The sequence below is a fragment of the Rousettus aegyptiacus genome, unplaced genomic scaffold (genome assembly GCF_014176215.1).
Source record: "Rousettus aegyptiacus isolate mRouAeg1 unplaced genomic scaffold, mRouAeg1.p scaffold_m13_p_4, whole genome shotgun sequence".
Lineage (NCBI taxonomy): Eukaryota > Metazoa > Chordata > Mammalia > Chiroptera > Pteropodidae > Rousettus > Rousettus aegyptiacus.
This window is the reverse complement of record NW_023416307.1, coordinates 21,249,118-21,537,475: the sequence shown is the minus strand read 5'-3', so window position 1 is coordinate 21,537,475 and position 288,358 is coordinate 21,249,118. Positions and strand designations below refer to the sequence as shown.

General features: G+C 38.2%; 2 protein-coding genes, 2 long non-coding RNA genes and 1 pseudogene across 12 annotated transcripts; 2 read left to right on the top strand and 3 right to left on the bottom strand.

The window, feature by feature from the left end:
- The first annotated feature begins 10,939 nt into the window (after positions 1–10,939).
- Positions 10,940–24,027, top strand: CCNL1 (cyclin L1). Of its 2 annotated transcripts, XM_016143449.2 has the most exons (11): positions 10,969–11,832; positions 12,106–12,180; positions 12,646–12,755; positions 18,441–18,561; positions 19,654–19,718; positions 21,434–21,533; positions 21,630–21,734; positions 21,832–21,973; positions 22,218–22,329; positions 22,441–22,539; positions 23,217–24,027. In XM_016143449.2, the coding sequence occupies exons 1-11, from the start codon at positions 11,530–11,532 to the stop codon at positions 23,563–23,565; spliced, it is 1,581 nt and encodes a 526-aa protein (XP_015998935.1). In that variant the 5' UTR covers positions 10,969–11,529; the 3' UTR covers positions 23,566–24,027. The 2 variants fall into 2 exon arrangements, with proteins under 2 accessions (XP_015998944.1, XP_015998935.1); XM_016143458.2 differs by lacking the exons at positions 21,630–21,734; positions 21,832–21,973; positions 22,218–22,329; positions 22,441–22,539; positions 23,217–24,027 and adding an exon at positions 19,958–19,971 and having other exon boundaries at positions 10,940–11,832.
- Positions 24,028–65,738: 41,711 nt separating this feature from the next.
- On the bottom strand, positions 65,739–84,902 carry LOC118601690. Of its 3 annotated transcripts, none has more exons than XR_004950514.1 (4): positions 84,720–84,902; positions 78,534–78,659; positions 67,909–68,730; positions 65,739–67,566 (listed from the first exon to the last, which is right to left on the bottom strand). It is a non-coding gene; the product is annotated as an uncharacterized LOC118601690 (long non-coding RNA). The 3 variants fall into 3 exon arrangements; XR_004950515.1 differs by lacking the exons at positions 78,534–78,659; positions 84,720–84,902 and adding exons at positions 69,144–69,255; positions 75,082–76,190; XR_004950513.1 differs by lacking the exons at positions 78,534–78,659; positions 84,720–84,902 and adding an exon at positions 75,082–76,190.
- A 5,148-nt stretch (positions 84,903–90,050) lies between these two features.
- On the bottom strand, positions 90,051–90,169 carry LOC118601984 (annotated as a pseudogene).
- A 22,639-nt stretch (positions 90,170–112,808) lies between these two features.
- Positions 112,809–268,377, bottom strand: LEKR1 (leucine, glutamate and lysine rich 1). 3 transcript variants are annotated; one of them, XM_016143430.2, is made up of 13 exons: positions 267,705–268,377; positions 264,758–264,847; positions 254,101–254,315; positions 210,896–211,015; positions 203,331–203,506; positions 192,136–192,321; positions 167,122–167,203; positions 157,907–157,984; positions 157,364–157,567; positions 140,370–140,463; positions 132,274–132,438; positions 129,406–129,684; positions 112,809–118,569 (listed from the first exon to the last, which is right to left on the bottom strand). In XM_016143430.2, the coding sequence occupies exons 2-13, from the start codon at positions 264,803–264,805 to the stop codon at positions 118,159–118,161; spliced, it is 2,058 nt and encodes a 685-aa protein (XP_015998916.2). In that variant the 5' UTR covers positions 264,806–264,847; positions 267,705–268,377; the 3' UTR covers positions 112,809–118,158. The 3 variants fall into 3 exon arrangements, with proteins under 3 accessions (XP_015998916.2, XP_015998921.2, XP_036075045.1); XM_016143435.2 differs by lacking the exon at positions 254,101–254,315; XM_036219152.1 differs by lacking the exon at positions 267,705–268,377 and having other exon boundaries at positions 254,294–254,315; positions 264,758–264,814.
- LOC118601644 lies at positions 152,112–172,189 on the top strand. 4 transcript variants are annotated; one of them, XR_004950436.1, is made up of 4 exons: positions 152,112–152,552; positions 164,042–164,717; positions 166,837–166,933; positions 168,310–172,189. It is a non-coding gene; the product is annotated as an uncharacterized LOC118601644 (long non-coding RNA). The 4 variants fall into 4 exon arrangements; XR_004950434.1 differs by having other exon boundaries at positions 168,285–172,189; XR_004950435.1 differs by lacking the exon at positions 168,310–172,189 and having other exon boundaries at positions 164,042–164,219; positions 164,604–164,717; positions 166,837–168,016.
- Positions 268,378–288,358: the final 19,981 nt, after the last annotated feature.

The window sequence follows — 288,358 nt, the reverse complement described above, 5'->3', positions numbered from 1 at the left end:
CCATCTGCTTCCTGAGAAAGAAAAATCATCACATGGTGATTTCAGTGACCTTATACCTTATGTAGGGGACTTTATGTTGTACTCACTTTGAGAAAATATCTCAAGGGAAAATATTTTCAAGTTGAATATGAGTATGAAAGAGTTGAATATAGAGTATGTGGAAGTTTGGGACATGGTTCCAAGTCTTTTGACACTTCTCTCATGGACGACAAGGCGGGGTGTCTGTGGGCAAATTTCTTGAATCTGGGCAGCCTTATGACTCCTTCAACCAACATAGTACAGTGGACTAAATAGTGAGACTGGGTCATTAAAGGCAATGCAGCATCTGCTTATACACAAGAACATTCTAGCTTGGAGCTCTGAGCTGCCATGGAAAAGTCTAACTGCCATGAGACCACTAGTGTACAGAAGCCAAGTGCAGGTGCTCCTCTCAGCTGTCCTACTCTTTGAACAGCCCAGTACAAGGGATGAGACCTGAGACCTCAAGGAGGAAAGATCAAACATCCCTGCTGTGCCCAGTCTGAATTCCTGACCCACAGGACCCGCGAACATAATAAAATGGTTATTTCAAGATGCTAAATTTGGGTCAATTGACTACAAAGCAGTAGCAACTACAATAGACGATGAGTGTCAAAGAGCTATCAATATGAATGGATAGATTCATTATTCAAAAATATTCCAATTATCTGAAGAATGTTAATTTACTATATAGTTTGGAATAGTTTTGTCAAATAACTTGAAGTAATCTTTGTGCATGTGTATTGTCCCAAAGACATTTCCTATTATAGCTTCAGAGCAACGAAACATATAAAGCCTGCTAACTAGCCTTGCTAGTGCTTTCTGTTCAAAATGCTTGTTAATAGTGAGAGTTTCCATCTTTGTTGTAAGAAAGGATAAAGTTTGCCAAACTTGCTCTTTGTGCCCGTTTCAAATTTTAGCCCATGAATGCAGGTGTTATTAAAAAGCGCAAACCTCAGTCAGTTCGTATTAGTATATTTTAGTGAACTCTAGTATTCATTTTAGATACTAATTCCTTATTAGACATTCAGAGAGTATGGAATTGGAAAAAGCAGCAGAAACTCTGCCTTCTTGGAGGTTTATGTTAGGCAAGTGACACTGCTTTATGTTCCCCAAGTATAGCAAGGATAACATCCGCTGGCAGAACTGGGAACAGATGCCACTACGCTGAGAAGCATACAAGGCGGTCTGGCAACACTGATATTTCGCAGATAGAACGTCTATTTCTTCTGGGGCAGCTAAAGCACCAGGTTTATTCTGTGAAAGGACCGAATCATCTGAAGAAATGCATCACAGAGGCATGTGCAGGGACTGACTGGAAATGTTTCTTGTGTTTTAAAGAACCTGCAGCTATGTTGTTATTTCGAATTGAGTTTAACATCATTTAGAGCACCTGTTGATATGGATTATTTTTTTCCCCGTTTTCAACAGTTCACCACATACTCTTTTCTACTACTCCCTTTCTTGTCTTCACTACACACACACACACACACACACACACACACACACACACACACACCTACTTTCACTGAGCAGCTATGGAAGAAGGCAGGTTTTACAGAGGAAATTTTATATCTTTCTATATGAACTTCCTCCCAACCTCCCCACCCCCCGAATCCTTAAAACAAGAAAATAACCATTATAAAATAAACCATAAAAATTCTTTTATTTCATATTATGGTTGTTTAAAGGAGAGATATTTAAAGGAAAGGAAGGAAAGGGTGGCTCAACTATCAAGAAAACAGGAAGTTAAAGAAATAAAGCAAGGGGAGGAGATAGGAGAGGCGAGAACTCAGGAAGGGAGCAAAAATCATGGAAAGGGAAAAAAATAGTGAGGGAGAAAGGCAAGAAAAGGCGACAATACATGCCCAGGGCTAACCTGCTCTGAAGACAGCCTTAACCTAACTAGCCAGAGTATTAGCATGGCGAAAGCAGTGGCCTGAATTCCATCCCTCTTGGGTCAGTCACAGATATGTTGGGACCTATTTCATTATTCATAAAACATAGACAAAACCGTCGCCCTTTATAAATTTGAATTGTTTTATTTCTAATAAACCTTGACTGTCATTTTGGCTTTAGTTTACAAAACAATTAACCACTCCTCAAGGCTCCTTAGCTGCTTTTTACACCTAGCCTTTCAAGATGCCACGCCCGAGTAATTCAAAGGAAAATTAATTTCAACTAAATTAAAATTACATTAATTTCATCAAACCAGACTAGATACTGCTTATCCCAGCCTCCATATACAAAGCTTCCATTTTACCGCTCTTTCTTCCAATTTATACACTAAGAGGACACATAAAAACAAGCAAAAGCTTTCAAACAAATCTTAGAAATGACACATTTGCACTGTAATTTTAACAGAACTCCCAGCTTGGGAGGAAATGAACTAGGGTGAGGGTTGCCTGAGTTTTCACCCTTATTAGGAAATGGGAACAGTTTAAAGACTTAGGAAATTACAAAAGAGCTTTCCTTTACAAAAGAGGTTCAGACAGGGCAGGAGCACGGCACCGCCCTATCCGGCTCTAAGAGATCCGAACTAAGCGGGAGGAGCCTGCTACTGACCTCACAAGAGGCGGGCGCCGCACGGGGCGCAGGGAGGGGAGCAGCGACGTCACGGCGGCGCAGGGTCCGCAGACTGGTTTATTAAGGAGGCCGGCAAGTTAGATCCGGCAGGTGGCGGAGGGAGCCTCTCGACCTCAGCCATGCGCAGGAAGAGCGCACCGCGCGTGCGCGCGGGGCCCTGTGCCCTTCAGTTCTTCCGGCTTGTGAGCAGCTTTTCCCGGCAGACCGCGCGGCCTGACGTTTTCCCGGCTTCCTAGAAGTGACGTGTCGACCGCGCTCCCTCCTCTTGGCGGTTGTGAAATCATTTCGCCCGATGTACCCCACGGCAGCCCAGCCAGGCCTTGCACGTGTTCGCTGTGGGAACTGAGCATGATTGCCCCAATCCCCCACCCACCGCCCCGGGCGGAGTCCCTTGAGGTTTGGCGGAGGCAGCAGGGCTTGGGGAGTACGCTCAGGTCACTTGTCTGATGGAGTGTGAGCGCCAGGCTGTCGCAGAGTTCATAGAAAGGGGTAAAGGACTCCCCAACTGACCGGCACGCTTCAGTCGTTTGCCCCACGGTGGAGCCCTCCGGGAAACCTGCCTCTTAATCTGCGATACCCCTTCAGCGGCTTGTGGCGACTGATTTATCGCCAGAGCCCTGCCATAAAACTTGTAATGCCATAACTATTTAATTAAATCACTTATATAAAGCAGGAAGAATATTATGAGATTCCTTATGGGGAGGAGGGCAAGGTGAACAAAGGGCAAAGATTTCGTGGCCTTCACGTTTAAAAATAGTTCTGAAACTATTGAAGGAGTAAAAAAGAGCTTATCTAGCTTGCATTTTCCCTGCAGCCACCTATTTCTCCTTGAACTCTCTCAGCCCAGGGAGGACACCAGTATCTACAGGTCGAAAACAGCTCAAAAGCTCAATTGACCAAGCAGAGCCTAAAAAGGCACACCTCTAGATCCAGCTTTTCATGAACCTGCTATAGTCCCCCTAGGACTGACTGAATGAATATAAACGAATGCATGAACGTGTGTATACGACTGTTCCCCTTAGTTAGCAATTCTGAAAATTAAATACACAATAGATATTCATAAATCTAAAGGCAAAACAATTGTTTTCGAGACTCCAGTGATACATAGAAAAAACACTGTACACAATAAAGGAATTATGTATCAGCTATAATAAGTTACTCTTAGGAAGTAGGAGTTAGATAACTCTGAAATGTTTCCGGATTTGTAAATAGAAAACTTGTTCTGTGCTAGGTAGTTTTAAGGTGTGGCACATGAGTAATATTTGGTTGTGTAGTGTATCTGCTTGTGTCATTGTTACTGTGAGGAAACCTTTCCCTGAGGCAAAACTAGAGTAGGTCTCCAGCGAGTTTAATGTCACAATGTACATAATTTAAATGAAATAAAAGTTTCGCTCAAGCACCTTACCGTAGGGCTAGAGAAAGCTTGTTCTTTTAGTTACATAGTAAGATATCATTCATTGTTTTCACTAATAACAAATATTACACCTGTCCTCGAGAACCAGCATAACAATAGAACCTTTGGATGCTGACACAGAAAAAATACTGGAGTGGGCATCAGAAATAGCAGAGTTCTAATCTCACTCCTGCCACTCTTATCTAAAATCTTGGTCAAGTCATTTTATAGCTGAACTTCCCTTTCTTCACATTTAATGAGGTCTTTGCCACACTCCCAATTTCCCCTATGGTATTTTGCTCCGTTTTAGCATTTGATGTACTCTTTGCTGGTCAGTCTTCATCAGCTTGGTCTTCATACCTAGCATAAATAACAGTTTGGTGGGTTCTCACTAGAAGTTTGTTGAAATAACTCCTTCCAACTTGACAAAGTTTCCTTATGGACCATTTTTCTTTAAAACAATGTCGTAAATCTGTTATTAAGAATGCTATTTATTGTCAAAAATCATCCCAAAGATTACTTATTACAAAGATGCCAAGGACCTTTACAATGGATAAATCTGATGGACACCACAGTAATCAAACTATCAAAATTACCCAAAATTTGGACAGTAATTGGATATCATAAGCCCCTTGATGTAAAGCTTGGAGGACACATCATCATTCATGGAGTATTCCTAGAAAGCAATGTTTACCGGAATCTAATTATAATGACAAAATCAGACAAATCCAAATTGAGGGACATGCTGCGAAATAGTTGGCCGGAAATCATGAAAAATATCTTAAAGGACAAAAACCATAGAGAAATTGCCCTAGATTAAAGAGACATGACAACTCGATGCAGGGAACTTGATGCAAGGCTCATTTAGTTTTGTTTTATCACGTTCAAAATGGTTAATGTGTTCATCAGATTTCCAGTTATTTTCTGTTCCTGTTGAGAAATCTAGTTAAATGTGTAGGGAGCTTCAGAAAAGTTGATTCTTATTATTCCTAAAAGTTTATTCACTTAAGGTCTTCTTGTATGGAATTTTTATTGGAAATAGAAAACAGTACTAAATAGGGTCAACTTCTTCATTGCCCAAAATTAACTTTCAATCCTTAAGTGGAAAATGAAATCATTTTTTAAAATGTCATTTTCAATAACTTTTTTGGTTCTATTTTTAATTGCCTATCCTCCATCAGAGGAAAACAAAGAATTGAAAAATGAAACCACTAGGAAAGCTTGAGGAAGTTGATGTTCATAATATTAGAGTTCTGATTTATAGCTCTTGATTTTCTTGCTGAGGTAATCACTGCTTTATACCCTCCAGAGATCCTGGGAGCCTCCAGAAATGAGGGCCTGTTTCTTAGCCCTTCATATTCTAGGCCCTGCCCACCTCTTGTAGCATCATTAGTTCCTAGTGTACACACACACACACAATCAACATAATATTCCTTGTCTAAGTCTTTCAGTTAAGGTGGATTTAAGAGTAAATGAATAAAAAAGTTATTTGTTCTTGAAACTGAAAACCCGAGGGACAGAATACAGGCAGGGTATGGCTATGTGCAGGACCATAAATGAGGTCCCTGGATTAGGTTTCTATCTCTGGTCTCTGCTTTTCTTCTCAGCCGGCTCCATTCTCAAGCTGGTTCTCTTCTCCGGTGTTAAGAGGGCAGTCTACAACTTTGGGCTTACCTCCTCCTCTCAGCAATTCTATCAAATGCAAGCACTTCTCTCCCCTCCTCTGGCCAGGGTTCCAGCAAAACGCCTGGACTTGATTGCTAACCTGAGCCAGTCACTGGGAGGAAGTGAAGGGGGATGGGAGAGGCTTATTTGTGAGCTCAGAAAGAGGTCAGCCCCTCCCAAACCACCTACACTGAGAATAGAGAAGTTGCTGGGCCCCAAGGGAAAACAGAAGCTTGGATACTGGGCAGGCTAAAACAACAGATGTCCACTATATTTCTCCACACACCCAGCAATCTCATACCTCCCTGCCCTGGCTCCCACTTTCCCTCTACCTACAATGCTCTTCCACACTTAGTCTTCTGACCAATGCCTATGTAGCCTTTAAAACCCAGATCACCTTTCTGCCACCTTGTATGATTGTCCATAAAATTAACCCTGGGAACCATTTCTGAACCTTGTACATATTTCTATTAACAGACTGAGTTGGAAGATTTTTTAAAGCAATTAATTACAATTGTACAAGTAATATATGTTCACTGTTAAAAAAAAAAAAAAAACCTCAAAGAGTAATGCCACTCAAAGAGTGGTCCATGGACTGGCACAAACTCTGAACGATTTGTTATGGTCTTTAATGAAATAAGTATAGAGGTTGAGAGTAAAGTCTAGAAATTGTTATGGCAATTTGACACATAAGTTTTTGTCTTTCATTTTTAATGTATTTTAAAAGTTCATTTTAGTAGTAATTCACATTTATTGGATTTTACAAAAGTATCATTCCACACCAGTTTGGATATATGTAGTATGATCCTTTTTACATGAAATTAACTATATATATTAAACAGGGATATGTATATATCTGGAAGGATAGACATCATGCTGTTACCTTTGGAGAAGGTAACGATATAATTTTGGTAAAAGATTAGGGAATACAGAAAGGAGGGAATAGGGCTTTTCCTTTTTGTATAGTTTTCTATTGCAAAGCTTTTCAAACTCGTTGGTCAACTCCTGACATTAAATACAACGAAGAATGAATCCATCCACAGACTGACTTCACTGGATTATTTGCAATCAGCAAATATTGAGTATCTACCATTTGCAGCCTCCTCTTTGGACCTTAGTGTCCTCATAGAAAAAAGACAGTGGGCTACATATTAACTTTAAGCTAGCTCCCAAAGCAAACCTATGGATTTTGGTTTTATAGTTTAGTTTATTAAATTGGTACTAGACTTAACTCTTGATCACACATGCCCAATTTCTGGACACAATTCCAAAAACCGTCCCAGAACCTATGTCCACATTCAGACAACAAACCACTTCACTGTATTGCTTTTTCTATGAGCCTCCATTCCCCTATCACAACTCTCCAGTCATAGCAATTCCAGAAGGGCTCCTGTTCTACAGCCCATGCCCATATGAAAGAGAGAGTGTGGACTATTTACCTAGCTTGTTGTAAGGACACAAAAAAGTGGTGACATGGCTGATCTGCTACAAAGTATCTCAAAGAGAACAGGATAAATGAGGACCTGTAAGGGCTGTGGTGGTAGGACAGGCACTTGAGGATGGAACTGGTTCCTGGACAGAAAGGAAAAGGCAAGATCAGGCTGCCTATGCGAAGCACTAAGAGAAAAACAATTTGGTGCACAAGTTTTGATTAAGTATCTACCATATACACAGTGTCGACTAAGTTCTGTGAAGAATACAAAATTAACCCAAAATAGTACTATTTTTAAAAAGTCGAGACATACACCCATTAAGTGATTTAGTAACAATGCATAAAGTATGGAATCATGTGTCAAAAGGTATATTAGAGGGTACAAATTCTATGAGAGAATCCAAAGAAAGGAAAAACTGATGAAAGCTGGATCAGGTGGGGAAGGCTTCTGACAAGAGGTAGAAAAAAAAAAATTGGTAGGATCTGATTAGCAGAGAGGAGTAAAAATATTGCAGGCTTGAGAAATAGAATAAGGAAAAGCATGAAATCAGGAAGGTAAATGACATGTTAGTGAGGAAACAGGTCCCGCTGGTCCTGGTTCAGGCAGACATGGCGGGGGGAATAAGGTCAGGTGGTAATGCAATAAGGAAATGAATGACAAGATTAGATGGTGAAACACCTCAACTACCAAAAGGTGTTTGATCTGTTTTATTTCCAGAGTCTTTATTTGAGAAAATGGGGTAAAGAAACTGATATTTCAAGCTATACACATTTCCTAGGATGAAGGAGGGATGGGGGGGGGGAATGGAGAGGCGAGACCATTTAGAAAGCTATGGTGCAGGCAATGAGGTAACAGCAGACATGATAGAATAGACAATACAGGCAGATTCAAGAACAGTTTCCTTCCTTGAAGAAACAGGACTAGGTGACTAAAATAAAGAGGTAAGAACCAAAGATGAGTCTGAGGTTCAAGATATCAGAGAATTTTAGACCTGTAAGGGGTCCAGTCAGATTCCCTAACGTTAAGAAATGATAAAACTGGTTGTTTAAAGTTTCAGAACTAGTTCTCAGCAGAGCCAGCAGCAGAATGCCCAGGCCAGTATTACTATGAGACTTTCCTAGCATTTTATGCCTAAGTGTTAATTACATATGAATCATTCCAGATGACTATTTCTAATGATGAGAGCAACCAGACCAGAATTATGATATCATTATCACCACAGGACTGAATGAAAAAGTCATGTACCTATTTGAATAGTTTATGTGTAATCAGATACTATGATTTCTGAAACTCGATTAGCAACTTCCCAATGTTATAAATTCCCCCTGATGACATTAACTATGATGACTTATCCCTTCTCTGCCTGTTTTTTGCACTTATTGGTCACCTTAACATTTGTCTTTGTGTGTACCAGACTCTTTTATCAAAAGTGTAGGTCCTTATAGGTAGACACTTACATTTCATTTGCCATTAGCAGAAATTACAGTGTTTTGCTATTAAATTTTGATAGTCTACTAATGAATAACTGATTGCTGAAGAAATTAATGAAATTATACCAGTTGTGAATTTAGGACTAAAGAAACTGAAAGTTTAAATAATAATGAAAAATATGATCCCCAGAATGACTGCAGAGAAAAATGGAATGAGAACTGATCTAAGCATCAAGAATATGACTCTTCAGTAGTGTCAGCAAGGCCACTAATAATTCTTTGTCTTTTCAATCATCATCTGAAGCCTGCGAGTCTTGAAACAATAAAAACACTTTACTCTAGTCATCACTGATTTCCTTTTAGACCTGGGTGAACTCAGGGCTTACCAGCAGGATTCTTGTTTGTTGAGAAAGAATATACAAAATATATTAAACTTACCATCCTGTTTGTTAAGAATATACAAAATATATTACAGTCTTACCATTCTATTCTTTTCTTAGAGTGGCAAAGAACTCAATCACTTACCTTCCTAATAGAATAGTCTCACTTGCCTAAACTCATTTCTAATGGTTTTACACAATTAAAACATATGCTTTACTCTTCCTAATTCTGCTGATGTTTGGTATATCAACATTATTTAGTCTTTCCCCCATTTTAATGTTGATGTTAGGTACATGGAAAAATAACTTAGAAAAATAACAATATAACAACTTTTCCAAACCCGTTTGATGAGTTAATGCTAAACAAGTAAAATGTCGGCTCACTACCTCCACCACTTTTGTTGAAGCTGAAAGGAGAAAGTGAAAATAGTTCTATTTATTGGATATAATTTGGGGTACAGTCAGAAGGGAGTGAAAAATGGGCACAAAGTTGTGGGATAGCTTGGGTGGTTCTGCTCTTCTGGAAATAATTGCCAGATACAAGAGGTGGGGAGCAGGGAGGTTCACTGGGAAAAAATATCAGGAGTAGAGCAAGTATCCCTATTCCCTTCCAGAACATCTCCCTCTTAAACCTGTGAACTTTTTTGGATTAATCATGGATATAACAAGGTAAAAATTTATTATAAAATATATCAAGATATCACCAAGTCAGTTTATTGGAGAGGCATGGTAGAGGACCCTCTAAAGAGGAGAAAATTTTCCATTAAAATTGTCTTAAAAATAAGTTACTCTCAAGTCATTAGAAATACAGGTGATTTCATTTAAGCTCAACGTTTCAATGAAGCATATTAACAATTAACTTTACTTATTTTAAAATAATTGAACTCATAAAAAGTTGCAAAAAATAGCACCGAATTCCTGTGTACCATTCACCCAATTTTCCCCAATTATACTATCTTACCCAACCAGAGATTATCAGAACCAGAAAAAGAGCATAATATTAGTTTTCTAAAGATTTTAGAATTTGCTATAGTATTTCAAATCACTCCTGAATATTGGGGAGGCGAATGTCCCTGGAAGCAGCCTAGTCAGAGGGGTGAAGAAGGTGACATGCAGAGAGTTTAAGTGCTTTAGCCAGTATCAGATTTACACTTTCTTGAAGTAGTGTTTCTCAACCCTGGTTGACCACTGGAATCACTGGAGGATGGGCAATATCACTAGATGGGCCTGGCCCATCCCCAACAAATTCTATCAAACTCTTTAGGTAAGGCTCAGGAATCAGTGTGTTTTAAAAGCTCCTCAGAAGATCCTAATGTGCAGCCAGGGCTCAGAACTACTGATGTCAGTCTTTAAGATATAAGGTGTATTTAATGCCTTTTTTAAATGAAGTTTTTGAATATGTTTTGCCTTAACGACATCATTGATAAATTGAAATGTATTCAAACTCCCTTTGCTCTATAGACCCAAGTTTCAGCGCACTTTTCATAATTAAAGAAATTAGGCCTTAAAACAGAGCTTATCCCTACGTTTCAGCAGTTCAAGTGTGGGATAAAAAGAAGGTTGGCGTAAACCAAGACCAATTCCCTTCCTTCCAACCCCAGACTCCAGTACTCTGACTCAGTATTTTTTTTTTATTCTAATTTGAGAAAATTTGAGAATTGCTACCCAATATCCGAAAGGTAAAAATATGAGATTCATTTCTCCCATTGTTTAATTGCCATAACCACGAATGAATACGTAGACTCTCTGGGAATAATCAGATTACCTCTGTAAGGTTCTTACCCTAAGACTATTTTTGGAAACTAAGGATTGTCCAGATTACTGAAAGCTGCAGCGCTGTCACTGGCTCGGCCAGTTTCGCAACTGAAGCTGTGAAAAAAGCCGCCCTCCCAGTCATTAAGTCTTTGCCCTACTTCACATACCACATGCTTATCGCCGCGTTTTGGGAACCGATATGGTTCACATTCCCGTTTTCTAAAAATACTTTGAAGCAGTCCTCTCCAGATTCCTTAAGGGTCACTTTAAATTACAAGTTCGTTTGTACAGGACATCAGCGTTACCATTTTACAGGTCGATGAGGACGAAAGTCGGCCCTACGCTTCCTTCTGCATACAACGAACTTGCGCCGGCGCAAAGGCGAAAAGTTAGGAGAGGGCGAGAGATGGGAGCAAGGGAACCCATGTTCTAGACAAATTACCAAAATCGCGCAGGAGTTACATTAAATTTTACCAACTCTAACTTGGAGATAAAGTAACTTGTAAACTCCCTTGTTATTCTTGTGGCTAAAAATATTACGAACGCATCTTGGATCTGCTTTAGCTAAAAAGACTGCCGCCTTGACCACTCGGGGGCCCCAGCATACAGGTCACCTAGGTCACCTAGGTCCCCACACGACAACCACAGAACCCGGGAAGGCACAGGCGGAGGGGCCGCGGGCGGAGGCGCGGCCTGCAGGGACTAGTTGGCGCGCGCCGGCCGGACGTGGTGACGTCAGAGCGGAAGCGCACGCTGCGTGAAGCGGTCCAGAACCCGGCGGTCACGGGAATATCCGTCGCGCCGAGGACGCTGGTTAGTTTCGCTCCGGGTTCCGGCTGCGTTGGGCGTGCGTGCAGCTCGCTGAGACTATGGCGTCCGGGCCTCACCCGACAGCGACCGCTGCAGCCGCCGCTTCCTCGGCCGCCCCCAGTGCCGGCGGTTCCAGCTCCGGGACGACAACCACGACGACGACCACGACGGGAGGGATTCTGATCGGAGACCGCCTCTACTCGGAAGTTTCGCTCACCATCGACCACTCACTGATTCCGGAGGAACGGCTCTCGCCCACCCCGTCCATGCAGGACGGTCTCGACCTGCCCAGCGAGACGGACTTGCGCATCCTGGGCTGCGAGCTCATCCAGGCCGCCGGCATCCTCCTCCGGCTGCCGCAGGTCAGTGCCCCGGGCCGGCTAGGCGCATCTTTTCTCCGCTGTATCACGGTACCGCCGTGTCCTGGCAGGGCGGGGACGGCACTCTCGGGCTTTCCAGCCGCGGGTCCCCGCCAGACACCGGGCGTGCCGTGGGCGGGAGAGCCGGGAGGCAAAGCTTTCTTGCTCTAAGTGGTGGGGCGGGGGAGGGGGAGCGAGCGGCGGCACAAAATGGCGGCGGCTCTTGGTGCGGGCCCGCCTGACCCCTGGGCTTCCGTTCTTCTTTCTCGTCTGCAGGTGGCGATGGCAACGGGGCAGGTGTTGTTTCATCGTTTTTTCTACTCCAAGTCTTTCGTCAAACACAGTTTCGAGGTAAGCAGGGCGGGGGCGAGTGGAAGAGGATTTCTTCATCCGGAAATGGGAAGTAGGGGGTTGGTGTCAGCAGCCAGCTATCCAGAAAGGGAGTGGTTAGTTTAAGACTTTGTACCTAGATCTCAACCACTGGAAAGTAGGGACTTTGGGATGTTTTAAAAACTAAAAGATGGATCGTGAGCCCAGGTGTCCTGTTATCAGTAATTAGAAAACTCCCATGAGACTCTGTTTGATTCTAGATCCAAAATTAATGAGGGATTAGGCAGTAAAAAAATTGTGGTAGTGTAGCTGGTAAGCTTATGGCTTGGAAATAATAATTGTTATTCTATTTCACCAAAGATTGTCCCAATTGTGTCCTAAAGTTCCTTTATCAAAATAAGTTTGTTAGATTTTGAGAGGGGCACTTTTTCTTACTTAATAGTATCATAATCTAACAACTTCTTATTGGATCATTGGTTCTTTCAGATTGTTGCCATGGCTTGTATTAATCTTGCATCAAAAATCGAAGAAGCACCTAGAAGAATAAGAGATGTGATTAATGTATTTCACCACCTACGCCAGTTAAGAGGAAAAAGGTAAGATTGGCATTATTGAACCCAGCATCTCTTGCTGCTACTGTACTGTGCACCGACCATCAAATCAAAACATTCCTTCTTCTCAAGTTAAAACCCATGCAAAGGAAAATTTATTTAGGTGTTGAAATTCACATAGGAGCACACTGATACTTGATATGAAAAAAAAAAACATAATTAACCAGCTATCTGTAGTTTGTAGAGGCAGTTGCATTTATGGACAATCCTAACAGTGCTGTGAAGCAGTCCTGTGGCTTAAGATTAAACAAGAAAGGGAATACATTTGGCTCAAGTGTGAGTGTATTCTGTAAGTTGTTTTTCCCCTCCCCTCTCTGGAAGACTTGAAGGCTGGAAGGTTAAACACTGCAGTTCAAGTTAATGTTGCGGCAAAGTCTTGTGTAGATTGTTTTTTTTGCTTAAGTCTTGGTTAATTCTTTATCAATTGAGGTTGGCTTTTGTTAGAATACCTCTCAACATTGAACTACGATATATCGCATAATACCGGATCTGAAAGGACTGCAGAATGATAAAGTTTGAAGTCAAAGGGATTGAACAGGTATTTGTTTTGGTTAGATATAGTCTAGTGAGTGGGTTAGAAAAATAACTCTTAATCGATTGGGCTGTATTTTAGATAAGGCTCATGTATTCTATCTTGTAAGAAAATAGAGACCAGAGTAGTGGCTTATAGGTGTCGTGTGGCTACATCATCAACTTTATGTGAACTTGCGTGTTCATGTGACACAAGTGTCAAAAATTTTAGTTGCAGGACTTCCTGTGTCTACGGGTGACTTCTAGTTCTTGTTGCAAATTAATCCTTGTTATCACTTTTTAAGAAATTGTGATGTTAGCCAAACATGTACTGAGTTTGAATGAGAAGTTAGTTATAAAAGGATTTTAAGTTGTTTTGGGGGTTGGATGTTGGTTAGTGTTAAATTAGTATCCTACCTGAGTGGTCCTTACTGGCTGAGTCTAAGTCGACAGTAATAGAACTAGTCAGAGAAGCAAATAGTAGCCTAAAACGATAAAGTCTGAAACATTGCTACCTAGATAGATTTCACAGCATTTTTCAGTTTTCTTACTTTTCTTTTTCTGCCATCTTTTCTCATTCACCCTAACCATATCCAGGGATAGACTAATTTTTTATTTCATTTTAAAGTATCTTTTAGCTTCTTGGTGAGGAATGCCTGGAAATTGGGAAGATTTCAATTTGGTATTTAGTATGGTCTGAGCTAAAATTTGTATTTAGATATCTAGCCTGATTCTTCAGGGTGTTTAAAACAAAATGACACTAATAAAAAGGCTCTATATATAAGTCAAAGGGTTCTGTGTTTGTTTAAAAGCAATTGCTTTCTGTTATTCTTTGAACCATTGGGCCAACTGTTATCACTTAAAATAATTATTTGTACTTTGAAATTTTTCTGAGACTTATTCTTTCTTGATGTCAGTGAAGTTCTTAACTATAAAAACCTTGGAATTTAAAACATCTCACCTGACTGTTGTGTCTGGTGTAACAGTGCGTGGTTTTTTTTTGTTTGTTTGTTTTTTTGAGTAATACAGTGAGATTTTGTTTCAACTTTAGAATCCCGATTATAGCATGGAATTTTAAAGGAGTTAATTGCATGGAAGCTTTTTTTTTTTAAGCAGGATATAAAAGTGTTTCTATGCATATTACAAGTTTACTCAGACATGTAACTTGTATATGTTATTAACTTCAACTCTTTTTTCCCTTGCAACCGACTATACAGCGACCAGCTACATTTACCAAAGCCTGGGTGATGTGGAGTGGTACATAGAGATGAAGCTGTCGTCATGGCAACAGTGAGTGAAGTATCGAAAATCCCCAAGGAGAAGCCAGTGCTCTGAGAATAGGTCACTGGAATCGGGGACTAACAGGTTGGCCACTGGTGAACCATTTAGAAAAACTCCTGTTTCTTGTTACAAGCTTTTGTCTTTGCTGTCCAAGTTATTAGAAGTATAGCTTAATATTTTTTTGCGTAGATTGTCATTAGAAAGTATTAGTATTCAATTTTAGTTAGGCGAAGGATATCAGTTTATCTTAATGATGTTATTTTAATGTAATTATGCATAGCTTTAAATTGTAGTGTGACCTTGAAAATTTACAAAGAGGGATCATTTGTGTAGCCTTAGGTCATTGTTTTTCAGCCCTGGCTGCACACATTAGAATCACCAGATGAGCTTTTAAAAAGTACCAGTTCCCAAGCCACATCTTAGATTATTTGATTCGCCCACTACCCACCCTGATTATTTTTGTGGTCTAATAATTGTCTTTTAAAAACTCAGAATAAATGGCCGAATTTAAAGGGAAGATTACTTTTTTATTTTAATAGTTTCTAATTATAATTTACTTTTGAGATATAGCATCTTCCCAGCAAATTAAGGGTTTTCTGTAGTTTTAAAGATCCCACATTCATACTATAAGTCTTGTCTAAAAGAAGATAATTAAATCTCCAGAGATTTGTGCAACCATTCATTGGTGCATATGGTGTGGTATTTTCAACATGTATAGATCATAGATGAGAAATTGGAAGGATGTTAAGTGGACTTGTTATTTAGTCCATCCTCCCTCTCTTGTTTATTTTGGTGGTTCTAAAAGCAGTCTTCAGCTTGTTTAAACATTGCTAGAGAGAGAATGGTTTTTTTGAAGTAGGCGTTACAAATTTCTGTGTATTGAGCAGCAGTCTACCTCCTTGTAAACTACTCATCTCATTTTAATATAGTTCCTTGAACTAGTTCCAGATTTTCTTGGTCCTTGCACTGCATGAGTGAAACTTAACTATGTTGGGATGGACCTCCTAATTCTAATTTCTTTTTATTCAGGTGTATTTCAGCCAAATTAATCATGCTAAAGGAAAAATAGCTACTCTAAAAGACCAGATAATAAACTTCCAATGGCCAAAGCCGAAGATTTTCTTTTAGGACTGAAATGTGAAAATAGTTATTTTTGTATAAATTACTTTGAAAAATATGATAAATTTAAAAGCAGGGAAGGTAAAAGTTTTAGGTTTGGTGGTTTGTTATTCTCCCCCCACCCCCGCCCCAACTAGATGGTTTCTCTTTAAGAGATTTAAAAATGACACCTTCAAACTTAAAGGAAAGGAAGATTTACCTGATTGGGGAGGAAGAAATTCTAGCAAGCCTTAATTTAATTTAATGGGCTTGTTGCTACAGAAAGTATTAATTGATACTTTGTTAATATAAGTAAAATAACACAGTTGCTTAAAGACAATTTTCTTGAACCTTTTCTTGCTGATTTATTGGGACACATTTTTCAACTTCTGCTACATAACCTGTACAGTAGTTGTAAATTACATGTTTATTGACTCACTTCCTTGATTGGTGAGGTAAAACCAATTCTGAACAAAATGGAGGTGTTGGATTATACACCCACAAAGTTAACTTTGAAAATGGCAAATACTAGTAGGCCTAAGCAAGAAGTTGAGTACATAGTGGAATTCCAGTAATAATGGGTTTGGTTTCCTTCATTGGTTTGATGATACTGGGATTTTGACATTAAAAAAAGGAAAGTAAAGATTGTGTCAAAAAAGATGGAAAGTAACAATTTGTTTAAGCAGAGTTAACAAATGATGAAGCCTGATCGGCACCAGTTAGTAGCCATAATTCAAACAAGTGTTTAGCTGATCGATTGCAAGAAAAATGAATTTTTACCAGAATTTGAAGGCAATTCTTAAAGCAAGCTTAATAAGAGATACAAATGAATTTGTTTAACATATGGGGAGAAATGAGACAAAACTGCTATTGTAAAATTTTATTTTTGTATGGATTCTAATGGTGCAGTTTTACTGTCTGAATTGCAGTGTGTTGAATTAAAAGTTAAAGTGGCCTGCAACTGTAACACCGAAGGTGGTCTTATCTCCTAATGCCTGTTGAAGGAAGGGCCATTAGGTCATCAGTAAGAGTTTGAGATGGATTTAATTTCTTACCAACTTTCTTACCTGTTGTGATGAAATCTTGTGAAAAATCATAAATATTAAGATCTTCGAAATACATTTGCATGTATATACTTATTGCTCTCGTTGGTTTAAATTTGATTTTTTCCCCAAAGAGCAATTAACTTGTAGCCTGTTTCGATAAAAACGGATTCATTGTGATATTATGTTAGAAATCAGTCCCCTCCCCAGTTGGCCTCATTTCATATGCCTTTCATATCTGTAATAGTAATTAAACTGAGTGAAGGCCATTTTCAGCATTGTTGATTTAACAGTTATTTTCCATTTTGTCAGTTTTGCCAACTTTTGTATAATGTTATTTGATGTTAAAAAATGGTAGAATAATTTGAAATAGTCTAGTCCAGTCTTTGTAATTTCAAATCTGAAAAGAAAATGATAGCTGATTTTTGCTCTATAACAGGTCACTACAGGAGTAGTTAATGCAGCTTATTTTAGATTTTTTTTTTTTTCCTAATCTTTAAGTGGATGTATTTAAACAGATTTTTGATTTTAAAGTATGAGCTTACATTTTTCTGGATTTGGTATGCATAGTAAAATGAGCTGTGAGTTGGGGTAATACTCAGAATGACTCTTTAAAAAATAGATGATGTGTTTTGCCCAGGGCAGAAACTCTTGAATCTTCTTGGCTGAAAGTGAAATAAGGACGGGAGAAATATTTAAATGTTCTACCCTTACATATACCATATTTCAGTATTTTAATAAAAATGTAATTTTTTTTGTTGGTTGGATCTAAAATGTATTAAATGAAGGACATGAAGACATTTTATTATATTCTTATTAATGAAAGTCCGAGTCCTGAAAAAAAAGCAAGCCTTTTAGTAAGAAACCAGTTTTGAATTTCAAGGCTTAAATAAATCTTTTAATTGAATGTGCTGTTTCTAAAGCATTGAACCACCAATTGACATATAGCTTTCTGCATCATAAGTTTGGAAGCTATCAAAATTTCATCTGGCACAGAGACCTTGAGTATTGATTGCTCTGTTACCATCACTATGGTCTTCCCTTCTGCATTGCATGCCGATGATACTCTGCCTAGTAACTACAGTTCTGACTGATCTTAGTCATGGTTTTTATTGATCACTTTGAGTTTTGAGTCTGATTTTCAATTTTTTTTTTTGTAATCGAGCTAAATCTTTAGCTTTCAGATTATTTTCTATAACAGATTCTTGGAATAATTTGTTTAAACTAATGACCCATTTTGGGGGAATCTGTATTACCTACCATTTTTTTCACCTAATTTTATTTTTGGCCATGAACTAGTCAAGAGTTGGTATTTTGTAAAATGAGTGAAATCACTGTAATCTTATGAAGTTCTTATAGTATTTCCAAGAGCACATTAGTTTCGTCATTTAAAGGGTCAGTGGAGACTAATGGGGTTTGATAATAAGGCAGGTTATTCCTTAAGTTAATCAACATATATATATCCAAAATATAATCTATATGAAAATAACGATAAATCCAAGATAATTAAATGGTTTTTTCATTACAAAGTCGAGTTAGTTTCTGTAAGAACTTAGTCTAGAAAGTACATACTTAGCATAACTTGGACAGCACAAGATTAATGCTTTAACTTGTTTGCAGGAGTTTAAAAAGCTGGTTTCTGTTGCCAATAGTTGGTTGGAAGGGAAAACGGAGATGCCACAAATAAAATTTTTTGGATGTGCAAAACAGTTTTGATTTTATTTCTTACAAACTATAGGACTCCAAGCCCCCTGATCCTTGATCAGAACTACATTAACACCAAAAATCAAGTTATCAAGGCAGAGAGGAGGGTGCTAAAGGAGTTGGGATTTTGTGTTCATGTCAAGCATCCCCATAAGGTGAGTCATAGAGTATAGAAATTACGTTCGTAAGTATTAGCACTTTCCTTAAAATTTTATTTTACATGAATTTATTACATTTATATTTAAGAGTTAACTTTGGTGTTTAAAAGTTTCCTTTTGGGCATTGAAGTTTATCAGAAAAATGGAAATCAAGAACACTTGGAATTCAGATCTTCACTTTGTTGTGTGGACATAGATAAGTTCTACTTGCCTTTGTGGTTAACCCAGTTTTTCTACCTAGAAATGGAGATTATGAATTAACACACTCCAAGGAATAAAAATATATATGTGCAAAAGTACTGGCATGCTACCTGTTGTGTAGTAAAATGTTCAAAGAATGGTGGCTGTTCACTGTTAACCTTTCAGTGTGCAAAGGCTTCTCGAGCAGCTCTTGGTTTTGTGTGTGACCAACATAAGTAATAGCAAAATAGTTAGGAGAACAGGTGCTGTGAGGGCAGGACTGTGTGATACCAAAACGTGTCTGCCATCAGCTCTGTGACCTTGGTGGATTGTTCTTAGATACCACACCTTGGAAATTATAAAATGGGAATGTTGATAACACAGATTCAGAAAGATCTCAGCTGAACTGAAGTAAAGCTATTTATATGTAGTCTTTATACTTCAGTGTGATAAGCTTTAATGTAGAAATATTTAGTGTTTGATTACTTATGATAATACTTCCAGTATGTATCATAGTTATTGTGTAACTTTAAAACCATAACCATCTCTAGGGCTTTGGCACATACATAGTTACACCTTGGAAATTAAATGCTATAGTCTAGCTTTAGCTTGTCTGCAGGATGCAGTGCCCACCATATAGTAAAGTTTACATGAAAAATTGGATATTTTTTATTGAATTAATTTAGTTTTTTTTTCCTGTACAACTTTGGAACATATTTCTAAACATAGTTTTTGTTACATAGTAATGTAACCCACGTTGATTTGGGTACATTTTAGGTTGCTCTGGTTATCCATGCAGTTTATAGAAAGATTAAAACATGCACCTAACATTTGCAGTTACTTAAATTCATTGACTCTGAAAGAACCAATGATATGCTAAACTGAGTTTTTTTTCCCCTTGTCCTTTAGATCATTGTTATGTATTTACAAGTCTTAGAATGTGAACGTAATCAAACCCTGGTTCAAACTGCCTGGTAAGTTGCTTTTCTTACGTTTCTTTCCTAGCCAGGAAAACAGAAGCAGAAATAAAGTAAGTTTCAGTTTCCTTTTTCCAAAATAATGAGATAGTTTCTTTTGGTGCTTTTTGGTTTTTTGTTTTTTAATCGAAAGGTAAATAATGCTTATTTCTGCTTCCTGTTTTCTTGGCTTGACTAATTGCTTTTAATGGAGAACTCAGTTTAACTTTGTTCTTTTTTCTACTCTTTAATTAAAGGGTAGTCCATGATGGTAAGTCATAGAACTCTGCCCTCTGCACTTCAGCCCATGACCACAGGATGGCCTGATTGGCTACCCTGCTCTCCAGCCAATCCAGTGCAAGCTCTCATCCGAGATTCACTGAAGTGGTGGTCCATATCCATCTGGCAGCATCTTCTAGTTCTGTCGGGGTGTCAAAAGGATTTGTATATTTGCTTCTAGAAGTAACTATTCAACATGCCTATGTATTTAATGTATACCTGTACTATCAAAATGAATAGTTCATTTTTGATAGATTTGTTGTCCAACCATTATGAATTAAATAATTTTTTTTGTTAGGAGTTTGACTAGATTTCTATTTTTAGTACATGTAGCATGAATTCTACCAAAGGAAACTAAAACTTGCAGCTTAAAATGGGCACCATTCCCATGCTGGATAAATTTATAGTGCTGGGTCACTGCAGGCAATAACATTAGAATTAAGAAGTACTTCATTTTTAAGAAATATTAACTTAAGCACTTTAGAACTTGGACTTTAGAGATACAGATGTATGATTTAGAGTGCTGGCTTATTTAAAGGTAAAATAGTATGTGGTCCAGCCACAACTACTGTTTTAAGATTGTTGATGTGCAAGACTAAAGTGACATAACTTTTGTTCTGGACTTAATGACTGCCATGCTTCTTTTGGACTCAGTAAATATTAGTGATATTAGGAAAGTATCATTGTTTTTATAAAATGCATGACATTTAAAATATATGTTCTATAAGACAGATTTGAGCAGTTATCGTGGGTAAAGATTATTAAGTAGTTTTTTAGTTTAACCTTGTAAACAATTTGTAAAATTTCTTCAATACTTTAGGAATGTTGTGGGGAGGGTTCACTAATAAGTCCAGCAGTTTATTAACTGAAGTAGTTTATTGCTTTTATTTGTATTTAGTTGCAAAAAAAAAAAAGGTATATAAACAAGGCTGTTGTATATCTTTATTGTTCACTTCCCTACCTACATTTTCTGAAGTAGCTTAGTTTTCTTAATATAAGTATAACTTGGTGAGTACTTAACCTTTTTACCCCTGTCACAGTACTTTGAGTTTTTGAAAGAACTTGGTTGACACTGCTTTTCATTGTGGATAAAGGAGAGATGGTCAATAATTAATGGCTTGAAGTATTGTTGGAGTGGTTTATCATTTCTGAAATTAGTCAAAATTGACATTCAAAGCATTACTTTTCAGAGAAATATGTTTAAAAAACTTAAGTTCTATTCATAGTACTATAAAATTATTTTAAAGGATTTTGGTCATATATAAAAAAGCCGAATTGTCCTTGTGTTACATTTTTATCTTGATTTTTGAGTTATGAATTATTACATGTTAGAATATGAGGATATGAATATAAATATGAGAAGAAAAAAGAATAAAGTGGATTGAGTCTCCAATTTTATGTAAGCTTCAGAACATTTATTTATGTACAGAGCTTACGGTTGAAATATTTTTCAGGAACTATATGAATGACAGTCTTCGAACCAATGTATTTGTTCGATTTCAACCAGAGACTATAGCATGCGCTTGCATCTACCTTGCAGCTAGAGCTCTTCAGGTAGGTATATATAGCTTGTTTAGTCCTATAAGATAAGTCAGTCCTCCTAATAAACACTGAAAATTTCATCTAAATTATCATGTTTTTATGATGTAGATTCCATTGCCAACTCGTCCCCACTGGTTTCTTCTTTTCGGTACGACGGAAGAGGAGATCCAGGAAATCTGCATAGAAACACTTAGGCTTTATACCAGAAAAAAGGTAATTTTGTTTATTCATTTTCTTGCTGTTACTTTTTCAGTGCTAACATTCTAAGATGGTCTCAATGAGAGATAATAACTTCATTTTCCTCTAACAGCCAAACTATGAATTACTGGAAAAAGAAGTAGAGAAAAGAAAAGTAGCCCTACAAGAAGCCAAATTAAAAGCAAAGGGATTGAATCCTGATGGAACTCCAGCCCTTTCAACCCTTGGTGGATTTTCTCCAGCCTCTAAACCATGTAAGATTTATTCAGAATTGAAATGATTTGGGCACTGAAAGTGTGTGGTTGTAAGAAAGCTTTAGCATTTAACAGTTGTGTAGAAACATTTTAACAGTTGTGTTAAAATGAAGCTGTTACTGTTTTGATAACCAACTAAAGACTTGAAAGCATGATACTTTGAGTTATATTTAGAAACAGCTTTTTGACCATGTTAACCCAGTGGCTGGCATGTCTTTATGATGTTGTTTTAATTTTTTTTAAGCATCACCAAGAGAAGTAAAAGCTGAAGAGAAGTCACCAATCTCTGTTAATGTGAAGACGATTAAAAAAGAACCTGAGGACAGACAGCAGGCTTCCAAAAGCCCTTATAATGGGTGAGTGTACTTGATTTAGAAGACTAACCTGATAAATCATCTTTTGTGTGTTTAGTTTATAATATATTAAGTATGTAACTAAAATGTTGTGGGGTTTGTTTGTTTTTGAAGTGTAAGAAAAGACAGCAAGAGAAGTAGAAATAGCAGAAGTGCAAGTCGATCAAGGTCAAGAACACGATCACATTCTAGATCACATACTCCAAGAAGACAGTAAGTAAATATTCTTTTAGGGAAAACATGGAGAATTGAAAAGTTACTGCTTTAAAAGAAATTTGAATGTAGTTTTTAAAGTTAGGCTAGATTAGGCTTATATGAGGTAGATTATGAGAAATGAGTTCAGAAATATTCTTTGTGTATGTGGCTTTTTGTTTTGTGGTGCTGTAGCTTGATGGTATTCTATTCTGTTTTGCCCATGACTTTGGAGAAGTGTAGGATCTGGCTAAAGTGCTATCCAAGATATATAATAATTCTGTTTATAATGTGAAAACATTGTCTTTCTGTCTAATTTCAGTTAGAAAACATGAATATCTTATTAACCACTTTTTAATAAGTAAGTAGACCATAGCCAAAGAATCTTCTCTAATTTGTAATTAGATTGCTAGCTATTTGTGGCTCTTTTAAGCATATGGGAGATACTCACCAACAACCATAGCTATATAGAACATTCTGTAAAAATTGCTTATTACTCCCCTCAGAATATAGACAGTGTATTTAAGATTTGTCTAATATATGCTGGATGGGAGGTGATGGGGTGGGGAGAGAAATTTAATGAAAGTCTTCAGTCCGACTTGTTACAGGTCTGATAGTTTTTTGAGCTTGTTATGACCACCACCAAAATCTGTTCTTATTAGAAACGGAATCTAAACTTCAAATTGTTATTATCTAAGTTATAATAATAGGCGGAGTAGATCTGGAACATACAGCTCAAGATCAAGAAGCAGATCCCGCAGTCACAGTGAAAGCCCAAGACGACATCACAATCATGGTTCTCCTCACCTGAAGGCCAAGCATACCAGAGATGATTTAAAAAGTTCAAATAGACATGGTCACAAAAGGAAGAAATCTCGTTCTCGATCTCAGAGCAAGTCTCGGGATCACTCAGATGCTGCCAAGAAACACAGGCATGAACGGGGACATCATAGGGACAGGCGTGAAAGATCTCGCTCCTTTGAGAGGTCCCATAAAGGCAAGCACCATGGTGGCAGTCGCTCGGGACATGGCAGGCACAGGCGCTGACTTTTCTTCCATTGAGCCTGCATCAGTTCCTGGTTTTGGCTATCTACAGTGTGATGTATGGACTCATGATCAAAACATTAAAAGCAAACTGATTAGGATTTGATTTCTTAAAACCCTCTAGGTCTCTAGAAACACTGAGGACATTTCTGTTGAAAAAGAACTGTGTTAATTTTTTTTTTTTTTTTTTTTTTTTTTGCACATTAAAATGCCCTAGCAGTATCTAATTGAAAACCATGGTCAGGTTCAATTGTACTTACTATAGTTGTGTATTGTTTATTGCTATAAGAACTGGAGTGTGAATTCTGTAAAAATGTATCTTATTTTTATACAGATAAAATTGCAGACACTGTTCTATTTAAGTGGTTATTTGTTTAAATGATGGTGAATACTTTCTTAACACTGGTTTGTCTGCATGTGTAAAGATTTTTACAGGAAATAAAATACAAATCTTGTTTTTCTAAACTGCTTCAAATATTTTATTTAAATAAATTATTAAAAAGCAAAATTTTAGTAGTAAAATGGCTGTACTGATTTTCTGACAAAACTATTTTTTCCTCCTTTAGGTATACATTGAGAGTTGTCGTACAGGTCTTCACTATATATGAAAACAAATGAGAGTGTTCCAACAGAGTAACATTTTTATCTTGCAGCATTGATTTAGTCTTCTAGTTGAAACCTGATTTGCATATAAGTGGTACCATAAGTTTAAGTTAGTTTTTTTTTTAAGTGAGCTGTCCTATAGAACAAAATTTTTAACCTTTTAAGTTAGTTTTATTTTTAAGTGAGCTGTCCTGTAGAACAAAATTTTTAACCTAACGATAAACAGGCCCCACTATTGAGCTTTAAAGTTTTTCTTCAAGTTAGATATTTAGTGATATTTATCTAGGCTAGGAGAATTCAGGAAACCTCTGATAAAATTGACCACAAAAAGTTTTGTTGAAAAAGCCATGTCATGTATCCAAATGAATTTTTAGAATAGTTATTTTCCCAGTATTTTGGAAGTAAATTTAGAGATCTTAAAAGGCCATAGAAAGTTCATTATATATTTTTTATCTACCTTGATTACTTGTCCACTAGACTTGGCTCCAAATGGTTTGTTGCTGTTTGAAAAAATCAAATACACCCACAGAGATGAAGACTTACTAAAGATGTTAAAATGTTTCTGAAGAGGATTGTGAAGATTTCCAAATGTTGACCAGTGGTGGGTATTGAGGCTGGAAAGATCCTTATAAAGCAGCTACGTCTAAGGAAATGGGATTCATTTGAAGGTAAAAAGTTGTCTATGCTATTTAAATCCGTTGTATTTCTAACTATAAAAACTAACCTGGTCTACCATGAAAGAGCAACTTGATAAGAATGTAGCCTAAAAGGCTTCTACATAATTTATAATATTGCTAAGCCATAACGTTTCCGTAGAGTTTAAATTGCCTCTGGTAAACATTGTTTACATGACAGGCATTGAAGAAGGGCAAAGCAAATGTCAATAAAGGCCCTGTTTAACAGATTAATCTTGAGTTCTTAATGGTGTCCGAATTTTTACCTACCTTAACCTTGTTTTGAAATTGCGCTGAGGGTGAGGGTTGTGAAGATGGAAGATGTGAAGGATACAGCTGCATGAGGGGTGAGGTAGGTGTGTGAGGTGGCTTTGCCATATCCTAATTTTTTCTTGTGCTGTGTTTTCTAGGTTCTTTTCAAGATATTTACAAACTTAGGCTGCTCTACCTGAATTTAAAAATAATTTGAAAAATATCAACTAGAAGTAGTAGAATCCCATTTTCCAGCTCTAAAAGTCCTGATCAAATCCTGGTCAGTCGACCTTGTTTACACCTCACCAATTCATCACTCCATCTTCCACCCTTATTGGAAGGAAATCTCAAGACTATTTCATCTCCAAATATTTCAATCCAAAAGGCAAGGATTTTAAATGTAACTACAGTACTTTTACTATACTTTTTAAGTTTAAAAAGTTAACAGTAATGTCTTATCTAATCAGTACCCAGATTTCCCTTCTATCTTTAATTTGTTTTTATTTTTTTAATGCATTTATTTTTCCCCTCTTTAATTCCACCCTCCCCACACCCCCCCCCCCCCCGCTGCAACTTCCACCCCTGACCTGTGGATGTTGCCATTTCTCCTTAAGAACTGGATCTCTGAAGGTGGGGTGTCTCCTCCCACATTCTCTAGACATGCATGGGGGGCCTGGTGCACCCAGGGTATGGTCCATGATTCCACCTGGGGTATGAACCCAGGACCTGCTATTGTCTGCTAACCACTACACTATGGAGCCACCCCCTAATTTTTATAATTGGTTTGTTCAGATAAGGTAGATGTTGCTTTGGTTTTAGTCAACAGATTTTCTTTTTTTTTTTTTTTTTTCTTGTCATTTAAAGAAATTGGGTCATTTGTCCTGAGGAATTTTCCATATTCTTGAGTTTGCTTATGGTAACCCTGTAGGGTCACTGAACATATATTTCTTGAGAACTTGTAGATCTCAAGTCTTGACCAGATTCATTTGGAAACTTTTTACAGGTCTGAAATTCAGAAGTGTGGGTACTCAGGTTGTGTATTAATTCTAGAACAGGTGGTTTATTGCTGCATCATTCACTAGGTATTTATTTGAGTTCCCGATTCTTAATCCTTTACTGCTTGTGCCTCGACAGCTTTCTGTTCCCCAATTATGTGTATGGTCTCTCTCAGCTTCCTTTCCCACTACAGCTGTAGATCTTAATGCATGATAGCTGTTGTTTCGTATTTGTCCTCATTTTGATTCTTAATACAATTCCTTTCATGTTATGAAATATATTACTTTTGTCTTTTATAATTGGTATCCTAATCCTACAGGAAGACTGGTGAAACTTACCTTTCCATTTTAAAACAAAGTGATCATAAAAATAAGTACTTCTTTATTGAAGTTCTGAGTTTTGCTTTATTATTTTAAATACTGTCACTGTTACCATCAGGCACTACCCAATTATTAATGCTCACAACCTATATCAAAAGCCTTATTAAAAATTTAAAGTTAGATTTCATGAAAGTTTCCTAAAACAAGGTCATTGGATAACAAACATTCATTGTCCTAAGAGCTATTACCTAACCCATTTCCTGTTTGCCCAAGAAAACTCCCCAGCTGTGCTTGCAGCATTTACCGCCAGATAATTTGCCAATTATAATCCTAACCTTACCCCAGTTTGCCACGAAATGTCTCGCTTTTTAAATTTTTGTATCACTCTAGTATATCAATAATCTTTAGAAATAAATGACATCATTCTATTTACAGCATTATGTTTTTACTAGTATTTCCATTTACAAAATATAATAATTTTCGATCACTAAAAATGTTAAATCCTAGAAAATGTAGCATTCCTACACACGATGTTAATTCTGGCAGTGAGCCGCCTTTTTTCCCTAAACGAGAAAAGAGTTAATTCACCATGAGCTATAAAGGTATTTATGAAGACTGAAGGTTTTATTTATTTATTTTTTAACCAAATTTTTCAGAATCATGTTAAAAGTATAGACATTGGGACCTTAGTTTAGTTGAAGAGACATGGGGTTTGACAAGGAAAACTATCACCCACTGGAAAAACAGGAAGGGGAATAGCATTCATTATAGGCATTGATCCCCTTTATCCCCTAGAATAGCTAGCTATTTGTGTGGCTAGAAGTCACAGCTCGACTTCATTTGTAACCATTTGAACTTGATTCCTTTCTGGAATGGAAGGAACATAGACTTCCATGTCAGCTCTGCATTCAAGTCAGTCATTCCTCTACTTAGATGATTTAGCAAGTCATTTAACCTCTTGTCTGCAAACTGACCCGTAGCTCTCAGCATTTTATATAGTATATGTGTTAGGCAATGTAACTAATGTAACTCTGCATTCCAAACAAGTTCTACTAGAAAACGTCCAACTGCGTAAGAGTTTGAATTCTATGTTTTCTTTGGACACAATTCAAAATACAGTTATTTCAGAATGCTACTTTATTGAGATTACATCTGATTCCTGAACAATACAAGACTCATAATTAAAGCATGAAAATACTGTGCACTTTGATCCCTGGTGTCCTCTTGATTCTTCTGCTTTTGCCACCTCTGCAAACCCAGTTCTAAGTATACAGAAGAAATTTCTGCCTTACCTGCTTTTATGTGTCACCAGATTCCTTCCCCTTGTATCAGCTATCACTTCAATAGTATGTGTAATAGCATTTCTATCCCTACTCCCTAGCCACAATTCTTCAAACAGTAGCTAATAATCTATTTAAAACATTAATTGCATGTTGCTCTCATACATAAAGCTTCCAGTGATTTTCCATTTCACTGCATGAAATACAAAACCCCTGACTCTGACTCTGTGCCAGCTGACCCTTGCCAGCCTCTTCCATCAACCAACCCCTGATCTCTTCCTGAGCCTATGCACTTCCTGTCCTCCCTGGTTGGGATGCTCTTCTCCCAGATCTTATGTGATAGATTTCATCATTCAGGTCCCCACTCTAAAGCCATCTCTCTGGAGGGAGCTTTCACATCCTATCTAAAAGAGTCCCTCGACACTTCCATCACATTCTGTTCCTTAGCCAGCACTAATATTTTCAAAATCCTTATCACTATCTGAACTTATTTTACTTTATTATTGACTTGCTTACTCATTAGAATATAGACTTAAAGAGAACAGGAAAGCAGTTTATTCATTATTGTATGTTCCTCAGCTAATCATGCGAGAGTGCTTGGCCTGTATTACGGTATGTAAAAAATGTTGAATGAATTTCACATACCACTAAAAGACACTTTTAAGCTTTGGTCTTTCAAGTGTGAACTTGTGTTCTTCATTCAATTGCTGCTCCAGGTACCTGGAGCTCACAGTCTAAAGGGGGTAGATAGACATACATGTAAACAGCCTGAGAGTAGCAAACTGGTGGGCCAAGGGCCAAATCTAAGTTCGCATGTTTGGTTTGTGCGATGTTTGTTTTAAATGAACTAGCTCCTAATTTTAAAAATGGAAATATTCACACGGAAATGTAGACTTGAGCTTCTTTTTAAAAATGAGAATATATGAAATCTACAATCCCTCAAGGCAACAATTGACTGGTACCAAGGAGCCCCTGGTTGGGGTGCGCGTGCATTTCCATTCCTTCTGCTCCCTCTGAATCACAACGATGAAGCCAGGTGTCAATTCGCATTTATCAGTGTGCCAACAGTGGTACTGAATTCAGTTCCTTTTTCTCACTGATGCTACTACCTTCCTGGCCATTGGAGTAGACCCCCGACTTCTCAAGATAATCCGAGACCTACATAAACCTCCTTGTCTGTGAATGTGGCGTTGTTTGTATAGGCTCTTGGGTCAGTTGAAAATTAAAATTTACTATGCCTAACATATCTTCACTAGTTAACCACAGTTAATCTTTTCAAACTAGAATTGCTTACTTGAGCAGCTTTTGCATTGCTGAGCTCTTATAGAACAATTCCACGAATGGATTTGTCCTGTTTTGATGAAGAGCATGACACATCAGATCTGTAAGAATAGGCACGTCATCGTATCTCAGCCACCATGAGATTCAATGTTTCACCCTAAATTACAAAATGATTTTCTGTTACAAATTATCATTTTCCCAGACTGTATCAAAACAAACCAAGTTTTATTTGACAATTATAGGGACATAGAATAACAATGAACTATCAAGCCATGCTAAAATTGGTTAGCCAGGTTCTCAGACCCTAGCAGACTACCTTTCACACACAACTGATACCAAGAATCAACAAATGAGTTTTTGACTTAACTTGAAAGTAGTCAAATTGCAAATATTAAGTGTCTAATAATTGCATGTAATGTTGCAGGAAGCGACACCCAATGGAGGAATTCGGACGCTCGGACAACTTTGTGTAGAGGAAGGAGAATTTGTTAGGCCTGGAGAGCATGTGGAGTTAACAACTCCATGCACAAGCTCGCTCTAGTTGGATTTATTACACCTTATATACTTTTGCAGTCTCTATGCAAGGGGCACATGATTCCTTTGAGGTTTTACATGTTCCTTCTTACTCAGAGTGGGGAGGAGGAGCTTCGGGTGGGAGGGCTGTAGGGGAAGAATTTCTAGACACCTGGTCTTACAGATGGTTCGTCTTGTAGAGTCTGAGACCTTGGTGTTATCAGCACTCTTATCGGATTCTTGAACAGAGAGACAGGAGGCCTAGCTTACAGACAGAGAGCAGCACTCATTGATGTTGCGCCTGCTCAGCGGGTTCCTTATCCAAAGGCTGAGCTCTAACTGTAACAACAGTTTCACAGTCTTGACATTCACAGAGATAAGGAAGGGGCTGGAGAATCCTTGAGGTGGGCGATGCAGCTGTGGAAAACACGTTAACTGAAGAGCATAGGGTAGAATGGGGGGAGAGAGCAGTTTTAACTGGCTGAGTTGGTTATTTCTGCAGGCCTTTTGCTTTGCATTTTTTCAGATGCATATTGCTGTCGTGATAGTTATCTAGAGAAAATAAGGGTAGGAGAAGTCTCAATGCCTCGATGTGTGGCAAATGACCTGCATATAAAAATACCTGCTTGCAGGGTACTTACTATTTAGTTGGAGACAAATGATTTTTCTAAAAGCCAAATAACATCCAAAGTAACCAACCCTGCATGTATGTATTTTATGGCCAAGCAAGCATTACAATGCATGCTGAGTTTAGAGAAAAAAGACCACCGTGCCCCAGGAGGCCCTGAAAAGTTTTCATGGAGGATAGGGAGCATGGCCTGGGCCCAGGATGGGAAGGATTTAAAAGAGCAAGAAGGAAGAGGCAACGTGCTATCGAGGCAGGGCTTGAGGTGGAGATTCAGGTCAGCTTGGGGTATGTGCCAGGAAACAGTAGGCCTGTTTGCTTTACTAGGTCAGAGGAGCTCGTGTGTGAAATAGTGAACTAATATTAGAGCAGAGCCCATGTAGCTTTGGATTCAGGCTGCCTGGAGTTAATGCTTAGCTTCTCTGCTTATTAACTGTCCCAACTGGTGCACACTTCTTAACCATTGAACCCGCTGTTTTCAGATGTTATGAAGATTAAAGGAAGTGTATATAAGGCACTTAGCGTTAGGCTTATAGTAAATGTTCAAAAAACAATGTTGTTAGTAACATCATCAGAGGCTTGCGAATACCAGACTAAGGTGTTTTATGTTTTGTCAACCACAGAGCCATTGTTTTTAGCAGGTGGGTGACTGTATATTTCATAGGGTTACTGTAACAAATTACTACAAACTTGCAGGCTTAAAACAAATTTATTCTCTCACAGTTCTTGAAGTTAGAAGTCTGAAATCAGTGTTGGCAAGACCATGCTCCCTCTGCAGTTTCTGGGGAACCGTCCTCCCTGGATCGTTCCCTGCTTCTGGTGGCTACCAGTGATCCTTGGTGTTCCTTGGCTTGGAGCTGTGTCGCTGCATTCTCTGCTTCTGTCTTCACGTGGCCTTTTTCCCCGTGTGTCTTTCCTTATAAGGACACCAGTCGTTGGAGTTAAGGCCTACTTTAATCCGTGTAACCTTATCTTAACCAATTACATCTGCAAAAAGAGTGTGTCCAGATAAGGTCACATCCTAAGATTCTACATGGATATGAATTTTGGAGGGACACTGTTCGTTCAACTCACTACAGTGATGTTGGAAAAATAATGTTGAAACTGAAGTGAACATTTTTTTAAAACTTCTTCATTTTGAAATAATTTCAGATGAAAAAAAGTTACACAAATAGTATAAAGAATTCTTGTATCTTTCACCCAGATTCCCCAAATGTTACCATTTTACCACACTTGCTTTATCACTCCATCTACATATGTAATGGATTTTTCTGATATGTTTGAGAGTAAGTTGTATCATGATGTGTTACTTATAAATATTTCAGCATATACTCCCTACAAAGACATTTATCCTACATATCCACAATATAATTATCAAAGTCAGAAAAGTAACATATTGACCAAAACTATGAGCTATTGACCTTTTTCAAACATTGCCAGTTTTCCTACTGCCCTTTTTCTGGTCCAGGATCTAAGCTAGGATCACACGTTGCTGTTAGTCTCCTTTCATCCGAAATAGTTACTCAGTCTGTCATTCATGGCTTGGACATTTTTTGCTTTTGGTTTTGGGGAAATTTGTTTTCTCTTTCTCAATATTATAGTTTGGTAAGTTTCAAACCTCTAAGAAAACTTTAAGAACAGTACAACCAATACCCTTAATCATTACATTACTAAGATTTATTAAGTTAATCTTTTACTACATTTGCTTCATCTCTCTGTTTATGTATATGTGGACACATATTTTTTGTCGTTCCTTTTCTAAATCATTTGAATTACTTTATTCCTAAATACTTTAGCATGTATCACCAAAGATCAAGGACACTTGCCTACATAACCACAATAAAATTGTCATTACACTCAAAATTTAACATTGATACTGTTACATAATGGACACGGTTTGTATTTGAATTTTCCAGATTGTTATAGTGTTTTTTTTTTTAATAACTGCAGATTAGTTATTTTGTCCAGGATCCAATAAAAGGTTATCAATTGTACTTAGTTGAAGATCTCTCATGCTGCATTAATCTAGAAAGTTCCCCATGATAAGATTCATGTTAAACATTCTTAGTGAAATACTATATGGGTGATACCATGTTTTCAATGTATCATTAAGAGGACACATGTCAATGTATCCTCTTATCAGTTACGTTAAGTTTGATCATTTGACCAAGGTGGTATCCAACAGATTTCTCCATTGTAAAGGCATCTTTAATATGTGCTCTGTGAATTTCCTGTTCCTTGAGAGTTTTCACCAGTTGCTTTACCATGCATTAATGGTCTTACCTAAATCAAGTTTTTTTTTTTTAATAGTGGTTTGAAAATGTGATTTTTCTATTTCTAGCCTGCTTAAACATTTATTGGCTGGCATTCTTCTGTAAAGAACAGCTTTGCTTTCATCTCTTTTTAATTTTAAAAGTATCTCTGGACTCATAGATTTTTAAAGAAAATTTAATATTATAATTTATTTCTATCATTATTTATTGTGATGCTGAAATCATCCCAAATTTGGCCAGTAGAAGCTCCTGTAAGACAGCTCCTTTGACCTTTCAATATGTGCTCATTAGTTTAGGGGCATTACGTTACTTTCTTGTACCAGATAATCCAGGCTCACCTTGTACCTTCTCTGCTTCAACCCTGGAACAAGCCATCCCTCTAAGAAGTACATGTTCCTTTCAGTGTGGGACTAAATTCTGGCATTAAGTATGTTTGTTGGTACTAAGGTATCATTCATTTCTTTCATATGAAACCTCTAATTCCAATCCATCACTAGGTTCTTTCTCTCCATCCCCCCAGTGTAAACCAGTGGTTTTGTAGAATGTGCCTGAACTGAGGTTTGTCCGATGTTTCCTCATGATTAGATTCGGGTTTTGTGTTTTTGTTAGGAATCCAGCAGAAGTGAGGTTGTGTCCTCAGTGCATCATATTATGAGGCTCATAATGTCGATTTGCCCCATTACCGATTCTGTTAACTTTGACCTTAATTTTGTAAGGTGATATCTGCCAGTGTTCTCTACTTAAATGTCATAATTTTTGCCTTTGTCATTAATAAGCATTTTATGGGGAAGATACTTTAGATTTTTTTTCATCATAATTATGACTACTAATTTTAGCATTCATGAATGTTTTTGGCTGAAATACTTATTGGAAATAACTTTATAATTCTAGAATTCCTTCCACATTTATTGGTTGGGATCCCACTGTAAAGAAGAGCTCACCCTTCTTCCTTTATTCATTTGTTTATATATATATATCAGTTTGAATTCATTTGGTGGCTTACGATTCATTGGTATCATTTATTTTGTTGCTCAAATTTTCCCTGATGGGGCTAGTGGGAACCCCTTTGAGCTAGTTTCTATGTCCTTTGAGATGAACGTTTTAAAGCCTTTTCTTCACCTGTGTGACTTTCCAAATGATTCACACCATATGTATGTCTCTAGAAGTATATTATGAGAAGCTCTTGGGCTTTCTCATCAAGACTGGCTTTAGAGGGGATGAAATGACTTTTAAAGGTCAAGATAACTAAATGCCAATGTATAGAGCTTCTGATGGCTGCGATTTCATTTTGGTCCAGAACAACCTTCATGATCAGTTCCTATTCTCCTATAATCTGATCTTTCCTCACAAGATCTTTTAAGTTTGCAGTTCAAGGTAGTAATAAGTACTTGTGCCACTAGAGGACACTGTTTCACTACATGTGACAGAAGATCTCTCACTAAATCTCTCATCAACTGACTGGCAAACCTTATTCTGAACACAGTAAGGATTTGCCTGTTTCCAAAGGACCGCTGGTGTCCACTTAGGCCTCATTTTAGGCCCTTATTCCAGTCATGAACCTTTGATGATAACTCTGAAGGTACATACATGCCTGGCAGAATAAAGACAGCAACCCCTACTTCACATAAGATGAGCACTCTGTTCCAGGTGTCATTCTGTTTCACATATATTAACTCATTTAACATCTTCTAAAAACTATGATGGGGGAAATCCATGAGGAGGTGATTTCACACAGCTAGTAAGTGGCTGAGCCAAGATTCAAACCCAAACAGTTTGTTGTGGAGTTCGGCTACTTAACCACTACTATATTTGTATCAACCTGCATGGCTTTGATAGAGACTCATTTTAACAGAATCCTTCCATACTCAAGCCTTAGATCTCTGGCCTCTTCATAAAACATCCACATACCGAGATCTGAACTCTTCAGGGGTCTTTTGGAGCTCGGCAGTGGATGCTGCTCACGCTTGTGCCGTGGGGAGCTTGTCCAGAACGTCGGTGCCACACCTCAGCCCAGACCGGGTCACGGGACCGATCCCGGTAAGGCTGTGTCTCCACCACCACATTTCGTGTTGTGTTCAGAGCACCTGAGGCCACCAGCTCTTCCCTGCCAGACCCTTGCTTCCTAGAAGCAGTAATGGCTTGCTTAGGAAGCTGCTTCAGATTAAGCCCCAGGGCACCTGGTAATGTTTGAGACCTTTTCTCCTTGGTAAGTGGTGGTGGAAGGGGCATGAGTTCTGGAGTTAGACCGACCTGCACTAGAAGCCTGGTCTTCCTGCTCGGCGCTGTGTGGCCTGGGACAGAATTGCTTAACTCCTCTGGGCCTGAGTTTCCCCATCTGTGGGTAGAAAACAATTCCTGGCATGAACATTGTGAGAATTAGTGATACACAGAAAGGACACTGGCACAGGGGAGGGAGGTATTTGATAGATTTTACTGTTATCGCTTCCTTAAAGGCATAGCTCCATCTTTACCAGTCAGAAAATCTAACCTTGACCTCATATCCTTGGTGGATGTCTCCTTTTCCCCAAACACTGATACCTCTTACTGCCTGTGTTATTTCTCAGGCAATGCAAACACATCATTCTGGGCTGGCAAGTGTCATCTCTTATGCCACGGCTTAATTCTCCAACTAGACTCTAATCAGAGCTGAGACTGTCCTTTATTCAAAGTCTTTGTATCCCTCGTCTTAACCAGGGACCTAAAACAGTAAGTACTCAGTAAATGACTGTCAATGACAGAGACTGACTGAAGTCAGTTCACAAGCGCTTACGGAGTATTTACCAAGTGTCAGGCAATGGGCCAGGCTCTGAGAATAGTGAGGGGATTACAGCCCAGTCCCCCGATAAAGGAACTCCTATTCTGGCTAAGTTCATGCTCCATTCCGAGCATCTAGGTCCTAGGGGGTGACTTCCTTTGTTGCGGCAGTCTGCTTCACTGTGTCTCAAACAGGAGGCAAAGGCCAAGTCCACGGCCCAGAGCCATTTCACCCTGGAGGGTGTATAACATGGCACTTAGTGCCCAAGAACCTGGGACCATTCGGGCCCTCATAAGCTATTCCTGCCACTTATTCCTTACAACTAGCCCAGCAGCCCCTGCTCTCATGGGGGGAAGAGATGGGGAGCACAGGGCTGACCCATACCGTCCTCGCCACAAGGGACAGTGCGAGACTGTGGATGGCGGAGAACTTGGTCTGTGACAGGTCCCTTGTGACTCACTCCAGCAGTGCAGTGCAGTATCTGAATGATTTGTTCTTGGGTGGAGTGGAGAAAGGGGGGAGAATGGGTCGGAAAAAATGAAACCATCTGTTGAATTCGCGAGTTGCCACAAGTCATGAGTTCAACCAATGTTCAACTGACTCTGACTAAGTATTTTTAGTGCAAAGAAATAAGGTAATTTGAGGGTTTCAGGAAACAGGCAGCGTCTGCAAACCCAAATGATAATTGAAGAAATAATATGGATTAGCAAAAGCTTTCCTCTTTCATTTGCAAAAACAAAAATGACATTTTTTTTTTTTCCAGGAAAAGGCTGTCAGAAGTTAAAAGAAACAGTTTACTGACAAACCTCCTCTGAAACAGAACAAAGAAACTTTCCTCTTATCTGGGTTCAGAACTGGCAAGCAGCCTTGGTGTGGGCACTTCATAAATATTCAGCGATGATAAATATGTGGACAGTGCAAAGAAACCATTTCGTCATTTCAAGAACCCTTCTGAAATGTCAGTGATCGAAGCAGGATGTTGGCTCTCCTTGGCAGAGCCTGACCACGAACAACCCAGTTCGGCCGGTCACGTGGAATGAAACAGAGCAAGGACAGTGGACTAATCTCTCCTAGAGTCTGGGGAGGTGGCTGTGCTCACACAGAGCAGAGCAGACCGAAGCGGTGGGTGGGATTTTTACACCACCACTCCCAAAACATCCAAGCAGTCGGGATTCAGCGACTCCGTTTGATGGGGGAAAAACAACCTCGTTTCATGTTGCAGGGGATATGCAGACTGTGCCTATAAACAAAGTTGGAGCAGGGAGCGGCAGTCCATTTTAGTCATCTTAAACCATCCCGATCATGATGTATCAATTGAGCTGAGGGACATTCAGAGAGAACATGGTGAAACCAATACTTTGGTATGTTGCCCGGACAAGGTCTGCTTGTTTTGGCCTGAGCACACCTGACCTTGGCTGGTGTAATCTTGATAAACAGAAATGAATGCACCTCAGCAAACATTGCCTAGACAGCCTGTGTTGGTGAAGACGGCTTCTTCTGAAATGTGTCAGGATGGCTTGGAGACTGTCCAGAGAGCTGGGCTCCCTCTGCCCCTATAGAGACCTTCTTCCAGGTTCTAAGAAACACTCCATTTGCCAGTGGTTGAGTCAGGCCAGAGCAGGGTCAGGGCAGCCACTGCTTGGCTATGAGCCTGGGCAGTAATAGGCCTGAAACAGAACAGCCCTGTTTCCTCACACCAGGCCCCCAAACTTTACCCACCCCCCTGCACTGCCACCCATAGTGAGCGGCCTCAGTCTTTTCTCAGTTCTAGTCAGGTAGAGAGTGCTGCCTCCTCCTCCCCAGGGGCTCCCAGGCCTGTAAGTGAGCTCTGAGGCTAACACGTGTTATAGGGGCAGGTAGGAGCTGGAGTCAGACCCCCAGTCAGCATAGTGACACCTGAGAATGCAGGGCTGACCCCAGGAAAACCAGGGCACTTGCCACAGTTTTAGGCCTCTGATCTCAGCCTCGCATAATCACCTCTTTTTCTAGTCCTCCCTCCCCCTCCCTCCCGCCACCCACTTCATCCCAATCTGCCTTTTCATGGATCCATCAGACACTGGCTGAGCACCTATATGTGCAAGACAGACCTTGGCTGAGAGAGGTAGGCTTCTGTCCTCTCAAATCTGAAAGGCGAGGGAAGGACAGGAGTATTAATCGAGTCCTTGCTTTGTGCCGCAAGCTTTAGATGCAGGATCTCTCTTAATCCTGCCCTCATACCTAAGAGGGAGGCCTCATTATTTCCGAAAGAACCAGAATGCTGTAGAGGTTAAGAGCAAGGAGGGACACTGCCGCCTGACTGCTGAGGTCGAAGTTGAGCTTTGCTACTCACCCTCTACTCGATCTCTGGCAGGTGACTGACCTACGTGCCCACTTCATGAAAAAGAAAAGGGAATCGGGCTCATGTGAGCATTTAAATGAGTTAATTTAAGCAAAAATTAGAGCAGCCCTACAGAAGTGTCAATTGTCCTTATGTATCATTATCTGTTGTATGTTAATGATGAGAGGACAGAGGCCACGAGAGCATATGTAAAGCTTGGAGCCTCATGGGCCCCCAAGAGATGCTCTCCACTAATTCCATGCTGCTTCTCTTTAACATTGTAACGTGTCATCCCCTACCAGGGATGATTAAATTTGGCTAATGACCAGAACTTTAAAAGTGAGATTTAGACCAGTCTGTGGGAGAGAATTGGGACAGGAACCACCTGAGTCTTGTTTGGGCCCCTAAAATTGGATCCCATGAGGTGAGAGTTGCTGGCTACCAGCTGTAGCCTGTTCCCCATTTCTGGGCAGGAAGGTCCTGACTGTTCTGGAGAGAGCCGGCCTTGGAACCTGCCCTCTAATACTCAGAAGAAGGCTGAGATCACATGACTCTGCTGCTAACCTCCTTGTCCCTGGCCTCATCCTAGAATCCAGGTAGTTTTTTCCTAAAAATATAGCAGAGGTGGAATTTAAACCCAAGTATGCCTGGTTTCAAAGCTCATGTTCTCTCCATTCTTTTCCTGGTCAATTGACCCACTGCTGCCCAGATGTCAGCGGTAGACAGACAAATGGAATCTTAGGGACTGACACAGTCATGACTTGGCCTTCCCGTGCGGTGGAGGAAGGGGGCAGGAAACTGAGGCAAAGGCCAATGCCAAGTGCAGGTGCACATATACGTAACTAAGTAATCTGATCACTCAATTTGTAAATCCAATCAACAGGAAGATCAGATGCACTCAACTCACATGTTACAAGGGACTCTCTTCAGTCCCAAAGCAGAAAAGTATCCAAAGGTGTCTTAGGTAACTCAAAGTACAGTCTCAACAGTGCAGTATTTTCTGGAGCTTGCATCATGCCCTGAATTTATATTCTTCTAATTAGCTTTGTGATCTTGGCCAAATCTCTCAGCCTCTCTGAACCTCATCTACTAATGTGTATAAAAGGGCAAATAAGCCCAAGCTCACAGGGTGTTCCTCATCGTTAGATGAGATGCAAACATGTCAGTGGCTGGCACACAGGAGACGCTGACGAAATGTGAGTTTTCCGAGTCTGTGTAAGAACCCAATTATAATCTCACTTGGTTCTTCCCCAGAGACAGAAGATCTGGAAGATGGTTTTCTACACACACGCTCGAATGTTCTGGCCTCACATGGGGAAAGAAGCAATTCTGCATGTCATTTCAATGCCTGGTGGGTGTCAGAAGCCCTTCTTGGGAAACCCAGTCCTAGAACCAGCGGTGCCTGTGATGGGTTGGCAACTGCCTTCTTGGGTCCCCTTGGCCTCTGTGACTCAGCTGCCTGTCTGCCCCTCCTCTGTCAGACCTCTCAGCTTTTCAATGCTGTGCTCACTGGTTTCATCAAAGCCCCAAGTTGACAAAATTCTTCTCAGTTCTGCAGTGGGTCTCTAGATGCCCATCATCCTGCCTGCTTAGGAGGAAAATGAGGGCACAGGGCTGGAGAAGGGCACGGAGGGGGACCTCTGCCAACCTTTCACCCTGGTCCCAATGCCAGCAAGCTGAGTCTCAAAGGAAGCTCCTCAGAGGCCTGGGAAAAGGCCTATCAGGGGAGAAAAGAGAAATCTGGAATGTCGAATGCTCCAAAGGAATCTCCATCTGATGAGAAGGGAAAAGGATCATGAGAAGATCAAGGTCATGAGTTTTCAGTCAATTATTTATTGTGACTGGAAGTTGACTCTTGACCATTCCACAGGTATGGAAGGAAAAGACTTGTTAATTTTTTTTTTGCAGCGTTTTCCTCCCCATCATGCAGATTGTCCTTATTCTGTATTCTCAACCTAGGTAATTCATCTCCAAATGCCCAGGGAGAAGGGGAAGGATCTGAAGCCAGATACCTGGGTTGAAGCCGTTGTACCCCTCTTAACGGCATGTAATCTCATGGGCCCCGAATTCTTCGTCTAAAAATAGGGGCAGTTGCCGCCTCAGGGCTGTGGTGAGACGTCTGGAGAACACGTGCGAGGAGCCTCTCATAAAGAGGGAACACGGCAGTTACTAGTCATTGTTATTTTTAACATGCAGGAACTCTCATTTCTCTCCAGGCCAACTAGTGCTATCTCAATATCAGCAAAGAGAAGGACTGCCATTTTTCAAGACATTTTGTAGTCTTTGGAGATTTCAAAAGGTTTAAAGAGCTGAAGAAGAGCAGCCTGGTGCTTTGTTTTCTCACCTGTTCCTCTATCTTATCCCCATTATCTTGGGTGAAATACAGGCCTTTAGGGGTAAACCTTGGTAAAGGGCCACCATCAGGCCCTCGGCAGGCTCCCTGCAGACGGAGAGGAGCAGCCAGCAGCCGGGTAGCAGGCTGGGAAGGACATACTGGTTGGTGCCTCACACCTGGGATTCAGGGGTGCATTATTCACTTCTCCCTTCGTGAGCCACTTCTTCCATTTAAAAAAAAATTAAAAATTATATGACTGCATTGGTGTAAAAATGGATATAATCCAGGCTGGATTCATTATTACATATTCATCATTATCGATTTTTCTTATGATTGTAATAGAAATAAAATTTAAAAGAAATAAATTCTAGGGAGAGGTTTGGCCGCTAGGAGGCAGCACGAGCTCACGAGTTGGTCCCGGGAAATCGGGTGGCGGGGTGGCGGGTAGATAGATCGTGGGGAAAGACGGAGGAACGACTCCCACTGCTGACTCACAAAGGGCTTGTGCTTCTCACATAGTTTCCTCCGAGAGTATTGCGTTTGCTCCTCACATCAGCCACGGCGAGCGGGCGGCCAGGGAGGCAGTTATTGCCCCACTCGGGGCAGAGAAGAGAGGCTCCCTTTGGGAGGTGCAGCGTCGTGTGGGTCAGTCACACAGTGGCAGAGGCGGGCCGACCAGAATGTCCTGGCTCCTCCTGCTATACTTGTCCCTCAGGGCTTCGGCCAGGCTGGATCCTCTCTGAGCACACGAGGGCTGGACCCGGCGGCCAGACCTGCACTTGGCAATGTGGGCGGCGCGGCCTGCCGTGCACCCTTTCCACATCCTGGCGGAGGGGACTCTCTGCCTTCCACATCGGGCCCACCCCCAGCCTCCCTGCGGCCAGGCCTGCCTTTGTTCACTCCCTCCGCGTGACCGCGGGGCGTGAGCCTGTAGGTGGGAGAGACGCTCATTCCTTTCCTAGAGAACTGAGCAACGACGTCAAAGGCTCACAAAAGGCACTCGCTGTGCACAGGGTATGGAAGGAGTAAGGGCTCCACCTGCGCCTACAGTCTGGCAAGGAAGCACGGCAAAGGAGGAAGGAGCAGAAACAAAACAACACTGAGCAGGAGGTGATCGATTTTGGAGGCGGCTTTTTGACTCCTGGGGGGAACACTCTGCATGTTGCCTGGTGAAGGCCCCGGGAGTGCCGCCCGTGGCGGGAACAATAGACCTCTCTCCCCTGCGCACACCCGGGAGGAAGGGAGACCCTCTCAAGGAGGCCAGGTCTGTGCTGGGGCCTGAACCGTGTGAGCTGCTGGTTCACACACAGATAAACTGTTCAGTTTCCTCCCGAGCATCAAACCATGTGGGACGCGGGGCGGGGCGGGGTGTGGGGCGGGAGAGGCAGGTTGTCCTTGCTGGATGAGCAGAAAAAGAGTGTTCATTTTTTCAGGGGAAACACAAGATGCCAAGTGAGCACGACATCGATGTTGCAAAAAACACCCCTGGAGTGGTTAGTTCGCTTCCCTGGTTCAAAGGGGCCAAGAAGACTCTGGGAATAGGGATTCCTTGGCCAGGCCTGAGGCAGAGGTCATGACATTATACAGAGTCCCTGGAGAAATGGGATAGGTGGGTGGGGGCCCTGGGTACTCCAGATGCTCCAGGGACAAAGGTGACATCCACCTACTGAGCAGTGCCTGTCCTCAAGGTCACCAGACAGGCAGGAATCTCCACCTACTCATACACAGAGTGACCCAGTGCTGGTCTGGTTAGGCAAGCCCAGCTGAGGGAAGAATGGTAGGCCTGTCACATGATGAAGAATAAGCGTCACGGCTCGGTTTCTGGGTTTCCACAGTCCCACCCCTGACCCCTCAGGGGACTGGTGAGTAGAGGTGACAGTCTAATCTAGGTTGGGAGAGGAAGGACTGAGAAACCTGCTCAGGAAAGGAAAAGAGCCCTCGGCAGAAGCCTCGGCCTTCCTGAGGCTGTGGGTTTGGTGTCTTCCTGCGGGGAGGACAGACAGCACTTGCAAGCCTCGGCACAGGACAAGGCTAATCCAAGGAAGACTTGCTTGCATTTGGAGCATAACCTTGGCTTTCCCAAGGCTAGGCCAGACCCATGTATTCCGTCTGCCATAGAGGAGAACTGACTTCCAGAACCAAAGAGGACTTTCAGAATGATCTCTTCTGATCCCCTCACACTGACACTGGAAGGGACTTTGGAGGAAATACAGTCAATCTCCAATGTGGCCCACAGGGATGATGTGACTTGCTGAATGCCCCCTCGCTGCTCAGAGGACAAGAACAGGAAGTCCTGATTTACGGCTCAGAACTCTTGCTGGTAGGTGGACACCACCTCAAAAATGGAAAATGAAGGCGGCGCAGAGAAGTTCCGAGGAGCTAGTTGCCTCTCTGAGGCCCATGGGGATGAGGGTGCAAAGTGAACCTTAACTTTAAGGCCACACCCAACGGGGAAGTAGGCCGCCGAAACAGTATGATTTATCAGAATAGCCAGAAAAACGAAGCACACTACCAGCTCGAGATCACACGATGGGAAAATTGGTGGGAAGGACTTCGGTGACATGGTGTCTGAGATTCCTTCCATCTTCAGCGTTCTCAGACCAGCTGTTCTAAGAGTCTGAGGCTCCAAGGAGATTAGATGGAGTACGTGTGCTGACTGGAAAGAAGCAGGCCCGAGAATGCCATGACTGACGCCCCTGGGGCTGCTCTGGACCACTCCAGTAGCACTGAGTCAGCAGCCGTTTCTGAGACTGGCACCATCGCCCAAGGCCTTCAGCGGTGATTCAGCAGGAAAAAAATAGGACAACGCATTGCCCTCCCTGGGAGAGGCCTGTCAGCCAGAACCTCCCACCCGTGCCTTCCATGAACCTCCTCTGCCTTCGGGAAGGCAGAGGGCTGGCTGCTTGCCTTCTTCCGAAGCTCCCACGGAGTGGGCTGTAGGGGCCTCCTTGGTCCAGGGCATGGCTGGATGGCTGGCAGAGTGCACTGAAGCATCAGTTTGATTGGTTTCTTGAGTTAAGCAGCCAGATTTCTTCAAATGTTTATTTTGCCAAAGAGAAAAGGAACGAAAGGTTTAGATTTGGAAGACGCTTTAGAGAATAACTAATTCCATAATTTCACAGATTAAGAAACAGGTATAGATAGATTATGTGCTTTCCCCAATATTAAACAGAGTCTCTTTTCTCGAGGCCATGGTTATGCCTGGCTAAGTCGGGGTGATGGCATTCTCTGAGGGGTGAACCGTGGGCCCAGCTCATGAAACTGGGCCTGTCCTATGGTGGGCAAAATAATGCTGCCCCCTTCCAAGATGTCCATCCCCTAATCCCCAGAACCTGTGCCTACATCAATCTACATGGCTAAAAGGACTATGCAAATCTGATTAAGTTATGGATCTTGAGGTGAAAAGATTATTCTGGATTATCTGGGTGAGTCCAGTACAGTCGCAAGGGTCCTTATAAGAGAAAGAGGGAGGCAAGAGAGGCAGAGTCAGAGAAAGCTTGAAAGATACTCTGCTGCTGGATTTGAACATGGGGAAGGGGTTTTGATCCAAGGAGTAGAGGTGGCCTCTGGAAGCCAGAAAAGTAAGGAAACCTTTCTCCCCAGAGCCTCGGGAAGAAATACAGCCCTGCCCACACCTTGATTTTTGCCTGGTGAAATCCATTTCGGGCTTCTGACCTCCAGAACTGTAAGATAATAAATGTGTGTCATTTTAAGCCACTAAGTTCGTGGTAACTTGTTACAGCAGCAATTGGCAACTAATACACGTCTCCTTACTTCTCAATCTCACTGCTTTTTATTTGTGGTTTTAAAGAACATGGCCAAAAACTAATTTACCACTCCATGACTTCTACTTAATGAGATTTAAAAATAAATAATTTAGAATATTACAGTAAAAACAACAAGTCCCTTTCATTCGGTAATGAAAACTGTAGATACTTGATCAAGTTGGACTCAGTTGGATATAAAAAAATAACTTCAGTTTCTCTCATCACCACCTTCTTAGGCCTCCTCTATTGATTTATTCTTCCACTTTCCTGGGAGAAATGATGGACATATCCTAAAGATTTTCTGGTCACTTTCAGGTATTAATAAATATTTTACTTTTAGGTAGAGGAAGTCCAATCTAGCCTCATGGCAAAGCTTTAATCTCTCATCTGATATGAAGCTTTTCCCACCCTGGTTTGATAAGACTCTGAACCCTGCAGAAATGCAGAGGGCGATGTGCTGGGGAGACAAGTGCTTAGCTGCTTGATTCATTTCCCCCTCGATTCTTCCTCTCCTCCGCCACTCGCTTCGTGGGCTCTGGCTCCTTCAGGGCTGGGGAGGGGAGGGGGAGATGGGACCGACTTGGAGTGTGACAGGTGTCCCAATGGTAGCACTTTAGCCATGGAGCACTTTGGCGATCACCAACCACATGCTTCTCCAGCAAGTTGTCCCGAGCACCAGCTGCCCACAGATAGCTTTTCCATCAGTTCCTCCACCAACAGTACACCCCGTAAAAAACCCAAGTTTCTGTTAGGAGCTCCATCTTCTTGATGGGGTCTCTTTCACGGTGACACCTTCCGCAGCCTCCACCTGACCTATGGCGAACGTACTTCTTTGCTTTGCCCAGGATTGCAAATGTATGCCAAAATTCTCCATCCTCCTGTCCCAGACAGCTCCGGCCAGGGCCTCACCTTCGGATTTTTCCAGGTAAGTTTCAGTGTCATAAACCTTCCTAGGCCAATCCGGCCATTGGCTTGTCTGTGGGAGGTAACAGTAACCACCAATATGGAGAAGGTGAGGGTTGACTGTTCCTTCACAACTCCGCTGTTAGGTTATCATGAAAGCCCTTTGTTTTTGCACAATAGATTCGCTTAAGGGAAATGTCATGGTAGAGTAGAGGTATCATTCAAATAAGCTATAGGGTTAGCATCAGACAACCAGATTCCTTGTAACCAATTGCTATCTACAGTACTATTGAGAGATCAAGCCTCTGGTGCTTTTAAGGGTACAGTCTACGGGCCCCCAGCGCTCTGTGTGTTCATTTCATGCAAGTACGAGGAGACTCTCGAATATTTGGACAATCCATATAATCTTACTATTAATTTCGCAAAATAAATCAATTTTAAGCATTCATTATGCTGATTAGCCAAGCATCTAGCCTTGCTCAGAAATAAAGATAATGATTTTTCCGTCAGCCACCGGTAGCTGCCTCTGAAGTGTGGGTAAGTGCATAGCTTAACAAACGCACACAGTATCACCATTTCTGATTATATTACAGACAGCATTACAGTCAGGCTCCAGTCTTAGTGTTTCTCTAAATTCCTGGGACACAGGTCAAGCCCTCCTAAGAAGTCTCTCCCGATAGTTTGTCTCAGTCCTGTGCTGGCATAGGGCTGAGCAGTTCCCAGAGCTCCACTTTAACCAGCCAGGAGGCAAGATGTCAGCCTCCTCCTACGAGTCACTCCATCTGCTCTGAGTGGTTCTCTGGAAGCTCCCTCCACTTGGCCTAGGGTGAAGATTCAGTCCTTAGCCTACCAACTACTCTCCTTCTCATCAACCTCCCTGTCTCTCCACACCCTGTGGCAGGTGAGGGGTTAGGGGTCCCTGAGCTGGGTTTTATGGGTCACTGCTTAGCAAGTTCTGTGTGGATGGCCTGGCTCCTCAACCTGAGAATATGCAGTGGCCACATAGTACCCCTAGTTCTTAGCTTCGAGGGATCAGCTGAAATTCTATAGCAATAGGAAAAGCCCTCCTTGTCATCTCGCTCCAGAATAATGGAGTAATGGAATGTGTTGTGTTTCTCCTTTCGCCTTAATTGCCAAGGTCAAGTTTAATACTTGCCTGAGTCGCTCCTCCTCAGCTTGGATTTCGGAACCCCTGGATCTCACTATCCTCCTGCCCCTTCCCTGTTCCCTCACCTCTAGCCCACTCTCTCCTCTCTCTGGCTTTCATCTCTCCTTGAGAACATTCTCTGCTGTCATTCTTTCTTCTCTGCTTGGATGATTCTGTTGCTTGTTCATTTGCTTAAAAGCCGAGGCGAAGTTATCTAGAAGTAACTGAATCATTTTTTTTTTTTTTAAATATAAAGTTTGTACGTTTCCCAGTGGATGGTTACATGAGGCATGAGGAAAACATGAGCGTTTTTCCTGTGAGACATTACAGCACCAAAAACACACAGATGGTATTTGTTTCACTAAAAGTTACAATGGTATTACTCTTTAATCAGATGATGAAAGATAAATTATGTGACATTGGAGAAACAGCTGATCGCAAGTTTTACAGAACTTGGAGAAACGTCGAAGGCGAATGTTTAACACAAACATTCCATTTCTTATTTTCAAAAGAGACTAATTAATGGTGGCTAAAGGAGGAGAAACAAGACCAGGTGCTAAAGAATTTGAGTGGTCTGGAGAGTTGCTGTATCAGAAAAAGAGTGAAATAGATACCCCTGCCTCTGCGAGTGTCGGAGGGTCACCTCGGGGGTCGGAGCAGAAGGGCTACAGTGGCTCTGTGGCTTGCAATAGCAACTAAAACGTCCTTAAGTGTATCAATACAAGAGAAAGACTGCAGTGATTATGGCAAAGAGAGCAGATTGGTGGGAAAAAGAAAAAAAGGAGAGTAACCAAGGCAGAGGATAGCTGCACCCATCCTGTGGCATCCAGGGGGGACGCCATGGGACTCTGGATAATATGGGCTCAGAGGAATTTAATATTTTTGGTTGATGGTTTCACAATCCCCATCATGAAATATACAAATTTGGCCATCTAAGCTTGGTGTCCTTCAACATTTAATAAAAAGACTGCAGTTGAAGACTTGACTTTTCTGGTGCTTGGGGCTGATGGGCTGATGGAATCACAACATATTATGGCTTTAGGGAGACTAGCATACTCTTGGTTCACCGCTCAGTGTAAATGAATAGTTGAGCCCACTAGGTCAGTCTCAGTCTTGGAGCCTTGCATTTTGGATGAGGCAGTTTCTTAGTGCACTACTTTCTCTTAGAGCAATGGTTCTCAGACGTTCGTGGACATCGGATCATCCAGAGGACTTGTTTTGCTGAGCTTTACTCCCCAAGCCTCTGATTGAGTAGGTCTGAGATGGGGCAAGCTCTGAGGTTACGCTGAGCTGTGGTCCAGGGACCACAGTTTGAGAACCACTAAGAACTCCCTCCCCCCCATGCCAGGCTACTCCCCAGACCAATTGAATCAGAATCTCTAGGAGTGGGACACAAGCATCAGTATTTTTTAAAAACTCCCTGGGTGGCTCCAAAGATGACCCCACTCCCAGGTCTACCATGCCAAGTAAATGCTTTCTATGTGATAGGCAGACATACAAACACCATCATTTGGGCAAGGCGGCAGCATTTTCTATCCTGCAGTAAAATAACACTGGAGTGTAACTGGAGAATGACAGTTAACACTTGTTGAATACTGATATGGTGCCAGGGTTAACTAATTTGCTCCTGACAACTCCCCTCGTTTTACAGATTTATGAAACAGGGATGTGGTGAGGTTAAGCAATTTGTCCAAGGTCATGCACCTAGTTACAGGGCTGAGGTTTGAACCAAGGCACCCAGGCCTCAGAGTCCCTGTGTGAGGCCTGCACTGTAGGGCCTGGGGTACTCGGTCTGGGGGAGTGGATTAACAACTTTGCTCCCTGTAAGCAGATTTACAGTGAACATGGAATGAGCCCCAGCAGCCTTCAAATGGGCTAGAATCCAGAAGTCATCACTTAATAATGAGGTAGCTTGAGCAAATCCTTTAGTCTTTCCGAGCCTGTTTTCTCATCTGGAAGATGGGTATAAATGCGCCTACGTCAGAAGCCTGTTGGGAAGGCTTAAAAATAATAGTAGGCAAGTACTTGGTCCAGTGCCTGGCACAGAGCTGAGGTTCAGGAAATGCTCACTCCCTTCCCCTTCTCCATCAGCCTTCATCTAAGGGTCCTTAGTATCCAAGAATTTTTCCCAGTTGCTACTTGAGTGACTTTGCAAATACTACTTTCTTCACAATTGGCAGACACCTTTGACATTCTGGGGAAATGAGAAAGTTTTACTGCTGTGTGGAAGGAAGTACAGATGTTAGGCTTTGTTGAACAACACGCTGAGCACTCACGACACTTGAAATTAAGGAAATCTGTGCTACTCCTTGGGGGAAGACAAGAAATGATTCACACACTGGGGTGTTTCAGCGTATCTCGGAGCAGCTGCGCTGCACCAAGGGTCTGGGCACTGGGTGGGGCACTGGGTGAGCGCCAGATGTGCTGCGAGTCAGTTGTTACTAATAAAAAATGTACTGAAGCTTGCGAGTGACTCACCAACCGCAGTAATACATTAGACCAGATACGCTTTCTTGAGAGGAGAGGGAGGGGTAGAGCTTAGCCCACTGTCATTATACACAATTCTGGGTAGCTTTGGGAGTCTTGAAAGTGTCACCCAAATAGGGGCCAAAACCGAAAACAACTGTATATGTTGTTTCAGGCAGATTGAAAGAACATTTTGAGGGAATCTACGATAACTAATTTTTACATCCACTCACTTCTGGATGTTTTGAGGTGGATCATAAAAGAAGATATAAACAAAAATGGGATAAATAATCAGACAAAGAAAAATTTGGTGGTTGGAGAAAAGGAAGATATAGAATGGGAAATAATCCAGAAAACCTAGGATGAGTGGGATTCTTGAAATTGAACAGAAAGGGAAGCTTTGAGACTTCTGGCAGTAAAGGCAAAAAAGAACTGTACGATGCATTTCGTGGTTTTTATTAATTGATTGTATTTTTTTTTTAAGTAAAAAGCATAGCCAAACTGTATCCTAGTACTGAAGTCCAAGTGGAAATTATTTGCAAGGTTTTTTTTTTTTCTATGAAGCAATGTGATGAATGTTCATGGCAGTTTTACTCAGAATTTAAAGTTGTTCTTTCCCATTTTTTTAAATGACACGGGATAAAGTTTTTGGAAGTAATGTTAAATGATCTGAGAAAACATCTCTATTGAGTACCAGAGTAATCTAATCCAGAAGAGAATGTAGTGGTTCCAGAGAAGGAAAAGTTTAGAGACTTGCCGAAGTGCCCTGAGTGTTACCATTGCTGATTGTTTTGGCAACATGTAACCCCCTTTTAAATGCAAAGATAAACATTATTTGAGGGTACGGTTTAATAGCTCTTTAATAAGAGTATGTTTAATGGTGAACGATATGCTGTATATGCAGGATATCTGAAATGCTGTCTGTGGAAGGAAAGAGAAATACAATTTTATATTTCTCTTTGAACAAAAGGTGTTGAGGTGCAAGGCATTCGTGCAAATTCCGAAGAGATTTTCAAATCTAGAAAAGCAAAACTTCAGCTGTGGATTAAATTCTGTTTGGAACAAAAGGTGAAATAGCTTGCTTTGGTTTCTGAAGTCAACAACAGCAAAAAGGGAACCTGTCTTGAGGTTAAAAGAAGCAGAGTGAGGCAGAAGTTAACAGAAGAATCACTATAGTCTTCCTCAAGCTATTATCATCACTAAATGTATTAGCTTCTTAAGGGTAAAGAAGGCTTTCGGATGATCAAAATTTACTAGCTAGTCACTGCATTGTGGCCTGAGACACCCTTTGTAATAAAATTTGGCCCAAGGAAGCTTTAGGAAACTTCAGAGTTCAGGGCAGAACCCAGAGTTTAGCCCAAGCCACAGGCATCTCTGGAGGGCACTCCAGGACCTCCAGCCGTCCAGAGTGCAGGCCTCTCGCCCCAAGGCCACACACACACCTGCCTGGAGCCCACACCCCGGACCTGCAAGCTTGCTGATGCTGCTCAGATTGCTGAGCAAACACTGTTGTTTGCAAAAGTGCAAAGTGTAGACAAAAAAGGGGCCACATACTAAACCTGACACTCAGGGGAAGCCAGCATGGCAGGCCCTGCAAACTCAGAGATTGAAACTAACCACATAGGATGGTCTGAACATAAACATTTCTAACTAAAAGCAAGTCATAGGGGGTAGTCACATTCTGGGCTTGTAACTTTCCTGACAAAGGCCAATCTTTCCCTTAAATTAGACTATTGTCTTTTTGTATCTAAAATAACCTACCCTTGGAATTTCAGGGTAATCTCTTTTATTCCATATTCCTCAGGGCACAACCACGAGACCACAGAACCTGTCATGATTATCTTGTCCCCCACACACCGTCTCTATGGACTGCAACTGTTAATTATTTGCTCTCCCGTACCCACCAATGTAAAAGAAGGACGTGCCCCTCCATTTCATTTTTTATCCAATCCCAGAGATTTCCCTGCTTTACTTTCTCCCACCCCCTTACTCTGCCACGGATGGATCTCACATAACCCTCCTTAACACCCCCTCCTTTGATTCTAATGTATAAATTAAGCTGCAAATCTGCCATTTTCTGGAGCATTTTCTTAATCCGTTGAGATTTTGCTTCCTGGCAATTGTCATCGGTTTGGTTCAAATAACCTCATTAAAATTCTTTACAGGTTCAGACCTTTCTTATGTAGACAAAAGTTCAATTTTTAAGGCAGGGAACACCAAACACGAAAGCAAGGTAGCACAGGCACCCGGGGCCCACGGCCTGGGGAAGGCTAAGGCCCCTCAGTGGCCCCAGGGACTGTGGTGGGACTTGAGGCTCCCGAACTTTTCCCATGGTGCCGGCGCCAGAGGCCACCATGGGAAGGCCCATGCTGCTTGGGGACTGGGAGTCCCCTCAGAGGCATAGTGGAGGGAGGATCCCCTCCTAGGGGCACAAAGTCCAGTCCAACAGACCACGGAGGAGGGAACGTGTCTCTGAGAGAACCGGCCACGCGTGCTGCAGCCTCAGGTAGCGGAACGCACACCTCATATTGTTCCCAGGTTGCAAGATCCTGACCGCGGGGGATCGGTATCTTTCACGGAGAGTCTGATATGCCCCATCATACCCAGCCGGCAGATGCACCACTTTGTCTAAAGATACGACCTTGGGTCTTGGCCCGGCAGTGAGCGGCAGGAGAGAAGGGGGCCTCCGGCCTTGGCCAGCTCAACTGCAGCCGTCACTCAAGCCGGACACTCCACCTTCCTGAGGCTCATTACTCTCCTGTGGGATGAGACTGACACCAACACTAAGTTTCTTACCCCTATCATAGGAGTATGAGCACCTTGTGAAACAACAAATAGGAAAATATTTTGAAAATGGCAACCTTGTCATAAATTAACTCACTTCTGAATCCCATTTCCTTCTTGACGCCTTCCTAAAGTAGAGTTGATTTTGGTCATTGGGTTTTCTTAGTTTTTCTTTCCTTATATTGACTCTAATTTTAAATTTAACTTTGCTTCCTACACCTAAAAGAATTACTTGACTTGTGGTTTCATATTTCTACTCTGCTGTTTATAAGTCCCATGTCTATCCAGGCCTAGAAGCCCAGGGCCAGATATAAAATTTCTCTGGACAGGGTCTGCTTTAGAATCACTTTTATATTTTGTTCTTCAAATATTTAGAATTGGGTTAATGGTGAGAATGATTTCAGGTATTTTAAACTTTACATAATAGTATTTTTCTTCTTTATCTTATGTGTAAAAATAAGTACATTATGGAGATTACTCAGCTACGTAATTTAACTCATAAATTGAGTTAGCCTATGAGTTTAATTATAACATTGCTTTCAGCATTATAACATGAGTGTTAATATTTTTTTAATCATCTAAAAATCTGTATGTGAATGTCATTTGTAATGACCATTTCTTCATTTAGTAGGCTATGCCAGATTTTACTAAATTATTCTCTTACTGTTAGACATATAAATGGTTTCCAGCTTTCCACTATAATAAATAATAGTGCAATGAACTTTTTTCATAAAGCTTTTTCTACTTTCTGTTTACTTCTTTTCGAATAGATTTCTGTAAGAGGAATTCTGGGTCAAAGGTTATAAACATTTTCAAAGGACTTTTTGATGTGATGATGTAGAGAATAGCATAAAATAGTTTGGGATAGTAGGGATTTCACCAAATAATTATGATTCATACCTGCAAAGATGACAGAGAAGGATGGCGCTTTAGGGTCTTGTTCTGAATCGTATACTTATATATGTATGTATATGTACACATACATATATAACACATATATTTTTATATAAAAATGTATACATTTTCATAAATATATGAAATAATTGTATGCTTTAGAGCCTTATGCCTAGATGTTTAACCAGCTTCACTTACGGCCTACATACACTTAGGTAGGAAGTTGGAAGAGCATCTAGCAATGTGGGTGACAACTGCTTATTTCATGTGCAAATTAGGGCTTCTCAAGCATCAACTGGTCCCACTTAACCATCATCATGGTTCTGGTGAATACAGAAGTAGAAATCATCTTAGAGATGTCCATCTAAACTCCTTATTTTACAGATGAAGAAATTGAAGCTCAGCACATCTAGTACATAAATCTTAATCCTTGTGACATATTATAATTACCCAGGGAGATTTTTAAAAATCCAGGTTCTATTTTCAGATATTCTGATGTGTCTGAGATGGGCGGGACCCAAGTATCAGTATTATACAAAAGCTCCTTAAATGATACTAGTTATACCTAGGGTCAGGAAGTTCTGGGAGATCAGGAAAAGTATGGGCTTTAGAGTCATTAATATCTGGACCGAATCCCAGCTTTGCCACTTATTAACTGTGTGATCTTGAATTAACAACCTCTCTTCTCAGAGCCCTCATTTGTACATCACAGGATTGTCATGAGGATTAAAGGAAAGTACATATGTAAAATGTGTGTCAAGGTTCTTGGCCCACAGTTGGCATTTGAAAATGTTGGGTCCTTTAGTAGCTAGTTAATGGCAAAATTATGTCAGTCAGAACCAAGCTGTGCACCCAGTTGGCACTCAGTGAATGCTTATTGATCTTCCTTTGATAGGGTAATCTTTGAACATGAATATGCACGTTACTGAGATGTTCAAACTCCACCCTGAGTTGATATTAGTCAGATCAATGGAGATTCATCTCATTTACTAGGCATTAATTTGCATCTTACTTTCAGTTCTTCAGTTAAAAAGGAACTCATTTTTATTCTGGTAAAACAATTAATTATGATTGAACTCCTGCTAGAAAAAAACATTATATTTTTATAATTATATAAATATATGAGAATGTTTATGTAACTCTGTATAATAAGCTACAGATAGACCCATTAAAATGTCCTTTAAAAAAATTGACATGAAAATTGTAAGTAAGACCCCTCAAGCCAAGAGCCGACTAATACTACTTCACTTTTTATTAACTTTGGGCTGAAGGTCTTTAGCATATTTTCTGCTTCCATCCTGGATGGTTAGTTATCTAGCTAGAGCTGGATTTAGTTTCAAAAGACCTGGGATTGAGGCCTGGTTCTGTCATTTGCTCTGTGTAAACCTTAGGTGATCTTCTTTTTTTGCTCTTTTGCCTTCTCATGAGTAAAATGAGGGTCTTCATGCTGTATTCTGGCTTTAACACAAAGTGAGTCTGGAATTGTGATGCTGACCAGTAGGACAGAGTTATTATATATATATTTAAGCACTTGCTATGTGCCCGGCACTATGGAAGGAAGCCTGTGGGAATTGAGAACCCCTGGACCTTTCTAGCTTAGAGTCCCACAAATGAGGAAAAACTATGGACCAATTTCCACCTAAGAGCTGTGATAAGTCCAGCCCAAGTGACTCATGCAAGAAATAAATGGGAACATTTAACAGATGACAATCATGGAAGAATGGAAAAAAGGGTTGAAATTCAATTTCCTGCCTCTTAGCATTTTGTTTCTCTTCAGTCTCTGACACAGAGTCCTGTATAATAATAACAACCCAAAACAAAACAGTTCTAAGCTAGTCGGTGGAGCCAGGCATTTTCCTAACAGCACATTTTAGCCTTTTGTCAACGTTCTACATCCCATTACTTGCCCAGTTTCCATCAGCCTTTGCAAGCCCCAGGCTTGCCTCGTCCCTGTGTTAGACCTTGTGTGCCTCATACAGCTCTCGACAGAGCCCATACTGTGCAGAGGATACACAAAGGGGACACAGTATGCAAATGGCCGTGTAGGCAGTGTGGCAACAGGAATATTTGAGCTGTGCCATCTCACAGATGGCTACTGGGAGGGCAAGTCCCGAGCTGTGTGTGAGTCACAACCCTTGGCAAGGGTGAGCCGCAGATGAGACTGGTGGACATTTTCGTCTGACCCCATTCTGAGCAACTCCTCAAGTACCTCAATTACCCATTTGTAACATGCAACATTCACTTCCAGCAGCCGGCGGGTGGGGTGGGGGTAGGGGTGGGGTGGGGAGGGGTGTATGGGGGGAACCCAACAGTGACAGCCTATATATCGAACCTCAAAAGTAAAGCTGTCTGAATTATGAAGATAGAAGAGGAAGCTTGAGAGACTCAGAATGAAAGGACTTAACAAGAGCTGCCTTTGCAAAGTGTTGATTCGGGAGCATTGGAACGATTTCCTTAACGACGGAAGGAAACTTGACCCAGGGCATGCGTGTTTCATTCATTTTTCAGTTGAGTACAGCGGCATTGCCAAGAGAAATAGAAGGTCTGCCCTCGCCCGGGGTTTTCGGCCTCAGCACAGCCACGGACTCCCTGCGTGTTCCTACGCAAATCGTTCTGTCTTCCTGGGTCTCAGTTTATCCATCTGTAAAACGATGGTTGATCCAGGTTAAATTCTAAGATCCTTCCTGACTGGAACATTCGGAATATATGCAATCATCTCGAAGGTTACTAAATTATTCATCACTTCACCCCGAGAGATCTAACTTTGTGCAGGGGATGAATAAAGCATATTCATTGACTTTCTGACTAAGTGGGGCTGAGGCACCTCCATGCAGCTGTGCTGTGCTGTGCTGCGAAGTGCAAGCATGACAAGTCTCCGCCTGAGGGAAGAGAGCTATTTTGAGGCAGGGCTGATTAGAGATAAGGTGTCTCCTTTCTTCACAGGGCTCTGGCCCTGACTCACCCGAAGTTTTGGGGCTTAAAGCTTAACCCTTGGTGGATGGACGCAGACTAACCCCTTTGCTTGCCTATGTAAATAACGCCCTGAACAAGGCTTCCCCCTCTCCGGCTTTATCAGTGTCAGTTAAGAACCTTCCTTGACCTCTCCTTGCTTAGAGAACTTCTCCGAATTTCAGCCCTTGCTTGTCACCTCTTTCATTGACATCTCTTGTTTGCTCTTTCCTGTTATTCCCAGAATCTTCTGGGTTATATAAAGGGAACATCTCAGTAATCCTCTTAACAGCCAAGAAATGCAGGCACCCCTGTTAGGCAGGGGGATGGAAGTGTCACAGGATTCTTGAAAGAGGCACTGGACAAAGCTGCAAAATACTTTTGCATGGAAAAGCCCAGAACATGAATGAAACAAAAGACCACTAGAGTTATGCCGTTTTAAGTGCCAACAGAATTAAACTATAAGGCACAGTTATCCTACCATTTTAATTTAAAGACTTTTTAAAAATCATCATTTGTGTTTAACATTACAAATGCTTGAGGTTTTGTTTTGTTGTTCTGTTTTTGTTTCCATTTATTTCCACTCATGATGTGTTATCTTTGATTGATTTGTTTATTTTTTTGGCTCCAGAATGTTGAAAGCACCCTTGTGACACTTGACATGACAAGACTGCGTGGCTGTGGCTTGGGCTGTGCCTGATTTTATTCGGTCACTTCATTCCTAACAAGTTGGATGCAGATGGAATTGTTAAAAACTGACTCATATTTCAAAGACACTTGAGAGAGTTCACCTCTGTAAAAAATGTGCACCAAAGCCCTTTCTAATGAGAATAATCACTTTCCTGTTTGTTTTAAAAATTGAAGTTTTTGAATTTTAAGTTTCTTGAAGTAAGGGAGATAACCCAATGTGGAAAACACTGTTTTGGAGAGAGCTATGGAGTCACGATGACCCAAGACCATGGGGAAATTACATTCACCTCTTTGAAGTTCTCTTTCTTTACCTGTGAAAACAGAATTGTGGGTATGTGTTGAATTCAAAGCTGCAGAACTGGATGGTGTAAGAAAAAGAGGCCAGACTGGCCTCCAGAGCCCGAGGTCCAGCTTGGGTTTTGTCCTTACTGACTGTGGGATCTTGAAAAGGTCACTTCCTTCTCTGTACCTTGATTTCCTCATCTATAACATGAGAAGTTTGTATAAAGCTGTCTCTAAGTTGCTTTCGGTTCTGATATTTGGGGATTTGAACAATTTATTGTTTGGAAGCAGCTCCAAAAAAGAGGTTTGTGGTATTGATTTTAATTCAAGTTATGAAGCTGTTGGGGCACCTGTGCCATCTTGGTGCTGAGTAAGGATTTGTGTACAACAGGATATAACAGTCAAGCATTCATTTGTTCAGCAAACCCTTATGAACACACGAAAACTCATTTAAAAGATAAATTATTTACGTTTTTAATCCATTAGATTCTCAGATCTTAATTGTGAAGTTGTGTATCAGAGACGTTTTCCCCCACTCCTCAGCTTTGAGTTCATGCCTCAGAGTCACCGGGTTAAGGGGAAGTCAGGGTTCCCTAGTGAATGTTTTAAATTTTTTATTATGGAAATTTTAAGTATGAGAGAGATAGAGAGAAGGGATACATAGAACCATTATGTAAACATTACCCAGTTTCATCAATTTGTGACCTATCTTGTTTAATATACACCTTCCGTCAACTCCAGATTATTTTGATGCAAACCCAAAACATCACATCATTTCATCTGCAAATATTTAAGAATGTGTTACTGGAAAACAAGTGTTCCTTTTTTTTTTTTTTTAAGAATATACTGCAATGCTTGCTGTGGTCTCTTAAGCTGCAGGCTGGCAATATGGGTGTTCACTCTTTTTAAACAGTCACCCTCTGTACACAGGAAGAGCATCTGCAGGTGTGCACACGGGCACACACACGAAAGAGAGTGAGTGTGGCCTTAGAGTTCGTGGCCCCCGGTAAAGCTCTTAGTAGATATTTGGAACAGGAGAAAGTTCTCAGGGCTAGTCAGGGACCCTACGTGACTGGGTGGTGAAGGACTTTCCTGTCTGCCCACCAAAGGGCTGGCCTATATGCTTAGCATTCTCAGAGCTGCCCCCAGGTGGGACCCCTCAGAGCCAGGCCCAGGTCATGTGAGTGGCTTGAGGTCCCCCTGGGCACACAGCCTGCGTGCAGATGTGGCCATGGAGAGTGATGAGTGAAGGGGCAAGAAAATGTATCCTTTTTTCTCACTGAGTCATTTTCCTTCAGATGTTCCTCTGTGCTCTATAATTTTTTGTCTGGAACCTTTGGAAAGGCTCCTTCTTGTTCCCTACCCTCAGATCCTCTGTGTGCACTTCCGAAACAGTCAAGTATTTTATAGCCCCTCAGCCACCACTGACACCATCCCAGCCCTTGGATTTTTCAGCCACTGGTCCTGCCCACACTGTGGAGGCAGCTCCCCAAGGCTCCTTTCTTATCCGCTCTCTGACAGTTCCTCAAGGTCCAGCATCTCTGCTTGGGGTCACCCTGTAGCCTGACTTGCAGCTGGCCCTAAGGTATCAGCACCCTCAATAAGGCTGCTGTCAGGACCAAAACAGTCCTCCCCCCATTGCCTCCAGGGTAGTTGGGAAGATCAAAGGGAATGGCGGCAATGCCTTTACTAAATTAATTAGTAAACCTCAATCAGTTTGAGCTTTTGGTATCTGTCTTTATTATTATTATTAATTATTATTATTTTAATTTCTGTTGCAGGAAATTTAAACATCCACAAAATAGAAGAGTATTATGAGTCTCATGCATTCATCACCCAGCTCCAGCAGTTATCAGCCCGCGGCCAATCTTGTTCACCTTCTCTCCTTCTCGCCTTCCCCCTCCCCCACATCTCCTTCAACACTGGATGCCTTTGAAGCTAATCTCTGTGAGTGCATTTCGATTTTTAATATTTGAGTTCTTTTTGAATAGATAATATTGACATGACTTGAATTCAGAAAGTACAAAAGGCTGAAGAGAAGTCTCTCCCTCCCTGCCCGTGCCCTACAAAGTGGCAGATTAAAACCATTGGCCATATTATCTTGTAGATCTTCCCATTAACAAATGGAATCTATTTCTCCACTTTGAATTTGGACTTGGTCATGTGAATTGCTTTGGCCAGAGGGACTCCACAAGCATCATGCAAGTAAAGGTCTTGAAAGTATTTGTGGACTGGGCTTGCTCCTTGCTTTTGGGGACTCTGACTTACCATGTGTAGAAGCCCCTGCCAGTGCAGCCAACCCACAGAAAGATGAGGTGGAGAAAATGGTGGTTGTTTCAAGCTACTAAGTTTGGGCTGGGCCGGTAGACAGCACAAGTCAGCTGACACCAGCCTCACACCCACTGGGCGCACTGCTTCCCGGAAAAACACAGTATCACCAGCTCGTGAATCCTTCTCATGACAATCTATGCATAAATATGTATTCTCCTCCCTTCCCCACTCTCCCACCCCTTTTTTCAAACAAATAATAGTGCGAGAAGTTTTGAATCTTGTTGTATTTGTTTGATGTAACAATATATTTTGGCAATCACTTCCTGCCAGTGCTTGAGGGGCTTCCTTTATAGTATGTCATTGTACGCGCAGACAGTAAATTATTATTTTCATTCGTTCATTCATTCACTTATTTTACGCTTACAGCACCTAGTCTTCCTAGGTGGTCTCCCATCCAAGTCCTAACCAGGCCCAATGCTACTTAGCTTCCGAGATCAGACAGGATAGGGCATAGACCAGACCGTAGACCAGACCGTAAATTATTTAATCAGGCCTTTACTGATGGCATTTAGACTGTCTCCAGGCTTCCGTTATTCCCGGCAACAGCCGCGGGGAACAACCTTGCACTCCCTAGTCCACACACACCTGACCGTTTCTGCAGGATGATCTCTAGCTGTGGCTTACCGGGTATCAGAGCAGTGAGGCCGCACGGGGAGTGTAACCCGTAAGGCGGGAAACGCTCTCTGTTCTTCCGGCTCCCCCTTTTATCTAGGCCACAGCTGTCCAGTGACATATGCCCACAGTGTCCTTACTTGTCTCTTTTGCTGACAAGGGTAAAGCCTCCAGTCCCCGCATGAGCCCTCTCAGGCTTGCCCAGCCCCACACCCCACTCACTGTCTAGAGTTCCACACACTCCATGGGGAGGGGCGGTCTGACCCCCGCTTCCCTTCCAAGCCCTAGAATATGAAGGCACTGGTGTGTGAAGCTTTTGAGAACTGCACATCTGTGATTCTGGGATAGTTCAGATGAGTTATCATTTACTGACAGACCCTAACAAGTCCAGTGAAGGCAAGAGTCCTTGCCACCAAGCAAGTGGCCCGAGCAGCAGGACAAAGGGGCCTGTGTAGAATGAATTCTAAAGAAATACCACAGGCCCACCTCACCCCCAGGCCATTAACCCCGAGGAGTACTCTAGCTGGCAAACCTAAGCAAACCAAAACGGAGGTCATGACGCAGCGCCCTCACCCACTGTGGGATAGAGGGTGACGCGGAGCAGCTGTCACCAGTGCCAGGGACCAGGGTCCCAGGGCCCGTGCCCACCTCCCTGATTCCCAGCCAGCTCCCTCACTGCCTGCTTCAGTCATCCCAAGGCCCACTTCTCAAAAGACTGTGCTCAGCTAGCTCGCCCTGCTCCCCAGGAGGAAGCCAGTTCCCAGAGAAAACTGACTCCCCATGACCTGCGGCCCTTCCCTGCTTTCCCTCGTTCCCTCGGGGACTCAGGCTGGGGAGTTGCTGTCTTTCTCTGGCACCCTCCTCCCTCTCTCCTGCTTGGCTGGCTCAGCATCTGCTCTGTTCCTCCTCGTTAACACTTACGTAAACCTCCTGCTTCCTCCCTGACTCTGGGCCTCCTAGTTGTATGCAGACCCCTGCGGTCACTCCAGATTTGGCAGGTGACTGCCATGTTCAGTCCCAGAGGTGCCTGGCCCTCCTCCACCCAAGCAGGGAGACGATTCTGTTCACACCTGATAAGGCTGACGCCAAAGTGAGGTCAGAGTCTGGGGAGGAGGTGGCCAGGCCTGGGGACTGATAACCTGAGGATGCTCTGGATCCTGGTGCCTCTCGGGAACGAAAATACCTGCATGAAAAAAGCAAACTCAGGAGAAGGGGGAGAAAGGAACAGGGCACAGAAATGAACCCCGCGAAGGGGACCTGTGAGGTGGCCTTGGGGTCTTTGCCAGGGAGTCTCCTCGGGGCCTCCTCGGGGCCTCCATCTGCCCACACTCACAGCCTTTATCTCCAAAACTGCAGACACCAGAGCATTTTATCTCTCACTTCCTGCATCTCGGATGCTTGAGCTGTCGGAGAGCTGCACAATGCCTTGGGTCCTATTTACTCCCTGCCTAAGTCCCTCATCCTGGAGGGGTGGGCAAGGTTTCTCTCAATCTTCCTGTTTAAAAATAGATCTTTAACAAATATGTGTTAGTTCATGGCTTAAAACATCAGGACTTTACTTCTTGGGTGGAAGTAATAAATGGGCAATATTATTATTTGGACAATAATAAATGGCTACTCTCGACTGAGCATCATCATACTTTCATTACTCAACCGGAGCTGTCAAGATCAAAACTTCTCCTCCTCTGCTGGTTGTGGGTCTGGGATGGGCCCCTGCACCAGGGCCGTCTCTGGGCACCGTGCGGAAAGCAGGCAGCAGCAGACCGCTGCCCGTAGATGCAGCGCGGGACCAGTGTGCATTTGGTTTTGCAATACCGGCCTCCCCCAGGAGGCTCACTGGTGGGAGATGAGATGAGTACACATCTCTCCCCCGCTCCCCTGGAGCTTGTCCTGGGGTAGTCAGGGAGAGAGAGAGAGAGAGAGAGAGAGAGAGAGAGAGAGAGAGAGAGAGAGAGAGAGAGACTGGCTCACGGAATTGTTGGCTGAGTATTCCTAAGGCTTCTTAAATGGCACTAAAATGATAGTAAAAATAATAAACCGTCAGAGTCTTTTTCTTTATTCTAATCCCGAGCCTCTTACAAATGATGTGGCTGTGAGCACTTGGGGTAAGTTATATAACCTCCCTGCGGCTCATCTCTTCGTTTTTAAAACGGGATAAAACCCAGTGCCTTGTGCAGTGCTTGGCACATAGAAAGACCTCAATAAATGCTCGATGCTCGAATGAGTGAATTAAAAGGACCGTTCTACTTATTTTGCATCTCCTGCAGCACCTAGCATATTCTGGACTTGTGTGTGATTAATGAATACTTGTGATTTCGAAGTTGTCTTTATAGTTAAGAATGAGGACATACCCCATAAAAAAAAAAAAATAAAAGCATTAACTCCACTTAAACTCCTGTTAAGAGAGTCTGTGATTTGCTGCAGGACCCACGGGGAGTTGTGGTATTGGAATTAATAATAAAGATTTGTTAATTCTCTGCTTTTGCCCCGGCTGCCTTCCAAGATGTGATGTGGAGTCCTGCTGTTTCTGCTCCAGATAAATCAATGATAATCTTCTACCCAGTGAGGGGCAAGTCACGGGGACGTACTCCTGTGTCAACGGCGCTGCTAAAATCAAATTTCTTGGAACCCATTTCCAAGAGGCTTTGAATTTGCCAGATTGCTTGCTGGGCCTAAAATACTGCACACATGTGGTGACCTTGACTTGGCTGCTTCCATGAAGCTTCTTTGCCCTTACGCCACAGCAGACATGTCCAAGTCACACAGCAGGGATCCGGCTTCAGTCTCTGTCTTTCCCCTAATGACCGTTGTCCAGGTCTGGCCCATTCTCTGTGCCCCACTCACTCCCTGGCCCTGAGTCTGCTCTGACGAGAGCAGAGAGGGCCGGGCAGGGGAGGAAGGGGTGTGCCGCACGTGCCCGCTGCGCGCGGAAGTTTTCTCTTCCCTTCTTGGCTTCTACCTGGGGACAGGTTTTGGGTAGAATTTTTTTCTTCCACCTTCTGTTCACTCGTCCATTTGTTTATTCCTTCGTTTCGTCGCCCACTTATTGAAAACGCAGGAGCTGAGTCCTGGTGGCATGGGAAGCACAGTGGCGGCCGTGGGGGTGCCCAGGGAGGGGGCGACATGTGGGCTTGGCTTCTGCAGAGCTGAATGCAGGCAGAGAAGAGATGTGAACCTAAGTAGTGATAACACCCCCAAATGCTAACAGTGACTTTTTTTTTTTTTCCCAGATGGCAGATTTAAGAATGATTTTTATTTTCTTCTTTGTGGGTGTTTGTGTTTCTAATTTTTCATTCAATGTACATATATTAGTATTTGTATAATGAAAGTGATTCGTATGGTGAATACATGGTAAACAGGTGCTAAGTGCACAAGGGAGGTGCAGATGATAAAAACCGGGAGAGCGGAGAGGAGGAAAGTGTCATTTTCTTCCATCGTTGGAGGAGGTCATCATCGAGTGGGGCCTCGAAGCTGGAGGGGGCTTTTGCAGTGGACGTCTGTGGCATGGTCTGCCCAGCACACCTCTCTTTTCTTCTATTTCCCCTCTCTTCTGCCCACATGGGGCTGCCTGGTTATCGGATGACCTTGCCCTCATTCTCATGGTATCACATTGCTCTTTAGGTCCGACTTGGAAGGAAGCAGGAAAGCTAGAGGCCACAGATTTCTGAGGTGAAGGTTAGAGGTCCTCTCCTTGCTCTCTCATTCTAGAGATGCTCCTGGTAAGCAAGGACGGACAGCCAGAAGCCAGGCCTCAGACGGTTTTGGCTTTGTCGCATACTGATAATGGGCACACTCAAGTAATTTCAATCCCTCGTCTTCTGGCCCCCATCTCCCCCCAGCATCAACATCTCGTCTGCCCAGGAAAAGTGTTCAGAGAGTATGGACTGCCACACAGTTCAAACATTTCTCCTCAGGGGACCCTGACTCCAAACCCATCCTTCAGCCCTAATGGATCAGCCTGGCTGTGGCTCTCTGGTTGAGACTGGGATCATCCGGCCTTATGGGTAGAGTCAGCAAGACCACATGGGCTGTTTCTGTTTTGTGTTCACTTAGTTACCTTGGCAACAGAACACAAGGGGAGGCAAAGCACTGCCTACCAGAGCCTCCATCCATTGATCTGTCCATCGATTCATCGAGAGGTGTGGCAAGTGGAGGGAGCATTGGCCTGGAAGTCAGGAGGCCAGGTTCCTGCCTGGGCAATGTAGGCCACCGGCTGGCTGCTCCCCACTAGTCGCCTCCTCCCTGGGCCTGTTCTAGACAAAACGGGGCCTATTCTAGACATAATGTCTCAAGGATGCCATAGAGAATCATAGGTCTCGGGGGGAGAAGACCCTACTGTTTCTGCTCTCAGTGGCTATTTACCAATCAATTTCCTGTGACTTAACTTGTCACTCGCCCCCTGTAACCAGAATGTTTGCGGACCAAGCAAATGATTGAGCTCCAAGGACGCTGGCGCTGGGAAGTTCTGCCAGGATGGACATCCCTTTAGTGGGGGTAGGAGGCCAACCTGGCTGTGGTCCTGGATCATGAGCATATAGAGGAAAAAAGATTTTAAAAGTTAAACATAAATATGAGCAGCTCAACTATAAAAATATCTGTAATAATAAAAATAATTCCTTCAGCATGGTCTTTAAAATTTTCAGAAACCTTTCACATCTATTTTCTTGTCACGTTCTCATAACCATCCAGTGAGGCAGGCAGAGCAGATGTTATGACCTCCGTGTTGCAGTGGAAGGCACCGAGGTGTGGGGAGGCTGAAGATCCTGGGGTCTCTTGGATAGCCGCTGAGCTGGACCTGGACCTCCATCCTTTGCCTCCTGGCCTCGGCACTTTTTGTTGGACATGACTGATGAGAGCTCTCATGAAGCAAAGGATCCTCCAGTCTTCTACGTGGCCATGATTCTTGGACTTAACATATGTCAGACATCTTTCTGAAGAAGAAAGAAAACCAAGATTCATTCGGGGATTCAAAAGGGAAAGATGTGCCCTCAACTCCTGAGCAGTTCCACTTGTTAGGCACTTACTTTTGCTTAATTAAACCTCCCATGTTGGCACTGAATAGAAATCACCAACCATGAGAACTCCAAAGTGACATCTCTCACCCCGTAACTATTTTTGTACCCCAGCAGAATTCCACCAGGCTACATCTATATGATAGGAAAAAGCATACTTCTCCTGAAAATTGATGGAGAATAACCAGGAATAGCTGGTTAGATGATTTCAAAGATGAAAACCCTTAAGCAAATGTTAAAGCCACCCTTGGCTCTGGGACAAGCAAGGCCTGGGCTGCAGGGAGGTGAGGGGAAGTGCCCAGCTTGACGGAGAAGTGCTTTCAGGAAAGCCATTGGGGGGCAGCCTCCCAGACAAAGGTGAGGAGCTGACAGGGGTAGAGAGGCAGCCTTGAGAACAGCAGCTGCAAATGGATGTTGGAAGCAAACCTGAGGCCCTTTCTTTGAACACACACAGCCATTAAATTCCTGTTTCCACAGATGGGGATTTAGGGGCCACCTCCCACCCCCCACAGCAAATCATTTTTTGAATTGATGTCTAGAATCTTAAAGCCAGAGGTCTAAGGTCCGAACCAGCTTGACAATAAGGGGTCTGTGCCTAAGCCTGAGGAATGTATTTTAGCATTTTACCTCTTTCCTTATACTGGCCCGACCATGCCTTGTTCTGTAAACAGAAAAAGTATTCAACAGCTTTTTAGACTCTCTTAAAGGAGCTTTTATCTGCTCAGGGAAATGACCGCAAGGGGACAAATTTCCACATGAAGAACCCAAACTTTCCAGGCCTAGATGAGGCTCTAGTAATACACTTTTAACACACAGCAAACAACCTCTTAGATTTCTGCTTTCCTCTGCAGGATTTGTAGCCCAAACACATACTGTGGGTCAAACTCCGCAGACCTGAAGATTCAAGTGAATGGATACAGAAAAACCCTCGGTTGAGTGAGGTCATGATACAAACAGGAACATCAGAAGGCAAATTAAGTCCCACATGGTTTCAGTTTTAATGTACAGGGACATAACCCACAACACAGGAAAAGAAATTCCTTGCTTTATTTTGTTTTGCTGATTAAGGCCACCTTTGCATTAGCTCATCTTTAAAACAGCAAAGAAATGCCTTAATAGCCAGACTACTGGTGCAAATAACAAGTGGAATTGAATTATCCTCATGTTATAAACACAGAAAATTAGACCTGGAAATTGGAAGAGGCCTTAAAAATCATCTAACTCTCTGACTTTATTTTTCCACGAAGTATCCGAAGCCTCTGTCATAAAGATAATAAGTGTGGTTAGCTACCATTCTGAAACCTGCCACTTGTGTAAGGAATTTGTATTAGTTTGCTGGGGTGGCTGTAACAGGGGACCATAAACTTGGTGGCTTGAACAGAGATTCGTCTCACAGTTCTAGGGGGCTAGAAGTTCGAGGTAAAGGTGTCAGGGTTAATTCCTGCTGAGGGCTGGACCAGAAGAACTGTTCCAGGACTCTCCTTCCTTCTGGTGCTTTGCTGGCAATCCTGGGCATTTCTTGGCTTGTGGAAGCATCACCCTGATCTCTGCCTTCCACTTCAATGGGCGTTCTTCCTGAGTACATGTCTTTCTGTGTCTTTTTAAAATAAGGACAACAGTTATATTGAATTAGGGCCCATCCTAATGAACTCATTTTAATTTAGCTAATTATATCTGCAATGACTCTATTTCCATATAAGGTTATATTCTGAGGTATTGGGCACTTCAGTATATGAATTTTGGGGCAGACAATATTCACTCCATAACAGAACTCTATCTACATTGTACCTGGTCCTCACAGCAAGGCTGCGCGCTTGGCCTAATTTGCATCCCACAAGTGGGTCAGGCCCCAAGAGGTGGGCAGTGCAGAGGGGCACAGGCAGGTGGCTGTGAAGAGCAGGGACTCTGGAGCCAGGTTATCTGTGCTGGTAGCCCAGCCCCTACCCCTTCCATGAATTAATGAACGTGGGTAAGTTGTTTAACTTCTTGGTGCCTCAGTTTCTCCATCTGTAAGGCAGGGAGCACAATTTCAAAACCTTAAAAGCTCAAATACCAAAAATTATATTTATAACTCATTTGGCAGCACAACTTGACCTGAAATAAACTCTCTAGACATAATAACCTGTCTTGAGTTGACACAGGGCTACTTACAGTTTTTATTTATGCAACATATACATCTCCTGCAGAAATACTAATCTGTTTGATTACAGTCCACTGTCTCAGATGCTGCAGGATGTTGTATATTATCTTTCTCAAATTCTGACACACCACACAGTGATGGCTCTAAGGATTTTGAAAAAAAGGATTGTGGACCCGCAGTATATCTATATATCACACTGTTGTAATGAGGATTGAGTTAATAATTTGTACAGTGCTTAGGATATTACCTGGCACATAGTAAGCACTATGTACATATTTGCTAAAATAATAATAATAATAATAATAATAATAATAATAATAATTGTCTTGTCTAAAGTCACTCAGGTGGTAAGCCAGAAAAGAAGGTGCTGGGCTTCGCATTCAGGAATGTCTGGCACTGGAAGCTGTGTTTCTGAGTAGGCCAAGCCACCTCTGTGACTCCAGGGCTGGGGTTCATGTCCTTTGCTCCATAAACCGACCTTGTTTATACAATGCATTAAAGCAGTCTCTGCTTTCTGAGATGATTATCGAGTGAAATCAGGTTCCTACTTGTATTAATCCGCTAGGGCTGTCATAATAAAGTTCCCCAGAGCGAGTGGCTTAAACAATAGAAGTTTCTTTTCTCACAGTTCTGGAGCTGGAGGGCTGAGGTCGCGGTGTTGGCAGGCTTGTTGTTGTTGTTGTTGTTGTTTCCCTGAGACCTGTCCCCTCGGCGTGCAGATGGCTGACTTCACGCGGTGTTCTCGCACGGTCTTCCCTCTGTGGGTGCCAGTGTCCTGTCTCCTCTTCTGATAAGGACACCAGCCCTGTAGGGTGAGGGCCCCCATCCTGATGACCTTCCATTAACTCAATTACGTCTTTAAAAGTCCTGTCTCCAAACACAGTCACGTTCTGAGGTATTAGTAGTTGGAATTCGACATGTGAATTTAGGTGCTGGGACACAATTCAGCCCATAACACTACTTTGAGAAACTAGATAAATTACTGCTCGTACCGGATGTATCCCACACATTTGCTGGCTTATTTCTGCCCCAGTATTTTTCAAAGCGTAGTCCAGGATCGCCTGCAATCAACTCACTTGGGACCTTAATACAAATAAGCCTGTTCAAGCCCTTGAGTCAAAATCTGGGGGAGGGGACCAGAGGGCCAGGCATGGAGCTTACTTACTCTTTACATTTAGTTTAACTAAGGGAATTTAGTAAAAGGTAGATAGCAAGGTAGCCCCCCCAACACTCAACCCACTCCCCACTACCACCGCAGTCCCCCAGGGAAGGGCAGGTGAAAGAGGAGCAGGAGAGAGGGAGACAGCTCGTGGGAAGTCTGAGTGGAGAGCACAGTTGATCTCATGGTTCATACAGGATGGCTCACTCCGGAGGGCTACGGTAGAACTACTTTCCTGCTCCAAGCTAGTCTCTTGGTACTGACGAGTGCCCCTCTTCAGTGCATATGTGCAGAACCTTGCAGTACAGATGCCAGCAGAAGCAGCTGTCGTCCCAGGCGATGCCAGCCTGCGGAATGCAGCCTGGAACAATGGGTTCCAGTCATTGCCCCTGGCCAGCACACCCGCCTCCCTCCCCAGCTCCGGGCAGACCTCAAGGTTCCCTCTGCCTCTCAGAATGGCACGAGACCTGAGCCTTGAATCATGTTTAAGAGAATGGCGATGGTGACATTTTCCAAGGTCAGATGCTGAACCAGGTAGCAGAGGTTGAGGTGGTGCAGGCAGTCACTGACTCTGCTCCGAAGCTTGCAGTGATGTCATGGGAGGTGGGTGACTGGCGGGGTCGTGCGGCTCCCTGCAAGCTGATCTAGAGGGAACAGTTTGTCATCAATGTGATTATAGAGTCTTTTAACCACAACCCAAATAACTAATGTGAGCCCTCTAGAGTGGGTGTCTGCTGCGGGTGTATGTGAGTGTACACACCTATGTGTCACACCTGCATCAGGGTGGCCACCAGCCTCCCAGATCAAAAATTCTAGCAAAACAGCAGTGAGTGAGACTCTAACTGAAAACGATTTTCCCAGCACCATGACAACAAGACACCATCAAAGCTAATGGCAATAATCTATCCTTCACCTTTCTCTGCCTGTTCTGGCTTAGATTTCTTGTGTCTTAATATACTTGCGTGGCTGAAAACGCAGTGACTCACCTGGACTGGGACTGAACAGAGCAGGCGGGAGGTGCTTTCTTCTGAAGAACTGTCAAAACCCAGCACTGCACCTGAGGTCTTTCACATCACACATTGTTCCTGTCAAGGGGGAGACGTATTTCTTGCTCTCTTGTCAAAACTGGAGTTGCCAAAGAAAGTAAAGCAGTTTGAATGCGTCAAACTTTGGTGCTCGTTTTAAACAGAGTTTGAGGAAACCAGGCAGGGTCACCTGAGAGTCTCTTCCTCATCCTCTACCCAATGCAAGATGGGCCCTGTTTTTCATCAGACGCTGCTAAAGATGAAAAAGTTCATACGTAGAATCACTCAGCTCCACGCTGGGTCCTCCGGTGGCATCTCAGTTGGCGTCCAGTTCTAACTGTTGGGATTCCATGAATCCTGAGTACTGTAATGATTAAGAATTCCTTGGAAGCTGATAATTTGGAAACTGCATGGTTTGGAAACTGGAATTAATAAAAACTAGGATCAAGAATTTTACTGTCAATTAAACTATGTTTATTAGTCCTCTCTTAATTCCACCTGAATTCCACAGGCTATAAATTGTGGAATATTGAAAAATACTCTGCAGTCAGACCTGGGTTCAAATCCTAGGTTTGCCGCTTGTTAGCTGTGTGACTTTGGTCAAGTTACAGGATCTCTCTGAGCGTCTGTTTCCTCAATTGCCAAGTGTCATTGATGTCATCTTTCACATTACACTGTAGTGACTTCTAACAGAGATCATGAATGTGAAAGGTGCCAGTACAGACTATGGCCCATAAATGTTCATTCCTTCTCCCATCTCTTCTGTTTTTTCTTTTTTTCCCCCTGCAATTGGAAATGAGCATCATTTCTGGCTAACTAATATAATATTGACGCATTTCAGTGTGTAGCTTCGCATACTTTTAGAATGTCATGAGTAGTTCCCCAAGAAGAATTAGAAATGATGGGATGCAGACCCTGAGACCAGCAGTTGCCAAAGTCCCGAGAGGTGATTTAGATGGCCCAGGCAGCAAGGGGAGCAAAGCCTCTGTTATGACTTCTGAAACCTGGGGGAATGATTTGCAGTTTCTTTTTGAAAGGTCTGTAAATATTTTCTGTGAAATGTGAGAAGCCTGGGCAGCTTCAGGCAACAAGCAGAGCCCCCTGGGAGCCTGCCCTCCCCACATACTGCCTCCCTTCCTATACCCTGTTCCCAGCCTTCCCCCCTCTGGTTAGACCCAGCTGTACGCCCAGCTGACCTCTTCCGGATGTCCAGCTGCAAAGATCTGTCTTCTTTGGCTCTTCTAGTCAGAACCTAAGGTTTTGGTATTAACTGAGCTTCTCCCTTGTTCTTTCATTTTTTGGTCTCAGCTTCCCAACAAAGAAAGAGGACAGATTTGAGTCTAGTTGCACCCTTATTGGTTGGCGTATTATGGATAAATTACTTAGCCTCTTTGAAACTCAGTCTTCCCATCTGTAAATGGGGAATCCTACACTGTTAGGCTTCTGTGAAAGCTAATGTGAATAAAACGCAAATCTAAGTATTTTGTAAACTGTAAAGTGCTGAGAAAAAAATAATTCAAACCCTCAGCATGTATGACTTACTGGCACATAGTAAGTGTGTAAAAATATATGTTAGATTACTTTTTGATTCAAAATCTTTGTCACGGGGATGCTGCCCAATCCCCAGACTTACTGAGGGATGTCCCTCAACAGTCAGCCCTCTGAGGGCTGGCACGAGTTCCCTGCATGGCTCCTGAGGGGATTATGACACTGCCTGGAACGTCTTGTTCAATCCCCAAGGGATAGACATTAACCAAGGTTCTCACAGCTGCATGGGGCAAAGGAAGCCATGTCAAGACTAATAGTCTAAATGTCACTCATTACCACACAGAGCTTGATCTCAGCAAAGTGCCCTCCTCCCTGCACTTTTGGGGATCTCCTGGGGTAAGGTGTCTTCCATGTAGTCACCAAAATCACTGCCCAGGCACGAGGCATGGCCCCTCTCATTGCTCTACTGTCTCCCTCCAGCGAGGCTGCCCTGTGCAGAAGATGCTTCCTCTCCTGTTAGGCTCATTTATAGAGGTCCCATTATAGGGACCTGTACTAAAGTGTCTTTTAGAGTATTTAGCAAACAATCCTGTTAGCTTTAGTGGAAGCTTTGCTCAGGAACAGACCCAACACAGGACAGGGCCAAAGACAGATTAGCCACAGTTACCAGCGTGTACTCAAAACAACTCCTTTCTATGACATGGACATTTTGCCACTCGGTGAGCTCACCATGCTTGGCTCAAGAGAGGTAGGCTCCCCAGCCCCTGGGGAGTTTCCCCACTAGCTCATCAGATATGACCGAATCCTAGCACAGGCTCCGGCTTGCACTCTCCCACTACACAGATGAAGAAATGAAGGCTCCTAGGGTTGAATAACTTACCCAAGGTCACGCAGCCAGCAGGTGGCAGAGACTAGAGCCAAATCCCGAGTTCTCTCTAATCCAAATCTCATGATCAAAGTGGCAACGTGACACGTTGTTCTGACCTGGTGTCCATACAGGAGGGCGTGCTGTGCCGGTCACTGTTTACCGTACATACTTTTCTCCCCAGGGACTTGTCACTGTCTGCTTGGTTTTTATCGGGAATTATGCTTTAATCATAAAAAGAAATTGGGGATTCCTTGCCATTTCGCCTTCCTTCTTATCCCTAGCTGCACTCTCAATAGACCTCTGATTTATTTCAGGGTGTATTTGGCTCATGGTTAAAAGCATCATGGGGCTTATAGAGATGACGCAACAAGCAAGACTTGGCTACAGCCAAAAGCCTAGAGTCACCTTGGTCACTGTTAGAAGACCTGAGAAAAACACAGGCTTGTCTCCCAAAGCCCCTGAAACCTGGCCACCCTATGCCAACCCTCTGCTCCAGTCTAACAGTCTGGCCCTGAGTTCTTTATTCTGCCCCCCAGCTGTAACCTGGTGTGCAGTGGGGTGGTGCCCCCCGTCCCCACCCCAACACAGCTGTCTCTCCCAGTCCATTCCAATGACCTGGCATCTACTCTCTTCCCGATTTATACTCCAGCTTCCAGAGGTGACTCGAAACAAGTTCTCATCCCAGTCCTCTTGGCCAGGGCCTTGACCTTCTCTCTTGGCTTGGCAAATGGGGGAAGCTGGATACTCTTCTCCCCCAGATGCTGCCAGTGGACCTGCCTACATCTAAAAAAACCTTCCCCTCACCTCCAGAATAAATGACCCTATTTCCTCTGCAAGCATGAGCTCCCAAACTCTGGCTGTACCAGCTTCATTCAGCAGCTGAGAAAACTCTTTGGGGAGTCTGTTTGGCCTGAGCTGGCTACTTCCCAGGAAAGCTGAGGTCAGGGTCCTTGCCACTTTCTTTGGCAGGCTGTTAATGCATCACCAACTGAGGTCCTCGGGTGCTCAGGTAACTGTGGGAACTGAGTCTGCATATTGGATTTTTCAAGACCCTGTTTTATACCATATAACTCCCATCCCACATTCTCTGTCATTCCGTTTTTGCTTTCTTTTTTTCTACAGCATTTTCTAGCATTTCGATATACTGATATACTCCCTACGAGTTTAATCTGCTTTGCTTGAACAGCCTGAGGCTGGTACTCAATAACTGTCTGTTCAGTGAATGACCGGAATGCCCAAGGCCTCCGCAGACAGTGCCAGGGCACGCATACCGAGGAGCTGGGGAAACCAGGAGTTCTCGTTTCTCAACTGTCACAGAGCCCAGCTGCCTAAGGGCTGCCAAAGAGGATTTCCAAACCTCCTCTGTTTCAGCCAGGGCAGTAAAATGTCTACAAGTGCTTCCCCGGCACAGCTCTGGGCACTGTGAGAAATGCCAGTCCTGCAGGCGGCTTATTATTCCAGCTCGCCTCTGAGCCATCCGCCCTGCTGGAAAGTTGGCTGTTCCCAGCTGCAAGCCCCCAGCATGACTGCACATTTCAGTGGACCTCTGTGCAATCCGTCTTGTCTCCTTCCTTTCCAGACAGGAGCCTGTCTTACTCATCTTCACATCCCTAGTGCCCAGCACAGTGTGGAGAAGCGACAGTGGATGTGATAAATAATTGATGAATAAATGAATGCCTGGATTCCACACGCAGAGAAAACCAGCCCTTTCTAAAATAATTGTGTGACTCAAACGCCAAGGCATGATGGGTTTATTTTTTCTTGTGATTGACTTTTTTTTTTTCCAGAGAGTTTTTCAATTCTATTCGATTCTAAATTCTTAAATTTTATGTACTGTACATTTTAAGATATTCCTTATGGAATAAAAATAGTATTTCCAAAAAGTCAAAGCATAACTTTTAGAGTAAAACCGATGATTATGTTTCCTTTCTCTAGACCTTAAATATTTTTTTTTTACTTAGGGTTGATATTTTTAAAAATTATGTGAAGTGTTTTATGATATTGAAAATAAAGTTCTGTAAGGAAAAGCCGATGCTGCCTTTGCCATCACTGTTGGAATAAATAAACTTTTTTTATTTATTATAAAAGGTTTTTTCCTTTTTTTTTTTTTTTTTTACAGTCGAGAACTGATTTCCAGTTTCTCTCGGACTTAGAAGAGGGTGATTTACTTTAAAAAGAGGAAAAAATACACAGGGGAAAAGTAAGACAGATATTGTTTTCACATCCACAAGAGGAGACCGAGCATTTTCTAAATGGAACTATTTATGGATTGTACTAGGCTTTAAACCAGGCTGGACATTTAGTTGATTATATTCCTCAAATTCAATTCTTAAAAATTAATTTAATTAATGTGATAAGAAAATTTAAGAGAAGAAAAATGTTGCTTTGATTTATGATTTTCAACATTAATTATCTACACTGATCGACTTATTAATAAGCACTCGGATGCCAATTTACTTCATGCTATGGAAACACTGCATTCATCCCTGAGAGTTTTAGGAAGTTAAAGCCCAGAAGGCAACAGTGGTGCACCTCCTCAATAACAAGCACCCCATTTTTTACTAATGGCATCCTGATTTTCCTTTGGGAAGCCATGCCCCTCTCCACTTTCAGTTCATGAGGTTAGATTGACCTGAGCTTGGCCAGTCAAAGATTAGTTCAGAGACGGATACATGAGTAAAGCTGAGCCAATGAGAACCTGACGCGGGATTTTTGCTGTCACTATTTTGAAAGACATTCTCTGACCTTCGGGATTGCTAACAGCTGCCTGAGAGGGAAGCCCACACAAGGAAAATGGAGGGTAAATTTGATTCATACTGCAACTTGGACTTTTCAGTGAAATGTAATTTTTCTGGTTGGATTATAATCAATCTGGCCCTCCACTCGTTAGTAGAAAGAGAAACTGGTCTAAATCTTGGTCCAATCCAATAACTTTAATATCCCCACTGAGAACATGCTCAGTCTCTCAGTTGGATTTCCCCTTCTCCTGCTCCTCGCATAAAGATGATGGTGTCTGGACCGCTGGCTGATATTTACCTGTACACATCATATGTCCGATTTGGTTGATAAAATACTGGAATATGGCTGGAGCAGTTGGTAAATAGGTGCTGCCCTGAGTCCCCTGAGCACCTCCCATTGCCCCTTCCCTGGGATTTTTTATCCAAGCTCCCACAATCCATCAATAAAAGGGTTCATGTTGGACACAGCAGGGCACCTCCATCCAGACTGGTCAGTACCTGAGCCTGTAAGAATTTTAAATGTTTTGATCATCATCTCTGTAAGGTGTATAGGATGCAGGTAAAAGGGCAGTGTGTGGCGTCTGTGTCCTCGTTGTGTTGCAAGAAAGGGAACTCTTGACATTGTACTGGTCCTTGAGCATCGCTGCTTGGTGTCTGTCCAGCTCAAGGCAAAACCTGCTTTTTAGCTATCCTGAGTGTGTTGATAGCATCCGATGTGAAGGTCTGCTGCGGATGGCAAGCTCATGGTCCATCCTCTAGTCCGAGGCAGTCCTCCCAAAGGTGACTCCTGGCTGACTTAGCCTCTTCTCTATTCTTTCAGGTGCTGTAGACTCTCTGACTTCTGGCTATGACTTACTAGTCCTTGTCTCAGTGGTCCATTCAGCAGCCTGTGCCAGTGATCACTCTGGAAAGCTGGCCACAGACTTGCTGCTACCTTTGGGAGCACTGCTTCAGACTAGGCTACATGGGGACACAGCATTGCTTGGAAAGTCCATAGTGGGCCTCCCGTCTAACTAGCACTAGACTACCCAGACTCTCCCTCTCACATTTCTGGAGGAGTGGTTGGGGATAAGGTCTTCCCATACTGTGGAGTTAATTATTACTTTTCCAACACAATTGCTCCTCCCAGGGCTCCTGTCTTGATCTGTCCTCCCACAGCCCTACCCCCGCCCCTTTCTCCCTGTCTAGACCTTCTACATAAACCTCAAGGCTTAGTCTACCAAACCCAGGCCTTGCTCTTATAGAGAGAAAGGTAATGGAATGTAGAGAATTTTTTTCTCAAGGTAAGAGTTTGAATTACATGGCTATTGTCTTGCTACGAACTCTACTTTTGAATGTCAGAAGCTGAGTGTTACCTTTTCTTTCTCTTTACACACCATCTGGAAAGAATCTTCATCCCTCCCCCACTCCCTAACTGTAGGGAGATGAATGCCTTGAATAGACTAAATTCATATGTTCCGAAAGGCAAAAGAGAAAAACACACTGAAAATTTCAAAACATTGTTCATATTATTCTTGACAACATCTTTTAAGCATCTGAAATCTAACCGTGCCTAAAGCCAGCCTACCCAGTTTGGTAAACCAGTGGATTCCATTTTTGGTTTCGCTGGTTAGAAGTGAGTTTCAGTCACTTGCTACCTGGAGTTCTGACTGAAATGGTAACGACAGCATCTATTTCATGTTATTTGTGTGGCATTGTGCACAGCTCCACATGTAAATGGGGCTGATTAAGTGCATCTGATGGTCAGATTGCAGCCATGGCTAGATCCTGAAAGAGGCAAAGCCTTATTTGAAGAGCTCTCCAAGTTCATTTCTAAACCCTCCAAGCGCATTGCCTCCTCTCAATGGTAGAAGGAAAAGAACAAAGAAAGAGGAATCCTTCCTTTAGGTTATCTGGGCTTGGAATGCCCTCTCTTCCCATTCACCCCTATGGAGGTTGGACTGACACCCCAATGTATTTCTCCCTGTTAACCTTTCCTGCTTCTCCTCACCATGTAAGTATGTTTCAGTTTCCCATAGTAAGATAATGACAAAAACTCACCCGGCCTCCCAGCTGTTAAGTTCCCCTTCTCTGCCCAGTCAACTCTTTTCAGGCAGTGGGCTATGCCTGCTCCTGCTGCTGTACCTTTTCCCTCACTCATTTTACTTCTAACCCAGTGTGACTTGGTTACTGCTCTCATGTAAATGATGAAACCGGGGTCACAGGAGATATGACTACACTTCCTTACTGTCAAATTCAATGGGCACATTCCAGTGCTTGCATATCTGACATTTCTGTGACATTTCTCACTCCTAACCATTTCCTCGCCCTAGGGAATTTGGATTGCTTCATGCCACTTTTTTTTTCTGGTTTTCTTCTCAGTTCTCTTCTCAGTTCTCTGCCTTCTCCTCAGGATTCCTATTTGATCCTTAGAAGCTGGTATCTGTCAGGGTTTAGTTCTCATCTATCTCATGATCTTCTCATTCTGCTGGCTCTTTCTGGGCCATCTCAGAACCTCTCCAGTTTCAGTGATCACCTCTACGTGGACCATTCTCTGACAGGCACCTCCAGGCCTCATGCCTATGCTTGGCACCCATGTTCCTTAACTGCCTCCTGGAGTTAGGCATATGAAAAATATGTTTGAATACACCGCCCTCCTCTCAGACCAGTTTATATTCCTCTTCTCACTCTCACAGTAAATGGTACCACCATCCGTGAAGCTGCACAACGAACCTGGGAGTCCTCCTGGATTCTTATAGTCCCTTCTCTACTCCCTGCTTACTGAGATAGAACCTTATACCTGGCAGTACATAATGTGTCACCCAAAGTGGTCTGTGTGAATGGATGAACGATGGGGACACAGAAAACCAGGGCTCTCTCTAACTTCAGTCTAAAACCTGATGACATTTTACCTGTCATAGTTTTTCACTGCTTCTCATTAACAAGAGGGATCATCGTCGTCTCAGATGATCTTCAACTCTGATGATCTATGATTCCAGACGACTCCAACCTGACACCTTCGGCTCTTAACCCTCATTCCTTCTTATCTACTTAACCCCGCTACTCCTTCTCTTTGCCTGTCCTGCCTGGGAAAAGAGGAGAGAGGTCCCTGTGATGAAGTGAGAATTCTAAATTATACCACCTTGCAGAATACATTTCACCCTCATAAGAAGTCCCCACATATCTCTGCAGCCACCATGAGTCACAGTGAAAACTGAGAGAGGAGGAAGGGGAGGGGGGGAAGGGCGGGAACAGTGGGAGGGAAGATAAACAGAGGCCGTTTCCTCCTTTCTCTGCCTTGCCAGGTCATGCAACCCCGCATGAGTCTCCCTGAGTGCTAAACACGAGGGGGAAAGTACCTTCCCCCTCCTTCCGCATGACTTCTGTCTGGTAATGAGTACTGTGATTTCTCGTGAAAGCCTATGGACTTAGCACTTTCTACTTCTCAAAACATTGCACGAATATTTGAGTGACTTCCACGTACAGGCATTACGCTAAGCATTGTGCACCTTACCTCATTTAAGCCCCTTGACCCTTGCAGGTAAGCCCTATTTTTATCTCCATTTTGCAGACCAGGAAACTGGGGCTTAGAGGGATTAACCACTTCACTAAGACCATCCAGCTAGTAGTATAGTCCTATAACTCATCAACTCAAATCCAGGCCCTTCTTATTCTATGCCCATGTCTGTGGTGGCCATGGTTACACTGCTTCCATTGTATTCGTGGTTATCTTTCATGCCATGCATACATTTAGTACACAGTATACAGGAGCTTGATAAAAGTTCACTGAAGGAGTGCCTAAACCATGCCAGCAATAGCTGGATCTGATCCCAGCGGCCAGAATCCAGACATACAGCATTGGTCATTTCTCATTGATTCTCCGGACCTTGATTTCCTCATCTGTAAAATGGAGGCATAAAGCAGGTATCCTCTAAGACGGTGGTCCTCAATCTTTTGGCACCAGGGACTGATGCTCCAATGAGACTCTAATACCTGATGATCTTAGGTGGAGCTGAGGCAGTGATGCCAGCGCTGGGGAGCAGGTGCAAAAACAGATGAAGCTTTGCTGGCTTGCCCACCGCTCACCTCCTGCTGTGTGGCCAGACTCCTAATAGACCACCGCCTTTCAGGTCTGTAGCCAAGGACTGGGGATCCCTGTTCTGAGGAGCCTGTGCCTTCAGCATTCTGTGGCTCAATATCCCCAATGGGCTGCTAGGAGATAGGGCAGAGAGCCAAGCTCGTTACCAGCTGGGAGAGCTCCTAGCTTTATGGCTGCCGCTTGAGCCCTCTCCAGCCCTCTCCAGCCACCTGAGCCTCAAGAAACACGGGCCCCTCCGCGCATGCGCACGTCCTGGCGGCCCAAAGGTCTGTGCTGGTTGCAGACGTGACTACCTACGCGGGGTGCTAGGGAGACTGCCCCGCGGTCGGCATGCGGTGATCCTGCTAGGAACGATCCCGGAGCCCACGGGGGAAGTGCCTGGGCCTCGTTAGAAAAGGGCAGAACCTCTCCCAAGGCCCCTGGGAAGGTCGTTCCCCGTACGGAACAGCGCGTTCCGCCTCTGCTGGTGGGACGTGCTGGGCGGCACGGAGAGGCCGTTCTCTCCGAGCACAGATCGACCGGCGCTGCTGGCGCTGCGGCCTGCGGCGCGGAGGAGGGGAGGGCCCCGCGGCCCCGCCTCGGAAAGCCGGGGAGGGTTTTCCTCTCAAAATTGATACTGCTGAGTAAAGTAAAACACGTATAAGGTCACTGAGGACAGTTGTCCCCGTAGTGGTGGGGAGTGGGAGATGTGAGATGTCACCTGCTAATATAAGCCGCTCAGAGGCAGCGAGCACCGCAGGGCAGCCCACCCTTCGTTGCTGCTTAGGGATGAATACAACCTGGGCAGCAGTTTTTAAACTGGATGAAACACTGTGTGTGTGTGTGTGTGTGTGTGTGTGTGTGTGTGTGTGTGTGTGTGGGCGAGGGGCGAAGGGAAAGGACACACGCCGCTTTCCCCCTATTCATCCCATGTTCTCATTCCTCTTCCTGTTGCGGAGTCCCTCCTCAGAACTTAAGTTGTTGTTGTTGTTATTTTTTGGACCAGGGAAGGAAAAATGATGAAAAAAAGTTCCCTAAATGGTCAAAATAAATGAGATACCAGCGTTCCGAATTCGCCCCGTCGGTCCCCTTCGTCTTTCCTCCTCTCGTTTGCCATCTTTTAAACGTCCGAGTCCACCTGAGTTTTCTGTTCCCTACTCAGGAAATGTGGAATATTCTCTAGGAAGTTTGGAGGAGACAGGAAAGGGGACCCTTCTGCCCAGATGTCATTCAGGTTGTCACTGTTAAGTATATAACTTCTTCTTGTTAGGACCTGAAGTCCTGATTCTTCAAACAGGGATTTTCCTGTCAGTGTAAGCACTGGGAGAGTTGTCCAGAAAGGGTGGTTGCTTTTGCGTTTTCCGCTGACCCAGAGCAGCCAGAGCCTGTGCCTATGCTTTTCTCTACCAGAATAAATGTGTGATGCTGAACTCACCACTCCCAGGAGATGTGACGTGGGAGGCAGCTGCTTGGGGAATCATTGCTGACATCATCGCAGATCACTCAATTCACTTTGATTTCATTTAACTTCATTTTATTTTCTTCCTCAGCCCTATGAAGTCTGGAAAATGAGACATTGAAAACCACTTCAAAAATTCAATAAGGCATGAAATAACTCCTAAAATTAAAGTGAAGTAGAGAATCTCCATCTTAAGGGTTTGCTTAAGTGACCTTTTAGCAGTTTTCCTTTTGAGAACTGTGGTGATAAAAAAACAAAAACAAAAGACAACCTTCACGGGGGAGGAGGAAAGGTCACCTAGAAAATTTAATTTGTTGCTTCTAAGATTCACTAGATCAGAATAAAGATATAGGGTGGGAATGTGTGGAGGGGTGAGGAGTGGGTTGGAGGGGGAGGCAGGATGTTAAACGTACTTCTGTAAGTAATGTCTCCAACAAGGAGAAGAGAATAAAGAGAAGTTGGAATTCAAAGTTGTGCGGAAGCGTCCTACCTCAGAAGCCATATAGCCTCCTAGGTTCCAGCACAGCTGGCTTCTTAGAATTTCATCCACTTACTCCAAAGTAAGGTCAAAGAAGACACTGTTTTATTAAGGAGATAATTCAATTTCGGGGCTCTTTCATAGCAGAAAACCCACCAAACACCACCATTATTTGTATGCCACTTCCTTCTTAGCCAAGTCTGAGGGAAGACCCCCAAATTATTATTATTATTTTGTTGTTCTCATGTATGTTTGTTTATTCTATTTTGCTTTTTAAAAACATAGAACTTCTACGTCCAAAGGGATGCAGATTCTGAGAGTTTTCAGACCACCAAAAAAAGTGGGAGCAGAGCCATTTAAATACATCCCAGGGGACAAGTCTACACTAGTTCCCTCTCCTCCACCCCTGACAGAATATGGGATAGTGTCACGTGGTATACTTCAAATGTGAGCAAGTTGCCCTCCCCCACCCCAGTCACCTTTATCAGCCTTTCACTATGTCTAGCAACTAACCTAAGTCTGAAAATCAGAAAAACAGGTTCCTGAAGAGATTAGGTCTCACAAGATAATAATCTCAATAATCTGCCTCTGTGGACCTTCTATCAGATGTTACATTTATTAAAAAAAAAAAAAAAAAAACAACAACAACCAAAAAAACTAAACTATAAGAGTTCAAAAATCACTTTCTTTTTTGTAAAATAGTATAGGAGAAAGGGTTCCGGAAGTGGCAACTTAATTTGTATCTAATTTCAGCAAAATAATTGCAGACTGCTTCCAGCGTGAATGAGCAGCGAGGTAGAGCTCGCGCTCCCTCAGGATGGAGGCTAGCTATTTTCAGTTGCATGTGGGAAAACCAAGGGCTCTGCCAAGCTGTGGCAAGTTGGCATCGCGTGTATGAGCTGTCAACCGTGATACTTAGTTCCACTCAGATTCATTTCTAATTTTTAGTTGGCGTGTGACCTTTCTCTTTATTCAATTTAGGGGCCCGATCACTTCCTTTCTCTGCCTCCCTACCTTCCTACCTATCTGTACCCACACAGGCAGCTTTTGGCTGAATTTATCTAATTATAACAGCCTGAGTGCCAAGTGGGTTGTGTAAAATCCTTAGGGAGAGATGTGAAATGAAGCACACTGTTCTTCAGGGCTCCTGGGGACCAGAGTGTACCCATCAACAAAAACAAACTAATATGTAGCAAAATTATACGTCTCTCTATATAATTTATGCAGAGTGGGATACTGCCAAGATCATGTCTTAAATAGCTCTGGTATACATGCTAAGCCTAAAATGGCCCCAATGATCGATCGCCACCTACGAGTGTTCACACCCTGTGCAAACTCCCCTTGCATGTGGGCTGGACCTAGTGAGCCTCTAATCAAATAGAATACAACAAAAGTCACGGGATGTCACTTCCGAGATTATGTTATGAAAAGACTATCTTTCCCTCTCATTCCTAGTCTCTCTCTTTCTCTCTCTCTCAATCTCTCTCTCTCCCACTTCCCATGTTGTGCACTGCCCTGTGGAGAGCCCTATGTGGCAAGGAACTGATGTCTCCAGCCAGGAGCCAGGGAGGACCTGAAACCCAACAGCCATGTGACTGAACCTGGAAGGTGATCCGCCCTCAGTTGAACTTTGAGATGACTGTGGCTCTGGTTGACACCTTGACTGTAGCCTTTTAGACCCTGAGCCAGAGGATCACTAAGGTGTGTCCAGATTCCTGATCCACAGAAACTGTGAGATAATACATGTTTTTATTTTATATTTTATTTGTTTTTATTTTTTAAACTTATTTATTTAAATTAGTTTTGAGTATATAGTACGTTGGTTAGACATCTATATAAAATGATCCTCCAATTGCCCCCTCCCTCCTCTGGCTCTCCACCTGGCCATCATATTAATGCTAACTGCATTAACCCCATCCCCGAGACCAACTATCAACTACTAATTTGTACTTCTTTACCTGTTTGTTGTTTTAAGCACCTACATTTTAGATGCAATAGAAATACTAATACTAATATTCCCTAAAGCACCAAGTTAAGATCCTCCAGTGAACCCACCAGAGCTCTGTCTCTAGTCTCAGAGATTCCTACAGCCCCCACCATCACCCCAGGGGCACTGTTGACCACACTCTACTACTAAGTACCCTTTTGCCTGAAATAACCAGTCTCCTCTTCTCTGGATGAATTCCTGCTCACCCCTTGACACCTGGCTCAGATGCACCTTCTGGAAAACCTTCCTAGGTCAGCTGGGCAGAGCTCCTGTCCCCTGCCTGGGGGTCCCCACAGCACTTTGCCTCTGTGCATCATCCTATGCCGTTCTGACTGGTAGACCTGCGAGGCTGCAGATCCTGGAAGGCGAGAAAGTTTTCTTCATGTTCCAACCCCCGGTGCACAGCACAGCACAGCAATGAAACACCATTCCTGAAACAGATCAGTGACTGTTTGCAGAAGCAAAGATCTTTGGCCGAAGAAGGTATCTGGTAGCTAGTTCCACTCCCAGCTGATGCAGGAATCTCGCCACAGCATCCTCTAAGCATGTGGTAGAAGAATACTTTGATTAATTGGACAGTGCATGAATTTTGAGCACTCAATCAGCAGATCTGATGTTGCAGCAGCCCATCGTGTTGTGAAGCTCTGGTGCCCAGCCCTCAGCCCTTCAGGTGAGGTCATGGGAGCTTGGAGGTGGATAGTCCTGTAATCTGAATTGTTATCATTCCAACTCATGACCTTTGAGTTGATATGTTCCAGGAGTCATGGACATTCCTTCCCTTCATTTTTAAAGAAAGCTAGAAAGAAACTACGAAGTCATCCTTAGAGACAACCCCCAAGAGGGGAAAGTTGTATGCTACCTCAGATGGTAATCTAGCCCACGAAGAGAGCGGCTCATTGCAGGGCGGCTGTTAGAAGATTGTACACGCCGTGGAATATATTGTAAGCCTATCTACTCCATCATCGTGCCCTGGCAATTGTACTTCCCAAATAGAACCTCCCCCCTTTCTCTCCTCTATTGCTCTTCTCTTAGTCTTGAACTCACCTGTAACAGCTTCTTAACTAGTCTCATGACATCCACATATGACTCTTTCCAAGCTTTTGTCTCCAGAGAGGCCGGAGCAACCTTTCTGAAATGCACATTTGATCAATCGCCCATCCACTAAACACTTCGGTGGCTCTCTGTGCGTGGTCTCTCCGGAGTCCAGCCTTGTCATGCGTCCCGCCCCACTCATTGTCTGAGCTTTGGGCACACTTGCGTCCTCCACAGTGTGAAGACACAGGTGCCAGCCCACCACGTTGATGCAGGGGACCCACCTGGCCTAGTTAGTCCAATTGTTCCTTCATATTTCGTTTCACTCATCATTTCCTTGGAGATTTCTTTGACATCCCTTATTAAATCAAACCCTTTATTATATATTCAGGGCACCACACATTGCAATGTTATGTTAATTTGTGTGGGTATTTGAGCAAGCTCATCTCTTTCTCCATTGTATAAGTTCCATGAGGGCAGAGACTACGTCTGTTTTTGCTGATGTTGTAGTCTCGGTATCTAGTATGACCCAACAAAGGGCAGGCATTCAATCAATATTTATTGAGTGAATGAATGAATTATGGGTGCTACAACCACCCTGGGGAAAACCAAGGATTTGGGGTGAATTCCTAGAAGTCTTTGGCTATGCCTTTTCCCCCTCTAACCTATTCTCCCTGACTAAGGCCAGCTTTCTTCTGCAGAGAGAAGGGCCAAGTTGGGGGCAGAGTCCTTGGGGGCCCTTCTAGGGCTCTGTGTATGTGTGTTGCTGCCACCCCAGTAGGGAGGCCCTTGCAGCCTTTGTCCCCAGGCACCTTCAGCTACTGACCCACAGCTCCCCTGTTCTCTTCAGGGGGCATGATGGCTGCGTTGCTGTGGCTGCCCTCGCTGGTACCTCTGCCCCCGGATGGATGTGGAGTGATGATCCATTCTTCTCTCCCTTAGGTGATTTCCATCCTTCCCTGACTGTCATCTCTTTCAGTAGTTTTGTAGCAGTCAAGTTATGTCCCCTATTTGTTCAAGTATCATAAGTCTAGGGGTCTAAGGCCTGCCAGTTGGCTTCATTTCCCAACCCTAATATCTTCCAGGGCTGGGTGGCAACCATTCATCCCACAGACATTGGCTGCATCAGGGAGAGATGAGCAAGATGCTGCCTTCACTCAGGAACATGACATCTTTGGAGGCTCTTTACAGGGACCCTCACCCCAGATACAGTGTTCAGCCATCAGGCCAGAGCTGAGAATGCATCTTCCCTGCAGTAATTTTTGCCCAAAGCCAGGAGTTTAGAAGAACATGAGTCTGTTTTTCTTTCAGCTTTTCCTTCACAGATGACAATATTATTACCCCCAGCTTTTAATGCGCTAGTCTGTACACAGATCACAGAGGCCAGGAGGGCTCCTGAGTCATCTGAGATAATTCCCTTTTTTTCTTTCTAGGTCTTTCATATCTGTGAATCCACGATGTGGAAAAACGGGGCTTTAGAAAAACTAAGGGAGGCTTGAAGTGAGCAAAGCAGAGCAGAGTGTTGGCAGGAGCCGAGGGCTGTCACAGTGGGAAAATCATGCAGTGCGTCATCGAAGGGAGCTCATGGTGATGTCTGCCTCTTCTTAGCGGCTTCCGCACAGGCTGAGACAGTCAGATCATTGTGACTTGGGCAGGGACGAAAACACCCAGCACAACCAGGGTATTCTAGAGGCGTGTGCTCTTAAGATGGCCTGTACCAACCTCCTTTAGTTTCCTGAGTCACAGTTGCTGGGCTCACCTCGTGCTGCCAAGAACCCACAGCAAATCCAAACACCTCTTCCCTCACAGTCTTCATTCCCGAAGCACAGCACCGGCGGATGTCTTTTCAGTACCGTGGACCTCATTCGCATGGCATCTGATGGATGAGCTGTTCCTTCTCTGGGCTGTGAGCTCCTCCAGGCAGGAACCCTCACCCCGTTTCGTCCATGTCTCCGGGGCCTGGCATCTAGTAGGTTTTTGTGAAGAAATGTATAGGGACATATAAAAGGCAATAGACACTCCCATGTGGAAATTGTTCAATAGCACAGTACTCTGTTGGTTCTCTACAGTTTGCAGGACTCAGAGAAGGAATAATTCGTCTTTTCCAGGAAAGGTATTTCTTGTGTGGTGACTGAACAAGGGGGAGGTACCCGCAAATTGGGGATCAGGGCAGGCAGGGTTAGTTGAAGGCCCCAGGAAAATGACACAGGAAATGGTGGCGTTCATCCTAGGTAGATTCCCGAGCATCCCAGGAGACCTCTGATTCTCCAGAGCATGCACAGACAGTGCATGGGGAGGCCAGCTTGCAGGCAACGGTATTTCAGTTCGTGCAAAGATCTCCCAGGCGGACACCCCTGCTTTCCCATAGCTGTCCACTAGGGGGCAGGAGGAGGCAGGAGAAGAGGCGAGGCTGCCGCGAGCGTGCTCAGGGCTGGGCTCATCAGGCTGAAGTACACCCAGGCTCACATCCAACACACTGGGCTATTTGTATCACTCAGACAACAAGGCCAGGCCTCTCTTCCTGCCTGTCGTGGCCTCTGTGATTTTATATGGTGTGGCCGGTGACATCAGATACCACACAACCATGGTAACCGAAGTACACAGCTCAGTGTGAACGTTAGTAAACAGGAAAAAAAGCCATCCCTGGTTTTCTTATTTTACTTACCGTTTGTGGTTTTTCTGTCCATGCCTCCGGTTATCTTTTATTTTCCTGAACAATCAAGCCGTACCTGAGTCCTGCCACTTTTTAAATGAGACGATAAATGGGTAAAGTGTGCAATGGTCTCCTGTTCATCTAGCCGTGAAAACAGCGGTGCATTTCCTTACATTCGCGTTACTACTTCCTCTTGGTATCCTGACCACCAGCCCTTCACACATCATTTCAAGGGAAAATTATTTTCTTGATAAGTCCCACACTCCTCGAAAAGTCATTTCCTCCTAAGAAACTCCAGGTGATGGGATCCCTCATTTGGCTTAAGTGTTTTCTAATTTTCAAGGATTCACTAAAAACAACACAACTGCCCTTCTATACAAATCACCTTCCCGTACAAATCATCTGGCCCATAGGTCTAAAATAAACCAGACTGAGTACAAGAAATAAACATTGCACCAGGCCAGACCACAGAAACGAAAGTCTGCGTAGAAATGAGAGTTGCTTCATACAAAATCAGAGAGTTTTAAAGTAGAGTTCTCCTGCCTGCTAAGGATGCCCGATTAGAAATCCATCAGCGCTTGATAGCACTAATAGAAAGCTTTGCATGAATGACGTTAAAGACTCTTTGATGAATTGCATCTTTAATTGGAATGAGAGCAAACCAACCATATTACATCAGCCAATGGGGAATGGTAAAACCCTCTTGAAAGAAATGGATTTCTAGTGGAATCAGAATTCTTATGCAAAACTTTTCATGCTGCAGACTTTTCTGAATGCTACTCCTGATTTCATTCCAATAGTAATCACGGCTGAGAAATATCTTTTAAAGCTACAGTATGAAGTCATGTTATTTTAATGGTTTGCAAAATGCTCTTAAGAGTTACCTAAAAATATGCATTTTCGACGATACCATAGATTAGTTCATCTAAAATGATTTGATTTTCAATTAAAAACATAAACAGGCTTGGATATATTTGGACACAGATGTTGCCGCAGTTTCCAGATTCCATTGTTTAAGGTATGCCATAAATATGACAAAAAGTGTTGAGAAGGCATGCATCTGATTGGGTATTCAGGCTTACAAAGAAAGTAATTACAGGGCCAGAGACGGTAGTCGGCCCTCATTCATCTAAATTCCCCTTCGCATATCAACATAGCTTGACCTTGATTTTTTAGATGCAAGTAAAGGACATTGATGTAATTTGAATAAACCAGTCTTTCAAATACTCTGAGGAGTCTGGAATCAGAAATGACAGACTTGACAGAGTTTGAAGGAGTAACCAACTCTTCGGTAATTACAGTGGTTTTAAAAACAGCGTCTTCCCTTCTTGTTGCGTTAAATTTTCATCTTCTTTCTAGGGAACATTTGCTTGCCGTGTCCTTTGGAAAATGCCCAAATGCTGCCTTCCCCGCCTCTGCTTTTGAGTCTCCCCCTGGCCCCCCGCCGACATCCCCACCAGGCCCTTGGTGCCTCCACGATGGCCTCTGCAGGCAGCGGCCATCTCTGGCTGCTAAAGTGACCTCTAAGCTCCCTCGCCTTTCTCTGAGGGCAGGGGCCTCGCTTCTCTTCCTGACAAAGCACTTTCAGTCGACTCTTGGATTTCTTCATGGTTGATTAAACTGTCTGTGTTTATTCAGGACCCTTCTCCTTTTTCTGTGTCCGGCTGCTGACCTTTCTGTGAGTTCATTGTGGAGGAGAAAGCTCACAGGGCGGTCCATCTGACTGCTTGCTAGCAGCTCTGGTAAAGATTTGGTCCTGGTAAATGTTTAGGCCATTGAAATATTAGTACATCATCAAAGCATATGACTTTTTGTCTGGTTAGGTTTCTGAGTTGCTGTTCCCGGGTTATGCCAGAGGCATGTGAAAGAGAACAACACTAGATAGTCTGTGAGTTATAACCACTAGCATCTCCTTGAACCTCACTGATGCTGATGGCCTCACCATTAAGCTCCACAGGGCTTCACAAGGCCCTAGGTTCTTAATAAAAGTAGGCCTGGTTTTACTGCTTGGAAAGGGGAAGGAGGAGAGAATGAAGCACACAGAGCTTTGCTGAGCAACAAAAAAATAAGCCAGGATAAACGTCTTAAGCCAGAGCCTCCTTTACAGAGATGCTTGTCAGTGCGACAACTAACCCCTCCCCTGTAACCCTGCGCCTGTAACCCTGGTCTGGGGCTTTCGGGCAAGCTCAGGTTCCCTCCCAGCACCACACTCGAAGGCTCTGGTCAAATGCAAGTCCCACCACGTGCGGGCGTCAAACCTTTCATTATAACATGTACTTGCCGCACCTCTCAAAATGACATTTTTATACTTTGCTTGTGTATGACTCATCAGTTTGACTTGACCGAGTGCTTGGAGCACGGGGACTGTGCCTTCTCCTGCATCTTCGCATGTCTGGATGCATATATTGCATATTTTAGTGAAAGTATGGATAAACGAAGGTGCAGATGGACACTCTTCCCAGGCCATCTCTTAACATTCCTTTGATGCCACCTTACTCACCTCGATCCTCCCTCGCCATTTCTCAGAATATATGCAGTCCCTACTCTTACAATTGGTGCTGCCTTATTTTTCATTTTCTTTACTTGTCCATCTCACCTTTATATCCCTGCCTCATCCTTGCTATCCATGTCATGTTGTAAACTCGTAGGGGGCTGGGCTCCTTTGAACTCCCTTTGCCTGTCACTTGACAGTCACGCCGTGAGCGAATGACTAGACGATTAGTGGACTTCAGAAGGCAGTGTTCATAATCGGCCGGCCACCGGTCTCGGCATCCGCGTTTATCAGTCCAGGACTCTGTGTACATGCTTGGTCACTGCCATGCCTTCCCCCATTACGAATCCCCCATATACACTGCGTTGGTTTAGCTGCAAGTGAGAGATCAAGAGAATCATTCTCTAAAGTCGGGGCTTCTCGACAGCGACACTTGGACGTCTTGGGTAAGTCTCCGTTTCGGGAGGCCGTCATGTGTGTTGTAGGACGTTGAGGAGCATTTCTCATCTCTGCCCCACTAGATGCCAGGACCATCCCTAACTATGGCAACTAAAAATGTCCCCTTTGGGAGGGACGCAAACACGCTGGTTGGGAGCCGCAGCCACAGCAGGAAAGCATTCACATTATAACCAGGGTTTCTTCCTCCCTTTGAAGGTTTTTTGTTTTTGTACTTTTAATGCAACCAGCATGGTGTTCTGCCCTAGTGGGTTTGGGGAGAGTCTCTCAAAATGTATTTAAATTATACAGCACTTCGCCACTTGGCCCCCTTTCCCCCTTAGGGGTCTCGTGTTTTTTTTTTTTTCCCCCACCATTGCCATGGGCTGGGCTCTGCTTTCTGTGGCTTGATCCTGTCTTGTTTTAGGAATCCCACTGGCTTTCAGAAAACTTCGAGGGGCACACGATGAACTGAAAGGAGACTCAGCTGGCTGGAGGAGCCAGACAGGGTCACCTGCTCTCCTCTGGTCTGGACACTGTGTCGTGAGGACACTGTGTTTGGGGATCTGCTTCTCTGCTTTGCCCATCCAGAAACTAGATTTTTATCTCTTTCCTGGGAATTAATAAACCGTCAGGAACAATAATTCACACAAACCTAACTTACCAGAAACCAGACTGAGAGAATACTGCTTTAAAATGCTTATCTCCCCAGAGTTCTACCCAGGGTTTGGAACGCCGGGCAGGCGCATGAAATGTGGTCCAGAGTGCACACAGGGCGCCCAGGCCAGCGGGCTCCAGGCCCTGGCTGGGTGTCTGGCTCCTTCTGTCTGCCCCAGCTGCTGAGGGAGTGACCCTTTGTGGGCTGGTGGGGGAGAGAAAGAGGAGGCTGGGATCTGAGAGGATAGTGAGAGATGAAAGAGGTCCACACTCTTTGGAAATCATTTACAGTTTCTGCTTCATTTAAACGTCGGTGTCTGGTGGCTGAGTGCCCATTGCTCTGCCTGAGTGGACACCTCTCCACCATGGCCTCCCACGATCAGGATGCCCAGGAAACTGCAATAGCTGGGGTAGATGTGGAATCAGGTCAGAGGGAAGCAGGGGACTCTCCAGGCTGTGGAAAAGCCTGATGAAATAGCCCTGCGTCTGAGAAAAGCTCATCTCCCCAGGGATAGGACTAGTTACTGCTGCCCCAGGAAAGCCACTCTTGCTGGTGGGGGGGGGGGAGGGGGTGGCGCAGAGGGGAGGCCTAGAGCCCCTGGAGACAGAGATTCTCTGGAGCTCCTTGCCCTCCCGTCCTCGTGGACCACACTCCTCTATCATCACATGCTTATATTCAAGGTTCTGGTCACCCACGTTTGCCAACACTGAGCCTCAAAGGAGTGACCTTTGGTGTTCTGTGCACAGCTTCTAGAACCCAGTAACTGGTAGGGCTTTTTCTTGAATGGGGCTGCAGCTTCATGGCTGCCCTGAGCGATAACCCTGGGTCAGATGTGTTCTCAGCCTTGTCATTTGTCGGGACCCGTGGGACACCCCTTCATAGGAGATGTCTTCTTGACCATAGTCTAATTTTGATAGACATTTCTGCTAAGTGAACAGCGAATGACTTTGCCAAGTTCGTATTTCTCCTAATAGAGAGATAGGGAAAAGAAAGGGACCTTGTCGTCTCCATGGTTTCAACCAATGAAAGTAGAAAGCCGTGCTGCCAAGGTGCCTGGTAATGTCTTTGGAGCCCTGTTCATCGGAGGCTCTGTCTGGCTCAGGTCCTGGCGGGAATGCAGCTCCGCTTCGCTGGCAGAGGGTCCCCAGGGTGTGGATATGCACGGGCTCCATCCACCTGCTTTCCCAACACGAATTAAGTGGGTGCAATAAGCTAACCACACCGAGAAGGTCTTTTTGCCACTTGAGTCATTCTCACTCCTATTGCTAGGCCTTCATCAGAGAGTCCTTTTGTCACTTTTGAAAATGTTATTTCTAGGAAATAAAAGAACAGTATGGCCGTGGTTAGCATTGCTGGTAAGTTCTATTACTTGAGGCACACTTAACTGCAATAGAAAAATATGAATCTGATCAGTGTATTACAAAGCCTATTACTTCCACGACCATCGTCTTTGTCCTCGAACACCACGGTACCTACACTTCAAAAGGATGTTCTTCAAAAGCCATTGTGTTGGGGAAACAGGGTGAACAGTGCTTGTATGATGCTGGATTCTTTTAAAAAGGAAAGAGGAAAATGAAAAATAGCCCTGCCGTTCCTCTAGAGCTCTAGGCAAGTGTCATTTCCACACTGGTCTGATTTCTTCTGATTATTCAGACACGTTTCGTACTGTCTCTATATTTTTAATTTGCATGGCCTCTCACAGATTGCAAGGACCTTGTCAGTTTACAATCCCTTATTTATTTTTTATTTTTATTTTTTATGCCTATAGCACCTGGTCTTCCTAGGTGGTCTCTTATCCAAGTACTAACCAGGCCTGACCCTGCTTAGCTTCTGAGATCAGACGGGATTGGGCTTGCTCAGGGTGGCATGGCTGTAGACTACATATTCTTAACATGTAATTGTTAGCATGAAGCAATTATTACTTCATAAAAGGTTACATTTTATTCAAAAGTCTTTTGCAATGCTCATTATAGGGGGAAAAAAAAGGCTTGGGTCTTTTAAGGAGGAATCAGTTAGAGGCTGAGGGCTGATGAAGGTCGTAACCACTGCGGAGGCCTGTCTTGAGGAACACGACCTGGTCCATCATAGTAAGGCATTAAAAAGCAAGGATTAGAGCAAATCTGGTGGTGGCGACTAATCGTGATGCCAAATGGCCTGAGTTATATCTCTCTGATAGAACGAAGATGTGGGAGAGAAACCCGTTTCAGATTTAGGAAGGTTGCCAAAGTTTTGCTTCAGTATCGATTAAAATCAAGGGCTGGAGTCAAACCTGCACAGATTTTGCCAAACCCAGGAAAGTTAGACACTCTCTGGAGAAAGCTGCAGGCCCCGCCCCCATAACACGGCCCAGTGCACCTCTCTACACACTGTTGCAAACGATTACAGGGCTTCCGGTTTCCTGTATTCCATGCGCTCCCAGTTTTCCAACCCCAGAGTAAGAGCCATTAACTTCTATCTTAATGGCCCTTTGAAAAAAGCTAAGTGCTAGGTTAAAGGGACAATGATAACTTTTTAAAAAAAAATTTAATGACTAAAACTCACTTGAAACAACAACAACAAAGACGATCTGAACTGGAGTGAAGAATAGTTATTGGTATACCGGTTGTGGTGGAAGAAACTAAAATATTGAGGTTTACCGAAGGAAAAGAACAGTCGGTCAGGAAACCCCGGCTGGGTTCTAGGCTGTCCGTGTGCGGTCATGTGGCTACACATTAGTCTCTGGACATCTCTTAGCCTCGGTTTTCTCGCAAGCCTCCGCGGAAGGAACGGAACCCCCTTTATGGTTCCCTTATAAGTGATCAATAATGCTATTGATACCCTGGATCTCAAATCACTATGAACTGTCCTGTGACTAGACGGTGATATTAATATGAAAAATAAATGTAGTGATGAGGATGCCTAAGTATTTATATTTTTAGAACTTTGTTCTGAATTTTGAGAATGTTAATACATTCTAATAGAAAGTATACTTATGAAGAAAAAAAAAAGGGTCCTGTTCTATTCTACGCTTAAATTTTCATATCTAGCGGAAAGCTTAACTTAGAAGTTCCAAACTGGCCCACAAACATGTTATTTCGCCTGCAGGGTGTTAAACAAGTTTTGTTTGTTTTTAAAATCAATTACCAACATTTAAAACTAGATTTCTCATAAAAATTAAAACAAAAACAAAAACAAAAAAATCCCCACCAAAACCTAGATTTCAGCTTCTCTTCAGAAACTAGAAGAACTGCTTCTGCTGGCATAGCTGGTTGGGATTCCCACTGCTCCCCACTCCTGGGTAGTTTGCTCCCCCGGCCAGCCATAGCCAAGGCACCCCAAGAAGTCACTTTCCCACCGGGAGGCCTAGAGTTTCACATAGCAACTTCCTTGGGGAAAAAAAAAAAAAACCGTAAGGAGATAGCAAATACTTGGTAGATGCTCAAACAGGGGAATCTGGTCTCTTACTTATAGCTGAATCTACTTGCCCAAGTATGGTGAATATAAATTTCTTTTTTGTAAGTGGGCACAGAATTCTTGTTAGGATTCAATTAGATGGCATAGGTGCAAACACCTGTAAGAGTCACCCCTTGGTTGTCATCACACGGTATCTCTGAGCAGGGACAATCAGACGATTCAGGTCATCACCAAGATTCTGGTGAATAATACGCAGGTTGAATTTTAGGAGTGGTGATCACAGTTGGGCACGAGATCCCTATACCAGCTGAGCTCCTGGGAGTATCAGGCTAAGTAAGAAGGTGCTCCCTGAGACCATGGTTTCTGAGAACAAGGATGAAGTCTCCCAGACTTGAACAAGAAGACCTGGAATCCAAGGGGGCAACAGACCCTTAGGGTCACATAGGTGCCCTTGGCCTTCAGTAAATCACTCCTGTGTCATCAGGAGTGCTAGAAAGCTTGGTGATATGTGACAGGCAAAGAGATGTCTCTTTGTTTTAACAAGGCCGCATGTAGCAGATTTGATGTGTACCCATGTCTGCTCCAAAGAAACATTGACCAGTGGCAGCTTGGTGCATTTGCCCCAAGCGCTCACTTCCAGTGTAAATGCACAGCTGACTTCCAGGAGCCTGAAGACATACAGAATGGGCCGGGCTTCTGCGGGGTGTGAGGGAGGCAGCTGCCAGGCATTGCTATGACCCTGACTGGTGTTATCTCTGAGGATATCGCCAATCCTTAGAAGCCATGCCTAGGAATGATCTCACCGCTTTCTTCTCCCCGCCAAAGATTCCACCCAACTCTGTTTTATAGGAAGTTGCCTTCCATATGAGCAGAAGGAGACCTTCCCCAGGTCAAACAAAAGATGAGTAAATGATTATTGGCTGCCATAAAAGGATCCCGTAGAACGTTTATACTGGCCTATAGAAAGCATCTGACTTTTACACATCTGTTTTTAGTTCATTTGTTGCAGGTCAAAGGCTGCCAAAGACAATGACGTTGGAGTAGGGTTTGCCTTGGGGACTGGGCTAGCTAGGGATTTGGGATTTCCCATGCTTTCTTCCTCCATCTCATGACCTGACAAAAGCAATCTCTGAGTCACACACCAAGGGGACTTGTAGTGAGGAAATAATCCATTTGCTATTACAAACTGGGGAGGTCCCTTAGAAAGAAAGCCAGGGCTCTTTCCTGGGTGGGAAAAAGGTGCAGTAATGAGCCCTGCATTAGGGATATTGAAATGAAAAGGTCTACATTTATGACAGAGAAATTCAAGGTCATCTAAGTTCTAGCTATAACCAAGAGAGAGATTCTGAACCAGGGTGAGAGGGTCCGCAGGGAGCCTGGATTCAGGGAGGTCTGGGCTGGAGTGCTTTTGGTGGCCACAGGCAGTCAGGGTCCCTGAAAGAGATGCCTGCCACCCCCACCCAAGGGTAGCTGTCTGCTCTGCAAAAAGGCTTGAATTTCCTAAAATGGCTCCAGTCTCCAAGGAATTCCTGGATGGATACTCTCTCCAGATGGACTTTGGCCTCTGAATATTAATTATCTTGACTGTTGCCCACACCTGCTTCTAAGCGATCTCACAGGCTCTGGAAATCTTGAGCTTGGATGGCTCCCTGCTCTTCACAGTGCTCTTCAGTTCTGCTTACACACACACACACACACACACACACACACACACACACACACACACAGAGCTAAGATTATCTCCTTGACCTCTGGGGCAATCAATTCTGGGTACTACGACTTGGACAATGCTTACTCTCTTACTCCCAGATCTGGAGAACTGTACCCTTCAGCAAATGCATTGATAAAACAAATGAACAACCACCTTGCCATTTAATATAGTCTTGTTCTCTGCATGGAATCTGCAGAAATATAATTGTGTCATGTGTGAGATGGTGATGACCAGAGCTTTTCTGGGCAGACTGAAAAAACCAAACCAGAACATTTCTTGGGGACTCTTTCATCCCTAGAATCCAAGATTCTGAGATCCTTCCAAAAATACACAAAAGCGACCTTTTCTAAAAACAAATCGTGGCTCACACAGCCTTACTGATGACTTGAACCAAGTACAGAATCTTATTTAGTTCTGGCCCCAGGAGGGCCTTTATAATTTGCTTTTTAGGTGAAAACTTTTTTCTCCATTAAACACTGCATAAAAATGACAAGATTCTTTACCGAATGTTAATGTTACCACAGCAAACAAAGGCGGAGACTTATGAAAATCTGTAACAGAAATATGTGGCCTGTTCTTTCGAAAAAGTCAATGCAAAAAAAAAAAAAAAAAGGCGTCCTTGTCCTCCACCATCCCGATGTGCCATGCAGCCTGGGGCCAGCCACTGGCATGGCCCCTCTGGTCCGCTCCCCCTGGGTGGGGCTTCGCTCAGTCTCGCCAGAGCCCATAGGCCTTCTTTCCCCACTACTCTGCCCGCTGAGGTTTCCTTGTCCATAAAGTCCTCACAGTGCAAGCCTTCCCTTCGGAAAACTCCTCACAGCTGGAAAACTTCATCTCTTCCGCTCAGATTCCCAGCCCTTCCTCTGCGAGATAGCTCTGTGGCTTAAATCGCATCGTGTGGTTTGTACATGTGTCTGTCTCCACCGCTGGACTTGAGCTTCGGGAAGGGCGGGATGCTATCCCACTGTCGCTGTTCCCCCACTGGCCCTCGCGCAGGTTGGACACTTTCCATACATTTTTGTAAAGTCTAAGTGAATTGAAGAAGGGTGACAATTCCCCCGCTCCAGATATATGTCTAGGCCATAGGTCGCTCGGAATGTTGATGACAGTGGCAGTGCCTTACTTAGTGTCATCAGGGTTTCCCAACCTCGGCGCTAGTGACATCCGGGCTGGACCATTCTCTGTCGTGGGGGTCTGTCCTGTGCGTCGTAGGGTGTGTAACAGCGTTCTACCGTGGATGCCGGTAGCACTCCCTCGCCTCCCAAGCCGTGACAACCAGAATTATCACCAGACGCTCTCGATGTCTCCGGACGGCAGAAGCGGCCCCAGCTGATAATCATGGCTGTAGGCGATTCTCGAAGGAGGCCGAGAGGAAATATCAGACGCCTTGCCCGACGAGGAGCCCACGCAGACTTGCTCCTCACTACCATAATCATTGTGTTAGTGCAGCAGTACAAAGCAGCGATGTAGACCTTCTGGACAAATATTTTACCCTGACAGGTCGTCACAGTGCTCATTGAACACTGCAATTTTCTTAAGTGCGGTGGGGGAAGAGAGAACTGGGTAGGGCCCATCCCCTGTGAGATGTGAATAGTTTTTGTGGGGAGGTCTTAGTCTTGGAGACAGCACAACGGATACTAGGAGGCGCCTGAGCTCACGCCAGGAAGACCACAGAGGCAAAAAGTAACAACAGCAAAAGTGGAAATGAAAGACGTATTTTTTTTCCTTAGCAGATTACGGGAGACCATCACTGCCGAATAAATTAACACATACAAACCCAGGCAAGGTGCACATTGATTTTGGTACAAGCCCTGGAGCTGTGGGTGCAGATGGTTTGAATATTTTGGTGTGCATGGAGGTAACCTCCAGGTATTGTCACCTGGCCTCCCGGGGCTGGGGCCGTCCATCAGCCTCGGAGTAGCCCACAGTCAGGCAGAGCTGTGGAGAAGGGCATTTGCTTAAACACGGCAAAGCGTATTTGAACAACCTTCCCCCCGGCCCCCGGCCCCACTGGCTTTTCTTAGAAGCGGTTACACTCTGTCATGTCAGGATGCTGAGTCGGAGCTATGCCCAAGTGGCCAGAATAGACTCACAGTCCTGGCCCTGGGGAAGCTGTGGGATTGTTTTTTATTCCTCACCGAGGCAGTAAAGATTGGCTTTTGAGGCAATGACTGAGGCGTTACGCATTAATGACTACGCAGGGACTTTCATTTCACACGTTGCGCGTTCTGACAGTGAAAACCGGGCCTGTTATGTAAGGCGCTGGCTCGATGCCCTTCCATGCATGACTCCTTCCTCATCACCTCGTTTACCTGTCGGGACGCTGAGGCCTGCAGAGTCGTGGGAACACTAGAGTAAGGGCCTGTGGTTTGGTGCAAAGCATCTCAGGCCGAGATATGAAAAGGACTGACACAGCTGCAGAGATGAGGAGTCTGCCTACGATGGTAAATAGCACCTGGCTGCTCTCACACTTGACTTTGTGTTGGCTGCTTTCAGCTTTGGGGAACCAGCTGGGGGCCTCTGATGAGAAAAATCAAAGAGTCAAGGCAATAAGCAGGTGGTTGATATTCTATTCTCTTCTCTGACACCAGGAGAAAAACTCGCTTAAGTCTTGGCAAGAAATGCAATTGGACTTTACAAAGCACCGTTTCATCAGAAGCCAAACATCGTAGCAAGGGCAAGAATTACAAGAATTACAGTTTCTGCTCTGACGCACAGGTATTGACAGAAGAGGTATTTCCCATGGCGACTGTGCACTTCTAAGGGCAAATCTGCAAAATATGTATCAAAAGAGACATGGGACCTGGGCAAGGAGCCCCAGCAATTTGCCACTCAGAGCAGCCTGGGAGTCTCTCTCTCTCAACCAAAAAGCTCACACTCACCATACCTGTGGCAGCTGCCTGGCAGCTCGGTTGAAAGAATCAGTGTAAACAGTGGCTCTTGGCGTGGAGTCAGGGGCTGAACAGCTTTCGTGGGGTCTGTGAGGCCTTGAAATTAGCATGAGCATTTGTCCGAGGGGTTTATGTGCATTTTTCCAGGGGGAGGGTCCTAACTTTTACTCCATTCTCAAAGAGTAATTTTTCTTAAAAGACTAAGAACCATTGCTTTAGATAATGTGTGAAAGTGATATGTAACTGGAAGCCCCCCCCCCCCCAAATTAAAGCTGTTATCAGCAACGGGGAGAAAGGGGTGCAGAGGAATAACGGCTATCTGTTAGGGGCTGTGGGGACACACAGGGAAGGAGGGACCCTCGTGGAGCACATGACAGACACCTGGACATGAGAGCAAAACAAGTCAAAAGTCGGAAAGAAAAGGTAACTGCAGACAACACGGCTGAGAGGTCAGAAAAATTTAAATGGCTCTTAAACTCCGAAGTGGGAAATGGGCTTCCAGTGGCGGCAGCAGTGACAGTGGCGACTGTGGCATTGGTTAGGGCTGGGCTAGAGGAAGGGCAGGACTGGGCTCCAGGAAGAGGCCAAGGAGGGCCTGGGGGGCAGAAGGACGGGCTGCAGGGAGAGCCCGGCAGAGCTAGCAGGTGCATGTGGACACACTCTGGACGTGGGGACTCTCTGAGCAGGACCAAGGGTCCCGGAGGAGAAGGAGGTTCTCGGGGTGACAGTGCGTCTGCGATGCCCCTTCAGACTCTTGGGCCTGCCTTCGGTTCTTCAGCCCTGGCCTGCCGTGTGGCTTCCCTGCAGAAGCCCCGTGGGCAAAACGGAGCCTGCCTGGGACAGACGTTCTTTTCCTTGGGAGCGCATCCCAGTGACTCAGAAGTCCCAGGCAGGAAGTGCTCCGTCTCTAGATGTACCTCTTGCTGGGATGCATCCAGGCTGCCTCTGCGCAGTTAGCAAAGTCCTTTTGGAAATAATTTGATACTTCAGAAAAAAATGTGTTCGTCATGGGAAAAATCAGAATGTTTTTTAATGTCTCTGCCCTCATCCTAAATTCTTCATGAGGTGGGGGCCACTCTGCCCCTTACTGTGCCTAGCTGTTCTAGGTTCTGCTCTGACCTTAGGCCCGCTGAGGAACAAGGCCACCCCTCCCCAGCTCTGCAGGGTTCTGGAACAAATGCTGCCTCTCCACGCCCCTTCCAGGGGCCGGAAGCGCTTTCTTGGGAACTCTTGGGATCTTAATGCAGCTCTGTGGGTGTAAAGATCTGTAGCCTTTTCTCGAGTGTGCTCTTGAAGGCAGAAATTGACTCTGGTGACTAGGGCAGGACCGCTCTCCCCACCTGTGCCCCAACACCCACTTCCGAAGGGAGCCAACCTGCCGTCCTGCTCTCTGGAAGGGAATATTTTAATCAGTCCCACCTGCCACACCCTAAGACGATTCTTCAAGTAAGTAAGGGAAGCAAGGGGATCAGAGACCAGAGCAGCTGGCCTCTTTCCAGAAAGAACAGAGCCTGCCATCCCTGACCACTCTCTCATCCTCATGGGCACCTCTTCGCCTTTAAGACACTCTTTCCCCTGGGAACGACTGCCCGGCCCTGTGGCTTTCGATGTCTTCCAAGTGCAGTGAAGCTTGTGTTTTCTTGCTTCTGTCCCTGAAAGTTACCAGTCCCCCTTTACATCCCTTCACTGCCTGGCTGAATAACGGCGGTATCCGAGGGGATATCTCCTCTGTTCTACTTGTTCTCAAGTACCAGAGGGAACTTCAGGGCCGATGGCCTTGTTTTTGTCCCCATGCGATGAGGCGTGACTCCTATCAGCTAGCAGGGAGAGACAAGACATTTTCCAAAGTGGGAGACCACTTTGGGAAAGCCAGCCTCTTAAAATTACCCCACGTCCTGATCTGTGTTCAGTATTCCCCTCAAACAAAGCCGGGTGATGAGATTGTGGGCCTCTCTCTTCTGCCTCAGGCTCAGTGAGCAGAGGCGGGGACTCCAGCAGAGCAGAAGGCAGCCGGTGGGGCCTGGCTCTGGGCCTCCACCAAGACTCCTTCCAGCCCACTTGCTCCCTAGTTGCTTTTAATAAGTCAAAGCTCAGAGGTCCAGATGAAAAACAAGGGGAGAGGGGAAGAGGCTAAGGCTCGGTTCTAGTTAAAGCAGGATTATTTATTTTGATTAGTTATTCATCCCGACTTCCAGCATGACACCTACATTGTGGCTCATATTTAGTTTCCCATTCATCTCTCATCAAAGGCTAATAGTCCCTGAGTATCTTTTCACTTACACAGAATCTTACCTGGTGGGGTGGCTGTGCCTTGATTTACCTCTGGGAATGACTTCTCCTACATATGAGAAGCTGTTTAAAGTGCCTGCCTGTTCCTTGCCCAAGGACAGGCGTGCAAACCTTGCAGGGTTAGTCAGATTCACTTTTCCTGGAATCTGAGATTTGAGCAAAGTCATCAATAGACAGAAACCAATTGAGCTCATTTGTTCATTACTCACAGCGGTGTACCCGGGTGACCCTGGTGAAGAGTCCTGTGTTTTAGACCCTTGATTCTATCTCTGCTCCTTCCTGCCCATGGAGTTTCCAGTTCTGATCCATTCCATCCTGGTTTCTGAGCCTGGTTTCCAAGCCATTGAGAAATTAGCTTTTTTTTTTTTTTTTTTTTTCCCCCCAGTAAATTTCCTTTTGGTTTAGACTAGCCAGGATTGGTTTATTACCCAAGGAACCCTAACTCACACTCACAATAAACCCAGATTTCTGAGCATCCCTAAGTCACAATTGGCTTCGGAATATTGCCCCAAAGCTGTGCGAGAAGCCAATGGAGTCTTTTCATTTACCCTGACTCTGTAGTAATCATTTCCTAGAATCCATCTCTTTAGTTGTCAAGTACATGTTGGTCACTAAATGACTGTGGTTTATAACTTGCCTTTTGGTTTATTTCAGTACTTTTTTTAGTTCAATTCAGGCTCAGCCAAATCTCTCCACCCTGTACCTGGAAAACAGGCTGGCTTCCCACGTGGTCTGAGGCTTGATGCTCCTCAAACGCAAGCTGGGGAAATGCAAACTCGGGCAGAATTTTTGCAAAGCGAATTGGAAAACTGTAATCAAGAGCGTCTGAAATGTTCTTTCTTTCTGAATTAGTAATTCAATGAATTCAGGAATTTATCTTAAGAAAATTGTCAGAGAAGCATAAAAAATGAGTAAGCATATTTATTACAGTAGTGTTATATAGTAGCAAAAACTTGAAGATAATCTAAATGTCAACAGCACAGAAATGGTTACATAAACAAAGGTCCATATTCATATCTAATATGTACATTCAAAATCAGTTTTATAGAATATTTAATATTGCGAAGAGAATTCTCACACTGTCTTATGTACCGGGAGAGACAAACAAACCAGGACACAAAACTGTAGGTACAGGATGAGGGCGATTTATTTTATTTAAATCGGGAAGGACTGCACCAACCTAATGGCAATGGTATCTCTTGATGGCTTATCATGGACGGGGTAGCGGGCTGTAAACAATTGCAGGGTAGGAATTGTGTCTTACTTAAGATTATAGCTCTAATTCTTAGTTCAGGTCCAAGCACATAGCTTGCTAGTGAAATAATGCGTTTCTTTCTATTTTTCCAGGGGTTTTCTTTTAAAATAATAAATGTGCTTTCCATGTAAAATTAGAAAAAAATATTTCAGGCAATAAAGCTTCAGTGCATGAAATTGATTGAATTCCTATTTATACTTCAAGGTCCTACGGTAGTTTTAAGACGTGGCAACAGACAATTGATTATGCCATTCACTGAGAAGTGAGATCTGTGTCTCCTCCTTTTAAATGGGACTGCTTCCGCCAGTGAGCGTAGTGGGAATGATGCTATGTGGCTTCTGAGGCAAGATCACAAAAGGCTATGCAGTTCTTCCCTCGTTCACTAGTGCCCTTGATGTTGAAGCCCTGACCTCAGTGTAAGAGGTCAACCATTCCGAAGCTGCTGGGTTGGAGAGGCCATCTGGGAGTGCTCTGGCGGACATTCCAGCTAAGCCTGTCCTTCGCCCCAGGTGCTTGGCATGTGAACGAGGAAGCCATCCTGGGGGTGGATGCTTTCAGCCCCCTGCCCTTTGAGTCACTCCCAGCCAACTGGGGTTTGGAAAACATGGAGCAGAAGGAAGCTGTCCACACAGTGTCCCATCCAAATTCCTGACACAGGGGCTCCCTAAGCATTAGAAAATGGTGGTTATTTTATGCCACTAAGTTTGAAGTGGTTTGTTAGACGGCAGTAGATGTCAAAACAGTCTCACTCAAATTTCTTCCTCTTTGTGAAAACGTCCCTGAGCTTTCCTGTCCTTTCCACAATCCTCGGCCCCAAATTAAAATGTCATTCTTGTCTCCAAAAGCCCTTGTTTATGCCTGTGTCGGAGTCTTGACTCATCTTGTCTTTCTCCAGAAGGTGATGAGTCCCAGGAAAGTAACTCTGTGAGTCATTTTGTGTTCTCAGAGCACTTAGCATGGTGTCCGACACGCTGAATCCAATCGATGGTCTTTCTATGCCTTTTGCTACTAGTATAATGTACAAGAGAGATAGAGATTGACAAAGAAGCCAAATTTGGTGTGAATGACAGGCTTTCGCGGACTTGTCTCTGGGTTTCAACCGAACATCACAATGGGATGGCATTATGCCTGTAAACTGTCCTGATATCTTAGTCAGTTGGTGCTGCGATACCAAAATCCCATAGACTAAGTGGCTTAAACAATAGAAATTTATCTTCTCACAGTTTCGGAAGCTGCGAGGCTAAGGTCAAGGTCAAGGTGGTTTGGCTTCTCCTGAGGCTTCTCCCCTTGGCTTGCAGTTAGCAAGGCTTCTCCCCGCGTCCTCACAGGGTCTTTCTTTAGTGCCTGCACATCCCTCGTGTCTCTTCTTTTTCTTATAAGGACGCTAATCCTGTTAGATTAGGGCCCCACTCTGACGTGCTCATTTAACTTTACCTCCTTATAGGTCTGATCTCCAAATACTGCCATATTAGAGATCAGGGCTTCAACAAATGGATTTGGGGTGGTAGCAGACACATTCAGTCCATGATACCAAGAAACGGTGGATTCTTAGTAATGTAGATGTCCGTGAAAAGAATTAATGAACTCAGTGATCCAAATTCTATCCATAAACACTTTTCTGGTTGTAAGTTCCAGGCTTATGCTGTTTCTTGCTCTCATGCCACTTTAAATAATGGCCCGCTTAGGTGATAGAAATCTGTGACCACTTGCCCTTCTCCACAGCCAGTGACAAGATCTTATTTCGGGTAGGTTTTGTTTGCTTGCTTGTTTTCCTGTTTGGTGCTCAAGGAAACCTCAAATAAATCTTCAGTATTATTGTCAGCCGCAACACAGTGATGATTACAAAGTGGCACATGACACGTTACTGTGTACCAGTGGGCATTCTTCTATCGTAACCCTGTCGGTTTACTGAAGCTGGATTAAGAGCGTCAGTAAAGGGGCTTGGGAGAGAAAGTGCTGTAAATAGTCAAAGGATGATTTGAGGACATGCGGAAATGCCAGGAGCTAGAGTGGCCAGCAACTACTGCTTCGAATTTTCTTCTCAAATTAATTTCTAGCAATTTCTTTTTCTGTCAATCTGTTTTTATCATTTTATATCATATTGCATAAATGAGAGAGTAAGAGCAAGTGAGGGAGAGAGAGAAGACAGAGTGAGTGAGAGAGAGAGAGAGAGAGAGAGAGGGAGAGAGGGAGAGAGAGTGAGGTAGAGAGAGTGAGAGAGAAAGGGAGAGATTGAGAAATACAATCTTCTACTAAATTGAATTGGATTTGGGACTATTTTATGCCCGTATCTGTGAGCTACAGGTGGTGAATAAGGCATGGAGCAAATGTTCAAGGTCACACATTTGTTCTTTGCAATTCGAGTTAAAGTGCACCTATTTTTCAAGTTTTGCCCCTTGTTTTCAGCTCGCCTTTGTCACACGTTATCAAACCAGCCCTCTCAGCACCCCTCTTCCCACTTTACTTTCACTACTTGAGGAATAAGAAAACGTTTCTTGTTATGATTCATGCTATCACTAATGCATGAGCCACATGAATCAATCAGCTTATTTTCACATAATGTAGCATGTTTACACAATTACCACCCGGCCTGCAAGGAGTGTTCTAACATTCGAAAGTTCTTTAGGTGAAAATGTATCTTGAAATACATTTATCTGCTAGTTGAAATTGGTAAGAATTTTGTTCCAATGTGTAAGATTTTATCCCTGCTCAACACTATAAAGCCCTGAAAATTTTCTCTGTCTTGAGTCGTCTGAAGGTAAGAAGAGATTCAATTTGCTAAAAGTCCTTGTTTTTGACATAAAGACTAATATCCGCTCCTGCGCTGTACTTCGAAAAGCAATGACTCACATTAAAAAACCTGTCAGGATCATGAATCCTCCAGATAAAATGAACCCAAATCTTGCTTTCTTCATTAATTTTCGTATGTGCTCTCTGCTGCTTCACTCCAGAAAAGAGGCATAATTACTGCCTTTATGAGTCAGACTCATAGCCCTGCACCTGTTAGGAAATTAAAAAAAAATATTTTCCCCACGTCACATTACAAAGGGAGGCCCATTGTTCTCACGCAGTTGCTGGTGTTCACTCATTTGACAAAATGACTATAGCGGAGGCTTTAAAAGCCATAGTGATAATGAAAAACAATGACTAGAGACATTTCCAAATGCCAATATATAAAGATAGTAACATGAACTTGACAAACTCTGATTCTGACTTTTTTTTTTTTTAATTGGTCATGGATTAATAAAGGAGAGTGTTTCTCCCAGGCATGGCATGGCCGCAGATGTAGGCAGCTCAGAACTGCTTTTGTAAAACAGACCCCAGGTGGTTACTTAGGTTTGGATATAGAATTTGGATATAGTCAAAGCTAACTATGGAAGGAAATCCAATATGTTTGAATATGTTATTGATATAAAGATTAAAGAATAATTCTAAGTAAGTAAAACTGATGTCATGACTTAAAAACTATCCAGCTCAGGAAGGGGCAGGGTGTGATAAAAAATCTTTACACAGTCAATTTCTTGCCTAAATGCTGTATTTAAAGAGATAAAGGTCAAAAAACTATTGTTTTTCATAAGACAGATGTAGTGTTTGATCTCAATGCCAAAAAAAAGAGCATCAACTCTCTCCCCTGGGCCGGACTTTCCCAGTGGCCGCGGGCATTTCTGTACAAAGCTAACTTGAAATCTCGTGTAAATTAGCAATACATGCTGCACAGTCAATAGACTGGGGCACAGTAGGGAGAGTTCTGTTAACAGTCACACTCAGCCCAACCTGCAGGTGACACTTTCCAGCCTTCCGTGTGCACCAGGAAGGAGCAGCAGACAGAGTAGAGAGGTGGTACGTGCCTTTGGCCAATGATGGTAATAAAGGTGAAGCAGAGTGTGGAAATGCCTAAGAATGAAGGATGCCAATGCGAATTCTCGCCCTTTGAAGCTAGGCCTTTTTGATTGAATTATTTTTCATGTTCTTCTCCTTTTCCACAAGCCATGAATCAATACTGACTAAATTATTGAAGAATCGATTCAGTGGGCAATATGTAGCTTATGTTCTTAAGGAAATTTCTTATTTCACCCATTTCTTTGTAAAATAATTATGAGTTCAGTGGCTTATTAATGACATGGTCACTGGAGCTCCTAGAGTTTATTCAAATATGTGTTGGAGAATTGTTTAGGAGAAATTTGAAACCAGGACAACCAATGCTTTGTAGTTAAACATTGAATTGTTATCTGCAGAAAAGCGGGGTTTTGACCTACCTCCCTAAAAACTTTTGTAGTATTTAATACAAAGAATTAACTATCTGGTAAAGATGTTCTTTAATTTATTACCTCAGTCTACCAATTGGCACAAAGAACTTAATAAATGTTCGTTGAATGAATAAATGAATGAAGAGACAATGATATAAAATTTTAAAGTATGGACAATCATTTTATTTAAAAATCAGCTTTACTTTTCAGGATTAATTTTAGATACCAATGTTTGTTGTAATTTGCTATGGACTACAAATAACCAAAGAATAAAAATAAATAAAATATATATCCTAGGATTTTTCCAAACAGAAAAATATATTCTACATTAAACACTGTATTAATTTGCTTCTCCCAGAAGCAGTTAACCAGAGGAATATTCTAGCTTTGAATTTATATATTAGAAAAAAAGAGAAAGGTTTAAAATAATTACACTAAGCTTGCAACTTTATAAAAAAGGAGAGAAAAATGAAAGACTAAATAAATAAAAGGAAGGTAATAATAAAGTTAAAATTCAGGGACTCTGGAAAGTAAGCTTAAGACAGAATTCGATATGAGCGAAGTTTATTGGGGAAAATTCCTATAAAAGGTAAAGTGTGGAGAGAAAGAGCAGCCAGGGAGAGCACGGTGCAGGTCTGACACCTGTGAACACAGAGGATGCAGCGAGGAGGGTTTCACAGTAAGAGCTCCAGACTGTGGTGCAGGACCGAGCAAGTCTCAGCCGGTCCAGTGAAGAGCACCCATAGACGAGTGGAGGGTCTTGCCCTCAGTTTGTAGAAAACACAACATCTGTGAAGAGCTATAAAGCGAAGCACAGTACAACCAGCCATACCTGAACTTACTTGGAGATTTGAGCAGCACATGTCAGTAGAGTGTTACAGTCTACCCCTTGTGACACATGGGTCTACTTCCTTTACACATCTGGGGCACAGATCCACCATGGGTCCTGTACTAGCTATCTACTGCTACGTAACAAATCATCCCCAAATTTAGCTGCTTACAGATCACACATATCTCACACACTTTCTTAGAGCCAGGCATCTGGGAGTAGATTAGCTGCACGGTTTGGTTCAAAGTCTCTCACAAGGCTGCAGTCAAGCTGTGGCCAGAACTGGAGTCATCATAAGACTCGACTGGGCTAAAGAATTTGCTTCCAAGCTCGTGCATGAGGTTGCTGGCAGGGCTCAGTTTCTCGCTGGCCTGAGGCCTCTTTCCTTCATGTGGGCCCTTTCTGAAAGCTGCCTTAGGGTACTTACGACAACGGCAGCTGGAAAGTCTTCTATAACCTGAACCTGGAAGTTGCATAACACCCCTTCCACCATCTTCTATTGGCTGCACAGACAATCCTTGATACAGCATGGTGGGGAGGAGCACAAAAGGGCATCAGTGCCAAGGGTCAGGGGTCACTGGGAGCGGTCTTGGAAGCTGGCCCCTGCAGTTCCCATATACCTCCCTTCCTGAAGGCAGACTTGGAAAAGGGAAGTTAGTGGAACAAACTAAATCCCATGTCACAGCAATCAGTCTCGGGTCACAACTGTACTCATTGTCTCTCCCTCCTTACTATCCCTTCTAAATTCCTCCACCTTCCATATCACCTCTGCTTGGTCTTGGTGGTTGCCGTATGGTGACTCCTTTCCTGGCCTACTGGTACGTGGGCACAGAGACTCCAAAGTGCCCTGGTGGCACCTGTAGCTTGTAAATCAATGGGAATTCTTTATGTGCTTTGGGTGAGATGCACCCCTAATGGGTATCAGGACTTCTAGCTCTGTAGAGCCCAGAGTTGTAGAAACAGGAGGGAAAACTTAGGTCAGGCGTCATTGGAATGATGGTAAGTGGGGCCACTCCTGTTTCCATCCTTTGGTTCCCAGACTTCTGTATTCTTCTGACACAGTGCTTTAAAGATGTCTTCAATTCAGGGCATATACTGATTGCCAGTGGCTTGCACCCCATCTTCACAGAGTACTGCCTTTAGTTTGTTGAATTAGGTATGTTAAAAGATTTACCCAGTGAAAACAACCAAAATGCTGGATAAAATAACAACAACAACAACAACAACAACAAAACAAAAAAACCCCAAAAAACCCACTTTTAAAAGGCATCACCAAGATGATACAAAAGTAAGGATTCTGCCAAGATCAAAAACAAGACAAAAGAGAGAAGAGAACCAAAGCCAGCTCTCTCAGTGTTTCTGCCCAAACCTGGAAACCTCAAACTTTCAAAAACTTTTTTGATAGGAGAGGACAGGAGATTAAGCCTTGGGCCCACATAGACTCGGAAGTCTTATAAGAAACTCTCACATAAAGCTGGGATCTCAAAGAACTTTGCCTCCAGTTGAAGGGTGAGTGTCTGCAATGCAGAAGGAGATACCACCACATCTGATTTGGTCTTGTTGCTGGGGAAGAGTGGTCGGAAACCTCACTTGAAAATTTGTGATTACAACCTCTCTCTCCATTTTTGTATGAGTTTCTATCATCTGTATCTGAAAAACTGAAAGAGAAGAATTTTAATTAAAGTGCTCCCAGGATGTTTGTATAATCAGCTGGGAGGAGCAAATGCAAATCTTTTCTGGAAGAAAGGAATCTCAACCCAGGTCTTAGAGAATTCCTGTAAAGATATAAAATTCCAAGATTCCAAGGAACGTAAGCTCAGAAAAAAACACACACTCACACACTCACATAGGCATACTCCACTCTGCTCCAATGCCTCTGCACCACACATGAAAGAAAATAAAGTGCCATGAGTGAGAACTGGCAGAATCGATAGGCAGCAAAATCCGATCTGTAAGGGTGATCAGACACAGAATATAAAATAAGCATGTTTGGTGTGGTAAAGAAATGAATGTTTGTGAGCAAGGAATAAAACATAGTTTTTTGTTTTTGTTTTCTAATCAAGCAGACTGAAGAAAAATTGGATAAAAACTTTAGAAATAAACGACTGCTTTACGCGGAAAGATTATGATAATGGTTAAGTGGAGGAAGGCCTGAGATACAAAAAGAAATAGTGAGCAAAGAAGTCGATAAATATGTTGAGTAAATCTAAATAAACATTGACTACTTAATAATTAATAATAATAATAATAATGTCTAATTTGTGAGGTTAAAGAAGGAAGATAGAATACGAATACTGGTCAAACTATGATATAAATTGGAACAAGGTAAAAACCTGTAGTTAAAATGTTCTAAGCTTCTTGCATTGTTTGGTAGAGCATCAAGAAATTAAGTAAGCATGTGAAAATGTCCAGGGTAACGCCTAAAAATAGACATAGAGATCGCTACTCCCAAAGGAGCAGAAATAGGGGTGGGGAAGGAATAAACAAAAGAAGAAAAAAAAATCTATTCAGAGGGTGGCAAGAAAAGGGGAAAAAAAGATAAGAGAAATGGAAAGCACATAATAAGATGGTAGAAATAAATCAAAGGAAGAAAAGCAAAGACAGTCTTAAGATCCTCTCCCCACAAACAGAAAGAAATGTGCACACACTCTAAAATGACAGGTGTTAGTTTCATATTGTTAGTCACAATGAAAAATGAGCATAAACGACCTTTGCAAATAAAAGACTTTATTCCACAAAAGCAACTTTAACTTTTCAAGACCTATGCCTCAAAAATGGACTTTTTATAGGCAATTTCTAGGCGTACTCTTACAATTACTACATTCAGAACACATGTTTATTTTTGCAAATTTTGGCCTTTGACTTTATCTGGAGGATTTTTTCTTGTGAACAGCTGCATCATTTGTCATTTCTCTCTCCTTTTGTACCAGTCTTAATTCTTTTTTTCTCCTTTGTCTGTTTTTAGAAGGACCTGCTTTTTTAAGGCTATGGCTAGGATACCATATTCTAGAAATAAATCAGAAAGCTCAGAACCTAAAGACTTAATATAGAAAATGACACACTTGAAAAAAAAAAAGGACTATGAAGCCTATAATATTTGGCTTCTACAGGATGCTACATAGCTCCCTAAAGCATCCTTTTAAGATTCTGCAGTCAATCCTTCATGTAGGTCTGTTTTTTTTTTTCTATATACTATTTTTTTCTTTTGTTCTATAATGCTTTTTCCATTGGTTCTCAGCTGTTTTTTAAAATTTCTTTTTCTTGACTGCTCATTCTCTAATGAGGCAAGATTTTTATGTCAACACGCAGGGTACAAGGACATCTCTCAAGTTTGCTCTGGGGTAAGGGTCATATCTCTTTTCAAAAAGACAACTGGAGGGCAAGGTGATGCACCTGGTCACCAGTCCAATTTCCAGCTAAAAGTGCCTATTTGCCAATCCAGGCTTTGCCCCTTGTTAGCTGTGTGACTGGATGAGTTGCTTAACCTCTCTATGTCTCAGCTTTCTCATCTGTAAAACAAAGCTAATGAATATACCATCTTCATAAGTTGCGGAGGATTAAATGAAATACTTTTCAAGCCCTTAGCACTGTGTATTGCCCATCATAAAAAACAAATATCAACTATTACTATCATTGTTACTACTACTGTATTATTGCTATTACTGCTGCTACTAGTAGTACCACTACTGCTACTAGTACCACAACTACTGCTAGTACGGCTGTCAAATTGCACTCTTCTGACAGGGCACACTTCCTTCCTGGTGCTGCTCGGGCGTTGATATGCTGAGCCACGGCTGTGCTTGAGGGAATTCTACTTCCCAGAATATAACGCACCACTGCCCACACCTCCCTCCCCACCGTCACTCACACGAGCTTCTTCTTTAGCCTTTTTTAGAAGTTGTCATCTCTGAGTGTTCCCAGCAAAGTGGCCTGGGTGCCTTGAGGGCGCAGCACCCATGTGGCACACCAGTGGGGGTCCAGGTTCTTGACGTGACTTTGTTGACTGTATGCTGTGCGTACGTGACTTTTCTTTTCCATCAGAGGGCTTTTAATGAGACACTGGAAGGGGCTGCACCACGGCCTATTGGCCACATGCTATGCCATTTTTCCCTGGAAACTAGTTCCTGCTTTTAAATGGGAACACAAAGTGAGAACATACGCCCGATGCTTGTGAAGACCGCCCTTTCACCACGCCAGGAGGACTCCACGCCTTTTATTCATGCCCTTTTGGTAATGGACAGTCCCTCAGTCTGAGCTGCAGTGAGATCCTGATCCTAACCTAGCTGGCTAAGAAAGTATAATAGCCCTATTTTCACACACACATTTAGATAAGTAAGGAGATGTGAGGCTCTATGTTTCCCTCAGGAGGGCTAAGACTAAATCCAAAGATGGCCAAGGAAAACTACTGAGATGACATCCTCAAGATGTTTCCAGGAAGAGTCAGAACCTTTATGAGAAAAGCTGCCTACTGAAACCCATAGTATTACATTTGGACTAAGATTTGTATTAAACCTTTAATGACTGAATTTCAATAGCACATGAATACATCATTTCTTCATTAAAAGTTTAGCTACTTTTATACTGAGGAAGGCCAAAAGAGGCATAAGCAATAAAAATAAATAAATGAACAGTTCATAAAGACCTTGTGGGTAAAATACAGTCGGGATCATTCACTCTGGTCACATGCTCTCAGGCCCAATTGGACACCCACCGTTCCCTGTGTCTGTCCAACAGCTGTCCTAGTTCCTACAGGGGGAGGGATTGGGACAGGAACTCTGGGCGTCTGGGGGCCACTAATAATTAAGAGTGTACCTATGAAGTTAGCATTAGAAACATTGAGGACATCAGTAACTAAAGTAAGAACAACAATATAGACTTTATACACATATGCTAGTCAAATGCATCATGACCAATTTAAAGCATCAAATTATAGATGGTTTGACAAACATTTTTAAGAGCCTTTAATACATAAGCAAAACAAACTCTAATATTGGTTTATGACTATATCTGAGTCATTAATAACAACATTAAAACATGGAAAAATATCTCTTCTATTATATAAGGCTATCTCTCCCTACCAATGTACTATGGCCATAGCACAAATAGTAAAAATAAGTATAATTCTCTTTTCTCCAAGTTAATGAGTCATGTAGAAATCAAGACTTAGATGCCATTAACAATTGTTGGATCAGAGTTCCAACCATGCTAGCTACAAAGAATTTAAGCCCTCCTTGATCCTAAACTTGATCTCTATGGCTCTCCTTCACCATTTCTACTGCTGTCAGGAGGCTGGATATTTAAGGAGAACTTTCTTCTTGGTGATTACAAGTCCTCCTTAGACTGCATAAAATGGACGGGCTTGGTCTGCTCTGAGGTCCCTCTAAATATGAGTGTATTAGGAGCTCCAGGGAACATGGTCACAGAGAACCACAAGACCACCACCAATACTGTACTCGGAAATTTTCCTCTTCTTTGATCTGAGGCTCAAGGCCAGAAGAAGCATTAAGTGGTTTTCGGGGTCCTCTCCCTGATGCTCTATACTCTTGGCTGGCGGTAGCCTAAGGATCTGAGGTCTGGGAGCCCGACCCGCTGAGGTACTCTACTCCATTGTGCCCCAAATATCAAATGCTCTGATGCAAACAAGATCCTGGTTGACTTGACTTGCTAACTTAGAAGTGTGGCCTTTAATATGGAGTATATGTACCCCATGGGTACTTGGAGCAATTGATGATCTTAAGTTCATAGGGATTCCTGTATTCCTGACTTATAAATACTCCTGTTTAAGTAAAGTGTCATGCTAGAAACATGATATTACAGTCCATGCTGGGATTTTCTGAGTTCACTTACAAGGCAGATTGCAATGATGTAAATTAGACAGTTTTGGACTACTGATTCTCTTCTTCTATGCCCTGGTTTTGTTAAAGTATACCTTGGTTTTGTTAAAGTATACATCTGAGGGACAGTTTCATGAAAGCTAGGCAAAAATAATATTAGTAAGAAATGTTGACTGTCAAAAATGCCCCCTCCTACAATACATTTGAATATAAGCAGTTCTTCATATTTATCTCTGGGCTACATCATTAGCTGACAAGAAAAGAAACTTTAAATAGCAAAGCAGTAAGGCTAGTGTCACTAATTCTTTTAAATGCAACTGGAATGTTTTCTTAGACTATGAAAAATTTCAAGGTACCCTAGATATAAGTTCTATGAAATCTTTCCACTTGGCACTTATTAGTCAATGATGTAATTAAAATAATTTTTTTTCAGCTACTGCTTGAAATTTTACTATAATACAGTGAAATCATCATTTTGTTTCATCTCCGAATGTTTAATATTTTCTATCTCCTTTTAATAAAAATAAGTCATATGTATAGACCAATTACCTTGACTGCATCTACTTCTTTTTCATTAAATGTAAAAGGAAACATTAAAGATTGATTCATCTCATCAAGAACTGCAATGTTCATAGAATTTAACTTTTATGCTGAATAATTATCGAAATTTTTAGTATATATGTTTTAAATAGTAGTATATTAATAACTATAATAATAATTTTATCCAGAATGACTTTATAAAATTATATATATATGTGTTTTTGTGGTGATTTAATATGATAAAAGGTTTACAATTATAAAAATATCTAAAATAAGTTTTATTTTTAAATGTCTATATTTATAATATATTGGTTATCTTTACAACATCCTTGACAACTATTTAAATTTATGATGAAATACTTTAGATGCCAACTTAAAAATATACAAGAGGTACAAAGGGAAAAAATTTTTTTCAGGGCACATTGGCAAAAATATTGACTTACAACTATTACTAAATAAGGTAGTGGATTCTTTTCTCCCTAACCCTACCTTTTCTCACTAACTCCAGTTCTATACTGAGAACTGTGTACTCCTTTGAAAAATAAAAAGATTCTAGTTTTGAGAGCCTATGAGATCTCAGCTTAAACCTGTACAATTTTAAAAGTCTAGTAATAGAGAATGGAAACTTGGCCCTGGTTTTTAAGAAAGTCTGCTTTAAATCCATGAAAAGAAGTAGTCACTCGAATCTTGGCAATAACCTTAATTCCCTAGAAATTTAAGGTTGCAGATAAAAAAAATTACAACTGTAGAACTGATTCGCTTTAAGAAGACAAAAGACAGAAGGTATCTCTTTAGATTAATGTGTTAAGACCATATCAAGCTCACTTGAGAGAAAGGCGGCTCTAACAGTGGTGCACAACGCAAAGCCAGATGTCCAGAAAACAAATATATTTCTAGTGTTAAATTTTATGATAGTCTCCATTTAAAAATGCTTTGATATTCTAAAATATATGTCTATCTATTTCTTGGGTTCAAATTATTATAAATGAGAATAATAAATAGTAATAACAAATAACCATACGGCTAAATATCAGCAACAAGTATATTAATGAAGGGATTCAAAACATTTTAATGGCAAATGAAATCAATCCCTTTCATAATTTTCTGAATTCAGAAAGTTTAAAAACTGTGGCCACCCTGAGGTACAATGAGATGAGCCAACTCCATGATGAGCATAATGCCTTATTGTGTTAAATACAGATTTTGAAACTGAGAATCTGAATCAAATTCTCATTCAATTGCTGCTAGTTCTACCTTGAAAAAAATCGATCTAGGTGTAATACCACAAGTTACAGTTTTATATTTAAGTGATTAAGAACTACTTTCAGGGAAAGTAATGGTACTCTAGTATTTCCTTCATAATTCTAATAAATTATCTAAGTATTCTGTTTCACAAGCCTCCAAAGACAACCAGAATTATCAAATTTTGGGGATAAAAGCATATATTCAAATATATACCATTATGAGATTAAAATTTCAGATTATTCAATGAGTTGCCAATGATCAAAACAAAAGTATTTCTATTGGATTTTTTTTTTTTAAATAGCAAATCTCTAGTGCTTTGCAGGCATAGAAACTTGGGTGATGATAGAAGATATTCATGAATATTAATTGAATATTGATTTCCTTTAATTCACTGGTTTCCTGGAGAGTTGTAGATTCACAGTCAATAGATGAAAATGTAGAATTTGAGTGCGATCGGAGCGGAGGTGTTGAAGGGGTCAATGTGTGGGAGGCGGAGATGGGCTTCAGAGTACCACTGTTTCAGCTAGGCATTAGGAAACTGAGTATAGCGAGGCCATTTCCGTTCAACACTAATGCACAGTTCTTAGAGGTGGATATGCCAGGGCCAAGGGCACCACTGAGAACAGCGATTCATGCACTTTTATATACAAACCACCTGGAGATCTTATTAAAACCAGATTTCATTCAGTAGGTTTGGGTGTGGGGCCTGATATTCTGCATTTCTAACAAGCTCCCAAGAGATAGCGATCCTACAAAAATTTCAAGCATTGATACTGTTCTTCTTACAGTCTAGAAATGAGATGTGTGACCCCAGGCCGGAGGCCCAGGCTCTCATCAAGTTGGCTGTTAAGCAGCTATAAGAATGGAAAATTGTTTAACCTTTAAGAGACCTATTATCTCCTGTAAAACTACAGGCATATACCAAATGATGTGTCAAATCCCTTCAGAACTATATAAAGATTTTAAGAAAAACCCTATTTTTAGTTTGGCTGCTATCTTCTATATTTTTCCCCATAAACAGTTAGCAAAAATCGGAACGAAGTGTTATTGCACTATATTACTCTCAAAGGTCACCATCCAGTTGTGTTTTGAGCCAATATGACAGCTATTTCTTACTGTCACTTTCCACATTCTTTCTCCATAATTCTTAGAACACCATTCAGATTTTAGTTTCCTTTAAGAATTCTATGAATACTGAGTCTGTGGGGTTAGCTATCTGTTGCCTTATTATTTCACATTTTTTGTAGTTCTTATTATTTCACATTTTTCAGAGAAGCTGTAATATTCTTAAATAGAGAGCGATCCTTTAATCCGAGCCAACTTCATACACTGCACCCCTGCTAAGTGCAACGGCGGGTAATGGTTGCAAAGTGCATCTAAAAGGGAACAAATTCTTTCCTTTCACTGAATAGAATTTGAGTCAGCTGCTTCCTGTTTATTCCCATTATCAACACTTTATTCAGAACTTGATTAACTCTTGTCTGGACTGCTGTACTAATCTACCAACTGGCGTTCCACCTCCATCCTTTCCACTCCATAATTATTCCAATACATCCCTGCCAGAGTAATAGTTCCAAATTTCAACAAAGTGCTTCAAGTCAAAATCCTGCACCAGGCCCTTATTCAACACCTTCATGCTATGGGGTCAACCTACCTTTTCCAGGTTCCCACTACTTCCCATAACCAAATATTTTCTGCACTTCCCATCTCCATGACTGTTTATACATCTTCGTTACCTGGTATAAATTCTTTTATGAAACCCTACTCCATTCTTCAGGACTGATTATAAATTCCAGTTCTTGCTTAAATGTTTCCTGATTCTTCCAGCAAGAAGTTGAACTTATGCAACACCTTGCTTTTGATTCTCTTCTCTACTCAACACCTACCATCTTAATTTCTTTACATGCTTTCTCACTGCCCTCTACTATCCAATTCTTGGGCATCTGTAGTTACGTTTTAATTATATCTATAGCTCTCAAAGTGCTTTTTAAACTTTCCGTACTTGCTGAAGAAATAAGTCAATGTAAATATAGCTTCAGTATTAATCTATGATAAAGATGTTCAGAAACTTTAGTCTTATCTAGTTTTTATTTAGGGCAAATTACTTAATCTCTGTGACCCAGAAGTTGGGGGTTAGGGCTATCTAGTAAATTTTTTTTCACTCGGCGAATATACAGTACTATGCTATATAAATGCTGGAAAAGGGAAAACTCTTCTGACTTTCTAGATCATGGTAAATATTGTCATAGGATATATATGTTTCAGATTTGACTGCTGTGTTAAGAAAATTTTACATATAAATTCAAAAATACGAACATGCTATGTTCAAACTTAAGATTCTAAAGATTTAACACAATCACACAGTCACATTGGCTTTACAATTTATTACTACACAGAGTTAATATTTCAAAAGAAAAAGCAGGATTTCTTCCTTAAGATACCATAGACAACACCTTAGGAATTATCCATTATTGTCTGTCATGGTTTGGGGACAATTAAGGGTGTCTGTGCAAGATACAGTGTACATTAATTGTTTTCTTAAAACATGAAAGTAAAAAAGTTTTAAAAATCCATAATCATTATAAGATTTGTGAACCTTGGGAATATACCAAATTGATTTCTTGTGATCAATAATATACAACACAATGACTAGGAACGGCCAGCTGCAGTGTGTTAACCCTTTTAGGACACTAGGCTGTTCTGTCAGCACGATATTGTAATAATTATAAGAACTTTAAAATTGAAGCTTGAGAGAATTTGTTCCATAATCACAGAAATTACCTATAATTTATCTAATATTATAAAAGAATTTTTAGACTAATAGAACATTAAAATATCTTAGTCTTACATAATTTTCAATATTAATGTCTTCCAATCGATACCATTGCCAGAAAATATGGCTTTTAAATAGCCCTAACTATAAATATAGTAATTTAATCCAAAACTTAAAAAAAATTGCTTGAGAATTCTATGTAGACTATGGGGGAATTCTCTCACCTTTGTCCAATAGGAGTTAAAGAAGAAAAACAAATAGGGTTATAATTCCCTAAGGAATATTTTCTATGAGATTCTTTTCTTTTGGAACCTATAAATCCTTTTATTGAGGTCATACAAAAGGTATGTCTATAAATTAAAACTTAATATCCATTATATGAATTTGAGAGACTGACTTTGTCATATTTACTACTTTCTTAACTTTGCTGATGCTGTTTCATGCCAGGAGTTTGCTCATCAGTGAAAAAGTCCAGGAAAATCTGAAGGTGTTCTTAACTGCCAGGTCACATACTCTAGTGACTTTCTTCAAAAGATATAGGCACACAGCTTAAACTGTACCATTCAAATGGTCTAGGTTGAAATAAATGTAAGTATTGTCTCTCTGTTTATGGAATTCCTTCTCTAGTGTACTTGTGGAACATAACACAGCCTTACTTACTGCAAATCACGATTCTATTCTCAGAGTGATTACTTATAGAATCACTCATTGTAAAAGCAAGAGTGTAACAACAAACCAAGAAACCAGGTTTTGCACTGACAGTCTTTACATCCTTTCAAAAAGCTTATGTGTGACTATCTTTATAAATTTAAATAGGTTTATAATTTAGGAAAAATGGTTTTTGAAGAGAGAGCTGTACTTGCAAGACTGTGGGGAAAACATGCATAATTGCATAATAAAAACTGTTGCCCCAAATATTCTCTTACGCTTTTGCCAAAGCTTTCACTGGGCTTTTGCCATCTACCTTATGTCATGAGTATTTATGTAAACACCAGATCGGAAACATAGAGGTCTAGCGCAGTGGTCTCTGGAGTCTGGCATGACTACTGCAGACGTTATAGAAGATGATTTTAGGGGGTATACCAACTAACATTTAGTATTTTAAAAGATACACATCTATTTTAAACTATATTAGAAAAAAAAACATACTAGCAAATCAACCTCATCACACTGATTCATCCTTGGGTCAAGTTTCCTTTTTACATAAAGTTAAGTTTAAAAAAAGGGTTCATTTAAAGAAAATACTAGGTTAATACAGCGTAGGTGCTTCTGACAAAAGCCATGATGGAGGCCAGGGCATCTCTGGTGAGTGGAGAAGGTTGGGGTCAGCAACAGTGGTTCTGGTTCCAGCTCTGTCACTAACTAGTGGACAAGCCAGCCCTCTTTGGGCATCTATTCCTTATTTGTAAATTGATGTTCTATGATGCCCTCTTGTCAAATGCCATTAGAAGGAACATCAATCTCTGTAAACCAAAAATAAGCATTCTAAGCCTTAACTCAAGATGTGCTCACTTCAGCTAGTCAAGGAAATCAGTGGACCAAATGTGGAAATATTTCGAGGTTAAAACAAAACATCTACTACTGGTAGATTAGATCAAGTCTTTGAGAGATTGTAGATAAACTTGATTTTGCTTAGTAACTTCAGCTCTTTTACACATGGGAGGGATTCCAAGTACCTTTGGATCCTCTCATCAGTGTGACAGCCAAATAGCAGAGAGTTTTACCTGCCATATTTCACGTGTCTTACTATCGTTCGAATCTGGGAATAAGAAACCTAGATCTCCTTGATGCAGTCAGATGAAGGATTTAAATTATGCCAATCTTGGAAGAAAAACACACTTCTTTCCGAAGGAGAAAAAGATGGATGAACACTAGGTGAAGGTAAAGAGTAGTGTTTTAAGAAACAGTAGGAGTCCGAAGCTTTAAGATAACTTAAAGTGGCTGGACTGGTTTTTGGTTTTAATTTTTCACTCCGAAAATAGAAAACGTGTTAACCCATTACCCATTTTTATGGCTGATAAAATTCGAACCCCAAATTAGGATTATGTGCCTCTATTAAACTCTCAAATCAAAACCTGAGCACCAAAAATCAATCGATACTCTCTACTGAGTCATATTTTCATGGCCAGGCTGTTTCCTAAAATGATCTCTAGAGTTTGAAAAGTAAAGCACCTTTTCCTTGAATTGGAGCTGCTTATTCCTTTTTCTAGATCTCCAGTGCCCCAGGGAAGACTGTCTTCCTAAAGGTTTGCTATCACTACTTCTGACCTAGCCTAAAAAGAAATGGGATTCACCAATTTGATTGTGAGGTGAAAAGAGATGATGATGATGATGAACACTGAATATTTGAACTAGGCATTTTGGAAACTATCTAAGGTCTAAAGTACTTTCATTTTCTATTTAGAATACTAAATACATCTATCCATTTAACCTATTCAACTTAACAAACAAATTTAAAAAATACCAACAAAACCAAAACAGTCTGTTTCTTCTAGGGATAGTTCTGCTTGTAATGACACACACACACAAAATAAAAAAGATGCTATGGGTGAAAAATTTTACCTATTACCTCTAAAAGGGCACGTTCATAGAGCACATCTAAACATACAATACAGAGCTAGAGAAATTGGCCCTCTGGAATACCAATAACTTCATTTACCTGTTGTAATTTCTAAGCCCTCCTAGAAAATGTAGCTTTGCCATTTCCTAGTTTTTTTCAATTCTCTTGTTTAAAATATCTATAGGCAGGCATTCTTGGTCTGTGATACTAATTTGATCTTTGTAACCCTCAGTTACCAGTGTCTCCGGCACTCTGGGAAAGACCAGGCAAGCCGTGTGGAATTGCTCCAGATTGGATCAATCACTGCTGACTCAGTCTCCTCCGCAGAAGGGCAGCCAGCCTGTGTCTGGTCTCATTTACTGAAGCTGCTCGACCCTTGGGAGGATGTGGTTGGGGGAGAGTGGGCAAACCTGAGCTGCTGACCCCTTTGGGCTGACCTGAGTTTGGGGAAGTGGTGGGTTTGGATGCTCCATGCAGGCTGGGGATTTTGATGCCTTTTTCGGAGCTCAGTCTTCTGAGGCTTCTCTCTCCCTGATTACTGACCACAGCAGCAGAGGTTAGGCTGCCCTGGCTGAGGGAACACGGTGACAACGGTAAACTTCCACTGAGCTTCTTGAGCTCCAGGAGCTGTTCTCTGGCTTGACTCAAAGCTTCCGTCAGTTCAAAGCGTTCTTCACACTCCCTACGCACTGTTTCCTGAAGAAAAGCGTTCTGAAACGAGGAGAAGGGGGGAGAAAGCATACCTAGTTTTAAACGGTTTATATATGGATAGCTCTTGGCAATATAAATTGTGAACTGAACTGGGAATCAGAGCCCTGCGTTCTTCGATTGTCCGTGAATACTCTACCACGTGGACAGACAAGTCAAAAATGTGAATGATCTGTGAAGCTGGAAAGAACTTAAGAGAACATTCAATTCGGTCCGTGCAGTTTGCAGAAGAGGAACCGAGAGTCAGGGTCACTCAGGTGGAAGTGGTGCGGCTGGGGCTGGAACCCAGAACCTCATGCCTACCTCAGTGGGATTTCAACTTCTCTGTGCCTTGTGTTTCAGAAGTCTGCACATGTGGTGTCTAATCATTAATATCTGTAGTGTCATTAAGTATGTTAAATATGTTACGTTATACATTATGTTATAATGAAGGTAAATGGCAATACATAAAAGAAACAAATAAAATAGCTTGAATTTTAAGACGGAAAGGAGAAAATATATCAGCTATAGCATTTAAACAATACAATCAGTTAATCTGTATGATGCCTTCAAAGTAAAGAACATCTCCTGCTTTTAACTCCATTCAGCAATCATTTATGAAGTTACCAGAAGCTGTAGTGGATACAGTGCCTGCCCTCAAGAAGTTTGTAGCCTTGTAAATCTGAACTGAGTCACTTTTTTTTTTTTTGTTCCCAATAGAATTTGGAGCTGAGGGGAGAAGCTATAGGGTTTAAGTCAAAGAAGAACATTTTTAATAGCCAGCGCTGGCTGAAGGATACTTTGAAGGGTTGAAGCTCACTTGACCAGGACATATCAGAGAAAACTTAGGCTTCAAATATGTGCCTGGACTAGAGGTCATTAAGGCCTCTTCAAATTCTTAGACTCTACATTTCTAGATGAAGAGTTACTATTCTTTCATCTATAGATAGAATTCATCAAAATTACTTCAAGGCCTATGGTAAGAATTAGGTCTTAGATCTGACTAATGTCCCGACATTCATGTCTGCATGTTGTCAAAAAAGAGTCTGAAAAGTAAATAATTCAAAGTGATATCTGAATAAATAAACACAATTAAAATGACTGTGGTATAGAATTCTTCAACTAAAAACAAACTTCCATCAGGTTAGCTTGTTGGGAAAACAGCCACGATATTCCCAAGCCTGACTCTCAGTGGAAAGCATTCTTCTAAGGGTTTACTGACTAATCTGCTGTCGGTGGAACTAAACAACAAAGCATCTGAGAAAGCGCCATCTTCCTGTATCTGAGTTTCTTGTGATTATGGTCAGAACTCCATTCAATTCCAAATTTGGTAATCAATATTGAAGAATGTGGAGCGATTCCAGATTAACGGTTGCAGACCAATTTCCTATAAAATCAACAGTGTGTTTGGGTCACACAAAGCCTCACATTTATACATATTATTAACATACACACATGATCAATGTATCCACATATATTTTTCAAATCATGAGGGATAATTACTTGCTTCTAGTTATTTTCTTTCTTCTTCTTCTTCTTCTTCTTCTTCTTCTTCTTCTTCTTCTTCTTCTTCTTCTTCTTCTTTTTTTGGAGAAACAGAAGACTAAGAACAGTGTTTGTGGCTTTATTATCTGGGTCTCATGAACTCTACCTGAAATACTTGTTGAAAAGACAAAGGAAGGAGGGCTAGAGAAAAAGATTAATACGGTGCTACATTAGCTGTCATCTCATTTCTTGCTCCCGACAACTATATTTGACAAACACAGACAAGGAGGCTTAGACTGGTTATATAACTTGCTGAGAATAACCTAATTCTAAAGTAGTGGGGCCCTGCCTGCTTCCAGGGACCTGTTCCAAGCTGCCTGTATCTAAATTAATTGTATAATTAATTACACCAAGCATGCAGGAGCCATTTTGTTTGAGGACACTGGAGCAATAAAAAAAACAGTAACAGTAAGGCATTATTTGGTTTTGCCCAAGTTTTCTACACTTAATCTAAACTTTCGTTTAAAAGGAAACAATATCGATGCATTATGTTTCCTGTCTACTCGTAGACTGCCAAAATATGTTGGAGTGATTAGATTTAATGGGTTTTCGATAAATTAGTATGAAAATGCCTTTGGTTAACAAAGCTATGAACATGGACAATGGACAAGTGGATACCAATGGGGAAGGGGAAAAGGGGAAGTAGACGAGGGAAGAAAGAGATAAAAGAAAAGAATAAAAGAATAAAAAAAGCAAAAAAAAGTAAATCATTTCTTCAATTAAAAAAAGAAAGCTATGAAAGACAGTTAATTTTATTTGGATATACATAAGAAAAAAATGGATAACAGTTAACAATGAGGTCAATACAGTGGTGACATGACTGACACGTGCACCAATATGAACGGATAAAGTGATGGGTGAGGTGAATGACAAGAGCGCTCGTGAAAAGAAATATAAAATTCAACCCATTTACTAAAATTAAATTCAAGTCTCAAAGGAAAGGAGTAATGCTCTATAGAAAACACTCATAAAGTACGTCACTTAAAAGCTGTTTCAAGCAAGTGACACGCCACTAAAGGAGGAAGCAGAAAGGTGGAATGAACTCAGAGATGTTCCCATAACAATAATAATGGAAGCAAAGTGCCCACCAGCTCCAGATTGAACTGTGGAAGGGCTGCTGACCATCTCGGTCTGGGGCCCGCTTCTCTGGAACTCATCCTTCTTCAAGGCTATTAGCTTCAAACGAGGAGGACCTCTGAACTGAAAGCAGTATCCAAAGCCAGGACTTCTATTTTTGTCCGTTCTACAAACACTATGAAATCTCAGGTGAATCCCATAAGATCTGTATATCCTCTTCCACCATTATCTTCTCCTTGAAAATTAAGATTATAATTCAGTTTGTCCAACAAGCAGTTTATGTATTATCATTTATTCAATCATAGAAAAAAAAGTGGAAATAAGACACATCGAGTTTAGGGGATTGCTATTTCAGAGGTGGAGTGGGTGAGGCAGGACAAGAGTACAAGAGTCAGAGTCAGTAAGACACATTAGTGGAAAATTCCACCACATGTGGCAAAGAATCATTCGCTTGTGGTTAGATTGCTTACAGTAATTTAGGCAAATCATTTGTCTTTTCGAGTTCTCTTTTTGGAAGGTGGTTGTGGAATTTTAATACTTTCATTGAACAACATGGGAAAATGTGTAAAATGGAATAGGTTCAGTGAGATTGAACATCATGGGCAAACACGAGAATAATCAGTGAAGCCAGAGCATTCTGAGTGTTTTAGGCAAAATTATCACTGGCCATATTTTAGAGTAGTGAAACAGTATCACTGGATTTCAACCTAAACTAGGTCAAGATGAAAAGGGAGGCATGGGCCAGGTGAAGAAAGGGCAGTGGGGGTTTTCCAGGCAGAGTGGGAAGTGAGAGAGGGAGAGGCGCATCTTAGGGTGACGCGTGGCTTAGAATGACTCAAGTGCAGAGTACACAAGGGGAGAGGAGAACGAGACTGGGGTGGGGAGGAGTAAGCAGTGCCACACGAAGGATTACTTTGGGTACATGCTAGTACTAGAGTTCTAGCTTGATTCTGAGTGGCATACGTCGTCATTAAAAGATTGATGTCAAGCAAGGGGCTTACATGGTCAAATCTGCATCAAAGGACAATCTCTTTGCCAGCTCTGTGGAAAATGGCTCAGAGTGGGCAAGATGGGAGGAAGGGAGGAGGCTAAAGTTTACTATCCTGACTGCCCCCTGGTTAGGTTGGTCTAGGGAAGGGAGAGCTAGAGTTCCTGGGTCGTTAAGCCATGCCGATTTGTAGACATATCTGTAGATATGTTCTATAGATATGCCTATAACACTTTCAGATGAAGGCCACTTTAAATGAGCTTGAAATATGGCTTAACTGTACTTCCAATGGGTAAGCAAATGTCAAAATAAATTAACTCATCTTTCATTTGAAGTTTATAATATAAAAAAACTGGCCAATTTCCTCCACTCTGCAATGTAAGAGTAGTTTATTTTTATGTTTGTTTTCATTTTTATCCTTAGAAACAACTGGATTGCTTTCAACTGCGGAAGGAGCAAGAAAAGGCTTTTCTGGGTGACTTGATTATTCTGAAGGTGAGAATCCTAATTGTGATGGAAATTGGCTGTATTTGGCATAATTTGGGGGGAGCATGCCAGGAAAACAAGTCCTCAGTGAAGGATAAGCACAGATGGGTGACTTCATTCACGCTCTATACCCAGTGAGGTCTGAACTAGTCATGGAATGCTCAGATTACAGTTTCCACCAGCACAGACTAGATATGTCCCAGGGTGAGTGCATGACCAGCCAGCTGGGTGGGGAGCTAAGGTAAAAGGAAACTCTGTGGAAAGGTGTGGAAACCAGAAAGATGAGTAGGAGTTAGCAAAGGACGTGCCCAAACTTCCATTAAGGCTTCTGTTCAACTAATGTGATCAGCCCAAAATGGTGCAGAAAAACAGTGGAAATGACCCTTTCATAAGGCAGGAATGAGAGTCTGACTAGATTTCCAGGAAAGAAGTAAGATGAACGTCAAGCAAGTTGTTCTCAAAATTGTATTTCTATGCTTGCAAACATAATGCTTGCTGACTTCCTTGTGGTTTCTTCGAGGTTCCCAGGATATTCCTTGCCTTAGGGCCTTTATACTTCCTGTTCCCTCTGCCTGGAATGTTCTTTGCCTCTCTTCAGTTCCGCTTGAATGTTATCTTCCCAGAGTCCTCTGGCCACCCCATCTAATACAGCACCTCTCCTTCAAAAAGTATTCATTTATCCTGCTTTTTTCCCTTCTTAGTATCTATTTTTTTTTTTTTTGAAAAATCGTGTATATGTTTAATGAACGTATAAACAAATGCAATGGGCACATAAATATATACCTAGGCTTCTCTCTGGGATTATGGGTTCATGGAGGAGCTTTTTTATTCAGAATTGAAGAATAAAATAGAAATGTGTCAGGCATCTGTTATTAAAGTTTAAGCTAGAATTCGCTTTGTCTGAATTCTTTTATTTTTCATAGTCTTAGAAAAGATCTCAAGGTTCATAGTCTGTTGTGTATTTATTTTACTCATAACTTTCCTCAGTTTATATAACTGTGCTCTTCATCCTTTCCTTTGCCACCTTCTCTATTGGGTCCTTTTTATAATTTACTCTTTTCTATTATTTTGTTATTTTTAAAATTAATTACGCATAGTTAAAAATTAAAATAATAACAAATTATAATGAAAAATGCTCTCCTTCCTACTCCTAAGTCTAGCCTCCCAGCAACAACCATATTGAGGTTTTTAAACTGTTTCTTTGATATTTTTCTCTGCATTCCTAAATAACATCATGACACGGCTATCTTGTAATCTTTCAATATCAAAGTCATTACCTACTGACTTTATGGAATGGAAGACCAAGATTTAGCTTCCGATTCTAACTCACAATAGAAGTTTCTCCTCCCCCATTTTATGAGGAAGTGCTTTGGTGTGTTTGCTTTGCTATCCATTAAGCTGGGACAGCCTTTTCAATATAGAATTGCATGTCCCTTCAATACTTGGAAATATTCTTGAATTAGTTCCTGGATAGTTTCTTCCTTTTCATTTCCTCTGTTCTCTCTTTCTGGAACTCCTAATAGTGGGGTATTAGATATTCTGGCCTGATCGTCTAATTTTCTTTTCTTCTCCCCATCTCTCTGCTCTTTCTTCTGTTTTCTGGGAGAGTTCTTCAAATTTATCATCTAACCCAAATATTATATTTTTTAACTTCAGTTGCGATATATTAATATTTATTCTTGTTCTTTTTTTATAGCTCCCTGTTCATGTTTCATTGATGTAATATTTCTCTTTTTTTCTGTAAGGAGATTAATTATCTTCTTTTTTTGAAGTTCACTTTTGCTTTCCACATTGTGTTGTAGCTATTTCTTCTAAGTTCTTTTTTTTGTTTGTTTGTTTGATCCTGGTTTCTATCTGTCATATTAGAGGTGTTCCTCAAATGCTTGGTCATCCTTGGCTTTTTGAGTTTAAAAATGAATCTCCAAAAAGTTACTAGAAGTTCTGTGTGCCTAGGTAAGGGCTGTTGGACTAGTGTAGTTCTCAATGGGCAGACCAGAAAGGGATATAGCCATTTCATTGGGAGATCTCAATTGTCAGTCTCCGCAGGTCTTTTCTTTTGAGCCAGCACATTTTCCCACAGACAGCTCTTCCAGTTTCCTGGCTATTGTTACATTAGCCTGGTTGTCTGTGTTCTGGAAAATGAATGGGTATAGTGGGCTGGGAAGTCGCACCCTTTAATATACAGACTTTCACTCTAGCTTTATCCCACTGTTGTGTATCCTTAGATCCAAAGCCTCTTGTATTCAGATTTTCTAGAGTGTAAACCTTCGGTACCCTGCCAGCAAGGTAGATGGAGGCAACGTAGCATTCAGAGACAGCATCTGAGCACCTATCTGCTCCTTTAATAATTATTCGAACAGTTCTATTTTCAGAGCCACTGTTTTTTCCTCTTTCCGAGGTATCTGGTGTCTCTGATTCCTGAGCCTTTCCAGTGTCATGACACATAACTGGGTTTGCTCCTTTTAAGATTCTGTCTCGCTCCCCTGCTCCCTACAGGCATTAGATTTCAATGTCCTCTAGACTACTAATTACCTCTCGCCCATACCTTGCTTTCCATTTTCCAAAATTTAGTCAACATCTTTTTCATCTAGTATCAACTCCTGTCTTGCTTTTTTTCCTTTATGAATTTATTCGCTTTTTATTAATTTACTGTCATTTTAGTTGTGTTTTGGGATGAAACAGAGATAAACATATGTATTCAATTCTCCTTGTTTAGCAAAAGCATTCCTTTCTGTTTTTGAATATCTTTCATCTTCGTTCGATGGCTACAGGAACTGGTAGAATTTAAAACGTCTGCCCCTTTGTTTTCTTTATCTATAGTCTTAATACAACAAAAATATTGAACTCTCTGTACTGATTTTTCTTTGATATTGATAGTTGCACATAATTTTTTTTTTTTTTTTTTTTAATTTACCACATTCTTTTTCTGGATCACGACAAGGCCTGTAGCAGTGTGGCCACACTGTCCTGATAGGACTCACATGAAACTAGTAGAAAGGAAAACCGGCAGGAATAAACATTTATCTATGACTCGGTTTTAAATGATAATGTCGTATTCTCTAACATATTATGTTTCTTTTCTGACTTTCCTCTTGTTTTTTTTTTCAATGTTACGGTTTTTTACGTGTGTGTCTGCTCCCCGTGAAGAATTTTCGGAGGCCCCCTTTCCACATTTACATTTCCCATGCACTTTTATTTTCCATTTTCTCTCTCCTTGTTGACCCGTGCCTTCTGTTGTCTCACCTCCCTGACCCTGTTTCTGTGGCTGCTCTCCAATAATCCCTGCTCCACGCAGGAATGCCCACTTTGCCCTTGAGAGGCTGTGGGCTGTCCTCCTATCCTTGAGAACTTTCCTTATACAAAGAAAACAAAGTCCATCCATTCTCTGGCCTCTTGAACGAGGACACAGCTTTCCTCTCCTTAATTAGCTTCCTTATTAGACCATTAATTTGTCTTCATTTTAATGGGAATTTGTTCTTCACTTAAATGTGGTTTTTCTACCCCCCCTTCCCCCTCCAGAACCTGAGGAATTTCAAGTGTCTGGAATGCATGGTCTAAATAGTGGTGCTTTTCACTTTGCATGCTACAACCTCTATTCTTTCTGGCTCATAATTCCCATCACTTTTATTGGCTCATTTCCTATTTTTATAAAAATTTCTGGGCTTTGTATGCCTAACCAAGAGGCAGCCTTAATTATTTACTCTTACAGTTCAGTTGTAATTATTTAACTTCTAATAGAAAATCTAGCCTCCCCTCCCCTCCTTCCACCCCAGCAAAAGGAAATCTGCCCCCTGGCATGTCCTTAGGTAACTTTCCCTGTGGGACAATCCCTTTCGACTCCCCGGAATGATTCATAATCATTTACATAACGTCGTCGCAGTGTCTTATATCTTTCAAAAGTCCATATTAAAAAAATAATAATAAAACTTCATCTCTAAATGGCTTCCTTTTACAATTAATGAGCAGGAACTGCTCCAAATTAAGCTCTTTGGTCTGAAAAAAGATATTCACTCTTTTACTTTTAGTCTAATTCCTCTTGCCAAAATTTCCTCCAGAGGCCCTGAGATTGGTAGCCCGGAAATGGCCCTGTTATCCCTGCCCTCCTGCTGTTGACACTTGTGTAATCCCTTCGCTTTGACTGTGGATGGACTTTTTGACTCACAGAATTCAGCAGAAGTAATGGGATGTCACCTCTGAGATTAGGTGACAAAAAGACTTGGCTTCTAACTTGGGCGCTCTCTCTTACGCTCTCATTCTTGCTCACGTGCTTGCTCTGAGGGAAGCCAGCTGCCACATGGTAAGGTTCTATGGAGAGGTCAGTGTTATAAGGGAGGCCTCAGACCAAAAGCCTGGAAGGTGCTGAGGCTCTCAGCCTGAAAGCCCATGAGGAAATAAATCCTGCTAATAACCACAAAGTGAGCCTGGGAGTCAGTACTTCCCCAGTTGAGTCTTTGGATAAGACTGCAGTCCCTGACAATCTAACACTGACCTCGTGAGAGGCTTTGAGCCAGAGGTGCCCAGCTAAGACACAGTCAGTTCCCTGACCCACAGAAATTATGAGATAATAAATATTTGTTGTTTGAAACCACTGAATTTGAGAATGATTTATTGTGCAATGATGGAAAACTAATATAGGCTCTTAAGACCAATTTTTAGTCTACACTGTTTAGGTAATTCTTTCTTCTTAATGTCAATTTAATTACTCATTTAAGACTTTCCTTAAATTCCTCTTTGAGAGTAGGGAATGGCAGTTATCAGTCTTCTTCGTAATTACATAGCAAGCGCCCAGCACAAGGCCTGGCACCTGGATAGAAGCTCGAAATATATTTATTGGATTTGATCCTTCTGTCTTTTTTCTCCTTATCATAGTTTATACATTATTCCTCACTTTCCATGTTGCCATTTCTTTTGGGATTTAAGAGTTAGAAAACCTGCTGGTCTAGTCGCCTTGAATGTTCTCCCCTTTAACCTGCTGTCCCTCCTCTAGAACTTCCATGCTGCCATCTCCTTTGAAGCAAATCTTCACGACCTCTCTCTTTCTCAGGGCTTCTCCAGGAGAGTTGAGTCCTTGGCCTTCCCGCTACTGCCTGGACTAGAAGCAGCTCCCTGATCAGCTGTGCTGCTGTGTTTCAACAGCGGACACTCAATCGTCTGTGACTCCCTAACCATCGGCAAACTAAGTAGTGTGTTTATTGTCATTTTAAAATTAAAAAAATTAAAAAAAAAAAAAAAAAAAAAGGTCCGGAGATGAATGCTAAGACTGAGGGTCACTTTGAAATTTAGAAGTGGAATCACTAAATCTCAGGCTTCCTGAAAGAGGAAACAGCATATCATGGAAATGGAAATCCAAATCTGAATCTTGGCCCCACCATGCTGTGTGTGACCTTGTGGAAGTTATTCAACCTTCTTGAGTCAGTTTCTCATCTGTAACGTGGAAATAATTTTTACTTTATAGGGTTGTTGTGACATTGTTCTTGATCCAGTATTCTGTCCATTCCCCATTTAAACTTATATTTTTAACTCTTCTGCAATAGGTACACTTCATAATTATACTGATGGCATCAACTTCTTATTTTGGCTGATAATTTAAATATCGCAAGAACATGGTATATGTAATTGTTAATATTATTATTAGGACTTTCCTTTTATTCATTCATTAAGATACCTGTAAAACCAACAAAAATATTACTTGTCATTGACATTTAGAATCTTCTTCCATTTGCCTTTATTTGGTACACTGCTCAAATATTCTGATGTGATATAACTTTGGTGATTAGAGAATAGACTAATTGGTCTACTGCCTTAGTTAGTTCAGGTTTCTATAACAAAGTGCCATAGATTGGGTGGCTCAAATAACAAATTATTTCTTTTAGTTCTGGAGGCTGGGAAGTCCATGATCAAGGTGCCAACAGATTTGGTGTCTGGTGAGAACCTACTTCCTGTTTCACAGACGTCCACTCTCTGTGTCCTCACATGAGGGAGCTCTCCAGGCTCTCTTGCATAAGGGCACTAATCCCATTCATGAGGGCTCTACCTTCATGACTTAAATATCTCTCAAACTCTGCATCTCCAAATCTCATCACATTGGGAATTATGTTTCGACATACGAATTGTTAGGGGACACAGACATTTAATCTATAGCATCCACCATTTCTAAATGGCTTAGTAGTTCAGAAATGAGACTGTTAGGAAAAAAAATTTCAAATTAAAACATGTCTGCTTCAGCTTAAATAAAAACACTGCTGAAATAAATACTCATGCATATAGAAGAAAAAACCAATACATGTAAATTACCTTAGAAGTTTAGGTTGACATGAAGACAAATCCTACAGAAAATTACATTCAAGATACATTGTCCAAATGTTATTTGAACTTAAGCAACAAGCGCTCTAAAAGTTTTCTGGCAAAAATTTAATACTAAACAAAGAAGACATAAGTATATAGTATAAAGCTTACTAATCTTAGAGGTTTCAAATAGTCATTTGCAACATAGTAAAACTGGGCGCCAAGAAAACCTGAGATATTATGTAGTTCAATGTATTCATTTTACAGAAAAGGAAGCCAGGTCCAGAAAGGTTAAGTGACTGTAAGTGACTGCCTAGTCGAGGACAAAACCAGGATGTGATCCCAGGTCCCTGACTAAGGGTCCAGGACTCTGCATGACACCAAGCTGCCTTTCATGTTTTTGTTTGTTTGTTTGTTTGTTTTTTGAAAGAACATGTGCTCTTTCACTAAGTGCAAAGGGGCCACTGCCTGCTTCTTACCTCTTCCTGGGACTGGTTAAATTGCTGCATTACTTTTTCCAGTTCTTCTGACTTCTGTTTCATTTCCTTCCTCAAGTCTTCTGAAACAGAATCACTATTGTCAATTTCCTTTTTCAAGCGCGATTCAAATTCTACAACCAAATTTTTAAGGTTTTTAATTTCCTTCTCCTTTGACTCAGATTCTTCGGCATACTGGACTCGGGATTCGTGGAGTTTTTTTTCAAGATTGGCAACTTCCAGTCTTAGATCTCTAGTAGCACCTGAGATTAAGTCAGATATCTGTAAGATAAATCTTGTATTAGTTTTTAGGCACTATCTCTAGGTAACTACAGAGTTCTTATGGTTTTAAGAGGCTTATTCTCAATAATCAGTATACTGTTCTGATCAAATGAAAACAAAACCTATGACCTATGCAGTCCTCCAAGACTTTCTTTTTAAAAGTTAAGACTAAAACTTTTATTTTTACCATCTTAAATGGAATCGCGTTAATTACTTGAGCATCCTTGGACAGAGCCATCCAGAATAGCTTAAGTCATGATCAGGTGCTGTCTGGACTCACCATAGGGTAGCTTTGGGAGCTAGAAATGCAGAAAACTGCAATTATATTTTACTCATATTATACCAATAAATTTTTCTTTGAGATTTTTTTTCTTTCTTGTATATGACGACTGAAGGTATCTAACATACTACACTTTCTAGAACAGCACTGCCCAATAGAACTTTGATGATAAAAATATTCTTGAACGTCCAACATGGTAGCCATTAGCTACAGGTGGCTATTGATGATGGTGTGCTCGTAAATGTTTAACAACTGACTCACAAACACACACAAGCCAGATTTGTACCTGATTTCCACAGAGTAAATACTCTCACCATGACCAATTCCAAGCTACCGAGGTGAGTGACATCACTGATCACTGAGTTGGGAAGAAATTTGAGAAACAGGCTCTCGCTTGCCAATATTGGCTAATGAGCACTGAAAATTGGCTAATGTGACTGAGAGGTAAATTTTTAATTTAATTTAATTTTAATTAATTGAAATTTAACTAGTCACATGTGGCAATCATATTAGTACAGTTCTAGAGAATACCAGAATACTTTAAAATATACTGTTTCTCAAGGTGGTACCTCTAGATAAAGAGATGAGAAAATAACTTGGGGAACATTTTTTTCATAGTCGTGAATGTCTTTAGAAGGGAAAAGATTGCTTCTTTTCTCTCTTCTTAAAAAAAAAATAAAACAACAGAAAACAAAACAGGAAGGGCAAAGCTGCTTCTGATGAAATATACCCTTATTATTTATGCTACGGACATTGTCAAATAATAAACATTCGTATAACAAGAAATCAGCCCGTGGAGAATCTAGAAAACGTTGAGAGACCGAAGTTCCAAGGATTTTGTGAGCTATTACTTAAGAATTAAGTATCTAAAATTTGTTCCAAATGTTAAATTTACATTAAGAGTAATTTTTATAAGAAATATATTCACCACACTTAGTAATTTTATAAATTAAATTAATATGTCATTATCTTCACTTAATCCAGGGAGGAAGAGGGTCACCGCTGGTTCTGGATGGGAGTTTCCATGATCCTGAAGGGAGGTGACTCCGAAACAGGGTGGGCTATCTTGGGAGAAGAGGCTCACATAGCCACAAATATGTCTTGATTTTTTAAAAAGGGAGTCAATATTTAAAAATCAAAAGAATGTTGATTTCTCGACTTAGGACTTCTTTTGAAAAACTGTAACCCATGGCAAGTCGGGGTCTGCCTTTTGGCATTTGCCTGCCGATCGGGCCCTGAAACATCTAGAACTACAGCAGTCCGGAGGTGAAGGGGAGGACAGAAGGGGCGCCAAGAGGATCCAGGCCTGGGATGGGGGCGGGGGCTAGGGAGCAAGAAGCCCATCTGGGCGAGAACCCGTTTGGGGGACGTGGAGCCTTAGGTGAGCGGAGGCTCCAAGGTCCCGGCATGTGCTCCACTGTCCCAATAGGACTTCACTTACAAAACATAATTTGAAAGATAAAATTGTCAATTAAAACTTCAAAACAGCATTTGCAGAGCATTAAACCCAAAGCATGAGCACTTTCTGAGTGCTGAGCCCTGGATACCGCACTGGTCACACACTCATGTAGCTGGCCTTGCATATTGTTCACAGTGCACTGTTGGGAGGGCTGTACCACATCCCCCGTACACCAAACGGAGGCCCTTCCGTCTCGTCTGATGTTTAATTTACACAAACTGTTAATGAATTTATTGGAAATATGGTTTCCACTGTATCTTGCTTAATATACACATATATACACACATGCATATATATATATATATTCACAAACCCGTGCATGTATAATACACTCAGGTCTTATAAAAACAGGGAACCTTAACAAAACCTTAAATTATGTTTAGGACACATTGTTTCAAAAATTATGAAGGTGGTTACATTTTAAGATATATTTTCCTTCATTAAAAAATATTTAGAATCGAAAATATTTTTAATTAAAGGAGACAAGTTTCAGTTGTCGGCAAATTTTTAATTATGTAAAACATCTCATTATCTTTCGATGCTGGACATTTGATGTGTTGCAATATCTAACCATGCTAATTATCAGTTATATAATTTATGCTGTTTTAAAAATAAACTTATTTGAATAGAGAAAATTCCATACAAGGCTAGATTGGAGGCTTGTATAATTTATCTCAGTTATTCATTCTGGAGAGTATCCAAACCATCCTACCTATGTGGCTAAAGTGAAAGCATCGCCACCGTGAGGAAAGCTACGGGAGTTATAAATACGATAGTGTTCTTAGGAGGAAATAACCAACACCTACAGTTTTAAATTTGTTAAATAATAATGAAAATCATAATGACAGACCTTCATTTGTAGTTCCTCTTGTTCTTTCTTATATTTTTGGATTATTTCTTGGTGTTTTTCCTTTTCTATCTCAAGTTCCAGTTTAGCTTCTTCCTTTAAGAGAAGAACTTGCTCCTCAAATTCAGCTAAATGTTGGGCTCTTTCCCTGGTGAGTTCGGCTTCAATCTAGAAAATAGCATTTAAAACACATGTAAAGCCATTTTACCTTAACATAAGTAAATAAGGCTTATTTTCAGACTAGTATTTTTAAAATTCTAATGATAATTTTTAAAATTAATCTAATTTTTAAATTCTTGTATTTAAAAATAATCTGACTCAGAATTTAGGCCAGAAAAAATTGACCTTGGGTCAAATATTTCGAGATCTTCTGAGACCTTCTAAGACCTGTAAAATGAGTAGAGAAATTAGGACAATATATTATTACAGTTTTGAGAAATACTAAAAGCTTTGTCCTCTATACATTCATACCATAAACTCAGTCCTTGAGAGCAACCCTATTAGAAAAAAAGATTTTGAGGCCTTTAGACTAAGTTCTACTATTAACTCAGAGGGGATACAAAGTACAAATGTTGAGTTTTTAACGGTCCATTCTTGATGGAGACCATAGGGAGATCTGGAGTCAGAGATGATCATTTTACTGTGATTGAGTCCATAAAGTTGATTAAGGAAAACATAGGTCAGTGATGCCTGTATCCATATTTTGACTCATATAGAATCATAGTGCAGGAAGGGACATTCGAAATCCCCTGGTTCAATTTCTCAAGCTTCCACGAAATGTGGGCAATATAAACAAGGACTTTGGATTCAGATGAAGTGGAGTTTAAATCCTGGCTCTGCTGCTTTCTAGTAGTGTGATCTTAGATTGCAACTGCAATCTCTCCTGGTGGGTTATAACTAAGTTCCCTTGGGGGTTGTTATGTTGATTAAATGGGACAAAACATCTGCATAAGGATCTAGCGGGAGCAGGGATTCGGTAGTCAGTGGAGATGACTTCTGCGCTCTGACCTTTTAGCCTCGACCATAAAATCTGCACCAAACGATTGCCCACTCTGTGCCTCAACACCACCAGAAACTGTAACTCACTCCTTCCCCAGAAGCCGCTCCCATTTTCAGGCAGCACTAAGCATTTGGCAGTTTCTCCTTTAGCTAAGCCAACATCTTTTTCCCTGCGGTTTCTAACCATTGGTTTCAGCTCTGCCTACTAGAACAAGAGAGAATAAATCTATGAGTCCTGGAGTCATTCGGACTTGGGGCTTCATCTAGTGAGATTAGAGACAGGCTGGCTCTAGATTAACATCGATTATTGATTATAAATTCTAAGAGAGCGTAAATGCCAGATAACTTGAGAGAAAAACTGTCAAACCTGACTTACTATGACTCTGTGACTGAGGTTACTATAAGAGAAGGGGAGAGATCAACCTGAATTTCTCAAGGAAACACTGAAACTAGGGGATTAAGAAACAGGAAGTTTGCTAAGAAGGTTTTTCAGAAGCCCTTTAAATTAAATACAATGCATGTAGAAGACCAGACCCAGTGTGGAATTGTCATGTTTATGTTTTTCACATGTTGATAGGAATTGTTTAAAATATCTTAGATGGTAGGACTATGTTTATGTGAAATAAATGAGTTGATGATGCACATAGAAAATATAGACTGCTTTATACAATAATTCATAGTAATTCTGATAATAAGGGAATTCTAATTTCTAAAAAAAAAGGCAAAAATAACATATGAGCTCCAGAGTTACACAAAGTAAAATAAATTATCTTTGTATATATTCTAAGTTTTAATTCTTTTTGCTTTTTATTTATCCATATCCATTTCTAGCTCAAACTCCAACTCTTTGATGAATTCCCGGTATCTTCAGAACATTCTGAATATGTTGTTTTTTCAAATTCCTTTTATTGCTGAAATGTATAATTAGTATTTTATAATGTGTTTAATACTGATGTGCAAAATACTGTCTTTTCACTAATTATTTTCCACTGTTAAGTAAAATAAGGGTTACTTGAACAAAAGCATTGTGATACCAAGACAGCCAATCTGATAACTAAGGGCTACTAAATAACTAACAGGGAAGTAGAATATACAGCATGAATATATTGGATAAAGTAACAATTTGCATTCTAGGCTGGATGAAGTGGATGGCTTGAGATCATCTTACTATACAGAATGACATGCAATTTAAAGTTTATGAATGGTTTATTTCTGGAATTTTCCATTTAATATTTTTGGAACGAGGTTGACCCCGGGTAACTGAAACCACAGAAAGCAAAACCACAAAGGGTGGACTACTTTCGTGTTTTTCAGTATACACCTTAAAAATAAATTATTATACTATTTTCCAAAGTATATATCCTCACTGATTTTCTAGATATTTTCTATCAATTATTAAGAGAAGGCTATTGACATCTCTGACTTTAAATTATGGACTTGTCTATCTCTCCTTTCAGTTTTATCAGTTTTTGCTTAATTTTTAAGGTCTGTTATTAGGTGAATAAACATTATCATGTCCTCTTGGTGAACTGATCCCTTTATCAGTAAATAAGCTTCTTTATCTCTGGTAATATTCTAAATACAGTTGCCCCTTGAACAATGTAGGGATTTGGGGTAGTGACCTTCTTCCCACAGTCAAAAATCTGTGTATAACTTCTGACTGCCCCAAAACTTAACTACTAATAGCCTACTGTTGACCAGAGGCTTAACTAACAGTTCATTAACACATATTTTGTATGTTATATGTTATTATATACTGTATTCTTATGATAAAGTAAGCCAGAGAAAGTAAAATTTTATTAAGAAAACCATAGGGAATAAAAATATATTTATAATATTTATCTGCATGTAAGAGAATCCACCAATACAAATCCATGTCGTTCAAGGTTAACTATATTCTGATTTCTTTGCTCTCAAATCTACTCTGACAGTAACATAGCTACTCTGGCTTTCTTTTGATTTGTGTTAGCATATTTTTCAGATCTTTTCCTTTTAACTTATTTGTTAAAATATTTCTTTATATTAAAGTGCATTTCTTGTAGGCCATATATAGTAAAAGTCTTGCATTTTTACCCAACATGACAATATTTGTCTTTTAATAGGAATATTTAGATCAGGGCTTGGCAAACTGTGGCCCGCAGGCTAAATTTGGCCATGTCCATTCACATTGTCTATGGCTGCTTTTAGCCTACAATGGCAGAGTTGAGTGGTTGCAACAGAGACCATATGTCCCACGAACCAAAAATATTCGCTAACTGGTACTTTATAGAAAAAGTTGGCTGATTCCTGGTTTAGATCATTTACATTTAATTTGATTGTTGATATGATTAGCTTTAAATATATCTTGCTATGCATTTTCTATTTGGTCCATCTCATATTTTTCTTTCTTGTTCTGTCCTCTTTTGGATTGAGTATTTTTTTAACTTCAATTTTATATCCTTTTCTGGCTTGTTAACTAACTATAACTCTTTGTCTTTCTATTTTTGTGTTTGCTTTAGGGTTTATGGAATACATCTTTTACTTATTGCAGTCTATCCGCTAGTAACATATTACTTCATGGATTGTGTAAGAATCTCACAATAGTATACTTTCATTTCTCCTTTCCCAGCCATTGCACTATTGTTGTCATATATTTTGCTTTTACATGTTACAAATTTCACATTAGATTGTTAATATTTTTGTTTAAATAGTCAGTTGCATTTTAAGATATTTAAACGATAAAAAACAATGTATTTATCCACATTGTTACCATTTCTAGTGTTCTACATTCCCCTGTATAATTCCATATTTCCATCTGGTATAATTTTCCTTTTGACTAAACAAATTTTTTTAAAAAACATTTCTTACAATGTGTGTGCTAGTGTTTTTAGTTCTGAAAAAGTCTTTATTTCGCCCTCATATTTGAAAGATATTTTCACTCTGTGTGGAATTCTAGACCAGCAGCTCGCCTCTACCCTCCACATTCTTTCAGTACTTTCAGTACCACTGTCTTCTTTTATTCTCTGGTTGTTTCAAGATTTTATTTTTATCACTATTTTTGAACAATTAGATTATAATGTCCCTTGGTGGGCTTAAGGTTTATTGAGCTTCTTGGATGTCTGGGCTTATAGTTTTCATTAAATTTTAATTTTTTCAGCCATTATTTCTTCAAAATTTTTTCTGTTTCCTCTTCTCTTTCCTGTCCTTCTAGGACTTCAATTACACATATATTAGTCCATCTAAATTTGTCTCACAGCTCACTGATGCCCTTTATTTATTTGTTTTGAGTCTCTTTTCTATTTCGTTTGATTTAGATAGTTTCTATTGGCGTGTCTTCAAGTTTGCTAAACTTTTCTTCTGGAATGTTTAATTTGAAATTAATCCCATTCAGTGTACTTTTATCTTAGACATTGTAGTTTTCATCTTGAGAAATTTAGTTTAGATCTTTTTTATATTTTCCATATCTCTACTTAACATGGTCAATTTTTACTCTAGTTTTTAGACATATGGAGTCAGAGTTATCCTAATTGTTTCATAGTTCTTGTCTGCTAATTCTAACATCTGTATCTCTCTGAAGTCAATTTTTATTAATCAATTTTTCTTCTCATTATGAGTCCTATTTTCCTGTTTCTTTCTATGCATGTCAATTTATTATTAGATGTCAGACATTATGAATTTTACCTTGTCAGATGCTGAATAATTTTATATTCTTATAAATATTCTTCAACTTTGTCCTGGGATGCAGTTAAGTTTATTGGAATCTGCTGGATATTTTTAGGTCTTCTTTTTAAAATCATTAGACTGGAACAGCTCAGCATTTAATCTAGGGCTATTCTCTCCTGCTGTCGCAAGATCCTTCTGAGAAATCTACCCAGTGACCTATGAATTATGGGTTTTCCAGACTGGCTAGCAGGAACAGGCATTATTACTGGCATTGTGGAGCATTTGGTATTCTTCTCTCTAATTCTTTCAAATGGGTCTTTCCCTGGCTTTGGCTAGTTTCCCCACATATATGTACTGATCATACTTATCCTCAATGGGGACTCTCTGCAGATCTCCATTGTTTATTCTCTGTGTAGCTCTTTTCTGAGAACACTATCCTATAAATTCTAGCTACTTTGATCTCTCTCTCTCTCTCTCTCTCGACTCTCAGCAAGGTCTCTTCATCTCAGAGAATCTGCCAAACTCCTGGATACCCACTCCCTGCACTATGGCCTTAAATTTCTTTCAAAGTGCTAAGTTAGGGGTATTACACTAAAATACATTAGGACTTATCAGACCATTTTAAAAGCTCAATGTATTATTTAAAATGAGGTCAAGAGTACAATTCTAAAATGTTCCTAAATGTCATAACTTAGTAATAATCTAAGAAAATATCTGGCTGTTTTCTTTATTATACTACAAAATAATAATCAATAATTGTAAGATTCTCACTTATTGTAAGTATGCTGGCTATAGGAGATTTTTTAATTACAAAATTTTGACTAAATAGTAACACCATTGTGCATTTGGAAACAATTTTAATGTTCAGCATGAACATTAATTTTCTTTCTTCAAAGCAGTACTTGAAATAAACAAAATCCATGACAATTAGTAAATATGTAGTTATTTTTAAAATGTGCAATCCTTGTTGCATAGCAACTATTGATTTTGTTATGTGCTTTTTATATACTCTAAAATAATTAAGAATAGGCACACGTTTCCATCTACTTTTTGAATGTTAAAAGCATTTAAATTTTAAAGTTTATTCTAATATGTGTATTACATATTGTAAAGGGAGCATTTCATTTCTACACAAAGGCACAGTGACCCAAGAAAGAGATGAGAATGTCATATTAGCAATTCTTCTTTTTCATGAGAAAACTTTTAGGAAAATCTTTATTCATAGTATCAATAGCTAACACAGTCAAGACATAATTATTATTCCTAGACTTTACTGGTCTGGATCTTAATTTACCACTAAGCTAAATGATAAGATTTATTAACAAGAAGTCATGTCCTCTCAACAAAATGAAATATTTATTTATATTATAGAAAAATATACCTTCCAAAAAATATATGTGATATAATTAAGTTATTAGAAAGATATTATGGCCTTAGTAAGAACTTAGAAAATCCTACATAGGTTTATTTTCATCATCAAATTAACTTAGCATAGAGCAAGAACATATTACACTTATATTGTCAGATGCCAACACTAACTTGGTCTACTTGCCATGCCTCTACCTCAAGGGGAAGGTACAGTGAGCAGCAGTTCTAGAGTGGGTCATGAAGGCAGAGACTTTAGTAGACTGTCCTTCATGAAAGTCTTTCATGAGGTGTGGCCATGGAGATGAGGAATTTCTACGCAAGCAAAGGCAGGAAAGTTTATTCTATCCATCTAAGAAGAGCTAAGGAATTTGAGGGAAGGGGAACATCTGTGAATCTCTATCCACATTAACTTCATCAGTGAAATTTCTGAGCCAAAGATGAAATGTTTACAAATCTCTTTGTACATATTGCCAAACTGCTCTCCAAAAGGTTGCTGTAATTTCCAGTTCCTTAAAGAGTTAGTATGAAAGGCTATCTCATTAGACCTTTGTCACAGTATAAAAACAACTCTATCAGTTGGATGGATGAAAAATAATCTCTCATTGTTTGAATTTTCATTTTTTAGATTGCTAGTTAGGTTGATCATCTTTTCGTATTTTTAAACATGTATTAGTAAAGATAGGGGAAGTAAATAAGAATAGACTAGCTAATTGAGTACACTGAGGCTAATACAAATTAGAATTAAAGAAATGTGGGTTTTAGACAGGAAGGAAAAGAAAATGCACATGCTAAAAAATAACAATGAGACACTTAGAGAAACTTTATATTCTCGAATTTTAATTGTTACCCATATGAAATGGTTGTTATAGTGATAATTTTTGTTACAACCTGAATGTGCTGTCCCTGAGGGACAAGGGAAAGGGGACTGGTTTATGGAGGGCCAAAACTGGCTGAGTCTGGCCAACTGCATGAAGAGTCAAGTGAAAGTGACAAATTTAGAAGTGACCTGAGCCAGCAACAATACCTAAAGTGTTTCAATCTGGTGGATAATATTGTAGAGAATTTCAAGTGGAGATGTTGGTTTGAAAGAGGCCATTGCTTGTTGTTTGAGGTTACAAGTAATAGGGTCTAGTCACCAAGGAGAGGAATCTGATAATAACCAAACTGGGTGTCAGGGCTTCGACCAGACCCAGTGTAAGGGCTTCAATAACCAAACTGGGTGTCAGGGTTTCGAATTCAAAATAAATCTAAATTTCAGTAGCCAGCTCTAGTTCTAGATGCAAATTTAAGACACAATCAGAAAACCAAGGCAGAAGGTTAGTGTTAGGGATGACTACCAGTTGCGGAAGAAAAAGAGTTGGGAGAGTTTTAGTATATTGTGCAGGATAAGGCCCAGGGATCAATCAACGAGTATCAAGGTTATGAGAGGGAGATGATGGCTATAGACTCAAAGACTACAGCTGAACATGGCCTGAGAAGGTAGGAGCTAATAATTTTTAAATATTACATACTTGTATTCTTTAAAATTAATAAAGTAATTCATATTCATTGTTGAAACTTTAAAAATGATAGAAAAGTCCAAAGACAAAAATCGATGCAATTTTTTTCATATTCTAAGAGCAAACATTTTTTGTAAATAGCAAGCTAAATATTTATTCATTTCACACTGTCAAAAGTTCATAATGAAACAATTTTAAGTAATTTTCCATTCTTTTACATTATCTTCTTAAAAGCTAAGAAACTATAAGAATGAAATATTACCCTGCTTTTTTTCAAATGTAGATTCTGTCACTTTATGAGAAAAAGGTAAACATTTTAAAATAAATATTACACTTTTACATAAGAAATAAGGGCTATCTTAACCTCACAAGATTTTAAATTTTGTTTTTACTTTTTTATTTCCATTATATTGTCTAATATTTTGGAAAAGATATATGTCATAAGCATGTTTGGATTAGGAAATTCCAGAAAGAATCATCAAAAGTGTACATAGAAGCAAAGAAATCTATTTGGAATAGTCTTCTGGAAAACGAACAGAATTTTTAAAAAGCAAATAAGGCACATGCTGGTGAAAGTCACATTATCGTTACCTTCTCCCTCCAGTTATCATCATTCAACAGCTCCTGTCTAAGGGTTTCCTGCAGCTGCTCGATGCTTTTCTGATGTGAAATCAGCATCAATTCCCTGAAAACCATAAACCCGACAAATGAGTCAAGACTCATCCCTAACATTCTTTCTAAATTGCACATCTTGGCTCAGAGAATATAATTTCATAAGTTAGTCTGTTTATTCTTTTTAGCAATATATATGCTGCTCTTATATATCATTTGATCTGTTAACTGCAATTTACAAACAGTGCATATAAGGTAAGTATTTTATCAGGCTTAATTTTTGCATAATAAGTAATGTTATTTTTGCATGAAATAGTAACAACATGAGGGGAACCACAAATATAATAAAATGCTATACATTGTGGTTCCAAAGGTTATGACTACATCCTAACACTAGACAATATTTTGTTCCTTAAAAAAAGAAAAATATGTTGGGATATGCCACAAAATTAACACGTTTGTGGTTCCTGCTAGATTTACTTTTCCTTTACTTATCTCAAATACTAATAGGAACAAACAAAATTAAGTAAAAGGTAATGTCTGAGTTGTGGTATAGTACAAAACATATTAGAAAATTGAAAACACAAAGAACATTTTAATATTTTAATTTACATAATCTTACAGCTTAGTTTATGATCCTTTGGGTGAAGGTAAGTACAGGGAATTCTGAAAACTTTTCACAGGGCACAGAAATTAAGCCTTTGACTATCACAAGTAATGGCAAAAGCTTGCTTGTTGGTTAGAGCTCCTTCCGCCTTCTATAATCACCATGACCCTTCTTATTTTCTATGCAGATGATTCTTCTCCATTATTTAGTCCTCCTTCTAATCCCTTTGCTTTCCATCATCGACCTCTTCCTTTTAGTGCTGATCCTTTTTCCTCAAACTTGTGACTCTCATTTATAATTGCCATTGAACATCTCTCCACCCCAATGATCCATCAACACCAAAGATTCCACACATCAAAAAGCAAATCCACAATTATCTCCTGCAATCCTGCCTTTCCATTTGACTTCTGAAAACCTTTAACAGTCAAAATCGTTGGCTTAAAATTCCTGAGTCATCTCCAACTCTTCCTTCTTCTTGTTCTACCACATTCATTCAATAACAAGTTCTGTGTCTTCTGTTTCCGTGGTGTGTGTCAAACTATGTCCTCCCTTCTTTCTCACTACCAACAACCTCATTAAGATTCTTGGCTTTATCTCTCACTGAGATAATGTAATAGACTCAGTCTATCTGTTGATCTGTATTCCAGCCTCACTCATAATGTTATTAAATATGTTTTCATTGTAATGAAAATAATGCCTACATTTCTAGTCTAGAAAACTTTAAGGACACAAACATAAGAAGATAGTTTGACTGATAACCAGGATTATGAATATCATTTGAGGGAAATCGATTGAAAAAACAAAACTCTCCAGACTTCACTTTCCAGAAGTGTGTTGAACTAGGTACTTTGACAATTGTCCTACTGAAAATAAGTAAAATTATATTTTCCTCTTTTAAAAAAAAGTCTTTGAATTCATCAATGAGCTGGACAGAAAGTGAGAAAGATGTAGAGAATAAAACTCAAGTGAAAGAACAGAAAAAGAATATCAGTGGAAAACTGAAATCTGAATAAAGTCTATAGGTTAATTAATTATATTACATCAATGTTAATGTCTTAATTTTTACAGAAAACTGGTTATGCCATGATTATGAAGGATGAGCTAAAGGGAAACATAACCTCTGTACTATCTTTGTGACTTTTCTGTAAATATAAAATTATTACAAAGTAAAGGTTAAAAAATGAAAGGAAAGAAAGAGCCTCAATAATAAGTATAGCATTGAAACTTGGTAGGAAGAACACCAACATTTTTAGGAGAAATTTATCTTCAACCTGGCACTCAAAGAATTTTTACGAATAAAGATTCAGGACTGATGAGATCATAATTTTTAAAATTACAAAACTATTTTTAAAAAACCAGAAGAATAAGCAGACACAAATGATGGTATGATCAAACTCATAAATTCTAAAGTACTGAATATAAAGTAAGGATGTTCAACATGGTAAAAAAAAAAAGATTGATTTAAATGATTAATTAAATTTGAAAAAGAACCAAACCGAACTGGTAGAAATGACAAATATGATCATTGAAATTGCAAACTCAGTAGACAGTCCAGTAGCAGATAATTCATAGCTGAAAAATGAAGTAATAAACTGAAAGAAATATTCAAGGAAATTATACAGAGTACAGTACAGGTGGTCAAAAATATAGAAAATATAAAAGAGAAGTTGAAAATAGAGTGAAAAGATCTCTCATATATCTAATTACCATTTCAGAAGCAAAGGAGAGAGAAAGCGGGAGAAAGTGGTATCTGAGGAGAATTCCAGATTGATAAAAAACAACCACCCACAAATCTAGAAGCTCAGTGGATTCCAAGGAAGATAAATAAAAGGAAATCCAAGCATATGGTAGTGGAGCCAAAGAACATCAAAATTAAAGGGATCTTAAAAGAAGCTGAAGAGAAAAAAACTAGATATCTTTAAAGGAGTCAAATAAACAAAAAGCTTATTTTCCAACAAAAACGAAGAAGCCAAAGACAGCAAAATGATATGTTCAATGTTCTAAAAGAAATCTACTTAAAGTTGAATACCCAGAAAAACTATCTTTAAGAATGAGGCTAAAATAAAGTATGCTCAGATAACTAAAATCTGAATGTTACCACCAGCTAAAGGACCTTTACTAAAAGAGCTTCAAAGAACATGGTTTTTAGGAAGGAATATATTCAGAAGGAAGGTAAGACATGCAGGAAGAAATGGTGAGCAAAGAAACTGGCAAACCCACAGGCAGGGAGGGCTTCCTGGGCATGTGATCGGGTCAGCCGTACAGGGCCCATTCTCGGAAGGGGGACCTGTGCTTCAGGTTTAATGCTTTGGGTTCACTACTGATAAATTCCGAATTGTTCTGTCTTTGACTTTGTGTTTTGGTAAGTGGGGTCTGACAGGACAATCAAGCATGTGCCAGGGGCTTGGAGCCTCCGCTCAGACAGAGTCCTACCTCCTGCCACCTCCCTCACTCCCCAGCATGGTTCTCGACCCCCTGTTCCCTGGCCCTGCTCAGCACCTGCTGCAGTCCTCTGCTTTGGGTGGGGGCCCCGGCCTGGATAGAGGCTTGAGGAGTGTGGAGGTTGAGCACGTGCACTCCCTGCGCTGAGTCATGGGGCCCTGGAGAGGAAAAAGCTGCTCTTCGGCTCTTTGAACAAGGGGCCATATATTTTCATTTTGCACTAGGCCCTGAAAACTATGTAGCCAGCCCTGCATGTAGGTAATTGTAAACAATATCATCCGTATGAAATACTAGTTCTGACTCTGTGTAATTAATGAGGCTAACGAAAGGGTGGAACTAAAAAGACTAGACCAAAATGTTAAATGTATGTTAGGATGGCAACTATCAGAGCTCGAGTGTTCCTAGGTCCTTCCATTATTCAAGATGAGTTTGAGATATTAATTTTTTTAAAGATAGAGAAGTAGTAAAGAAAAGAAAGTATGCAACTACGGTAATATCAGACAAAGTAGATTTTAAGACAAAAGTCATTCTGGGTTGATAATGATAAAGGGTTAATTCGCCATGCATATTCTAAACTTACATGCACGCAGTAAAATAGCTTCAAAATATATAAAGCAAAATGTTATAGAACTGTAATGAGAAATTGTCAAATCCCCACTGTCGTGGCTGAATTCAACATACCTCCCTTAGTTACAGTAAGTCAATCTGAGACCACCATATGAATCCATGGAAGCATACATTGCATAACTCCAGGCAATATGTGAATGGCGCTCCTGCAATGTGTACTGAAGCAACCAGGGTCGAGCAGACAAATTAATTCCATAAAAATATAGAAGATTTAAACAATACAAATAATAAGATTAATTTAAAGAAATATGTAGGACCCTAACCCCACTTACTGGAAAAGTACATAATTATATTCCAGCTCACACGGAATTGACTACATACAAGCCAGAAAGTAAATTTTAGCAATTTCAAACAATAGTTATACCATAAACCTGTATAGTCTAATATGGTAGCCACTGAGAACCTAAAGTGTAACCACTTCAAACCAGGCTGTGCTATAATTGCAAAATATATACCAGATGTGAAACTTGGTACAAAAAAATCTAAAATGTCTATGATAAGTTTCAAAGATAAGTACATATTTAAATGATAATTTGTATATATTGGATTAAATAAAATATTAACATTGATTTTGCCTGTTTTTTTTCACTTTTAATGTGGCAATTTAAACATTTAAAATTACACTTGTGACTCGCATTTAGACTTCTACTGAATAGCACAGTTATTGTCCATATTATTTGAAAACAAAGGAATGTTGATAACAAAAGATATATTTCTATGTATTTGGAAATTTAAAAATGTATTTTTGAATAAATCCTTGGTCTAATAAAAATCATAACTGACATTAAAAATACTTAGAATTGAACAACAATGAAGTTGCTACATAGCAAAACTTATAGAATACAGCTAAAGCGGAAATAAATTGTGGTATATTTTAGAATATAGTTGAAAAAATGAATGATTCTCAGTCACGAGCACTATCACGGACAATTCCCACAAACGCAATCTTGAAGAAAAAAAAAATCCCTGAGTAATACATATGATTTTATTTCTATGAAGATAAAATATATGTAAAATTGAACAACTTTTAGGAATACAAATATACTTGGTAAAATTATCAAGCAAAGCGAAAGGACAGTGGGTGTCACTGGTTTTTGCAGACGCTCTTTATTTCTAGGTTGTTGAGAACCACGAAATGCAGCTTGGTGGTTTCCTCCGAGGAAGGGTGCAACGTGAGAGAATTAGGGAGAAGCACAGGGACTTCGAGCTAACGTAAGGTTCTTCTTCCTAAACTGAGCGATCGATCCACAGATGTTCTTCTTTGTACTGTGCACCTCTATACACCTTCTGTGTATCTACTCAATATTTCTAAAAACAACTAAGGATAAAGGCTGAGTACAGAGTAGAATGGGTATGTGGAGGAAAGAGAATGAAAGGAAACACGAAGGTGAGGGGATGGGCAGGTGAAGACTACTACTGCGGGCTTTGCCGACCACCCTGCACACTGTGAACGAGGCAGCGTTATCGGGCCCTTGGAGGGGCAGAGGGAATTAGCAAGGCAGGGTCCCTGTCTAAATGGTGCTCAAAATCCAGCAAAGCAAAAGGAGGATTCGTCTTTTAAACTGAGAAGCAGACCCAGCAGTTTATGATGCTTGCTCAGCAGTCGCTAGGCTGGAGAAAAGAAAGGGAAGCAGAAGGAACAAAGAATGAAGACAGCAGAAGTGGGATTACCTTCAAAATCCCATTTGTGGCTTTCCTCAGAACATGTGCTCATTCCTGTCTCCTTTGCAGACTCACCTTCCTCCACCTGTCAATTAAATATTTGTGTTCCTCAGCATTTTGTTCTGGACCTCTTTCTTTTCTCTCTCTCTCCACTCTTTTTCTAGGTGATCTTATCTAGTCCTATGGTTAAAATGCAACGTAGATGCTGACAGCTCCCAAATTTTATCTCTAGCTCAGATCTGTTCTCTGAGTGTCTGACTCATGTATCCAGCTCTCCACCTGACTGTTCTACTTAATATTTCAGAGACATCTCAAACTTAACATGTCTGTAATCTAAGAGGCTTACAATATCAAAGTCTATTTTTTGCTCATTAGGTGTCATCTGCTGCTCTGCTTCTCATATTTTGTTCCAGGATGCAGCCTAAGGAGCGACTCTTACCCGGAAATGCTGATTTTGTAGCTCTCAGAAAAGAAACATCGCCCAAATGTAGAATTTTAAAAGCTTCTGCTCCATATTGGTGCACATTACTTCTCTCACCGTTCAGAGGCAAGAACAAAGTCTAATGGCCATGTCAGATGTCAGTCAGGTACGGGCACACAGTCCTCTCACTGTAAGGTGCACAGTAAGTCACCCGGCACCAGGTGGAGTCTATCGCATCTCCCAAATCCCACTGGACACCATTTTGAAGATTCCTGTCCTGGTGGGAAACTTCCCTTCCTTAGACTATCAGAGTTCTTTCACATGGGAGTGATTTCTCAGTTCAGTTTTCTCCATAGCTCCTGGGTTTCCTCTCTGATATATACTTTCTTTTCCATCCTCTATCTTGGCCACATTAGAAGAGAGCACTAGAGATATTTTTCCCTGTTGGGAAACAGCTTTCTCAACTTCCTTCCTTTCCACAGAAGATTTACCATGGCAGCGTGTGGGGGTGGGGTATGTGGTTTCAAGAAGACTTAAAAAAAGATTTCTTGAGATATAATTGACAAACAATAAACTGCAAGTTTGAAGTATATACAGAGATGAGTTCTGACACGTGTATAAACCTGTGAAACCATCATTGCAATCAAGAAAATGAATACATCCATCATCCTTCCAAGTTTTCCCATGTCCCTTTCTAATCTCTTACTCCTGTCCTCTTACCCCAAGGTAATCAGTGGTTTGCTTTCTGTCACTGTAGATTAGTTGGCATTTCAGAATGCTATATACAATTCTCTATATTTCATATAGTATATTCTTTTATTCTGTCTGGCATCTTTCACTCAGTATACTTCCTTTTAGATTCCTCCATGTAGTACCATGTATCAACAGTTAATTCATTTTTATTGCATTGTATGAATATATCACAATTTGTTTATCCATTCACCTACTGATGAATATTTAGATTGTTTCACAGGTTTTGGCTGTTACAGATGAATCTGCTATTAATAGCTGTGTACAGGTTTTTGTAGAAATATTCCCTTTCATTTTTCTCAGGTAAATACCTAGGAGTGAAATGGCTGGGTAAGAAGGTAAGTGTATGTTTAACGTTTTCAGAAACTTTCAAACTGTTTTCCAAAGAGGTAGCATTGTTTTATAATTAGGTCGACCATAAAGTTCAAGTCTTCTGCAGCCTCACTGATTTTTCCGTCTACTTGTTTTATCTGTGATTGGGAGAAGGCTACTGAAATCTCTAACAATAATTGTGGATTTTCCTACTTTTTATGTTTCTATCAGTTTTTGCTTCATGTGCCTTTAAACTATATTATTAGATGTACAAACATTTAGGATTGTTATGTTCTCATGATGAATTGATCTATTACCATTTTGAAATAAATTTCCTCTTTCCTGGCAATATTCTTTGTTCGAAAATTTACTTTGCCTTATATTAATAGACATATTCCAGCTTTCTTTTGATTAATGTCAGCATGGGATATATTTTCCCATTCTTTTACTTTTAATCTATTTGTGTCTTTATATTTATAAGACTTTCCCTGTAGACAGTATATAGTTGAATCTTACTTTTTCATGCAATCTAATAATCTCTGCCTTTTAATTGGAACGTTTAGGCAATTTATATTTAATTAAATTGTTGACATGATTAGGCTATCATCTTGCTATTTGTTTCCTATTTGTCTCATCTGTTGTTCCTTTTTTATTCTTTCTCTGCCTTCTTTTGAATTTTGTATATATCTAATGATGTAATTTTATCTGCTTTGTTGGCTTACTAGCTATAACTCTCTGTTTAATTTTATTAAAGTAATTGCTATAGTGTTGATAATACCCATTTTTAACTTATCTTATGGTTCTGGTAGGCGGAATAATCACCTTCAAAGATATCCATGTCCTAATCCTCAGAAACTGTAAATATGTTACCTTACATGGCAAAAGAGACTTTTCAGATTTGATTAAGCTGAGGATCATGGGATGGGGAGATTATCTTGAATAAACTGGATGTACCTTAAATGTAATTACTAAGGTCTTTATGTGAGAGAGAAAAGAAAGTTAATGTGGGGGAAGGTGATGCTGTGACAACAGAAACAGGTTAGATTCATGGGGCTGGGATTCAAGGAATACCAGTAGCCTCCAAACTAGAAAACACAAGGAATGGGTCCTTCCCTGGAACCTCCAGAAAGAACCAGCTCTACTGACACCTGGATTTTAGTCCCTTAACGTTAATTTGGACTTCCGACCTTCCGGAATTGTAAGATAATAAATCCATGTTGTTTTAAGCCACTAAGTTTGGGGTAATTTGTTATGGCAGCTATGGAAACTAATACAGTGGTCTAATCTTAAACTTTGGGTATAAGATTATAGAATCTTATAACAGTAATCATGATCAAATAAAGAGCGGCAGTCGATATAAATAATGTAGCACTTCACCTGGTTTTCAAAATGTCAGTATCATAGAATGAATGTGGCTGGCCATGTACGTGGTAGAGTTCTGACAATTTCATTCACGTTATTTCTTGAGCTAAGTTTCCTATTTGAAAAGAGCTCTTAATGATTAACAAATTCTAAGGGCATTTCTAGATGGGTGCCTGTGAGTAGATTATAAGTTACTCTTACTTTAAAATGGATGGTACTGAATATTTGAGGTGATCAAATTTTAGTCTCCCTGGGGATAGTTATAATTTCGATACCACCAAAATTAGAATCCATTCCAAATACATTCCTCTGATGGATCTAGTACAAAACACCACTGTTATATATATCCTTTTAGAACAAAACTGTGAGAGTCTAGTAGATTATGGAAGCTAGAGTATTGTAGGCCAACGTTTAAACAAGGTTAATAAAATGGTAATTATTCACTAAATTTTCAAAGAATTATGAAGTTCCTTATGGTTTCTGTACAAAGTATAAGGTGTTTTGAGTGAGCTGTTAGAAAAATTATGAACTTGCATCTATGATGGTAAGTTTGCTTGATATTTATGGCTACAGAAATAAAGACTTTCACATACCTGTGATTCTTGCTGAACCTCTGTTCCTGACACTAACAACTCTAGAGTATGATTCTTTCATGGGACACGGCAGACAGCAAGATAATGCATGGTGTTATAAACACTTACTGTTCTTGATTGGCATGGACTGGGCATTGAGTGCCACATATAGAGATAATTATATGTGTGAAAAGATAATCTTTATTCCAAAATGTAAAAACCACATTTATACAGTACAACAATGGAAGAGCTTGCACATTGCTCAGGAATAGAAAATATCCTAACACATTGATAAAGAAAAAGCAATCTGTGTTGAAAGGAACTATCGAGGGTCAACTTTGACTCTAGTGAGACTTTCTGCTAGAAATCCAGAGGAATGATAAGAAATAAAACATAACTTCTAGGGGGCATATTCCATATTTTCTATGTTATAAACAGCTGAAAATGGTAGCTATTTTTCAGTATCATACAGATATCCAATTTCCTCTCCAGAACCATTTCTAGAGATATTGCTGCTTTAGAATTATAGGAAATGACACAGATTTAGGTCCTAAATTTGGGTTTCACTAAGAATACAATAAAGATGATTATCACTAGAATCCAAAAGTTTGAATTGTACTCCCAGCTCTGATTTTGTGGCAAGTTAGAAACTCTCTGGGCCTGAGAAAAACACTGAGAGCTGCTGAGTTTTAGATCCTGTGATCAGTGGTTTGATTGGAATTAAATTCCTCCTCATCTATCCATCCATCCATCCATCCAGCAAATATCTGAGTGCCTACTGTGTGTCAGGTATTGTTTTAGTCTCTAGTGATACAGTAGTTTTTTCCCTGACAGTCTTTGGAAATACATTAGTGCAATTTTCTAATTTTTAGAAGAGATGAAGATCCTGAGAGGTAAATGACTATCTGAAGTGATGTTATTCGCGAGGCAAAGCAGGCTCCAGCTTACACCAGCCCGGGGCTCCCTACAGTACGTTTTGCTGCCTTAACTTTTCACATTTGAGATAAACGAGTGGTTATCCACAGCATTCTATCCTGCAATTTTCCCAGATTTTTTTTTTTTAATAATGGTTTTGGAGGTGGCACAATAGGCTAATTTAGGATCTACTTGCAATTAATAGTATTTATTTTTAAAACGTTCACTTTTAAATTCTTAGACCAAAGAGAATCTAGTTTCTTATATATGTGCAGAAATCGAGATTCCCTTAATTGTAGTTAAAAATGTAACTGCAAAAAAATTGTCAAACCATAATGTCAAATGACAGCTTCAAATTTGGTTTCACAAGTTGTTCTAAAAGAGATGTCTTCACATTGTCAATCAAAGAGATTTTGCCACAACTCCTGCCTCCATTAAAAGCAGTAAGCCTGTGATATCATAAGAAGTCAAGTCTCTTGTTCTGATTGCTGTTAATGAATAGGAATTCAGAGAAAGAGTGAGTCTTGGAAAAAAAATCGATGAGGTTTGTTATATTAGAATGATATTCCTTAGGGCACTTCCGGCACTTCATTTCATAATGCTTTAAACTAACAGGATAGCATTCAAATTGAATCAGTCTGTGGACTAATCTTCACAACTCTGAGAGTAAAGAAGATAATATTGAATTCAACAGACATTTACTGAATATCCACATCACCAGTGGAGGGTATAAAAATTATTAAGATATGATACTTTCAGGTTAGCAATGTAAGGAAAGATGAAAGAGAAGGAACTAGTATGATCTGAACATCTACAACCTACCAGGCAAAATACTGGACGTGTTAATATTCACAAGAAGATAGCTATTACTAATATGCCCATTTCACAGATAAGGAAAATGAACCTTAAAGTGGTTAAGTTATTCAAACTGCAGACCGATCAAGTTGGGATTGAAACCTATGTTTGCCTAACTCTGAAGTCCATTGTTTAAATACTAAGCCACTCTACCAGAAGATAACAGAACATTAAAACATTCCTTCTAAATCCCTTTCTATAGTCTACACTTCTTATTGCTTCTAGCCTTCATGAAAATAGGACGAGCCTCAATAAAGTAACTAAACACTAAGCTTCCCTTCCTCTAGAATGTGCTGTGAAATTTTTGTGTTCTGTTTTCATTCTGAAGATAGAGCTCCACTTCTGATTTTGCCAACGCGCTTGAGTAGTAGACAAAACTCATCATCTCATATTTATCATACAAGTGAACAGGGGTGGTAAGGAAGCGAGGGGAGAGACAGAGGAGACACAAAGGACACACTGAAGTTTTCCGCTTTCTGCAGGGCTGGGAGCCCCCTGAAGAGGCAGAGTTACAACGCGGTTGAGAAAGAAGTCACATTGAGAGCAGCTGACAAGACTGAGCCCTTCAAGGCAGATGCTGAGGGAATTGAGCAACTGTAGTGGAGGAAACATGGGTTGAGATTAGATGTAAAGGAGCTTGTCCTCGTCTTTGCCAAATTGTGACTCTGAGCCAAAAATTTAGCCTCCACTACAGTTGCTCAATTCCCTCTACTTACTTCTTTATGTGGAAAATGACATCTGAATTGTAGGTGAGGGCCACAGCTCTGCTAGTCAGCACCTTTGTGCAAATTTGAAAATGATTTCCCTTCTAGGTTGGTGAATTAGGTAAAGTGTTCCCTCTGGATGGGAGAAGACCTAGGGACAGAGGACTTCATGGGGGAGGGGAGAGGATGGCACACTTAAGCAAGAAAAATAAGCCCCTTCCTCTGTGGCCAGTGGCTAGGAGAGCAGAGTCCAAGCTGGTTTTCAGGCCCCTTGCTCCTTCCACTGAGCACCACACAATGACTCATGGCCTCTCCCTCTGGGCAGTGTGAAGGCAAGATAAGGTAAGATCAAGTTCACAGAAGCACTCAGAGGGCTCCTCACAACTGTGGAATCTGTGGATTGTGTGTGAGAGAGTTTGAGAGGGAGAAAGGAGAAGGGGGAGGTGAGAAGGAGAGAAGGGAGGGAGGGATGAGGAAGCAGGCATGTTTGATTATGGGGTCATGTCATATACAGGAAAACAGGAAACTCCGTGAACCTCCTGAAATGATTTGCTAGATTTTGTGTGTGTTTTTCTGGGGTGAGGGTTTATAGCTTTCAATTAAAATAAACTGACCCAACAAATAGAAAACAAAGAGCAGAAAAGAGAGGAATAGGGACTTGAAAAAGAAGTTAGTGCTATGTGTGTATGAGAGGGAGAATAAAATCCTTCCCTATAGTGTAAAAGATATCCTTCTGGAGGGATAGAGAGCAATTAAGTAAACTTCATTTAAGATAGATAAATACCTAAGCAGACCGAGAGGTACAGCCATATGTTATTTATTTCACAGAATAATAACACGTAAGCAACTGGCACCTAACTCCAGTTACAACTAAGCTTTACCTTCAAATATGCTCTTCATTAATCCCATCGTGTTATTGGCAAGTAAATCACAGTAAGTACTTATCCACATTTTTTCTTGGAATTTACTAAGATGGGGCTAATACAGCTCTTGGGAACGCGCAGGGTATGAGAGCTGTTATAAGCAGCTGCGTGTTTCGGCAGTATGGTTTCAGGCCACGTGTTAGTGCATAAATGCATTTCTGTAAGTGTTATATGTGGGCAGTCTCCAAGCTTAAACACATATGTTCTTATAAAATGTATTTGTAAGTTGGTTGTAGGGAATTACGAGCACATTTTACCACAGAAATAATTTTCAATAAAAACGGAAATAGGCCCGCAAGCCAGCCCACAGAACTCTATTTCATCCACGGTGCCATGAATTCATGGTTCTGAGTACAGTCCTGGCTCTGGCCAAAGAGATCTCGTAGCCTAGAAGCATGAGAGCTGAGGACTCTCTTCCGCAGAATTTTAAAAACGGCCACACTTTTCTCTGACACTGTTCCCTGTACCTTGCTACATTCTTCCCTGTCCACAAAGGAGACCTCTCTCTCCAGCCTCAGTGTGTCTGTGATCAAGCTGGCCAGACCTTCTCTAGCCTCAGCATCCATGATCTTGAAGGACCTACTTCTCTTTCTTCCAATGGAACCTCTTCTCCTAATAGAGCTTCCTCAGCTGAGTATGGAGGAGAAAGCAATACATAATTAACAGATTTGTACTAATATATAAATTATTTCCTATTCACTAAATCCTTTCTTGCTCTGAATTCAGAAGTTCTGCTATTTTTTTCCCCCTAGGGTTCGTTCTGACGTTTTACATCTTCTTTTTCTCCTTTTCTGAAACTATATGGTTTCCAAGTTGCACGTTTTTCATAATGGCCCCAATGGAATGGCAGCAGGGCCTCGGCTGTCGGGAGGGAGAGGGAGGAGAGGCGGCATGTATATGAGACCGCTCGAGTTTGTGGAAGCGCAAACTGTCACTGTGAGCGTGTAGGGCTCTGGCCTTTGGTGAGCACCTCTGGCTGCCTGGTTGGTTGCAGTCTTCCCCTGGTGGTGGTTTGGGACCTTGCCGTGTAGATTCCTAGGCATTGATTACTCCTATTGAATAAGAATCTCTGCAGCTATCATCAAAAATCTCTATTTTAAAAAGAATTTCCTGAACCCAGTGTCTTCTTTTAGAGGGATTTTCATATCTCCAACTGCTCAGGGACACCTCTATTTTAAAGGTCCCATTGGTGTTTCAAATCAAAGCGACAAGAGCAAACTCGCTCAGCTGAGAGGCGGTTTACTGAAGAAAAGAAGGTGAAGAGAGGGAAAACCAAGTTCATGCAGGAATGTTTGCTGTCGAGTGATTGCGGGAGGGAAGGGAAAAGAACCAAACCAGAGACAGGAAAGGGTCAGGATAACAGGTTGTCCCTACGGCCAAAGGAAGACAAAGCTTTGAAGCAGTAATGCCAAAGCTTCCGCAAGGTCATTATGCGTTAGGATGTCTTTGAACTTGCGTTCATATGTCCCCTTTGGCTCAGCATGGAGTGAGCCCTGGCTATTTTGCTGCCATCCACCTGGTGCAGACACTTAAATAACCAAACAGAAATTGTCAGGAGAGGGAACTGGAGATTTTCATTTTTCTCATGTCTCTTAGTCTTAACTCTACATAAAATCCTTTGATTGACATCAAAACAGTAAATGACCCATCTTGCCCCCGCTTGCCCCCACTGCCATACCTTCTCCCCCCAGCATCAGAACAATCTTTCCACAGGGTCACCACTCTGCTTAAATCCCGTCAGTGGTTCCTTTTCATTGCACTGAAGATAATACCCCAAATCCTGAAGGCCCACGAGGCCTGCATGATTTGGCCCTCATCTGCCTCACTCACACTTGCTAGGCCTCCAGTCACACTGCTATTTCTGAGAACAAGCCAAGCTTATTCTTTGCTTAGAAAGCACTTCCCCAGCTCTTGGCCTGGTAACTTCTACTTGTCTTCCTTTTATGCATCATCTTGGAAGTCACTTTTATGACCACCCTTTCTAAAACAGGCAGCCTTTCTATCACTCTCTACTACAATACCCCTTTACTTACTTTATATCCATTATCATAATCTATAACATTCTAGTTAGTTCTCTACTTTTTTTTTTTTTGTGACTGTTTGTTTCTCCCATGTAAGCTTCATGAGCACAGGGATGTTTCAGATTTGTTGTTGTATCTTCAGGGTTCATAATATCTGACATATAGTAAATACTCAACAATGAATTGTGGACTGACTGAATTACCCAAACCAAGTCATTCATTCACCCAACCAATATACAATGAGTATACACATGCCATACTCTGAGGACACAACAGAGGACAAGGTAGACAAAATCTGAAAGTGACCCAGGATTAAAACAAGGACATTGCTATATCTGGAAGTAATCCTATGATAATTTGATAACTTACTGGTCCATAAGCACATTTCATTTTTTTTATGTGACAGACATCATGTCAGTAAGCTTAACTTCACCAAATGACTAAGTAATACCGTGCCTGCTTTTGGATCGAGTAAAGACAGACAGACAGCAAAGAAGGAAAAAGGGCAAGGATGTGAGAGAAAAAAGGGGTGGAGGAGAAGAAGAGGAAGAGGTAGTTCAGTGATGTCTCTATTCTCCAAAAACTTTAAGAAATTATCCTTCTTCTTCAACACTTATAACAGAATGTAAGATTAAAATCACCTGAAATTTTTTTAAAAACATGACAAAATGTACACATATAGGCAAGCGTGCTATTTCAAAGCAGTCGCCCAAGAAAACTCTATATTTATTTGAATACTGTTACTAATTCTCAAAATACTCATAAAGTTGCCTTCTTCGAATTATAGCCAGAGTTAATTTATTAAGCATAGAGAAAATGAAAACATTTTAGTTTTGATCTAAATGGCATTTCCAAGGTTGATTTCCCATCATAATCACTGGACTTGCTTTCACTAGACCTTTGTTTTAAAAATGAAATTCATTCATAAAGGGCAAAGATTCATCATATCGAGAATATTCTAAAACATGTATATTTAAGCCAATCCTCAGAAAGGAGTTCCAGAAACATTTGAACAAATAAAGGATCTTCTCAATGACCACTGTGAATTCAGGAGATAGCACTCATCTTGATAAACAGTTAAGTTAATTGATCAGACATCATTGAAATGGAGTAGTCTAGATAATATAGGAATATATGAATATTGCTCAGATAACCAAAGTTCTAAACAGAAGACTTAAAATTTTTTATTTCATGGTGTCCTAAAATGTACGATTCTGTATCTTTCATATAGAGTATATAGCTGATTTTAATCTCTGACCCAGGGTCATCATTATTACCCATCACTATTTACCCATGCCATGTATATAAGGACGCTCAAGGATATTGAATATTTGTCTCTACTTTATATTGGGCCAAATCTCAATGCTTTAACCTTTTTTATTTGCATTTATAGTTTTTCCATTCTTATGCATGGTCAATCTCTAAGCTGCTATTCCTTCTTATTATTAGTAAACCTGGCTTTTTCAAATTTCCTCCTTATAAAATTACTGCTTCTAATATGCTATGGGCTGGACAACTACATAATTGCAAAATGGCAGAAGTGGCAAGGTGGAATGAAGAGTCATATAACTACAAGGTACATCATCTTTGCAAAAAGCAAGTTATTGGTGTGGCAGAATAGGAAAGAAATGGTGGGTGGTAATCAGCTCTGCAGTTGTTCATCTTATTTAATCAAAGAGAAGTAAACATATCATCCCAGGATGGACCAGAGACATGATTTGTTTCCCTGTGAACTAGACAGCCCCACTGCTAGCCTGGGCTAGAGACAGATATGACCCAGGGCATAGCATCACTGAGAAAGTTCTGAGACAACAAACCTCATTTGAAGCTACATGCTACTCACTCCCGGGACTCCACTCCCAGACTTCCTCAGCAAATAGCTGCCCTTATAAAGAACTAAAAAAAGATTATAAGTCTTCTAAATTAGAAACCAGCCAAATACTCATAAAATGAAATGAATAAGATAAAAAATAAAAGATAAAAATGATAGGAAGAATAAAAAACAAATAACCTATAGTGCTTTTTCTGTACACAGAGAATGACAAGACAAAAATTCTTACCCTATGGAACCTAATAATTATATCAATAAATGTAAATGGGATAATATCCAGATTAGATTAAAACTAATAAAACAAAAATCCAAAATTTGTGCTGCATATCAAATATGTATTTAAAACAAAAGGACTCAGAAAGAATGAGTGAAGGCATGCCAGGCAAATGAAAACAAAAAGAAAGGAGCACTGCGATATTAAGTATGGATAAGGTGAATTCGATGACCAATTAACAACAAAAATATAGGAAGGTTAGTCAAAAACGCTTCTTAGTATCCTCGACACTGCCCTCAGTGCCAGAGTATCTTTGCTTACGGAGAGCCCTCAGCAAGACTTATTGACTGGTAACAAGGAGAAGAAAAGTAGAAGCCAGTAAAGGAAAAAGTGACATAAAAAGATTTTTTTTCTGTTGGTAAATGTCAGACTCTAATTACTGGCCCCACTGAAATGTGATAGTATAAGTATTACACGTAGTTTTTTGGAGCCTTTTCAGTAAAAATCTAACACCAAATACAAAGTGGGTTCCATTAACTAACTGTGACTTTAGGTGAACACTTCAACCAATTTAAGCTTTAGTTTGATCCCTGTAAAATGATGTGATAGGATGTAATGAACTTGTAAGTGAAATAAATCTTTAATCCTGTGGGTATTTTTCTTAGTAAAGTGTGCAAGACACTGATGTTTTGAATATATATGGAATACTGACATAAACATAAAATATTTGGGGAAGAAATTATTCTTGACTATACCTTTCATTTTTCAGTGTTATAACCTCTTCCTTTGTCTGATTCAGAAGAGCTTTGGTTATCTCTAGTTCATTTTCTGCAAGGTTAATTCTTCTTTTTATGGCTTCTTCTTGACTTTTTTTTGCAGTCAGTTCTTCTTGTAAAGTTTTATATATTTGTTGACAGGCGGTTAAAGAGTCTTCTTTTTCTTTAAGCAATCTGGTGTGGCTAAAAAGGAATAGAAAAAAATCAATATGCATTAGATACCATATTTTTATGTTTATCAAAGATATATGAAAATGCCATTTGAAATTACAGACTATAACACTAACTTATAAAAATTAAGAAAGCTAAGAAAATGGATAGTTCTGTGATATTAAAATTTTATCACCTAGGCAGAGGTAAAAATCAATGAACAGCTTTGAGATATTATAAACTCAAATCTTGTATTGTATATGTAAATGATACAATAAGAAAAGCTAAGTACATTTTAAATAAAATATTATTTAAAATATAATTTCAAATTAATTACTAAAAAATATTAATTAAAACATTTGCAATGCATACCGTGACTCAAAAATAATGGATTCAAACTTCAGTTTTCTAAGTTCTCTCTGACAGTCATCAGCTTCATTAGATTTATTCCTAAAATAATATAAAAAGTTTCAAATACTTTATTTTGAAATAAAGTATAATTGTTTCCTTTCTCTAAACATGTTTTTATTTCTTTTCTATCTTTATATTCTATTTGTTGTTATGTATACAGAGTTCCTTGACATTAGAAATATATAGTCAAAGGATTTTTCTATGCCAAAAAAAATATAGTCTGTTAGTTTGACTACATGTGCTTTTCTGTACCACTATTTTATTTAGAAAAAAATTCTTATCACTTTCACAGAATTATTTCTTTAAAAAAATAGACATTAGTCTACTTTTATAATGGCCAGGTAAGCTCCTATCAGACTAATCTGTATTAAATAAAAAGTAGGAACTTTGAAAACATTTAAAAAAGAAAAGAAAAACCCCTATGTGAAGGTATTGGAACATGACCAGAAATAGGCAGATTCTGGAGGGAAGTTAACCCTTGGAGTGAGGTGGCAGCAGGTAGTAGATTTGTTTGTTTGTTTGTTTGTTTGTTTGTTTAATGATTTTAAACCTGAGGGCAGGCTACGGTCTGTACCATGAGGAACTAAAATTCTGACAGAAAACTGGTAGCAAACTCACAGTCGTTCTAGCTTAAACTAGAGGACTGTGTTTAGGGAAATCACAGCTGCTGTAAAGGGCAAACCCTGAATATGAGAGAGCCAGAGGGAGGGAGTTCCAAGAACTGAACTGAAACTGGAACTACTGCCCTCTAGAGAGGCAGCCGTCTGAAGCCAATCAAATCAATTCCCTGCTTAAAGCAACACCACCCCAACCATCATTTGGAGAAATATAACAGAATCCAGAGTCTCCATAACATTCACAGTGTCCAGAATAAAAATTACTCCACATAGGAAGAAACAGAAAAGCATGATCCATTCTCAAGAGAAAAGACAGTTCATGGGGATTGAGTCTGCGATGACCCAAATATTGAAATTAGCAGATGAGGATTGTTAAAGGCGCAGTTATAATTCTGCTCAAAGACATAAAGAAAAATCTACTCTAATTAATGAAAAGATGAAAAGTCTCAGCAGAGAAATAGAAACTATTAAAAAGAACCAAATGGAAATTCTAAAACGGAACTAAACATTTGTCTCGATCTTATATAATTGGGTTTTGTAACAATACTCAAAATTTTAATATATTAAGAAAGATTAATATTCCAATTTAAGTTTATATAAACTGTTCAGTAAGTCATTATCTGAATGGACCTTAAAATAGCTTATATACTATACAGTGAAATGTGAGTTAAATTATCAATGGGTTTGCCCTAGTTCCAGAACGATTTTAGTTTCTAACAAGTAATATTTTAAAAAACATCATGAACATGAATAATATTCATTTATTTTATACATTTGTATTGTAAAAAATGACATTGTAAGATATAGTAAATTGCATAAAACAAATACATAATATAATGAATTATTATTATAAAAAGAATATTTCTATAACTACCATCCAGGTCAAAAAATAAAACTTTACCAGCTGCCCTAGATGCTTTATGTCCCTGGTCCCAACACAGCCAACTCCTTCCACTCTAAAAAAAAACATTCTCGTGAATTTTTATGGTAGTTACTTTGGATTTCTTTGGAGTTTATTATCCAAGTTTTATTCCTGAACTCTATATTTTAGTTTTCCTTTTTTTTTTTGTAAAACATGTCTTTATACAACATTATTTCATTTATTATCTCCTTTTTGTAAAACAGCCTTATTAAGGAATTGCACTGATTTATAATAAACCGTTTAATGTATATATAAGCCCATGAAACCATCACCAGAATCAAGTAGCCCAGGAGCATACTTAGAGTCTAGATCTTGGTCTCTAATACTGTTCCCCATTCAAAAGAAGCAGGAGTACCCAGAGAAATGGCTGATTGCAAGGGCAGAGTAGGGCAGGTATATGTGAAACATCTTGTTATACCAGAAAGTAAGAAAGTGCTTATAAAAGATGGTAGGATCAAGTTCCAATGTCACATGAGCCAGCTTGAAGGGGGTCCCACTAACTAAGCCCAGGACGATCTGCGTACCAAAATAATTAAGTAGAGCAATAAATTATAATCCATTGAAAAAACAGAAATTCACGAGTCCACACCAACAATAACTTTTGTTTTTAATGTGAAGAAGAGGGGCTCTTGCTTACAGTAAAATGCTGAAAGATGACTAATGAGAGGAAAGGAGGGCTGGAGCTGGAAAGTCATCATTTAGCAACCACTATGATAAAGACTAGATAAGGCAAAAATTATTAATGGTTGCTAAAGCTAGGTATATATTTTAATGAGAAGCACAGGGTTTGAAAATTATTTCCAAATAAAATATTAGAAAACACCGGGAAAAGATTTACATGCCATTAGAAAAGTGGGCAAAGGCTCTGCTCAGGCCAGTGACAAAGGAAAGAATACAAAGAACTAAATGCTCAGGGATACAATTTTTCACCAATTAATCTAGTAATATTTTTTTTCTTTTTTAGTTATGATAGCCACTATTGGCTAGGCAGTAGAGAGATGGGTATTTACAAACGCTCCTGAAAATGAAAATCAGTATAATCTTATTGCAGTGCAATGAGTCATTATGCATTAAAAGCCTTAAAAATGTAAATTTGATTCTAGCCAAAATTATCTTAAGGAAATTACTGTATGTGAGTGGAAAGATTTATCTATATGAATTTCAAAGTACCTTACTTACAAAAGTGAAAAATTTGGAAATTTAAAAAAACAAGGGATTAGTAAAGAAGTTATGGTTCATCCATTGATTGAAATACTAGATAGCCATTTAATAATAATCAATAAGTATATCATGTATTGACATGGAAAATGTCCAGGATACATCACTAAGTGAAAATAAGTTTAAAAACACGCATTACTCAGAAAAATGGACTCAAGTTTATATCAAAATATAACTGTAATGTTTTTTTTATATATTCCTGTATTTTCCAAGTTTTATACATTTACTTTCAAAATGTATAAAAATGTTACTTTAAAAAATGCTTTGAAATTCAGCAGCCTCACCACAACTTTCACTCTGTGTTTAGACTCTTGTACACACTTTTCCAAATCTAGAGGCAGAGACGGTAGAAATCCTTTAAGAGTTACTTTACTATGTAGACAATTAATCTTGACTGCACTTTTTTTTAAAGCCTGCTCCCTAGGGAGCCTACCATCCCAAGAATTCCCCTCACCATGATCAGCTCCCACCCCCACTCCAGTTAAGCCACTCTTTCTAGGTCTACTCTTCACTACCCGATTGTTACCCTTCATTAGGAGGGGAGCAAATGGAAGGCATAGAAAAAATGCCTACATCTCTTTTACTGCATTCCTTCTTTTACTCTCAGCAAATAGTGTTAATCCTTTCTCTTCAACTGCTTTGAATAAGCCTTCAGAAAGGCCCCTGCTGCTTCTGCCAATCAAAGCAGAGGAAATCAGATAAAATAATTGGGTATTTCCCCGATTCTGAAAGGCAAGGGTCAATACCATCCAAGTCCTTATATGAAATAGCGATTCTCAAACGGCTTCCTTGATATTTCCACTTTATGTCCAAAAGGCATCTCAAATCTAACAGATCAAAAGCACTGTTTTTTAGTTCCCTCGCCTCTGTATCTATTACTTTTACAGATTTCTCACTTAAATAAATGGCACCAACACAATAATGGTACTAAGAGGCGACGCCTTCTATATCTAATGCAACCCTCAAAGCAACCCTTATTCCCTTGTTAAGAGCTGAAAAAACTGAAACCAGCGAGATGAGTAACATGCCCAAGGTGACGTAACTACGAACTAGTAATGCTGGGTTTGATCAGACCAGCAGTCTGATCTGGAGTTGAGGCTCTTAGTCACTAAACTACACTGACCTCGGCTGTCTACCCTGAGGCTAAAACCCCCCAAAACTCATCCTCGATTCTCTCCATTTCCTTTCCAGTCCCCTTCTGCAGCCACATCTACTCTATCAGTAAACCCTATCAGATTGACCTCTGACATATCTTTTTCTCCATCTCCACACTATATCCTTATACTAAAACAGTCACTTCTCACTTGTGTGAACCCACAGCTTCCCACTTAGTCTCCCCGAATGTTCTCGTACTCTCACTCCATTCTCCATGTAGCAGCCATGCTGATTGAAACATATCAGATTAGCTCACTCTCTCGCGTCAGCTTGTGGCTCCTTCTTCCACCTTTAAATCACATCACTCCAATCTCTGCTTCCATCTTCACATCTATGTTTGTGACTTTGACCCTCTTGCTTTCCTCTTAGGACATTTTCAATTACATTGGACCCACCCAAATAACCCAAGACAATCTCCCTATCTCAAAATCCTTAGTTTACTCACACGTGTGCAATCCCTTTTGCCATGTAAAGTAATATACTCATAGATTCCAGGGATTAGGGCATAAAAATCTTTGGAAGCCATTAGTTTGTCTACCACAACTGGCCTTCTGCATGTTTCTCGAACTTGTAAAACTCACTCTCAAGAATTTATGGCCTTATCCTTGATCTCTCTGCTTCCAGATGTTAGCATCTTAGCATCGATATCTCCTTTCTGTACTCAGATCTTAACTCGCAAAGGACGTCTACTCAGGGACGCCACTCTATCGAAAGTATATACCACCACTCCCCATCACTCACATTCTATTATGCCTGTTCTATATTTTTGCAGCATTTAAGATTACCTGAAATTATATAAACAGTTCTATTACAGCTTGTCAATCTTATTATTCCAATATCTAGTGCCTATACACAATAGTCATGACACATGATCACCACTCAGTAAGCATTCTGTATTGAATAAATGAATGAAGCAAATCTAGCCTGTTCAATCTGGGATCATGTGGAAGTGGATTTATAGTGTGAGAGAGGAATGCCTCCAGGCCACCTACTTGCAAGGCAAAAATACTCTTGAATAACCAGAGAGGCAAGAGGAAAATCAGGAGAACATTATATGTCAGAAGGTGATAATAGAGAATGCTCCAAGAACAGGCTGGTCAACTGTGTTAGATGATGCTCAGAGGTCAAGTAAGAGCTTTACACATTAGTAATTTATGATGGTCATAAACCGATCATTTTTCAAATTATTAGTTAAATAAAATTAGTGTTAGGAGATTACAAAGGTCCCTAAATTAGAAATATATTTCTATAACCATTTTATACATCTTCATTAGTAATTGATACATTATAAATCACTTTAAGCAAATTTTATTTTTTATTACATCCATGAAAGTTAATACAGTCACACTGAAAGCTATTTAAGCAATATATAAGTATAGAGTTTAATAAAATTCTCTATACACCCCCAGTCTCACTTGCAGAGAACTGTTGTAATCCTACTAGCCATTTATTCAAAGCACTTAAATCTATACATATGTGTGTGTATATTCACATACATTTTTAACATGAATAGAATCATTTTTCTAATCATATTTTTAATCTGTCAAGTTCCTAATAGCTACTCTTCCATAACAGCCTATTCTTTCATCGTTACAATCTTGGACATACTTTGGAAGATATCTTAACTTTTAAAATTTATCTTAATGTTTTATTTGCTATTTAACAATTTCCTTTGGGGACGAGGGGAGTTTTTTTCTGGTAATCTTTGGTTGGGTGTTCATCCTCAGCCTTAAGATTCTCTGTTTACTTGTCTGTTTTGCTGTTTATTTTTGCCCTAGGTTGTTTTTGAAGGTTATAACGAAGGGGCAGGGTATGGTGGGGACATTAGAGCTTTATCTTGGGATGTGGGGACCCCAGCCTCTCCTGGGTTTCAGTAGCTGCCAAACTTCCCGGCTCCAGTCCCCATACTCATTGGATACACATGCTTCAAATATGCTGCTTCATACGGGGCCAGCTGATTGGAAGGGGTTTGGTGAGGGGCCAGTGGCTTCAATATTCCAAATATGATTCCTCAGAGTAAGCTTCATGAAACTACCAGAATCATGTGGGACACACATTAAAAATGCTGATTGCCCGACCCAATGTTAAACCTGGAGTATCGGTGGGAATGGAGCCGAGAAACTGATCCTGGGATTGGGTCCGTGGGGAGGTCATACCATAATATAGTTTCAACAAACTCTCCAGGATTCTCCTGCAGATTGGAGTTTGAAAACCACTGTTCTGATGACTCGCCAGATCCTATTTCCTTCTCATTGAGTTAACGGATTCCAAGGAAAGTCCTGCCTGTCTCATCCCGCCACACAACTGGTTTTCCTCTGGTTTATTTCTCCATAGAGTTGACCCTTTTTATAAACTTTCTTATGTATCCTTTTTGGGAATTCCTCAAAATTTCTGATGAATATCAGTCTTTTTTGTTAGTCTTACTTCTCTGTGTTTATCCTTATGCATGTATATGTATATATAGGCACACAGATGTAAATATGCATATGTATACATATATATGACAGTTATACAAGTATATTCCTAAGCTATATGTGTGTGTGCATATAAATATAAAAGTAATACAGTTGTATTCCATAGCATCCATATTTTTCATTATTTGAGGGAGGTCTTCTCTAAATTAATCTTGATATTATGACAGAAATAAAATTTGTAGAAAATTTTATTATCGACTTTTCAGAGCATCGTTAACAAACATTACCTCTTCAGCAAACACTACTGGTTACCAACTGAACGTTCACCGCAGCTTCCTTCCTGGCCATCGGAGCCCCATTGTTATATGCTCATACGATAAATCCTGCTTTGTCTAAACTAATTGTGCTTGTCCAATTCTCCTTGCCGGTGACTCATTTAGGAGAAGGTATGTAAACTGTTTTTAACCAAAGAAACGTAAAGAGAGGGCTGTTTGGCGGCTTCTGGGAAAAATTGTTTTCTCACTTCTAAAGAGATACTGGAACAACAGGACCTTCCTATCCTTGGGGTGGTTACATTTTGGTGTGGTACCTGGGACTGAAGCCATCTTATGATCACAAGGGACCCAGCCTTTGGGGTGGAAACAGTGCTGAGGGCAGCAAGATGAAGACAGATCCATGGAGATATTGCTGAGCTACTGGACTGACTAAACTTAAAACCACTCTACCTCTAACTTATAGTCCAAAGCATCCCAACTGATAAAATCTGTTTCAAATATAAAAAGTTCTTATAAGTTTTAGAAAATATTTTATTATAAACCTTAGGAAAAAAAAGGAACCTTGAGTTCATCCATTTAAAAAACTGACTCTTCCCCTTAAGTGAAAATCCACAAAACTTACGTGGAAACATTGAAAAATCGTTAAACAACAAAAGAATGATCTTAAGTTGGACAGGTGAAACACATTCCCATTCCCAGACCCTACACAGAGTGAGGACTAAAATTTTAGACACTCTTGATTTCACAGTACCTTCTAATTTCAGGAAGTTCAAAAGGTTTGAATATAAATAGTAATTATCTAATTTATCAGCAAATTGTATGTCGAAATTATTGAGTAAATTATTTTGATTTCAAACTTAATTTATCATAAAACAATGGCCAAGTCGCAAATTCGGTTTTAGTCTATAAGCAGTACTTGTATACTACTGGGGACCTCCAGAGCTCTACGCACCCCGAGCAGTCCCAGGCTCTGATCCTAAATGCCCATCCTACTGCACTTCACCCCAGTAGTGAGGGAGTGTAGATGGCGTAGAAATGGCAGAGCTGGGTACAGGTGGCATCGAGAAATGTCTCTAGCAGTTGTGGCCATAAGTGGCTCTAGTTTTAATAACTCAAATTTTCTAAAAATGAATATCTGCCTGTTTTCCAGCTTTAAGAAGTTATTCTATAGGCAGGAAGCACCTGTTTTACAAACTGAAACAAGAGCATCAGAATTTGTACAATTGTACAGTGATTTCCTCCAGGTGGAAACCAGATCCATTTGATGGACATTGGTGAGGTGGACTATTTCTCCCTCCAACTATAGTCTACCCTAACTCATTATTTCTTAGCACTTGTATTATAAAGTACATTAAATGATAATTAACAAAAAATACCACAAATCATGTGTTAATATTAAATGAGCAAGCTCCTCGTATATATAAAGAGAATTCTGTGCACAGTTATTTTGTAAAAATGAGTTCATTTCACAACCAATGAGCTTTATTCCTTTTCCTCAGTATGCTTATTTTTGTGTTTAACTTCTCTCCTAACTTGCCAGGACTCTGCTCCACCCTATATGCTGAGTCTTGCTGTGTTTACAAATTCCAGCCCTTCCTCCCTATTTCTGGACTGTGCCCTCTTTCTTCTTGGGCTCCAGGAAGCCAAAATCACACAGTAGTTGTAGCCTTCCACATGAGACATCCTTATGGCTAAAGCCCTCCCTGATAGTAGTAGAGCCTGGGGAACGATGATTTTTTTTCTGGCAATCATTATCTTATTTCTGTTTTTCATGTTTCTTCTCACCCAGAAACATGAATATTAGGTTTTCCCTGTTTTTCAAAACATAAATTATTTTGCTACAAATAATCCAAGTATACATTAATTTGATAGGGCATTTTTGGAATTTGTTCCCCCTTGTGTTATTAAAAATTTTATTGAACATACTGTTCTTAGGTGTTGCCCATGTTCAACGTATTTTGTTGCTAAGCATTCTAAATATTTATATTTCTTCTGAGGTGCATCCTTCTAAAGTATAAGAAACAAAAACCAGAGCTACCAGATTCTATATTACAAAGTAAAAGAATTTACTTACTTTTCAAAGATTATATAAAGTCTATTTTAGTGTTATAATTATAGACATACTATATATTTATAAAATTTCTGAAATAAATTTATTTTTACAAATGTGTTTTCTTATCATTTGTTTGTTAATATTTTATTTATCACTTATATAAAGCATAAGTACTCCAGCATTTCAAAGATTTTCAACTTTTTAGGAAACACCTTCAATGTTGTTTCTCTTGGGCAGATAATAAAGGGACAACGATATGAGAAAAAGTTCAGAGAATGTTTCACATCAAGCTGCCAAATTGGAACCACCAGGGAAAGCTTTAATGTGTGGATAGGTAAGTTTTCGATTGAAGGAAAGAAACATCTCATGTACTTAAAAATATTTACAGGTCCTTTAGAAAAGTAGTTGAGAAAAGCAGCAGTAGACCATACCCACACAACTGAATCACTATCAAAGGAGTCGAAGAGAGCATATCAGGGTTTTTCTAAATTCTTACAGATTGTTTAATGTTTACCATCTTACATGAGCTTTTCTTTATATTTGTCCAGCTCGGTCACTGCCTTCTGGAGCTTTAGCTCAAGTACCTCTACTTGATGTTGTAAATCTGAAATGACACAATGTATTCATCTGGTTAGGGTACTTTAAGGGTCCAGATATTTTCATAGAGTAAACCACATTCTTTTAGAGTTGCCTCACAGCTTGAAGAATAATGCAGCTGTTTATTCTACTTTTCCTGGATGACCATACACAGCTCATCTCTGCCCTAAAACCCCATGGAATTAATGGGTTTTGACAGACCCAATTTATTGGCCTCTTCCTGCCTCCAATATCATGCTAATTTTCAAACAGCTAAGAGGCTAAATTTTACTAATGTTTCCAAAGGAAACGTATGTTGCTGACACACGTATGAATTTCTGATCATGTGGCTCACTTGAGAAACACTTGTGCGCCTGGGCCAGCTCTCATGGCCCGGAACTGAAACGGATTGCTGAGGCTCCTGGTAGAACCAACACAGACAAACCTTGTGCAGACTCCAGGTAAAGAATCTGTTACCTTTGGGTAATGACTAATAGGCATTTTAATGACTTTCAAAGCCAAGAAAATACAAACAAGAAATTGGCTTCCATCGAGTCTATAACCGGAGAATTCAAACAGTGTTTGAGGAAGATTATTCAATCAGCCGTGTCTAACATGTGTGGATGCAGAACTGAAACTAAAGCAGAAAGAACAAATGCTTGATTTATCTGAGTCCTGCCACTAGCCTGCGTGTGGGAACTGAGATCTGAACCTCAGCCCCAGTGACAGCCCTCGTTGGCACTTATTTTGGAAATAAGGTAGAAAACAAACTTATGTAGATGGACTATTTTCTATGAAAACAAAATGTTTAAAACACTGAAATTATAAAATTTCTGTTACATCTGCTCAAGTATTTTAATAACATATTTTTAATAATAAAATCTAAAATCTTCATGCATGCAAATATATAAACTTTCTCTCTGTATATATACATTTTCAATCTGTTTTATGAAGATATGATTTATGAAGTGCCATTTCCTTAAAACAGAAAATAAATTCACTCTAAACGAATGCTTTAATTAGAATTTATCAGGTATTGGCATAAATTTTACACATGTCCATTACTGTCAGGCACATTATTTAATTTTATCCCTTAAATTGCCTTGCAGGTGCTAAAATAGTTTCATTTTTCAGATGAAGAAAATGTGAGATCCTTTCTGATCCTCTTGCCCATATCTTACAATGAATAAATGCATTAGCCTGCAGTCAAACCGACCGAAGATTTTAAACTCGGCTGAGGGGAACAATTTAAGAAGATGGCTCCAGAAATAATATTCAGTATGGACTTACCTGATAAATAGTATATGTGGGGTTACATCTTTTCTATTTATCGAGTGATATTATATGAGAGAAAAGACAAAATAACATACACTCAGAGAATTTGTTTTTGAGTATAACCTTTGGAAATAAGGCAATCTTATGAATGTTGCACGACGTGTTGATTTGTTATTAAGTTCATGTGGGTGTGCAGAGGAGATCTATTCACACAGGCACAGCTAAAAGATTTCGACTCATCCCCTGAAGAACAAGCAGGGAAGGAAGTTGCTGTTTATTGGCAACGTGCTATGTCCAGGCACTGTGCACAGTGCTTTCTCCCATATCATTTCATTCACAGTCACAATGACCACAGTTAACAGTTATATGTTTTATTTTTACCAGAGAACACTCCGAAGACCTGGTTAAATAACTAACTTATCAAAGGTCACATAGCTAGTTAGAAGCGATCCTATGATTCAAACTCAGATTGGCCTCATCTACTGTCCTTATCTTTCTAAATCACTTACACTGACTCTCAGAATATAAAAGCTGGAAGGGGACATGATATTTGTCCATAAAAGTGTGGTTAGTGTGGCTGTAGATCTGCTTAGCATATACCATAATCTTTAAAGAGGTATATTTAAGACAAATGGAAAGCTTTATTTTACATAAAATATGTAGTAAATTAGTGAAATGTCTAACTCCAAGAGGTGGTTTAGATTTTAATTTCTGAAAGTTCAAAAATTAATACATTATAATTAATGAAAGATATTAAGAAAAAGTGAGGTCATTGTGACTGACTTTGTGAGACTGACATTAGAGAGACCAATTATGCCTTCCTACTAAATGTCCCTTGGTGCTTTTGTCAGGATATAATCTTAAACTAGTTGAAGCATGGGTCTAAGCCCATGACCATATGATAAATTTAATGTTATTACTTCTAAATGCAGTTATTGTTAAGAAGAAGAACTGATTATCTTAAAAGTAAATGCCAAACAATTGGTACTTGATATGTGAATTTTATGCAATTAATTCTCAATTACCTCATAATTAGTAGAACAGCAGGCAGTAAAAATGGCAGCTAATTCAAAACCATTTTTATAGCATTGGAAGTATTCTTAGCCTCACATTTGAATGGACTGTTGTATCACAGTTCTAGAATTTACTAGGTTTAAAGGAAAATAAATTACACATTCATGACCCAACTCAAGAAGGGAAAACTGCTATACTCTCCAGTCTTATTCCCTCTACATACCCACTTAAATCGCCCTTTCTCCCTGTTTCAAGATAAGCATAGATAGCTTAATGTTTAATTCACAGTACCCAATGAGTACAGAAGCCACTTTTTTCAGATTATTCACTATGTATTTACAGTATCTCTGAGTAAAAATAAGGAAAGCAAATAAACGTTTTACTTTAAAATACAGAAACCCCTGAAGGCTGTCATGTGAAGTAAACAGAAACGGGAAACACAGTAATGTCAACAAATAAGTAATTTTATATAAGAAGAGAAGATACCACACAGAATTGAGAAAAAAAAGATTCATTATGAATAATCCATAATGTAAATAGCCCACCAGTGTATAATTAGAAATTGATTAATATATTTTCACAGCTGTTTTTTCACTTTGGGTTATTTTTTCTCTCATAAAGGAGGACTAAGAATTGTTTTTAAAATGCATAGGCCGTATATTTACTGTTCTGAATGAGGCATAAGCATCCTATTCGTTTATTATTGGTTCTGGTATACTATAGTATAGGGTCCTTTTGTTATTGAAAGCAGAATGCCCAGTTCCTGTCCTTAATAAATAAAGGAACACAGTTAGGATAAGCAGCAGAGAGATTAAGCCACCTGCACTAGACAGCTCCTTCAGTTTCTGAGACAAGGAGTTCTTAAATAAGTGTATTGTTCTGCGCAGTCCTTCTCTATAGTTAAATAAATTCAACTTCAAATTTCTGTCATTCAGCATGACATTGGATTATGAGGCAAAAGGCCCTGAATGCCTACAAAAAGAAAGGAAGCACTGGCTTTAAACACCATGCAGATGTAAGGCGGAACCCATGGAAACAATCCAAAATTTACAACAGCAAATTCTACTATGATGTGACTGCGTTCTTTGCAGATATTAAATAGGAAGCAAATGATTTTAAATGAACGAGACAAAAAAGCTCTTAGCCTCTCTTCATAGGAAGCCAGCTGCTTGCTAGATAACATTACAGAGGCATCTGATTTGTAGTAATTAGTCATTTAAGAGAATCCTGTTATTTAGAAAGGTTTCTGGAATCTACTAATACGGAAGAAGGTATTCATAGTTAGCTATTTTATAGAGGAATATAAAACTTTACATTCATTTGGAGGGTATATTAAGTTAGCATAATGTTTGAAAAAAAACAATAAATAAAACCTTTATAGTGGAAAGATATTACATGCTCAAATTTTCTGGATTAAGAAAACATAAAAAAAAATTAAAAATCTGGTTCAAAGTGCTGCATGGAAGGGGCAGAACGGAAGAACGAGCAGGCGGAAGAACTGGCACGCGGTGACCCATGTCCAGGGGCATTTTTTTTCGATGAAAAATTGAAGGCTCTCTCTATATTTTTAAATGGTGGAAATAACGGAAGAAAAGGAAAAATGAAAGCTCACCACGTTTTTTGATACACTCCTAAGACAGGATGCCTTAGAGGTGTCATGGAGAACTTTAAAGCCAGTCTAACTTCAAATTCTGGCTCTGCTTCCGACTAGCTGTGTGACTTTAGGTGCTTCGGTTTTCTTATCTGTAGAATGGTTATTACAGCACAGGAGTGTTCTGAGAATTAAGTGTTTTAATATATGGAAAGAGGAGAACAGTGTCAGGCACGTAGTGAGCACAGCGTAACTGCTAGCTATTATCATTCATGGCGGTGGCCCACCCTCCCCACCCCCGCCAACTCCTCTTGCTCTCATCGCTTATCAACTTGAGGGAGGAACTTGTTGGGGCCAGCTTCACCAGTGGTTATCTTTGTATGCGGAAGAGTAAAAATGAAGGTTTTAACTGTGTATTTTTCTTTAACAGTGTAGAGAGTAGCTACGGCAAAACATTAAAACTATTTAAATACGAGTGATGTCACACACATTTGTTACATTATTCTCTGTGAGTTTGACATATTCTATAGATATGTATTATAGCACAGGTCAAGGATGGTAGCCTGTTTTGCACTGAATCTAATCAACTCAATTCTGTGTGTACAAAAAGAAAACAGGGGGAGAACTTGGTGGGGGTGGGAAATGAGGTTGAAAACCCATTTGATTCTGTGAATAAGGAGCAGAGATTGAACTGTGGCTGGAGGAGGCTATGGTAACAAGGAGTGTTATTTATTTTGTTTTCGTTTTAAGGTGTTGGGACATATTCATTTGCATTTGAGAATAATCCATTCTAGAGAGCACCCACACTTGTGAATTTAATGTATGCCTTCTAAACAGCTTCTAATGTGTGAAAAAATAGAACTTTTTAAGGTTTTTTTTTTAAAAAACTATACAAATAGTGTTAAACTATAAATCTCATTTTAATTCATATGTTTTCCACTATATATATTTTTGAGACCTATCCATGTAGCTGTATAATAGATAGGATTCATTCCTTTCTGACTGCAATGTAATATTTAATCATGTGCACATACCACATTTTACTGATCTAGTCCTATAACAATGGAACGTCAGTTGCTTGCAACTTTGTGTCACTGCAAATGATCCCTCAATAAAAGCTTTTTACCCATCTTCTTTCTTGTGTACTTATAGGGGAGTTTTCTGATGTATAACCCTACAGCGAGGTCATGAAGTCACAGGCACACACATACTTAAATAATGCCAAATGGTTCCAGGATAGGTCTAGTTAGCTACACTCTCACCTCACTGAGATATATAATATATATATATATATATATATATATATATATATGCATATATATATGTATGTGTGTGTGTGTGTGTGTATATATATATATATATATATATATATATATATATTTTTTTTTTGGCCAATCCATAGGGTACAAAGTAGTGTCTTATTATTGGTTTAGTTTGCAGTTTTTCTGCATCTATTAAAGCTGATTATCTTATTTTATACTTCTTAGTCATTCATGTTTCCCTTTTTTATGATTTGCCTTTCCCCAGTCTCTTCTACCTGCTCCAGGTGAGCCTTCTTCTTCGCTCCTCCACAGAAATTACTTTTTTCGAGGTTACGAATGACCTTTCTATATTGGCAATTCCAAAATTGAATTCTCTGTTCCTATCTAATTCAAATCTCCAGCAGCATTTGACACACGACATACTTCCTCTTTGAAATTGTCCTCTTGTTTCCATTACACTACACTCTCCTGTTTTCTCCTACCCTGTTGGTTATTGCTTCTCAGTCTTTATTAATGATTCTCATTCTTAGATACACTCTAACTGTTAGAAAGCACCAAGGGTTTAGTCCTGAGCACCTTTTCTCTCTCTTGTATTTTCTCCCTAGCTGATCTCATCTAGTCTCATGGCGTTGAATAGCACTGATATATATCATCATCATCACTGAAAGTGTTGAGTACTTTCTATGTGCCAGGCACTATATTTTAAGTGCATTAGACTTATTTAATCTCCGCAATGTAAACAAACTAGAACGTAAACTCCATGAGGGTGGGAACCTTGTCTATTATATTCATAGTGTTTGAGACATGGAAGGTGCTCAAAAATAATTGTTGAGAGAATGAATGAAATTTTGTATATATTAGAAATAAAAATGCCAGCAAACAAATGTTTAAAATTGTGGTTAAGTTAACCTTTAACCTAAGATTAAAATGCATGGATCAGAAAGAGTTGTGCAGTTTTATTGATAAACCTAATAAGTATTTTAGCATTACAATTCAACTATCTTATAAGTGTTATTTTATTTCAGTATACACTTATTGAGTACTTACTCTGTTATAGGTAGAATGCATGCTAGCTAGATTCATTGTACAAATATCAATAAGATATGTTGCCTTGTCCTTAGAGAAATTACAATCAAGTGTCTCATTTTGCCATCATGAATGATAAATGATGTTTTAGATAACAATAACTACTTTAAACTTAAACCTTTTACTTTTCTCCCATTCTAAATGATTTTACTTATTAGTTAGTTAATTATGTGGCTTAAATGATGGAATTTCTGATCAGATATAATTGATGTGAATGAACATAATCAGTATGTGCTGCATTTAGATAACATTTTTACATATGTATTATTGTACCACATTTTGATGAGCTTAGCCTCTACAAAGTAATATCTAACTTAATTTTTCAAATGAGCATTAACAGAGTAAATCTTTGCAGATGTAAGAATATATACCATTAATAGAAGAAAGTCTTTAGTGAGTATTGAACTATATCAATTGCAAATTAACATTTTTTAACTTTAGCAAACATTTTACAAAGCCCAGATGGTGATATAGCCACTTGGAAAATTCATTTCATTTTATGGTTTATATTTCAGAGGTTTAATTTACATCTATTTTGAAATAAGTATACTTGAAGTACATTAACATTTTCTGCATAATGCCCTAAAGGACTGAAATAACATTTGGCAATTTTTATAAATCAGATGTTATAACAGGTGTGAATATATGTACAACTAAGAAATTGCATTTCGGTCCAGATGTAGTTATATCAAAACCAGAAAATTATTTAGGAGGACGGAGGGGGGAATGGATTAAATCAAGCTAAAGAAATAATCAGATATTTAAAATTTGGAAATAAATTATATTCTAATATTAAGGATTAAGAATTTACTTCAGAAAGCAAAAAAAGAAAATGTTTCTAAATCTTCATTGTATTTTTTTATTCTGAACATTAAACCAATCCAATATTACATGAATAATTATAATTTATAGGGGCTTACAAAGTATCACAAATTATGAATGAATAAGAAAGAAGTCTTAAATTTTCTTTTTACCCTGGTTAAATCATTTAATCACTCTTCTTCAACTGACAAAATGAAGATAATCCTGATAAAGTTAGAAACTTCTGAATACTTTAGAATGGTACTTTGTTTTCTGACTAATTTATGCAAATAAATTCACACAATCATATACACATGCACATACACACACACACGCATATACACACATAATTTTTCAAGACTGAAAAGTACTTGTAATGGATGTGAACAGCCTAGAGTTAACTAAATAGGAAGGGAAAGGGACTCAATGAACAGAATATTAGCTGAGCTGAAAACATTTATGGAATAAAAAAGACTCAGGATTAATAATAAAGTAAATGGATAAATGGAAGATAGAAAACTTTAGATCTAAAAGTATTTAAGACATTTTCAAATAGAGTTACATAACCATAAGAACATCGATTTTCTTGAATGAATTGGGGTTTTACAATCAGAATGCTTACAGAGATTCCTATATGAAAGACTAATCCTATGAAAAACTGTGAAGGGGATGGAGCTCATCTTTCGCCACGTAGAGTACTAATTCTTTGTTCCGCATCCTTTCTCCTTGTAGTGCTGGGATGGCAGCGAAATAGGCAAAGGGCAGGAATTTTTCAAAAGAGCACTTTCATGATACAAAACTACTTTGTGCCAATTGAATTTTAAAAAATTCTACCACAAAAATACATAGTTTTAAAGTAGTGAAAAGAAAACCAAAAACATTTTATAATTTTAAGACTGAAGAGATCTGAAGGCAACACACAGAAATGTAAAGAGATTTAGCTGTGACGATATTTACCACAATAACATTTTAAAAGAAAGTGAAAACAACTGTCCAAAAATTGGATATGATTACGTAAACTGATTCATCCCAAATCAGAATACTATTAATATTTTTGACATGAAAAGGTTTCATAATAGAGGAAATAGGGGGAGAGTGTAGAGATTATAAAACTCTGTTATTCTATCCTTATAAAAATATATATTCAAAACTGAAAGTCTAGGGAGGATACAAATCAAATATTTATAATTCTATGTGAATGTTGGAATTTCTTAATTAATACTAAACATAAACTATTGTGGTAATAGGAAACAAAAGAACCATATTAAAGTAGTCTAACCCTGAACAATGTAGCATACCCATATCCATCTCATAGCCCGTTTCGTAATCTACTGATGGTTTGTATAACTCATCACCAGGTGTCTACTGTCCTTGGGACCTCTTTTGCTTTCGCTTTATGGAAACTTATGTTTACTACCAGTATTGGAAGTGGCCTAGTACAGCAGCTTCCTCTGAAGTAGAGATTAATGACAATGATGTGTACGTTTTGATGCTCACAGGCAATGGAGTTCAGAGGTTAAGAGCCTAAGTTTTGGCAGCATGGTTCTGAACTCAGGTTTCAGTTCTGCGGATTAGTAGCTGTATGGCCTTTAGGCAACTTAATGCCTCCAGTCCTCAGTAATCTCATTTGAAAACTGGAGATAATAAAAGTGCTTGACCCAGGAGGGCAGGAGAGTGATAACAAATGAGTACACTGTGGCTGTACTCTGCCTGGCATGTGGTCGGCACTTCAAGAATGTTAGCTGCTACTTGGACTGTAATAGGAAAGTTGCCTGAACTCATAGAAAATACAGATTTTTTAATGACGTAAGGACAATATTGATTATTGGTTAGTGGGAAAGTGATGATAATAAGAGATAAGAAACATTGGACATGAGGGCAAGGGTCAGTGAGGGGATGGGTCATTTATTTTTCACTCAGATGGTGTCGCTACTACTCATGTTATTGGCCCATAAATATGGATGATTTTAAATGTCTGCGAGCAGCAGGAGTGCTGTGTGCTGGGTTGGGTCCGTGTGTGAAAGAGTAACTGGCTGTGACTGTAGGCAGGAGTGTGTCCATGTGGCCATTAGGCATGGAGCAGGTGAAACCTCCCTCCCCTTACTACTTGGCTGCAGCTGCACCAGAGGATGCGGCATGCTTAGCGTGAAAGCCACGTATGACACAGGAGACCTGTTCCTGATCAAGCCAACACTGTTAAAGTGTATAGCTGAAACTTACCAGATTTTGTTAACCAATGTCATCATAAAAAAAAAAAAAAATTAATTTAAAAATTACAAAAAAAAAAAAAAAAGAAGAAGAAGAAAATAAAATAAAAGTTACCCCAAAATCCTGAGGGGGATGATGCAGTCAAAGAAAAGACAGAGAAAGTGGTAAGGTTAAGATTTAGCCTTAAAAGAGAAAATCTACGCTGAAGGGGAAGAACAAGGGGAGGAGAAGGTTGCAATGGCATAGGTAAGAAACCACTAGAGGATAAACCAGGATTACAGCAATCCCAAGATGAGAAAGGGGTTTCGAAAGATAGACATCCATCCTAAGTTGTACGTGCCTAAGATCATTGTAAAAAATTCCTCTGAACTTCAAACATTTAAAAACAAAGTTAATATGTAAAATAGTGATAACTTTATATGAAAGCTTAACGTTGGGAGCAAATGAAAAAGGAAACAAAGAAGACTCCACTGATCGAAGACCCAGTGGCTTCTATAGGAGATACTTTTATTAGACTTCGTATTCCAGTGGTAACCTGGTCCTGTAAAAGACCTCTCTGGGATCTGCAACTTAAAGAGTTAAGTCTATCTGGCTTCCAACTTGTCTACAGACCCTAGAAATACTGTGTATTTTTTGTGTTTTCCTGCTTTTGGTTATAGAAGCAGCTCTCAGTGTTCTAATATCAAGCCGATCTCTTTCAAGGGCCATTGGATTTCGTATAACTAAGGATCAGTACAAACCTCCTTGGTTTTCTGTTTATAAAATCAGCACTTCTCCCCTTTTGTTGAAAGCCAAAGTTGCATTATTCCTATTGGATTCTAAGGGTCCATAGGAATCATAAATGTGGTCAATTTACCACAGTGAGCTCCTTCTGAAAATCATACCTTGCAAGAAAGGTCACAATGGAATTCTGTTCATAGATGCCTTTATCCACCATACAATAGGTGATTCTTGAATTAATTGTAGCTATTTCCTTCTTCCTCAACCTGCTCTAAGAGTAGGCGGACTATTGACTGTTACAGCTAACCAAGGCTGACTGAAAGAAAGATATATTAGTGGAGAAAAATGGACCTTTGAGTAAATGAGAATTAAAATTTATATTTTCTTTTGTCATTAAAGGAATATTTAAAGAAATTCTAATATTTTCATCCTAAACATAATAATTTAGTTTGCTATTACACCAGGAAAACCACTTTGAAATGCAATTGTTCTTTAGGGGTTCCTAAGTTGTATCTTGTTAAGTGTCCCTAACACTCTAAGGTAGGTAAGGAAGGCTATCACATTTCCATTTTACTGATGAAGTAATTGAATCAAAAAAGTTAATAACTTGTCAAATGGGCCTACAAAAGGCATAAAAAGGGCCAGAAAACAGAAGTGTTTGTCTCTTGGACTAGTACTTTTTTCAACTGAACATTAATCATTTTGATTTTTTTCACTTTAATAAAAAAGCTAGTAATTAAGGAATGCAGTGCTCATACACGTGACAACATAGATGAAATGCAAAAACATTACACTAAGCCAAGAAAGTCAGACATGAAAGATCATATACCACATAGTTCTATTTATATGAAATGTCCAGAATAAGCAAATCTATAGAGACAGAAAGTAGATTAATGATTGGTGTGGGAGGGGCAGAAAGGTAAGGGGAGTGACTATGAATGACCATGAGTTTTGTACTGAGGGTGATACAAAGGCTCTAAAATTAGATTAGGTTATGGTTATTATACAACTCAATGAATATACTACAAACCATTGAATTGTACACTTAAAATGAGTAAACTTTATAATGTTTAAATTATTTCTCATTAAGGTTATTTTTAAAAATTCCATAAAGATGTTAGAATATTATATGCAAAATAATTTTATTAAAATATTTCTGTATTATTTATTATACCAAAGAGCATACTGAAAAAAAAAAAACCAAAACATTAAAGTGTGTTCACTTAGAATAAATATGAAAGTTGGTCAAATAAATTTCAGGAAAGACATTAATGCTGAAGTGATTTATCTGAACTCTGTCTTCTAATATTTGTGACTACTGACAAAAGTAAAGAACATTTTATTCTATGAGGTGGAAGGAAAATCATTTAAGTGGAATGATTTGTGGGTCACAATGACCTCTGAGAGAAATATTGTCAATTGAGATAAATTGTGCATTTTGGAGGTTATATTAGTATGAACTAAACATAAAATTACAAAATTTATATAAATAAATCTTCAAAAGAGGACCAAGAATTTTGTCTGTAAAATTTGATTTTATATGTTTACTTTCTTTTAAAAAAATAAATTTTGGAATTAAAGCCAGGCTGCTATTGACAACCTATTATTTACTCTGAAATCAGTATTAAATTATATGGACCAGAGATGTCACTTGCATTTAAGTTTTGAGCGTCTCTATTTCAAAGAGCGAATAAAGAGAAAATGTGAGAAAAACAAAGTTAAAAGTTTTTATATAGAAAAGTAATAATCATAAAGACTATACATTTGGATCAAAGTTGAAACTGTTCAAGGTTTCGTTAAAAGAAAAAAATCAAAATGTAAAAATATGAACATTTATTTAGCTTTGGAAACAACAGAACTAGAATCAGAATTATAGCACGTTATAGCCCAAAGGGGCCCCTGATGCCAACCTATCCATTGCCTAGGTGTGAACACATATTCATCAGGGCTAACTGGCACGTCAGAGTCATCTAGCTAATGTATGGAGGGTCATCATCTAATTCTTGGCCTAGTATGCTTTCAATTAATACCACATTAGTAGGGAATGTTGGGTGGGGGATAGAGGCTGGAAGACACAACACAACAGAGATACAGTTATATAGTTTAAAATGGAGAAAGATAAGTTTATTCTAAAAGTGAATTCTAAAAGAAAGAGATAGGGGAATATAAAATATTAGAACAACTTTTAAAATGTATTTATAAAAAAAACACAATAATGATATAGTATTCAGCATAAATTTAAAACTTGCAAGGTATAAAGAAATTCATTTCTCCAAACTCATTTTACTAGGCCAGCCTTACCCTGATACCAGCCAGATGAGGACACTACAAGGAAAGAAAATAACAAGCTAATATCCCTGATGAACACAGATGGAAAAATCCTCCATAAAATATTAGCAACCTGTGAGATTTATTACAGGGATGCAGGGATGTTTCAACACCTGCAAATCAATCAATGCGATATACTATGTTAACACAATGAAGAATAAAAATCATTTGATCATCTCAACAGGTGCAGAAAAAGCATATGACAAAATTCGACATCCATTTATGATAAAAAGTGTATATAGAGGGAATATACCTCAACATAGTAAGGGCCATATATGGCAAGTACATGACAAGTCCGCAGCTAATATTGTATTCAATGGTGAAAAGTGAAAAGCTTTCCTCTAAGATCAGGAACAAGACAAGGGTGCCCACTCTTGCCACTTTTATTTAACATAGTATTGGATATCCTAGTCAGAACAATTAGGTAAGAAAAACAAATAGAAGGCATACAAATTGAAAAGGAAGAAGTAAAACCATCACTATATGCAGATGACACTGTATATAGAAAACCCTAAAGACTCCACCAAAAATCCCTTAGAACTAATAAACAAATTCAGTAAAGTTGCAGAAGATAAAATCAATATACAAAAATCTGTTGTTTCTATACATATATATTTTCAATAAGCTGTCAGAAAGAGAAATTAGGAAAAACACTGCATTTTCAATTACATCTAAAGAATAAATTAACTAGAAATAAATTTAACCAAGAAGGTAAAAGACTTGTACACTTAAAACTGTAAGACATCATTGAAAAAATTGAAGAAAACAAATAAATAGAAAGATATTCTGTGCTCATGGATTGGAAGAATTAATATTGTTAAAATGTCCATGCTACTCAAAGCAATCCAGAGATTCAATGCAATCTCTATCAAAATTCAATGACATTTTTTCCCCCACAGAAATAAAAAAAAACAATCTTAAAATTTGTATGGGACCACAGTAGACCCCAAATAGCTTGAACAATGTTAAGAAAAACAAAGCTGGAGACATCATGCTCCCTGATTTCAAACTGAACTACAAAGCTACAGTAATTAAAACAGTATGATACTGGCATAAAAATAGATACACAGATAAAGGGAACAGAATAGAGTCCAGAAATAAACTCATGCATGCACAGATGGTCAATTGATTTTTGACAAGAAGTTAAGAATATACCATGGTGAAAGGACAGTCTCTTCAACAAATGGTGCTAAAATAAAACTAGATAGCCATATGCAAAAGAATGAAACTGGGCCACTATCTTACACCACACACAAAATTAACTCGAAATGGATTAAGGACTTGAATATGATATCTGAAACTATAAAACTCTTAGAAGAAAACATAGTCATTAAGCTCCATGACATCAGTTTTGACAATGATTTTTTGAATTTGACATCAAAAACGAAGGCAACAAAAGCAAAAATAAACAAGTGGGACTGCATAAAACTAAAACACTTCTGTACAGCAAAGAGAACCATCAACAAATGGAAAAGGCAACCTACCAAATGGGGAAAATATCTGCAAAGCACATATATAATAAGAGGTTAATATTCGAATTATATAAAAAATACATAACATAGCAAGAACAAATCTAAACAATCCAATTAAAAAATGGGGAGAAGATCTAAATGGACATTTTGCCAAAGAAGATATACAGATTGCCAACAGGTATACGATAAGGTGCTCAACATCACTGATAATCAAGGACATGCAAATCAAAACCACAATGAGATATCACCTCAGACGTGTTAGAATGACTAAATGAAATAAGTCAGACAGAGATGCTTATCATTTAAAGCTGCTCCTGCAAGTGTGGAGAAGCCAGCAAAAATGGCTCATAGGAAGAAGTATAAACCATGCAAATACTTAGAATTAGATTTAAGATTATTAAAGATAATAAACTATTTGCAAAGCTCATATCAAAAAGTGAATTTAAATACCTTATATTGTATTCTTTGAACAAATAATTATATTTCTTAAAAAACAAGACAAAGAGTTAAGAGATGAGTGGTGTATCAGTCTGCTTTTACTTCAATTTGCACTCCCCCCAATCTAAAATGCTATGCCCATTATTTTAATTCAGTGATTTATCTAGGAAGAAGTTATTCATTGTGATATACTGGTTTTTTCCCCTTCTCAAACACTTGACATGATTTTTGAAAAGACATTAATAAGCTGTAAAAGCTGTAGGTGATGATCTAAAGATAATAGATTATCTTAAGGATATTTTTAAGTAATAGAAAAATTAGGTGCACATTTAAAAGAAAGCAGAAAGAGGATTGCTAAAGTTCATGAAAATTATGAAAGTAAATGTCATGAGATGGTAGAGAAAGTAATACTAAACAAAATAAGTTGAACGGCAACAAAATTGGAGCTAGAAAAAACTGTAGACTATTCTTAACATAGAGGCCAAAAAAAAAAAATCTTTTGAAAATGGCTAAAGTTAAGAGTGCTGGCACATACAACCAGTGCAGAACTAGGAGGTCAGATGTCCCACGAAGACCCATGAAGAGCTGAAGAACACCTGCACATCAGAAGCCAAAGAGAAGACAAGGCCAGTTGGCTGGCATGGGGTAGATGCCCAATAAATAGCCCCGAGTCATGGTCAGCCCAGGGCCAACAGATGGGAACAGATGAGTTGTGATAAGAGGCTAGTGAATAGGTTAATGGATAGTGAACAGAGATAAAATTAAATTATAACAAGTAGAAAGTAATTAGTGAGAGGAGGGGAGCAGGGGGCAGGCTTGGACCACTGGAGGTAGAATACCTGAGAAAGCCCATCATGGACCATAAAGGGGAGAAGAAAGTGTATCAAATTTGGCATGCAACACTGCCAAGACCTGAAATTGAAACTTTGCTGTCTTTCCTGTACCTGTACTTTCCCTAGACCACTGCAACCACTTTTGTAAAATGAATTGGAAAGAAACAATATATTGGTGCAATCAGTTCACTAGAAAAGCATTTATGGATGAAGCAAGAGGTACATTTATTAACATTTTTCTAAATATTCTGACAATTTCCATACTGAGACTCTGACAAAGGAATAAGATTATTACGGGATAAAAATACAAAAACTAAACCGAGTGCTGCTCATGGATAGACAGGTTCATAGGAAGTGGTACAGAAGTCCCCTTATCTGTGGAGGCAGTCATCCCAAGACCCCCAGTGGGTGCTTGAAACCACAGTAAGTACCAAACTTTACGTATACTATGTTTTGTCCTGTATATACATATCTGTGACAAAATTTAATTTATAAATTAGGCACAGTAAGAGATTAACAATAAAATAGAGATTAATAATAAAATAGAACAATTATAAAAATATAATGTAATGAAAGTTATGTGAATGCAGTACATTCTCTCTCTCTCTCTCTCTCTCTCTCTTCCTCTCTCTCTCTTTCTCTAACTTTTAGACTTCAGTTCACCATGGGTAACTGAAGCGACAAAAAGTGAAACGGTGGATAAGGAGAACTACTGTACTTCTCATCACTAGTTAAGAGTAGCTTTAACGATCCTGTCCACTGTGATCTACCAATTTAAAATGGTTTCAACCAACAGAAATGTAACATATAGCCTTTTAAAATAGTTTCTTTCTCTGTTAACATAGTTTGAGTGTTAACCATAGAGTGAATCTATTCAACACCAACAGCAAAAATGAAACTCTAATTTAGTCTTGATATTATATGCCACTTTGCTCTGCAATTACACTGTCCTTTAGATGAGTCTGTATTACATCTATAACTATACAGCCTCTACATAAAGGACTAAGTAGATAAGTCTCCAGCTGCACTTTGATTGGAACATAGATTGCACTTAACCAAGGTGAGGCCTTGAGTGTAAAAACTGTGGCTAATTAGAACTACATTGTTTTGGTGAGGTTTTTTTTTTAATTTTTATTTTTTAAATTTTTATTTATTTATTTTTTGCTGTGGAAGGGGAAATGTGAGCTAAATCTTGAAAGATGAGTAGACTTTTATTCCTTTTTGAAGAAAGGTTATTTATTGTTAAAATAACATCAGAAAAAATTTTAAAGAGGGGAAAAAATCACATATAATTCTATCACTCTAAAATTTATTTTCATATCTTCATTTTCCCTTCTGGTTTCCATTCACAAATACACCTATTTTGACATAATTTATATATATGATTTTATGGATTTTTTTCACTATGTAATATTATAATTACATTTTGTTCATATTGTCATTTATAGTCTGAATAATGTTCCAAGTGATGGTATATGATAATTTATTACCCATCAGTATGTTGGGTATAATTTATTTCTAATCATTCACTATTAAAAATGTTTGCATATAAATAATTTTTTCTTCTGCTGCACTTTCCTAAGCATAAATTCTCAAGAAGAGTACTTGATCACAAACATTTCTATTGGTTAAAAAAATATGATAATTTTATCACTAAATAAAAGGAAGCTTTATTGTAAAAGTCTTGTACTAATTTCAAAGGAGGTAAATCTTTAATTTTTGTTTTAGTTACTAGCAATTAAACATTTTGTGCTTGTTTATTACATTTCCTGTTAATTGTCTGTTTCTGTTTTTCAACCATTTGCCTGCTTGAGGTCTTAGAGTTTTCTTATAAAATTGAATAAATTCTTAATATAATGTGGGCATTAACCCTTTGCATATAAGATACAAATATTTTCTGTCCATCTCCTATTTTTAGGTTGTTTGACAGTTTTTGAGTTAGAGATTCTACATTTTTTTAGAGGCAAAAATCTGTTAATCCTACCCTTCACAATTTTTAAAGTGCTATTTTATCCCTCCATTATACAGGATACAGGATAAATCATGTATCTTTTTTTTTTTTTTTTGGTGTTAGTTTTTCCTGTTACTGTTCTTACTTAATTTAATGTATATTTTGGTGTATTTGGTTTATATTGTTTTAGTTACCCCTACCCACTTATTACATCTGCTAGGGCTAGGTGGACAAACATGGTTCTTATTTTCCAGGCTATTTTTGAAAAATATTTTCTCCAAGATCTGACCAGAAAACAATTGACACCAAGCAGCAGAAGCAATAGAGAATGCATTCTCAGATCAACTGGTATTCAGGACCAGAGGAAGATGTGGGGGATCAGGTGGAGCCAGTGTTTTTGGGGACACAGCAGCTGCATCCTTACCAGATGGGTCTTGGGGCATGATTCTGGCAGCCTAGCTTTCCTGGGTTCCTAAGCATTTTCTAAGCCTGGTTCTTCCAACTTCTCAGAGATTCTAAATATCTAAATAATATCCTTTCAATAAACTCCTTTGATGATTAAATTAGTCAGTTTCTCCTACTTGCAACTAAGAAAGCTTACTATTACACTTCTATTTAAAAATTAAGCCATTTCCAATTTTTTGCTGTGCTACAGTAAGAACATAAGAACATCCTTCCTCCTACTTTCCTTATTTTTTTTATGTTAGTATTTGCCTTGTCAAAGGAACCACCTGGGGCACTTATTAAAAACAGACTCTTAGACTCTTGGAGATATGCAATATGTCTGGACTGATGTTCAAGAATGTGCATTTTTCAATCAGTCCCTTTATTACCCCCATGCACGCATATCTACAGTCCCAGATGTTCTCGTGGTTAGGCAATTTTGGAAAACACTGTCTTAGCTTAGATTCCTAGAAGACTTGCTAAGTCCACAGTCTATTTTTCTAAGGAGGGAAAACACACCTCTTTTTTTTTTTTTAAAAAAAAAAAAAGAAAAATAAGTTCAGTGTTTTCATGTGCCTTTCTGGAAATGACTATAATGATTAATGAGCTAACGAAGACTTTAGCCTAATAAAGACCTTGGTTTGAATCTCAGTTGTGTGACCTTAGCCTCCTTCTCGGTGTTTGACAAGGATAATAAAAGCTTTCACATTAGGATATTGTGAGGTTTCAATGAGAGGGAAGTAGTCAAATGCTTAATGCTAGGCAATTGACTGGCACAGAGAGAGTTCTCAGTTAATGAAAATGTCTTTCTTTTATTCTTGTCTTTATTCTCATAAATCACTTCTTTTTTCAAATGTTTAAAGGTTATTACTTAACTCAACCCTTTACTACCTGTTATATGCAATATATCATGTTCTCTAATGTTTTATAGTTCTTCCAAGACAATAAAATATTCAAGGAAATTGCTTATCTTATAAAGCAGATTAAAAGGATAAAATGAAAGAGAGACAATAATAATAATCTTTGCCCCACTGGGTTGGGTCCTGCTCTGTGGAGTCAGCTCCTGCACAGCAGCTCATATACTGTAGTTATCGCCCCATCCTCACAGCCAGTCAGCCTGAAGGTCACCCTCACCCACTGATGTGCCAACGGCAATCAAGGCTGAACTGCACCAGGAGGGCACACGTGACCCACACAATGGACACTCCTGGAGCACCCAGCTATGGTGATCAGAGAGACTGTGCTACTAGGCCCCACAGGACACCTACCACGTACATAAGGCCACTCTGCCAAGACTGGGAGACATAGCAGTTCTACCTAATACATAGAAAAAAAAAAATAAAAACAGAGAAGCAGCCAAAATGAGAAGAGGATGAAACATCCCAAGTGAAAGAACAGAAGAAAACCCCAGAAAAAGAACTAAATGAAATGGAGGCAAGAAATCTACCAGATACAGAGTTCAGAACAATGGTTATAAGGATGCTCAATGAACTTAGGGGAAAAATAAATAAACTCAGTGAGAACATCAACAAAGATACAGTAAGTATAAAAAAGAACAGAAACCATTAAAAAAAAGTCAAAAATGAAGAATATAATAACTGAAATGAAGAATACACTAGAAGAAATCAACAGCAGATTAGATAAAGCAGAGGATCAAATCAGCGATTTGGAAGACAAGGTAGCAGATAATGCCCAATTGGAATAGCAAAAAGTAAAAAGAATCCAAAAAAATGAAGATAGTTTAAGGGACCTTTAGGACAACATGAAATGTAACAACATTTGCATCATATGGGTACCAGGAAAAAGAGAGAGACCAAGGGATTGAGAACCTATTTGAAGAAATGAGGACTAAAAACTCCCCTAACCTGGTAAAGACATACAAGACCAAGAAGTACAGAGAGTCCCAAACAAGGTGAACCCAAAGAGGCCCACACCAAGACACATCATAATTAAAATACAGCATTATTTACAATAGTCAAGATATGAAAGCAACCTAAGTGTCCATCAATAAATGATTGGATAAAGAAGTGGAACATACATAAAATGGAATACTTCTTGGCTATAAAAAAGAAGGAGATCTTGCTATTTGTGACAATATGGTGGACCTAGAGGGTATTGTGCTTAGTGAAATAAGTCAGACAGAGAAAGACAAATACCACAATTTCACTTATTTGTGGAATCTAAAAAACAAAATAAACAAACAAACAAACAGAAACAGACTCATAGATATAGAGAACAAACTGATAGTTGCCAGATGGGTGGGGGTAGGGCAAAAAAGTAAAGAGATTAAGGATAATACAAATTGGCACTTACAAAATAGTCACAGGGATGTAAAGTAAAGCATAGGAAATGTAGTTGATAATATTATAATAACTATATTTAGTGCCAGGTGGGTACTAGATTTATCAAGAAGATCACTTCATAAACTTTATAAATATCTAACCACTATGCCATACACCTGAAACTAATACAATATGGAATGCCAACTGTAATTTAAAAAATTAAAATAAAAAAGAATAATACATTTGAATGGTTCAAAGTATTTTTTAAAATATGAAATATACAGTTTTAAATTATTACATTGATATTAATATTATAAATAGGCCTATAATATTCTTTTTATTTTAATACTTTGATTTGCTTTGGCATTATAGAATAAGTTGGGAAATATTCTTCAATTTTTGGTTGTTTGGAAAGTATTGTATAAAAATTAGGATCTTCTTTACTTCGAACATTGGTAAACTTGCTTATAAAACGGTCTGATATTTTCTTTGTGAGAAAACATTGCTTCAATTTCTTTAATAGTTACAAGACCATTTAATTTTTTCTGTCAATCTTGATAAGACATATTTTTCTAATAGTATGTCCATTTCATCTAAGATTTCAAAGTTGTTGGTGTAAGGTTGTTGACAGCGTCATCTTTTTTTACTCTTTATCTATAGTTACTATTCTTTATTTTCTTATATTTTTCATTTGTGTCTTCTCTCGTCTTCTGATCAAACTTGCGAGAAGTTTGTCTATTTCGTTGGTTTAAAAAAAATCAGTGTTTTACTTTGTTGATCTTTATTATACCATTAGTTTCTATGTCACTGATTAGTGTTCTTATTTTCATTATATTTTTCTTCTATGTTCTTTGAATTTATTCTTTCCTTCTTAAATATTTAAGGCTATACATCTCCACCAAAGCGTGACTTTGGCTGCATTCCACTAATTCTGATATATGGTGATTTTAATATCATTTAATTCTAAATATTTACATTTATTACAATTTCTGCTTGAATCCAAAATTTATTTACCAGTGTGTTTTTGTAAAACTTTGAATGAGACAAGCATGCCACTATCACTGTTCTATTCAACATTGTATAAGAAGTCCTAGCCAATGCATATATTTTATGGAACAAGGATTATGAGTGATAAAAAAGAGAAAAAAACAAGTGATAGAGAAGGCGAATAAGCTTCCCAGTTTGAAGAAAAAAAAAAAGAATTACCTTTAAAAGAAAAAAAATCTGAGCTGCAGTAGACTTCAATTTTATAACACTGAAAGCTAGAAATCAAAGCATTAGCATCTACAGTCTACTAAGAGAAAAGAACCCAAGAATCTTCCACCCAGCTGAGATACCATTACATCCATCAAGTTGAGAATTATATTTTATTTTGTATTCCTAAGGAATGTTTATATAACTTGATCATTTACTCAACCTAAAAAAAAGCTTAAGAAATTCAATTAAGAAATTATGTCACATTATTTAATTAGAATACCCCGAAGTAAAATAAAACAAAACAAAAAAGTAACTCCCTACCAAAACAATTAATTATCTAGAAATTAAGAAATACACCCCTAAATAACTCTTTGACCTAAAGGGGATAAAGAAAAATTATAGTGCTTAGATAGCTCTGAAAAAAAAGAGAATAATTCATATTAAAACCTATAAGACATAAAGTTAACTCATAGGAAAATTTATACCTTTAAATGTCTCTATTATTAAACAAAAAAGATGAGAAATAAAAGAATTAAGTATCTCTTCAGAAATCTGCAAAATACAAACAAAAATCCCCAAAAAACAGAAAGAGGAAACTAATAAATAAAAGTGAAAACTAATGTTATGGATAATAAAAGTAGTAGAAAGCATACAAAATAGAACTAGTTCTTTAAAAAGACCAAAAAATAAAAGCCTTGCAAGCCTGATAGATAATAAAACATAAAACAAAAATAGACAGGACTAAAATTCAGAAATCAGGTAAAACCACAGATAGAGGAGTTATTATAAAAATAAGAGTACTGTAGTCTATATTAAGGGCATAAATTTGAAATCTTAGAAATAGATGATTTCTTATCAAAATATAAATAATCAAAACTAATCTGAGAAGAACTGAAAATTTAAATAGTCAGATTACCACAGGAAACTATGGAAATATTAACTACCATTGAAAAAGTCACTGGAATTGGATGAATTCACAATTGAATTTTACCTAATGATACTGGGTTTAGTCACGTTTAATCTAACTTTTAAAAATAGATAATACAATGTTATTAAGCATATTTATTAATAAAGTCCACTTAATTTTAACACAAAATTCTGATAAAATTAGTGCTCCAATAAAGAAAAATTTATGAATTTATTCACTTATGAATATATGTACCAAACTTACAAATAAAATATGACCATGTAGAAAATAATATTTAAAAAGTAAATGATGTAGGGTTTATTCCATAAAAGCAAAGGTACTTCAATATCGTGAAATTTAGTAATACTGATTTGTTTTACCAGTTGGTTAAAAGGAAAAACAAAACAAAATGAAACAAAACAAAACATGTTATTATATCGATAGATGCCGAAAAGGCATTAAACAAAATCTAAAAGCATTTCTAATAAAATATCTAAGTAGAATTGGAAGAGGAAGAAAATATTTAATTAAAAAGAAGAAATATTTACCAAAAACCAAACATCGAATATAATTTCGAGTAGCAAAACATGAAATTATTTCAATTAAAATCAGGAAGTAGACATGAATGATGTCACCATTATTAGTTAACATAGTCTCAGAACTTCATATGAATTTAATAAGATATGAATAAGACAAGAAAATAACAGATAAAAACATTGGAAAAGAATAAATAAACTTTTTGGCAGGTATGAAGCATGGGTTTTGGTGATATAATTTTATAACTAGAAAATCCAAGAAATACTAATAAAAAAACTACTAGAAATAATATGAGAATTTTGTAAGGTTGATGGCTATAAGACAAATAAAAAAAAAAAATCAATAGCTTTTCTCTATCCCATTAACAAGTACCAAAAAATTGAAATAGAGAAAATAGCCTATTCACAGTAGGTGCAAAACGATGGTCATAAATTTAACAAGAATGGCAATGAAACATTTAAATGAAACTATAAAATTGTATTAAAGAACATAAAGCACAACATTTAAAAAATGAAAAGATATACCATATTCTTGAATGAATATTATAATATTAAAAAGACTTAATATCACTAAAAATGTCAATTGTCTAAAAATTAGTATATAAATATAATTTGATTCCAATTAGAATCTCTGCTGGGAATCAGATAAAAGTATCTTAAAGTTTATGCAGAAGAAAAGTATAAAGACTGGAGGAGTAAAGCTTTATTAAGGCATTTATCACAGCCTTTGGATGATAGGTAAATAAGTGATCATAAAGTCCAAATTGAAGAATAACTGCCTCTTAATATATATTTAAAAAGTAAGAAAAGTGGAGAGAAAAAAGACTTAACTAGCTATGAGACTATACTATTATGCACCATTTTCAAATGAATATAATATTAATGTATCATATAAATAAATTAAATAAATTCCAAATAAATTAGTGGAACAGAAGAGAGAACACAGTAATAGATGTTAGTGTATGTATAAAATGTTAACATATGACAGATAGTTCTATTTAGTAGGAAAAGGATAATTATTTAATACATGATTATTTAATACTGATACAACTGGCTATTTACATGAAAAGAGTAAAATTGAACCTCTATAGCTCACACCATATAAAAATAAATTCCATATGTATTAATGACTTAAATGAAAGAAAATCCAGGAGACTATATATGTACAATCTAGGAATGAAGGCATTGTTTTAACTAAGACTAACAAGAAACAATATATATAGTAATTTGATCACATGAAATAAAAAAACCTTGACATGGTGAAAATCAATATAAAAAGTCAATGACAAATTATATGTTAGAAAAAAAGTTAATATAGAAGATAAATAATTAGTATATTACACAAACTGCTCTTAAAGATTATCAAGGAAAATTCCAATCATGCAAACGAAAACTGGCAACATCTATGAATAGGTAATTCGCAGAAGAAAAAATTAAAGCATCTGATTTTTAAATTTATATCTGATTTCCTATTGCTTCCAGATTCATTTGATAACTCCTTATCTTCTCTTCCAATACCAGTTTCTCTCTTAATCCCCCTAGTCTATGGTATACTCCTATCATTAAAGGCTCTCAAGCAAAGAGGTTCAGAGACCTCTGTGACTTCCTTCTCTCCTCCCAGCCAGGTGTTCTCCTCCCTAGCTCTGGGTAGTCCTCTCAACCCTGATTCTTACTTTCCATTGTGACCATGGAGATGGCCAAGTTGACAAGCACGAAGCTTCATTTGTTTTCACACCCCGCCGTTTACCAGCTATGTGAGAACAGGCATATTACTTTTTTGGGCCTTGATTTTCTCCTCTGTAATATGAGACAATTATGCCTACTTTTCGTTGTCACTAAGAAATTGACAGAAATAATTGCTATACAGTGCTAACGTGCTGTCTAGTACACATTAAGACCATACAAATTTTAGTTCTCTTCCCTACTTCAGTTTTCTATGGTTAATCTAGGAACTGGGTTACTGACAAAGACATTTTCTAAATGACTACCTGGCTCCAATCATTTGATGTTTAGGACACCTCCACCATTCATTGCTAACAGTTTAATTTTGCTAAAACACTGCTTTTTATTATATCATGTTCCTGATTATCAATTTTCAATGATTCCTTACTGCCTTCAAGAAAAAAATGCATACTGCCTAGCTTTGCTGCCATGATATTCATTCCTTGGAGGTAAAGAGAAATTTAAAAACCTTGTCCAAGGTTTTAAAATCTTTTCATTTAGGAAAATGAAGGAGTGTCTAAAATTTTGGATTTACCTCATATAACAGCATATGCTGTATTTCCCTTCAGTACACTAAACTATCAATCCACTAGGGTAATAACATACCAAAGTGAATATTACTTTGTTTTCCTGAAAACTTATTTTGTACCTAAAATGTCTTTAATACCCCCACTTATATCTTCTCATTCTAAATGGCAGGATAGTAAGGGATGATGGCAAACATTGATCACAGACATTTATTGACATAGTTACTAATGATGAGGCATATCTGCAACACAAAATAATTAAAATAAGATTTTAATTATTGTGATTATAAAAGAAATAAAAATTTAGACATTTCTATATTATGGCTAGTTGCTAACAACTACAAAAAAAAATAATTCTTTTTTTACCTAGTACTTCTTTTTGCAAGTCACAACATCTGGTTTGCAAGTTTGCTTCCTGTTGTTTGGATGTCTGAATCTGCTGAGACCTCAATATAGCTTCATCTGACAACAACTTCAGATTTTTCATTTCCTCTTCAAGGCATACCTTATTTCTTTGGGACGCCGTCAAATTTTTTTTTAGTATCTCTATTTCTGTAAAGAAAATTCAAAGTTTACCCACAGATAACACTGAATCATAAAACAACTTTCTGAAAAATAATTATGTCCTTTAGAAAATTAATAGTTGAAAGCCAAGATGACTTTTCTGAGAATATAACGACACTTAACCAAAAGGTTAAATTTAAATTTAGTGGTTATTCTGAAAAAAGAAATGAGAAAAAGGATTGTATTGCTTACCTAGGCATGAAACCTTTTAGATTTTTTTAGCCTTTAAATTGTACTAAATGGCAGTTCAGCCAGCTTTTTAAATACTCACATAAAGAATGACATATCTGTGTAAGGTTCTGGGTTTCGTTAAAATTAAATTGTTTTCTTAGCAACACGATTCAGAAAAGTAAATTTAAATGTGCTTGCATGAGCTGGCTGATAGCATTTCAAGGAGAGTATGATACATTCTATACAAACTATGAAGAAAGGTGGTAGGAGTGGAGAGGAATAAAAAAGGCAGTGTCTAAAACTAATAAATTTATGAGTAGAAAGCATTAGTTAATATATTTTAATGATTCTACCAATACTCTGTCCCCTAAAAATGAGACCAGAATTTCATTATGGCAATCACTTGTCATTATTCTACCCACTTAGATTAAGTTTAATAAAACTATGCCTTTACAGAATTATGTAGGTTTAAATGTACTAATTTAATATAATCTTATGAAAAATGCATGGAGTATATTACCTTTCAGAATGATAAATATCAAACTCTCCCTTCATTGGCCTTTTCAGCACTGCTGCCTTAAACAACATTAAAATACACAAACACGCACAGTAATGATAAAATACTATAAAATTTGTAGGACTACAATTAATTAAAATGATGAAGATGGGATCTCTGTGAAAATCTGGACAGCCTGCTTTTCCAGAGAGTTCGCTGGGCATTCCTTTTCTTGGTTAAGTCATTCTGGGACATGTGATAGGTTTAGCGTGTGATTAGATGTCAAAGGAGGTTGGCTTGGTTTATTGGTCTTGGTGCCACCACGGCAAAAATAGCAGCTTTACCTCACCCTTCCCTTCAGAGGCAAGTGGAGACCAGAAGTAGAGATCAATTGCACAGAGATGGCAGCACAGGGATTATGGTTGGTAAATGGTTACAGGAGAGGCAAGGCCGTATGCTAGAACAGGGCACAGAGATGAGAGCGTGTCTTAAAGGAGGGGTATGAGCAGGATCAGAAACATGGTCCAAGAAGAGAAAAGCAAAATGTCTTCCTGTGGGGAAAAACTATGTCTGAAAGAAAATGTGGCATTTAAGACAGACCTAGGTCATCAGCACAAGGGGTCTGGCATCTTCTTCATTTATAATTCCTGCTCGCAATGGAAAACCTGGAGAAATTAATTGGCAGGGACCAAATAAGTTAGGGTCTACCATATTCTAATAATTATATAAAAATCTTTTTTCTAAGAACTTTTCTTAGAATTATGTAATTCTAAAAACATATGGATACACACCCATTTGTGTGATAAAAACTAACACACTAATACAAAAAGCTTTAAAAAAATATAAAGAGGTAGCAATTTTTCTTCAGACCTAAAAAGTCCTCCTTGGTATTTCTGTAGCCATAAAGGTGGCTTTTTGTGACAGAATAAACTGTACCATACTCTAACCACATCTATCTATGTCTCAGTCAGAATGACACTGCGGAGGAGCACATGCTGTCACCTATTTATCATTTTTCAGATGATAATGCTTAGGTTAGCAGCTGTTAGTGTATACTACTGTCTCTAAAATAACTATTCGTGTCAACATGACTTTCTATCTCACATTAAAAGAATAAGAATCTGCAATACAGAACCATTTGTGAAATATATTCCAAAACATGGACGAGTACAGCAAGATTTCAAAATTGACAGGAATTACAATGTTTCTACCGTGGAATTAGGAGAGTAAACTCAAGGGGGGTGAATTAACTCACTCATGAAAAACTACATATCCCCTGTACTTATGGCAATCCTGGTGTCAAATATTCAATCCTATCCTTGTCACTCATACAATTTCATACTTGTCCATTGTGTGTCCCAGTTCGGGGTTCAGAAATTATGATCTCCATCAGATCAGCCTATTCCGGTCAGTGTTCACACCTGGCGCTTTTCCCGTTTCGGCACCCCGCATGAAGAAGGTCCTTCTAACCTCCTATGTTAGACCTGCCACTGCTCATGGGTGACCTCTGCCTGGAAATCCTTTCTGATCCGATCTAGAAGTGACCTCAATCCTCCTGGAACTCACATCATTTCTATTGTACTAATCGTATGCACATATGATCCACTATTGGACTATAAATTATTTTAGGCCAGAGTTAACATTTAATTACCAGCATAATTTCTAGCACAACATCCTAGATTAGCAAGCAGTTCAATAAATACCTATGAAAGGAATAAAGGCATTACTGAACAAAGCTTCTAAGGTTTCTAGTATACCACCAGCTGAAAGATCTTGAATATGTGTTTGCCTTACCTCACCATTTACTTCAGGGGCAAGCATTTTGAGGCCCAGGTTTTTTAATGTCAGACTGGTAAAGTAGTAAATACACACAACCAAAAGAAGGGACATTTTTAACAGGATAAGCAAATAAGCCTATTCTATCCCTAATTTTATCAGTTTTATGAAAAATGTGGACTACATTTCTAAGCCTAACTCAGGGCTTGAATTTTAAAAGTTCAAGAACTATTCAGTCAATTCTTAGAGAGTGAAAGCAATTGATGCCACACTCGCTAAAATATTTCGCCTTGGTAAAATATTATTTTTTCCTGAAATTTCTTTTATTAAAATAGGTATGCTCTGGTTTAAGAAAACTTAATTTAGGAACATTTAAACTTAAAAATACTGATGGCACGAAGTTATAGTCACTCATTAGAAGAACAGGAAATATTTCACTCACATCTGCTATTCAATATTCAGCATACTTTGTCGGCAAGAAGATATTTAGCAATGCCCTTTTCTAGGAATGTTATTTCTGTTTTGGATTTTGCTTTTAAGACCTAAATTAATTTTAATGTGAAATTCTTTTAAAGTATCTGAATAATGTCGTGTGATGTATCTGAGGTTTAACTTATCATTAGTTTGCCAGGGCTGCTGTAACAAGGTACCGCAGACCGGTACTTAACTCTAGTGGCTTAACCAATAGAAATTTATTTGCTTGCAGTTCTGGAGGCTAGAAGTCTGAGATTACAGTGTCAGCTGGGTTGGTTTCTTCTGAAGGCCATGAGGGATGGACCGGTTCCAACACTCCTTATGTGGCTTATAAATGGTTGTTTTTTTCCCTGTGTCTTCATATCATCTTCCTTCTGCATGTATCTGTTTCCAAATTTCCTCTTCTTATAAGGTTGCCAGTCGTATTGGATTAGAACACAATCATTTAAATTTAATAATTACTTCAAGGACCTTTCATACATTGAAGGACATTTGGGTTATATGTACTTTTAGCTAGTATGAATAAAGCTGTCATGAACATTCATGTACAGGTTTTGGCATGAACATAGGTTTTCATTTTTCTCAGATAAATGTCCAAAACTACAATTGATGGGTCATGTGGTTAAGTGCATCTTTAGTGTTAAAGAAAATTGCAAAATTATTTTCTAGAATGGCTGCACCATTTTCTGACTAAGCAATATTGAGAGATCCAGTTTCCCCGACCTTGCCAACACTTGGTATGATCAATTAAAATTTTAGACTTTCCAATAGATGTGTAGAAGTATTCCATTATGGTTGCAATTTGCATTTCCCTAAGAAGCTAATGATGTTGAACATTTTTTGTGTGTGCTTATTTGCCATCTGTATAACCTCTTTGGTGAAATATTTGCTCATATATTTTGCCCATTTCCTAATCTGACTTTTTTAAAATGTAGTTTTGCAAATTTTTATATATTCTAGATACAAGTTCTGTGTTGGACATGTGCTTTTTGCAAATATTTTCTCCCAGTCTGTCACTTATCATTTTAACCTCTTAACAGGGTCTTTCACGGAGCAAAAGTTCTTAATTTTGTTGTGGTGCTATTATCAATTTTTCCTTTTATGTATCATGTTTTTAGTTCAACTATAAGAATCCTAGTCCCCAAAGATAGTCTCATTTTATGGTTTTATATTTTACATTTAGTCTGTGATCCATTTTGAGTTAATTTTTGTATAAGGTGTGAGGTTTAGGTCAAGATTCATTTTCTTTTTTTTGTTTCCTTTTGCCTATGGATATCCAATTACTTCAGCACTATTTGTTGAAAAGTTCAGGCTATCCTTCCTCCATTGAATTGCTACGCACCCTTGTCATAAATAAGTTGGGCATATTTATGTGGGTCTTAATACATATTTAAAATATTTTAATTTAAAATTAAATATATGTATATATACACACATATATTTAAACTGTAGGTGAAGAGCATTAATTTTGTTTCCTTATTTAGGGCTACAAGCACACCACAATGAATACTTGTATAGGATAAATGAGAATTTAATAGAACAAAAGAAATATGGACTTTAGAATAAAAAGAATAAAACAATAATAACATTTTGATTTCTTACTGTGCTATGTATATTATTGTGTGTATGTATGTACACGTGCACACATATGTGTGCACAGTTTCTCATTTTACAAATGAGGACATAGAGACCCAGTTTTTTGTAAGTGGTAGAGTCAGGATGCAAACTGGCTCTCTGGTTTGGCCCCCTTTCCTCAGGATTCCTATATAACCTTATGTATTTAAGAATTGATGCCAACAACACCAGTAGCCCAGCACAGTCTGGCACAGACACACTGGCTGTATGATCCTCCTCCAGACCTCGAGGTTGCATCTGTAAAAGGGCAAAACTACCAAGGATCCCACATTCCCCTCCAGATTCTTCCTGATTTTTGCCTCAAGTTCTAATTATGGACTTTGAAGGAGTTGGTTTAATAAACTTTAGTCAAGACAACAAATTAGAAATAAGAAACATTAACAAGCTAAGATTTAAGAGTGATTTTTTAAAAGTATTCTTCAGCTATAATTCGTGTTAAGTCCTTACAATTTTTGGAAATAGATAATGAACTGAAATGTAATTATAACATTTTTAAAGTGCGAAAAAGAGTTCATTTCACTATTTATACCAGTGTTGTCCAACAGAAATATAATGAAAACAACACAAATACTTTAAAATTTTCTAGTGGCCACATCAAAAAGGTAAAAAGAAACAGGTAAAATTAATTTTAGTAGTGTATTTTATTTAACTCCACATATCTAAAACATCACCATTTCAGTAAGAAGCAAGAGCTACATTTAAAATGCTCAATAGCTACACATGGTTAGTGGCTACCATATTGGACAGTGTGGATCTACCTGCTTCCTAGGCTCTTGGTCATTTTTTTATATGGACACGATAGTTTCTCAAGCTTTACAAAAATTAAACTTTAAAAGCATTACACGCAATTTATTTTCTCTGAATCTAAATTTACTTAAAATTCTGTGTTGTGAAATGGGTACATTTATATATTTACTACTGCTAAATTTAAAGTGTGTTTAAATTATTCAAAGAAACTATAAAAAGGCAAGCATCAGCACCTTCGGAGCTTTGCATATACTTGTACATGTTTGAATAACTATGCCCTGGGGTTTGATTGTGCTGATAGCATTAAGTAAGGAGAAAGTTCTGTAGGAGGAGGAGAATATCCTCAATTACGTAGCAGTGGTTTCACACAGCCCGTCTGTCACGTTCACTAAGCTCTCGCTTGGTAACTGAATACACTGTCCCATTTTTGTGTTTCCATCCCTGAGCTTCTGCAATCACCTCTTCTAGCGGCCCTCCTGCATCTGAGGTAAAAGTGATGTGATTTACTGTAAAGGCGAATGTTAAAGTTAAGGGTTGAAAACTAACTCCTGTCTCCTCATGTTAGATAAAATGTAAAATGTAATATTACTGGCAAATGAAAAACAAAACAGGCCTACACTGTCTCTCCGATTCCACTTTTACAAATTAACTATGTTAAAAAAATGAGACAAGATTATAAAAATGCATTTGTAAAGATATTCACTGAAGCCTTATTTATAAAAGCAAAACTTTGATCAACCTAAATGTCTATGAATAGAAAACCAGTTAAATAAGATACAAACCTGTAAAGAGATATGTCAACAAAGTTTACATAATTAATTGGCATGACTACATCTCCACGATATAATATTAAGTGTATATATCTATGCACAGAAAAAAAAGTTTAGAAAGTTTATACCAAAATGATAATAGCGGATATCTCCGTGTAATGAGCTGATGTTCACTGCATTCTTTGCTCTTCTTCTGTATTTTCTGTTTTACATCAAGGCTGTTTTATGTTTATGCCTCCTTATAAGTTCAATAAACAACTTTCAAACTGGTTTTAAAATCAGATTAAAATTTTAGTACTGATAGCAACTCATGGCTTTCAGGCAAGTATAGCTCAAAAACAAGCCCTCTCCTCTCTCCTCACTTCCTCTCCCCGGGTTATAGAAGTAATACCTGAGCATTATGAAAAACATTAGAAAAAACTCAGAAGTTTACCCATTTTCCATTTAGGAAAAAAAAAATGTGCAGCTCACTGCCAGCGTTAATTTTACATAAACACACTCTTTGAGGCTGAAGCAAATCTGACTGATTTTCAATGTAAAAATAAAATTTAAAAACTGTTCTTAGGGTCATTTCTAAAAAGAAGTTGTCTTTAATTCTAATATAACAGAAATGTATATATAAATTAGATTCATCAAATAAATTTTTGGCTAACAACTATTCAAGAACGATGCTAACATCACATGTAGAAATGCTATGTTTTCTAGGATTTGACATTCTCAGCGATTGAGAATTACTATATTTTGTAAATGGAAATACCACTACTAAAAATAGAATACTATAAATAAAATGATGTCATTTGTTTCCAAAGACTATCAATATACTAGAGCGATGTGAAAATAATAACAAAAGCAAGATATTTGGTAGCAAACTTTGGGGGTAAGGTCAGGACTGCAGCTACAAGTGCCACCAGCGAATACTCTCCAGGCAGACAGGAAACAGGTTACAACAGGAACATTAATATTATCAGTAACCTCGGCATTAAAACTTAACTGTATGTTTACTATCATTTCAAGTTCACAGCAGACACTGAGCCCCTACTATGTGACAGGTACAATTCTCTTAAAACACTAGAAATATAATATTCAGCAAAACATCAAAATTCCTGTCCTCCTGAAGATTACAGCCTAGTAAGAAGAGACTGGCAGTAAACACATAAATCAATAAATGGATAAGAACATTTCTGACAGCAATAAACATCAAAAATGAAACAAAATAGAATAAAGTATAAGGGGAGACTACTTTAGGTAGGATGGCCAGCAAAGACTTCTCGTAGGAGGTGACATTTGAACTAAGACTTAAACCACAAGAAAGGGCAAATACTTGTTCTGGGAGTCCTTTAACCTATTTTCCCTTTATTAACCTAAAGTTCTTCCCTCTGTCCATATATCACACAGTCATGGCCATGGGTCATGCTCGGTGAAAATAAAGTGAGTAGGATTTTCTGAGAGAGAAGTATTATTCCTCTTTGCTTTTTCTGTCTCTTTCTGCGATTGTAATATACTGCAGTCTATGTGTTCCTATGAAGTTTACCTAAACAGTTCCAAAGAAAACAGTTGGATTAAAAGATATCATAAGAGATATCATGGATTAGAGAAGATAATAATAATGTAACATATATGAAAACAAAAACTGGTAGAGCTGAAGCTTCTCCTATTCTGATATGATTAAATAACGCATTCCTGACGTTATGAGGTCACTATTCTATAATAAGATGCAACAAGACACTCAAAAATGAGAAATTATTAAGAAGACTATTAGAAATGTGGATTAATATCCTTCAAACATGTCACATTAAAATGGCTAAAGTTAGAAAAATAACAATACAAAGTGTTGACAAGGATGTAGAGCAACTGGAACTTTCATACATTACTGGTAGGAATTTGAAAGGAACAAGAACTATGGAAAACCAGTGGGTAGTCTCTTAAAAGTACACCTGCCATGTGGTCCAGTCATTCCTAGGTATTTACCAGAAAGAAAAAAACACATATCTATAAAAATATATCTACAAAAAGATATTTGAATGCTCGAAGAATGGCAACAATGAGTAAAACAGTACAGTTGACCTTAAACAACGGGGTTTTGGATTGCATGGGCCCACTTCCATGTAGATTTTTTCCGAATAAATGTCTGTACTGTCTGTGATCTGTGGCTGAGAGTCCACAGATGTAAAGGGCTTACTGTAATGCAGTCGTCTAAGCAATTTTATATAGGGAACTTGAGCATCCAAGGATTTTGGTATCCACTGTTCCTGGAACCAATTCCCTGCAAATGCTGAGGGACAATTTACATATTGAGGGAGTCAAAAGCTACAGATGGATTTTTTATTGCAAGGGTCACTGCACTGTGTTGTTCAAGGGTCACCGTTTGTTTATATGATGAAAGGCAATTCTGTAAAGTATATCAATATTATTAAAACTGTAGCAAACAATGTCAGTGCCCTGCCCATATATCCTAGAACTTTCTGTTTTCTTCTACTAACTTCTAACTCCCCATACCTGCATCTCCGTGCAGATGAATCTTTTTCCTGGAACTGCAAAAAGCAACACTGCCTACCACATGGCAGGCCAGAAGTGCCAAGGAATTTACACTGCTTGGGAACCAATAACTCTTGGGAGCTGATGCCAACCAAGCTCCCTCACTCCTTGAGTGGAGAATTGTGAGACCTGTTTTAAACCATTTCTGAGTTCACTCCTGGGACTAAGCTCCAGATGTCCACTCAATAGGGTAACCCTTGTTACTTGCCTTTTCTTCCCTTTATCTGGTTACTTTCACTTCCCAAATAAACTACCTGTACTCATATCTTGATTCAATGCCTACCGCTGGGAGAAGTAAGATACTAACATATATATAATATTTATGTTAATATTGATCTCAAAAACATCACTGAATGAAAAAAAGCAAGTTCACAGTATACCTATAAATATAATACCATCTATGTAAAATTTAAAATCTAATGGAAAAGTAATAAATATAATTCATGCATGCATATATATTGAAGTATAAATTTTATTTAAAATATGATATTTTCTTTTTTAAAAGAAAAAGTATTAAAATTATTTACTTTTGCAGTTGAAAACATGATTGTTAGATTTGCATTTGTCTAAATCTAATTCTTAAAATTAATTTAAAAATTTAAGAAGATATTGTCATATACAAACTCATTTCCTGAAGGTACTTATCATGTAACAAAATTAGCAAATTAAAGTTGTATGGTTAGAATGATTTCTTTTTTCTAACATTTAACTATAAAAATTTAAAAATATACAGAAAAGTTGAAAGAATTGCACGGTGAACACAAATACACACATCATGAAGATTCTTCAGTTAATATATTATTGTTTACTTTATCACATAGCTATCTAACCATCTTATTTTTTATGAATTTCAAGATAAGTTGCAGACATCGATATACTTCGCTCCTAAACACTTCAGCATTCACATCGATAATTAGTGTTCAATACACAAATTTCTTAGAGTACAATTTACATACGAAGTTCACAAATGTCAAATGTACCATTAGATAAGTTTTGACAAATGCATCCACTATGTAACACAAACCTCTATCAAAATAGAGAGCATTACCATCACCACAGAAAGTCTCCTTGTCAATCCTCCCCTCCAAGATAACTAATGTTCTGATTTTTTTTTCCACAATAGATTAGTTTCGCCTATTCTAGAACAGCATATCAGTGGTATCATACAATGTGTATCATTCATATTAGGCTAACTTGCAGGAAGCACAATATTTTTGAGGTTTATCCAAGTTAATTATATTATCTGCTATTTCTTTTTATTTCACTGTTTACTCAGTTTTTTATTATTAAATAATCAATTCCATTGATCTACTGATTTTTCCAGTTTAAAGCTATTTTCAATAAAGCTTGAATAAAGTTGCTAAATAGTCTTATACAAATATTTTTGTAGACATATGTTTTCAATATTGGGGGGGGGGGGATGGGAATAAATACCAAAGAGAATTTCAGAGTCACCAGATAGATGTAGGTTTAGTTTTATAAAAAAATCAGATTTTTTCAAAGTGACTAGCATTTTATACTCTCTCCCATTGTAAGAGAGTTCCAGTAACTCTCCTTCCTCATCAACATTTATTGTTGTCCTATAATAGATGATTGGATAAAGAAGCTGTGGTACATATATACAATGGAATATTGCTCAGCCACAAGAAGAGATGAAATACTGCCGTTTGCAACAACACGGCTGGAACTTGGGATAATCATGCTTAGTGAAATAAGCCAGACAGAAAAAGTTGAAAACCATGATATCAATTATATGTGGGTTATAAACCTAAAAGCAACATACAAACAGGACAAACAAATGAAGACTCATGGACATGGACAATAGACTAGTGGTTACCAGAGGGAGAGTGTAGGAGGTAGGGGAAGGGGAGGTAGATGAAGTAAATTAAAAGGGGTCAAATACATAGTGACAGAAAGAAATCTAACTAGGGTAGGTGAACATGCAGTGCAACATATATGCCTTACTGTTAAATTGTACTCCTGAAACTTACTGGATTTCATTAACCAATGCTGAAAAAAAGAAAGAGAAAGAAAAGAAGGAAGGAAGGAAGGGAGGGAGGGAAGGAGAGAGGGAGGAAGGAAGGAAGGAAAGAAGGAAGGAAGGAAGGAAGGAAGGAAGGAAGGAAGGGAGGGAGGGAGGGAGGGAGGGAGGGAGGCAGAAGGAAGGAAAGAAAGATTTATCATTGCTTATCTTAAATCAGCCTATGTTTATTGATTTTCAGGGTTCGAATAGATCATAATAACCATCTAGTCTGCTAATCAATAACAAGTTTAAAGTTAATCATAAGTCCCATCACATAAAATAAAAATATCATTATTTCATTATTTATGATGCACAATTTACAAAAAAGGAAGAGAGGATTATATCCAATATATATATATATATAACAAACCTGTCAAGGCTTTTTCACTTATGGCTTTAATTTGAAGAAAAACTTCTCCTTTCAGTGAAGTCCAGTTTTGAAAATGATCATATACTTCATTTTTTATACTGGTTATTTCCCTTTTAGTAAAAGTAAGGAATGAAAGAATCTTATCCCAGGAATATCTGTACTCCATCAATCTTTTACTGCAAGCAAGTTAAAAAAATAGAATTTTTTAAAATAGCAAGCATAATAACAAATATTTCTTTAAAAAATAGTTTTCTTTGAGAAATGGGCTTAGAGTGACCACATAATCTACTGTTGAAATCTAGACAATTCTGGAAGTAATATTTGTATTTTGCTGACATAACAGATATAAACTAGAAATATCCCAGAAAGACTGAAGTATATGGTCACCCCAACTCAATTCCATTGTGTCATCATTTTAACTATACAGAAAGATAGCTATTTTTACACATATTTTATTAATTTAACAGCAAACGTTTAGCGAAGAAAATTAGGTTGAAGGTGTCTTAGTCATAGAGCCTGAATGAGAATCTCAGATTCTTAGCCTCCTATCTGCACACCATAGTTCTATAGGCAGTTTAAAACCTGGGGTAATAATAAACAAAACCTTTAAAAGTGATTGATTCAGTGCTTTTGCCTCATGAAATGCCTCAGCTCAAAGTAATCACATATTTTTTTGCCATCTCAGTAATTTTTATTACTTCATATGAACTGGCTGTAATTTACCTAATAATCAAGCAAGCTTCACAGTAAAAAGATGATGACTAAAGCAATGGGACTGTAATTATTTGGTTAATATTTATCTCCCTGAGTAGACTAAGATATATGATGCAGAGATTATACATGTCTTATTCATTACAGTCTCCCTAGCACCTAGCACAGTACTTACCACATAGTAAGCGCTCAACAGATATTGACAAATGAATGCATGCATGCATGAATGAATGAATGAGAAAAATAGGTCACTCAGTTGGAGGAATGAAGAAGTGAGAAGTGCTGAGGATAAAACACTGAACAACACTAACATTTATGAAACTGAAACAGAAAAGAAGCCCTCAAAGGAAACTAAGGAGTAGCAGTCAGTGAGTTAGAAATAAAGCTAAAAGAATACTATCAAAAAAGCCAGGGGATGAGAGATTTCCAAGAAGAAAGTAGTGTTCAATGTTTAATGCCTCAAGTACAGGCTTAAAAGAGCCCACTGTCTTTGGTACTAAGGAGACATTTGGTGATCTCAGAGAGAGGCATTAGGTAGGAAAGAACTGAGTGGTAAAGCAGAAATGAGTAAACAGAGGGTTATGTAGTACCAGCAATCAAGAATCTTGACTGAGGTGGCAAGGAGAGAAAGAGGAAGATACAGAGTAGAATGGTTCCTTAGGCTGAAAGACACCTGAATGTGTACACAGCTGGGCAGACAGTATGAGTGCAGTCACAGAGGGTAAAATCACAGACGAATGAGGCGCTCATTTCTTGTGCAAAGTCCTCAAAAGGCTAGGTGTTAAACAGAGGCTGAAAGATTAGCTTCTGCCAGGAAGAAGATGGGCGGTGTCATTCTGTGTGGTAATTAAGGTACACCTGAGTGATCAGAAGCCACAGGTGGTGCCTCAATCAGCAGGCAGAGCTGGGAGCTAGAAGAGATGTTGATTTTAAAAAAGTAGAGAAAGAGTCCAAATAGATCACTAAATGAAAGACAAAAGTGAGGATGTGAAGTCTGAATGTGGAGCCAGGAACTAGTAGCACTGGGAGATAAGAAGTATGAACTAAGACAAGCTTAAAGGGCTAATGGGCCTAGTGTAATGTAAGGCAGCTGCTGGGAGCAAGCCATGCACAGGGCCTAGAGAGATGTTTAACAGAAAAGACTGGATGTGGATGTATGTGCATCTGTCTGTAGGAAACAGAAAATTCAAAATTGTTAGCTAAGAGCAGATTTATTTTCGTGAAGCCTAAATCTTACATGATCAGTGGTAGGTGTGGGGAGGGCTTTCTTAAAGAAAATATGTAAAAATGATGACTTACAAAATTAGGTTTAAAAGTGTGTAATTAGTGTGTAAAAAGTGTGTAGTGAGAAAAAATTAAATTTAAAAATCAAAACTTTTAGGTTGATAAATTTCATCACAAAATATAGGAAAACAATATAACTTTTTAATAAGCAATAGCTCTAAAATACTTTTTGCTTACAAGTTTTGGCTACATAGTCTACAAGTATCTCTCTATATGAGAATCATTTTATAATAAAGCTTTATGTGGAGAGAATATAAAGATTATATAGTCTTTCATCTAGCATGGTCATTAGTTTTTTATTACTGATAGTTTAGAAAGATTCTTTCAGCTTTGTAGTTCATTATTGGTAATGCCATGCAAATATGAAGCACTGTCAAAATTGGAAAATCTTTATCCAGTTGTTTTCATATATGATTGTAAGATTTTTAGCATTTCAAGTTTTCTCAGAAAATGACTGGTCAAATTATCTTTGAAATAATAAAACTAATGAACCAGTTTATCTTAGATGTCCTTGAAGTGGTATAATATGATTTTTATGTTATATTCAGTGATGTTAGTAGATTTTGTCAAATTAGCAAGAAGCTTAATATTTCTCCAATGTATTAAAATAATTAACTTCTCTTCATTGAATTATTAAGTAATCCAAAAATTTTTATTAAAAATATACCTCTATTTTAATGAATTAGCTCATGATATAATCTGAAAAATATTATTGTTACGATTTGTTTATGACAATAATTTCTACTGTTTCAATTGCTCATATTTATTCCATTAACTTAAAAAAATTCATACATGTCAAAATTTTTAGTCTATAATTCTTACTTGTGTTGTTGAAGAATTCTAAAAAGTCTTACCAAATGGCAGTTATAGTAGTGTATTCTCAACTCAACTTTCCCTTTTTCGGATCCCCAAATGCTATGACTACTCCAATACTGACCTCAGAAGTTTAAGAGAGTGGACATCAGAGTGAGAAAAGACAGACTTTTTAACCAACTGCAATCAAATCATCTTACTTTTGCCAGGGGCCCTTTGAGAGCCTTGGAAGGGGGTCCTGAGTGAGCAATTCTGAAACTCAAGTATCATTTGATTTGCAGTAAATCTACCTGTGTCAATATCCTTAACTTTCTGTGTGAAATATGCAGCAAGACACACAAGAGCTGAGAGATTAGTAGCACAGGGGAGTCTAAGCAAAAATAGGACTTAGACTAGTATTGGAAGAATTTAGGCCTTGTTGATTAACAACTTACAAATAGGTATGAAGACTGAACGTTTTAAGGATAATTATGACAAAATGAGCAGAGGTAAAAGGAGTTGAAGTACTGGTAAACTCCTCTAGGGAGAAACATCCTCTATCCAGAGACATCCTCTATGTAGAAACATCCTGAACACACACACACACACACACACACACACACACACACACGCACAATAAATGGTTCACCAAAGTCACATGCGTACATGATCCATAAGCAAAAATCAATTTTATGTCTGTGTACTAGTAATTACCAATTCCAAAAATAAAAATAAGGAAAGAATCCTTCTCATAATAACATCAAAAAAATAAAATACTAAGAAATAAGTTTAGTAAAAAGAGTGCAGACTGTATACTAAAAACGAACATTTCTCAGAGAACTAAAGCTCTTGATAGAAAGACATACCATGTTCATGAATTGAAATATTCTACATTTTTAGATGGTGATTCTCCCCAAATTGATCTGTAGTCAATTCAATGCTATATCTTTCAAAATCCCAGCAGGCTATTTTGCAGAAATTGAGAAGCTGATCCTAAAATTCATATAGAAATGCAAGGGACCCAGAATAGCCATAACAGCTTTGAAAATGAAGATTTCAACATTTACTAAAAATTACAGTATTCAAGAGAGAGTGTGGTACTGACATAAGAACACACATATATGTTAACGGAGTAGAATAGAGAGTCCAGAAATGACTCCCTACATTCACAATGTATTGATTTTAGATAGAAGCACCAAGGCAATTCAATGGGTAAAGAATAGTCTTTTAAAAATATGATGCTGGAACAACTGAACATCCACATAAAAAAAGATGAATTTAGATTTTTACATCATTCATAAAATGGATCATAGACCTAAAAATATAAGAGCTAAAACTATAAAACTTTTACACAAAATGACAGGAGAGAATCTTTGTAATCTGGTTAATCAGAGTTCTTAGATACATTACCAAAAGCACAATCCATTAAATAAAACATTGACAAATTGTAATTCATCAAAAACAATAATTTTTGCTCATTAGACACTGTTATAAAAATAAAAACATAAGCCACAGACTGGGAGGAAATATTTGCAAATCATGCTTCAAATAAAGGACCTGTACCCAAAATATTTGCAAATCATGCTTCAAATAAAGGACCTGTACAATTCTATAACAGGAAAACAAAACAAACCAATGAAAAAATAGGCAAAATGTTTTAATGGATATGTCACCAAACAACCATGCGATGGTTAATAAGGACACAAAAAGATGCTCAACATCATTGGTCATTTGAGAAACATAAATCAAAGTCACCATGAGATACCATTTCACACCCACTAGAATGGCTACAATAAAAAAGACAGATAATAAGAAGTGTTGGCAAGAATTCATAGAAACTGGAATCCTCCTTCCTCATAGGAATATACAATGGTACAGCCACCTGGAAATAGTTTAGCAGTTTCTTACAAAGTTAAATTTAAATTTACCATATGATTCTGTAATTCCACACTTAGGGATTTATCGCAAAGAGATGAAACATATATCTACACAAAGAGTGTATGTGAATGTTTATAGTAGCATTATTCATAAGCACCAAGTAGAAAACAATTGAAATGTCCATCAATGGGAAAATGAATAAATAAAATGTGGTATATCCATACAATGTAATGCTGTTAAGCAATAAAAAGGAACCAAGAACTAATGTATGATACAACATGGATGAACCTCAAAAACATAAGTGATAGAAACCTGATGTAAATGACCACATATTGTATAATTCCATATGTCTGAAATGTCCAGAAAAATGCAAATTTATAGAAACAGAAAGAAGGTTAGTGGTTGCCTAGAACTTGAGGTGAGAACAGACTTTAACTGCAAATGGCACGAGGATCTTTGCGGGATGATTAACTTTTCTAATATTGAATGTGGTAAAGGTTGCACATCTCAGTAGGTTTACTACAAACCATTACATTGCCATTTAAATGAGTGGGTTTTGTAACATGTGATTGTATCTCAATAAAACTATTTTTAAAAAGATGTGAGGTGATTTAACTATGGGATCAAGGCTAGAAAACTAAGTCAAGTCAGAAAATGGTTGGGAAAATCAGAATGGATACTGGAAGCCTTAATGAGGCTAAAGAGTTAGAGCGAAAGTGAGAGAGCTAGGAGGAGAGAACTTTTAGAGTTGGCATTGAATATTTCAGAAATGACGGAGTCTAGATATACAAATAATAGAAATTAAAAGATAAGTAGTTTATATTTCAAATAAGTTATGAAAGATTCGCAATAGGAGTCTTCTAAAAGTAAAAATTGACAAATATGGATTGATTTGGAATATTGGATTTATACACTACTTTATGTGAAATAAACTTATATTCCATACTGCTTTTTAGTGTCTAGTTTACAGGTCTTCTAAAGTTAATTTCCACTCTCAAAAGACACGTAATTCTGAATAGCAGATGTGCTGAGCCAGCTGAGGCATACCACACCCACTTCTGGTCACTCCCTTGCAAGAAACGGGTTAGAAATGATGTCAGGAAAAACAGAGAGCATGAAGAAAACTTTGCTGGAGGCTAAGTGATTAAATCCAATTGCAATTAAACAAATGAGAGAATAATTTTAAAAGAGCAATGTGACTCAAAGACATGTCACTGGTCTATCGAAAGTTCCTTTTGGGCTCTATAAATGTACTTATATCTGAGTAGCTAAAGCTCATGCTTCTTTTCTTTACCATACGAAGAGAGATTATAGCTTTTCTTTATCCACAGCAATCACTAAATTTTATGTTCTAGTAAATATTTAAATATCAAATATTAAAATAACCAATAAACTAGTTTAAAAGCAGCTTTAAGTAATGCAACAAAATCAGCTGACCTCTATCACCTTTGGTCTGATTTTATTTTCACCAGATCGCCTTTTCTTATGCAATGCACCTACTAGTGAGAGTAGGACTAAAACCAGTAATAATTTCTATTTGTCTATCACAAAAAGTTTTATTTATACTAAGTGCCTAATTAGATGGTTACTTTGAAACTTGTTTTTAGTAAGTGCTAAATCTGTGATTTTTTAGCTAAAAATGAACAAAAATCACAGACCAATTGACTAACATTTGAAAAAAATAAGCAGATACAAGTATACCTCAAAATGATAACAGAATAAAAATAACAATTAGGTATGTATGTCTGTTTCAAGAATTTAAAATATAAATCACATGTAAAATGTAAATAATAAAAATTGACCGTTTCGGTCCATAATATCCTGAGCAGTATTTATTATTTAATCTGGTCCTGGCCTAATCTTTAAAAGTTAGTCGATCCTACCATTCATGATGACATTAGCTGATAAAACAAATGGGATCCCCTAGCAGAAATGGGCCAAAGATACTGTAGGCGTCAAGCTTGAGCACTGATTGTCCTGACTAAAATGGAGAGTTGGGTTTGCCTGGGGCATTCTGCTGGTTTAATATCAGATTTCTAGGAAAGAGAAGAGAAGATTTCTGATGACAGAAATGGTCATCTGTTTTGTGAGTAGACTTACATACTCATTAAAAGATTATTTATTGAGCATCATTTATCTGTAAGTCATTTATGAAAGGTAAATGGTCAGCAGGTTATCACCAGATAGTGCATAAAAAAATTATTAGCCCAGATAATTTTTTAAACAGAAAGATGTTTCTGGAAATTGAAAAAAGAAAAAGAACTAACATTCAAAATATTCATCCAATATAATTCTTTAGTCACTCTGAACCTATTTGTAATGTTATTTAACTTACTTCCTTTTTCTAAGAATTAAAAGTTACTCAATGTATAAAGAAATCATTCTTTCTGATAGTCTCAATATATTCAATTCAATTTTTAAAGTTAGAAAGAAAATGTGCATCCTAATTTCTTTAGGACATTGGGTTTTACCTTTAGGTATTATAAACCCTCCAAAGATTACATAAAAGCAGAATTAATGCCATTTATGTCAGAGATTTCCAAATTTAGGAGGTTTATTCCTATTATTAAGAAAGTTTCCCAACTCTTGTCATTTGTGTGTGTGTGGGTCAGGGGATCAAATACACTAAGAAATACTGGTTAAGAGGAAAATGTATTAGTTACTGTGCTTTTCATTGTAAATGTCACTGCAAAATAAAACATGTTTGCCTGATTTAAATTTTACTGATAAAACTATTCTGTTGTGATAATGGTAAAAAATGTGAAGTTATATCCATTTTTTTTCTAACTACAGCAAATATAGAAACTATACTACTAAAACGTGTTTGGATGTTTATGAAGCTACTATTAAATGTATCTTTTCAATCTTTATAATTTTTAGATCTTTAAAGATAATCTTACCTGAAGACTTGTGATTGTCTCTGTTTAATACTTAACTCCTGTTGCAAATGACTCAATTCTTTCTGTACTCTCTGAAATTCATTTTGTTGACTTATTAACTGCAAATTTGCATCTCGGATTCTACAAATAAAAACAAATATCCATTATAAGTCTAAATACTCTCTTATGAGTACTTTCTTAAAATTTAAATAACTTTTAATAAAAATAAACAAAAGAAAAAACCATGCATCTTTATATGTGCTAAATGAATGTATAGAAAAAGTATGGAGAGACACATTGAAAGGCCATCACTCCTGGGGATGTGAGTGGAACTGATGTGTGGGGAAAAGGCAAAGAATATTGAAGGGAGACATAACTTTACTCTCTATCTTTTGTGCCGTTTGAATTTTTACAGTGGACATGTATTTTTTTCTTGGAATACTAATTTAAATGTAACTAACATGTCAATTTAATTTTTATTAAAGATATGCACATAATTTTAAATATCAAATATTACTAAGAGACTTATAAGAAAAAATAGCAATCATTTGTCTTAACCCCAATTCCCACAGCCCCAAACAACTACTTTCAACTTTTTCTCCTGTTTTTAAAATTTGTCTCTATATTACTAAGTAACATGCTAATACTGTTATTTCTTAATATTTCATTTCAGATATTACCTAGTGAATTACAAATCAGTTAAGATCTGGTTCTGCTACATATAACAGACCTAAATATGATAGCTAAATATACAAAGGTATATTATCTTGCATTAAACAAATATACCGGTAGCCAGTCCAATGCCAATTTGATAACTTTACAGTGTCGTCAGGGCCCCAGGTTCCTTTGAACTTTCTGGTCTACAATCTTTGGTGTGTGTCTTTTATTTTCATAGACCATGATAATGGCAGAAACTCCAACAATTAATTTCCCATTCCAGACTCTCAGTAAGAGGAAAATAATGGCTCACTCTGTCCCTTTTAAGATTTCCTAGAAGTATCACTGAATACTGCTAACTTAGACACATGGCAATACCTTGCTGCAAGTGCAGCTGGGAAATGGAGTCTTTTAATCGGAAAGATTAGTCCCCATATATGCCCACAGTTCTGTTACTAAGGATGAAGGGAAAATGGATGTTACAGTAGGCAGCTAGCAGTCTCTACCACAACCCTAATAAAAGTTGACCCCCCTACATATACCTACACACCTACACCTCTCTACACACAGACATACACACAGCCTTCCTCTCCTCATCCTCCCAATGTAGGTCAATCAATCTTCTTATTCAGGAATTACATTATTCTTCACTAGTGAACCACATATTATTCCATGATCACATTTCTTTTTTTGTACAACTTTTTGTTGTCTGTGGATTAAAAACCATCTCCTTTTCTTCTTTCTTAATTTTCTGTTATCTATCACTGACACTTCTTCCAAATCTGACAGGTATTATTCTCCTCTCTCAGTACCTTCAGACACAGTATATAATCCTTCCATATCATTTCTTTTCCAGGAGACAAGCTTCCTAGAGCTCTCCATTCCCTTGCTTGCCTTGGTTAAACTCTGGTTTGACTATACAACTGTCATCTTGGGACTTCCCTTCACTTTCATTACAGGAACTGAAGACATGAGAGCTTTCATGTATCCTGGTTCTACAGTCTTTCTCCTAAGTTTACTCCTTTTCATGGAATAAGTCCTCTAGGAGATTTTCGTGCATGGGAGGTAAATTTGAGACCTTGACTATCTGAAATGTCTTTATCTCAGACTGGACAGTTTAGCTGAATTTAGAATCACAGATGAAAAAAATATTCTTCATCAGAAAATTAGGGTACTGTTCCACTGTTTGCTAACTTCCAGTGCTGCTTCTCAGAAGTCCAATGACATTTTAACTCCTACTTCTTTGTATGATACAAGGTAGGCCCTCGTTACTCCACCCCCACCTCAGTTCAGAAGCTTCAAAAATTTTTTCTTTTCGTTTTGTATTCTTAAATTTGATCACAATATATTATCATGTTAGTGCACATGGTGAATATTTTCTTTGGAAACTAATGGTCTTTAGTTCCAGGAATTTTCCCCTAGAGAAAATAATTCCCTCCCCCTCCATTGTCTCTGCTTTCTTTCTGGAATATTTTTCTATTATTTTGGACGTGAGGCCTCCTGGGTAAGTCTTCTAATTTTCTTAACCTTTTGTTGCCACTTTTGACATTTTGTTCCACTTTCATTATCTTTCATCCTGCCTGTGAAATATTTCTGCTACCATATTTTAATTTGCCACAAATTCTTTCTTATTTTCCAAAAAGTCCCCTTTTTTACTACCCCTTGTTCTTTTTTTCATGGATACAACTTCTTATTTTTTAAGGATATCAATTATAGTGTGTTCTTAGTTTCCTTCAGCTCATTCACTGTGGCTTCTGTTTCTTTTAGTTTCCCCTTTGTTTTGTTTTTTGTCTTTCACACTTGAGGCTTCCCTCAAAAATCTGAAGATCCTTTGTTGTCTATTATATTTATGAATGAAGCACTTCAAAGGACAATTGATCCAGTTTCTACATGATAATGATGACAAAGGGAGAAAAGGGGATGTTCTAGATAAAAGAGAAGCAAGAAAAGTGACTATCAAATGTGACATGCAGACCTTGTATAGAACCAGATTCTAACAAATAAACTGTAAAACAATTTTTTTTAAGAATTGAGGAAATTTGATTATGAACTGGGAGTTAGATAATTGCAAGGGACTGTTGCTAACTTGGGGATAACAATACTTTTGTTATATTTTTTAAAATGGAACATCACACTAAAGTAAGTAGGGGTGAAAATAGCATGCAGCCTTGGATTTGCCTTAATTTCTTCAGCAAATGAAAAAAAAAGGACAGATGAAACACAAATGACAAAATCTGGGTAATTTCTGAATCTGTGATAAGGGGTACTTATTATACTATATTCTCTTACTAAAAACCTAATGAATGAGGCATTGGAATGCTGTCTGTAGGCTTCTGTGTATGTATGGAAAATGTTAAATGATGGGCTTCGCTGTGGAATAATCAGGTTGAGAACTAGCTGTTTTGCTAGTACCTAGGTCACCTGCCAGAATTAGAACAAGGTAATTCTAAGTCTTTGGGGAGGTAGGGTGGAAAGAGTTCTTGAAAGCCTAAAGGCACTTTTAAAATATTTGAAATGAATCCTCCTATTTTCAGTCCTACTTTGTACCCTGACAAGTGTTTCTCTTAGCATACTAAGAGAAAAAAAGTTTGCCAAAATGTTATTATCAAAAGTCACATCTAAAAAAAAAAAAAATTTAACAGAGGAATGTAGAAAACAAAAGGTTAGGAAAATATATGCCAGACAGATGCTTTAAAAATGATTTAAAAAATATATTAATATTATAACTAGCAAAACATTAAATTTATCAACAACTCTTTCATTTTGATAAAAATTCCAATCTACCAAGAAAAGAAGATAATTATAAGCTTTTATATACCCAAAACATAGCTTCAAAATATACATAAAGAAAAAACTGTTACAAATCCAATGAGAACAAATTAATAATCATAGTGAAAGGTATTGACACATATCTCACAGAAATGAAATGGTCACAGTGACATGAAAAATAGGTATAGATATGGGGGATTTGAATAACATAATTAACAAGCTTGATATATGGCTATAATTGGAACTTATATCTAATAATCATTTCTTCCAAACACATGGTGGTATAATCACAAAAACTGACCATGTAATTAGCCACAACTGAAATTTTAACATACTCTAAAAAAGAAAAATGTACATATACCCACATTCATCACCCACAATAAAATTACATCAAAAAATTACAACAAAAAGGAAGTCAAAACATCTACATACATGGAAACTTAAATATACATCTAATAAACCGTGGGCTAAAAAGGAAATAAAAATGAAAATTATAAACTATTTAGCAATAAATGATCATGAAAACACTATGCATCAAAGTACTTGGGGGAAAACTTATAGCCTTAAATGCATTTAATGCAAAAAAAAATCAATGAATGGGTATTCTGAATGTCATGACCCAGGAGAAAAATATAAATGAAAAAAAATAATGAATTCTCAGAAGCAAGGCTAATGCAATGGTGATGAGCATATCCAGTGTCCATATCTTGGTTTCTAAATACTATTCCCCAGTAAAAGAAACCAAGGTATCTTAGAGAACTATTACAGGGTTTGGGCAGGGACAAATTAGGATGAGCCTAGGACATTTTGTGGTACCTGAAAGTAAGGACGAGCTCAAAGGGAAGCAGGGACATGTTGAAAGGGCACAAGTACCACCCGAGATCCTCATAGCCCCAAATGAAACAACTGAGTTAATACAATAAATAACTAAAGTACTGGATTATAACCTGCAAAATAAAAGTGAATGAGTCTACACTCATATTAATAAATAACTGAATAGATAAATAAATGAGAGAGAAGGAACTGCTCTCCCTCATAAGAAATTTCACTTAATAAATGTAGTAGGAATGAAGGAAAGAAGAAACCATCATTAGAAGAGCATAGTAATAATGGCTGTAGGAAAAATCTACTGAGAGTTGCTTAAAAAGTGGGTGAAAGTTTGAAGAAAAAGAAAATATTTGAATATTTTCACAGTATCTATCCCAAAGATATTTACTAAAATTGCAAATGGAAAAATAATGACTTGACAGTGGAGGAACCTGGCAAACATCACCTTAGCCAAGTGATCAAGGTTAATGCCACCCATAATAAGACATACTGACATCACATACCTCTGTTATGATACACTCACTGAGAAAAGCACATCACATCTGTGGTATTCTTGCCCAAAACAAATAATTGAAATATAATTATGAGTTAACATTAGACAAATCCAAATTGAGGAGTATTCTACAAAATAACTAACCAGTACTTTTCAAAAGCCTTGGATAATGAAAGACAAAGAAAGTGAGGATCTGTCATAGATCAAAGACGACTAAGAGGATATAATCTCTAAATGGAACATGCGATTGTAGATTGAATCCTGGATTGGAAAAAAAGATGTTGGTGGTAAAATTGATAAAACCAAATAAAGCATGTAGGTTAGTTAATAGTATTGTACTAATGTTAATTTCCTTGTTTATAATTGTACCATAATTGTGTAAGGTGTTAACATTAGGGGAAATTGGTATATAGGAGTTCTCTATACTATTCTTGTAACTTTCTATATGTCTAAAATTATTTTTAAAATAAGAAGTTTTTTAAAATGAATCATTTGTACACATACAATGAACAATATGTACATGTCAAATATATCTGTAGTATAAATTGTGGTATAAAAAGGTGGGTGCATTTTTAATTTGAAAACTGTGCAATATTTTAACAGCAAAAATAAAAAGAAATGACCTTCATGGTCAATATTAGAGGAATAGTAAATAACCCATGTTTCTATATAATATTATATAAAAAATAAAAAACAAGAATGAAGTAGATCTCTGTCCTAGCATGGAAAGAATAGCAAAATTTATTACCAAGAAGAAAGAAAAGCAAACTGTAATTTACAGACCAATAAAGGTTCTCAAACACTCCTTGTAGGAATGTGAATTAATACAACTACTTTGAATAAATAATAGGATGTACTAAACCTGGCCATATTCTTAACCATATAACCCAGAATTTCCATACCGAGTACATACCCAACAAAAATATGTTTATATTCACCAAAGAAATACACAAGAATGTTCATGGCAGCACTGATTACGATAGCTCTAAATTGGGACAGCCCAAATGCCCACACTGTGGAACAGATAAATCCATTGTGGTGTATGCATACCATAGAAAACTGAATGGCAATAAGAATGAATGAACAGCAGCTACCCACAACAACATGGATGCATCTCATAAACATAATGTTGAATGAAAGAAAAAGAATATATGCCATATAATTCCCATTTTATAAAGTTCAAAAACAAGCAAAATTAATATGGTGTTATAAGTCAAGATAGTGGTTTTCTTTTCTTTTACTTTGACGGTAAAAGAGGTACAAGAGAGCTTCTAGGGAGATGTTAATATGTTGATTATATGGAAAATTCACTTTGTGAAATTTAATTTAGCTGTACCTGTATTATTTGTGCGTTTTTTCTATGTATGTTGTATTTCGGTAAATATTTATAAAAATAAAAAATAAAATAAAATTAGAACTTAAAAAACACCTCATAATGACAGTCTCATTATGTACATATAATCACATCTAAGATTGATAAATGGGCGGCGGTGGGGGGGCGCGGGGGAGGCAGCAGGCGGGGGTGGAGGGAGACCCAGAAACATTAGGAGGAAACTTAAGCTTATATAGAATACTGCTGGAGTAAATTTTGTATTAAACATTCCTTAATAAAAGCCCACTCCAACTGTTAAGATTCACCCAAAAAAGAATTGTAAGCCTGTGTTTTTACATTTCCTTTTTATAATTTTTTTTAAAAAAGATGAACACTTTCCAAGGTCATTTCTTTTAATATTTCCCCAAATGAATGCTACATATAAACGGCACCTCAAGCCCTCTGACAATACTCCCTGGAAAGTTAGGTCACATTAGTTCACTCTGTTCTAGCTATGCTAAGTCCACTTCACTTCTTTCAAACTAATCAAACTAATATGGTTAAAAATGACATGCCACAAAATATTGCAATGCACTATGTACTGTGCAAGCACACAGTTTTCTCAAACAGTCATAATTCTGCACAAAATTTGAACACTGTGTTGATGTGAGGACATGCTGTTGTCTAGTCTTCACATCAGGGTGTTCCTGAAAATAGTGGGGACAACAACATGTTCTAGCGGAGACAGTCCTGACTAGGAATAGATGACTCGTACTCTAACCCTCTTGCCAGTGCAACCAGAAAAACAACACATTTATTATCTTTATCTATTTCCCAGTTTTTCTCTCAGCCAAGTTTATTAAAATAGATTGTGTGAGAATCACAGAGTTGTAAAACAAATTTGGGGAAGGCATTAGAGTCTCTTCTTAATTATTTTCATTTGGATCATCCATTAATATTACTCATAATAAAAATATTCTAAAAGAAAGTACTTTAAAACTTTTATCTTCCCTCCATTTATAATCAGACATTTTAGAAAATACAAGAAAGCTAATCACATCATTGGGGAATTTTACCACCTGTAACCTATATGCTTTTTTTTTTGGCAAGCTCTTGGTTCTAAGGATTCATTTATATTTAGTCTTTTCTCTCAAACTGGTTCTGCAACAATTTAAAAAGATGGATGGAAGGTCTAAAAAAATGAAGTAGGGGATTTTCAGGATTGTATCCTGCCATGATGTGACAGGAAAAGGTATCTAAATATCAAGGAGAAAAATTAGGACTGCAACAAAAAATCAATCAAAACATTTGATTATGGCAAAGAAACTACTCAGGATATCTTAGGTTCTTCCCGAGACCTAGCTTCCTAAGTCCTTTCAAGGTTCAATTTTTCTTTGAAATCTACAATCCATTAAACACTTTTCGTCTAAACTAGTTCAAGCTAGATTTAGGTCACAAACAAAAGTCCTAATAGTGCATGGCCCAGAATCTATCATACAGCAACCTTAAAATTAACTTCTAAGAGGTTAGTTTGAAAACAATGCTTTCTATCAGGCTTTAAGAATGGAAAACATATAGTTAAATAAGCAAATGACAATAAATTCAGAGAAATAAATTCAGGTAATTCAGAGAAAAGAAATATCCTGAATTAAAATTACAAAAAAAAAATGTACATCGCTAAAATTCAGAGAAATGGAAATTGAAACAACATTTTAATCTAATAAATTAACAAAGACAATAAAAACAAGTTTGTCCAATATTGACAAATACAATGAAACAGTATTCTCTTACATTATTTGTGGGAGTCTAAATTTTTATAGACTGTTTTTATAAAGCATTTGGAAAATATTCATTAAGAAGCTTAAAGATATTTATATTCTTTGACCCAGGAATTCCACTGCTGGGATCTAGCCTAAGGAAATAGACCTAAATAACAGAAAACTTTTTTGTTTGCTTTGGCTTTGAAGAAAGCCATTCACTGTAGTAATTTGTGGTAGCAAAAGTCTAAGAGTAATACAAATGTTCAGTAAGAAAGTGGTTAATCGATTTAATCAATGCAATATTAGTCATTAAAAATAATTTTGCAGTGTGTGTGTAATAAGAGAAAAAAGCTTACATTATGTTAGATTTTTAAAAATCAGAATGTCAAATTGGATAATTAAATGTTTTTAAAACTATATAAATTATCGAAATGATTTAGGCATTTTTTTGACTATGAAAATTTTTATAATATAAGCTAGATATCATTCAATAGGTTAAGAGGGGCTGTGAATTGCATTCTAAAGACTAGTGTTATTAAAAAATTAATCTCTACCTTGAGTGAAGGGAAAAAACTGTTGTTCTCCAAATATAGAAACACAAAGCTACTCTGTTTAAGGGGCCAGCTGCTCAGTTGGCCTTGTCTTCTTTCTTTACTGTTGGTGGTTATGACATGTTAAGGCTGTTAAGGCTGTTAAGAATGTCCTCAGTGATATTTAGGTATATGTTTGTTCCTTAGCAAACTACATTTATTTATTATTTTTACCTCTGCAATTGCAAAATATCCATAAAAGATTATTAAACACTTTTATTAAAATTTTATAGAAAATAATATTTTGATTGTGACATTTGTTTCTAAATCTTATTTTTTCATTGAAATAAACTTTTTAAAATGTGACTTTTGAGGTTCTTTGCATAATATAATGAACACATTTTAAACAGTTACTCAGTTATCTTAGGAAGTAACATTAAGGGCAATCTTTTTCATCTACTTTCTACTTTACAAATGTTCCATAATGTACAAGTGAAAATAAGAGACTTAACTTCTTTTAAAGAATAGATACTAGATTAGCAAATAATTTATAAAATAATGTTTGAAACAATGAAACAATGAAACAATGAAAATATTAAGTGCATTTGAAACACAATATGAAATACACCCCAAAATATCATTAGATTATATTCATTGTTTTAAACACCAGTTTATACACCAGTCTACACATCTGCTTTTTGTTGAAAATTTCAAGAAAGCTGTATGTGCACTTCTAGAATCATTACAATTTGAGGTTTCCTTTTCTTCCCAGATTTGAAGCAACAGTAACTTCGGTTCAATAAAAGGAGAAGAGAAAATGTGACAGCTTTAGGCTACTATTTTTATCTTCTGATAAAACTACAATAACACCAAGAAGAATAAAAACAAAAATAAAAATCACTCACAAAATAATATGTGTTATGCGCCTACTATGCACATGATACCATACCTGGCATCATTAAAGTTTGGAAATAAAAGATTAGTACCTCAGGTGACTCACGGATAGATGTAGGAGAGAGTGAAAAAGAAGACAGTTACATTACAATGTGACAGAGAGAGTAAAAAAAGAAGGCAGATGAGAGGAAGCAGAGAGAGGCAAATAATCAGCTACTCCTTAGTGACCTGAAAAGTATGAAGAACATTCTCATTAGAGAGTTCTCTGACTACATGATAAATGCTGTTGAAAACAGGCAAGGAGAGAGGGAGAAGAGAAAGGGGAGAAGGTTGCCAAGGAGTAACGAAGGGAAGAAAAAACATTTGTTAGAAAGACTTTTATTGTCTTCTCAAAATATTTCAAAATCAAGGCAAATTAAGTTACTTCCAAATCAGAGATCGTTCAAAGAGTTTCATTTAAAATGCAGTGACATTTAAGAATACCCAGAGAATCTTTTTCGACAAGATATTTTACATGCTCTTCATTTCACTATTCAAAGAGAATAAAGGAAAAGAAATGTTGTAGTGTTTATTCAAAATTCAACCTACTGCTGGACATACTCTAGTAAAATAGTCAAATATTCTTCAACTACAAATTAAAATCACAAAAAAAATATAATCACCAAAATGTAATGTGACTTTTTTAGATCACTAAATAATGGCACTGTGGTCTCAAATTAATTTTAAGCAGATGTTTACAAGGTTCATCAAAATAGCTCAGTTAAGGGATTGATTAGGAACATCGATTACTACACTAGTATCTTTGCAAAGTGTTCAATGTCAAGTAGAACCCAGGGCTGAGCTGGTATGAAGACTCGCCTGAGTTCTGCTATGGGCAGTCTTACACTTGCCTAATTCAGAAGTTGTAAACTGGTCCCTAAACATATTTTCGTTGACTTGCAGAATTTTTGTTTTTTAATTTAGTACCAACATTTAAAATTTGAGAGATTTTACATAAAGATCCAGATTCCCTGCTTTACTTTAAAAATCAAGTGATTTAAAAAATGATGGCCCACATTTCCCCAAACATCGATCTCCTGGAGCAGCTGCCTCCATTAATGAGCATGCATTTTTCTGTTTACTGTAGTTCACATCCAGCCACTGCCACTCACTTATTCTGGATACCTGCCTCGCCCCACAGGAATTTGATTTTGCCATCCCATTTACTCCTAAAATTTGATAGCTGGGCTTTAGATGCTTTTATAAGCCATTTAAAACCAATTTGAATGAGTCTGGCTACCTCAAATATTTTTTCTCTGGAAATTACAAAAGGTGGCTGCCTGCCATTTTGAGAAATATTTTAGAATAAACAAAGTCTATTTTTATTTTGCATAACAAATTAAAATATATGTACACACATGGAGAAATATATATCCCTATCTATCTATCTGATCTATTGAGAGAATGGTAAAATCATAGAGAAAAATCTGACTTTATATTGACAGTTATCAAGATACTAAAACTTGAAAGGAAGTAGAAACTATAACTGTTTGCTTTACAATTGCAGTGGTTCCTTAGTTGAGGAATACCTGGTATCTATCTACCTTACTGACAGCAATTTGTCTCTCGCAGAGCTGCCAAGAATGGGCCTTTTTCATCTCCCTTCCTATTAAACATCAAAAATAAAACAACAGCAACAAATTGACCAAGCACCAACTATGCAAAGGCCCAATGTGTGATATGCTTTGCAGATGCTTTCTCATTTAAACTTTTTAAGAAATCCTATCTCCAGCTTCTCAATCTCCTTTTGGTTCAAATCAAGGGATTTTTGCCTGATTTTTAGTAGTTTTTTTTTCTTCTTCTTCTTTTTTTTTTTTTTTTTTTTTTTGCCATATCAAATGTTTCATTAATCCTTATTTTAGTGTTGTCAAAGTATGTTCTACAGTAAGTCCCCCACCCCACCCCAAAAATGGTTTCATAGTAAACTGAGGTTGGAAATAACAGAGCTTTTACTATGCAAATGTATAAAGTGAATCATCAAGAGAGGATGGATGTAGAGTATTTTCCAAACTTAAAATTTGACCATAGAATACTTTTTCAATGACATTTCTTAAGACTCCCTTGGAACACACTTTGAGGAACAATGTTCTACTTTTAGTATTAATTTAATAATCGTTCTATGTGATTACTTTTATTTAAACTGCTGTTCATTTCAATAGGGCATCAGAAAGCATCGGCAAAAGAAAAGCTGATCGGATGGCAGGTACTCCCAACACAAACAGAGTCCTCTTTTTCTAGGGAGTCCTGCAGAAGCTTTATCTGGCCACATTAGCTGTTCCCTTCAGGGAGACTCCTCCCAGGATGGAGCATGCTCTATTAGAGACTTGCTCCTCCTACACACTGTTTTGGGGTTGTCTCAGGTTCTGCCTGACAAACTTTCTTGATCATCAGACTGGTTTCCAGCACCTGAACCTTCATTTATGCCTCGGAGTTCCCATTTGGCCCATTGCTTTAGACTTGGAAGACTCTTTGGCCAGACTAACGTGCCCCATCTTTTCCCAACCCAAAAGGGGAAGATAGGTTATGTTCACTACCCCAAAACAAATTTTCCAACCCAGATTTAGACAGTTTCATTGACTATGGGAAAACACTAACATTCCCACACTGTTTTCTCATACCAACAACTCATCACGGCAAATCCACAGAGTCTTTTCTACCTATCTTCAGATATCTGTTGAGTAGCCATGGACAAAAATCACAGCTAGGGAAGGTCATACTAATGCTGTTCCTCCACCAGGGTCTTGAAGACAAACACTACATTATTTCTCTTAGATTTCTGCACTCTCCAAAATATAGAACCTGAAACCTCCCTTGACAGCAAAGGCATAACTAGGATTCCAGAGCCCCATAATAACAGAGATTCTCCTATATATCCTGACCTTATAAGGCTCCAATAGCCTACAAAGGGCTCTATTGAAAAACAGAAGCCAACTAAGGAAGATCTCTTGAAATCTTTTGGATAGCTTTCACTGCAAACAGGAAGCTATCATTAGTAGGCCTGAGGCACTTCAAAAAAGCTGACTATCAAACTGGGCTAAATCTTTGCAATAATTCTGTCCACTCAGAGTCTCATCTGAGTCATGCATTTATACATTCATCAAAGAACTTCAGTTAATGGCAAAGACTGGTTGGTTGGTCAATCAGCACGAAAGGTAAGTACTACAAGTGCAAGAATGCACAGAATTCATTGTGAACATAGAGAAGACTCAGTCAGGGATGATGAATAATAAAAATGAGTTAATGCAAAGAAGGACATAACAAGCAAGGAATTCCAGAAGGGCATTATCCAAAGCACAGAAGCTTGGGAGAAGATGGTATTTTCTGGTTAATTCTTAATGGTTCACACAAAGTGACAAGAATTGATGACAAACTGGAGATTATGTGAGCCATGTTATGGAATTTGCACTTTGCCCTCAGTGCTATGGGGTCCCTGGAGATTTGAAGCAGGAATTGGATTTTAGAAAGATGGTTCTACCAGAAATTACCTAAGAAACTCCAACAAGACTTAGGCCCAAGGACATGTGTATCACTGAGACCTCCCTCTCCCATCAGTCTATCCTCCCATCGAGTCCTCTGCTTCAGAATGCTCAACTTCCAGATGCTCTCCCTGATTAAGAACATCAAATATCTGCCCTCAGTATTGCAGTGCTTATTAAACCTCAAAGCAATGGCTATACAATTTCCCCACTTAGAAACTCAATCTCCTGCCTCCATGCCTCTCTCCTTCTCCTCCTCTCTCCCCTGCTGGTTAGGATCAGTTTTGACTTCGGGCCTGGGTTCAACACCCTGCCCTGTCCAATTGTCTGCACCAACTCATTCTTGATTTTTTACACTCCTTTAATAAAAAGGTGTATGTTTGGCATTCTTATAACCTTATATTCTATTGATAACTCCACCTAAGATTAGATCTTTAATATTCTCTTTCAAGGCTAGGACCACAGCCTTACAATTCAGCTTTTCTAATTATCATTGAGGGATGAGACTTTTAGATTCCCCAACATGTGCCTTGCTATCTGTTGCAGCAAATTATTAGTACTTTGCCTTAAACTTCTCTTAACTTCTTTCCCAGACACATCAACTCTCTTGAAAATTCAAGGGGTGTGTGTTTGGGTGTGGATGGTAGTGGAAGACTATACCTATATAGCACATAAGGCTGAGGCTGTTTCTAGCCAATGGATAAGTATAATTCCAGGTCCCTAGCCCCTTCTAGTAAGCTATGTACTTGTCATAAGAAACCGAGCCATACTCAGTTGAGTTCAGGGAGGTGACAAGTACAATTTATTCTAACTGTTCTCCAATGACAACCTGGTCTCTCTGACCCTCACTGACACATAATCTTTTGTTGCATGTCACAAAACAATCACCTTTTGCTTCTCTCTTAATAAGCCTTTAAGAGTTTCCTTCCTTTTCCAGATTAAAAAAATTCATAAATCCTTCAATTTTTTCCACTCTTAGAAACCAGATAATGTTGGGCCTGTCTTACAGTATTATTAATTAATTAAGTAGAAAATTGTATAACCCTAAAAGGTAGCTGTATATACTTTTTTGCTTATCCTTAAGTAATCTTGGATTGTATTTCCCAAAATAAAAATTCTCCCGGAGTGTAATAGTATAAACAAACACAAAGATACTTATCTAGCTTGCCGTAAAAATTTCAGTCCTCTTTGTTAAAAATAAATAAGGCTTTTAGAATATAACTGCCCATATACAAGGTTGCTGCCTCTTTTCTCATACACCCTTCTGTCAAAGTAATGCTGATACAGCATGACTTTGGAGTAGGCTGATCTCAACAGCACAGAGAGGCATCAAAGTTGCCTGGGAAATATAATGCTAATTATGACTTGACTCCAAAAATATGAAAAGGGACTTTCTCATAGAACAAAAGGCTGGGCTAAAGTTTGTCTGCATTATTTATGACAGAAATATTAATATAATACCTGCTTATAAACTTCAGAAAAAATACTTAAGTATGAACTATTTATATTTAGAAGTAATTAAAATTTTTAACATTAGGTTTGGAGGTTTATTAAAACAAATTCGCTAAGCATTAAATCACACAATGCTTTGTTGTCCTGGTTTTATTAATTAAATGTACTTAAATGAATTAAAACTGAGCATTCATAAAACATTGTCATTTAGATATTTACTAATTTAGATTGCTCTTGGCAAACAATGCTGAATTGCAATGTCCTACAGTATATATTGGGTCAATTACATTATAACCACTCAGATTTCACTTCTCTTCATTTTGGCATTTAAAGAAATGAATTAGTTCAGGATACTACTTTATATATTGGCATTTTATTGATATTAAGATATTAATTTTTCAATATCATATTTTTCGATAAAGAAAAATTTATAACAATGATAATAATAACAAAAATAATGAATTCTGCTGAGCATTTACCAAGTACCAGAGACTGTCCTTAATAATTTACATGTGCTGTCATATTTAAATGTCACAATATTCCTATGTGGTAGATCCAATGTCAGCCCCATTTGACAGATGAGGGAATGAAGAGACAGAGAGGTACTCAAGCTGACTGAGGCCATGCAACCAGCAAGTGATGAAACTGGGATTTGAACCAGAATTCATTTGAATTCTGCCTTGATTAAATTGAGACTTAATAGGGATTGACAGGACTGGAGGACTGTGGAATAGCATGACCAAGAAAGGGAAGTGAGCAGCAGTTAAAAACCACGAACATTATGCGCTGAAGAAAAGTTAAGCAGAAGATTAACTTTACATGTTTCCAAATATATGTTTTTTTTTTTTTTTTTTAAATCCCCTCGCAAAACCCAGGGGTTCACAGAGGGAAAGAGTTCTGCGGTAATTCTCACGAACCTTTGTTTTCATGGGCATAAGATGTTTTCAGAATCAACCCCAGTTAGTCTCTTTCAGCATGGTAAGAATTTGGCACGCTGCTCCTTTCCTCCTGAGAGAGAAACCCAAATGCTTGCCAGAACACTTAATATTCTAGCTTCCACAGCAAATCGCTTTCATCTTCTTCTAACTGCCTCCAAATTGACTTCAGATTTGGGCAAAAGAAAGAAAGGCATTGAAGGAAAGAGGCACGGGATGATGGTTGTTGCTTTTTTTTTTTTTTTTTTTTTACTGCAACAAACAAAACGTGCTTATAATTATGTGAAGCATAATTTTTTAAATATAATTCTTGCTATCAACTCTAGCAAGCTCTCTAGTTGTTGTCTTCCTTTCCACAATAGCATAAAATACCAGGCCAATATTAAAATGTAAATGAGGTACTAAATGACCAGCTTCTAACTCATTGACAATTTTGAATTTTATTTCAATAGCCAACTATTTGCTCCCTGTAAAGGAGGATGGCAAGTGGAAAATAATTAATAACTTAATCTTCTAGATATAAAGATATGAGTAAATATCTAGCCAAAGAAAACAAGATGATTAAAGAAGTCTATCATTTTGCACTTACAAGAAATTACACTTTCCTCTTTAGAAATAAGAGCTATAAAATGGGTTATGCTAATATTAATTTTTCAAAGGCATAAATATGTTTTTCAACTCATAGTCTAATTAATTTTTTATTAAGTTAAAAAAAAGAGGAAAAACAGGCTTGTGTTTGAAATGTGATGCTGGTGAGAAAGACGTAAGAACACTAGACAAGTCTGACATAGAACAATGGTGACAAATATTCCAAGAAAATGTGGCTTTTAACAGACACCATTTAAAAAATAAAGACAGGCTAAAAGCAAAATGTTAGAAAACAAACTTAAGTAAAAGAAAAAAAAAAAAACAGCAGAACATAGCACATTTAATTAGTTACCTTTCCCCTCAGATTAGCAGACCCCTGAATATGCTTGGACACTCTTAGCAGGCATTTTAATCTTTTTATTTTTCTCTATGTTTCTCCAGGATCTTCTAGCTTAATATCAGAAGAAGACCATTAACTGCATTTTGTTAATTTTTTTTTTTGAATATAGACTGAACAACTCTCTTGAGTTTGTCTAAATAGTAACAGAATAAAATATATATATAGATGAATATTCAAATGTTTTTTTCAAGATATACCATCTAGAAAAAGTTAGAACATGATGTCATTCATGAAGAAATGAATGAGTTAACCTAAATCTTTACCTACAGAATTTTTCAAATGACATGGGAAGGGCAAAAAAATTTACTCTGATCCCAGTACCTTAACACAATAATTATGTCCTATTTTTAATTTTAAAAATTTCTTATAGACAAAAATTACTCTAAATTAGATCAACAATGGTTTTAAAACTCATATGATTACATCAATTACTGTTTGATTGTTCTCCCTTGAGCAATTTAGCAGGGGACTTTCATCAATATACCAATAAAGCAAAATGTATAAATGAATCATACAAATATTTTTCAAAATATAATTTAGAATTCAAAGCTACCATTCTGATGGTCACATAAAATATCTTAAAAACAATCCATAATATTTATGAACATGTTTCTAACTATGAACTCTTGTTCTGTTTTTAAAAAACATTTGTTATTTACTAATACGAAATTTGTGAAAAAAAATGTTCTCTATGAAAATAAATGTGATTTTCTTTCACATGAATCTCATGTACAGTATAAGTCTTTAGAACACAAAGGGTCCTGAATAGGAAAAAAAAAACTTTAAAAAACATTTGTTAAGCTCATCTACATAATTATTCACACAGCAAAAATATATAATTATTACGAAGTAAAATGTTTTTCCTCCTCCTCTGAGCCTTGATTAACTAAAAGCTAATACCACATTTAAATATGCATTTCCCTTCTTCCCAGTCTCCTGGCCACATCGTACCTCCAAACTGGGCTAGGAAAAGGTTATAAACCATTTTCCATTTTCCCCCCCTCTCTCTGTTTCTCTACTCCCTTGAGGCACAGTATTCTACAAGGTACCTGCTGGCAGCAGGTGAGATACATCCCCCCTCTTCTGAGAGCAGATGATGACAAAACCCAGAGTAATCACACACAGGTGACAAAATTCAATATAAAAACTCATGTCCATTAAAAGAAAAATGGAATATAAATGGAATAATAATTCAGGAAATTATTATGATTCAATGTTTTAAATTACATTTGAATGATATACTTTCCAATGTGTCACTGACATCCATATAGAACTAACGCCAGAGTATTTTTCACAGCTCTCTAAGCATTTATCTGGGTACAAATATTAGAGGATTCAGCACAAGCGAGGTTTCCTGCTGAGAACCGAAACTGAAATGCCAGGAGGCATATTAAAAGCCAGTGTCAATGATGCAATTGATGGCAGACAGCCATCTCTAATCCTACATGCGTTCATTGTTAATGGAAAACAGAGGTGGCAGCAAGAGATATAGTGTTCCATTTCTCCATTCTTGACATGGATATCATTTATACTGTGAAACAATGCGTAAGCTTCAGTACCTTCCAGAAGATGTGTAAACGTTTCTATGTTATGCACAGTGGTAAAAATTAAAAAAAAAAATGTCATATGAAAACCTTGGCTTCATGATTCACTTTACTTAACTTACTGATAAATTAGAGAATACCCACCATGCACCCACCACGGAGCTAGGTCCTCTAGGCAATACAAAAAAAGATAAAGACAGTACTGTCCTCAAGAAGTTCTACATATTAAAAAGGCAAGACTTAAAAACAAACACCAACAAAAACACAAAATAAGACAGCACATACTCAATTGCTAAATGGTTTGTTTAAAAATATAAGTGCTATATGGTATCAAAAAGAGATCCTTATGGACTGGAGTAATTGGAGATAATATAAAAAAGAAGGATCTTGAAGAATCAAAATAAACTAACCACAAAGAAAGAAATGAAATGGGTAGTTTACTTTGGCTAGAGGAAAAAAAAATCTATACAAACACACTAAAATAAAAATGGTTTCAGAGAGCTTTATACTGACTCAAATCTACATCAAAATCATAGACATTTTTACATATTTAAATCAGCTATTTTCTTAAAATTAATCATAAATCCTAGGACAGTTCCAATTTAATTTTTTTGTTCAAGAATAATTACTGAGGGTAGGAAAATCTAAACTGTAGTTGACAAATTACTGGAGGCTCACTGTGGACAACGCTGAGTTAAACCAGAGTCTAACCCAGTCATAGCGTGGCTTCCAAAATATTATAAGATTTACCTCTAGAACTTGATCAGGTTCAGTATGTCAGTAAATACTGAAAAAGAATCACCTTTGTTATTCTGGCATTGGAGGGGAAAAGGAATAGGCCAGGACACTGTTCTTAACAAGGCCTGACCTCAGGGAAAACTAGTTAAGTTTAACAGAGCCTAACCTACTAGGGTATCATCAGAGCCTAACTGGCCTAGCAAAGGGAAATACCCAACCAACTCCAGCCCACTCTAGCCATCCTGTCCCACCTCAGAGCTGGGGTCGGGTCAGAGGGGAAGGGAAACAGGCAGGGGCAGAGCTAAGAAACCTTGTGAAGTTCACAGTCCAGAGGCTCCCTACAAGATGGAGAATCGGAGGACTAGAGATCATTTCCCCTCCCTCCACACCTCACCAATACATTACTAAAGGCCTACTGACAGCAGTTCCTTTTACCTAGTACATCATGTCCAGTTACCAAAAAAACAATTACAAGGCATACCAAAAGGCAAAACGCACACGCACGCGTGCCCATACACACACACACACACACACACACATGCACGCACACACAATTTGAGAAGACAGAGAAAGCATCAGAACCAGATATGAAAAGGATGCTGGAATTATTAGAACATGAATTTAAAAGAACTATGATGAATATGCTGAGGGCTGTAATGAATAAAGTCGATAGCATTCAAGAACAGATGGGCAATGTAAGCAAAGATGGAAACCCTAAGACAGAAAAAAAGAAATACAAGAGATCAAAAACACTATTATAGAAATGAAGAATGCCTTTGATGGGCTACTAGTGTACATGACAGCTGAAAAAAGGATCTCTGAGCTAGAGGATATATCAATAGAATCCTTGAAACCTAAAACAGCAAAGAGAATCATGACCGAAAAAAAATCTGAACAGAATATCCAACTATTGTAGAACAACTACAAAAGGTGTAATACATATTGGGAATGCCAGAAGGAGAGAGAATAGAAGAAATATTTGAAATAATAATGACTGAGAATTTCCCCTAAATTAATGTCAGACATCAAAGCACAAATCCAGGAACTTCAGAAAATAGCAAGCAGGATAAATGCAAAAAAAAAAAAAAAAAAAAAAAAAAAAAAAAAAAAAAATCACAGTTAGGAGTATCATCTTTATACTGTAGAAAATCAAAGATAAAGAAAACATCCTAAAAAAAGCCAGAGGGCAAAATCATCTTATCTATACAGTAACAAAGATAAAAGTTACATCTGACTTCTTCTCAGAAACCATGCAAGCAAGAAGAGAGTAGAGTGAAATATTTGGTGTTGAGAGAACAATGCCACCAACATAAAAGTCTGTATGAAATTATCCTTCAAAAGTGGAGAAATAGAGACTTTCTCAGAACAAAAATTAAAGAAATTTTTTGCCAGAAGACCTGCCTTGCAATAAATATTAAACAGGTTCTCTAGAGAAGGAAAATAATATAGGTCAGAAACTCAAATCTACATAAAGAAGGAAAAAACATCAAAGAAGGAATAAGTAAGGATAAAAAAACACTTTTCTTATTCTTTGCTTTCCAACATAAACATTATTTTAATGTAATATTTTTCTGTTTTTTTTTTTGATGGACCATTATTGATACATTACTATTAAATAAAGTCTATAGTTTACATTAGGGTTCTCTCTCTTGGTGTACATTCCATAAGTTTGAACAAATATGTAATGACATAATTCCATCATTGCAGTATCTTACAAAATGGTTTCCCTGCCCTAAAAATCACCAGTGCTCCACTTGAAGCCTCTTTTTTTCCCTCCTAAAGCCCTTGGCAATCACTGATCTTTTTACTTTCTCCATAGTTTTGCTTTTTTCAGAATGTTGTATATTCGGGATCATATAGTATGTAGCTTTCACAGACTACCTTCATTCACTTAGCAATATGCATTTAAGGTCTCTCCATGTCTTTTTGTGGGTAGACAATTCATTTATTCTACTGCTGAGTAATATTCTATTTTATATATATGCCATTCACCTGTTGAAGGATATCTTGGTCGCTTCTAAGTTTTGGCAATCATGAATAAAACTGCAGTGGGTATAACTCTTCAACTCATTTGGGTAAATACCAAAGAGCACAATTGCTGAATCATATGGTAAGAATATGTTTAGTTTTACAAAAATCTGCCAAACTCTTTTGTATCATTCTGGCTGTATCATTTTTCATTCCCACCAACAATGAATTAGAGTCCCTCTTGTTTTATATTCTCATCATTATTTGGTGTTGTGCTTGGTTCTTTAGCCATCCGAACAGGTGTGGTGGTATCTCATTGCCGTTGTAATTTTTAATTCCCTAATGACATATCTTCTCATTTGCTTATTTGTCATCTGTATAACTTCTCTGGTGAGGTGTCCGGTCAGATCTTTTTCTTATTTTTTAATTGGATTGTTTCTTTTTTATTGCTGAGTTTTAAAAGTTCTTTTTTTTTTTATTTTGGAAACCAGGACTTTACCAGATATATATTTTACAAATACTTTCTCCCAGTCTTTGGCTTGTCTTTTAATTCTTTTAACAGCATCTTTCACTGAGCAGTTTTTCATTTTGATAAAGTCCAACTTATTATTTTTTTCATGGATTGTATTTTTCATTTTTATCTAAAATGTCATTGCCAAATTCAAGGTCACCTAAATATTTCTGATGATATCTTCTAGAAGTTTTACAGTTTTGCATTTTATATATGTCTATGATTTATACTGAGTTAATTTTTGTGAAAAGTGTAAGACCTGTCTAGATTCATTTTTTTGCATGTGGATATTGTTTTTCAAGTACCATTTTTGAAAATAAAAATAAACCACAAATCCCTTTTTCAATTTAATTACCTTTGCTCCTTTGCCAAAGATCATTTGACTATATTTGTGTGGGTCTATTTCTGGGGTCTTTATTCTGTCCCATTGATTTATTCACCTACTTTTTAAAAGATATATGATTAATTTTATTTATTTTTTTATTTTTCAGTTACAGTTGAAATACAATATTATATTCGTTTCAGGTGTACAGCACAGTGATCAGATATCCATTAACCTACAGAGTGATCATCCTGACAAATCCAGCACCCACCTGACACCATATGTAGCTATTACACTACTACTGAATATATTCTTTATGCTGTACTCCACCTCCCCATGACCACCCTGTAACCACCAATTTGTATCTCCCAATCCCCTGCCCCTTCCTCCAAATCTCCCCATCCTGAATCCAGCAACCACCAAAATGCTCCCTGCATCTAGGAGCCCACTTCTGCCCCACTTGTCTATTCTGCTCTCCAGATTCGACACATAAGTGAAATTACATGACATCTCTTTTACCACTTGACCCACTACCCTCTGCACAATACCTTCTAGATTCATCCATGCCATTGTGATGGAAAGTTCTCATTCTTTCCCATGGCAGAGCAATATTCTATTGTATATAAGTACCTCTTCTCCATCCATGCATCCATTGATGAACACTAGGGATGCCTCCATATCTTTGTTATCATAAATAATGCTGCAATTAACATATGGATGCACACATCCCTTCGAAGTAGTGCTTTGGGTTTCTTTGGATAAATACCCAGAAGTGAAATTACTGAGTCCTTCTTTGTCTCTTGTGATATAACCTTTGTTTTAAAGTCTAATTTATCTGGTATAAGTATTGCTACCCTACTTTTTGTTTGTTTGTTTCCACTTTCATGAAACATCTTTCTTCATCTCTTTACTTTCAGTGTGTGTGTGTGTCTTTAATCTGAAGTAAATATCTTGTAGGTAGAATATGTAAAGGTTTTTTCTTATCTGTTCAGCCACAATATGTCTTTTTATTGGAGTATTTAATACATTTACATTTAAAGTAATTGTTGATTGATATGTAATTATTGCCATTTTATTCATATCTTTTTTCTATTTTCTTCTTCTTAAAGACATCCCTTTAACATTTCTTGTAATACTGATTTGCTGGTGATAAACTCTTTTAGCTTTTTCTTGTCTGAGAAGCCCTTTATCAGTCCTTCCATTCTAAATGACAGCTTTGTTGGGTAGACTAAGCCTGATTGTAGGTCCTTGTTTTTCATCACTTTGAATATTTCATGCCAGTCCCTTCTGGCCTGCAAAATTTCTGTCAAGAAATCAGCTGACGGTCTTATGGGAGCGCCGTTGTAGGTAACTAACTGCTTTTCTCTTACTGCTTTTAAGAATCTCTTTGTCTTTAACCTTGGCATTTTAATTATAATGTGTCCTGGTGTCGGCCTCTTTGGGTTCATCTTGTTTGGGACTCTATGTTTCCTGGGCTTGTATGTCTATTTCCTTCACCAGGTTGGGGAAGTTTTCTGTCATTATTTCTTCAAATAGGTTTTCAAATCCTTAGTCTCTTTCTTCTCCTGGTACCTCTACAATGTGAGTGTTTGTGTGCTTGATGTTGTCCCAGAGGCCCCTTAAACTATCTTCATTTTTTGAAATTCTTTTTTCATGTTGTTATTCTGCTACCTTGTCTTCCAAATTGCCTATCTGACTCTCTTTTTCATCAAATCTACTGTGATTACCTCTAATGTATTATTTATTTCAGTTATTGTATTCTTCATTTCTGACTGGTTCTTTTTTATGTTTCCTATCTCTTTGTTGAAGCTCTCATTGAGATCATTGAGCATCCTTATAACCAGTGTTTTGAATTCTGTATCTGGTAGATTGCTTACCTCCATTTTCAGTTTTTTTTTTTTTTTTTTTCTGGAGCTTACTTTTATTTTTCATTTGGGACATGTTTCTTTGTCTCCCCATTTTGGAAACCTCTCTGTGTTTGTTTCTGTGTACTGGGTAGAGCTTCCATGTCTTAGTAGAGTGGTCTTATGTAGGTATCCCATGGGGCCCAGTGGCACAGTCTTCCTGGTCAGCTGAGCCAGGTACTCCAGGTGTGTCTCTTGTGTGGGTTATGGGTGCCCCCTGTTGTAGTTGAGTCTTGGTTGCTATTTTTCTTATTCTTAATTCATCTAACAGATATCAGTTTGTTCAAAACTATAATATCATCAAGATATTTGATTTTACATGCTTATGTATATATATTAAGAGCATGTATGTGCTTCTATATGCTTACATATGAGTGAAAGAATTATACAAGGAGCAAGAGGAAAGAATCAGGATTACTCTGCTATTATAAGGTACACAAAATACTACCCATAAAGTGGTACAGTGTTATGAGAAAGTGAATTTGGATTAGTCTACAGCAATCACTAAAAAATTTTTTTAAAAGTATGACTGACATTCTAAGAGAGAAAATAGAATCATCTAAAATGCTCAAGTAAAACCATGAAAGACAAAAAACAAAGTAAAGACAAAAAAAAAGAACAAAGAACAAGGGCAATAAACAGAAAGCAGTAATATATATGGTATATGTTAATCTAACTACATCAATAATCACTTTGAATGTCAAAGGTCTAAGTGCACCGATTAAAAGACAGTGATTATCAGAGTGGATCAAAAAACATTAACTATATGTTATCTGCAAGAAACTAAATATAAAGACATATAGATTAAAAGTAAATGGATGAACAAAATTTATCATTTTGATTGGCAAACACTAATCAAAAGAAAGTAGGAGTAGCTATGTTAATTTCAGACAGCAGATTTCAAAGCAAAAAAAAAAAAATTATCAGGAATAAGGAAGTTTATTATATAATAAAGGGACCAATTCTCCAAGAAGACATAATAATTCTTAACATATATGTGCTAACAACAGAGCATCAAACAGAAGCAAAAAGTGATAGAACTGCAAGGAGAAATAGATGCATCCATATTATTGGATACTTCAACACCCTTCTCTCAGAAGTAGACAGATCCAGTAGGGAGAAAATACATAGGGACAGAGTTGAATTCAATAACACCATCACAATGTATATAATTGATACCTACAGACTTCAGACAATAACAGCAGAATATATATTCTTCTCAAGCTCACATGGAATATTCACCAAAATAAACTACATTCTGGGCCATAAAACACAACTGTACAAATTTAAAAGGATAAAATCATCTTAGACCACAATGTAATTAAACTAGAAATCAATGAAATATCTAGACAATCTCCCAAATGTGGAGCTTAAAACAGTTCTGTACAACACATGAGTCAATGAAGAAATCTCAAAAAAAAAAAAAAATTAAGAATATTTTAAATTTAAATGAAAACATTCCTTATCAAATTTGGGAGTGCAGCAAAAACAGTGTCTAGGGAAATTTATAGTATCAAATGCAGGTATTGGAAAAGAAGTTCTAAAAAAATTATTCATCTAAGCTTCTAATTTAGGAAACTAGGAAAAGAAAAGCAAATTAAATTCAAAGTAAGTTGAAGAAAATAAATAAGGAGAATTAGAACAGAAACTGATCAAACTGAAAACAGAAATCAATAGAAAAAAAAATCAACAAAACCAAAAACCGGTTCTTTGAAAAAAATCAATTAAATCAATAAGCCTCTAAACAGGCTGAGAAAAAAAAAAGGAAGACATAAATTGCTAATATCAAAAAATGAAACAGGTGACATCACTACAGATACCTTGAACAATAAAAAGATAACAAAGCAATACTATGCCCACAAATATGATAACCTAGATAAAATGAACCAAGTCCTTGAATTGCTAAAACTTATATAAGAGTAAACAGACAATCTGAATAGGATTATATCTATTAAAGAAATTTCATCAGTAATTAACAACCTTCCAAAACAGAAAGAACCAGTCCCATATGAGTTCACTGGTGAATTCTAAAAATAAATTTTAGGAATAAATTATACTAATTCTCTACAATCTCTTTCGGAGGACAGAAACAGAGGGAATACTTCCTAACTCATTCAACAAGGCCAGCATTACCCTAATACCAAAAGCAGATGACAACATTATAAGAAAAAAAACCACACACACACACAAAACTACTGCCCAATACCGCTTATGAACATAGATGCAAAAATCCCCAACAAAATATTACCATATAGAAACCAAATTTGTTTTTAAATATTTTATTTTTCAATTACAGTTGGCATACATTATATTAGTTTCATAAAAAAAGTCTTAAAAGATGTATACCCCATGACTAATTGAGATTTAGTCCAGGTATCCAAGGCTGATTCAACATTCAAAAATCAATTAATGTAATCTATCATATTGACAGATTCAAAAAGAAAAATTACATAATCATACCATTAGATGCAGAAAAGGTATTTGACAAAATCTAATATCAATTCATGAAAAAAACTCATAGTAAACTAGGAATAGAGGGACACTTTCTCCACTCGATAAAGAATATCTACAAAAAAAATTAAAAACTATAACATTATACTTAATGGTGAGAAACTGAAGCTTTCCTGCTAAAATCAGCAAAAAAGCAAGGATGTCCCTCTCATCAACTCCTTTCCACTCCTTGCCAATGCAGTAAGGTAAGAAGAGGAAATAAAGAATATACAGATTGAGAAGGAATATATAAAACTCTCTTTGTTCTCAGAGGACATGATTATTAATGCAGAAAATCTGAAAGAATTAACAAAAAACTACTGGAACCAATAGGCATTATAGCAAGGTTGCAAGATACGAGTTTAATATAAAATAGTCAATATCTTTCCTATACAGCCACAAACAGATGGAATTTGAAATTAAAAAAACACATTACCATTTATTTTAGCACCCCCCAAAATGAAAAACTTACGTATAAATCTAATAAAAAATAAGATCTATATGAAGACAACTACAAAACTGATTAAAGAAATCAAAGAACTAAATAAATTGAAAGATAATCCATGTTCATGGATAGGAGGACTCAAAATTGTGAAAATGTCAGCTCTTCCCCCACTTAATTTACAGATTCAATTCAATGCCAATCAAAATCCCACAAGTTATTTTATGGATATTAATAAACCAATCCTGAAGTTTATATGGAGAGGCAAAAGACCCACAATAGCCAATACAGTATTGAAGGAAGAACAAAGCTGGAGGACTGATGCCACATGACATCAAGACTTACTATAAAACTACAGAAATAAGATAGTGTGGTATTGGTGAAAGTAGAGACAGATAAATGGAATACAATAGAGAGTCCAGAAATAGACCTACGTAAATATGGTTAACTCATCTTTGACAAAGGAGCAAAGGCAATACAATAGAGCAAAGACAGTCTCTTCAACACATGGTGCTGGAACAACTCGATGTCCATATACAAAAAATATATATATATAGATGCAGACCTTACATCCTTCACAAAATTAATTTGATTCATAGATCTAAATATAGAGTGAAAAACTGTAAAACTCCTAAAAGATAATATAAGAGAAAATCTAGGTATCCTTGGGTATGGTGACGTCTTTTTAAGATACAACATCAAAGACATGATTGATAAAAAAAAATAATTGATAAGCTGGACTTCATTAAAATTGAAAACTTCTGCTCTGCAAAAGGCATATCAAATGTATTAGAAGTACCAGACTGGGAGAAAATATTTGCAAAAAATACATCTGATAAAAGACTGTTGTCCGAAATATACCAAAAAAAAAACCTCTTAAAATAAGAAAACAAACAATGCAATTATAAAATGGACCAAAAGCCTTAACAGACACCTCATCAAAGCAGATATCCAGTGGTACATCTAAACAATAGGCTATTATTCAGCACTAAAAAGAAAGGAGCTATCAAACCATGAGCAGACTTGGAGGAACCTTAAATGCATATTATTAAATGAAAGAAATCAATGTGAAAGAGGCTATATATATTGTATGATTCCAACTATATGAAATTCTGAAAAAGGCAAAAAAAAAAAATAAGACAAGAAAAAGATTAGAGGTTTTCACAGGCAGGGGGTGAACAGGCAGAGCACAGATGATTTTTAGAGCAGTGTAACTATTCTGTATGATATAACAAATGGATACATGTCATTATACATTTGTCCAAACCCACAGAATACAACACCGAGAGAGAACTCTAGGGTAAACAATGGACGTGGGTGATTATAATGTGTCAGTTTAAGTTCATCCTTGGTAAAAAACACACATCTCCAGTAGTGATGTTGATAATGAGGCAAACTATGCATATGTGGAGGCAGGGAGGATATGTAAAATCTCAGTACTTCCCTCTTAATTTTGTTATAAACCTAAAATAGCTCTCAAAAAATAAAATCTTAAAAGAAGAATAATTCTTCATAATTACTCCCCCCCCAATCCCAATTTGGACTACACATTTCATAGCCATCTTACTTATAATGTGCTATCTCAGCAGAGAATTTATATTACTTGACGTCTGCTCATTTAATAAAGCCCATTTCGCTTTACGCATCATTGAGAAGAACATTTTACCAAGATATATCCTTAATTCTGACTTTTACAAAGACATTTGGTTTTCTAAATTATTTGAAATGTACCACAAATTGATCCGAATGTTTATAAAGTCTCTTTAGATTGTGAAAGTTCAGAAGTTTTCCTCTTAAGGGATTTAATTTTTATAATCCAGAATCTATAATTCAGAGCCTCCCTTAATGAAATAGCATCTTCAATCAACAATCAACATCATCATCAATAAACATTTGTTGGACATCCACTGTATGCAGGACAGTGCTCAGGGATAATAGAGTTGGATGGGGGAGGGGAGATACAAAAAAATATAAGATATGGTCTTCATTCTCTAGCAGTTTATAAGCTAGTGGTTGCTATTCAACCACCTATCTATCCATTCACCCATCCATCTACTCTCATAAAATTACACATGCTAATAAGTGATGTTGGTAGTAAGTCTAAGCATCAGAGACTGCATCTGGTTACATATAAAGGAACCAGACTGTAGAATATTAATCATATAGCGGTTAATTGTTCTCACATAACAAGAAGTCTGGAGACAGGCATTTTAGAAATGGTAGAAGGACACTTAAGTGTCGTTTATGACCCAAATTCCTTCTTTCTTCATTAGAATGTCATGTTCATCTTCATAGTAACCTCATCATTGGAAGGATGATATGCCTCCAGTCTGCCCTCTGAATTGCAGATAGGAAGAATAAGAAGGAAGCAACAAAAAAGAGGAGTAGTGGAAAATCTCCCATAACCCCCAACAGATTTTCATTTACATCAAATTTGATAGAGCTTTCACAGAAAGTCATCCTTAATTGCAAAGGAGGCTAGGAAAGTAAAGTGTCTGGCCTTTTCGGTGTCTACAGAGAAATGTCAGCTCTGCTGCTTACAAGAATAGAGAGGAGAGAATATTTATAACACAGGGAGCCACCAAACACTTTTCATATCTGCTCATAAATTAATCAATTCAACAAATATTTTGTTCCAGATACTGTGTTAGGTACTAGAGATAGATAAAGCAAAGAATATGAATGGTTTTCATAGTACTTACATCATAGCAAAAATGCAAACATTAAATAATTTTAAGTATGATGAGCACTATAAAATGGAAAACAAAAACTATCATGGAACCTCTTCAAGGTCAGGGAATATCTTCCTGAGAATATGACATTTTAGCTAAGATATGCAAAAGAAGGTAGAGAAAAGGGTGTGGAAGAGGGAAGAGTCCCAAGTAGAAGGTATAGCACATTCAGAGGATCAGAGTTGAGAGGATGGTGCCTTCTAGGCACAGAAAAAAGATCTAAGGTGACGAGAATAAAGAGAGTGAGGATGGAAGGCTAACCAAGGGCTTCAAACTAGAGAGAGCATTCTGCACTTTGTTCTAAGGTAAAGTGGTGGAGTGTAATGACCAGATATCTATTTTAACATAATTATCTGGGTTCCAGAGTAAAGAATGGATTAGAAATGGACAACAGTTCATGTAGGGTAGATGTTCAAACACAGCATGGACCAGGATGGTGATGGCTAAATGGAATGAGAAATATATGGACAGATTCAAGAGATATTAAGAGGAAGATGATACAATAGGACGAATCAAGGGTGATGCTGAGGACTGATAATCATAATTACAGTTTGTGATATAAGTAATTCATATATTTTATTAAGTTTAGATATATATAAACCTCATAACAACCCTATTTTATACTCAGGATAACCATGTAATGTAGGTAATATTATTAATCCCATTTTGTAGTCTAGGAAACTGAGGCAAGAGTATTTAAGTAATTTTCCACAATTCCATATCACTAATAACTTGTGGAGTTAAGATTCAAATCCAGGCAGTCCGACTGCAGAACCCATACTTTTAACACTACCTTAACACTGCAGAGTGATGACGGGGATGACATTTCCTGATGTTAAAAACACAAGAGTAACGGGTGTGGAAGGAGGATGACCAGTTCACATTGGGGCACTGGTGAAGTCTGTGATACAGCCAGGTGGAGAGGTTGAATGCATTGAATATATTACTCTGGAGGTCAGAGGATAAGTTAGAAGTGGCCGTGGAAAATCACAAGCCTGCAACACAAACAGCATAACTGAAGCCTTGGAATTGAGTAATATCAACTGAAAATTGAAGAAAGAATATACAACGAAAAAGAGAGCTGTGGACAGTGCCCTGAATGGCTCCAGTGCGGGAAGAGCTGGGAGGCCAGGAAAAGATAATGAGAAGGAACAGGTATCATGAGGAGCAACACAAACCCTGGAAGAATATGATATCATAGAAGGAAAAGAGGAATAGAAGGGGAAAGAAGTCAAGGAAACTAAAGAACAAGCATTTTTTTTTTTTAGATTTAGTGACATGGAAGTAACTCGTGACCTGAAATAGGATGTTTTCTTTGAAATGATGCTGAGGGAGCCAGATTACAATGAGCTAGGGTGTATGCGGAATTAAGAAAATGAAGACACTAAGTCTAGATAATTTATTTGATAAGACTAGTATGAAAAAGAGGAGGGCGCTAAGGCAATAGCTGAAAGAAGCGTCGGATTAAGTGAAGTTTTTCTTTGTATGTTTAGAGAGTCTTGAGGAAATGCTGTTGGAAAGGAAGGAGTATGTAGAGAAAGAGAAGGTAAAAATATTATAGAAAGAGGAATAATAGACAGTATCAGGTTCCTGAAGGCTAGGGTACAAGTACAAAGAGTGTGGTTAGTTGGAGTTATCTATATTAGGGGTTTTCCAGGCTGATATGATGACAGGATAATGGGACAAGGCACTTTATACTGTCAAGAGAATGGTTAACGTCACAAACCATGAAAACTAAGCTGGATTTAAAAATAAAATGATAACAGAGACAGAGAGAAGATAAAGGCATCAACAGACCTCAGACCTCAATAAAACTGATCAAGTTGGAAGATGAGGTGTCTATAAACAAAGAATGGATGTCCAAACTAGTAATTTCAGACATGGAGCCACTTTGACTAATGGAAAGAAGGGAACGAATTCCATTCTTACCACATCTTCGTTTTACTTTAAAATAAGGCCAGTAACACATGAAGATGTCTTGTTGAGTTCTTCACACTGCTTCCAAGGACAGCTTCCCTAATAGTTCTGCGAACTCAATTGACCTGTCTCTTGATAATAATGAACGGCTTTTTATTCAATTGGGTTTCTTCAGTCCAACAAGATAAGAGTCAAGATCCGGTGTGTTCTGTCCCTTCCAAACAGGTCTCTAATGACAATGTCTTCATTCCATCGATTGCCATAGCCACATTTGTTTGGTTTCTTTAACTAATCCAAATAGGGACATTATAGAAAAGACAAAGAATTTAATGAGCTGTGTGAGCACTGTTACTTAATCTTTTCGTTTTTTTTAGCCGTCTACAAATTGGATATTTCAGGAATTGTTGATCATTAATGAATTAACTCATTTTTCCCCAATTTGAAACTGTTTCCACTTAGAAATATGTAAGTAATACATAAAGAATTTTAGAAGAAACCAAACTGCACACTTTTCTGAAGATGCATCAATTCGAACCTGCAACAAATAAATATCACACTACTCTCAAGCTAAAATGACATGACAGGACTTGTTTGTTCAAGCCTGGTGCTAAGTGAAGCAGTAAGGCGGTGGGTGGAGAGAAGAGGACAGAGAGAAAGCTAACAGAAAGGCAAGCCGTGGCTGTGTCCTTTAATAGTTTGGCTGCTTCCTTAATGAATAGCAGCATGGAGCCCAGCTTTGAGTGGCAGCCATCTATTGCCTATTAAGATTCGCTTCAGATACATAGATAGTATAGGTTCTTACTAAAGTCTGACTGCCTTCTGAATTGTGTTAGAGACTTCACGTAGATTTCGTCTAGTACTAAGTCAGCCTTGCTTATATAAATATATAAACAAACTAAATAAATAAAACCTACTTTCCCAACCCCTACTCCATTCCTGCTCCTACAAAAGTCTGTAAGTTCAGAAATGCCTTAAGTTCAGGTAAAAGGAGTTACAGGAAAGCTCAATTTAACTGTTGATCCCCAGGGTTGACATATTTGGTTTCTTGGTTTTTCTCCAACACCTCCCTCCCTTTTTTCCCCTTCTATGTTGTTAATTTTATGATTTTCTTTAAAACACTCATACCCTTTTAGGAAAATGGGAGTATAATAAATTACAATAACATTTAAGTTCTAAAGTTATGCTTTCTATAAAATCTCTACTCCACTGAGCAGAAACACAGGACATGGACCTAATCAAAGTTGGGCTAGAAATTGTAAAACCCCAATTAAACCGGAATTAATTGTTGTGGTATGGCTGAGATCAGGGTATTTATTATAGACCCAAGAATTTCCCTTGTGATATTAGGCAATGTTTAGCTATCCAAGGTAGGTGGGAATGTGATAATACTTACAGGGAAAATAAAAAGCTGTGTGCTATTAACCTTAGCTCACAAACATGGAAAGGAATAAAAAGAAAGGTAAGAGAAGTCAAACATAACTGAATTCCTGCCAAGCACAAAGTAATATGTGTATCATCTGGGTGAAGTAGGGGTTTCTCTGAATATTTTATAGATGAAGGAACAAAAATACAAAATGATTACAAGACGAGGTCACAGGGCTAGATAACAGCAGAGGCTCTACTATTTATATCATATCATACACTGCTTCCCTTCATTCATCCTTATAATTTCCACTAGGATTTAGTCCAATAAAAATTGTGTTTTATGTTATAATGATAAATAACTAATTTTAAGTAAGGGAAATTCAAGTGGAAAGACAAATAGAAAGAATAGTGAATGTCTGGGACTGAAACTCTACGATACTGATTTAAAAGCTTGGGGGGAAAGGCCTCCTTTAAAAAGACAAAGCAGAAAAAAAAGGTACCTTATTTTGGTATCCATGTTGCTATAGCAACAACATAACGATACACAGAAGGGCTTTCAAAGTTATACTGGTAATAAAAGATACGCATACATACATAGGTCTATCAATGTTGTTGAATAAATATCAATCTCTCTAACCTTGCCAGATCTAGTAACAAGGAAACCCATGTAAACAGTATTTATACCAATAGTGAAAACATCTTGTCAACTTTTATTTACTGTTTGCAAGTGTCCACAGAGAGAAGCAATAAAGGAAAACAGTATGCTCTATACCTAAGAACTTTGGTCTGGAACACAATCCAGTGCTGGCGTGAAAGAAAAATGAAAAGATGATAAAAGGATTAGCTGGTCTTAGATCTACATGATGTGAATAAAACTTGTTCGGTTTTCTCAAAATTTAAGTAATGGATAGTACAAATATCAATATAATAAACGTAAGTTTATACATCGAGGTCAAGAAAAATGTGGTATGAACTTATAGGTTTAATTTGTTTGTTAACAAACTGTGTCTATTGGAGCCATTTTCCAGTGGCCTGGAAAAGAATTTTCCGAATGGTACTCAATCATTTTTCCTGTCTTCCCCACGTTCATATTCCCAATCACATTCATATCAGTAACAGCTCTAATTTCACTGCAGTCTCAGTCTGCCCCAAGAGGGACATATCGGAATTTTGGGAGAGAAGTGAGGGTTTGAGAAGGCCTCCAGAGATTTAAAATAATTTCCTTAGAAGTATACCCCCATGAGAACTATACTTCTACATCAGTTTCCTGTTCTATAAAATCTTGATTATTGAAAATTCAGTTGTCCCAAATATTTTTAACATGTATACCTCTTACACTACTTCCATAAACACCAAAGAATACTGCAAAAGTAGAAAAAGCAGAGCCTAGACAACACATGTACAGAAGACAAGAATTTTTAAAAAAGGGAGCCCATTATATACTTCTTTTCATGAGATACTATTTTTTTCCTCTCAAGGAACTAAAGTAAGTATGTGCATGTCATTTTCTGGGTGGAAATGTTATGGTCAAGTGAGGCAGGCCCTTCAAATGTCTTCTTCCTTACAACAAAACCTGGCGTCATTTCAGGAAGCAGTGAGCCAACTCCCTGAAGTCTGTCCCCCAGACACCCCTGCACTTGTGGGAAAGCTCTTAGTCTAATATAGACATTTCCCCTGACTGCTTCCCCCTTCATATTCCTGCCTTCTGACAGTGCAGAAGCCATTGTGAAATCATGACAAAAATAGCATGAGACTGAAGGTCTGCTCACTGAGAAAGATGCAGTGAGAGATGGAAAGAGGCTGGGTCCCGGGTGACATTGCTGAGCTGCCTATACCCCTTCTTCTTGATTCAAGAAACAAATAAACCCTTGTCCATTAAGCCACTTGTTGCAGAATGCATTTCTAACTGATAAAACGGTCTATGCGGGAAATAGGTTTGGCAGAGGAAGATTGTGACTAACTAAATCTGCCTTGTTTGCCTTATCACCCCCAACTCCAGCTAGGTGTATGTATTTCCTCCACCTCTCTTTATTTATAAACTCAGAGACACTGTCTGTGTTAATTTTATCCCAAATTGTGGACTCGGCCTGGGTCTCTGAACCCTTGGTACCTATCAATGTCCCTTCCTTGGGCTGACTGCTCTACACTTGTGTTATATGGCTTATCTGATTTGTGAGAATGGCTAACTACAATCAATAGAACTCTGTGTCTAGTTCCTCATGGACAGGCCTGTCCTACTGCTGCTTAAATCTCCATGCACAGTCTCAATTTGGAATGAGAAGAAGACAAGTCAAAGAGGAAATGTTTAGCAGGCATGTAGAGATGTATTTATATAACCACTGACTTTTGCAAGCTAGCTACTGACATTCATAGAAATTTAATCAATTACCTTTTTTAAAAAAAATGTTCTTAGTTATTCAAAGCAACAATCAATTTGACTAAAAAACAAACCTAAGGTCATAACTAAGATGGAGTAGCCTCATAAGCAAGATGGGTAGCCTCATTACTCCCAGGTTCTCACTTGTACAACTAAAAAATGCTGATCATAGTACAACACAAGCATAGGAAGACTCTGAAAGGAAGAAGAAGGCAGATGACCTAGGGACCTTGGCACTTGAGAAAAACTAAGGCAACGAGATCTCTGAATTTCTTTACTGTCTCCCATATACCCCAGACAGGGAAAAGCCTTGGAGCTCTCATTCTCCTCTTGCAAAAGTAAGATGTACTTCAACTCTCCCACCAGGGTAGTACCAGTGAGGCCAGTGGGGAGTTCAGCCTCCAACCCCTTCCTGCACCAATGAGTCTAAACAAAGTAGTCCAAGTTGGTAGTAATAAACATATCACTTTCCTTCTTCTCATGTCAGTGAAACCTCCATACCTAACTGGCAGCAAAGAGGCCAAACAAGGCAGTGCAAAACAGGAGTAGCGGCTCTCCTAGCACTGTTCCCCACCCATATCCTGTGTCAGAGGGTCTCAGCTGGGAGCCTCCAGAACCAATGCTGTCTACAAGACTGATTTCAAATTCAATGACATAGTTAAGATGAGAGTAAAGAATGAAAAAAAAAAATACCATGTAAAAAAATTTTTTTAAAAAAGCAGTACTGGCTATATGAATATCAGATAAAATAGACTTTGGAGCAAAGACAATTACTAGAGACAAAGAAGGACACTTTATAATGATAAAAGGATCAACTATATAATAATAAAAGGCATAACAATCCTAAATGTGCTCATACCAAGTAACAGAGCTACACAATGTATGATGTAAAAATTATAGTACTCAAAGAGAAATAAACAAATTTACAATTAGAGTTGAGGACTTCTAATACTCCACTCTTAGCAACTGATAGAATCATTAGACAGAAAATCAGTAAGGACATAGTTGAATTCAACAGCACCATTAATCGATATAATTGACATCTATGGACTATTTGATCCAACGACAGCAGAATATACATTCTTCTTAAGTTCACATGGAATATTCACCAAGATAGACAATGTTCTGGGACATAAAACACATCTTAACAAATTTAAAATAAAAATCATACAAAGTCTGTGCACTGACCACAATAAAATTAAACTAGAAATAAGACAGAAAGATATGAGAAATCCCCAAATACTTGGAGATTAAACAACACACTTATAAATAATATATGGGTCAAAGAAGAAATCTGCAAGAGAAATTAAAAAAAAACTCTAAACTAAATAAAAATGAAAATACAACTTATTAAAATTTGTGGTTTGCAGCAAAAGCAGTGCTTAGAGGGAAATGTATAGCATTGAATGCATTTATTAGAAAAGCAAAAAGATCTAAAATCAATAATCTAAGCTTCCACCTTAGCAAACCAGAAAAGGAAGAGTGAATACAAGCAAGCAAAGGAAAAAAATAATAATAATTAAAGCAGAAATCAATGACATTGAAACAGGAAATCAATAGAGAAAAATCAACAAAACCAAAAGCTGGTTCTTTGTAAAGATCAATAAGATTGATAATCTTAAGCAAGTCTAACAAAGAAAAAAAGGCAGAAATTGCTAGTATCAGAAATGAAGAGCTATATTACTAGAGATTCCATGAGCATTAAAAGGATTATTATTAAAGGATTATTATTATTATTATTAAAGGATTATTATTATTATGAATAAATCCATGCCCACAACTTTGATATGAATGGCAGGCATATATTATATGAAATGTACCAATTCCTTGAAAGAAATGCAAAAGTCACACAAAAATTAATAGACTGCCTGAATAAAACTGTATCTATTAAAGAAATTGCATTGATAATTAATAAATTTCCAAAATAGAAAGCACCAGGCCCAGATGAGTTGTTTGGTAAATTCTACCAAACATTCAAGGAACAAATCACATCAATTCTCCCTTCTAAAAAATAGAAGCAAAGAAAATACTTCCAAACATATTCGATGAGGGCAGCATTACCCAAATTCCAAAACCAGACAAAGACATTACAAGAAAAGAAAACTACAGATCAATATCTCTCACAGACATAGATGTAAAAAGTGTTAACAAAATATTAACAAATAAAATGCAAATTATATAAAAATAATTATATACTAAAACCAAGTGGGATTTATTCGAAAGCTGGTTTGCTATTCAAAATTCTGGAAGAATCAACAAAAAAACTCTTGGAACTAATAAGCAAGATTGCTAGATACGAGGTTAACACACAAAAGTCAGTAACTTTCCTATACCATAAACACATGGATTTTAAAATTAAAAACACATTACCATATGCATTAGTGTCCCCCAACTGAAATATTTAAGTATAACCCTAACAAACTCTAACAAAATATGTATAAGACCTATATGAGGAAAACTACACAACTTGGATGAATGAAAACAAAGAACTAAATAAATGGAGAGATATTCCATGTTTGCAGATATGAAGACTCAATCCTGTCAAGATATCAATTAATCTTCTTGACTTGACCTATAGATTTAATCCAATCCCAATCAAAATCTCAGCTAGTTATTTTGTGAATACAGACAGATTCTGAAGTTTATATGAAGAGGTAAAAGACAGACTAGCCAACTCCATATTAAAGATCAGCATGACTGGAGGACTCACACTACCTGGCTTCAAGATTTACTATAGAGCTACAATAGTCAAGGTAGCGTGGCACTGGTGAAAGAATAGACAAGAGATTGATAGAACAGAATAGAGAGTCTAGAAATAGACCCCCATAAATACAGTCAACTGATCTTTGGCAAAAGAGCAAAGGCAACACAATGGAGTAAAAATAGTCTCTTTAACACATGGTGCTGAAACAACCACATAAGCTTGACTTCATTAAATTTAAAAATGTCTGTTCTGCAGAGGAGAACGTCGAGAGAGTTGGGAGATAAGCCACAGGCTGGGAGAAAATATTTGCAACAGTCCTTTATCAAAGAACTCTTATCCAAAATATACAAAGAACTCTTAAAACTCAACAAGAAAATACACAATCTGATTTAAAAATGGGCAAAGGACCTGAACAAACACTTCAGCAAGAAATATATACAGACAACAAGCATATGAAAAGATGTTTAACATCATATGTCATGAGGGAAATGCAAATTAAACAATGGGATATTATTACACACCTATTAGAATGGCCCAAATCCAAAATACCAACACCACCAAATGCTAGTGACAGTGTAGTAACAAGAACTCTCATTTGTTGCCCCTAGGAATGCAAAGTGATAGAGCCTCTTTGGAAGACAGTTTGGTGATTACTTACCAAAAAAAAAAAAAAACCCCAAAAAACAAAAAACAAAAAAAAAACCTATATTTACTGTATGATCCAGTAATCAAGTAACCATACTCATTGGTGTTTACCAAAGGAATTGAAAATGTATGTCTATGCAAAAAAAGGTGCACATGGATATTTATAGCAGCTTTATTTATAAATGCTAAAAGTAGAAGCAAGCAAAATGTCCTTCAGTAGATGAATGAATAAACTATGGTACATCTAGACAATGGAATATTGTCGTGTGTTAAAAAGAAATAAGCTATCAAGCCATGAAAAAACATGGAGGAAACTTAAATGCATATCACTAAGTGAAAGAACCTAATCTGAAGAAGGCTACATATTATATAATTCCAACTCTATGACATTCTGGAAAAGACAAAACTATGGAGGCAGCAAACGGATAAATGGTCGCCAGTCCTTAGAGGGAGGGAAAGGACAAATAGGGAGAACATAGGAGATTTCCAGGGCAATTTAACTATTCTGTATGATTCTACAGTGGTGGATACCTGGCATTACCCGTTTGTCAAAGCCCACAGAATGTACATCAAGAGTAAACCCTAATGTAAACAAATGGATTTGGGGGTGATAATGATGTGTTAATGTAGGCTCACTGACTGTAACAAATGTATCACTGTGGTGTGGGATGCAGATAGTGGGGGAAGTTGTGGGTGTGCAGGGACAGGAGCATCTGGGAACTCTGTCCTTTCCACTAGATTTTGCTATAAACATAAAACTGCTCTAAAAATTAAAGTTTATTAATTTTTTAAGTCAGTATAAAACATTTGTGAAGTGTAAGAATATAAAATATAATTTTAAAAATCAAATATTAGAAAAAATTGAAATAGCTCCAGAAAAATATTCTCTTATTAATATATATAATCAAAAAAGATAGGTTCTATATATCCCATCAATTTAACTTTGAAATGGCTAAAAACTGACAAATCTATATTCATTTGGAAGACTTTAATATTCCCTTATGATTTGTCAAATGAAATAGTCAAAAATAAGTAAAGAAATATAGATTTGAATAGAACATTTAACCAGTATAACTTAATGGATCTATTAAAAACTATGTCCCTAAAACAAAGAATATGTATCCTTTTCAAATAGCTATGAAGTATTTCCAAAAAACTCACTGTTTATTAAGTTCTCGATAAGTTCTTCTAAATAAGTCACATTCTCTGTCTACAGTGGAATAAAAATGAACATAAACAAAAAGATAGCCAAAAAAAAAAGCCCACAATCTATCCACTTAGAAACGTAAAGATATTCTTCCAAGAATTTGTTAGATGAAAAAGTAAATAGAAACTGAACTTCTATCTTATTTAAAAGTAAATGAAAACAAAACACTATTATCAAAATGTTCGTTGTTTCCAAATCTTGTTCCCACAGGGAAATTTGATAACTTTAAATGGAATTACTAGAAAAAAGAGAATAAAAATAAATTAACCAAGTCTTTGATGAAGTAACTCGTAAGAAAAGTAATATTTCTAAAGGATAATAAATAAATATAAATAATCGTATAAGTTAATGAAATAGAAAAGAAATAGGTTTGATCTATTAAGCTAAAATCCTAGAAAAAAGTTTTCTCCCTTCTTTATGCTTCACTCACTCTCTCCTCCTTCCCTCCCTCAAACACAAATAATTAACCCCAAAAAAGACAGAAGGTAAAACAGATACAAAGGAAAACTTTTAAATAAAAAGATACTACATATTACTAAATACCAAGAAATTTAAAATGTTAGGGAAATGCTTGATTTTCGGGGAAAATATCAATTTCCAAAATTGATTCAAGAAGAGGTAAAATCCATAAATAAACCAATAATTATAGGGAAACATAACAGGTCATCAAAATTCTACTACCCAAAAGAGATAAAAGGCACATTTTTTATGAAGGAGATCTTTCAGAGCGGCAATGTGTTACTCAAAATATCTGGGGCACACAAAAGATGGCAGCTTTCTTAACCTTTTTTAAGAGGCTAGTATAAGCCAATCTTTATAAAGAAAACTAAAGGCCAACCTCACCTGAAAACATAGATGCAAAAAGCTATGTAAAACACTAAGAAATTAATCCAGCGCCATATTACAAGAATACTCTTCATAAACTATTTCACATATAATTAATAATATGGGCAATTTTTTAGTGGTACAGAGACAAAACACATTTTATTTTAATATTTATATATTTATTTTTTACCTTCTATTTATGATGAATGATGTTGTCCCACTTACTATTCCCATAAAAAATTTCCTTTATACACACACACATATTTAAAGGGAGTATTTATGGGAAAGTAGTACAGAGTGTTCCTAGCTGTGTAAAAAATTGTGAAGAAAGTAAGCAATTACATAAATTAGGGAACCTTGAAAAACATACCATAAGCAAAATAGCTTTATATCAAAAATGCAAGTATAGCTCCATGTCAGAAGATCTATTAGTATTATTTACTACTTTAACAGATTAAAGGAGAAAAATCTTATGATCATCCCTATAGAAGGTGGGAAAGCATTTATTAAAATTCAATAACTATTCCTAATAAAAAATAAGCCTTAAATATCGAGAAATATAAAAGTAATTCCTTTGATAAAAAGCATCTTTCAGAAACCTATATCAAATATCCTATTTAATACAGAAATATACTGGATGGGTTTACGTTAAATCAGAAATAAGACCAAGATGCACTCTACAAATTTACTATCCCACACTGTTCTAAAGGTCCAATCCAAGTTGAAGAGACAAAAAGAAGGGGTAAGGGGTGAAGAGGTTTAACTATTAGAAATAAAAATGCAATACAGTTACTATTTGCATATAATGAGACATATAAATATGTGCATGTGTATATCTATCTATATATATAGAATATATTCAAGAAAATGAACTAAAAAACAGATACAAACAATAAAAGAATTCAGTAAGGGAGGTAGATACAAAATCAATATGCAAAAATCAATAGCATTCAGAAAAATTAAAATGTAATGAAAAAATACCATTTCCAATATAGACAAAAATTATAAGTGCTGGAATTAAATTAATATGAAATGTATAAGAAAATTATAAAACTTTATTGAGGAATTTAAAGAAGACAAATTCATAGGTATAGATAACATTAATGGTTACCAGAAGTGGGGGTATGAAGTAGGTAAAAGGGTTCAAATATATGATGATGGATAGAAACTAGATTTTTGGTGGTGAGCAAGCTATAGTGTACATGGATATCAAAATATAATGTTGTACACCTGACATTTATATAATGTTATTAACCAAAGTTACCTCAATTTAAAAAAATAATAATAAAATAAAGATAGACTTGAATAAATGGGAGGAAAATGCCATGCTCCAGGATAAGTTTCAAGATTATAAAGCTGTCAATTCTCAAGATGTCAAATTGCTCTAGAAAGTAAAGGCAACTCCAATCTAAATCATAATACAGAATGTTTTATGGAATCCGATAAGCTAATTCTCAAGTTCATCCAGAAGAGAAAGTATATTAGAAAAGCCAAGATAACCTAAAAAACAAAACAAACAAACACTTATTCTACAAAATATCAAAACATAATGAAGTTCAAAGGGTAGGGCTGACCCATTCCTGTGCACCAAATATTTGCGTCCCCCAAAAGTCATAAGTTGAACCCTGTTCCCCAACATGGTGGTATATGGGTAAGTAAGGCCTTTGGGAGGTCATAAGGGTGAATGAGATTAGTCCCCTTAAAAAAGACACCCCAGAAAGCTCCCTTGCCTCTTCTGCCATGTGCAATAACACAAATTAAATAATAAAATAACACTTTTTCATTCAAGAAAAAAGTGAAAATTTGAGAAAAATTAAGAAGATTCCAATATTAACAAGAAATAGGAAAATAACCACTTTATAACCTATTGGCCAAATATAAGTTAATGCTATCTTCTGAAAGGACAATTTTGTATAATATCAATCGAAATTTTTAAATTGGCATTTACTTCCTTTCAGTAATTTCACTTCTAGGAATTTATTCTATGGAAAACATATATACACATAAATATAATTTTAAATATGATACATAATAATAAATATTAGAAATAATCTAAATGTTGAAAAGAGAAATGGTTAAGTAAATCTGGCATATTCTTAGTAAGGAAATGTTGCAGCAGTTATGAACAAGGTAGATCTACATACATTAACATGGAACAATTTCCAATATATAGTTAAGTAGCAAAAGTCCCACAATCATATGTTAAAAACTAGTCTATTAAAAGATAAATATTTTTAAAATTACATGGATTATATATAATACATTACACATATTAAAGAAAGATATCTGTAATACAGTAAAAGGCATGATGAAGAATCTAGAAAGAGCTACAGCAAACCATTAAAAGTGGTTTTGTCTCCAATAAGAAGAAAGCATAAAAAGAGACTTTCTTGCTTTTTCTTCTATAGACTTGTTTTATTTGGTGTATTTATGTACTTATATAATACAATCTTTTGTTAAAGAAAGTGTGCATAAGACCAAACAAAAGATTCTCTGACAAGCAAAAACCCTCCAAATTTAAAATTCTAAACTGAATACTTTAAATTTTTTATTTTTTCATTCGAATAGTATGAAATACTTTATTATCAGGTCTGAAATTTAAAACACTATAACATAATTTTCCTGGTAAAGAACTAAGAAATTTTGGGCCTAACTAACATTTAATGTAATTATTAAAATCTGTAATAAAATTTAATAGAAGTATTTAATCCCAAGAGATTTAAGAAAGTTTGTTTTTAAAAAGTCATGATATTCATTAAATTTATTAATTCAAGGTTTTTAAACACAAACTGTCACCATTTTAAATGGAGAAATATTCATTCAAAGGAAAAAGGTAAATCTAAAAACCCTTCTATAGAAGTGTCTGTACCAGCTCACTGAAGTGTCTTTAGGCAAACTAAATTGTTGATTAGATTTGACAGCATTAGGAACCCATTGTTTAATTTTATTTCAATTTCAGTGACTTCGAATCATGTACCAATTTTAATGTTTTGAAATAATTTTCAAAACATGAAAATCTTGTCCTATAAATCTAAATATTCAAGGCCATTTAAAACAAATGTTAGGTATCAAAAACTACCAAAATTTACCTGATTTTTCAGACAAATCTTCCTAATGATAAAATTAAAATATATATCTTGAGAAACATAAAACTTAACTCATCTCAACAGTTACTGAATTAACTGGTTTTTAATCATTCAGAGGGTAAATATATGCTTCAAAGTATGCTCAAACTATAATTAATAATTATACTCAGTAATTATTAATAAAAAAAACTCAAATGTATTAAAGTATAAATTATACCTAATATAGAGAATTCTAGAAGAACACTGAAAGCCTATATATTTTCTGCACCTTACTTTTAAACTAAATAAATGACAGAAAAAAATAACATATTCCAACCTTTCTGTTTTGGATTCATTGTCAATTTTGTACTGTTCAAAATCTTGGCTAAGAGACTGCAGCTTTTCTTGAAGCCTCTTTTCACGTTCTACACTTCCTTGATAAAATTTCATCTCTTTTTCCATCGCTTTCACTTTTTCTTCCATAGCTTTAAACTCATGAAGTATTAGATAGCTGACTCCACAGTACTTACAAACTTTTTCTTCAGGGGGCATCTAGAAAATAGAACATATATTTACTAAAATGATATTTTTTAATTCTGAAAAATAAAGTTCAACTGAAGATGTTACTGCAACCATGTTGCTCAAATAAAGTAAATGCATACTGTATTGTCATGAAATAATAATCATAACTGCCTACATCTAGATAAAATTGACTCTGCATGAAATCTGGGAATTAGAAAAGCCTTTCAGAGTAATTATTTCTCCATGGTATCTCTAAGAAAGATTTACTCTTGAAATATTTTCCATAAAATAAAATTTAAAATGATGAAAATATCTTTAAGATGATTTTTCCTCAAAGTAGGAAGAAATCACTGGCCCTTCACTACCAACTGCACTTGACCCTGAAGATGCCTCTTGGCTTTTTCAGATCTTATTTTCCTCATTCATAAATTAGGGCATTGGACCAAATGAACTCTAAGTTCCTGTTCAGTTTTAACATTTTATGATTTTTATAGAATTTAACATTTTGTCATAAAACCACAAATAGAAAAAACTCTTTAAACTTAATCTCGTCTCCCTAAATTAGTTCTTTTCCTCTCAGGTTGTTATGGTTAAATTCATTTCATAGATTAGAAGACTACTGAAGTTAAATAACCAGTTGATAGGTGGAGAAGGTCTTCTTAAAACCAGCACCTACGCCTGTGACCATTTGTATCATATTTATTATCTACAATGTGTATTTAAGCTAAATTCTCTTACTTTCTTCAGATATAATGTTCACATATCTCTGGTCAACATTAGGGCAGTGAAAAGTAGAATTTTAGCAAAGTCAAGGGAGAAGTGATTCTGTGTCAAGTACATAAATATTCCTCAAGTAGCCTCTACCTGTTTTACTGTTCACGAAAGAAAAGAGACAGCTTCATTAAATATTTGCTCCAGGGCACTAAAGTGAAAACAATACTTGGATTATTGGAGGAGTGTTTACTCTTAATACCACCTCTCTTAAGACTAGAAATGGCTCCTGTAACTAAGAGTGACACCTATCAATGCTATTGCATAAGGGTGGGTTGGAACAAAATAATAAATTTTCTACAGGAAAAATGTTCTCATTTAAACTCAAATATTAGAAATCAAATGAAAAACCATAATGCAGCAATGCAGGATGCAGATGAATGAATGACTCTATCACTCTCTGATGGCCACTGATACCAAGCTTAGAGATGTTTTCTCATGCTGACCCTAAATCGGCCTCTCTGAAACATCCACCAGTCCTAGACATCCTCATAACCATGCTGAACAACCCCAAGACTCTTTATGTTATTTGAAGACAGCTATCAAGAACACTCTGTATCTCTTCTTCTCTAGGTCAACACTTCTAATTCCTTCAGCTGTTTCCTGTATGACATAGTTTTGAATTTCTTCTTCACTCTAGATAATTTTCTCTGAACTTGCTCCTGTGTTCTATATCTGTTTCAAACTATGGTGCCCAGAATTGAATACTTCAGTGTGGCTGGTCTCACTAAAACGGAATAAGAGAGGCCTCAAACTTCCCTCATTCTAATATCTCGTTAGTGGTATCATTAGTAATATCTTCTAAAGCAATCTTAGATTACAATGATCTTTTGTATTTTTAGCATTCATATGTTGGTATTATATACTATAACTGCAATTTATATTAAATGAGGCCCCCTATTTAAAATAATAATAATAATAAATACTGCAGTGCAAACCACATCTCATTTTCTATTGAATATACCAATCCATTACTTCCAACGTTTTTTAGAGACCTACCTTCCTCAGTTCTGGCTGCTCTGTTTGGTAATATGGAAAAGGACTGGACATCATACCCAGAAGAACCAAGCCCTAAGTTGGAATGAGCCCACTAGGCCCATAAGTGCTGAAGATACAGGCATTTAGGAAATCTTTGTAACCAACCAAAATTTATTCATATCGTCTTTAAGAATATTATGACAAAATTTGCCAATGCCTTCATAAAATTCATATATTCTATGCCTACTACAGTTTCTAAACCTGGTAACTATAGAATCCATTAATTAAAAAAATGTTAAATATGACAACGTTGAGGATAGGACTCGACAGCACATCACATCCCCTTGGTTGGTGCTGATCCATTACTCAGTACATTTCAAGGGCAGCTCTTCAACTGGTTATTATACTACCTCATTATCTTTTTCACCAGTTTATATTTATTCATATTGTTTTTAGGAATATGACAAAATTTGTCAAATGCCTGCAAAAAGTCCATATATTCTATGCCTATTAGAGTTTTCAAATCTAATAACTCTACACAAAATGGAAAGGCAGGACCTACTTGCTTGTTCTCTCGATGAACACAAAATTGGTCCAATTTTATTGGTACTCCAATATATCCTCACAAATCATCCTTTGATACTATATTGCAGAATCTTGCCTGGCATTGAAATTGAGTTCACTGGTTGTAATTCATGGTCATTTTATACATGGAATAACATTTGTACATTGTTTTACTCTCTACATATCCTCGAAGATCACCTAGAGTGGCTCTGCAATCCCATTCAAAATACTGTCAGTCCCCAGTAATATAATTCATCTGCATCAAGAAACTTGAACTAATTCAGAGCAGATGAGTATTTTCTTACAATCCCTTTGCCCATCTTGAGTTTTGATTCCTTCTCATCAATTTGAAAATTATATTGCTTATTCCAAGGCACTTTCATCCTTAACCTTTTGCCTATTAATCACAGTTCTCATCCTGATCCTGGCAAAGTACCCTATCCTTATTCTAAAGAAAATTATTGCAAGGTGGAGCTTATTTGCAGTCTGATGTACAAAACAGAAATAGCATAAGCTTCACAGTTGTGAAAGCTATTAGAATGTTATTATACCACAGCGATCATGGGGGAAAGCTAAAATAAGTGAAGCAATACATTTTATAGAACAGGTCTTCTGGAAGTTCAGCAAAGAAAGACAAAACATGGTATCATTACGATCTAGGAAATAAGATAATCAAATTATAAAATAATAGGTCCATAAGAGTAGTCTCCAGATTTCATCTCATATAATCTGAATCACTGAGTGATCTATGCTCAATAAGTACATTGAACAAAAGTTTTCAGTGCTATTAAACTGTAAATAATTTTCTGTAAGTAAAACTACAACTGAAAATATGTAATAATGCTTTCGAATTCTTAGTGTCTATATGGGCTAATTACTTAGGACATTTCTGTGAAACTTGACAAGATATGAAATACTATAATTGTGCTTCCAAAAGAAGTAAAAGTTATCTGGGGTTTTGTGTGTGTGTGTGTGTGAAATATAATTTGTGTTTCATCCTTATAACTTGGTGTTATACAGTCTCCTCGTTTTTTAAGTAAAATAATGACATGCTGTCATTCTTGACTAAAGGGCTATCATTAGCAGGATGTTTTTGCTTCCTATAAGATGTGCTTTGGAGGAGGCATTAACAAATGCAGTATATTAAACAGATGCCTAACCGTTTGAAAATAAATTATAAAATAAACTCAGATGTAGTGTTCGTACTTCTTAAATTACAGTTATTTAATATAAAAAATGATGCAAATTTTTAAAAGGTTAAATTAGGCTTCAGATCCTTTTCAATGCTCCTGTCTGTGCTCCAACTAGAAAAGACATTCAGTAACCTCCTGCTGCCTAACTGAAGCATTCTCTACTCCAAAAAATGTTCCTCCTTTCTTCCTCCACCCATCCCATGCTTTTGATAATTGGATAAGGAGAAAAGAACCCGATAAACTGTCCCATAAAGGTAAAGTAACAGTAGTATGAAATGATTAGCCTTCCTAGAGGATGTGCATTAAAAATACGCCTTTACATAAAACAATGAGTGTCTAGCTAATGAATTTTACTGAGATTGAGAGAAACATTTTAAGACAGGACAGTTGATCTTTTGAGCCACAGAGACCCCCTGACCATTTCATAAGGTCATTGGGCCTCTTCTTCATCAATAAGTCAATCTGCTGCACCACCAATTTAAAAATCAATTTGGTAAAGGAGCACCTACAAAACCCCCTACACCTGCATTATACTGAATGATGAAAGATTGAGTGCTCTTTCCCTTAAGATAAGGAACAGGCAAGTATATCCACTCTCTCTGCTCTTATGCAACATAATGCTGTATGTTCCAGCCAGAGCAAGAAGGGGAAATAAAGTGCATACACATCAAAATGGAAGAAACAAAACTGTCCCTATTTGAGATAGCATGATTGTCCACATAGAAAAATTCTAGGGAGTCCACAAAAAAACTCCCAGAACTAATAAGTTCAACAAGGTCAATGAGACAAGATAAACACAGAAAAATCAACTGTATTTCCATATACTGTGTGAACACATGGACAGTGAAATTAAAACATAATACCAAAAATATTGCTCCAAAAAATGAAATACTTAGATGTAAATCTAACATAACACGCACAGAAAGTGTATGCTGAAAAGTACAAAATGCTGATGTAAGAAATCAAAGATCTAAATAAATGGAGACACATACTGTGTTAATGGGTTTGAAGACTCAAAATATTAAAGATATCAATTCTCCCAAAATTTATATATAAGTTTAATATAATTCATATTAAAATTCTAGCCAGATTTTTTTAGACATAAATAAGATTGTTCCCAAATTCATATGGAAAGGCAAAGGAACTAGAAAAGCTAAAACAATCTTGAAAATGAAGAATAAAGTGAATCCTTTTACCTGATTTCAAGACATACTGTACTGCTACAGTAATCAAGACAGTGTGGTGCTGGCAGATGGAAGACATATAGATCAATGGAATAGACCAGAGAACCCAAAAATAAAACTACATAAACATGCCTAACTGATTTTTTGGCAAAGATGTAAAAGCATTTCAACGAAGAAAAGATAGCTTTTTTTTTTAACAAATGGTGCTGGAACAATTGGATGTCTATAGGATAAAAAAATGAACCTCAATCTAAACCTTACACTCTATACAAAAAAAATAAATAACTCAAAATGGATCATGGAGTTAAATGTAAACATAAAAATGACATTAGATGGAAAAAGCCTAGGAGAAAATCTTCAGGATCTAAAGTAGACAGAGTTGTTACACTTGATACCAAAAGCGTGACCATAAATGGAAAAACTGATAACCTGATTTTGATAAAAATTTAAAACTTTTGCTCTGCAAAAGACCCTGTGAAGAGGATGAAAGGATAAGCTACAGATGGGGAAAAAATTATTGCAAGTCACATATCTGACAAAGAACTGGTATCTAGATTATCTAAAGAGCTCTCAAAACTCAACAGAAAAAAAAATCCAATTAAAAATGGTCAAAAGACAATAAGGAACATTTCACTTAAGAGGACATACAGATGCCAAATATGCACATGAAAAGATACTCAACATCTTTAGCAGTTAGGAAAATGCAAATTAAAACCACAATGAGATATCACTGCATGCCTATCAGAAAAGCTAAAATAAAAATAAATGGCAATATTAAATGCTGGTAAAGATACAGAGAAACTGGATCACTCACACATTGCTGGTAAGAATGTAAAATGGTACAGCCTCTGGAAAGGTTTGGCAGTGTCTTCAAAAACTAAACATGCAACTACTGTACAACCTAGCAATTACACCCTTGGGCATTTATCCCAAGAAAATGAAAACATATGTTCACACAAAAACCTATATGTGAATATTTATAGCAACTCTGTACTTAATAGCCAAAAATGGGGGTGTGTGGGAGGGAACTCTGATGTTCTTCAACAGATTAAACAAACTATAGTATTTTCATACCATGTAATAATACTCAACAATAAAAAGGAATAAACAATTAATATAGGCAACAACCTAAATAAAGCTCCAGAGAATTACACTGAGTGAAAAAAAACCCTACTCCCAAAAGGTTACATAGCAGCAGACAAAGGGGTCAAGTGTGGTCTTGCTGTCTAGCTCATGATTCCATTTATAGAACCTTCTTGAAATGACAAAATTATTGGAGACCAGATCATTGGTTGCCAGGGATCATGGATTAGGGGTTGGAGAAGAAGTGGTAGAGTGTATGAAGGGGGCGGTTAAGGCGAATGTCGCTATAAAAGGGCAACAGGAAGAATCCTTGTAACCAAACTGTTCTATATCTTGACTGTTACCAAAGTCGATATCCTGGTTGTGATATTGTAGTATAGTTCTGCCAGATGTTACCATTGAGGGAAGCCGAGGGAAGGGTATATGGGATCTCTTGGTATCACTTCTTACAAATGTATGTGAATCTACGATGATCTCAAAATAAGAAGTTTAATAAGAAAACAATAAAAATAAAAATAAATCTAAGACTAAAATACCAAAGATTAATCCATAAAGAAATTTTATTGAGCAATTTCAAGAAATGTTAGCTTCATACATAAATTATACGTAACACATCCAAGCTTATCTGCATGCTTCCAAAGTATATTTTTCCAATACCTATTTTTCCCCTAGGAAACCTAACCTTAGTAAACTCTATGATTCTCTATGGTCAGCTAGCAAAAGTATTTTGGACAACCACAAATGCATTTTTTTCAAGATTCATAGTAAAATTTTTAAAAACTGTTTTCCTAATGAACTATCTTAGGTCATATATTAAGCGAATAGTCATTAGGTTTTAAAACTGTAATTGCTTTAAGAAACAATACACACACACACCAGACACACACAGATACACACACACACACACACACACACCATTTTTCCAGAACGTTAATGTTATATTTCTATGATCATTTTCTCTTTCTTCTTCCTCTACTTTAACTCAACACAAAACCTGACCCTAGCCACAGTGGCCCAAAATGACCTGGAAAATTAGGTTTATTTTTTCTGGCAATGACAATCTGTGCTTGGAAATATAAAACTGTTATTCTGAATAAATTTCAAAGTTTCAAAGTACTAAAATTACTACACTGAAACAGGACAAAATGAGCTGTTACTGCTAGGGAAAGGGATTGTTATCCCAGAAAGAACAGTGTGCTCTCCAACCCCTGCACTGCCACTTCTGTTTCATAAAATAAACAACTCCGGTCTTTTTATTTTACTTTGTGTGCTGCGGTAATAAATATCTCCTGAAGCTAAAATCCTATTACAAGTGTCCATTTTGTCACCACTTAAAAGAGAGAGAGAATTAGCTTTACTTTTTGCAAAATAACTGATTTTCCTACTAATTTCTTACACTTTTGATTTCTGTGTATGTCCCTAAGCAAAAACAGCAAAAGGAAAGTTGTTTATTGCTTTTTTCCTAAAAAGGGGAAGTGCATATGTTTCTAAAATGGGTTGACATTCAGGAGGGAAAGAAATATAGAATTATTACTTCGCTGATTTATAAGAATTGATTTAGTTTAAACTGTGGCAATAAAATCCTAAACACAGAACTGTATTATCATTACAAGTGCATTCTGTTTTCAGAATGCTGGATGAAAATTCTAGAAAAGCTGTTGGTTATTGGAGTTCAGAGGCAGGTAGGAGTCTAGAGAGACAAAAGATTTAAAACTATGGTCTAGGTACATATGGAAGTAACCTGTAGAGTCTAGTAGCAGACAAAGGGCACGAGTGTGGTCTTGCTGCCCAGTCCATGGGCCTATTACATTTTGTGCCATTGGGGAGATGCAAGACTGACATGTGTTTTATGCTCAGTCAGAAATTGTGATTAAAAGCAAAAATATCTAGGAATGGGAGTCAAAGATTACCTTATTCTTTCTTCCCTACAGTTCCCTAAGAAGAGACCAGGGGGGAGATGATTTAAGAACCTTAGCCTTCTAGTCGGGCAATGGATTCTCTACAATAGCTTATTATTGTGAGCATTCTTCTCCACACTTTCCCTTTGGTGGCCATCTTTCCTACCGCCTCTACTTTTTCTTGCAACATTTCTACTACTACCTATTTTGCTATTAAAAGCACAGCATAGCACAGTATTTCTCATGTTCTTTATTAAGTATTTTTTCATGTAATTTACTAACCACTCCATTTCCATATCATAGAGAAAAAGTAAGGAAAGGAATAAAGAGAAGGGCTCCCCTCACATTCTCTTCCCGGATTTCTATACTAACCTTCCTTGTCTACACACAAGACAAAAGAAAAAAGAAAAAGAAACACAGCAGAGGCCTCTCTAGAAAGAAGAGCTAGCATAAAACTAACATGGCAAGTTAACAGAAGAACAAGGGGTGTGGAATGGGGGATAGTCTTTAAAAAATGTTTCTGTCACTATACAGTGATCCACACACTGCACATCCTTTTTTTACCTAGTAATGAAAAACAATTTCAAGCCATTATAAAAAAATTATTTGTTTTCATTTTAATGATGAAGTTTTATTAAATAATTTGAATCCACAGTACTCCTATTACCATTATCAGCTATATATCTATTTAACATGATTCTGTACAGAATGATGTATGCAAGCTGAGTAGATAGATATATTGTCTGATCACTATGCAATTTAACAAGTACGTTATGAACAGTCTAGATGAATCGAACATAGTTAAAAAGTTATGGAAAACAAATAACTGACTTATTCTTAGACTGTGCTTTTAATAGGCTATGGGAAGCATGTACGCATTTAGGTTATAATAAAGTACACAGAATAGTGTCTGGTACATAACAGGCACTGGATAAACATCTGCGGTATAAATGTATCTAACTTGGGTCTGAAAAAGTGCAAAACTGCACTTTATATTCTAAACAATAAGCAGGACAAAGGCTACAATCGGAATACTTGTCCAGGGCCTTTATGCAGCTGAGCTACTCCTGGTGTTCCCACTTCTCTGCACTGTATGGGCAGCTGCTTGCCTTTCTTGCTTTGAGAATGTAACTGTAGATTTATGAAATGCTTGATTTCAGCATTTTAAAACAATTTCTTATAAAGTACCTTGAACATGAGAAAAAAATTCTACAACTCTCACAAAAACCTTGTCAAAATAAATACACACTCTTTTAAATATTTAAAACATTTGCATTGCTAAACATTCTCTAACTTGGCCAGCTCTTTCTCACCAGTAAGCTTCTGTTCCCTTGGCCTAGCATACCCTCCTGCCTGTCTATAGAAATACTCCACCTTCAAGGACCAGTCCCAATTCCAACTTCTGTCTAAAGCTTCTCCCTTGGCCATCACAAAACTCAAGGATTCTTCCCCCCACCTTCTCCTTTCTCAGAGAAGATACTATCATATATAGATTTAAATTATATATTGTCTTTTAGAGTTATTATTTTATATTATATGTCATCTTCTTGATGAATGATTGGGATATGAAGCATGGGTATTGTTTCTTGCAGATTGTTTTGTTTTGCTTCTTTTAATCTCTAACACACAGGTTAGTATATGGAAGGAACTCAGTTGTGGGAGAGAAGAAGGACATTCCATGTCTACCAACACATAAAAGCACCATTTCTCAGGTAAGTATAGCACAGCTGAGCTCTTTCTGTGCTTACTGTCTCTTATACCTAACTTAAAAGGTGAAGCAAATTAAATGTAATGGTTGAAAAGGTATTTTCTGGTAACTGGACTTCCCTTCCAGGTCCTGTGGGGGTTGCAGTTTACATAAATCTGAAGAACACGCAGTAACTGTAAGCATCAAGTAAAATCAATGGAGTGGTTAATACTAATACACAGCCAAAAGCAACATGCACAAAGTATAAAAGCATATCTGAGAGTTGACTGCAATTTTTAATTAAAAAGTAATGAATTGGTGGTTAATAGAGTTGACTATCGCTTTACTGAAAAACCTGAATGATTAATAATAGCTAAGGTCTGAGGTTTTAATTCACAATTTGTCAGATTCAAAGAGATATTTTTTAAAATATACTGTTAGCAATGTATGCACTGCCAAACTAAACGTGTCAGGAATGCTTTTGCCTAAGGATAGCTATGAACCGGGAGGAGAGGAGCACGAAAACTGTGAAGAGGAATTGTTAATGAGATTAAATGAGATTACATGAAAGAGCTTAAAACAGTGACTGCTACACAGTAAGTGCCAATAATTAAGATGAAACTGAAATAAACCCTTATATAGAAAGAGACTTAAAAATTTAGCATCATAAATTTTGGCATCAACTAACTGTAATTTCTGTGGTGGTTTACTACTAATTATTTGTTTTGCAAAATTTATAGAATAAGGATCACTTAAAATTTTAAAGATTTATTTATTTCAGTTAAACAAACAACCAAACAAACAAACAAAACCCCCTTTTTTTCCTGATAAGCTGCTAGAAAAATATCTAAATATACTATTTGACATTCGAGGGCTCCACAAAACCAGGTCAAATACTGTGCTGGAATTGCATATCTGCCTTCTTTCACAGGCCACATATTCTGCACTGAACTGAATTCCACAATTCTGACAATTAGGATTATTTCTTTCCCCATTCCACCAATTCATTGCAGATGCCCTCATCAAAATAAATACAAAACCTCTGAATTCACTCCCCCAGGGTTTAGAATTATCTGTTAAAATATTATGCCGTAATAACAATATAATATCATACCTTTTGGATTTCTTCAGGTAACGCATGCATGGGAATGTGACGATCCATAATTTCTCAAAAAATACTGAGGGAGTGCTGAAGCAAAATTATCTAAAAATATTGATGGCAATAGTCAGAATTAAAATAATGCAAAAAATTTCAAATTGAAATGCATAAACTCTTGGGAATATTCAGGGATGAATAAGGGTTATAACTGTTTCAACAAATGTTTGTTTCATCAACTCGAGTGGGGTTTTATCAAGTTCTTAGACCAACAGAACTGGAAAGGCCTATAAAGAGAGACTATTGACAGAAATTATACTCTCTTCCTTTAGAAATTAATAGTCTAATTGTAATTTCTGTGGTGGTTTACAACTAATTATTTGTTTTGCAAATACAGAATAAGGATCACTTAATGTTTTAAACAGACCCACTTATTTTAATTAATTTTTTAAAGCAAGTTTTCTGAAAAGCTGCTAGAAAAATATCTAAATATGGTATTTTAGTTCAGCACATAAGAAAATCAATTATGATATGAATGCTGTTTTGAATAATGATGTAGAGAAAAAATATTCAGTTAGCAGATTAAATATGATATGCAGGCATTGAACAGGAGAATCATCAAAGCATGAGAAGGCAAGTTCCAATTTTACCTATAAATGAACATTTATGTAATTTTTATGAAGATATTTTTAACAGATTTTCACTTTATAATAAAAGAATTCAATATAAAACAATATCACTACTTTCATAAAACTACGCAGGATGAATGGAGGAGTACTTTGGGTTCTTTTTTATTTTTTAATCTTTCCCAAATATGGAGAAAGAACAGACAGTCCAGTTTCATGAGTGAGATGTTTATATATACCCAAGCAGTGAAGGGCAGAATGGGGGCTGCAGAGTAAGATGATACGGGCACAATTCCACAGCGGGGAAGAAGGCCTGAGGCGCAAAAGCTATGGACGAGAACAGTCCAGGAGTTCAGGAAAGAAAAATGTCTTGGTATAGGGAATTAATGAAGGCTTTCTGATGTTGTTTGCTTCTGATCAGGGCAGGATTTTGATAGAGAGACTGGAGAGGCATAACACTCTATCAGAGACAGCAACTTCAGCCATGCCAAGGTAGCAGGGAAATTATAGTTGACAAAAATTCCTGTAGTGGCAGTATTTTTTTAAGTTGTGTAACCATTGGTAGAAGAGAGGATTCCCTATTCCCTCTAAAACAAGCACAAAGCCCTTGTTTTAATGAGCTGCTGTTGAAAGCAAATAACCAATGAGCTATCTTCCTATATATATGGGGTGTGTGCGTGTGTGTGTGCATGCATACACGAGCGTGTTTGGTAAAGTTAACTGGAGTTAACTCTGGGGGTAAAGTTAACTGACATAGTTAATATAGGCCCACACAGTCAAGTACATAAAAATTTGATGTTTGGCAGACCATCACCACAATGTGGAAAGAGCTCATTAGTCACAGAAGGCTCATTATTCTAATCTCTACCATTTTACAACGGATTCACCATCAGTAAAGTAAGATGGCATCAGCTTAATTAAACTCTATTGGGAGCGGAATTTCTCTTGAATTATCAACTAAACCTCCTTTTTAAAATTCCACTCACAAAATTATTTGAGAGCATGGGTCTACTGATCGTGTAAACAAGGAACCAGTGGAACAGTTTTCATTTAGTACCTTCATTGTCTGTAAATCTAGTCCAACTTTGTGGCCTTACTATACCAAGAGGGGGAAGAATTGGCAGGTTCTGCTTACCGAGGAAAAATTAAAAATAAAATATCCTGCCAACAGGATATTTATTATTGAATATGCATTTAACCAGACTGAAATGCACATCACAGCCAATCTGTTAATGAGATTACAAAGACCTAAAGAAATCCCATTCTTTTTATATGGCCAGGCAGATACAGTCCATTACATACATACACATTCTTAAGATAAATGGTAACTGTCCTCAACACAGCTTGCTATACACTCTTTCATACTTCGTTTTAAATTCATCTGGTAAGTGAAGTAGCCATCTATACTAGCTAATTGCATTTGTTCTAAGGAATGGATATCTCTATAACAAAGAAGGTAGTTACTAGAAGTAAGGCACTTGGCTAAACTCCCAAGGAAATATGGAAATAGGGAACTATATTCCTTGTTTACATTGTAAAGAAATGGCTACCAGGTCAAGAAAAACATTCTGGTTCTTAAGGATTTGCATACGCAATTTTTTTTTTAAGATTTGCATACATATAAAGGAATAGTGGAAGCGTTCACAAATTAGAAGTTTATCAAGGAAGGGAGGGGGAAAACGTGCGTGTTTTATCAAATGAGTCCCTTTTATTTTTTCACATTACGCACTTGTAGACCGCCCTCTGGCAAAGGGTGCGGTGATAACTGGCAGCAGTTACGTCGGTATTTGTGAATCTGCTCTCTAACAGAAACGTCCTGATTGTTCACTTCCGATTCCCTTTCTCACACCAGTGTCACGTTAGGCCATAAACTCATGTTTAGCTTTCAAGCCCTTCCATAAAGAACTATTCCCTTGGCGTGGATCACCCACAAATGAGCAGGTCATGGTCAGGTGAAGCAGGAGTTCTTGTCCTAAGACTTTCCTGAAGCAGCGGAATTTTCTAAAAAGAAACCAACTGCAAGGGCAGCCAAAACTGCCAGAAGGGTTTTGAATTCTGTCCCTTTCTAACCCCATTCTTTCGAGACAGAAGGGGTTGGGGGTGAGGCGGAGCCGCGCAATCCAGGGAAGAAGGGGATGCTTGGGCCAGCAGGCTGGCGGGAACCAGGCAAGGTATGCAGAAGGGGGCGGAGGCGAGGTGCGGGGCCCCATCCCTCTGCCGCGGCGTCGCGGCTCAGCTTTCCGGCCCTCTCCCCGGGTGCGAGCACGCATCCGCTGCGAACTGCGTCCGGGGTTACCGAGGCATCCAGGGGCTCAAGGAAGCGGTTCGTTGTCTCTCACCTAGACCTCGACTCCACCCGGTGCGAAACGGCTTTCCCGGTCTCCCGGGAGACCGTGCTGCACGTCGGACTGACGTTAGAGCGCGGTGACGTCACGGCCTACGCTTCTCGCCAACGCGGAAGCCGGGCTCCCCTGCCCTGCCCCGCGCCCCAACGCCCAGCGGAAGCGGGAAAGCGCGTGGCGGGATCGCAGGAAAGGGCTCGTATTACGCGCGGAGTGCTGTAAGAGGCAGGAAAGGGGACGCCAAGGGTGAAGCGGGAGGGGGGTGGGAGGAGCGGGCTGGAGTTGTGGTTGCGACAGATGGGACGGAGAGAGACGTCCCCTGCCCTGTGGCAGGTTGGAGAGAGACCTTGTACGGGGTGGAAGCCTAAGCACGTCTACTTCTCACCGCTGGCCCTAGAGCCCGTGTGGAGGACACAGCAGTGGGCAATTACTGCCCTTGAGCGAAAAGAGGAGAGATGCCTGGAAAGGTCCTGGGTGTAAAAGGAAGCTCGTCTCAGTGATTGCAGCGAGGCCGAGTTAATTGGAAAGGCACTGGTAAAATTTCCATCCTAGTCCAAGAGTAGTCAAGACGAAGTGCTTAGTTCAAAAATTATCTTGAGACCCCCCCAGTATACAATTTATAAAAGGCTGTCCACCCTTACACGTGACTTTCTCTTATTCATATAGCAAGTATTTGTTGGTGTCCTACCATGCGTCAAGCACTACTACATACCAGATGGGGTGAGGCTCAGTGACTGACTAACCCAGGCAGGGGCAGCCATTGGTAGGATCTGCAGGTGACTCATTCACAGTTCAGATATCTCCTTTTTGAGAATTTTATGAGGTTCAAAATGCAGCTCTTCCAATAAACAAAATAATCATTGCTCGCTTTCAGGGAAAGAGACTTGCTACTATTGAATGAAGTAAAGCTGAGTAAATACAAAGAAAATTCAGTAAAACTTGTAGATTTAGAGAAGTGATCAAATGATGCAGAGCATTGCTGGAACAGTAGTCAGACTGCTGATTGATAGGTATTTGTTAATAAAAGTGACAGCATGAAGTACTGAACACTTACACAAGTCTTGTTCCTCAAAGCACTAAAAGCTTTGGAAACAGATGTATCCTGCACACTTTAGACTGATACTTTTGTCCCAAAGCCTACCACTGACTTTCTGTTTATACCCCCTCAAAGAGACTTTTTTTTAATCTGGCAAAGAAAAGCATAATTAGAGGATTGCAGAAAGGATTAAGGGGCACAGAGGACAGCCAACGAAATGGTCAAGTACAGCATGCTTATGAGAAGTGCAAAGAACATTACAAGCTATTCATCTTCAGCATGCTTCTTTGAGCGACAATGAAGGTAACAATGGGAGTTTACATATAGGGCACACACACACAGTTTATCTAGATTCATTGAGTGTATATCTGGAACAGGAATTGCACACCTAAAACAAGATTACTCTGTTCTAAGGCTAGTTGGGCTAGTATGATTATTAGCAATAATGTCTATTGAGTACTTTGTGTATGATAAGGAAAGGAAACTTTAAGAATGGGAGAAGATCCAGCTGAAAGGCTGTAAGTCATTCTGTGTTTTAATTTCATCTGTGAATATTCATCTCTACATTGGCCTTGAGACCAATTTTCCTTCCACTTAATGCCCCTTAGACCTTTACTGTCCAATGAGATAGACACATGTGACTAGTTAAAATGAAATAAAAACTTACACTCCTTTTTTGCACCAGTTTTCAAGTGCTCAGTAATTACATGTTGCTACTACATAAGACAGCACGTATATGTAGAACATGTTCATCAAAGAAAGTTCTGTTGAACAATTGTTAGCACCATAAGAATTTCAAGGATAGTTGATAAATTGTGAAGAATAGCCTGTTAAAAAGTAGCGGTGAAAAACGATATCCCTGAAGACCACGGCACATATGAAGAATTGTGAATTGTTACAAAATAGGTTTTTAAAAAGTGGGGTTGGGAATAATCCAATAAGCCTCTCCTCGATGTTGGTGTTTTTCTTGGCTCTTTTGGTCTCAGTCTCTCTCTCTGTTTCTGTCCAGGTTTCTTTCCTTGTCCTTTTCCCACTTCTTTTTCTTACCCCTTTATTGGCCATACTGACTGAAGCAGAAGTTAAAAATTTCCCATTACTGGATATAGTGAATAAAGTTTTGTGTTGTTTTTAAATTTTATATCAGCTAAGTTTTACTTTTTACTATGACCTTTAAAAATAATCCAGTGACAACCAAAGGTTAAGTTCCTTTTAACCTTTTCTGTGACCCTGTGGGTCAATGACCCCTGAAAGAAAAAAAAAAAATGCTCCCTAGTTTTAGGAGTAGAGTCTCTGTAAAGTGACTGAACTAGGGCTTTCCATATGATCTGCAGACCTTTGTGTTGTATTAATGTTTAGGAGATTACAGTGTGTGTACTTTTCTTTTATGAATTTACCTAGGATATTTATCCCACAGGGCATTGTTATTCAGTCCATCCATTTTGGTTAGTAGTTTGTTGCCTCCCCTCATCTTCCCCTTCCCTACTGAAAATCCTGTGGGATCATACATACTTTGTCTGCAAGTCTGATTAAAAATATGAGAATGTCTACTCAAGATTGCTAATTTCAAAGTGAGCTCAAAATGAGCTCAGAACTATACAAAGGGAACATGGCAAAACTACGGTTAGCCCAACTTTATTTTTATCCTGTGAACCAGAACACACAGTACCATGCTAGCCCCTCAAAAGTTTGAATAAAATGGTTGCAGACAGGTCTCCCAGGTTGGCAACCACAGCTTTCACTGCAATTTCTGGGTTCCTTCCAATGCAAGTACAGAACTTTTAAAAAGCTAACATTTATTGGGCTCTATTTGCCAGTACTTCATACACAATGACTTAGTTTATTGAGAACCATCCCAAACATAACTCAGTCAGATCCTACTTGTTTACTTCCAAAAAATGGAAGTCGTCAAGGGCATGGCCCAACCTGTGAGCCCTGAAGTGTACTAGGACTGAATGAGAATGTAAGCAGAAGCGCCTGGGTCTCATGTTTTATTTTAGTTGATGGTGCCAGCCAATCAGTACCCACAAGGCATCAGCTTACTGTGGATTAGTAACATATATAAATATCCCCCAAATTATTTAATTTGGGAAACAACTTTGTCATAGACTTACTTTCTTCATAACTTCCAAAACACCTTCAGCTTCCAGTTTGCAAAAAAGAGGTCATCTGTAAGTGACCACTTGCTTTGTTGTACTTGCCCCAACACATTTTATTCCCACTGAGATGTGGATCAGAGTTTCTTTCTTAGTTTTTTTAAATTGCTAATCAACATTTAAAGTTTTAGACTCTTCTTTAAAGCTACTTTGTATATTTTGAACCCCAAAGAGCTCTAGCTGGGCTTGGGCCACAGTATATGTGGGTTTATGCTCTGTACATTTTTAAATCCATTGTAGGTGCAATGTAAACTTGAGTCTAATAAAATGAAGGTCACAATCTTTAAATAGCAGTTCTCTCTAGGAGTTCAAGTGTTTTGCATTCTTTTTATCCCTGAAAATATGATTATTGAATAAAATTTCCAGTGAGACAAGTCAGGCTTTTAAGTGATTAACGTCTCTCAAATATTAAAAATAAGTCAAGCACTACAGTGAAACCTTCTATGATTATAAATTATTCTCTTGTGGCTGGTTCACTACTGATAAGAACTTTACCTAAAAATGTACTATGTGCCAACGGTTTAAGATGTTACATGAATAATTTTTTATTGAAATATAATTTACCCATAATATATCCCAAGTGTACAACATAATGATTCAATATTGTGAAACAGTTAACCACAGTAAGTCTAGTTAACGTCTATCACTACACAGTTAAAATTTCTTGTGACCAGAGCTTTTAAGATCTACTCTCAAAAAAATAAAAATATCTGTCTACTGCCATGCTACCCTGAACAAGCCCAATCCCATCTGATCTCGGAAGCTAAGCAGTGTTGGGCCCAGTTAGTACTTGGATAGGAGACCACCAAAGACCAGGTGCTGTAGGTGTAAAAATAAAAAATAAAAAAAATAAGGGATTGTAATCTGACAAGGTTCTTGCAATCTGTGACGTCAACCAAGGATTGCCTCACCTAAAAAATAAATAAATAAAAATAAAAAGCTCTACTCTGAGCAACTTTCAAATATCCAATACAGTATTATTAACTATAGTTACCACGCTATACTTTACATCTCCAGGACTTATTTTCATGAATATATTTAAAAACAATAAAACTCTAATGACACTGACTTAAAGTTCTTGTAATAAATTTGATGCTCACAAATATGGCACTGATAGTTCTTTAAACTCTTAGCATCCAATATGTAGCCTATTAATAAATTCAAAGGCTGAAAACTGATAACTTCCTTATGCATTTAAAAAACTTTGTAGAATTTGCCAGTTGAATGAAGTTATTGCTTATTTCTGAGATTTCCACAGGATTCTAATGAAGCATCCAAGAGTCTAACTCATATTTTTTGATAAGTGATTGGTACACGTGATTTCATTCTGCCTTTCAGAGATGAAGTTCATGTTTCTGTACCTATAATTATCAGTAGCTACAAAATTTACAGGAATCAAATTATAGCAATTTTCCTGTCATTTTGTTACATCTCTATTAATAAGTTTTAATGCCATTAAATAAAGAGTTGTGAATCATCTTAAAAGATATCTTACAAACTATTGATAAAAAACATCTAATATTATTACTATTAAATAGATGAAAAAATTAAAATAATTATAGTAGCCCTGGTTTGCAAGAGTTTAGAGCAACTAGGAGTCTTAAACATTGCTTTTACATTTACTTTTTTTGCAACAGTCAATTTTCAAGTGCTCAGTAATTACATGTCAAAATCGAAAACATTTATTATGTTCTAAACACCTTGAAATGTTCAAAACTACTGTAGTGGACACTTGATCCCCTTTCTTCCTTTTGTTCAGGAATCCAGACCTCTTCACCATTCCCTGCTTGCTGCCCCCAAGCCCAACGCCAGTAATGAGTTCAGATCGGGTTGATTTTGCTAGCCCCTTCCCCTTTACCAGTAATTTAAATCACAAATGGGCTTCTAACCCTATTCTGACCAAACAGGCTCTAAGAGAAGGCTGCTAGAAGCGTCTAGAAAAGGTTTTGTTAGCACATATATTTAGTGTTTATCACAGTCTTGTTTATAATGTATAAATATTGGAAATACCAAAATGTGAAATAAATTGATTTATCAAACAACATGATTGTGTGGCTATTAGAAATGATAATATATTTGGTGATGAATATCCAAATGGATTGTTTGTGAAAATAGCAAGTTAAAAATAGTATTATAATTTTTTAAAATTACTCCAAGTAGCATTCTAAATATACATTTTGTTAATTATTTGTCAACATATTTTATTATGTTGGATACCTCACAGAATCAACAAAAGAGTTTAATAACTAAACTTTAATAAAGCAGGAAACAGGACTGCTTTGAGAACTTCAGATATGAATTCTGGAACTCTAAAAAGTCATAGAGTCTCAGCCCTTTGAATCTACAACTTAATGAAAGTTAGTCCCATTCTCTTTTACAGTCTCTGCCCATGGCAGGGTAGTAGTGGCTGACAATCCAGTTTTGCCACCACGAGAAAGAGAGGAGGCTTCTGTTCCCAACCTCCAGTTATAAAAATGCCAGGAAATTACTATTTGGCACACCTTGACCAAACCCCTGAAGCCAAGAGGAGTCAGGTACATGCCTCCTGCCAATTGTGGGGACCAGGAAGGCAAGACCACACATGATGACATCTCCATTTCTAATTACATGTCTAGGAGAGTGAAGGCAGAATTTGAGGAAGAGGGACAATTCTGTCCTAGAAACGTGCTAGACAAACATTTTTACATACAGTTTGAGAATCAGAGTTAGCTGGGAAAACATTTTACAATTAAACAGTGAACCTTGCTCTCTTTTTCTTAAGTTGAAAAGTGAACGCGTATTTTGAAAAAGCTTCCTAGGAGTTCATGGGAGGTGTCCTAACCTGGGAGAATCCCCCTCTTCAATAGTCGTGTGTTATCTGTGTAATAAAAATAAATGTGTGTATTTAACTAGATGACATAGGCATTCGAGTAATAATAGGGAAATGAGAGCACAGATCCACCAAATCAAAGTTTAATTAGAAAATAAGCTATTGTGTAATTTTGTGAGCTTTCGGTTGACTGGTGTGGTTTTGTGTTAAACTGTCCTGGTGTTAATATTTTTGTTTTGTCCTCCAAACTTCATTATCTACAAAAATTTGAATTATACAGATAACTACCAACAACAACAACAACAACAACAAAAACCACATCTCACTCATGTGATCTTGTGAAAGAACTTAGATTCTGGAGTCTGACAACATCTATAACTTTTTTTTTTAATGCCCCGGACTTTTGAGTTGCAGCAAGAGAGCTCTCTCCAGTTAGCATGCCAGGGAAATGAGGCACCTCTGATTTTAAGATAAAATACTGGAAAGAACACTTTTAGGAAGAATGACAGCATGCACAGATTCACGATTGTTTAATATCTTTGCGCAGAGTGGGCCAAAAAACTCGAGCGTCCCAAAGCCGGTGGTCCTTGCTCCGGTTCCTTTCTGTGTAAGCCTGTCACACGAACCGCACCTGTGCGCCGTGCCTTAGTTTAAAGCTTGCCTTGGAACGTTTCCCCAGCATGATTGCTTATTGATATAGTTCTGGTTTCCAGTTCGTTTCATACATCCTGTCTGAACGGGTTTTATTACCGAATGTTACCCACGTTCTGATAACAAGGAGACGCTGTGTCCTCCCCAGTGAACTCACTCCCTGTCCCAGAAACATAGCGTGACTCCGCTCCCCGCTGGGGTTGTAAAAGTGGAAACCTGGCACCGCCCTCCAGCACCTGCACCTCCCGCCCCGCGGGCCCGGCGACCGCCCCGGCGAGGGGGTGGGGCCGCCCCCGGCACGAAGTGCGTGCGGCCGCCAGGCCGGCAGGTCACGCAACCCCGGGCGGCCCGCCCCGCCGCTTGCGTGCTCACTCCGGGCTTCCTCGCGGGCCCGGCGCCAGCCTCGCGTGCTGCCCCAGCCGCCTGATCCCGCCAGGAATCCCTGCTGCCGCCCGGGCCCCGACGCCCCGCGCCCTCCACCGACTTTAGCCCGAGCGGGTGACGTCCGCAACTCAACTCCAAATTTCCGCTGCTGTGAAACAAACACCTTGGCGGCGGAACGAGGGAGAAGGGGCGCGCGGACGATGGCTCGGTCTCGTCCCCGGGCCCCACTCGGCTCCCCCCGCAGCCTTGGCGCCTGCCGTCTGCCGTCCCGGCCGCTCCGTCAGGGAGCCCCCCTGCCCGTCTCGCGCAGAGCAGAGCGCGGGCGACCGTGCCGGGGGCAGGGACGCGCGGGAAGAGGGGCCCCGCGGCGCCCCGCCTCAGCCCCCACTGCCCGCTCCCGACGTGCACGCACGCCCGGGACGCTGGGCAGCCAGTTGCGTTGCCAGGCGACTTGACCCCAAGGACCCGGCGCCTGCTCGCGACCTCGGGGGTGGGAGGATGACAGCTGCGCCGCAGGGGCGGCGAGAGACAGGGCCCGCCGAGGCTAAACAGAGCGAAGAGCAGCGCTCGAGAGAATAGGTTAGTTGTTGACGTCCGGGGGCATCTTTTTGCCGACTGAGAAGGACGGTCTTATTGCCAGTAGAACCCGCTTTCTGCCTCGCGGGCCTTGGAGGCCGGCGGGCGCGTCTGCACGCAGGCTCCGGGGTGGGCCGCCGGCTGCCCGGCGCCTCTCACGCTACGCCGCGTGCAGTCACGGAAGTGCGTGTCGTGACGACCGGCGATGAGATCAGTCTGAATTACCACAGCGTCGGCCTGGGAAGTGCCGCCTGTCACGCAGCGGCTGGCTGGGCGGGCGCCTGCTCTGACCCGGTGGCGGTGGCCGCGGCCGCCCCGCTCGCCGGCTCCGGCAGAGGGAGCTGGGGGGCGTACCAGCCCCTTCCAGACGACCCCCGCGGGAAGCGTCAGAACTATTTCTAGGGGGCGGCGAGGAGTGGGGAGCCGGGGAGAAAAAGCACAAAATGCAACTCGCACGGTTAGGGGGTTGGGATCTATGAGCAAACCAGTTTTCTAGACGCACAATGAAAATTACCTCTGTGAATTAGTGTTCTCCACTGCCCAGTAGGTAACACTTAGAAAAACCACTGTAACATGGAACGCAAAGGTCATTAAAATGTGCCTCTGGTTTGTTTATATTGCTTCGTTTAACAAGCAGTGCACACGGCTTGCATATGCGTGCATGAAATTGAATTTATACAGTCGAGTCTGGAAGCATGGTTTGGCAAGAGGAATAATTGTGAATTCAGTGAGAGAGTCAGGGTACAAACAGTAAGATTACTTAAAAGGACAAATGAACTGAAAACAATTCAGACCATGACATGAGGAAGCTATTACATTCATCTTTTCATGGTCTTGAACATCTTGTACCAACTCAGCTACAATACACGGCGGAAATTTCTAATTAGAGACAGAAAATGCAAGTATTTAACTGTACCAAGCAAACACTGAAAAAATAAGCCTTATGTTATAGACACATGATTAACATCCATAACATATAAGAGAAGTATATCTTTAAGTTTTTTGTGTTTCAATCATTTCCTTAATATACATGTGACTCACTGATAGGTATGTTACTATGAAACAGTGATTAATCACCATGTGCAGAAAAATCTCTGAATTTTAAATATTTGCTATGAGAACTTTTTTTTTACAGGTTGTAATGTTTATATGATGTGAATTAGTACAGAAATAAGAGAGTGAGCCTAAGTACCTAGCAAACTGCATCAAATGACTTTTTGAATGAAGGAAGGAATGAGTGAATGAATGAATGAATGTGTAGGTGATACTACTCTCTGATAGATTAGAGGTGTGAACTACAATGTCATGAGTAATGCCAGTCCTACACATGTGTGATGCTGGTATGATGGAAATAATGCATATAGCATGCCTGCTTCACCAGAGGTGTGGAGATGACTATTCCTTACTCACCGAAGGTGCTTCGAGATCTTTGGAAGGAGATGATATATTCAATTATTATGAATAATACACTGCTATTACGACAACCTATATATAATATTACAAAAGTTCAATATTTAAATACAACTGTGCCACATTTTTTGTTTGTACTTAGCCTATCAAGTACTGAAATACAGTGTGGGAGACCGCATCCTTCCATTAAATATTTGGCTTATAGATATTTCATTGTTAGTGTACAAATATTTCATGATGTGTAATGAAAGTTTGTAATAATTAGTACTTGAGTATTTGTGGTGATGGTATTTTATAAGAGCTGAGACTTCTGGCCTATGAAATACCAAGGAGAAAATTAATTTTTGATGAATTCCTAATTTGATCTGTGGAATCTATAAGGTGAGAGACCTTGGTGTAATTTCCTGTTGCTCAACGACTGAAAGTCTAGGATTAAAGATATATTCAATTAAGATATTAAGGGACCTGCTGTGTGTCAGGCATTCTAGGTGTTGAGGATAGAGCAGTGAACAGACAAAACTGATTTAATGTTTAAATGTTTCCGTCTCTATTTGAATGCAGATCACCTTAGGAATGGTAATATATTACATACATCTTTGATTTCTGGTTTTTAGAAGCAATCCCTTAAGAGGAAAAAGTCACTGCAGAGTGGTAAGTTGTGTTAACTTGAATCAGAAAGCAGATACCATCCTTAATCAGTCTCTTTTATTTAGATTATTATAAGACAAAACCACACAATACTGTCTGCTTTTCATCATTCTCCGTATCAAAGTTGCCCATCTTTCTTAATGCCCTCTGCCATCATTTTAAGGCTATGCATGCTTTTTTTGCCAGGGCGCCATAATTTATGCAGTTTGTTGACTACATAATGGTGCCTGGCAGAAGAGGTGCATAGGCATTGAACTCTAGCTTCACCTGCTAAGATATGTGTTTTGCATACAACTGAGGAAGGGTTATCTTTTTCTAATCTGAACAAAACACCATAGAGCCTCAATGGTTCTCTTGTTCTTCAGAGTTCTCAACTAGCTCCCATTTGCCCCTTTACTTGTATTTTCATGTTATATTTAATAGCATTGCTTTGTTATGAGTCTTAAGATAGGGAACATTGGTGGGTGGGGAGAAACCATGGCTGGAGGATAAGTGAACCAACCCCTGTCAGCTTCCAAGGTGTCCAAAGTGAAGACTAACCAAGATATAATGCCATATGAAATGGTCTGCAGCAGAAAGGAACCACGGATAGAACAACAACCTGCCTTTTCCAATTTAGCAGTCTTGGAAGAACTGTCAACTCACAATAGGTTGCCTCAGTATTACATTGTAGCTGAAGAACATGATATAGTCAAACAGCAAGGCTCAACCCTTCAGCCAACCTCATTTGTAGGATTTGATACCAGATGATTTGATATAGGATTCGATATGTCCTGCTGAACCCTGAGGGAATGGCCTTGGGTTTTAAAGCATTTTTCCTTTTCCTGTTGCTAACTTCCCTGTGGTCTGTTGAGCTTATGTCATATTGCGAAACAATGAGTGATAGAGACAGCAATGTCAGGATGTAGTGACCTGATTAGTTCAAACTCCTGCAGGTGAGACGTGCAAATAGATGAGCCTCAACAGGACCTGAGAACTGTGGTTTTGAAATCCTGGGTGGATGGGCCACACCCTGTATACACCTTAAATCTCCTTGTGCTTTGAAGGTATAATTACTGCTCAACAACTCCCAGGACAGAGTTAATTAGATCTTGATGTAATTTGATTGTAATAAAATGAGAGTTTAAATGTAACATTAAAATGGGCAATGTGTGCATAATATATATTAAAATCTTGGAATTAATATGATATAAGCATAAAAATGATCCAACCGCATTAACACTTTTAAAATACAGTTTCTTTCTAACAATAAAGCAGTTTTGTAACTTAATATCCAGGCCTACAGTAAATGAAACTTATGAAGGCATTTTACTTATCCAGTAAATATTCCTGTGGTATTACTTGATTAGTATTACTTACAAAAACCTTTAGAGAGTGTTGCTTTCAATTTTACGTGGTTTCAAGGTGGGGAAACAAAGAGATTAGGTAAAATATTCCATAAATCCTATACCTACCAAAGATAAAAATTAAACTAATTGTGGAACTTTAGATATAGAAGATACTGGTAAATATATAGTTTATTACTATCAACTGATTAATGTAATTTTCTACCTCGAGACAATAAATGGAACATGTAATTGTTTCCTGTTTGGGGACAGAGACTGCTGCTTATTTGCATTGCCACCTAATACATGAAGATGGTTGAATGAATCAATCAATGAATGAGAGAAAACCCATTAGAACTAACCTCCAAGGGCTCCTTTCTAATTCCTAGGCCCTCCCAGTTTCTCTCTTACTAAATGCCTTCCTAGATTATTGATGCTTTATGTGAGCAATCAGGAAAAAGGAAACAATCCTGACGGGAGGCTAGCTCTGGTCAGATCCCTCCAAAACGGAAAAAGTATTTGCAGATGTTTCAACAAGTGGAGGGGTTGAGCCGAGTCTAGGCCACAGGAAACAACTTCCACACCTTGGGGCTACTACAATAAAGGGATCATCACTCACCAGCACAGCACTCTGTTGGAAACTTGAAAAGACTCTCAAGGTTGGAATGCTGCATGAATCCAGACTTGCCCTAGGAATGCCACAAGTGATCAGAACTAAGTATAGAAATTAATGTGGTTTGTAAAAATATCAATAAGGATTATGGTTATCTGAGAATCAAATCCTTTAATCACTTTAGACAGAACTAATGAAACTAGAAGAAACCATCATTGATTTTGAGAGTCTCCTTCTAAATTAGTTGGCCTTTGGCTTTTGGAGAGCAAAGTTCAAATTCCAGTTCCTGTCTGACAGGAAAATAAGTCAGACACAAAGTAGACAGTCTTTTAGACTCCAAACTGAAACAGCAGGCCATAAAGGAGATCTGAGTCTTTAAGAAGCTCTGTTTTTTAGAGTTGCTGAATTCATTCACCAAATGTATTTTTCACTGTGTCTTTTGAGGCTGTTTACTTTAGATTTACAATATTTGACTTTGTCAGCAAATCTGTTCAAATGTAAATAAGAAATTTTATATTTTCTAATGAAAAAGTTTTGAACTCTATTCTGATTTGTTCATGCCCTCTTCTGGAGCATGTAAACTTCCTAGCCGCATAGGGGACGATGGGGCACATAGTGATAAGTACCAATCACTTAATAAGATAATAATAAGATACAAAGACACCTTAAAAAGTGTCATGGTCATAGTAGTAGCTAAGCCTATTTTCTTATTTCTCATATGGTAACGAGTCATGAATGGTTTTGTTTTTGGCTCAGTGGGCAAGGAAAAGATTATTTTCTAAAACAAATAATCTGAACAGTTGGTGATATTGGATTTGTTCTATAAGATCCTAATTTAAGTGAGAAGGCCTTATATTAGCATAGCTATGGACACTTGACTAGTAGAGATAAGCTTTTTATCCCCCCAAAATGAAAGTTTTAAAAAAAAATTATAAGGAATGGAAGAAAATACTGGCATTATTACTAAAATTGACTTAGATATTTGGGTGATAAAAAAAAAAACCCGAACATTATTAGAGAATTATGCATGTTACTATTCTAAATGAATTGCCCTTTCTGAATATTGGATTCCATTTTACAAACACTAAATGCTAATGCTGGCAGCAAGTCCTTTTGTCTTTTTTAAAACCAAAAAAATCACAGAAGTGTATCAGACCTGCCGGGTCTCCCTAATTGTTATAAAATAAGATCATTTGATCAAGGAAGAAATTTAAATGTCATCATGATCAAATTCCTCATTTTATAAGTGATGAAATGAATTCAGAGAGGATAATTTATTAAAAAACATTATTGTTGTGTTATTGACGTTGATATTATTATTACAAGTGCTATGCAAGGCATCAGTCTAGGTACTAGGGATTCAGCAGTGGAGAAGACAGATGTGATCTCTTGCCCTGAATCACATAGTTAATAGAGACACTTAGACCAGAAATGAATCCGTGGATTTCTAATTAAAAGAGCTTCCATTAATCAAGTACTGACTCTAGACCAGGCCCTAAGTGTTTCACCTACATTAAATCATATGATCTTCACTAACTTATAGTAGAATGAGCCATGTCTGTTTATGTCTCCTTCCATGTTGAGGGAATTCCATTAATAATTCTGGCTCCTCTGGCTGCCTCATTTACTCTGCCCAAAGGGAGATAAAGTGACATCTGAGTTTAGAAAGTATAATAGTTGATGAGTAGCCCAACTCCTTCCCTTCCCTTCTCTTTCCTTTGGGCTGAGCTTCGTGAAGAGATTGTTTGTTTTTCTTCACTCTTCCAGGCCCAAAGATGAACACAGCAGAAGAGGACTTTTCAGGTCCTGTGAGTAGGGAGACAAGTCTCACATGGGGGTATTAAAATAGGAAGCCCACTTTTCCACAGATACCAGCTTTCTCATTAATAAAATCTCTGTGTATCTATGCAAGAGAGAAGCATTTCATCAAAATAAAAAAGTAAATAAGTATGTACTATCATATTTGTACCATCGAAAACCAGACAAGTTCTATCGAGCGTGTATATTTGTGCCTCACATTCTGACCCCACCTGCCACAACAGCCAGGCAATAGTGCCTTAAATTAATGTCAACATAACCTTCTGGGGTCATATGCCTAAGCAGCAGAACAGCTTGCACAGCGGCGTGGACCTGTTGCAGATGACACATAAAATTAACCATTACACCTTCTAAACAGATTTGGCCCAATTTCCTCAATTTCTGAAATTATGAAGGTTTGCTGTTGGACTTTCTGGGAGACAAAGTGATGAAATGAAAAGAATATGAGATTTATGGAATTAGAAGAACTAGATTTGCGTCTACTCTGAGTAAATGTCTCTAGCTTTGAACCTGTTTTTCCTTCTAAATGACAGATTACCTTACTAACAACCTCACATGGTTGTTTGAGGCCCAAAGAGGAAAATGGATGTTCAAGTACTTTGTAACCTGTAAAGAACTATTAAAAAGTTAGTTGTTTTACAGGCTTAGAGGGCCACCCCTTAAATAATAGTTCTTATTTTCACTATGGATTTGAAGCTTAACTTTATACAAAGGTGATCGTATGGTCAGGTGATTGATTGATAGTGCCATAGATATCATTATTTAAAGGTCAAGAACCACTCTACCTCCTAAGCTCTTCCCTCTCTCAACCAACATTACATACCTCCTTAATTTAATTAAAGATAAAATCCTCTCTTCCATTGCTGTCAGCCTTTTTACCATCAGTCTTTTGCATTAGGCAATGCCTTGCTCAGTGACCTTTGAATTTTAAGCAGGTTCATAAAATACTTTCCACTATGAAGAAGCAGTGGTACACATAAGAATTGGAGTAGAGTTGAGGAAATAAAAAAGAAAGACTGAAGGCAAGTGAAACACACAGAATAGTCTGGGCTATAAGTTTCAACCAAAAATACTTGATAAGGAAACTGAGAAGGGAGTAGAAGGTAGCCAGGAGCAAGGGAACATTGTTTCAAAGTGGCACGTTTTCCTCAAATTGTTGTAAGGCTTGCTCCCTCTGATCAATCTACCATATCTCAATCTGAAAGAAGAAATGGATTCCAGCCCTGCCTTTGTGACCATCCAGCTGTGTGACCTTGGGTATGTAACTTTGCCTCCCTGGGTCTCATTTTCCTTATCTATTAAATGAAAGCTTTGGACAAGTATTTTATTATCCTAGCAACCCATGAATTTCCTCCTTTCAACAGGCTTATCTTCTCCCATGGGAAAACATCATCTTAGAAATGTGCTAAGAAGTAGTGTGTGTGTGTGTGTGTGTGTGTGTGTGTGTGTGTGTGTGTACGCCAATGGTAAAGCTGTATCAGAACATCAAAGGCCAGAGAGAAGCATTTCATAAAAATTAAAAAGAGTAATTAAGCAGTTGCATACTATCATATTTAAACCATTTCTCTTACAAGTAAAGGAACTCCCCAAGAAGGTTTTCCAATTATAGCTGTATTCGGACATGTTCACAGTTTCATTAAAAAACAAACAAACAACAAACAAAAACACTATTGGTTGAGCTGTACGAATCATACTTGAAATACTCAAGGATACATACCAGCATTTAAAGCAGGCCTCCAGCCTAAAAGCAGACAAGCTTCTTCACAATTAAGTCGCTAAGAGAACAAGTGAATAAAATATGTACAATAGTTGTTAAATCCTCAAAACAATACATTTTTTCCTAAGCGTGGAGGATGGGCTCTCTATATTTTTCTGTGTGGCAATAATTCTGTTCACTGCATAACTAAGTTTAAGTAAAAGAAATAACAGAAAGAGGTCAGCTATATGACCTTGGGCATTAAAAACAAAACAGTACAGGGAGGATTCACTGGTTCAGTATTAATCATGAGAATCTGGTGGAATCAAAGGCATTCCTGTGTCTTTCATGTACTTTAATAGACTGTTAATGACTTTGGCATCTATTAAATAAAATTCCACTCTCAGAACAAATAGATAGTAATACTATTGTCATTTTTCTCGTTTATATAGATGACTTTTCCCAATCACTCTTTTCTATTAAACATGACTGTTGCTTCCAGAACAAAAGACTACAAGCATAACTATGCAGCTAGTGTCCGGAAAATAGAGAAAAATCAAGGAGTTCGGGGAGGAAAGAGAATACACAGGAAAGACTGTGGTCTTTGAACTGAGACTTGGGCTCAAATCCTGATTCCACTAAGTCCAGGCACTTAACCTCACCAGGTTTGATTTTTCCCATCTAAAATGGGATTAATAGGTACCTTGCAGTTGTTGAGAAATCATAACACTACATGTGGAGCACCTAACAGGCACACAGTACTCCAGTGGATGTTATCATTATTTATTTGTCTCAGTAGCACTAATAACTCCATCCTCCCTGTTTTACATTTGAAATCATGCTATTTCCAGGTTTTAACACCTACGAAACTGCTATTTCATGAAAGTTATATAATAGTCTTAAGACTACCTGGGAAAATAATGAGTCTTCAGAAAAAAGAAAGAAAAAGGAGAGAAAATAGAAGGAAAAAGGAGGAGAAGAATTAAACCTATAAGAAGTCAAAAGAAAAAAAATGAGCAGAAACAAAAGGAGAAAGGAGAACTAGGTCTTTACACTGGTATTTAGTCACATTCAAGGGTTACTTAAGTCTCCTGAATGGTTTTCATGAAAATCCCAAAGCTTCTCTTGCTTAATGCACCCAATCATAATTGTCCTTTGAATTAAAATGCCTATTTCTTAGACTTTTTCCAGAATCTCAAATTTGTCCTCATCCTTCGAAACTCTTATTGAATCTTCCTGGCGGACCAATACATGTAAAGCACACACTATGTGCCCAGCATCTCACTAGGTGCTTTATTTGAGTTACGTCCTTTACAATGGACAATAGGTGGATTTTATAAATCCTTTCTACAAGAAGGCAATGAGGAATTAAGTCATTTAGCCAGAAAAAGAGTCAAGCCAAGAATGGCTTGATTAAAAAATGCAAAATATAACATCTACCATCTTAACCATTTTTAAGTGTACAATTTAGTTTTGCTAAGTATATTCACATTGTTATGCAACTGTAAATTATTTTTATTAATCTGGCGGAATCAACATGTGCCCAGCACATGTTTGTGGAATGGTCAGGACTTTGCCACCCAATCCCAAAAGTGCCAGTCCCCAAATCTCAGTATTCCTGAGTCCATTGTGCCCAAGGGGATCTTAGGTGGCCCTGTCAGCAAGAATAGAGTTAATATTTCTAAGGAAAATTTTTAAAAATATTTCCTACCTAAGAGCTATCATGGAATTAACTAATTTTCAAAATGGGTCATAAATTCACACAGTTCAAAATTCAACAAGGATGAAAGAGTATACAGCAAAAATTCTCCAGTTTCCTCCCCCAGCCATCCAATTTCCCTTCCTGGAGGCAATCTTTATTATCCTTATGATTTTATGCATATATAAGCAAACACAGACACACATTTCCTTCACCTCATCTTTTACACAAATTGTAGCATACTGTTTATACTCTTTGGTATAATATATTTTTCACTTAACATATATTGCTTTTTTTCACTTAATATATCTTGAAAGTCATTCCATTTACTACATTTATTTTTTAGACTTTATAGATATATACTTATTAGTAACATAACTTAATAAATTCCCTATCGATCAACATTTAGGTGTTGTTTGGGTTTTTTTTTCTTTTTTTTTTTTTTGGCCAGTCTTTTGCTAGTAAAACATTACTGCAATGAATAACCTCTACATATATCATTTTGCAAGTATCTGTTGAATAAATTTCTAGACTTGAAATTACTTGGTCAAGGGTATATACATTTGTGGTTTTAGCAGACATTGCCGGAGATTTTTATACTGCTGCTTCCCCTCCCCACTCCCTAGCAGTTGAGAATTGCCGCAGTGTAATGACAGATGTTACTGACAATGGTGTGTGTTCCACATGTTAACAGTGTGGAGGCAGAAAAAAATAGAATCACTACCCACTCTGGCTTCTTTTGGTCACTATTTCTGAGTCATAAAAAAGAAAATCTACTTGATTAGGTTTATCACGTCTGTCCAGGCCTCAGCGAGGTCTCCAGCAGTCACTAGCCCATGGTTGCTAACCAACCTTGGGTCACGTGCTCAACTAGACTCCAGTCTAGTGACTCAGGGTCAGCTTGATGAACCTGGGGCTGCCTCTCCGGAAGAGATTGGGGACAGAACAGGATCCCTTTGGAAGGAGCCTCAGTCAGGCAAACACTGGGAATAGGAAATCTATAGAGTGACTGTAATTTTAGTTTCCCCAGGATGGTCCCAGGTTATGTCTGTTGTCCAGCATAATTACCAACTTTGCTCCCTTCCACACTCAAAAGTGTCCTAATTTGGACTTTAACTTATTAACACTGCATAAGGTGTGTTCATATTGTGTTCTAAAGATCTCTGGGATTCGTAAAGGTGCCTAGGGAGAGACTTTCAGAGGAAAAGAAGAGGCCAAGCAAGTGGGATCTTGGTCCCATTGCCACTAATGTGACTAAGAGGAGTGTAAGCTTGTAATGAACACATTTCCACCTAATAGAAGTTACACGGTTCTCAAAACTTTTAAGTCAGATGTACTTGTCCTCTCTCTATTGACACATATGTACCATTGGGCATTTTTCTCCACCAAAATATATCATTGAAAATCTCTTGAGACAGTAATCCCTTGACCAGGAGATGTAATATCTTCACTTACTAATCATTTGTCAGTGCAGACGGGCCAGGCCTTGAACTGACGGGCCACATATGGCTTTTAACAAGAGCTTCCTTGGCAGCACTTTCAACTCATGTAGTCAGACTGTAGAGTCTGGTCTCGGTGAGAGGATGAGCAAGAATGACATTGTGAGTTCAGTTCAAAGATGCTGCACTTTGATTCATTTCCAAAGCAGCATGGTAAGGCAGATGCAGCTTGCCACTGCCTCCTTTGTTTTTCACAAAAATGCCATAAATTTTATGGTCTTGGCAGCCTGAAGAGAGTGAGATGTCCGGGAGGTCAGGAGAGCACAGAAGTGTGGGTTCGCTATCTTTCATACCTCCAGTCACATTAGCAACGAGGAACAATTTATACTGCCTTATAAGGCGAAATGTAGTTACTTTGCAAACTGCTTCATTCAGGCTAATGTCCAGATTCCAGACCTTGAAATGCTTGCTGTGCCCAGCCTGGGCAACCCCTCCTTATCTACACCTGGGTGGCAGGGTGTAGGAGTTATCCACTTATTTTGCAGGCCAGTCTGGCCTTGGTCTACCACAAACATATTTAGCCTTTAAGTTCTCAAACAAACTCTTGGCCTTCTCCTGAATTTACACAGGCTAAAGGACATCTGTGTTGATTCTGATCATCTAACTTGTGGGCCAGGCTTTCTATTTCGTTAATCACTTCACCTCATCTCTTGCTGATTACTCTTGATTGCAGAAGCCCAGCTCTTCAATAGCTGCCTGATTCTTTTTGTCCTTCAGAACTGTTCCTTCTGTGAAACAATTCATCCCTTACACACATGCAACTCTCATCATTTTCTCCTCATTTAAAATGTTTATTCTCTCTGCTTTTGTTTCCATCATAGCCATATGTGTCTTCTTAATAGCTCTTCCAACAGTCTCACAGCCTTTGTACTTTCTGGACACAAAGGAGTCAAGAGCGTTCATAAAGTACCCCAAACCTATGCACAACCACAACAAACATGGCCAGTGACTAAAAATGGCCACTAACAATTGGTAATGTTATTAGTCAATGCCAAGCAGGGCAGATGAACTTTTCCTTAGGATCATAGTTCTGTCCTAATCCATGGAAGTATATTGATTTAAGGTTCTTAAATAAAATAACTTATTTTCCTCTCTCTCCCTATTTGACTTTTTCTTCCCTTTCTCAGCCTCTCAACTAAAGATGGTTTAAGATCACACGTAGAATCCAAAGAAGCTGATTATGGCATGAATGACGGAAAGAAAATGAGTACAATAGGCACTGAAAACAGGGAGACCGCAAAAGTAAAAAGGGAAGAAGGGCGAAGCCGATCACTATGAACTTGGATCTTCCAGATGCCCATAAAGTTAGAATTCAATTTGTATCAGTTTGCAGAAACAAAGTCCAGCTCCTCCCTACCAGCCATTCCCAGCACGAGAGGATCATGTTATAGGAGGGATCATAATTATAATTTTGATTATAATTTCCACATTAGGTTTGGCTTTCTGGCTTGCTTTGACTAATGAAATGTGAGCGGAAGAGCTATGTGACACTTCTGGCGGCAGCTTTAAAAGCCACTGCATGGTTCTGCCATTGCTTTTCTCTCGGATATAGGGTGACTAATGCGTCACAGGTAGGGCTTGCTCCTTCAAGTCTAAGTCCCAAAATAAAGATGACATAGAACAGAACTGAAGCTAACCTGCTATTAACATGCATGAGAAATGGAAATAAATCAGAAAACAACTCTTGTGAACCACAAAAATATCAGGGTGGTTTGTTATCACGGCATAATTTAGCTTGACCTGATGGATAGAGCCACGAATTCCAGAAAGCAGAGAGAGAGAGCAGCAGTAGGGACACTTGGGAGGGGAAAAAACAGTCCAGGAAATTGTGGCATAATGAGACAGGAGATTTAGGTGCCAGTCAAACATCAAGAAAACCTCTGAGGAGAACAATATGAGCTCTGACAGGAGGATATAGGATCAGAGGAACCAAATGGAGCAAACCTGCACATTGCTTTCCTTCAAGAAATAGGAAGAGAGGAAAAGGACATAATTTAGAAGGCATTAAAGAATAAAAGTACTTTATTCCTAGTTGCCTATAGAGTAGAGATAAAATAGTCTTTTGGGGCTACAACTGAAAAAAAACTCTGAGGCTTTTTTTCCCTTTGTGCTGAGTTTGACTTCCTGTGATACAATGGAAAGCCCCAAATGGAATTCTTGAGGCATCCCACACAAGTCTCCATGAGGAACAGTGCTGTTTTAGTGAGAGCATAGTAGTCCAAGTCCAGCCTGCAGCCTGGGCCCAATTTTTATGGTTAGATGCAATCTAAGGAGGAGGCTGTGGTCCCTGTTGGGAAGGCCAGGCCCTGGATTGGTGTATAGCTCAGGGAGAGG

What these genes read in the sequence shown, in the direction of transcription:
- CCNL1 (XM_016143449.2), top strand. Translation starts at nt 11,530, where the DNA reads ATGGCGTCCGGGCCTCACCCGACAGCGACCGCTGCAGCCGCCGCTTCC. An exon ending in ATGTCAAGCATCCCCATAAG is followed by an intron (nt 18,562 to 19,653) that starts GTGAGTCATAGA and finishes CTTGTCCTTTAG; the next exon opens with ATCATTGTTATGTATTTACA. An exon ending in TTGCAGCTAGAGCTCTTCAG is followed by an intron (nt 21,534 to 21,629) that starts GTAGGTATATAT and finishes TTTATGATGTAG; the next exon opens with ATTCCATTGCCAACTCGTCC.
- LEKR1 (XM_016143430.2), bottom strand. Translation starts at nt 264,805, where the DNA reads ATGGATCGTCACATTCCCATGCATGCGTTACCTGAAGAAATCCAAAAG. An exon ending in CTTGCAAAAAGAAGTACTAG is followed by an intron (nt 167,204 to 192,135) that starts GTAAAAAAAGAA and finishes GTGTCATTTCAG; the next exon opens with ATTTACAACATCAAGTAGAG. An exon ending in TTAACCAGTCCCAGGAAGAG is followed by an intron (nt 118,570 to 129,405) that starts GTAAGAAGCAGG and finishes TCCTCGTTTCAG; the next exon opens with AACGCTTTTCTTCAGGAAAC.